General features: G+C 37.2%; 5 protein-coding genes and 4 long non-coding RNA genes across 29 annotated transcripts in view; 5 read left to right on the forward strand and 4 right to left on the reverse strand.

The window, feature by feature from the left end:
• Positions 1-64,496: 64,496 nt before the first annotated feature.
• Positions 64,497-116,595, reverse strand: LOC148977122 (uncharacterized). The gene is made up of 3 exons (XR_016145637.1): positions 116,489-116,595; positions 75,393-75,492; positions 64,497-64,551 (listed from the first exon to the last, which is right to left on the reverse strand). It is a non-coding gene; the product is annotated as an uncharacterized LOC148977122 (long non-coding RNA).
• A 2,188-nt stretch (positions 116,596-118,783) lies between these two features.
• Positions 118,784-128,481, reverse strand: zfyve21 (zinc finger, FYVE domain containing 21). Of its 2 annotated transcripts, XM_039653934.2 has the most exons (8): positions 128,223-128,481; positions 126,544-126,594; positions 125,311-125,479; positions 123,743-123,818; positions 123,236-123,327; positions 120,790-120,840; positions 120,283-120,413; positions 118,784-119,475 (listed from the first exon to the last, which is right to left on the reverse strand). In XM_039653934.2, the coding sequence occupies exons 1-8, from the start codon at positions 128,436-128,438 to the stop codon at positions 119,440-119,442; spliced, it is 822 nt and encodes a 273-aa protein (XP_039509868.2). In that variant the 5' UTR covers positions 128,439-128,481; the 3' UTR covers positions 118,784-119,439. The 2 variants fall into 2 exon arrangements, with proteins under 2 accessions (XP_039509868.2, XP_039509869.2); XM_039653935.2 differs by lacking the exon at positions 120,790-120,840 and having other exon boundaries at positions 128,223-128,373.
• Positions 128,482-129,326: 845 nt separating this feature from the next.
• fhip2a (FHF complex subunit HOOK interacting protein 2) lies at positions 129,327-145,802 on the forward strand. The gene is made up of 17 exons (XM_039653932.2): positions 129,327-129,661; positions 131,231-131,309; positions 131,389-131,558; positions 132,435-132,539; positions 132,620-132,742; positions 133,650-133,892; positions 134,089-134,285; positions 135,436-135,550; positions 135,691-135,767; positions 135,899-136,091; positions 137,284-137,456; positions 138,288-138,431; positions 138,528-138,618; positions 139,012-139,155; positions 139,423-139,563; positions 139,813-139,916; positions 142,972-145,802. The coding sequence occupies exons 1-17, from the start codon at positions 129,617-129,619 to the stop codon at positions 143,081-143,083; spliced, it is 2,256 nt and encodes a 751-aa protein (XP_039509866.2). The 5' UTR covers positions 129,327-129,616; the 3' UTR covers positions 143,084-145,802.
• Positions 145,803-149,398: 3,596 nt separating this feature from the next.
• ablim1a (actin binding LIM protein 1a) lies at positions 149,399-197,481 on the forward strand. 14 transcript variants are annotated; one of them, XM_089116801.1, is made up of 24 exons: positions 149,557-149,805; positions 172,880-173,014; positions 176,520-176,703; positions 176,826-176,938; positions 178,297-178,423; positions 178,513-178,606; positions 180,753-180,840; positions 182,278-182,336; positions 183,917-183,994; positions 184,918-185,073; positions 185,498-185,542; positions 185,979-186,005; positions 186,143-186,269; positions 186,871-186,954; positions 187,290-187,337; positions 189,404-189,550; positions 190,313-190,398; positions 190,481-190,589; positions 191,573-191,634; positions 192,489-192,549; positions 194,140-194,147; positions 195,069-195,143; positions 195,848-195,928; positions 196,034-197,481. In XM_089116801.1, the coding sequence occupies exons 1-24, from the start codon at positions 149,709-149,711 to the stop codon at positions 196,145-196,147; spliced, it is 2,205 nt and encodes a 734-aa protein (XP_088972927.1). In that variant the 5' UTR covers positions 149,557-149,708; the 3' UTR covers positions 196,148-197,481. The 14 variants fall into 14 exon arrangements, with proteins under 14 accessions (XP_088972926.1, XP_088972927.1, XP_088972916.1 ...); XM_089116790.1 differs by lacking the exons at positions 195,069-195,143; positions 195,848-195,928; positions 196,034-197,481 and adding exons at positions 154,829-155,031; positions 182,603-182,647 and having other exon boundaries at positions 194,140-194,454; XM_089116791.1 differs by lacking the exons at positions 195,069-195,143; positions 195,848-195,928; positions 196,034-197,481 and adding exons at positions 154,829-155,031; positions 182,603-182,647 and having other exon boundaries at positions 189,422-189,550; positions 194,140-194,453.
• A 558-nt stretch (positions 197,482-198,039) lies between these two features.
• On the forward strand, positions 198,040-220,433 carry LOC120464567 (uncharacterized). Of its 4 annotated transcripts, none has more exons than XR_016145485.1 (7): positions 198,040-198,135; positions 199,710-199,763; positions 201,175-201,259; positions 206,862-206,956; positions 208,454-208,579; positions 210,083-210,163; positions 218,727-220,433. It is a non-coding gene; the product is annotated as an uncharacterized LOC120464567 (long non-coding RNA). The 4 variants fall into 4 exon arrangements; XR_016145484.1 differs by having other exon boundaries at positions 208,454-208,569; XR_016145486.1 differs by having other exon boundaries at positions 208,454-208,569; positions 210,086-210,163.
• Positions 220,434-225,165: 4,732 nt separating this feature from the next.
• On the reverse strand, positions 225,166-230,532 carry dact2 (dishevelled binding antagonist of beta catenin 2). The gene is made up of 4 exons (XM_039654120.2): positions 230,278-230,532; positions 228,050-228,182; positions 227,569-227,856; positions 225,166-227,408 (listed from the first exon to the last, which is right to left on the reverse strand). The coding sequence occupies exons 1-4, from the start codon at positions 230,530-230,532 to the stop codon at positions 225,577-225,579; spliced, it is 2,508 nt and encodes an 835-aa protein (XP_039510054.2). The 3' UTR covers positions 225,166-225,576.
• Positions 230,533-239,160: 8,628 nt separating this feature from the next.
• LOC120464597 (uncharacterized) lies at positions 239,161-242,761 on the forward strand. The gene is made up of 3 exons (XR_005618719.2): positions 239,161-239,290; positions 241,730-241,906; positions 242,558-242,761. It is a non-coding gene; the product is annotated as an uncharacterized LOC120464597 (long non-coding RNA).
• An 8,338-nt stretch (positions 242,762-251,099) lies between these two features.
• On the forward strand, positions 251,100-263,150 carry LOC120464596 (uncharacterized). The gene is made up of 5 exons (XR_005618718.2): positions 251,100-251,576; positions 253,633-253,718; positions 257,369-257,479; positions 261,462-261,640; positions 262,948-263,150. It is a non-coding gene; the product is annotated as an uncharacterized LOC120464596 (long non-coding RNA).
• Positions 263,151-263,236: 86 nt separating this feature from the next.
• smoc2 (SPARC related modular calcium binding 2) overlaps positions 263,237-273,865 on the reverse strand; it is a 40,864-nt gene continuing 30,235 nt past the window's right edge. For all 4 annotated transcript variants that reach the window (XM_039654153.2, XM_039654152.2, XM_039654151.2 and 1 more), the window contains exons 9-13: positions 273,789-273,865; positions 267,072-267,171; positions 265,631-265,878; positions 263,981-264,018; positions 263,237-263,780 (exon numbers count right to left, since the gene is read on the reverse strand). The exon at positions 273,789-273,865 is cut by the window's right edge and continues 6 nt beyond it. In XM_039654153.2, the coding sequence (XP_039510087.1) occupies positions 263,757-263,780; positions 263,981-264,018; positions 265,631-265,878; positions 267,072-267,171; positions 273,789-273,865 (487 nt within the window). In that variant the 3' untranslated portion in view covers positions 263,237-263,756. The remainder of the gene's footprint in view (positions 263,781-263,980; positions 264,019-265,630; positions 265,879-267,071; positions 267,172-273,788) is intronic.

The raw sequence follows: 273,865 nt of genomic DNA on the forward strand, positions 1-273,865 counted from the left end.
AAACATTTGGTACTGTGCAAAAAATTCTTCCTGAAAGCTCTTTTTTTTTTTTGAAAGCTGAAAGCTTCAGATTTGGAACACCACTTAGATTTATGGCTTTGATTTTCACACAGTTTTAGAGTAAAACCACAGTGAAGTCTGTGCTCCAAAATATCATGATTTATGACCATTTAAGTTGGACATTTCATTATCACATCCATGCTCAAAAAGTAAATAAATAAATGGATTATAACTATGGCTTAAATATAAATTAGTACCACAAAATACCACACAAATACAAAATATGAAATAAATATATAAAATTCATACTATAATCATTTCATTGAAATAACATTTTTGACACACAAACGGTACAAAAAAAATGTAAATGTCTTTCTTTTTTCTTACAAATGGAGAAATAAGTAAATAAGTTTTGCTGGGGTAGTGGAGCTGAAATAACAGAGCATAAAAGCAGATATCAAAACCATCAAAATATGAACTTGCTGCCCTGGTGAAAGATAACTCTCCATTTTTACAGATTGTCACGACTGACAGAGACACATAGCCTGGGGTCTGACCAATCCACACTTTACACCACTAATACCACCAAAACCCCTGCCACCGGAGAGATCAAACACTAAATATATCTCCCTGCTCCTCCTGTTACATACTGGGCCATTGTCACACCTGTCCGTGGCTGCTGGTAAGCCGTGTTCCCCATCCAGCCGGTTCTCCAAGGTTATTTGTTACCCAGATCACCAGAGTGTGTCACAGTCTGCTTTGCGGGACCCTTGGGTGAGGAGGTGGTAGAGCAGAGAGGGATGCTGGGATTGAAGAGGGAATTAGAGAGATGGGGGGTGGTGGAAGAAAGAGAGAAAAAAGAAAAGGTGGAGCAAGGAAAAGGTGCAGAAGGAATTGAACTAAAGGAAGTGTAATGATATACCAGTGAGGCGCTGGTGATAAAAGCAGAGCCCCGTCGAGCAGAGACCAGGCTGTAAATCCTGAATATAGGCCAGCGCCACCTCCAAACACCATGTTTACACTGGAAGCGACCAATGGGACGTCACACTCATGATTAAGGTGAAGCTATACCTGACGCTGTTCCTACACAACGGCTGTTCTGTGAAGTCTGGACTCAAGTGTCAAAGAAAGTTGGCAAAAATGCCTGAATTCACAATGAGGGTGCATCCTGACTTTATAACAATCTGGAGGAGATTTGATTTCTTAGAATATATGTTATTAAATGAAAATGTCTGAAACCCAAAAAAAAAAACAAAAAAAAAAAAACTAGCCCTGTCCTTACCAGGTTTAACGCAGAAAAACATATAATTAATAAATAAATAAATATATACTTTTTATTAATAAATATGATATGCAAATGACATTATTGTTCCTGCAGCCTCAACAGAATAAATGAAGAGTTCAGATGCAAAAGCCTCTAAATGCCATTTGAAATTTTCTTCTTTAATGATGATTTATCAAACTTGTATATTTAAGTTCAGTAATTTCACTTAAATGGCAATGATAATTAGTTATTTAAGTGAAATTACTGAACTTAAATATAAGTTTGATAAAAATCATCATTAAAGAAGAAAATTTCAAATGGCATTTAGAGGCTTTTGCATCTGAACTCTTCAAATAATTAATCAACTAATGTTATGTGACGCATGTGCAAAGGGTGTTTTCAGGGCAAAGTGCAAACCAGTATCGCATGCATTACATTGAGAACACAATTGCAGAAACCATTGGTGTCAATAGGTCTACTTAGGCTTACAGTGATTTTGAAAAACACAAACCTTACCACTGAGAAAAATCAATCCAAGATGATGGACGTAGCTAAATAAATCCATTATTGCCAACAATTATCAATAAAACATACTGTAGTCTGTTCAATACAATTAAAATACCTGGGTTTACCCAATATTTGCATGTGATATGTTTATGCTTAATAGAGAATCAATGCCAAACTCCACTCTAGGCAGAGTTAGATAGAATGTTCCAGATAAAAACGAAATAAAAAAAAAAATGTTAAAAGAAAAATTCGTTACGCAATAAAAGATTTTTCAAAGTTGTAAATAAAAAATATTACTGGACTATGTTTTACAAGAAAATGCTATTTCAGTCTGTCTACTTCACGTTTAAGCATTTCTTTGTAACTGCACTAGCAATTCGTGAGAAAAATAAAAATTCACAGTAAACCCACACCAGATTTGTTTTCAGTGTAGGATGCAGTTGTAGAAAGGAAGCAAGGCATTTTACTACATTTCGTCTGCCCATGCAGTGCAGCAGAGCCTGAGCTGTAAATCCTGAAATAGGCCACCGCAGACTCATGAATCCCTCTGTCTCCTAACGAATGCTTTACTGACCTGTGTTTCTGTCTGGAGCACTAAGCTCAGGTCTCTTTCTCTGTCAATTTTAATTATTATTATTATTTTTTTTTTTTTCAATTTCAAATGAGCTTTATTAGCATGACTGTGTAACACAATGCTGCCGAAGCATCAACATATACAGTAACATAATAAAACAAACAGCAGCTGTACTATCATCTTCTCCAAGTAAGAAGGACATTGTTTCAGTGAGAGTCTTTTAGTTTTTTAGTTTTTTTTTTTGGATTTCTTTAATAATAGTTTTGGGGTTGTAGCTTTGGTCAATGGGGAGTATAGTTTGATGGACGAGTAGAAGAGCGAGTGTGTTTAGAGGATGATTTTTATTGGCGAGGAGGGCTTTATATTGGACTGACTCTGGAGCAGACTGGATCTCTCTCACACTAACACACACACAACGCCTTAAGAGTTTAACAGCATGCACGGACAGACAACTGCACTGTTAGGCTTTTCAATCAGTGTCTAACTCAATTTTCTGCACGTTTAAAAGTCACATTGTGTATGTGGAAACGTGTTCTGGCATTGCACTGGACTAAAATGTACTGTATAAAGCAACAGCGCTTGGCATCCACTGCAATAGAATTTAGAGAAAAACTGATCAGCAAAGATGTTTAAACTCCATTATCTGCCATAGAATACACACAAAATTGACATACGATCCAAATCTGATTCTTCAAGCATTTTAGGGCCAATCTTAGCTACAAGCCTGAACTCACACATTACAAAATGGGTTTGAAGAAAATATACAATTGGAACTCATATGTAAAGACATTTTGTTTCACAACTAAATATCTGACAAAAACAAGCAACGAGAGCAAGTTAATCATTTTAGTCTGTCTAACAACATATAAATATTTGTTCATAAAATTAAGTGAATTCACAAACCAGCATAATTGTTTTTGAGGTCAATACGGTCACAACAGATAGAAACTATTCAAGTCAATTCATTTTTGTTAAACTCTTGACAGGTTATATACTTTTAAAAATTGTCTCTTATGCTCACCAAGGTTTCATTTTACTGGATATACCGTGAAAACACTGTTATCCTAGAAATATTATTAAAATTTAAAATAATTGTTTTCCGTTTTAACATATTTTGCATCACATTGATTTCTGTGATCAAAGCTGAATTTTCATCATCATTACTCCAGCTATTCAGTGTCACAATCATTATAATATGCTGATTTGATGCTCAAGAAACATTTATTATCATTAACATTTGTTATCATCGAAACAGCTTTACAGTGATGCTGGCTGAATAAACAGGAAAATAAAAATTATGTTTACTGTGACTTTTCGATCAAAATTATGTGTCCTTGCTCAATAAAAATACATTTTCTTCACAAGAATCTTACTGACCTCCAAACTAACTTTTATTTTTTTTCTGCACCAAGTTTCACCGAGTTGTTCCTGCACTGGCCTTTTGTGGTCATATATTTTAAACATCAAGCATGTGTTATTTTTCATGTCGTTCAAGCTCATGGCCAGAATAAGCTGCAGACGGTCAGAAGTCTTGTTACACAAGACTCGACTGGCGGATGTTGGTGAGCCTGGGTCAGGTCAGTTTGAGTTTTTATTTAATGGAATTTGTTTACAGTAAAGAATACACAACAACATTATTTTGGTTTAATACACTATTTTATTTAAACTTTCGTTTGGAGTTAAGTGCGCACCCTCGTTTAGTTAGTTTATTCTTACCGTTCTTTTTGTTTGTTTGTTTGATACGTCAGAGTCCCGTGAGCTGGTGCACCATCCAAAGGGGTTCGCGTGGAAACATTGGACGTATTTATATGGTTCCGGCCGATGATCAGGCCACAACCATTCCGGTTTCTGCTCCGGGGGAACGCCAAGGACTATTTTGCTTGCTTTTCTTTTGTTTGTTTATAAAAAGTATATTTATTAAGTGAAGTCATTTGATTGTATTATTTGAGGTGTTTGTTTATGTATATTGGGTGTTTTCATATTCGTTTATTTTGAGTAATGGCCATGTCTGTGTATCCCCCTTTATGTGTTAATTGGTGCTGGCCATGGCCACCAAGGTAAAAATGTGTTAATTGTTTCTGTATGTGCGTTAGTGTTCTGTGAGAGAACAGGTTCTGCCCTTGACCTCTGTAACTGTTTGAGAGGCAAATGCAGTGACCCATCGTTATTGTATGTTTTTTTTTTTTTTTTTTTTTTTGATATGTTTTGTTTATCACCATTGGGTTAGCACTGGCTTTACTTTTGTAACCCCATCCTGTGGACATAAACCCCTAAACGTTTGCAGTAACCTGCTGCCTCCGTGTTCTTTTATCCTTTACTGGTCACATCTATCACAAAGACTAAGAACATGAGAACACACAGGCCGAAAGAAACAGAAAGAGATAGCGAGATAGAGAAACCAGTGTGTGTGTATGTGCGTATGTGAGCACTCACACATTTCTGTGCTGTTCAGGGACATTAGACTTACTTACAGAGGCCTTTTCCTCTCAAATCTACTCTATACATGACTCTACCCTCAAATCCTCATAGATGATTCACTGTCATCTTTAATTCATCTCTCTTTTTCCCCCTACTCTGTAATCTGCTTCACATATACTGTAACCTCTTTCTTTATTTCTGTCCCAATCCACAAGGATATCTCTTTCGCTCTCCATCTCTCTCTGTGAAGCATTGTCTCCGAGCGTCTGTGAAGAGTCGTCTGCCCTTTCAGAGTGATTCACACAGCGCTTTGTGACACATCAGCTTTGACGAGTGAAAGATCCCTGGCTTTCGATATATTAGCACTGAGGTTAGCTGAGTTAAACGCCATCTGACGCTAAAGCCTTTCTCTAATGAAGATATGATTCATCCCCGCCAGCACGTACAGCTTGATAAAACTAATAAGGGCAATAATAAACCCAATATTTAGGAGGTCAACTGCTAGGCCAAGGTTTAAATATAGGTATATTGTGAAAAGCATTATCATAAATGGAAGTAATTAGTCATTGATATCATGGGTCAATGCTATCATTAATTTTTGCTATTGCGAACAATAGCAAGTAGCAATTTTTAAAAAAAAATGCTGGGTTGTTTTAACCCAGTTTTGGGTCAAATATGGACAAACCCAGCCATTGGGTTAAAAATGTCATTTTAAAATGTAACCCAATGGCTGGGTTTGTCCACATTTTACCCAAAATTGGGTTAAAACAACCCAGCATTTTTTAGAGTGTAATAAAGAAGTCAGGGTAATTTATAATGGAAGATGCCGAACTTTTAACCCCAAGTGAATGAATGTGTTTACCGTGCTCTTTGGTTAGAAGTAAAGTCACAGAAGTTTTTCAACTTTCTGGTGGACGACACATTGCACATCTATAACAATATTTTTAAATGTTTAACTAGCAAAGAAACAGGTTTAACAGCCAAAATAAGTGTGAACAGTTATACATTCGCATACACTTTTTTATTTTGTTTGATTTATGTGATTATGTTTCCACCAAAATCTTAAGCAGCACAACTGTTTTCAACATTGATAATAATTGGAAATGTTTCTTAAGCAGCAAATCATCATATTAGAGTGATTTCTGAAGGATCATGTGACACTGAAGACTAGAGTACTTGCTGAACATTCAGCTTTGCATCGCACGATTAAATTAATTAAACTAAAAATGTATTTTTTTGAGCAGTTATGGTGATCATAAGAGACTTATTTCATTTTAGCAACCCCAAATTTTTCAATGGCAGTGTATCTGCATTCTTTTGGCAAGTATAAGTAAGTCTTAAATCTTTTTTAGGAGAGGCAATTTTCTGTTAAAGAGTTTGTTAACTTTAACACCTCATACTATCCATGGCTGATTAGCTGTGTTTAAATGGACTAAATGTTTCGGCTTATTAATCATTCATGGAAACCTAATTCCGCTTACATAACACTGACTTGTTAATGCTGAATAAAACATTTATTTGTGCACTCAGTACACCGACCCATGCTAATTGAATTGAGGTGACAGCAAATGTAAGGTGAATCTCAATTAGGTGTTGAATCGCATTTCATTTTTTACAGATTGCAGATTCTAAGCTAACGCAATGGAGTATGATCTTTTGAGGGATCAGGTTAAATATCAACACATTCTCATCCTTTGGCGTCATATAGGTGACGCCATGTGACATTTCGTCGAAATACTACGCACATGGCACCCTTTAGCGTCAATATAACACGCTTTGGTTAGGTCTAGGGTAGGGTTAGATCACTAAGAGGCGCCTTCTGGCCCATATACAGTGGTGTGAATAAGTTTGGACACCCATGCTAAAGTTGCCTAAAAAGAGGAATAAAAAATCATCTTTTGGATATACTGATCTTAATGCCTTAATTAGAAAAATGAGGAAAACTCCAACCTTTAAGGACACAAATTTTCTTTGTGATTGAATAATGTATCATAAATAAATAAATGTTTTTCCTTAAAATACAGGGTGCATAAGTCAGGACACCCCTATGTTAAATTCCCATAGAGTCAGGCAGATTTTTATTTTTAGAATCCAGTTAATTCATAGATCCAGGATAATATGCATCCTGATAAAGTTCCCTTGGCCTTTGGAATTAAAATATCCCCACATCATCACACACCATTCACCATGCCATATTGATGCTAAAGGGTGCATGTGCATTGGATGTAGACGAAATGGCAAAAGCTCACTATATGACCTTATGAGATATACACTAATTGTGAGATATAAATTCTAAGACTTTATAACTCTTAATTGCGATTTTATATCTCACAATTCTGAGAAAAGATGTATCAGTGAAGGCGTCATTCTTTTGAGCCTGTTCTTTCCAATTAAACGGTTGCAAACAAATCTAACGGAAGCAGTTTGTTCACTAATTATCCTGATTTGACTAACTGCCTCAACAGCCGCAGTTCTTGAGTTAACAGCTAACTGAAAGGGAAGATTTAGCTTAAAAAAAAAAAAAAAAGCCAGGATCAAAAATCATATTTCGTTTTCAATGGAAACAAAAAGCTATTCATCTTTGGAAAGATATGAGGGTGAGTAAATGATCACAGCTTTTGTTTTTTTTCGTTCTGACTCGTGCACCCATTCTCCGTTCGTGACCTTTATTCCCCTAGACAGCTAAAGTACAGAAAGCCATGACCTTAGATCCATCTCTCAATCATCTCTCTGGGGGTTTCTAGGAGAGGATGATCGTGCTTTGATTGTTATGTCGCTCCAGGCAGTCCTGCGGCGAGTGGAGATATACTGCTGGAATCTGAAGTAAATAATCCCGTTTGGGAAAAGACGAGAGAGTGTCCAGAGAGAGAAAGGAAGAGGAAGACCAATAGGAGCACAGCAGCGAGAGGAGATGGAGAAGGAGGACTATAAATGAAAGAGAGATTGCCGGGACCCCCAAAAGATCCAGTGCCGAAATCCACAACGCAGAATCAGAGCACAGATAGAAATTCATTCGAGTGAAGGAGGTATGTGGGAAAAATTTCATTCACTACACATTAGATTGACTCTATATCACAGAACTGAAGACTATAGAGGAGAGAAACCCACAGAGGTGAAGTGATCCATACAAGACAACGAAGGAAAAACAAAGAACAACGCTCCACTTTTTCTACGTTCTAACACACTTTCACCAATCCTAAAATCAAATCACACTGTACAACATGGATCTAATAAACTTGGGTGCGTCATGTCAACGCATTCTCATCCCAAAGCGCCATATACGACGCTTTTGCAAAAGCGTAAATATCCAACGCACATGGCACCCTTTAACGTCTAATGAGACGCTTCGGTTATGGTTAAGTTTAGGTATGGTGTAGGGTTATGTTAGACCACTAGGGGGCGCCTTCTGGCTCGTCATGTATGTAGACCATGATGACATCTATTGAATCGTAGGCTACGACGTAAGTTAGTATAGAAGAATAAAATGGTACCAGTGGTAAACAAATAGAGCAAGATGAATGGCAATTTGGCAGTTGTAGTTTTTAAGTGGGCTGAAAAAAGACGAGGAAGCAAAAGATGACAATATGGCTACAGAAAAGAGGCCAACACTTGTAAATGGAGCTTGAAGTAAATAGCTGAAAAATCACAGGAAGAAATTCACTTATTCAAATACACAAGGGTTATTACTAATATTCTGCAATATTGCTGTAAATAAATGTGTTGGTGAGCAAGGAAACCTTTTTTTAAAAGCATTAAAACATCCTTCCAACACGAACACTTCAAATAGTGGGTGAGACCAGCTTAAGACCACAAAAACAGCTATAATACAAATGCTAGATATACGTGATCATTAAAATCAAGTGTCTTCAAATCAAAGGACTTCTAGCACTTTAAGTGATATTATTGTAGATTCAACCATAAAGACTTCAATTGAAAGAGGTTCCAGAGACATAGAGATGAGAAATGATGAGACTTGCGGTTATTTTGATTTGGTTCATAACCACCTAGTGACCATCCAGAACACCCTAGCAACAACACAGCATCACTCCACACTCAAAAAACCTGAGAATCATGGTGGCGAGTTTTACACAAGCCAGTACCGCTCACATTTTCTTCAGAAAATGTAAAAAAAAAATTAGGGCTACATATTTTCTCTCAACATTCCTTTCCGTCCTCATCCAGCAGTCTGCCTTTCCCTTCTTAATCTGATCCTAAATAAGTGCTGACATCTATAAAATATGCATGTGCTTCTTCCACGTTTGCTGCTCAACACACGAACAGCATGTCGGCCCTCACTTCCTCTCCTCGGAGTGATCCTGTGGGCTGTCACCACGGTTACAAGCTCTGATGTCACAATGAGCTCTACCAAAACTGCATTTCACAGCAGGAGATATTAACAAAACAAGACTTGTTTACAATAACTTCGCTGATCTTTAACCTGCATTACAAAAAAGAAGTATATTTCAAGTTCATTTTATGTAGTATACTTAAGTTATGTTCAAGTATATTTTTAAGTATACTAATGTCACTAGTAGTAAACTTGTAAGTGTACTATTTTAATACCGCTTGGGACTAAAATGGCCCACTTTTAGTACATAAAATTATATGTTTAAGTGTACTATAAGTGTAACAGTAAGTGCACAACTAGTTCATAATTATGTATCACATGTGTACTGCAAGTGAATTTATGGGTATACAAGTAGTTTTCTTTTTTACTGTAATACTTATACAAGTATACTTTGAATACTTCATTATACTTTTAAGAATTTCTGGATCAAAAGATTTGAGTACAAGAACAGGACAAATATACTTGCTTTTCTCTCAGTATAAGTCAAGTACACTTAAGTGTAATTTGAAGTATATTTCTGAGAAGTACATATAGTATACTTCTGAGAAGTACAGGAAAAATAAACTGAAAGTATACCTTCTTATTTTTAGTTTAAAAGAAGTATACTAATGGCACACTTGAATAAACTTCTTTTTCGTAAGGGTTGTATTACTACAATGTCAGTAATAGGCCTATATGTAAATGTAAATATGTAAATATGATATTATATACTCCTAAGAATAGGTCACTCACACTGGTATCATCTAAAACCATCTGAAACTCACACTGATAGACATATTAATGTGGATACAAATCATGTTATGCTTATAGTCTTTATGCCGAGCGTCATGTGACCAAACCGAAAAAAACGGGTCTCATCGCATCCGCTTGTCAGAGAAAGTGTTAACGGCCATAAGAACCGACTACGATATATCTATGGATTTTTAAGGTAATCAGCTAACCTACCTTGTTATTGGCGTTTTATTCCATTTAAATATCTAAACGTTACTTTGAAGAAGAAAAAATATAAAACGTTTAAATATCTATCTGCACATGTGAGGGACATTGGTTATGCTAATCTCGCTCCTTTTAAGTTATCTTAAGTAAAACCGCAAATAAAAAAATTGTCACGAAGCTCATACAAAAGACCTGAACCGCAAGCGATGAGACCTGTTTTACAGAAGTTGTGCATAGAGCCTATTAAACAAATGTGATTATGCTTAGTGTAATTTTAAATGTTCATTCACTAAAATATTAAAATTCACCAAGAGTGATTCACAAAATATAGGCTGAGTGACTATTTGTACATGGATAAACAGGCAATATCTGCTTTTCTGATTCAATCTGACAACATTTCCCCATGTGGCATTGCACCAGTCATCACATGCAAAATGTTTGCTCTCATAAGCTCTCCTGTCCATGCTAAATCCCTGCACACACTTGAATGTCAGAGTTTGACATCACTTCCCCAGCAGAGATGACAGCTCAGCGCCGTCTTTATCATATCACTGATGCTACCACCTACTAATATTATTAGACATCTAAGAGAAAGACAGGGGAGAATGACAGATAAATTCAAGATAACAAAATTACACACTGTTCTATTTTTTTTTCTTTGTCTTTAAAAGTGTCTAATGTCATACATTTTGACTTCCAGTTAAGTCAAATCTTATGGATTTGTTCATCAATTTAATCTTTTAAGTGACCTAATTTAAAATCTGATGGCTTTCATGAGTGCATTACCAGCTTAAAGAGGCTCCCTGAATTATGACAGTTTCATTTGCAAAAATATATACTTCCAGGTTAACCACGATTTTACAAATCCACAGGATTAATAAAAATGTACTTTTGTAAAATGTTGTTACAAGATATTTAATACTGCAGATTAACTTTAAATAAACTTTTTTGCTCATCAGTTTTTTAAGACCTGACGCATAGATCCATTATACTGTTACTAATGTGTTTTCTTTCTCAAATGTTTACGTTCACTATGTTAACGTGAGTACTCACCAAGACCCATTTTGGCATTATTTTGTGTGTATTTGTCTGTTTAGGTGCAATATGCAGTGAAAAATAACTCAAATTTAGTATTGAGAGGTGACTTTATCTATGCGCACTTTGCGTGTGAGCATAAAGCCAGTGGAAATTAGTAAATTTATGCGAAATACGAGTGAGTAGAGAGGAGGGTTTGTGTGTCAACTCTCTGTCGGAGAGATGAGAGAGCGAGAAGTGCAGCTATTGTGTATATATTCTACGGAAAATTAGTATTGGAAGCGTTTTGGATATTTCAATGTCGATATCGAAAATCTATATTTTTGACAACACTATTTCAGATGTCTTTTTAAAAGACTACAACTGGAAAATGTATTATAAAAACATTTCAACCTGCCAAGTGCAACACGCCACTGCCGAAATCCAATGTCAAGCCCTGACTGTAGGACTTCACAGGATTTTTGAAAAGCGGGTACCACAGAGTCAATTTTGAATTCACGTTGAATTTGACTTCTGAATTGTCCAAACTGCACCACCGTCATCAGCAGCAACATGATCTGACTAAAATGCATCCCTTCTGGGCCTCCATCACTGAACAAAAGCTACAGAAATCCACCTCACATATTCTAGACCCGTCTCATCCCGATGAGCACAATGATATCTGCTTATGACGGCCACCCGCAGGATGAGAGCTGATGTTATTGGGACGTGAACGGGCGCCGCGTGTTAAATTGGATCTCCGCAAAGCGTCGGCGGGCCTCTGCCAGGGCGACACTCTAATGGCCGTCAGAAATGGATCTGCCTCTTAGGCGTGCGATAGCAGGCGACCATCCATAAAGACCCTGTCAGCCGAGCACAGAGCTCATTTACACCTTTGCGTATTCCCATTATCTGCAGGCCAACGAGCCGAGCGTCACACGCACTCTGATCACATCAGCCCCACCAGGACCCAGGTGTTTACCAGCATGTCACTTCACCTGAGGGCTAAGAGGCCCAGAGACGTCATGCATGCTTCTGTTCTCATCATAACGGGCAAAGAAAAACAGCGGAGCTGCCACAGACCTGAGATCAGTATCTGCAAGTCACATTTCCAAGATAAATCAGAGTGAATTTACAAGAACTTTCACTGCTTTCTAAAAGGAACATTATTCCCAAATGTCATTCCACTTTTATTTTAATTGGAATGTAAAAGTTACTCCAATGGGCAGATTTTTTTTTATATATATATATATATATATATATATATATATATATATATTTTTTTTTTATGCCAATCGATGGCTTATTTTGCTCTAGTTAAGGTCCATATTTTATTAAACTGTCTTTTTTTAAGTTATCGGGCCAATTATGAAATGTGTGTGGGTGTGTGTCAAAGAGAGAGGAAATCAATTTTTCAATTTCTTTCTATATTGTCTTTGGATTTATTCCTTATTTGACAATGCAGATGTGCTGAAATGACAAATTAATCACATTATAAATGAAAACTGAGAAATACAGACCAATAAAGATTAATAATGCTGCGAGAGAAAGAGAGAGAATATACACATTGATGAGTACAGTAAATCTATTGCAATGCAACGGTGAGTCTGTCAAGCCATATATCACTAGTGTGAATATTTGAAAATGTGCATGATGTGAAATGCCTGGCAGCGTTTTATGAATTAAAAAAGGGCACATTTGCTTTATGGAAACTATAAATGGAAAAAAAAGGGGGTTTATGTTCTGAGGGACTTCTGGCTCATGTGGTGTCTGTACCCAGTTCAATATAAATACAGATATAAAACATTTGGGCATTGCAACAGATACAGATACAAATACAGGTTAGGGGTAGGGTTAGTGTAAGCATGTAGATTATACTGGCATACACTCTAAAAAATGCTGGGTTGTTTTAACCCAACTTTGGGTCAAATATGGACTAACCCAGCCGTTGGGTTAAATTTTTACATTACATTTTTAACCCAACATTTCGGGTTTGTCCATATTTGACCCAAAATTGGGTTAAAACAACCCAGCATTTTTTAGAGTGTAGTGTAAAATCATCAAGGGTTAGTTCACCCAAAAATAAAAATTCTGTCATAATTTACTCCCCCTATAAAGTTGTTCAATAACCTGTTTACATTTCGTTGCCCGGTTGAACACAAAGGAAGATATTTTAAAAAAGTTTGTAACAAAACTCTTTAGGACACCATTGACTTCCATAGTTTCCCACAAAATATCATCCTTTTGAGTTGAGAACAGAAAAAAAAAAAACATTACAAATTTCCCAACATTTGACAGGTACTCTCATAGACAGCAATATGATTCAAACAAGAACAAAAATGGATATGGTAGGGATCTGGAAATTATAATTATACTTTCAGTGTTTATGTCCTTATCAAAAGAACATTTTTGCATGAAAACTTCTCTGAGACATCCTGGAAGAATGTTTCATTTCTAAACAATTTCAGTGTCAAACGTAAAAACTAAGCGCAGTCCCTTTTATGTCTATCATACACTAATTTACATTAGACATCCACAATTTCAAACACTACCAGCCAAATGCAACAATCACTCAAAGCAATGTAAAATAACAATAACATATCACACTAAAGCATAGGATTTTACCTTCATAAATGTGAATCAATATGTGAATTGCTGAATCAAACTAAACTCTATCCTGCAAACATGGCTGCATGAGGTCATGTGACAGTACAGTATCAGGTGACAAGCCTGTCCTCCACCAGCTCCATGGCTAAGCCACGCCCTCAAACGCACTGAGCCAATCACAGTGCGCAGCTAACCCAATACACTCGGACATTCTCTGCTTCCACTTCCATTGAAATGCATTGCAGTTAGTCAGTTTTTATTCGTTTTGTCTTGTTATTTTAAGTTTAAAATAGTCAAACGGTGTGCATGGGGTACATGCAACTCCGACACTAGGTTCCCGAGAGGCTGGGCGACGGTGTGTATTTCTTTTACCCTTTCCCAAGTCACATCTCAACCGAGATAAGTTTCTGCTCTGGATTCAGTTATGCGGTAGACCACAACACCAACTAAACATGGACAAATTAAACAAGGATGTCTACATCTGTTCTAAGTTAAGTCAACAATGTATTTGACCGTTATCTTTAAAATCTCTAACATTAGACGTACATTAGAAAACGTTAACGTTAGCTTCTAGCTGCGTTGCACATCATGTCACTTACTGTAGCTTCATTAACGTAGGCCTATATGTAAATAACCGAGATAAAAAATGTTAACAAATGCTGCATGACTCATGTAAATACTGTAACACCAAACGGTAAGGCGGTTTATCACGTTTACACTGTGACCTGTACATTTTTGCCTGGAGCTGAAGCTTTTCATCGACCTTCTCAACAATAAAATTATTAATATAACCTTCCAATGCATAGTTAAGGCTCTTTATGTGACTTCAAGATGATATAAAATCTTTCTATCTCCAAAAATCACCAATTGCCTCCAGTGAAATGTCTCCTACTGTGACAGCTGCCATAGCTCCTGTCCCTGAATGTTGACCGTTTGTCCGAGTGAGTGGAGGGGGTGTGGCTTAGCCATAGGTCAATTGTCCTGCTGGTTAATGCAATAACTACACCACTATTAGCGCAAACAACATGTTTCTGTGTTGATGGCCTTTCAAATATATGTCTTTATTCTGACTTGATATTTCATTATATTATAGTAGCTGTTTTTTTAAGGCTCTAAGGCTCAATGTGAAACAGATGTTTGCTTTTCATCATGCATATGATGATTGGCCCCAAAAAATCTTAAGATGCACACGAACATGGTGGCAGTAGTCAATAATTATATAACTCATCTTTGTGTATGAAGTTATGTGTATGAGGTTCTATGAAAATGCCAATTAGCCCCGCCTCCACTCTTTCACTTCAGCTCCGAGATCCACAAGTTGGTTCAACCCGATCTCACGACCAAGTCGTACGAATTCGACGAATGATTAAAAAGTGGCTAATTCGTAACAATTTATACGACCTCACTCGTACGAATTAATACGATTTTGCTAAATCGTACATATTTTACGAATTGGCCAATTCGTATGAATTCGTACGAATGACCTACCCCTGACCCCGCCCCTAAACCTAACCGTCACGTGGGTTTAGACAAATCGTACGAATTAGTACGAGTGAGGTCGTACGAATTAGTACGAATTAGCCACTTTTTAATCATGCGTCGAATTCGTACGAATTGGTCGTGAGATAGTGTTGGTTGGTTACAACTAAGGTAGTTTGTGACATCAGAAACACTGAGTCTTTGGTTCACTGCATTTTCAAGGTGAAAATACTCAGCAATGGTGTTGACTTGTGAATTTGTACATGGTTTGTCTTAAAGCACATTAAAAATATACACATAAACAACATCAAAAACTTGATTTTCACCACAGTGGGACTTTTTTGAATATAAGTGATATTATACAGTAGCAAGATTGAGTGCTGATGATGTTTTCATGATTTTTACATGGTCTGCTGTGATGCAAAATGTATTATTTGATTTGATTTTGTGCATTTATCAACTCCTGATTACCTTTTGAAAACGATGATATCAAAGTGGGTTAGAAAGTGTTTCTGCCAGACACATGAAGAACATTTCAAAGTAATTCTCAAGGCAAGATGACTAGTAGAGAGTAGCCATATGTTCTTGAGGAAGGTTTTTTAGCCGAGTGAGGCATTTACTGCATGCATATTATTCTAATCCTCTTCGTTCATGTCTTCTCAGATTGTTTAACAAAAAGTCCTCAGGTCATGCTTAATAATGGAGCATGTGTTAGCTTCATTAGCCTTCTGATAAACTGATACATGCTTGCTCTGTCAGCACTCAATTTATGAGGAAACACTTGACTGCTTCTTTATTTTGCTCGCGGAGATTCGGGCAGCAGCTCATTTCTGCCGAAGCCTTCTGATGAATCCACTCCACCGTAACCACCCTTGACTTTATCGCCCACATCCTCTCAGCTGTCCACTGATAAGAGTGATATGTACTTTATAGAGAGTCGAATTGTTGTCTTGCTGCAGTCTTGGTGGAAAAGTATCACTCCAAAAAAAATAAAAATAAAAAAAAATACTCATTTTTATGAGCTCCAAGTTGACAAATTGAACAAGACTCTACTTGTCGTATCTCTTTCTTTGTAGTCCTGGGCTTTGAAACTTTCTTTTCCCAGTGCCTTTCTGTTTCTACTTTATTCCTGAGGTCAGTCAGTGACTAGCGGTCACCATTGTGAGGAAACGAGCGCTCACTGCCATATTAATTAGGCACCTGAAACTCCATGCTAATGCAAGCATAACACAATTACACAAATGAGGCGATTGCACATTAGAAACCAGAAAGTCACTCTCTGCTCAATGAATGAGGGAGCCGATACAATAAAAAGGTGGAAGGGGAGATGGAACACAAGTGTGGAGGACTGTCCAGCTCTACTGTTTCATTTTAATTGGCACCAGAAAAAAAAAATGGCCTGCTACTCAAGCGATTAAGTCTCATGCAGTGAGCTTTATCGCCAGCGCTGCATACAGAAGAGTTTAAGCGAACTAGTGCATAAATCACCCAGACACAAAACCCTCAAAGGAATAGTTTGCCCAAAAAATGTCAATTCTGTCTTCATTTACTCACCTGTTGTCACTGGCATGTTAAAGACATTTCAAATTAAATTACATTAAACTGAGTTGAGTCTTGTATAACTTCTAAAAACTTTGAAAATTGCTTAAAGGAGCTAAACGCAAGTCTCTGAGTTTTTGCAGAACTACGCCCCCTCTGGCGACAAGCGAAACTGCAACCAGAGCTGTGCGCGTTCATGGAGGAACACACACACACATACGCACGTTTGCACGAGCTGTTCATAACTACGGAGCATCAGCCGTACACTGTGCGGCACACATCTTTTGTTACAGTCATAATGAGGTAATACAGTAATAAATCTGCAAGTCATTTAAAATATATGAAAGGAAAGGCATTCGAGTAAATTACACACTTGTGTGAGAGGGGGAAACGGGGGTAGTAGAAAACTTCGGTTTTTGTTTCCATCTATCTCCCTGTGCTTACTGTAGCCACTTATGATTGAATTATTATGGAAACACGTTCAGTTATCACTTTGTATAGGCTATTACCCGTTTGAGCCCTAGAGCAGACCGGAGATCTCTCCGTTTGTTGAAAGCTTCCCGATGTTGACTCTCGTCTTATTCCGACGCATGGCACTGGACAGACAGAAGTTTTATTTTCTGTCTCACGTGGAGTTTGCGTTGGGGTTTGTAATGAGCTACAAGCCGGTCTCTTTCCGCGCCATATACAGATTTAATGAAGTGCACGTCACCGAAAGCAACAGATATGAGCTGGATTTTATTAATCATCGGCTAATTTCAAAATCAGCAAAGACAGCAATAAGAGAGATCGGCAACAGAACTGGTAAGATCATTTCATTTCTTTACTTTTAATGAAGATGGTAGTGTTAAGCGTCTGCGACTTACTTTCACTAATTCACTTTGATTTGCGATAGATTGCGGCGCTTGATGAAGGGGCTCAGCTCAGCTGCTCAGGTGATGCGCATCGTCATATATGACTAAAATATCATGACATATAGCTTGGTTTCAACAACCAGATTCATTTACAGTTGTCCAGTTTCGTCTGGAATACGGCACAGACCACGTCCTCAAGTGGTTTGAGCGATCGAATTCAAATCCGTCTCGAATGCGTTTCGGAGGGCATTTACACCCTGGTCTTTTCACGATCGAATAGCTATCCGATCACAGAAGACACATGAAGTGACCAGGTGTAAACAGCCCCTTTGAATCCATCGTCTACTTTTGTGGAAAGCTGACTAGAGTTGTGTCGCTCGAGTTGTCTTCTCTGATACGGAGAACGGCGGCGAATAGCTACACGAACCTGCCAGACATAGCCAGACGAGCGTGAACGCGCATGACGTCACGCCCAGTCTCAGATTCGAGCCCGAATCCCTCTTATATATTTCACCGTACAGGATTATAGAGGCGATCGCAGTGATCAAAGAAGGGCTCATTCAGCCCATCAGGCGATTGTTTAAGCATGTATGGGTTAGAAAACGGCTATTTTTAACATGAAAAGTTGCGCAATGCACCTTTAACTTATTTTGATGAGTTCAAGTAATGTAAAAACATGTTCTCATAACTTATTGATCATACAATGTTTTACAGTGTATGCTGTTTATTTTTTATTATTTTAGTGTTTGCTTTTAAGAATCTTTGCATAGCCCTTTTTACACAATGACAAGTCAGGATCCAAAATGAACAACAACAAAAAAGTGTCTCAGGTACTATACGTTCCAAGGCTGCCTTTCCCAAAAGCATCGTATAAGCCTACATAAGTTGTTCGAGACCATTGGTGGCAATGGACTTTACGATTAACTTAGGCTTATTGTGCTTTTGGGAAACGCAGCCCAAATCTTTAAGAAATCATATAGCTTTGTGTGTGGAAAAGTTGAAAATTTAAGTAATTTCTAATGAAAATCTCATATTAAACTCATATGAACCAATTTGATTTTCCACCAATGACATCACCAATCACTAATGGCATCACCAATGACATCACCAATTATGTCACTGACACAACATTCTGTTCTGTTCTCACATGGTTCATAAAGTGTACAAAGTAATTTGCGCCGGGTGCAAGATGGTGGTCAATTTGAATTGTCATTGGAAAAGCATTATCTTCACAAATTCTCCTTTTGTCTTCCACACAAAATATGTAAAGTCATAAAGGTTTGGAAAGACAAGATCGTGAGTAAACAATAGCAGACTTGTTCTAATAGAGTAAAAAAGACCATCTATTATTGTGACATGTCGTGTCTGCTATGTTCTGTGTATTCACAGCATGCAGTCCAATAAACCCTTCTCTCTGAATCCCAACCAATCAGGAGAAAAACGATGTGGTGTCCGATTTTAAAGGCCAGGGCTGGGAAAATTGGCCGCAGTGTCTCATAGGTCGTTCAGACTTCTCCATTTAAAAGCGAGGATCACTAGAGTCATGTTAAACAAACAAATCAACTGTTTATTCTATTTGGAGTGTGGTCCAGTGAAGTGGCGATGTCCTATTGAGACGGAGTGCTGGGTAATTGCACCTCTCAATGTCCTATTTCTCTCTGAGGTTTGGAGTGAGTGATGAGATTGTCGACCACAGTGTTTTCTGGTGTCGTTATTGTATTGACCTGTGGATAGATAAACGAGCAGGGGAAAGCCTTATTTGCTTTGTGCTGGTCATGTTTATTTTTGGTTTGTGGTTCCTCCTTCCATGGCAACTGTCCACTATACTGTAGGTCCTCATCAATTGCTCAATTGCTACATCACATGAGTTGCATGAAGCAGGAGAACCCCACAAAACACTATATAATAGTGCGCTGAATAATACTTTGCAGTAAAAACCATCAGCATTTTTATTTGTCCATAGTGAACAAATTAAACAAGTCAACTGTGAGGGTTTTTAGCAAAAAATGATCTTGAGGGTTAATATGAATGTGTTATGTCATCATTTACAGTGATTTCTGTTGTGAATAATCAGGATTTGTCATGTTTTCCATTCAGAATGCTGATGTGCACCTACAAACCTTATTGCTATGGATATAATTTGTACTAAAAGAAATAGTTCAGAGATTTTTTTTTTATTCAAACTAAATGAATACTTTTATTCAGCAAGGATGCGTTAAATTGATAAATATGGAAGCTTGTTTCCGCCATGGAATAAAAAACGGGTTTGTATTTTGAGATGCTGGCTTTATAACTCGCAATTGCATCATGTTATAAAGTCAGAATTGCAAGATATACATGTGACAAAGTCAGGCTATGGAAGCTTGTTTCTGCCATGGAATAAAAAATAAAAAAGATAATTGCAATTTTCTTAGAATTTAACATACAATGCAGTTCTGACTTCATTATTTGTAAATTACTTTTTTATTCCATGATTCCAGGCGTTACATAACTTAGAAGAACCAATGGATTTGGCATCAATTCTATTTAATATTTTGGCGATTTAGTACAAATATATATGATCTCATTTATACATTTCCATAAAATTCATACTTAGTTTGTTCGTTTGTTTGATTTCGAACGATTCAAAATGTACAAATTCATAAGAAAATGCCAACTGTAGTTAAATGCGAAGTAAATTAATTATGCAAGGCAAAATTTTTGCATTTTAAAACTTAAACCTTTTTAATGAAATGAACTCTTAAACCATTTAACCTTTTACATTTTCTTTCAATTTCTTTATTTTAAAGCACTGTCCACTTCCGTCATATGGAACGATGCCCTAAGGGGGTTGAAAAAACGCAACAGTGAGTAAATAATGGGATGTGTAATACAGTTTTGTATGATATATGATTTTTTAAAAAAAAATCTATTTCTCTGTAGAGTGGCAGGCAGGACACTGTCCTCATTCTTCTGGCCTGCATCATTATAGAGACACGCTTGCTGTAGCATGACCATTATGTGTCCAAGCATCTGCTTCCTCTCCCAGAAAGGGAAATGCACACAGAGAAAGATATTTCCAAACGAGTCTAGAAGCCCACTGGGCCTGATAGCCCACTTTATCACTGGCTGTTGGCAACGTCACAACAGATTGTTTCCTGGAAAGAGAACAAGCACAGACAGAGAATACACAGGCCTCCATCTGTGAACAAGGTCATTGCCGATCTGGCAATAGTAGGATTAGACCCATCTAGTTTATTTGAATTATTCGGTGGCTGCCCTGCCATTTACACAAACACACATCCAGCATATTATGAGTTTATTGATTTTGTGTGTTTGTGTGTGGCATTGATGAAATAGGTGACATGTCGCGCTGGCATGAAGATTGTTCCAAAGAGCTTCTTCTTCATTGTATGCCTGGTTTGCTGTTCTGTGCCACCTGTACTCCTGAGAGGTTTCTACTAAATGATTTCATCTCGTTCCTGGGTCATACTGACCTCATTTGAGGCACTAAAGGTTTGGGTGTTACAATGTGGTTTTCGCAACCTGCTTCAAAATTTATTTGTAATGGCCAACTTTTTTTTAGCTTGTGTTCAATTATAGACCGTCTCAGGTCACGCAGTGTAACAAGGTTAAAAACAGGCCGGCTCACTCTGATGGATCGACCACCTTTAAAATCTTAAGAATTTGGCTGGAAACACTGCCCTTTGGATCCTCTTGGGCGACGGAATATCAGTCTGGCTTGTGTAAGTGTTCCACCTGCACATAGCCGGCCACAGTGAGAAAAGTCCCACAATTAATCATTTTATAGTATTTATTTGGGGGAAAGACGGCAAAGTAATGATTGCGTGTTTAAATCGGCATGATTCCCTGAAACGTGGTCTAATATCATCCAAGCATTTAAAAACTAATCAAGAAGCACTCAGCTCATCTCAGACCCAGTCAATTAATGTTAAGTAGCAGATGTGCTAACGGCTAATTGATTCCAGCCTTGGCTAGAAAGGCCAAAAGAGAACATAAGGCAATGAGCTCTTCGCTCACGCCATCTTTTTAGGAAACGTATAGTATCAAGTAGCTGAACTTTTAATATGCACCAAAAAAAGTCTGGTCCTTATTGCAGCCTGTTCTGGCCAAGAGACACCAATTTAAAGTGCTTTTTGGCTGAATTGAATATATATTAGTTTTCAATATATTGACTTCATTGTTTAAATAACTTTTATTAAAGGGATAATTCACCCAAATATGAAAGTTCTGTCATTATTTATTCACCCTCTTGTCGTTCCAAACCCGAACACAAATACGTGATCTTTTTTAATGAAATCTGAGTTCCCTCCACTGACACACACTCTACGCAACTACCACTTTAACAAAAGGTTCGTAAAGAGATTGTAAAATTAATCCGAATTGAGCGGTAGAGTCCAAATTTTATTAAGAGATGCAATCGCTTTGTGTAATGAACAGATTTAATTTAGGCTTTTATTCACATATAAACATTCATCAACTCACACATCAGTTGTGGTCAATGGAAGCTCAAGCATATTGAACCAATGAGGTTCATCCTCGTGTTACGCAGCACATTTAAACCAATGAGGTTTGTTCTCACATATCAAGCAAATACATTTGAGCTTGTTTATTTTAGCTGATCAACGTTTATATGTGAATAAAAGCCTAAATTAAATCTGTTCATCATATAAAGCGATCGTGGCTTTTCAGAAAATGTTGACTAAAATTAACCCGTGTTTCCCAACCCTGTTCTTGAAGGCACACTAGTCTTGCGTAGCCAGATCTTGATGGCAGATGGCAGAAGGTCTCTCCATAGCAGCTTTCATTGGCCAAGAACTGCACAGAGACTGTCTGACTGGCATGTAAAGCAACCAATCACAGTTTGTTTGGATACAAGTCCTGTTTAGGGGTGTGAAAATGTAGCGTCGACCCCTAAAATGTGTAAAACTCTTGGACGTATTTTAAAGAGTCCTGCTTCACTTACTTTTGAAAATCCAGCGTTTAGTTGAGTCTGATAAGCGCTCACTGTCACAGTTGTAAACACGACTTGCTTCTTCCATAAGCAGGTTCGGCATCACGTCATCTGTGTCAGATAAGAGAGACATCCAAAATGTGTACTATTGGTGTGCCTCCAGGAACAGAAGCACTGATGTACTGTATGTAAACACTGTATGCTACAGTAACAGAAATAGTGTGCTTTTTCAAACATAGGTTTACTAAAAAGAAATTCAGCTTTTTAAAAAAAAAAAAAATGCTGACTGTTTGTCAAATAAATTCAACACAAACCATTCAAAATATTCGATATTTCTCATTGTGTTACTTTTTTAAGATCAACTGCGTGCATTTGATGCACATTGGAATGGGCCATTCTCATCTCAAGCAGGCTTTAATTAGCAAAAGCCCAAGGCTCATTTGAATGGAGAGTGTATATTTGCTTCCCTGAGGAATTTCTCTCGTTGTGGTTGTGTTAGGCTGTGACCTGAAGCTCTCCGCTGCCCTTTAATGATCAAAACCAGTAGACTCTTCTCAGACACAGACGTTAATTATCTCCAGCCTGCCCAGCGCAAAAGACGAGCCGTTGATTTATACGACGTGATCGTGGGGAGAAAGAAAAGAAAGTGCAAGTGTCATCTCGACCAGGAGAAAACAATGGGGTCGACTACTAAAACAAGTCAGACGTCATGGCATAGGTGTCGCTATTTTGTCCATAGATTAGTGACAGTTTCATTTGTAATATTTTTTTTAACATAAAAATAAATTGACATGTACGTAATTGACTAATTGAATTTTTAATAATTCAGTCTGACTAAAAAAGTAAGGCCCTACAATTATACAAGTAGTAGTAAAGGCTCAGGAAAAATGAAAATACTGTAGTTTGAGCAGGAGGTATAGTGATTAAAGGAACAGGCCGACTTTTTGGGACTTTAGCTTATTCAGTGTATCCCCCGGAGTTAGATAAGTTCATACACACCCTTTGTATCTCCGTGCTGTAAGCAGACACACCCACCTGTAGCTTAGCTTAGCACAAAGACTGGAGATAAATGGCTCCAGCTAGCATACTGCTCCCAATAAGTGACAAAATAACGCCAACATTTTCCTATTTGTATGTTGTGATTTGTATAGTCACAGCATGAACAAATAACAAGGTCACATGAGACTAGCCTGGGAACTATATTCTCAGAAGGCAAAGCACTGCTATTTGTGCGGAGTGGTTTTTATCTAAACTTCAAGCTTTTAAAACTTTCTTTCTTTTTAACCAATCTTTCTTTCTTTCATTCTAACTCAAAACTCAATAAATTTTTGAACGTTGGAGAGGCCTAATTAGACTCCATTAGCTGCCATTCTATGTACTATTTTTAATCCATCGAGATTAAAACTAAAAACCTTCAAACTTCAAGCTTTTAAAACTTCTTCAAGCTTTCTGGCAAGCCAAATTAAAGTTTGTCTACAATCTAGTTTTACATTAATATTTCACAGTATTACTATTTTTTCTGCATTTTGATCAAATAAATACAGCCAAGGTAAACATAAGCGGCTTCTTTCAGACAAATCAAACATATCAACCTCAAAGATTTGGACAGCAGTGAGTATGAGTATATATTGTTAGCATTTTCACAAAACCAAGGTCTTCAATGTTAAAACGCTTGAGTAATGCAAACAGTTGAGGATGGGCCAACAATGCCAAGGTTGTTGGTTCAATAATTTCCAGGTAAAGTATGAAGTGATAAAATGTATATCTTGAATGCAGTGCAAGTCACTTTGCTAAAAAAAAAAAAAAAAATGTAAATTAAGGACATTGATGGAAATTATGACAAAAAAAGGTCAATCTATCATTCAGGCTAAAGTGTCTAAAATGATTTTTTATTTTATTATTTTTTTTTTTATCAGAACCAAAGCGAGGAGTCACGTACAGAGTTGCAACTTTTCATTAGTTTAACTTAAGATGACTGTCATGATAAGAAATTCAAATGAAGTCATTAAAAGTCTCCTCTGGGTTCAGATCAACAAAGGTCTCATTTGTTTCTCATCCTCTCTCAGAAAGCCTGCCGTTCTCTCTTTTTAAGCAGACTCAGTTCTGAATGCCACGCATTTGTTGGTGCTGGCATCTCATACCTATTAATCAAGGCGGTTTATCTTGTCATCCCCTTGCAAAAGTTGTTTTGTGTCTCTGAATTATCTCCTGCAACTGACAGTATCCCTGGCAGAATTCAAGACGGGGCTACGGAGGGTATTATATGCAGATACCCAGATACAGAGAGCTGTACATTTATGAGATTTCATTATAAGTAGATGCAGCAGGGGGAAAGTAGATTGTGAAATCCAGGCTGTTGAACTGGAGCTCGCTGTAACCTTGTTTATACTGTCATTTCTCTTCCAGACACATTCTAAGAACAGAACAAATCCTTGTGACAAGTCGTGTCCGGATGGCATTGCCCTGGATCTGGATATGGAGAGTGATTTTGTTCATGATGTGATTCCAGGATTCTTCTCTCAGAGGTTGGTATAAAGTTGGATAAGTGGGCATATTTCCTCTCGGCACATCTGCCTTGCTGGCTTCAGAGATATATTTCTATTTTGCTGTTTGGAGAGACTGTGATGGCAAAAATAAAGTTATTTTCAGGATTTGACCCAGTATCAAGACTCGCAAAGCACAAAAGTAAGTAAAGAAAGAAAAGAAAGCAAACAAATACTAAAGTGTTGTCACTATTGCTTATGAGTAGTTATCAGATATGGTTGTTCTGAGTATTCAAAGTTTCTTTTGAAATCGACTGTCTTCTTCCACAATATTGTGTATTGCTCGGTAGCTCGATCCGGTTTGTCATCACGAGGTAGGCATCTATGTTCTTTATCTATGCGTGTAATGCGCGAATCGGTGGGCGGGGCTAAACCGGCCGTGTTGAAGTAGGCGTTGATCTTGTGTTTTAGCCTCTTTGACGTCATAGTTCCCCACTTTGAAAAACGAGTCGTTTTCAGAGGCTGGTGTCAATAAAAGGTTTTATTGGACTAACAAGGACGTTTTCAGTTCTGAAACTTACAGGATATTTTTATAATATGATAACCTCTTAGATGTCAAAAGCTCAAGGAAATTTTGATTTCTCAGTTCATCAACCCTTTAAATATAAGAAAGCTTATGCGTATGGTTAGTTTAAAGTGCCCCATTATGCTTTTTTTTTTTCTTTTTTTTTTTCGAATATTACATTTACCATAGCTGTTTGTTAATGTGAATGCAAAGTTTTAGAGTGCATGACAAATAGCCTAAAGTTATTGTCTCCCACAAGAAACAATCGATTCTGAACTGCAGAGAGTCGTCAGTAATTCCAGTCTTACTTCTTGCACAAACCTATGTAGATTCGTAACAAAGTTGCATGGAATTGATACGGTAAAACCGACGCCATTGTTGCTGTTCGTTTCACTGTTTATCAAGCTATGAAATTCAGATATGGTAATGAGAGACCAATCACAACCGACATGGCGATCTAACCGCCATGTTGATCTGCTTCTGTCTATACTATGTATACCCCAACAACTGCTTCTGTCGAAGTAAAATGTACTGAGTTATTGTGAAATAAACTAAACTAAACTAAACTAAACTAACCAATCAGAGCAGAGAAAGCTAAGAGACTGAGGCCCTGTTTTTACACGAGAACGCTTGCTGATGAAAACGTAAAAATATTTTATCGGATGTGCCTTTCGTTTTTGGGGCTTAAAAACGCAAAAAAGTACCCTCCAGAGTGGAAATCTTAAAAACGCTCCACCGCCGCGTTCCCGTGTCAAGGGTAAAAACACAAAAGTCTGCTTGACAGTGAAGGTTGTACGCAGGCGCACGGACTTGGTGTGGTTGTGTGGCAGTGCTCCACGTTGCCACCTAGCTGCCTGGAGTGCATACTACTTTGAATTTCACACACTTTTGCGTCACCATATGCATGTGAATTTCCCACCCAAAACGCTCGTCTAAACGCATAATAAAAAGAGATAACGCAACGCCACTTTTGAGTTTTCTCTTCAGAATCGTTTCCATGTAAACATAACCTGAATCTTCAGTTTTCTGACTCTTTGAGAAATGAGGTGACATGCAATGTATATTAAGAAAATGAAGGTGTTTTTGACCAATAGTGTAGGACACCTCCAAAACAAAATTAGGAACCTTTAAAATAGAATGATAGGGGGACTTTAATTACTTTACAAGATTCTGTGAATTTGACGTGCACTTTTTCATTATTATTGCAACAAAGCAAGCCTCCACGGCATAGCCACAGTCATATGGCATTCACAGCACCTTTAATGTGATGCATTTCTGACTGAAGTTTCCAGAGTGAAACTATGCGTCTTGGTTTTAGAGCCCGATCTCATGAAAGTTCGTATCTATAGCACGAATGTTATTTCTTGTGCCATTTATACGCCAAAACAAGTTTTTGCGTGTATTTGGTACGTGTTTTTCGCGTGCCTATGATACGCACTTTTTGGCGTATAATAAGTACGAACTCCCCACCCCCCTTCACCCTAAACCTATCCAGGGGGGTTTCAGTGCGTAGCACATGCACGCAAAAACCATTTTTGGCGTATAAATGCCACGAGAAATGACAATCGTGGTATAGATAAGCACTTTCATGAGACTGTGTTGGGTTTTAACCATGGGGTTTTGATTGGATTGTGAAAAGTGGGCTGTGATATTATTGGTCCTCTCCATCAGTGGCTGTCACACTCTCTGTTGTTCCCATTGGACTGGAACTATCTGGAGGATTGCACAGCGCTGGAAAACAATAAATGAGTGTCTATCATCTTGAGATGATGAGCATCTGGTGCTAGATGTAATGAGATGATCTGGGGCCTTCATGCACATTGCATGAATTTCACACATCAGATTTAGATTTTGCACAAAAGGTTTATAAAACTGTATATCCAGCATCCATCATAAAAGTGTGTGTGCATGTGCACTCTTTTCCTCCCGAAAGAAACCATTTCTTTATTATGGGCAGCCTCATCTTCATATCATTTCCATATAAAAAAGTATATTTTTTATATGGAAAAAAAATATAAATAGTCAGAGAGAGGGTTATTTGAGGGTTATTTTTTAATTTCATTAACATTTTGCATCTTGGTTTCAATAAATTGTCTTTCAGACTGGACTTTTGAATATTGTGTGTAGTAAATCAAACTCTTTTATTTGAAAAGATCAAGGCCTGTTGCCTGTTGATATGATGACTGTGATCAAAGGTTTAAACTGAGATATCAGGAAAGATTGTTGCTCTGAGATATCTGAAGGATGAAAGCATGTTCTTGATTCCTACTTTCTGCATCTCGGCAAACCGAGGACGGGGAATTCTGATACCGAGATATTCTAATGAGTTTTGGCTGCTGATGTTTTTTACTCAGCAGATTTTGTAAACTCAACAGTTAATTGGTTTCACATTTAGTGCCATTTTAATTAGTTTTAGAAGACACAAAATTATTCAATTATATCTGCTGGTTTATAAAGACAGTTACAAATGAGTTATGTGCACTATAAATATGAGATTACTGCCCCCCTGCTGTGGTCAGAGAGGCATCTAATATTTCCCTCCACTAATCATCGGCTTCACTTCACTTAAGGGAAGAGCACTACAGTTCTACATGTACATTTTGATGAAAGCTGATGTGTATAATTTGTTCAGTGCTAAAATATTTTCTCCAATTCCAGTTTAATCTGCAGAGACAACTATAATTAAGCCATTTGTAGGTTGATTTCCCTGAAAAGTGTAACACTTTGAGGCACTATCAACATAATTTTGAGCAACACTGACTCAACCAATGATTGGTTTTGGGGGTGGGACTATTTTTGTCTCACCAATGAGCTCTCTCTGTTTATGTTCACATTTATTAGATCTTAAACATTTAATCTTTACATTTTATTTGCTGTTAATTTGATAAATGTTTAGTCAATCGTCACAGGTAAAAGACATGATTTATCAATTTTGTTTGAATTTTTCATAATTTCTATTATGCATTCACTTTGGAAGTGTGTAAATTAAAACATGTTGTATTCTTACTATAATGAAAGATAATAGGCTGGTTGTATTTGTTTACAAACCAAGCAAAAAAGTGTATTTTGCACAGGCTGTACAATGTATGTTTGATAGTTTATAAGCAAATCATTTACATGTTTCATATCCCTCGAGGGCTGAGGGAGAATGTCACCGTGTTATTCTGCATTTTTCCTCTAAGCTCTCTCTAGGCAATATTTTAAGGAATCATGTGGCATCATCCAAAAAGGTAAGAAGCATTTATTCTTCTTGTAGAATTTAATCCCACAATGCACTGCATAGAGATAAGTAAAAAAGTCAAGATGGCGTTTCAGTGTTGGGGAAAGTTACTGTTACAAGTAATGTGTTTCAATATTGTTACTTGGTTACTTTATATGGAAGGTAAAATGCTATGTTAAATGCTTGTTTGTTTTTTTAATTAAAAAGTTATATTTTTTTTTGCAATTGTAAGGGCTTTTGCACCAAAAGTGATATGAATGAGCCTCAGTCTGAAGAAAATACAAATTTGCGCCTGTAGATATTAAAGTTACTTAAAAATATGAGGTTTATCAAAGTAATTTTTGCTTATTATTAGTATGGTTGATTTGGATCATCGAAGAACATCAGCAAAGACATTTGTTGATAAAGTGACCAATTTTTGACCAATTTATACGAAGTGATTAAAAAGTGGCTAATTCGTACTAATTCATACGACCTAACTCGTACGAATTCGTACGATTTGTCTAAACCCACGTGATGGGTAGGTTTAGGGGCGGGGTCAGGGGTAGGTCATTCGTACGAATTCATACGAATTGGCCAATTCGTAAAATATGTACGATTTAGCAAAAATCTTACTAATTCGTACGAGTGAGGTCATACGAATTGTTACGAATTAGCCACCTCGTAAAATTCGTATTAAATACACAAAGCATATTTGGATTATTTAACATACGAGTTTCACTGTTTTTACTCATTGTGAGGAATATTAAATCAGTTTTTTTTTTTGCAAGTGAGATGAGCAAATGCATGCTCACATTTAGTTCAGAACCACAATAAGCATCATATTTACACACAGAGCACACAACGCAAACAAAGAAGTAACTTCCGTTACTTATTTGAAAAAAGTAATTGGTATTTTTTTCCACTCAGATATTTTGTTGTAAATTAAAAGTAATATATACTTTACTAGCAACTTGAAAAAGTAATCTGATTACGTAACATGTAATGCGTAACCCCCCAAATTTGTGTATTAAGCAAGAGCAATGCAGATTTCAAATTGAATTCTTTTTACGCCAAAAACGAGTAAGTAGTTTTTGATTTATGTTTTTAATGTAATGTTTTAAATAATTAGCAGATTCTTATTTCTTGCTATTTATAATCTCTGATTGTGTAAGTCATATCCTTCATTCACTTTCAAAGCATCATGGGATGTAGTAGTTTAAGCCCTTCAGCTTTATCATCAACATGCACTGTCTCCATGCGTCATAAATAACATGGAGGATCAAATTAAAGTTAGCAAGTGTTATTCAACAACATTCTGACCTGAGTGTGTAAGAATAGTCTGACCTCTCCTGATAAGCCTTTTTGGGGCCAATTTTACACAAAGCGTAATAATATTTCCTTGGAGATTTCATTGGTCCTTATCTCATGTCCGGGCAATAAATACGCCCTTCTGTGCTGGCAGAGTCACCGTATTGCCCTCTCCTCATTGGCTCATCAGACTACAATAGCTCGTTAGTGAAATAGCCCTTATCTTCCTCCCGGAGAGACTTCAGGATGCGTTTAGTGTATCATGTCTGACTTTGATTATAAGCAAAGGCCTCTCTCTTCACATTTAAAACTGTTAATTACAGTATAACAGTCACAAAGGCACCCGCCTCTTAGTAATCTTTTCTTTTTATAAGTCCCTTCTGCAGACAGCTTATTCCTTAATGATCACTTTTCAAAACCCAGATTGGAGTTTGTTGACTGCACAGAGAGAATAACATCAAACGGTTGATATTGAAGTGCATAATTAAACAGTGCTTTGGCCCTGGAGTGCAGGAGCGGAAGATACAGTCTTGGTTTTCCTGAAGCACTAGAGAAACGACAGAAATTTCATTCCCGTTTTCCTGATGCAGTCATGCAAACCTGATGTTATTATAGAAGCCTGAGACCAGGGGACATTCAGAGAAACATTCAGGGAACAATCAGAATCAGAGAGTTACACTTTCTGTCTCCGATTTGACGTTTATGGCTGTTTGCCATTTGGAATTGAAGTGATCAATATTGGAGTGATCATCGAGTGAGAGAAAACACACACCAAAATCAGGCATCATGCTTGTGACAATTACAGGATTTTACATGGCAAGGAAGGGGTACGACGAGGTAAATGATGTACAAATGATGTAAACACGTTCCTCAGTGCTCATAATGGCCAACAGCAGTAAGGTTTCTCTAAACTTGACTCCTGACACAAGTCCCCCTTAAGTGAAACCTGGCAGAAACTGCTAAAATAGCTAATTACAAACTAATTACTTCTGATGCTCGTATTCCCATGCATTTAGCTAGGTTAAACATGCAATCACTTACTGACTGCCGAAGATGAAACTAAGAGGAAACAGAAATAGCAGACGCTGCGGCTCACTAACTATGTCAGTCATGGGCTGGGCTCTTATGGCGAAATCTGGAAGCGCTCGTTTGGAGAGACTGTTTATGGTTGATGGGGATAATAAAAAAGTAGTGTGTGGATTTTTTTACCATTATAGGCTGGTTGTTTACACACATCTGTGTTCAAACACCTTATACAAGTGAATTTTTGCATAATAGGTCCCCTTTAAACAATTCGAATGCAATCCGTGGAGCCTAACCACCATCTGCTTCGCATTGGTTGGTTTATTTGCCACCAAGCATTTAAACGCACAAAATCGTATAATGCAGAGCTAGCCGTGGATTATCCCTTACTTGACTCACGCAGGACATCCAGTTTAATATGTTCTTATAAAACAGATTATACGCACCTATTTGATTTATATATAGACTAATACTCAATTGCACAACATTGCCTTTGGGTAACAGAACCATTTTGACATGACAATGACGGGTTAATAATGGAGTGATGACTGCATAAATCAATAAAATGTTGTTTTTTCCTGACCATGTTGGGTGATGCACATCTAAATGCCCTCAGAAAAGCATTTTTCTTTTCTTTTCTTTTCGTTTTTGTTCACTCATCATACGATTTGCATTTGTTTGGGAGTAAACTTCATTTTTAAACATTTACATCACATAATATAACCATTCACAAGAATTATTTGCATGCAATGAGAGATTGCCTAAATATGTTTGTTGCCTAGAAGCAAGATTGCATAACAGAGGACTGTTACATCTCTCCTGTAAAGCCAGATAATATTGCAGTTTGCATTTGGATTTGCATTGTATTTAGATTTTGAGGGATGCATTATTGAAATCTCCCAATTATATTTAATGACATTTAAGATTTCTAATCACCACGATACATGAAAATTCTTTGTTGTGTACCATCCATACATATTTTACTAGTATACACAGTATACATATTGTAATGTCATCAAAAACTTTGTAGTCTTCAGTTTATATTGTAGCAATACATACTGTATCATATGGTGCTCTATAACTGTACAAGACCAGAGATATGGCACAACACACTTCTGACTTTAAAGATATTTCAGTATTACTTTCATTCAGTGGCTTATTAAAGGAGAACTCCGGCGAACAATGAACCTTTGGTCTAATAAAACATCGGTACATAGTCAACCGTTCTCTGATATTTGTTTTCATGATAATCGAATGTAAAGAGTTTTATCTCTAAAAACTGTTTAGCGTATAATATGGGGGCATTGACTACGTAAAAAGAAATCGGCAGTTTATACCACTAACAAGACTCAAAATAGCCCCACACTAACGCAATAACATAATGAGGCTCCATACATGTAAAACGAAGCATTGAGAACTTTGTAAGAATAGAGACCGTTTAATAAGAAGATACTTTATGAAGACAGTTCACTTCGCGTATACAGACAGGAGCCATCTTAACAAATTAGTCTCGATAAGTCAAACCACGAACGTCGTGCTGAGTGATCTGAACTGTATGAATTTCAGGGAACTTCTGAACTGTATGAGCGGCGTTCGGGGATCGACTTATCGAGACTTTTTTTAAGATGGCTCCTGGCTGTATACGCGAAGTGAACTGTCTTCATAAAGTATCTTATTATTAAACGGTCTGTACACTTACAAAGTTCTCAATGCTTCGTTTTGCATGTAGGGACCCTCATTATGTTACTGCGTTAGTGTGGGGCTATTTTGAGCTTTGTTAGTGGTATAAACTAGCGATTTCTTTTTACTTAGTCAATGCCCCCATTACTAGCATTATACGCTAAACAGTTTTTAGAGATAAAACTCTTTACATTCGATTATCATGAAAACAAATCTCAGAGAACGGTTGACTATGTACCAATGTTTTATTACATAGACCAAAGGTTCATTGTTCGCCAGAGTTCTCCTTTAAAGGCATGAATGTTCTTTATTTCATTTTTGCTCCTTTTTTATTTCTTTTCAGCCTCTAATGGTTGCCAACTAAAGTGAGATAATGTTTTAGATTGTGGTTAAGGTTGGAGTTTGGGTCAAGGTTGAGATTAATAGAACAGTTTTTCATAACTCTTTGACACTTTGTACTAAAAATGTTGTTTCTGTCTTTGCACAAATGTACAGTAAGTAGGACAGAATGAAGAGAACAGACTGCTCACACTGTGTTTAGGTGGTGTGGTTTTAGCCAAATGTTATGGAATCAAAAATTCACTTCTATCCCAGACACCTGAAAACGCTTTTGCAGAAAAGCATGTATTTTTATTGGCATACACTGTAGATTGTGAAAGCACTAAGGTGGCTCTCTGATGCTCCGGTAAAACCCAGGGAATTCATTTATAATGACAACATGCTTGTGCAGACATCTGTAAGATAAATGACTCAGAATATAAATAAAAAAAAAGAAGGACTGCCATACTTTGTTTGCTGTGTCTGGACTACAAATATACCCTATACATTAGCTATTACCAATGTTCTGCAGACTTCTACCTTCCAAACTGTAATGCTTTTCGACATTTTTTTCTTTTTAGTATGTTATGGTAAAATTCTAGTGTTATACCCACAGACTATTTAGGCATTATAATTCATAAATACATTTTTTTTACTATTGTGTATTTTCAAGGAGAGATTTTAGTAATTTGAAAACTTTTCTTTATATTTTGAGTCTGCCTTGAACTTCTATCTGACATTTACAGATATTTCAGCATTTTAGAAAAAAAAAAAAAAAACATACAGTATTTGAAAGCCTTCAGGAAGCAATTTCACCTTTTAGGGCCCCATTGAATGGTTTAACATGAGGCATTATTTGTGTTACTTTAACTTGGGGAGAGTTTTGCAATTACTTTAACCAATCAAACTCATGTTTTTACTTGATGGATAACGGTAAAAAAGGAAGCATTCTGAGAGTACCTTTACATGACAATGATGTACTAAAAACTAAAAAAGTTTTTCCATTGCATTTTTCATGTACAGCTCACAACATTAATAAAACAATACTGGCTCACATGAATCCACGAATACTAAAACGCTGTATTAAAATAGATTTTGCATTCCACTGCACTGCTTTTCCATTGATTTTCAATGTAAACGTGATAGACAGATGATCGTTGCTCTTTCGTCTTTTGCAGCATCTTGCGTTTTTAAACACAAACCTTAGACTTACAGTACACGGACAGAAACGTGAATCATATATAGAGACCAGTAAGGGTCAAAACAGAACCTAGCAACCGCATAGAAATACCCTTGCAACGTTTGCATGGTATAAAAAGTAAAATGCAGATTTCTATCCAGATGAGGACTGTGGCTTTGCTAGAGCATGGCATACAGTTCCTATGTTATTTATGCTAATTCCAACACTATCTCAGGAACAATTGGTGGCTATTTCGCATGAATTCGTACGACCTCAATCGTACGAATTTGTACAATTCGTCTAAACCCCAGTGAAGGTATAGGTTTAGGGGCAGGTATTTCGTACAAATTCATACCAATTGGGCAACTCGTAAAATACAGTATGTACGATTTTGCAAAAATAGTACGAATTCGTATGAGCGAGTTCGTATAAATTTGTACGAATTAGCCACCTCGTAAAAATACGTACGTATTTAAGTGAGATCAGGTTGATTAATTCCAATTTTATTCAATACAACATGCCTGTAATTTTAACATTCAGCTGTGTTTTCTATGCAGTGTGCATCCATATTACAATCAGGTGGTATGAAAATCCACTTTGGAACAAGAACATGTCCATCACAGAGTATCTCTAGCACTCCGTCACAAGCCACCACTCAAAGTGAGTGGTCGCAAGGGAATCAGATACTGTCAGCTCGAATCTGGCTACACCAGGATGCCAATTACCTCTAGTGCACAAAGCTGTACAAAGACACACATCGATCACACAGTTAAGATGTCAGATGTAGCCGGAGCTTCCCCTCGGGGGCTTCTGTTAATGACTGCTTTTTCTTGAACTGTTTATTCATTGGTTAGCGTCCCGGGATGAGGACATTGTGCATGTTCTTTGGTAAGTGGCGTAGGTTAGCAACACAATCAATACGACGGCGGATTTGATCCTAAGAGCCTCTTCTGTTTCTCTCGAGAAAATCAAATTGGATTCAGAGAGTTGTCGTGGAGCCGGGATATTGAGATCTGATCAAATCTCTCGGCGTGCTGCTCTTCTCATTGATCGGATTCTCGAGCTGCTCCGACCGGATGTCATCCCATTAGGAGGAGGAAAAACACACATTCTTCGGTGGCGCAAACTGAGAAATATGAGCATGGGACCTTTAGCGTGGTAAAGGTGATGTGTGTCTTTCTGGTTGTCATTCTTTGGGCGCATTCTTTCAGTTATGCTGTTCTCATCTCCAGGAGACAAAAAATGGTCCGTGTTTAATTAAGCCCCATGCTGCGATGTCAATGATATCGCTGAGATCCAAGAGAGCGAATTGCACAAAAGTCCCCCATGGAAACAAAATGGGCCGTTGAGGTAGAAAGAATCCATGTATGCTGAGATGCAAAAGGTTTAATTAAACTTCTCAGTAATATGCCCAGGCATCCCGCTGACATTAACTGAGTGCTCATCCTACAAACAAATGCAGAGAAGATACGTATGTGGTACAAATGCCTTCATTTTTCCAACACATCTTTTCTACGGAGACTTCCCTAATGTGATAAAAGAAAACATTTGGTCCAACATGAGACTAAAATAGTTTGTTTGATGCAGGAAATAGTTTTTTTTATTTTGTTTGACACTTGCAACTAAAATATGGGACAAAGCACTATAAAATTATAACAAAAGTTTGTTATGGGTGCATTAGACCCTGCTAACAACTAAGATGATTTTGGTCGATGGGATCAGAAGTCTCTTTTGTCCACTTTCAATCACTTCTGCCCTGATTTCTTTGATGGGAAAAACCCAAATTTAGATTTGCTCTGAAAGTTAGTCTGGCAAAGAGCTCATTCAAGCCCATTTCCAATCCATCGAAATCGCGGCACCGATCAGAAACGTTGGGGCGGGCTTTACACGATGACGACAGCGCTGGGATTTTGAAGCAGATTTTGTAGCCTACATTACAAAGATGGACGCCACCATCGAGCATCACTCGTTCGAATCAGGTATCGTGTCTGTTTTAAGTGATTTGAACGTTTCATTTTGTTAAAAACCGAGCAAAGAACAAAACTCGGAGATGTTTCTCCGCCGCTCTCCGACGTCATCTCCTTCATTGCTCTGATTGGTTTTAGGTCTATCCGCAACGTCCGTTGGTGACTTCCCTCTGGAAATGACTTTTCTATGATGCTTTGCCAGTTGCAACTGAGAATGGTCTGGTTTTAACCAGGCTAACGGAGAGCAGCAGCTTTCGTTTCTGCTCTGACAGCCGCAAGACCACGGTAACACAGTCTCATCCCAAGTCGTCATATAACTGACGTCTTGGGAGGTATTTTGACCATACGTCAACATCCGCCTTTTTAGGGTACCCTTAAACGTCGGTTAGTTGACGATCCCGGGCCGTCATACAACTGACGCTTTACCTTTAACGTCAGTTAGGTGACGGGGTAGGTTTAGGGGTAGAGGTCTGGGGTAGGGTTAGGATCCGATAACGTCATCTAACCGACGTTTAAGGGTACCCTAAAAAGGCAGATGTTGACGTATGGTCAAAAGACGTCCCAAAACGTCTGCGATGAGACTGCGCTGACCACGGGCAAACCCTGTGAGTGTGTGTTAGAAACCAGGAATGGTGAGAGAACATTGTAATTCAAACTAACTTTATAAAGTTTAAACCCACTAGGGATAGTGCGCTTCCCATATTATTTACGCATTAGGTCGGTAGACAGAGAGTAGACGGTCTTTTGCAGCTGTTCGAATACATTTGACCACATGGCGGCAGTGGCTCAATGGTTCATGTAGGTTGGCTACAAACTGGTCAATCCCCAGTTCCACCTGACCAAGTGTCAAGGTGTCCGTGAGCAAGACACCTAACCCCAGCTGCTCCCAACGAGCCGGACGGCGCCTTGTATGACTGACCCCGCCATCAGTGTATGAATGGGTGAATGTGAGGCAAAATTTAAAGCACTTTGGTGGCCACTGGGTCTGTGAAAGCGCAATATAAATGCAGTCAATTTACCATGAGCGTCTACCCCACAAAAGCAATCCAGTCGGCTACCACTAGAAGTGGTCGAAAGTGGACAAGCTCAAAAAGTTTTAGACCCTGTTTACAACCACTGTAAAAAATATATGTTCCTGATTTGTAATTACATTTTTTTCTTCTTTTAAATCAACTAAAATAATCACTGTGGTTGAGATAACATAATATTTTGAGTTTCTGATGATTAAATCAATCTCCTTCATTGTATTAACTCTTAATTGTTCCATTTCAATGAACTTAACATTTTAAGGCAACCAGGTTACTTCATTTTTAAGTTAAAGGTTCTCAAAGCGATCCTGGGTGTTGACGTTCGAATATTTTCAAACAAATCGGAGCTAGACCCTCCCTCCCTCCATCTCATCTCCTCCCCCTCCCTTCCGTGCTTACTGAAATAATTGTGAACGTGCATAGTTCTAGCTAATTATATCCTTGTGTGGGTTTGGCGAACATAAGCGTCAATTTAGAAGAAAAAAAAACAATTTAACGTTACCCACCTGTCAAGCAAAAACAGAGCAACCTGAATGTCGGACTGGAAGCCCTTCTGCCGCCGGAGTTCTCGCCATCGTTCAAAAGCTTTGCTACCGATGTAAATTCGGAACTTCGCACGTTCTTTATCCGACTCCTTCTTCTTTTTAATTTGTTCCTCAGAACGACGTCTCTTTGGTCGTGTGTCTGTAATTTTTCAAACTTTCCTCTGATGCTTCGCTGCTCTCCTTCACACACACACACCCTTCATGTGCACGCGCACTAACCCCCCAGACCCACCCTCAAATACTTCTTGCCAGTGATTGGCTGGAACACTGTTTGTTAGGTTTCGTGGTCCGGGTAAGACATGATTGTTTTTGTTGCCGTTTGTGGAGCCTGTGGTGTCTACAGAGACCGCGTTTTTTTACAGTGTGTTCAGGGGACAGGCAGCTAGCCGATAGTGAGGAGACGTTTGATGTATGTGACAAAAAATGTTTTGGCCCAGCATCGCTTAGAGAACCTTTAAACCAACAATATTTTTTTTACTGTGTATTTAGTGTCATCCACTCGACCAAAAAGCATCTCATAGGGGCGACAGTGGCTCAGTGGTTCATGTGGGTTGTCTACGGACCGAAAGGTTGATGGTTCAATCCTCGGTTCCACCTGACCAAGTGTCGAGGTGTCCTTGAGCAAGACACCTAACCCCAGCTGCTCCCGACGAGCTGGATGGCGCCTTGCATGGCTGACACCGCCATCAGTGTATGAATGTGTGTGTGAATGGGTGAATGTGAGGCAAACGTAAAGCGCTTTGGTGGCCATTAGGTCTATGAAGGCGCAATATAAATGCAGTCCATTTACCATTTATACCAGGTGTAAACAGGGCCTGAGATTCCAAGTGCCTCTTTTTGTTTTCCATTGAAGAAAGGAAAAGGATGAAGGTGAGCCAAACAAGATATATTTTCCTTTTTAAGGGTAAACTGCTCACTTAATAGGGATTAAAGTAATTCCATTTATAACCATGCTAATATTTCCGACCCATTCTGCCCTGAACAGTCCTCGATCTGTGTGTTTTCTCATTCTCATCTTCCTCCCACTCACTCTAACGCTTCATCTTCCTCCCTGCCTCTTTCTTTTTCTCCATCCACGACTCATCTACTCTTTTAACTTCTTTGCGTCTGAGGTTAGTGGGGGTCTGTAATAAGGGTTGTTCTCGGGGGACGTCTGAATTCCAGCCTCTAATGAGAGAAGTGGAGTCGGGCTTCATTACGGCTAGCTGTCAGTCCTCCTCCCTAAGTCCGCCCACTCTCTCAGCCTGCAGACAGAGGGGACGCCTGCGTGCCCGTCCGAGGCTTCACCAACCGTCCCTCGGGTCGTGAACACAGATGTGAACGCTATGTTAATGTTTGTATGCTGAGCCTCTGGGCGATTGCATGGCTTTGATTTGTAGGTTAAGAAAGAGCAAAATGCCTTTCAGAGGCAAGTGGGGTGGTAAGCAGCATCATTCAGAAGTGTATCACAGCAGTTTTGTTTACACCATATGTTTAGGATCTCATGAGTGACTGAACTTCTAAATAAAATGCATCAGTTTATGGGCTGTTTTCAGAAGGAGAGTCTCTGTGGAGATGCAATATTTTAGGGCAATGTGTGATTTTAGATTAAAATTATCCTCATTAAAATCTTCCCCCAGGTTAGAAAACCAAAGGAAAGAAATTTAGTGTCAAAATTTGTAGCAATATGTCACTTTGCACAAGCGCGCATATACCTAACAACGCCTGTGGCGGGAAGTGTTTACTGCTCTCTTCAATTGAAGTTTGTCTGTGATCTTAGTCAACGCTCTGAAAACTCTGCCATTGGGCTCCTCGGTTCAGATTACGTAAGTCTTTACTGGTGGGAACCTTCTGTGTGAACAGACTATAGAAATCTATACTTCTAGACACATTGTTTGTTTGAAAGAGTCCTTCTTCAAGGTCATGTTTCAAGTAATACTGAAGGCAGAAGTAATATGTTAAATATGTCAGAAATAGACCAATATATACAGTATTTTCCAATGGTTACTAAAGTATTACATGCTCTTTTCATAGCTCATGAGACTTAGTTCACCCCGAAACGAAAAATCTCTCATCATCACACTCATGCCGTTCCGAACCTGTATGATTTTCTTTCTTACGTGGAAGACAAAAGAATATACTTTGGTTTTCTTTGAGTTTCATGGAGGGAAAAAAAACAGAAATATATTACAAAACATCTTCGTTGTTTTTCACAGAACAAAGACAGTCAGGGTGAGTAAATGATTAAAGAATCTTCATTTTTGTGTGATCTCTTTAATCGAGTCTCGGTTACTTTCAGATTTGACCCGCTCTCATCCCCAAGGCGTTATATAGGTGACACTTTTGACAATGCGTATACATCCGACGCACACGGCACCCTTTAGTGTCAATATGAGACAGAGATATATATGGTCCAGAAGGCGCCTCCTAGTGGTCTAACCCTAACACTACCCCAGACCTAAACCTACCCATAACCGAAGTGTGTTATATTGACGCTAAAGGGTGCCATGTGCGTCGGATTTATGCGCAATGTCAAAAGTGTCACTATATGACGTCATAGGATGGGAATGCGTTGTTTTAAGACAGTTTCTTTCGGGAAAAATGACGTTTCTCCAAACAATAGTCCATCAACAACAAAAGATTGGGGTCAAATTTATTGAAGTGATTGAAACAGAAAAAAAGCCACTTTAAATTCTAATAACATTTCACAATATGACTGTTTTTATTGCATTTTGATCAAATAAATGTAGCCATAGTGAACAACATACAAAAAAATCTTGCTAACCTTGAACTTTTGCGTGGTGGCGTACAGTAAGCCCTATAAAAATGAATGTGGATTTGTTTTTGGAAATTTTTGAGTTTTAACTGCAGACATTTGATGTCTTGGCAAATCTGAGATCTATTTGAGACGTTTCTTCTTAAACTCTAGCTCTGAGATTACTTAAAAAGCAGCAGACTTCAGTGGTCTAATATCTAATAGAGAAATGTACTTTATATATTTTCTTTCCTACAGTATGCGTTATAACTAAAGCATTGGAACTGAATTGAAGATGTTTAAAAAGAAAAAAAAGCTGAAGAAAACAAAAACAAAATATGACAGAACTGAAGATGTTAAATGTTCTCTTTAAAGTAGCATATTGAGGTTTAGATCTAACAGTTTAATTAGTACAAACAACCCGTTAGACGACCACAACAGAAAAACATGGACAGACTCCTGTCCACATCAAATTAAACTGTGAAAGAGACACAAAAACAAATTAAGGGAAGAACAGACGGAAAGGGAATGCAAAGTGTGCGAGAGGATGGAGGGATATGTAAATGAAGGGAATTAAAGTGAAATACTTCCAGTCGCTGGTTGGTGAGCGTTTTCGCATAACAGGAGCATTCAGATGAACACCCGTGCGACGTGATTTATAGCCTAGAGAACCAGCTAGTCAACCACAACGTCGGACCCCAGTTAGCCTCTGCCATCCTCCATTCCACCTCACAACAGCTCTGTTCCAAAACCTAGTGAGCTGCAGTCCTGTCTGCTATTAATAAGCATTATTCAGTGGATAAGACACATGCCTTTGGTGTGAGAGACCCGGGTTCGAATCCACTGTGAGACACCAATGTGTCCCTGAGCAAGACATTTAACCTCTAGTTGCTCCAGAGGCATGCAACCTCTGAAATATAGCAATTATAAGTCGCTTTGGATAAAATCGTCAGCTAAATGAGTAAATGTAACAATAGTGCCCCACACAGACTCACAATTGTGTCCAATACAGTTTGGCATTAGCATGTTGCTAAGCTAAATACACAGCGCACACAGGGTGAAAAAAGTCTGTTTTTAATTAGATCAAAAAGTATCAATACAATAGTTGTGCTGAATATGTGACCTTCTCCGTTATTTGGAGTCCTGAACCAGACACACACATGATTTTACAGCAATCAAACTATTGTATTGATGCTTCTTAATAGGCCACTTAAAGGAGCAAATCTCAAAATGAACAAATCTTTTTTCGTGTCATTTGGTTCATTCAACGAACGAAATGAACGAATTGACTCGCAAAAAGATTTGTTCATTTTGAGATTCGTTCATTCCATTATTTCTAGTCATGAACCAGAAACACATTTCAGTTTTATCCACTAAGTAAAATGATTATAATTATTATCCAATTATTAACCACTGAATACCCTAGCAACACCCTAACAACCAGCTGAATACCCTAGCAACCACCTAGCAACACCATAGCAACCACCAAGAGAACCCTAGCAACGACCTAGCAACCGCCCAGATTACCCTAGCAACCATCCAGAACACCCTAGCAACTGCCTAGCAACACCATAGCAACCACCATGAACACTCCAGCAACCACCTATCAACCACTAAAAACACCCTAGCAACCACCTGAACAATGTGAATAAGCCATATCTCAGCCCCAGAACATCGTACAGACATGATTGTTTGCTTATATGCAATCACGCACCACACCCTAGCAACCGAGCGGCGAGTTTTGCCACGGCAAGCACAACTTTACATTTTGTTCCGGAAATGTACATTCTAGTTACTTTTGATGTTGTTGCTGTTGTGCTATACCAATCTGTTGCTGTAAAATCAGTTCAATGTTGGCGGAGACTTTTCTTTTTACTGTAGTGTAATTCATGTGTTTTCAGTAATTCAAATAAAGCTGAAATAAAATTAAATGAGTAGTTCTGCCATGGCAATTAAGAGTTAAAGTACTACAATTCCTGAAAAATGAAATAAAAATAAAAGTAAATAGAAACTTAAAAAAAAAAGCACAAAAAATGACTAAACCTAAAACTAAAATGAGAAGTGCTGCATAAAACTAAGAATGTTTTTCTGGGTTCAAAGTTGAAAATGAAAATTATACAGGTCAAAATACAGGTCAAATAAATCAACACATGTTCATACATGGATATTTTATTTGTATTTTCTGACCATGGATGATATTTATTTGGCGAGAATGCATTTAAATGAATGTTTGTGTTATGTTTCTAATGATTTTGTAATTTAAAACTATGGATTTTCAGAAGTGTTTAACTAAAAATTGACCTTAACAAGTTAAGATGACCTTTTCTTCCTCAGTCATTATAATTCATTGTAGGACAGAGGTGATTCTTCCCAAAACCTTACAAAAAACTCCATCAGAAAAGCAGAAAACAGATGGAAGAAGGCCAAAAAGAACTGAGAGAGAGAGGTGTATGTCAGTTTGGATATAACAATGGTTGGCCCGGGTCACACGCAAACCGAAAGGTCTGAATATTTATGAGAGGTGTTTGGAGAAAGAGAAGAAGCGGAGAGACAGAAAGCGAGGTAGACAGCTGTCTTCTCTCCTTTCCTGAGACATTTCTGGACTTAACAGAGCAGGGGTGACAGTCTCTAGCACACTCGACGGGAGGTGACTACTGAGCGCTGTGCTGAACGCTAATCTCTGAAACAGGGCCAAACTAATGCTGACAAGGAACTATTTTAAGGTTGTTTTGATGTTTAGTGAAGCCAATCCCATAAGGTTTTGTTTTAATATCTTAATTGTTTCTCCTACACAGCAATGAGATGAAAAGCAGAGAATCACCAAGCACAATGCAATGTTTCCAGCGACTGCTTCGTGATGTTACACAATCACAGCCAATCAGAACATATCTGATGTTTAATATAGAGTTATGAGGAGCTTGATTTTGGACCAATTCAATTTCTTGGTGGGCGGAGCAACCCAGTGCTACTGACAGAATGACCAATCACAGCTGGAAAGTAAAAAAAAAAAAACTCTTTTCTGGGCGATTAATCAAAAAAGTAGTCGAAAACCGAAATTCAGAAACCAAAGTAATTTTCCCCATGTTATTTAGGTTTGTGTAGCCCTCAAACCGTATTCACTTTAACCCTTAATCCTGTAATTGTGGACAAATGTGGGCACAGAGGACTAATTTTTATTTATTATAAATGTTATATCACTGTCTTCGATAAAGTTTTGTCTATCCATTTATGGTGGGATTTTTTTTTTTTTTTTTGAATTTATTTACTTCAAAAAGTACCATATTTTCTATGTAAAATATGTTTATTTTATGTTTTATTTTTTAAAATTTTTTAACTATATTAAAATATCATTCCAATAAGTTCTTAGAGCTAAAACCAAAAGATCAAGTGACTTTTCTGTCACCTGGTGTCTTATTTTGGCTTATTTTAGAATGCTGTAAATTACAGTTTTTCCCACTTATTTCTATGGGTGCCCATTTTTGTCCCAAATACAAGATAAATGAGGTTTTTTTTTCTTCACCCACTTAACATTGTAGAATTGAGTTAAAAAAAAATGTGTGTTCAGGAGGCAAAACAAATCTTTTTTTCGTGTCATTTGGTTCATTCAACGAACGAAATGAACGAATTGACTCGGGAAAAGATTCTTTCATTTTGATAAACGAGTTTGAACAAGAGAGTCACGAACGTGCGTCACAGAGCAGAGCAAGGCGAGCATTTGAGCTTATAAAACATAAACTTTGTTATTATTTTATTAAATGAGCGATCGTTTCGCTTGATAAGACCCTTATTCATCGTCTGGAATCGTTCAAAGCCCTTTGAACAGTTTGAACTGAAAGTGTTTTTGGACCTTGAACCGTTTGGTTCCCAGTGAAGTCCATTATATGGAGAAAAACGCTGGAATGTTTTCATCAAAAACCTTCATTTCTTTTCGACTGAAGAAAGAATGACATGGACATCTCGGCTGACATGGGGGTGAGTAAATTATCAGCAAAAGTTTTTTTTTTTTTATAAAAGTGAACTACTCCTTTAATAGTTGGCATTTACAACACAAACCTTGTCAGAGAACTATGAGGGAAAATTTCCAAAGTTTCAAACAAACTTTTGGAAAATATGTAACTCGTGCAAAAATCGGACCATCCTAGTTTCCGCAGTGCTGGAATGAAGCACCGGTTGTGCTCCACAGTAAAGTTTGTCAGGTTTGTGTGTGTGTCTGTGTGCTCGCGCACAAATGTGTGAGCTGTTCCCTGCTGTTTTGAGCACCCCAGATGCAGTAACACACTTCAGAAATGAGAGCGTGGTGTTCCTTCTGGTTGGAGAAGAGGCAGCCTGGGAAAGCCAGCAGCATCTGGACAATGCAGTCTCTGGGGTCCACTGCCTAGCAACACCCCCAACCAATGCCAAAGTAACGAGCATCCCAAATACAGAGTGACCAGGAATAATGGTGCCCTGTGCAGATGGCCATAGAGACTGATATAAATAGTAAGCGGTTTTAGAAATCGACATTCTGTGAGTGTACATGTATATCTCACAGCATATGTGTGAATATAAAGATGTGCTGTGGACCATGGGAACAGTACAGCTGTCACATTCCCTTTTTGAACAAAGACCACAGAACTGTTTCATTCTCACGGGAACCCTCTCCGATCCGACAGACAGATCTTAAAACAAACGCACACCGGCGTGGAGTCATTGAAGAGCCTTTTTTTTTTGGTGCAATCCACATTAGCACGAGCATCTGCATGCACACCTGTCCTCTATACGCTGAGCGGGACATAAAAGCTAATTAAAACCGCTCACTCCATGGAGACACTTCATTTAGTGACCCCAAAAAAGGATATGGACACTTAAAGTCACACTTGATGTCATTACATCTATTTGCAGTGAATTTTAGTGGATGTATGAAGTCGCAAAGTATCCACAGGTGTAGTTCATGTCAACTATGAATGAACACGATCCACATCTGCCAACCAAAAAGTTTCAAAATATCATCATTCAGAATAGTATGTTAATAGTATGTCAAAGTTTAAAACAGTTGTGCTGCTTACGATTTTTTTGTGGGATGAACAGCTATTTTACAGACAGTAAGGTTTGTGTTTTTCCAAATCAAAAGCCCTGGTTTAATGGAGATTAAAGAAAAGATGGGAAGCTTTCAAGTGAGGGGACAGAGAGGAGGACAAGTTAAAGATATGTGAGTTATGGTAGTCCATCAGTGCTGAAAAAAGGGCATATTCCCCAAATGCAGTGCGTAGTAGGGAATCCAGTCTGTCAGGAGGAACACAAACAGGACTAAGACCCGAGACACCGCCTCACCAGACAGCCTCAACAGTTTCTATGCTAGTTTTGACAGATTGAAAAACAGACACCCCTCAAAATCCGTATGCAAGCCGAGGACAACGCTGCACTCCAGGTGACACACGCACAGGTTCTGAATGGCTCCACACGGAAGCGAAGTGATGTGTTTATGCAAGAAAAATATCCATATTTAAAACTTTATAAAGTAAAATAACTAGCTTCCAGCCAAACAAACATACAGATTCCACTTAAGTCTAAAGCACAACTTATGCGAGTAATGCAATGTACTGCTGACATTTACGCCACGCCATGAGGCACTATGCTACTTCCGACGTCACAAGTGTAAGCTGGTTATTTTACTTTATATAGTTTTAAATATGGATATTATTCTGACACAAACTCATCGCTTCACTTCAGAAGGCCTTCATTAAGCTCCCAGAGCCGTAGAGCACTTTTATCAAGGTTAGATGCATTTTATGGACTCCAAAACAGAAACGGCCATTCACTGCCATTATAAAGCTGGGAAGAGCCATGACATTTTTTAATATAACTCTGATTGTATTTGTCTGAAAGAAGCATGTCATTTACACCTAGGATGACTTGAGGGTGAGTAAATTTTTGAGTGGACGATCCCTTCAAGTCCTCTATTATCATACCGGTCCCTAAGAAACTAGATATATCTACCCTGAATAACTGTGGCACTAACATCAGTTATCATGAAGTGCTTAGAGAAACTGGCACTTACATACATTAACTCTGTGGTTCCAGACACTGCTGATCTCATACAGTGGCCATAGCTTTGCACTATAAACTTCAACGTCTGGACAAATGTAAGGATGCTCTTCCTGGATTATAGTTCTACCTTCACTACCACCCGGCCAGAAAAGCTAATTGGGAAGCTGGCAAACACTGTGGTCCCAACTCAACATTTCCTTTCACACGGAGCATTGATCCCAGAAAATTGCTAGAGTGCCCTCTGTGTGAATGCAAACACGTCCCGGAATTGATCCCAGGATCGATCCCGGGATGAGTACCTATAACATTGCTGGGATCAGTCCCGGAATGTGCCCTGTGTGAACAAAAGGCAGGACCAAAACCGTAAGTGGTGTGTCGTGGTGTGTCGTGGTGATGAAGCTGAGATTGTTCGCCAGCTTAGTGGGACGGGACACGATGCACTAGTAAAAAAAAAGTTTCTCGAGAGAGAAATCTCAGATCATCACGCAGCAAGTGAATGAACCAAAATTATACTATCCCTGGACCGGAGATGTATAGTAACAAAGTAGAACTACTTAGGTACTGTACTTAAGTACTAAAATGCTGTATCAGTACTCTACTAGAGTATTGTTTTTTCTCATACTTCTACTTTTACTTCAGTACATATTTTCGATGAATTTAATACTTTTACTTCGATATATTTTTAATGTTCTGCTAGTTAAAAATGACGAATCATTCGTTGCAAGTTGGCTTTCATGCTGCCTAAATCGCACGCCAGTTTTAGGGTTTGACACACACATTGACAACTAATGCAGGGGTTGTCCTGCAATGACATTTTAACAAATTTGTGTCCCGCCAAAGCGCCTTATTTGATTGCTAGTTCAAACTTTTGACTGCTTTCTTTAATAATTACATGACACAATACTTGTACTTTTACTTTTAGTACTTAAGTAGTGAATTTTAATATACTTGCAATACTTAAGTACAAAAAATGTTGAATACTTTAGTACTTCTACTTAAGTGTGGTGCTTAAAGAGCACTTCAACTTCTACTCAAGTCACTTTTTTGATAGAGCACTTGTACTTTTACTTAAGTCCGGGTTTCTAGTACTTTATACACAGTGTTGTGCAAGTTACTTCCAAACTGTAATACATTAGGTATTACTTGTTACTGTTATTTAAAAGTAATTCATTACCTTACAATATTACTGTCCCAGAATTGTAATGCGTTACATTACTCATGTATTACTTTTGAGTTACTTTCACCAAAATAACTAAGTAGAACTTAACTTTTGGGCTGTAACAATATGCGAATATGAAACCGAAATCGCGATTCGCCACACGACTCAGATCCACGAACCTACAGAATCGCGACCTCACCTCTTCCAACTCCAGCGTTATTCTCCTTACCGTCCATATCCAATGCTGCCTTATCTTTAAATTAGGCTATTAGTATTATTTGAAGTTAACATTATAAAATACGTAGACCTACACCACAAAACTAGTTGAGGATAAATTATTTAAAATTGGGGAAGTCCAGCATTATGGACATGACATTTGCAGTCAAAACTTGAAATAAAAATTCTCAGAAAATACATAATGTATTGAAACGTATATAGGCTACTTCCTTAAAGGACCCCAGGGATTAGACAAATATCAGTGTTTGTTTTATTAATATCAGTGTTTCAGTAATGTTTTATTTTTAGTGTTAGGGAAAAGACACACATTCATGCGTGACAAAAAAATAGGAGGCAAAATATATTTTTTGTAATTCTGTTAATTACACTGCGCAAATCGGATGAGGAAGGGTTGGCTCTCCAGTCTCCATAGAACTTAAAATATTCATTTTATTTTAGTTTTCGTGTTCGCATTTATGAGGAAAAAACAATGTTACAGACGCGACCGCTCTGAACTGGCACTAAAAGACTGCTTTAAAACTTTCACATAGTCTGTTGCCTTTAAGAAGTAAAAGCAGACAATACACTGTAATACAACTGTAATACAAGCCTCACTAAACATGTAAAGAGTAAAATATTACTGAAAATTGATTAGTAATGCCTTACACTACTGCGTTACAGCAAAAAGTAATATGTTACTGTAATGTATTACTTTTGTAATGCGTTACTCCCAACACTGTTTATACATCTCTGCCCTGGACACAATTTCAGTGTATTTTCCGTAATCGTTGTGTGAAAGGGGCTACTGATATACCACAGACGGATGTGGGCATTGTGTCTGCTGAGCTTTCAATTATTACAGGAACACCACAGGGCTGTTATCTCAGCCCCAAACTCTATTCATTGTATACCTATGACTCCCAGGACAACAATGCCATCATTAAGTACGCAGATGATATGACTATTCTGGGCCTCATTAAAAGTGGGAATGAGTCTGATGACAGGAAGCTGGTTAACAATATTCTGGGCTATGAAGAGGTCAATGACCTCATCCCCAACATAGACAAGACCAAGGAGATAATCATGGACATGAGGAGGAAATCCTCCACTCTGCAGCCTCTCATCCTCAAGGGGAATGAGATCTGAAGTTTCTAAGCCTTCGTGTCATCAAACTTGCCACAGTGAAGAAGTCCCAACAGTGGCTTTATTTCATCAGGCTTCAATGAAGGCCAGACTCAGCCAACCAGGCCTACAGAGGACTTCTAGAGAACATCTTCACAAATGGCATCATTGTCTGGTTTGGGAGCACAACCAAGGCAGAGAGGAAGGCTATCCAAACGTTTATAAAGACCGCAATGAGGATCATTAGATCTGACCTTCCATCCACGGACACTTTATATACACAACTCTGCAGGAAAAAAAGCACAAAACATCCTTAGGGAAACATACCATCCGGCTCACACTTTGCTCAGGCATAAACACTCAATATATAACCTGACACAGTAGCAGCCACTATAATTACACATTTTTTTTTAATAACAGTTTCTTTCTAGTCACAGTCAGACTGATATGAGTGTCTACCTCACTTCTGTAAGTTTACAGAGTTTTATCTCTGTTGCTAAGGTTATTATATGGTTCTAAGTATGTATCTGTCATACAATGACTTTTTATTACAGTTTTCTTATTCATATAGTTTATCGCTTCAGGACAAAGTGAATTGCACAGTGAGCAATATTCTCATATGAAAGTAACAGTGTTTTATAGTGTGTATCTCATTGCATAGTGCAGGGCAATTCCAACGCATTCTCATCCATATAGAACGCTATATGACAAAACGGCGCTATACTACGCACATGGCACCCGTTATCGTTAATATAACACGCGCTGTGATGGTTAGGTTTAGGTGTGAGGTAGGGTAGTCTCATATTACGCTAAAGGATTTATGACGCCTTCCGTTCGCGTGTTATATAAACGATAAAGGGTGCCATGTGCGTAGTATAGCGCCGTTTTGTCATATAGCGTTCTATGCGACGCTAAAGGATGAGAACGGGCTGGCAATTCAACTGGTGGCCCGCAGGCGAAATCCGGCTCGCCAATCATCTCCATCCGGCCCGACGGCACCATCCTCCCTCCTAACTGCTGAAAAATTCACACGTAAAACGTTTCTCAGGTCAGTCGGTGAGTGTATATAACTCATTTTTCAGCAGTTATTATGCATGTCCCAAGCGGCAACATTCGAATCTGAAAGTTGAAGCCTACCCGGAAGTGCGATAAACTGCAATACATCTCAAATCCGCTAGAGGCCGGTCCCAAAAGGGAGCAAATATCCATAGACGTCATGTTATAATGTCCGTTTTCACAGCATAAATTCATATGTTTACAGTTTGGTCCCATGGACTTTTATTGTAATCTTCAATATGTTCCACGTGCCTGACAACTGTGAGGGGGGTGAATTTTTTCTAACTCATTGGTTTAGATCATATTTAGATATAAAACGTATGACAAATAAGGGCGGTTAACTTTGATTGACAGCTGATAACGGGCTGCACCGAGTGAATTTGACGTCTCGTCCATGATCTGACACAACACATCATACCACCTCTGTATCCTTTCTGAAACTTTTGTATTTTGTATTTCCCAAGATTTTCCAGTATGTCGCCGCCCACACCCCCCATAAACAGCCTCAAACCCGTTCTTCAGAGAGTCTATGTGTGACGTCACAGACGCTTTGTCGATATTTTTTACAGTCTATGGTATGTCCCGTATTTCTGTCGACTAAACCAGCAATATACCAATCATGCGTCAATGAATCATTCTTTTGGTTCGATTTATTCTAAACTTTTGATCAATTTAATGAGTCCTTGCTGAATAAATATTCATTTCATTCATTAAAACAAATCTATTGTTCTGTCATTTAAACAAACTTCTCTTTTGTGTAATGTTTTGCTTGAAATGAGTGCTTGGGGTGTCATTTTTTAAAAAAAATACAAGCCACTCGGTTTAATATTTGGCCAATGTAAATGACATTCAGACATTTTTAAGTGTGCCTTGATTGTCCGAATATCTTTATATATAGTTTCCACTCTAATCAGACAGTCTTCATTAAAGTCAGAAAGGGATGACAGTAGGAAGTTAAAATGGCCCCTAATGAGCCATTACCTTAAATTTAGTGTGCAGCAAAAACTGCGCTGTTAAAAAGTAATTGGTGTGATGTAGTCCATGTGGAATTTTGCTTCTGTATGCAGACCAACAGATTATTAGTGAGTGTTCATTTAGCACTTGTTAACCTGGTGTTGATTGTTTTTCTTAAAGTTCAGAGCTGTTAGCTCAGGGTAAAACAGAGATAAAGCTGCCATTTAAAGGGATACTCCACTTTTTTTGGAAATAGGCTCATTTTACCACTACCCCAGTTGAGTTTTACCATTTTCAAATCCATTCAGCCGATTTTCTGATATTTAGAAGAATCAGTAACCAGACAGTTTCTGGTCTCATTGACTTCCATAGTAGGGAAAAAATATACTATGGAAGTCAATGAGACCATAAACTGTGTGGTTAATGATATTCTTCTAAATAACAAAAAATCAGTTGAATACATCTGAAAACGGTAAAACCCAACTGTTTAACTCTGGGGGAGTGGTAAAATGAGCCTATTTCCAAAAAAAGTGGAGTATCCCTTTAAGATTTAGTGTTTAATGATGAAAACGTTGAATGGACCATCGCTTTGTGGAAACGTTTCTTGTTGGCTGTGGATGTAAAATAGATGTAATGACAGCCCCATGCAGGTGCACTCTTCTGTCATGATTGATTATACAGTAATATTATATGCAATAGGAAAATAGATCATGCAGATCTTCCAGACCTGCTGGATGTTAGACCTTCCGACCCCATGCTCAATAGGGTACAAGTCTGGGGACATCTAGTTAGTTGTTTCTAGTCTATATCCATGATTTAGGAATGTGTCACTGTATGCAATTCAAAAAATCACTGTTCTATACTGAGTATGATACACTATGTATTATATGTGTGTGACCGAGCACATGATTTTTGTGTCTATAAGTTGAGATTTGAAGCTATTTTCTTCTGCCTCTAGCCGGCTCATTTCATGTTACGTACAAATGAGTATTTAGCCGTTTGGACGCTGTGGTTAATTCTTCATTTGACAAGTGCTGCAGTAAAGACCCAATTGCATAGCTCTGGAAACGTGATAATGTAATGGGCTGTCCCGAGGCCAGCGTGCCATACCACAAGGATTTGGGAGCATCACCATCTGTCATTGTGTCAGTAATTACAAATAAGAGAGTCGAATAGAACACTTGCATTGCTTTACGATTTCCTTGAGGTTGTTGTCATTTAATGCTGCTTTAATGGTACGCCATTATTTCAAGGTCTCATAACAAGACTGCATAGCGGCAACAGAAAGTCACGGCTAGGTCAAATGAGACTGCTATCTTTATACTGTGCATTTGTTAAATGTTGGTGGTATGTGACTGAAAATGGGTTGGAGGTTGTATTAAATGCAGTGTAAACACTTAATGTTTTGCTGCCTGAAGCATGTAATTATAAAAATCCAAGCAACACTTAGAATCTAAAATGGTTGAATTGAACTTTTCAGCCATTTGTGTTGTAATTTTTGGATATTTTGAGGCAGAACCTGAATTCTACAAGTGTAATATGTTCCTGCATCAACCAAGCAACATCCCAATCAACCAATCAGATCTGAGGGACAAGTTTGCAGTTTAAGTCAAGTTTATGTTTACAACCAGGGTTTGGTGCTTTATACGTTATAGTGTTATTATTTACCTGTAATTTCCCTCTTTTAAGGATAACTTATGGTTAGGGTTAAGTTTAGGGGTAGGGACTGGGTTAGGATTAAATCTTCAGACAGGAATGTTGTTCCATGATCAAAAAATATGTTGACCCAGGAACACGTCTAACTCGGCAAAATCAGGACATGCTATTTTCAGCCTATGCAGTTCATGGTCAAACAGGTCTCAATGATTGATTTTAAGGACATTTGTGTTAACTTTTGTGCAACAAATATTTTTAGTGCTTGGTCACCACTCACATCTTGAAGCAAAACAAAAAATAGGAGTAAAGAACCAATGTTCACGAATGAAACTGAGCTGGAATGTGATGCTATTTTCTTCTGGTAACAAACTTTTTTTGCATTATTTTACTGTATCTCTGTAAAGCTGCTTTGAAACGATCTGTAGTGTGAAAAGCGCTATAAAAATCAGCGTGACTTGATTTAACTAAAGTTGTAAATGTCACGAATTACCGAAAGTGTTGAGTTACTGAATGGAGAAACAAGCAGTAGATTCGTTGCATCTGAAAGGACATGGTTTTGGATCAGAGCTTCCACTGTCCTCTGAAACAGATCAGCCGCACAGAATTTCAGAGAACCTCATTCATCAAACTTTGTCTTTGGGTTGGGAATGAGAGTCTATGTATCACACAGAACAGAGTTCAGAGTAGGTGCTGCTGCCCTTGATATTTGTAAGGTGCAAAATCAGTCAATCTTGCACCTTTGTGTGTCTTCGCTGACATCGGTCACTGGAAAGGGAGGTGTGCATGTATATTTTGGACTAAACAGGCAGTTTGTCTCATGTTAAATGCATTCACTGTAAAATAAAAAATGTAAAAAATTGTAATTTTAACTCTAAAATATTGTAAAACTCCTACCGCAAAGAAGTAAGTTATCGTACTATACAGGGGAAAACTAAAAAAAAAAAAAAAAAAAATACTGAAAATACTACTAAAATACTGTTTAATGTACAGTTTTTATAAGTAAAAAAGGAGTAGAAGTATTACCAATTGATAATACAGTTTTTCACTGTATTTCCCAGAATTCCCTGTGTGCACATTTTTAGTAAATAATTATTTTTCTATATAATTCTATATTTTCATTTGTGCACATTTGGGTTTTATGTTACATCTTCTGTTGTTTAATGAATGTTTATTGCATTATTTTAGTGTCATGTGTGTTACCATGATGGTGTTTTGAGTTTGCATGAATGACTCTGTGCACCCATAATTGAAATTGTGGAAAAATGTAATTTTCTTTATGATTCCTAAAGCGGATTATTCTTTTACCATCTGCGTCATTATGGTGGTTGTCAGTATTACAGGTACAAAATAGAATTTAATAGCAGTCTGCATTGTTGTTTTTACTGGTTTACATTGAAAATTTCTTTTATACTGGAAAAATACAGTTTTATACTATTAAAATTAAAGTCTTTAAAAAACAATTGTAAAAAAAAAAAAAAAAAAAAAAAACAACAATTCTCCAAAACCAAACTCACATTGGAACAGTTTTCTTAATATGAACTTATTAACTTTGAAATGCTTTATATAATGTCTTAATTTGCATATGTTTGTTTATTTTTGTTCCAAACAGAATAATCATCCTGTGACTTTGGGTTATAATGCAGACAGTGTGCTAGTGATTGATAGGTAGAGGCTAATTGAATGTTAAATGAGTTTTAGCTAGAGAACTGTTTTTCATCTAAAGTGCAAACTGCAACCGAATACTTTTAGTAATAATATGTATGTACCGATCAAAGTTTTTGTAAAGAAATCTAAAACTGACAATTCTGAATTCCAGAACTGGATTATGGATCAGAGTCTTCGACAGCCACATGCCTCTAAAAGCTCAAGCAACGTGACCAGAAATCACCAAAGAAAGCTGAACACCCCCTCAGCACGAACAGCACAAAATGATCACTACGGCCCTGAATGACAATCAGGTCGCACTGTTGGCTTCCCGTGGGACAGCAGACCCCTCGTGGGACCATATTCCAGCCCTTCTGAAATCCCTGAACGGTTCTGAGGAAGGTGATTTTTCAAGGTATATGCGGACACATTTCATGTTAAAGTCTGACCATATTACAAAATCTTCCCTCAGTACCAGCACTTGTGAATTTTTTATTAAAACAATTTATTGTCTGTGCATGTGCTTAAAAATAAGCAATGAAAACAACCACTGTAGGCCTACAGCACAGCACAACATCATTAAAGCCAAAACAGTATAGGCTATTTGTGAGCTCATTTGATAAAGGCAGCGCAGCAGAATGAATAACTTTGTATGATGACTCAATGAAGCTAACATTAAATAGCTGCATCTAATTTGCATATAATTCTAGTTTTCAGTCGTAGACTGTTAATGCTCCTATTAAGGATTTTGCCTCTTGTTTCTTTTCCATAATTATGTGCTTTAGATGCAGAGGCAGATTCTAAAGGTGCTATCTCTAGATAAATATACCAGTGCACTGATCCATCTGGACCGTTATGCGCCACGTTATTTTGACTGTCATGACCATCGTGTGTTCTAGAACATTCTTATTTGGTTCTATTCACAGAGTGGATATCATCATATAGTCTCAGCCTGGTCACTGGCCGCACACATCCTGTTAAAAGACCGGGTTGTGCACAAAAATGGCAAGTGTTTAAAAAAATTTTCTGGTTCAAAGCACTGTACTGAGCACTAATAGCAGGATTTGCAGTCTTTCAGGTTAGTAGCATCAAATCTTTTATTTAAAAAAAGAGTTTATATTTATTTATATTTATTTAGATTCTTTTAAGATATGTGCCAACAGAATTGTTTTGATGTCAAATAAAAAGATGTCTCTTTTCACCCTGATATGACATGTAGCGTGGTGCTATTTTGCATTTTTGACCTCAATTGTAAACCCTTTATTTATTGATACGGTAGCTAGTGATGTAGTACTCGAGTCTGGCCTCGAGACCGATTTCTGCTTTCTCAGACTCGTACTTGTTCCTTCAAAGACTCGGTCTTGACTCGGTCTCGACCCTTCAAAGACTCGGTCTTGACTCGGACTCGACCCTTCAAAGACTCGGTCTTGACTCGGTCTCGACCCTTCAAAGACTCGGTCTTGACCCTTCAAAGACTCGGTCTTGACTCGGTCTCGACCCTTCAAAGACTCGGTCTTGACCCTTCAAAGACTCGGTCTTGACTCTGACTCGACCCTTCAAAGACTCGGTCTTGACTCGGTCTCGTCCCTTCAAAGACTCGGTCTTGACTCGGACTCGACCCTTCAAAGACTCGGTCTTGACTCGGACTCGACCCTTCAAAGACTCGGTCTTGACTCGGTCTCGACCCTTCGAAGACTCGGTCTTGACTCGGTTTCGACCCTTCAAAGACTCGGTCTTGACTCGGACTCGACCCTTCAAAGACTCGGTCTTGACTCAGACTCGACCCTTCAAAGACTCGGTCTTGACTCGGTCTTGACCCTTCAAAGACTCGGTCTTGACTCGGCCTCGACCCTTCAAAGACTAGGTCTTGACTCGGACTCGACCCTTCAAAGACTCGGTCTTGACTCGGACACGACCCTTCAAAGACTCGGTCTTGACTCGGTCTCGACCCTTCAAAGACTCGGTCTTGACTCGGACTCGACCCTTCAAAGAATCGGTCTTGACTCGGACTCGACCCTTCAAAGACTCGGTCTTGACTCGGACTCGACCCTTCAAAGACTCGGTCTTGACTCGGACACGACACTTCAAAGACTCGGTCTTGACTCGGTCTCGACCCTTCAAAGACTCGGTCTTGACTCGGACTCGACCCTTCAAAGACTCGGTCTTGACTCGGTCTCGACCCTTCAAAGACTCGGTCTTGACCCTTCAAAGACTCGGTCTTGACTCGGTCTCGACCCTTCAAAGACTCGGTCTTGACCCTTCAAAGACTCGGTCTTGACTCTGACTCGACCCTTCAAAGACTCGGTCTTGACTCGGTCTCGTCCCTTCAAAGACTCGGTCTTGACTCGGACTCGACCCTTCAAAGACTCAGTCTTGACTCGGACTCGACCCTTCAAAGACTCGGTCTTGACTCGGTCTCGACCCTTCGAAGACTTGGTCTTGACTCGGTTTCGACCCTTCAAAGACTCGGTCTTGACTCGGACTCGACCCTTCAAAGACTCGGTCTTGACTCGGTCTTGACCCTTCAAAGACTCGGTCTTGACTCGGCCTCGACCCTTCAAAGACTAGGTCTTGACTCGGACTCGACCCTTCAAAGACTCGGTCTTGACTCGGACACGACCCTTCAAAGACTCGGTCTTGACTCGGACTCGACCCTTCAAAGAATCGGTCTTGACTCGGTCTCGACCCTTCAAAGACTCGGTCTTGACTCGGACTCGACCCTTCAAAGAATCGGTCTTGACTCGGACTCGACCCTTCAAAGACTCGGTCTTGACTCGGACTCGACCCTTCAAAGACTCGGTCTTGACTCGGACTCGACCCTTCAAAGACTCGGTCTTGACTCGGACTCGACCCTTCAAAGACTCGGTCTTGACTCGGTCTCGACCCTTCAAAGACTCGGTCTTGACTCGGACTCGACTCTTCAAAGACTCGGTCTTGACTCGTACTTGTTCCTTCAAAGACTCGGTCTTGACTCGGACTCGACCCTTCAAAGACTCGGTCTTGACTCGGACTCGACCCTTCAAAGACTCGGTCTTGACTCGGACTCGACCCTTCAAAGACTCGGTCTTGACTCGGACTCGACCCTTCAAAGACTCGGTCTTGACTCGGTCTCGACCCTTCAAAGACTCGGTCTTGACTCGGACTCGACTCTTCAAAGACTCGGTCTTGACTCGTACTTGTTCCTTCAAAGACTCGGTCTTGACTCGTACTTGTTCCTTCAAAGACTCGGTCTTGACTCGGTCTCGACCCTTCAAAGACTCTGTCTTGACTCGGACTCGACCCTTCAAAGACTCGGTCTCGACTCGAACTCGACCCTTCAAAGACTCTGTCTTGACTCGGACTCGACCCTTTAAAGACTGTCTTGACTCGGACTCGACCCTTCAAAGACTCTGTCTTGACTCGGACTCGACCCTTCAAAGAATCGGTCTTGACTCGGACTCGACACTTCAAAGACTCGGTCTTGACTCGGTCTCGACCCTTCAAAGACTCGGTCTTGACTCGGACTCGACTCTTCAAAGACTCGGTCTTGACTCTGACTCGACCCTTCAAAGACTGGGTCTTGACTCGGTCTCGACCCTTCAAAGACTCGGTCTTGACTCGGACTCGACTCTTCAAAGACTCGGTCTTGACTCTGACTCGACCCTTCAAAGACTCGGTCTTGACTCGGTCTCGACCCTTCAAAGACTTGGTCTTGACTCGGTCTCGACCCTTCAAAGACTTGGTCTTGACTTGGTCTCAACCCTTCAAAGACTCGGTCTTGACTCGGACTCGACCCTTCAAAGACTCGGTCTTGACTCGGACTCGACCCTTCAAAGACTAGGTCTTGACCTGGTCTCGACCCTTCAAAGACTCGGTCTTGACTTGGTCTTGACCCTTCAAAGACTCGGTCTTGACTTGGTCTTGACCCTTCAAAGACTCGGTCTTGACTCGGACTCGACCCAACTAAATTATTGGAGTTCCCAAACCCCAAGGTCATGGGTTTGAATCAGGAATGCATGAACTGATCAAATGTATCAGTTGAATGGATAAAACCTTAAATGGATAAAAAAAATGCCTCACTGTAAACTTTGCAAGGTGTACATGCAGCAGATCTGTGTTTGTTTGTGGTGGGGTCTGACACATTTGTTGAGGAATGAGGGTAGTATATTCCATAATTTGTTCCTTATATGGCTAGATAGATCCTGAAAATCATTGTGGGTATAGAAACAGACATTATTCATACTGTATAAAGGAAAACAAGAGAATGCTGATTTCGCACACACTCACTCTGATAAATTTACATTGAATGTTTTGGGTCCCATTAGGCACCTGTGCTCCTGAATAACAGAAACAGATCCTTCCCATGATCCTCTGAACTGCAATGGATATTGATGACCCTCTGCCTGCCTTCCGCCTGGAGCTCTGGCATCCAGAGGAACACCACGATGATCTATGCAAGCCATAGATTATCAGTCAACACACAGATATGATTTATTATGGCACATTTGTGTGTGGTTTGTGAGCCTGTAGCTCTCCAGAAATAACGAAAACTATGGGAAAATCTCTACTCTTTCACACCGAAATACAAAATAAAGGCTACTTTGCTTGTGCAATGGCTCCCCTGGGAATCGAACCCATGACCTTGTTGTTGCGATGTGTCATTATGAGCAGTGCATTTCAATGCAGCACGATTTAATGTATATTTAACATTGATATATTTTGCATGTTAATTAAAAAAAAAAAAAAACTAAAAAATAGTACTCCCAGTCCCCCCCCCCCCCCCCCCAACGGTCACCGTGATTTTGCCAAGTAACACATGTTCCTGGATCAACATATTTTGTTAATCCTGGATCAACAAATCAGAGGATAATGATAGGTGAATAACATGATGTTTAAGTATTTCTGGTTCTAAGCCTAAACTTGACATAAACTCTAAACTTATCCCTCAAATCTGATTAGTTGATTGAAAAGTTGTTCCAGGATCAACAAAGATGTTGATCCAGGAACATGTGGTACTTGATGAAATGACGTTCACCTCCCCTAGACCCTGCATTCCAACCATTAGTTTGCAGAAAATGTCCATTTGAGGTCTGATTGATTTTGAGAATACAGAGTTAGCGCAACCATATTTCAATGAAGATCAATAATGAACCTACTTCAACTGACTACTCAACTAAACAGATTTCAGTCCATTGCGCAAGTAAATAAAAAAGGCCTGCATACTCCAAAGTATTTGGTCAGACACAATCATTCAGCGCTCAGATCTGGATAGAGTTAAATCTTGAAGCAATATTGGACGACTCAGACCATTTACAAGTTTTGTTTTTACTGTATGCTTATTCAATTTCACACCACCTACCTACAGTCTGAAAATGAGTGTCATAATAATGTATTACGACAGTCGATATATTCACACATCAAGTAGCTATTTATGCCTCAGTCAGCCAGCTATTTCACACATTATATTACCTAAATATCATTTTACTTTACTCAAGCCAGCCGCTGTGTCGGAGCAGTAAAAGTAGACTGACCTATTAACAGCTAATGGCCTGCACAAAAGCCGTTTTCTGCACGATGAACACCTATAAAGTCAAGAGTACGACTTAATTGAGGGCTTTCTTTGATGAATGTCCAAGCCACAGTCCACAGTTGGAACTGTTTGCTGGGACTTTATTGTTTTTGGTCGAGTTGGTAATTAAGTCCTTGGAGAAGCAGTAAATAAGTTTCCGGGACAGAAATGCTGAGGTCAGGATGAGGAAGTTACAGTCGTGCCTCTCGGCAAGAATGATGTGTGCCATTTTGCTTCCTCGGAGTGATATTACAGTAGCAACATTCCCACGACTGCTGGCAATAAGACTTTTGGCATCAAATGAAGAGGAAGGCAAACTTAATTCTACATATTTTGTTCTTGTTAATTTTGTGTGCTAATTTTGGCTATACCCTGTTTCCATAGGCAAGACAAGGACTATAATCCCAGGAGAAAGCTATCCGATAGCATTCCCATCCATGCATCTTAATGGCCCATTCTGGCTGATGACCCTAGACCATAACCCTGTTGTGCTCTTCAACACAAAGTTGAAGTTACACTCTTAAATATAAAGGTTATTTATGGGTACATGGCGCCCTGAAGAAGCTTAAAGGGATATTTCACTCAATCCACACATAATGCACACATCATTTACTCTCCCTCATGTTGTTCCAAACCCGTAACCATACCAAACTATACCTTTAAACATCCATGAGATATTTTCATTGCACAATAAGTTCTTTATAGTGAAAAGGGGTTCTTTAGATTATTCAAATGTTTTTGACAGGTTCTTTTCAGAACTGTTCAGGTTGTTTAGGGAACCAAAATTGTGGCATCATACCTTTATTTTTAAGAGTATTTGCACATCAGACTAAGTGGTTAAGTCTGAACACAAACCGCACAAGAAGATATTTAGTTGTTTTCTCTTTGTCATTATGTTACCCAGAGCTCTTGTGGGATTTGCCAGTGCCTTGTTGTCAAAATTCATATCCAAAAGCTGAGAGTTGCATAACCGTGGGATTTTTTTTGAGCTCCCATATTGGCCCAAAAACATCTTTAGCATGACAGATGGTGACAGAATATTAATGAAGTGAAACAAACATTCATTTCGAATAGTCTGGTGACTGATTAGATATGTGTTTAAATTACACGACAGTATCTCAGGTCGGTGTGCCGGATAGTGATAGCGCTGTGTATCAGCCATGCTGCATCAATAATTATTCCATTAGTTCTTTGTTTGTCGGGGGCCAAAAAAAAACGTTCAAACATAAATGATCCGGAACTGTTTTTTACACTTCGTCCCCCGGTTGACACTGAACTAATAAGACCAATAAGATCATTATACTTCTCCTTTATCTCTAGATAACACATGGCACATTTGCATGCCAGCTGTATTTTAGTGTGTACTTAAAAAAATGCATTTTTATTGGCATTTTGCATTTAATTGACAGGAGAGAGGAAACAATACAAGAAATGATCAGAGTATCATTTTAACCATCTTTTGAAATATTGATTTGACAGAATAGAATATTTTAGAGTGACACATTTCGCAAAAACATCCTTCCAAAATCACAATGCACCTTTACCCTTCATATAAAGTATTGGTGTCTGAAACAAAGCTGTTTAAATTTGTCATTTTTTTTTGAGTATTAGAGAAATTGTTCAATCATCTTTGCTGCAATACTTCATTAATTTCTATACTGTCACAATCTGTGCAGGTCAAAGACAGCTTTCGCAATTCTGTGATGACTTTGATTGTAATATAGATGAATGAATTCTTCAGTTCTCAGACGGGCAGTCTGCACTGTGAGGGATAAAAACCAAATAAAAGTCAGATAAGAATCTTTAATATGTGAACGTATCTCATCCACACGTAGAAATTGTTTATTTGGCTGCTTGTTTATTTCTTTTCCATATTCATTGCTTCTTGGTTTTATTCATCTGCATTCTTATTGACAGCTCCGAACCTTAGAATAAACTCACTTCAGTTCAATGGCAACCTCCTCCTTTTTATTTACGGCCAGTCATTAAAAAGCCTACGCTGTGTCTTTATGATGACAGGGTTTTTTTTTCCCTTATATTTTAGAGCAATAGGAAAGTCATTAAAATTATGAAATCAAACCCACATCCACAGCCCAATATGCCAGACAAAGTGCAATGTTATGAATGCATGAACTTCAATTGTGAACAGGCAGTTATGCGTTACTAATACGTTACAGTTAGAGAGTAACAAATTAGAGTGTTACCCAAATTAGTACTAAAGTGAAACAGTGTAACTAAAACTTCAGTAATAGTACGTTACCATACATAAAATAGCATGTTGCGACCTTATTTATGTTCTCTCAGCCCTAAATTCCAGATTTGAAATCAAACAATCCCTAGATTCACTTTCGTAATAGTTATGACCTGACGCCGCCAAATGCATAGGCGCTGTAGTCTATTTCAGTTGCCTCAAATTAGCAACGCCATCAAAGTGCATGAACACACCTCGTGTTCAGACCAGCACAATCATGGGCGCACAAATGCATTTGCTATTTAAACGACGTGGTGCAGGACGTGAAAAATGATAACTGCGTCAGGCTGAAACTAGCAAAACACACTTGCCTCATGACAGGCACTGCTTTACGCTGGTTGTATGATACGCTATATGTGCCTGGGCCAGCTTTGCTGAACGGCTTAACTCCATTGGCCTATGATGAAGTGTGTCTGCACTACAATGCCGAATGGCTTAACTCTAGTGGCCTATGACTATGTGTGCCTGAGCCAAAGGCTCAAACATAAAAATGCATTAGAATGCACATTATGTGTGGCTTTAACAAATCATAACACGTTGACAACGGATAAATAATGGAGCATGACTCTCATGATGATTGCTGTATAAAGACACTGTGTAAAGGTACCCTGATATTCACAAAGAGGCACACATGCAAAGTCAGAATTTTGAGGAGAAAGGATGCAATTACCAATTTGCGGAACGGAAAAGTGTGAAAAAGTACGGAAAAGTACGAAAAGTGTAAAATTACTATTGGCAGGGCAAAATTGAGCAAAATTATATTAATTTTTGGAAAGAATAACGAGTAATGAGCAATACGTTAATTTAAAAAAAAAAAAATTTGACTAACAAGTCCAACACTGACAGCGAATGTACTGTATGTCTAGTTCAAAAACATTCCTGGTATTTCAGACATGTCAGCTAAAAAATCCAAATTTAAATATGCTCTGAGCATAGCTCGGCTAAATATTGAACCTGTGCAAGTACCAGGTTCCCAGTGTCATAACTCATAAATGTTCAATGTCACTCTAGCAATACACTTCATGGTACGCCGCTTAGGAACCTGCTCTGCAGCTGTCAGTCAGTGAGCTCGAGAAGTGTTTTCATCTCAATCAGAAGGATTTGTGATCAAATGTTTTTAGCTCTAAATAATAGATGAGATGGATCACAATTATCTACACACACACAAACATATACTGTACATTCACCGAGAAGAAGAGCTCGCATGCTTGTAACATTTGTGTCAAAGCTGACTAACGGAGACATTCATGAAGACACCAGATCTATGAGGTACACCTTTGCTTGTTGCCTTCAGAACTGCTTTAATTCTTGATGGCATGGATCCAACAAGGTGCTGGAAACATTTCTCAGAGATTTTGGTGCATATGGACATGATAGCATCAAACAGTAGCAGCAGGTTTGACGGCTACACATTCATGATGCGAATCTCCCTTTCCAGCACATCCCAATGGTGCTCTATACGCCTTATTCACGGCAGCGCCATCTTTGATTTTTAATGAGAATGAAAGCGAGGCTGTGAGGGATAGTCATGCATCTCTTCAATGGGCTGTACTGTTATTTAATGTGTTTTCGGATTGTTCTGCTCATGAAACACTGAAAAAATATCTTTCCAAGAAATTTCAGTTGACAAAAAACTCCCGACAATGTAAGCTGTGGAAAATTGTAAGTATCTAGCAGTTTTATTCAGCTTTTTACAGCGGATGCCATTGGAAACACGGTAAGTCTATCCCTCACAACCTCACTTTCATACCTGTCATGGCGCTGCTCTGAATAAGGTGTATTGGATTGAGATCTGGTGACTGTGGAGGCCATTTGAGAATAGTTATTGTCTTATTTGAGAAACCAGTTTGAGAAGAGGGGTCCACTGTGGTCATAAATGGATGAACATAGTCAGCAACAATTCTCTTCTCTGGTAGGCTGTATACAATGCTCAATTGGTACTAAGAGGCCCAAAAGTGTAGCAAGAATTTTTTTTTTTTTTTTTTAAGTTTGTGTATTGATGCTTTAGGAATACTGCATATATTTAAATATATATATATATAAAAAAACTGAAACGATTAAACGATTTGCTCCTAATGGTTAACAATGAAACGGGTAATATTATTGGCATCACAAAAGAACATTGACTCCCATGTTGTAATCACTGTCATCAAATATCATTCTAACTTTACCCACTTGCGGTTTCATGATGAGACTTAAAAATAGAAACACAAATAAATCATTACGGGGTAAATTTGCAAACAGTGAGACAGTCATGCAGGCAGTGAAATAGACACTAATATCAACCACAGCATGATGAAACACCCAAAATAATGAGGGTCTCAGGACTGTGCATACCTCCTCTGCAGCGGATGTCGACATGTCCAACTGTTCACGCCTGGCACACAGAGTCTGCAAAGGGCAAGATGTCATTAAGAGGCTGAATTCCATCCTCTGACATTTAGCAGTAAGGTTAAAACCAGCACAACAGCAGAACCTGACAATACATGCAGGACTGGGGTGATGCTTCTACAGGACGGGGATATTCTGCAACTTCTGAGGGGTGAATGCATCACTTTCACGTATTTATATGTCACTCAAAATGTACTACTCAAAAGTATATTTACATTAACTCAACAAGTTGCATGAGTTTGGGCAGGAGTATTTGTTTGACAATTTAAATGAATTTATTAATATTTATGCAATATTTATGGTTTATTTTTGCCATAGAAAAATATATATCATTTTCTATATTATTTTCTTCAAAAAAATATTAATGCAGTATTTTAGTTTAATATAGAGTCTAGGCCTTCAGAAAAAAAATATTTTTGAAGAAAATTAGCACCATCTGGTTACAGTATAGAGAAAAAGCGTAGAATCATGGTGTAACCACTTGATGGCATGTACAGCTCTCTATTGAGAGGCATGTGAATTCACCAGCTGTTTATGGACACATTTTTGTTGTTGTTGTTGGTGGATTTGTATATATAGTTGAAACAATCTCAAAAACTATTTCTTATTAAAAAAATGACAAAAAACAAATATTCACAATTTTTTTTTTATTTTTTTTTTTACAATTTCCCATTCATTTCCTATGGGGTCATTTTTGACCAAAGACCACAAGTGTGACTATTTTTTTTAAGACCACTTAGCATGCTCAGATCATGACCTCAATTTTTTTGTGTGTTCACATACATAATGCCATAAAAGTTACCAAGTTTCGTAACATCGCGAGGAAGCTGTGATTTTTAAAAATTCAAAACATACTTTTTGTAATCAAAATGTATTGGTGTGTATGTGTATAAAAGTGTGTTTGTATGTGTGTGTGTGTTGGTGGGTGTGTCTGATTTGCACTCTAGATGTTGTAGAGTGTCACCCCTTTCTTGTGGTGTACTTTTTTTTTTTTAGAATTGTGGCCGATTTGTAGATTGTACATACAAAAATTCAGAGAATTGACCGAAGAGCAACTGAGGGTTAAACTAAAAAAAATAAAAACATTTTTTACAAAAAAAAAACAAAACAAAAAAAGTGAGATGGTGTTGGGATCTTTTTTTAACGTAAATCCTCTTTTATTGGGGGGCTTAGTCCTCTCTAGTCCTGGCTGCTCATTAGCTGGCTAAACCACTGGAGCTAATCAAATAATTGCTCTGCGGAGATAGCCGTCTCTGTGACAGATACACTCCTCAACTGGGGACCAGAGGAGAACAGGGTGGTGAAAATGACAAGAACCAGTTGACAGTTTGTCCTATCGTGTCAGGCATTAGCAGAGATAGAATGACCGTAGCTGCCAGTGCATGCGGGACAGGGCCTGAAATCTTCTGTCTAAAAAACATGACTTGATTAAGAAGTAGACTGGGACCAAAGACTGCTGGAATAAACCAGACTATTGCATGCTCTGATATCTTGTTCATGGTTTCCCAATCAGGGTGTGCAAACCCCTAGAGGTTTGTGATGAAACTGCAGGAGGTTAGTGAGTGCAAAGAATTGTGAGAATGCCAAGTCAAATGGAATGAAAAATGGAACTTACATTTTCAAGTAAATTTCAAATGTATTTATATAGTGCAATATACATTGTTTTCTGCAACAGCTTTACAGAAAATCATGATGTTAATGTTTATAATATCTTTGCCTCATATAGCAATTTAGAGTTGGACGATTGCATAATTTACATTTTAAGAAAATGTGAGTAAGAATGCAAATAAAGTTGAACATATTTATAAATCCAAATTTATATAAAGAACTGGAAAGTATATTTACATTTAACGCCAAAATAAAATAAAAAAAACAGACAGTTGTTATAGGCTATATAATATATCGCTTTACGTGAGTGTACTGTATTTTATTTACATTTTACATATATAGATGTGCGCTAAATCAGCTGAGATTTGCTATAGCATATTGCTTTACGTTAGTATATTGTTTGTACTCGGGTAAAGCAGGATGTGTATAATTCAAGTTTTAACATATCGCATGGCTATACTATTGCTTAATGTGAGTGTACTGTATGTATCCAAGTAAGGTTGGGTACACTTATCTAGGTATGGAAGTTTGCATTTTTAAATATACAGTATATCACATCCCACCCTATTTTTTCTTGTTTGAGAAGTCATTTATACGGTGGCCGAGAGATGAAGACGAATGCAAATTCAAAAAAACATGTGCAACTATAAAAACGCATTCAAATACAAAAATACATCCGCAAATTAAGAAAAACATCTTCATCAGTTCTACAACACACCTGTGCTCCAAGTACTCACAACACAACCAAATACAGAAACGGGCTGCAAACGTTCACAACACCACCAAATACAGAAACGCGCTGCAAATAACACGGTCCACAACAGAAATGTTTCCGGGGAACCAAATAAGTGACGGACCGACTGGGACTTGCTTATTGCTCGTGAGCTTCCCTATGCCCTACTCCCTTCAAAGGGCAGACGGCAAAGCTCTTCAAGTGGGAATTTGGCGTGAGCATGACACCTAGTGTGTCATTTATGTAGCCGTTTGGCACTTGATGAAGGGAGCAACAACAGACAACGTAACAACGCAGCACTTTGTCCATCAGCTGTATAGCTGTTCTGACGACAGAAATATAATGATTAACATAACGGTTGCAAATAAATTATTCATTTTTTATTTTTACTTTATAAAAATCTGTTAAAATATCCGTTTTAGATATCTGTATGTCAGTGCCGTACATTACCTAACATTTTTAGGAAACTCTTATAAAAATTTAAACATAAAATGAAACTATTTGTATAGTGTAACTGACGTATAGATTAATATCTTGCCTTCATGTTCTTCTAGATCTTTTTTTATTTATTTAGTTTAGTTTTCAGATCATTGTTCTTTTCTCATTTGTATTGTGATGACATTGAACATTGTTAACACATGTTGTATCCACAAGTTTCCTACGCCCCATGAGGCCTTGCGTCAAAAGTGGCCGCGACTTCCGGTTGGAAGTAAACAAAGCGCGATTTGACATGCTTGACACTCGTTCATTCAACAGTTGACGGTCATTCAAGTTATAGCGATCCAAACTAGCTAACGATGTGGGAACACAACCTCAACGAAATTCAAAAGGGTGAAATAACAGTACCTTTACCCTCCGCAGTAGTTGATTGGGAGTATTATAATAACATTATTAATAATCAATACTCATCAAGGCATGGTGACAGACAGTTGTGCGAGCTGACAAACAATTAAAATAAAAAATACACACTTAGTCATTGTGCTTTGGAGTTTATTCAAAATTATAAATGAATGTGCTACTTGAATACATTAACTGTCACATTTGGTATTCTGTCACCTCAGGCTTTGATCCTGAGTTTAGGTGTAACATCAGTAGCGAACAGCCAAACACATGCTGATAGAGTTTATAGAATATTAAGATTTTAAACAAATGTACACAGGAAGATTCGTTTTCTTTTGGGAGGTTGATGGAAACTTCAGTCGTTGGCAGGATCACTCTGATTTCGTTTTCAGCTTATGTTCAAAACAATCACGTTTAAGCCACTGAATTACTTGTAGTTTAGTCCAGTTATACATACAACCGCGAACAGCACATGTTGTCCCTGAGCTCCGTAATGACATCTCTCATAAAGATTGGCGTCTTTAAATAGTAACATAATTCTCCGAAAAACAGCTAGCCTCTTCGCTAACTAACACACAAAATACCATTGGAATGCTACTTCCGCCGCGTCACCGGAAGTTTCACCCACTTTATTTTTTTACAGGAGCGCCCCTCGGAAACTTGTGGATTATAATAACATTATTAATAATCAATACTCATCAAGGCATGGTGACAGACAGTTGTGTGAGCTGACAAACAATTAAAATAAAAAATACACACTTAGTCATTGTGCTTTGGAGTTTATTCAAAATTATAATGTGCTACTTGAATACATTAACTGGCACATTTGGTATTCTGTCAACACAGGCTTTGATCCTGAGTTTAGGTGCAACATGTAGTGAACAGCCAAACACATGCTGATAAAAGTTTATAGAATATTAAGAATTTAAACAAATGTACACAGGAAGATTCGTCGTCTTTTGGGAGGTGATGGAAACTACAGTCGTTGGCAGGAACACTCTGATTTCGTTTTCAGCTTATGTTAAAAACAATCACGTTTAAGCCACTGAACTAGTTTAGTCCGGTTATACATACAACAGCGAACAGCACATGTTGTCCATGAGCTCCGCAACGACATCTCTCATAAAGATTTGCGTCTTTAAATAGTAAAATAATTCTCCGAAAAACAGCTAGCCTCTTCGCTAACTAACACACAAAATACCATTGGAATGCTACTTCCGCCGCGTCACCGGACGTTTCACCCACTTTATTTTTTACAGGAGCGCCCCTCGGAAACTTGTGGATATTGTACAGTAAGTATTGTATTGTAAGTAGAATTTTGAGTAAGCAAGGACTCCAAGGAGTATAAACGAACTAAAAAAATAATAATATTATAATATTATTTATATACAATATTACTTTAATAGTATAGTATATTTGTATAGTTTATTTATAAAAAAAATATATGCTTTGACTTCTTGTCAATAAAGTTTTTTTTGCTCTAAGTTCTAGTCGGGTTCTAGTCGGGTCCGTCACTTATTTGGTTCCCCGGAAACATTTCTGTTGTGGACCGTGTTATTTGCAGCGCGTTTCTGTATTTGGTGGTGTTGTGAACGCTTGCAGCGCGTTTCTGTATTTGGTTGTGTTGTGAGTACTTGGAGCACAGGTGTGTTGTGGAACTGATGAAGATGTTTTTCTTAATTTGCGGATATATTTTTGTATTTGAATGCGTTTTTATCGTTGCAGACGTTTTTTTGAATTTGCAATCGTCTTCATCAGGTTGCAGCGCGGTGAGCTCTCTCGGCCACCGTACATTTAACTCGGATACACACATAGGGAAGACTATCACAACTTCTATTTGATGCCGACTATCACAAATGCTACCTTTAATATAGACTTTACCTTTCATTTAGATACAATAGCCAGGTCATGACTTTTCCCCCGGCAAAAGTTCCAGTGTTTTTATGACCAGTCCATCCCTCAAAGCAGGAAACAAAGAGAAAAAGAGTGACATTGTAAGGTGATCTGATGTGTCCACATGTGTCAGACACCGAGACATGTGATAAGATGAGACACAGTGACAGGAGATGCCGGTCTAAAGGAGGGGGCAGCTGTGGGGTGACTTGAATCAGACTGGCAGACAATCTCGGCTGCTGTCGTAGTTTTCAGCAGTGCTAAAAAGCATGCAGATATTAACTGTCATTCATCGAGTCTTGTGCTGTTTCAGCGCTATGCCACAACGTGAGGGGACCTGACACCCTGTGGTGGTTAATTACCTGAGAGAGAGTGAGATCCCCTTTCACTTTTCTACCTCCAGGCCAAATATCTTTTCAAACACGTGGGCACCCTAGTGGGGCTGAATCATGAGGTGTCAGGAAAGCCTTTCTTGCACTCTTTCTCTTTCTGACACCCCCCGTCTCAAATGACTATGAATTTAAATAGTAGTTACAGATGACACATCCTAATACAAATCCGTGGAAGAAAAGCTCTCTGTGTGGTGATTCCTTCTGTTGCTTGCCCTCAGCGATGACACTGACTGGCAGAGTAATGCATGGACATGCACAAACCTTAAGGGTGCTTACTAGTGCTCGAAGTGGCCTGGGACTAACCGCCATGCAGCACTGTTCGATTGTACAGCCACCTCTCGTAAACATAGTACACAAGTGAGGAGTAGTATATAGCAGTCTATCTCCTGCTCAATTAGACAGTCCATCCAGTTTTGACTATCAACATTAAGCCAGACATATTGTAGCTTAATCTGGCCATGATGGATGGAACGATGAATGGATGGATGGAATGATGGATGGATGGAACGATGGATAGATGGATGTTTGAATGGATGGATAGAACGATGGATGAAACGATTGATGGATGGAACGATTGATGGATGGATGGATGGATGGATGGATGGAACGATGTATGGATGGATGGGTGGATGGAACGATGGATGGATGGATGGGTGGATGGATGGATGAAAGGAACGATGGATGGATGAATGGATGGATAGAACGATGGATGGATGGATGGAATGATGGAACGATGTATGGATGGATGGATGGATGGATGGAACGATGGAAGGATGGAAGGATGGAATGATGGATGGATGGATGGATGGATGGGTGGATGGATGGAAGGAACGATGGATGGATGAATGGATGGATGGAACGATGGATGGATGGATGGATGGATGGATGGATGGATGGATGGATGGATGGATGGATGGAACGATGGAAGGATGGAACGATGTATGGATGGATGGATGGATAGAACGATGGATGGATGGAACGATGTATGGATGGATGGATGGGTGGATGGATGGAAGGAACGATGGATTAATGAATGGGTGGGTGGATGGATGGATGGATGGAACGATGTATGGATGGATGGGTGGATGGATGGATGGATGGAAGGAACGATGGATGGATGGATGGATGGAAGGATGGGTGGATGGAAGGAACGATGGATGGATGGATGGATGGAACGATTGATGGATGGATGGATGGAAGGAACGATGGATGGATGGATGGATGGATGGATGGAACGATTGATGGATGGATGGATGGAAGGAACGATTGATGGATGGATGGATGGATGGATGGAAGGAACGATGGATGGATGGATGGATGGAACGATTGATGGATGGATGGATGGAAGGATGGGTGGATGGATGGATGGAACCATGGATGGAACGATTGATGGATGGATGGATGGAAGGATGGGTGGATGGATGGATGGAACCATGGATGGAACGATTGATGGATGGATGGATGGATAGATGGAAGGATGGGTGGATGGATGGAACGATTGATGGATGGATGGATGGATGGAAGGATGGAACGATGGATGGATGGAACGATGTATGGATGGATGTGTGGATGGATGGATGGATGGAAGGAACGATGGATAATTGGATGGAAGGAACGATGAATGGATCAGAAGTAGATTACTTCTGAAAAGTCCAAAAGCTTATTGAAGCACATATACGGTGTACTGTTCAGTGTTCTAATTGATATTTGGGTCTATGTTTGAGACTACACAGTGCACAAATCACGTATACATGAATTAAGAGGACTTCTATAGTGCAATGATACACCTGTCTTTGTGTACTGTACATCATCTTGGCAATCTTTCACAGTGATCTACAGACAGTAGAATGCTACCGTTTCACTCATTTAAGTTTGACATAATATAAAAGAAAAGATGGAATTATATACACTCCATTCAATGCTTTCTCAGAGCATCTTTGCTACTATAAATTATGAAACTGAGATGCAATAACTAGAACTTAAATTACACCTGCACTGTTTGCATTAGAGGGACTTCACATGGAATTATAGCACATGATTAGCACAAGACCATTCCCTTTCATGAGACAACACAATCGGTCCTTGAGTTCTCCAATTCTAAAGCTCTCAATCCCACAAGCTCTCTACAGACAATTATCACGAGCCATTTAATCATTTCTAATTACCTCTCTCAATGTATAATCGAGAAATCCAAATAAGCGCCAACTGCTTTCTCACACACACACATTTCTGGGTTTCACAAATTACATCCTGTCCAGGTATGTGATCCGGACCACTTTTAAAACCACATTGTATCAATGCCTTTGGATTTTCTGTAAACCCATTACACTGAGGTACCATCACTCTAGCGTAGAAATGTCTGCTTAGCCCACCTTTCTTCCCATTCAAAAATGTAATATTGGTATTTCGGCGTAATTAATTTTCAGTGTCATCCGCAGAGATCCTAGTGCAATAAAAATGACATTCGAACACCTCTGATGCAATTTGCATTTGGCATAATTCTATTGGAGTATTGCTCAGTATAATGCTGTCACGCTATGAGCACGTTCCTGCTACCAGGGCTAATAAAACTCAGACAGAACTTCTGAATTTTGAATGATGTACAGTGAATGGCAGACCACTCTCGTATAATTCTTTATTTCGCATGCCAAGGACACAGAGAGAGAGAGAGAGAGAGAGAGAGAGAGAGAGAGAGAGAGAGAGAGAGAGAGAGAGAGAGAGAGAGAGAGAGAGAGAGAGAGAGAGAGAGAGAGAGAGAGAGAGAGAGAGAGACAGAGAGAGAGAGAGAGAGAGAGCAAAATAACAGAAGAATGGAGAGACGGAGGTTGCTTGTTAAAGAGGGGAATGTGGTGACAAACAGGAGGAAGGGAAGGGGTTTTCTCCTTCTGCTCATAAGAAGCTGTGTGCATTTTCCTCAAAGCTTGGTTATTGAATTGTGTGTCATTATATTAACTCATCCTCATGTTGTTTCAAACACGCATCCTGTTATTTTTCCAGTGGAATCTTTACACAGCCACCACAGCTTTCAAGCACACCAAAAAAAACACAATAAAAGCAGTTCGTATGACTTGTGCACTATGTTCAATCAAAATCTTCTGAAGTTACAGTATATAGCTATTTATTTAGGGTGGAAGTAAACCGAGTGGGTTCAGGTCGGTTTGGTCAGCACCACGCGGTTCAGGTTGGTTGGGTCACATTTGCTGGCCTTTTCCTATTTTTAATTCATAGATCAGGTCATTGAGGTCTTCAAGCTTTTTTTTTTTTTAGAGCATTTCCATCATGCATTACCACAGAGGCAGGACCAAACAATTGTGGCTAAATTGCAATTACGGATATTTGACGTCAATGATGATGATTCATCCTCGGACTTGTAATCACTTATTTGAGGATTTAATGAGGGTTAAAATGAGTCATGCCTATTGCACTGTTAGACCTTACCAGGTTTTTTACAGTAAAATACTGGCAACACTGTTGCCAGTAATTTACTGTAAAAATGCACTAAAACTCAAGTTAACTAAAAAGATACAACTTATTAGTTTTAGTGCATTTTTACAACACTGTTGCCAGTAATTTACTGTAAAAATGCACTAAAACTTAAGTTAACTAAAAAATACAACTTATTAGTTTTAGTGCATTTTTACAGTAAATTACAGCGGTAGTATCGCAGAATATCCAACTTCTTTAATGAACATGGAGAGAATACACAGGCGCATGCACAGAGAATTATCACACCAACTACTCACATGAAAGATAAGAACCGGCAATGAACTGAACAAAACAGGAAGCATAAATACACGGGGAAACTTAATGATAGACAGCTGAACATAATCAGTAACCAAGGAGACTAGAGCCCCTTTCACACAGCGCGTTGATCCCGGGAAATTGCCAGAATGCCAGAATGCAAACACGACCCGGGATTGATACCGGCATCGATGCTGGGTTGGGGACTTAGTAACATTGCTGGAATCAGTCCCGGAATGTGCGCTGTGTGAAATAAATAATTAGCAGAAAAAAAACTCACTATGTAAGACTCGTTACCTGCCATTGGAAGCTTCTTTTAGCAGCCTACATTCTTGCTGGAACCTGCAGCATATCTGGCAACCTCGAGTCAAGTGTGAATGGCGGGGATACACCCTATTTTGAAAGTAATTGCAGTACCAGTTTTGGCCACAATCTTGCATACAGCTCCTTTAAGCTTTGATTTGGTTGAAATTGAGGCAATTAAAATAAAATTAAAACAAAAACATTAAAATCTATTGAAAAGCATGCATTTATTTACAGAAAGAGCTTTTTGCAGTAATGTAAGCATAAATCCAGAGGGATAGGATCTTAAACACCTGCCTTTCAATCTGTGCTAATATATTGTATATAACGTGACTGAAGCTATGACTGACATAAAAAACATTGATGTTTCCCTTGTGAGAATATAGATAAAACATAGCAAAATTATAAGCTTTAACTGATCTACAATGAGAAAAAAATATGATTTATGAAGTTTATAATATGTCTCACAAAGAAAAAAGATCAGTTCATTTTGTCTCTGGCAATTTGATTCAGAGAAAGAAAGATCCTTTCAGGAAGAAGTAGAAAGTAAATTGCAACAGTTTGTTCCTAATTTGTTGAGTTTGGGCCGTTTTTTGTTAAACGCACTTAGGGGATTGCAGTAATAAGACAAATAAAGCCAGTGTGCATGGAGAAATGAGGCCCTTCTACACAACGGCATCACTCTGCCCTGTAAGCACTTAAATTGTAAATTGTCAACAGAAGAGTCTGGAAAAAATCGAAGACAGTGTAGAAAAGTTCTGACCAGACATCTGAAGAAACTTTGTTCTGGAAGTGGCCTAATAGGCTTCAATTCAACAGGCTAATTGACTGAAAGTTTCACTCTTTTTTATATATATAAATCATCAAAACATGTTTTAACTCATCAAGACACATAAACTATATGGCATCTGCAAGAACAACTAAATGACATTTGCTTTGACCAAGCGTAATAAATTCAAACCCTTACGAATATTCGTATTTACAGTTGTTCGGCAATTTTTTTTTTTTTTTTTTTTTGTGGGCGAAATCTAGTTATTTAAATAGGAATCCACTCGACTGGGCATTTCAATGTATTGAGGATAAAAGATTTCACGCAGATTAACAAGTTTTCCTTGATTCGCTGGTTTGACCAACAGAAAGCTGTATGGTTTGAAAGCGTCTTCTGTGTGGGATGTGCATCATGCATCACTACATTATTGACAATATACAATAGATGTTTTTTTGCCCACCAAATTTTGCTAATGTGACAGCACTTTTATTTTAATGCCTGAAAGGGTTTTAAACCTTCTTTTCAGAGCTCGCCTCCATAAAGCATGTAAATGAATACTCACAACACTTCTTTTCTCTACACACCAAGTCACAGTGGAACATCTCTGAGTTTTTCATCCTGGTCTCGACTGTTGCCATGAAAACAGACCACTCGCCGTGTTTCTGTAAAAAAAAATGACACGGATCGTTGTTTTGTTTGTTGTGTGAAAAAGCAAAAACGCTAGAATAAATGTGTAAAAAAAAAATGACACAGATGTGTTTTGGTCTTTAGAAGGATGAAAAACTCCTGCTGTTGAGTTTTGCACTACAAGGACGTCGAAATTTAAATTACATTTAAAAAATACGAAACAAGGTCCCAAAACCAAATCTTCCTTTTGGAGCAGTTCTGTTTGTTCCAAACTCCTGTGCTGCCTTGCTAAACAGCATTTTCAGGCATCATAGCCAAGCTCCCAAGGTTGTCTCAATAGTTCTCGTTTTGGCCAAAATCTAAGGTTGCGCTTCATATAACCTTTGCAGATCGAAATCTCAGAATGCAACAAGCTCTTTGAAAAAAAAAGTTAAAAGTTATAAAAGTTTAAAAAAAAAGTGAAATACATCATTAAAATATGCAACATGCTATAACAGCAAACCAAAGAGTTTATTCAGTTAGTGCACTGTCATTTTACATTTATACGTGAAAATGAGTTTTTACGTGCATAGGATACGCATGGGTTGGTTAGGGTATTTTTTATTTATTTATTTATTTTATTATTATTAATAACAATAACTGGTACAAACAAGAAGAACGTCAATATACAATCAAGCATTTGTACAGACAAAACCATACCAAAAACAAAAGCAAGAAAAAAACAAAAACAAAACAAATACAAAAAAAAAACAACAACAACAACAACAAAAAGAAACATACATACATACATACATAGTAAATGAAAGAGGAAAAATAATGATGATGTTAAGAGGAATTGGGGAATAGGTCAAAATATTGAGAAGGTTTAGTAGTGGTGTGGGGTGCGTGCGTGTGTATTATAGACCTTATGTACCCCCGCGCCTTTTCAGCGGTCTGCATTTTCACGGTGATCTTGCCTATTTATGAATGAACGTCTCGTTTTAAAAACTTCCTGGCCTACTGACATTAAGACATCTGCTTTAAACATTATAATCCGTTAACTTCACATTAAGTAAATCCACTTCAAAAGCTAATTGGACAGCGATGCCATAGAAATATACATTGCGACCGCAAAACCGGAAGTTCAAAGACAATTTTAAAGATCGCGGCACCCTCGTTTCTCTGATGCATAAGACGAATCCGACGAGCGTTCTGTGTAGGCTGCCATCTTGTGGCGACGCCATTACTGAGCTGTTACACAGGCATATAGACATATGCACCGGTATGTAAACAAACCTCGGTGATAACGCGAACTCACCCTCGATGACAGCTACAGCCAGGCAGAATGACTTGTTGGTTTGATCTGTGACTGCAGTGGCCTCCAGTCACAGATGAAGGTACAAACGATCTTACAGAATAACGTTATTTATGAAAATAGCTTGGCAAGCTAGCTAGGCTAACGTTTGCTAACGAGGAAACTATAAAAAGATCTGTCCATTTGGCAACAATAAATAAATAAATGAATGAAATCAAATAAACAAATTCATGTTTTTCATTTGTGTCCATTATTTATCTCATTTTCACATTGCAACAGGCAAGGGTAAGGTAACGTTACAGCTAGAAAGTATACATAATATCGACCAATTAGTGTTTTTAAACCATGGAAAGAGGTCAATATAACAGCAGGAAAACAATTATGTCACATAACGTTACATTTAGCTCAGGAAAGCCATTTAATGACCATAGCATGTTAATTGAATAGAAAAAATAGCAAGAGAGGAGATTTTGCTGATCACTTTATCACATATTTATTATATTTTTTTTTACTTATGTCATTAAATAATTGTTATTATACCCGAATGTCCACGTCTTGTACTCGCCCAGGAAATCTGTAAACCGTACGGCACCAGACAGGGGCACTCGACCCGGGGTATTCACAATGTTTTCTCTTCAAAATCGAAATTTTACTGCCACCATTAAAACAATTTATAACGGAAACTGTTTACCCACTCGACATTATACAAGGGATAACGTTGTAACGTTAGTGACAGTCGTAAATCGCGGGCTGTTTATTCCAGTGGACGCAAGTTGAAACTAAAACAATAGAAGGCAATGGCGCAACGCTACCCAGCAACAGCTCAGTAATGGCGCCCCGCTTACTTCCGGTAGTTTCGCCGGATTCGTCTATACGTTTGGGTAAAATTAGTGGCGTGGGGTGCGTGTGTATTACACGCAAATGAACTCCATATCAAATTCACGCGAAAACTGCGTATCATACGTTACTGTGTTATCATTACTCATAACAGCTACGTACACTAACAACCTTCACGCAAAGCACAAGCATGATTTTAATAGTTTTCGCATTAGCGTGTTGATAAACGAATGATGCAATACACTTAACACACATTTATTCCAATAACACTTCGCTCTTTGTCTGTAGTTTTGGATGGATTATTCAATTAAGAGTTTCGCAATGCATCATGAGAATGTCTTAACATGTCTGTAAAGATACACTGGAGAAATTTGCCTGCGACATTCTGCTAACTATTACGTTGCGTCTTGCACGTTTCGCAAAACTTTCCTATGTCATAGTATGTGCAGTGAGTAGCGCTGAAATCATGTTCAGTTTTATGCTACATGAATCTGGCAATGTTTTGTTTTTACAATGTGTGCTGTACGTATCGTGGCAGTTCAGAAATGAATTACTAATGATGAGTGGGTAGGCTACAACCTACTACTAAACCCCAACCTTTTGCAAGTAGTGTTTTTGAAAGAACTTAAAATGATGCCTATACATAGGCAACTATAGGTTTTGCATTTATGTTCTACATTTTGTGAACAAGAAAAAAACATTTTAAGCAGACCATCACTTATGCAGTGCCCAGGAAATGTACCATTTATCTAGACCCAAGACTGAAATTATTATGAGTGTTTATAATATGACCATATGCCTTGAAAGATACGAACTCACCCAAACACTGATACAAACATCAAACAGACTAAATCATGGGCTACAAATCACTAGTCATGTTCAAATAGAAGTTCAGTCTCAGAAATGTAAACCAGCAAACCTGGCTGTACGATTATGATATGAGAGCGTTATGAATTACCGCGATGTAGTCACAGACAGACACAGACTCTTTTCAGCCAGAGATTCGTCTTATTTTTGAATGATAGAACATTTTGCTTTTGCTTTGGACACCAGAGAATGAGCTCCTTATGAACATTTTATTAAAAATAAATACAACATCAATAAAGCACTGAACCTTGAGTCTGTAAAAAATGCTTTGAGTCCAGAGCTGGAATTCTCGGTAAATTATTTCTGGCTCTCCTCAAAAGCTCTCTAATCTGCTGAGTTCTCCTGTGAGATCAGGGACTTTATCAGACCGACCTGCACCCATGACTAAAACAAATGACATCCAGGTCATTTTTCTTTTGTTTTTGTCTTTGTGGTGTAATTCCCAGACTTCACTTAGGCTAATGTAAACTATTAAGCCAGTGTGTCGATGGTGTGAGCTGTGTTAGTCTGCTCTCTGGTGGTCATTAGAGGAAGTTCAGATCATTTCACCGGGGTGAAGGAGCTCTTCTGGAGGATTTGAGTAGAAAATGTCAAAACTAAAGGCTAATCATTTTTTCAGGGGCGTTTCCTCTGAGGAGAGGGCGTTTCGTCTGTCTCCTAAAATAAAAAATAAAATAAAATAAAAAAACTGAATGAAAAAAATAAATCTACACAAATATTTCAAAATGTGACATTAAAAAGTGTAAAAGTCACTCGTTTTTATAAAGTAACACTGTCCAACAGTGACACAGTGATAAACAGTGATAAATTCCTCCCCTTGGTTCGTGCGAGTTTTCGAATCAGCCTGAATGAAGACAATGATGGCATTAATGAGAAGACTTAAGTTAAAAGTAAGTTCACAACTCAGCCGCTACGCTTTGTCACATCAAAACATGATGACTGCCCCGCTTGAAATGTTATATTCCAAGGATCGTTCTCCTGGTCACGTTCCAAGACGGTCACGATGTGGAGTACTATTAAGGGTTGGGGGACACTGTTTGGCAGGACTTTCAGGGAACATTTAGGACATTCTGGGAATGTTAAGGGTTCATAGCTAGGACTTTCCCTCTAGTTCTCTATTCCCATAATGTTTGCAGGATTTTTAGGGGACCAAGAATGTTTTATTTCTACGTTCCTAATGTACGTATGGTCCTATTTAGGCCCTTCCATCACATTTACAGAATGTTTTCAAAACCTAGATGACTTAACTAGTTTCTTTTGTTCTTTTTTAAGTTGCCAGCCACTGCCAGCATTTTTGATCAACACTTTTGGCAGTTTTGATTTAAATGTTAGTTTATTGGTGATCGCGTTATTTTACATATGCAACTGATTAGCCTACATATGACATGGGCTGTGTCCGAAATCTCCACTCACACGACTACTCCCTACCCCCTATGTAGGGGGTAGGGAGTAGAGCACTATATAGTGAGCTCACCAGCATAATAGAAACACCACTTTTGGACACTACTCGATCGTCTCTCGGCACCGTTGATTACGTCATTGCTGTCGCTCGTCCATCTTTTTTACGATCAGCGCAATGCATGATGGTATGTAGGGCTTGGGTTAGTGACCGTCGGTTGTACACTACTTTTCAAAATGCATTCTGGGATACATTGAGTGGACTATATAGGGTATAATAATCATCACTATACATTCGGACAGCACTACAAAATGGCGAGCTCACTATATAGTCCATTATTGAGTAGTGGGAGATTACGGACACCGCCATGGCTTGTTTCTGCTTCTTCTTCACCTGTGTTTTGATCAGGAGATTCAGTACTCTTTCAGAAGATGTCTAATAGCGCCCCCTAGTGTAAATAAAACAGAGAAAACACAGAAATTCTGTGTCCTGTGTCTGTGACCAGTACAACCCTGATGAGTGCTGAAAATAAGTTGACTATTAAAAAGAAACGCTGAACATTAGTTGACATATAACATATAGCCTAATGTATAAGTGTTACTGCCTTTAGTTATTATTTTGGATAAATGCATTGTATAGCCTACGTTATTAAATGTATTTGGTTTTAATAAATTTGACATTGCATAGTTAATGTAAAAATAGAAAAAATAGAATTGTACTTTGGCCTCCTCATTTTAAAACACCATATTTGAATAGACTGACTACTGAGCTGATAATCTGCAATCATTTATAAAAATATAACGATTTCACACCTTGGGCACAGCAGTGCGCATCAACTCCACATTTTGCAATTGGTATGAAAGCGATCCATCCCAATTCAATCATCCCGAGAGAAGTGCTTCTCAGCGTTCATCAGACCAATACTGCCAGCAAACCCATCCTGACAGCACCAGCACCACACAGCTGATTCCACATCAGTCGCAGGCCTGAGGAGCTCAACAGCTTTTAGACACTTGAGAGATTGGCACTGGTTGTCACACACAGACAGTGTGAAATGACAAAGGTGAGGAGAGGAGAAGAAATCGATGAAGGGGGAGAAAAAAGCCACCCCTGCGTTTACACCAGCCCAATTAGAGCAGCTGCAATGAGCTGCTGACATTTGAAGGGAGAGTTATACGTCTCCATGGCCAAGTTCACCGCAGCTCAGAAGTAATTACGGAAGCAGCGGAGAAGGAGAGCGGGAAGGGGATTTGGAAGCTCTCGTTCTCTAGAGCCACCTATTCTTCCCTGCATTTTAGAAAAAAAAACAATAAGGATCATTTGTCATTTGTTGATTGCTGTCACATACAGCACTGAGATATAATGAATGGGGCCAATGAGATGTCTGCATTTTCCCAATCGATTGTAAGGTCAGGTCTGCTCATCACCATTTAATTAGCTCGGTTTTAGATCATTTATCCTCACAGGAATCATGGGATAGTCCAGACCTACTTCATACAGAGTAGAAAGAGATAACCTGTAGTAAAGAGCAGTCACAAATTAGATGCCATTCATATTTTCCTTTCTTTCTTTTTTCTACTAAAATTTAGCGAAACTGTTGGTTCTACTGATTATTCTCCTCTGAAAAAGCCCCATTATGAGTTTAACAGAACAATGTTTCTGAAACTGTTCAATCTATTAATCCATCTGCAATCTCAATCCCTTCAAGATTCAAATATGAACTTTCTTTCCAGGGACCAGCGAAGGTAAACGCATGTGGTTTGCCACTCCCTTAGAATTTAGTTTTTTTGCACCGCTTAAATCTACACTATGGCAAAAGATGCACAATATACACCAATGTGTGAGCTTGCAGTGTGAATTTAATGTGATTTCTTTCTTTTTTGGTGAATCAAAGCAATACAGCACAACTGGTGTGGCCCAGATCACAAACAACTGAATTTGACAACTTTTGAGCTAGCTAGTCAAAAATACTAAGGATTTAGGACTGAGATAGTTCCTTAATTGCTAATCACTACATTATTGTGTGTCTGAGACATAATCATCTTTTTTTCTCTGATATAGTTATAAAATGCATCACTAATTACTCAAGTGTTACCTAAGCCCCTTTCACACAGCGAGTAAATCCCGGGAAATTGCCAGAACGCCTTCTGTGTGAACGCAAACACGACCTGGGATTGATTCTTCTGGGATTGATCCCGGGTTGGGGACCTAGTAACATTGCTGGAATCAGTCCCGGAACGCGCGCTGTGTGAACAAATGCCATCGCGTTGCTCTAGAAGAAAGTTTGCGTTCGTCATCAACAAAGAAAGGACGAACAAATACCTGCAAACTGGAGCGAAGCAGAGACCAGGAGCTCCTCACTATCCGTACTGAAGCTGAGATCGTTCACCAGTGCGTGTACGGTATGCACGTTTACATGTTTTCGACGCGTCTGTTATACGTCTCATCCTGACGTCATGCTGAAAAATCCAGCTAAAACCAGCCAAGGCTGGTTGGCTGGTTTTGGCTGGTCTCCCAGCCTGGTTATAGTTGGTTTATCAGGCTGGTTTTAGAGGGGTTTTGAACACTTTTTCAGCTGGTCAGGCTGGTCTTAGCTGGTCAAGTTGATTTTAGCTGGTCAGGCTGGTCTTAGCTGGTCAGGCTGGGAGACCAGCTTGACCAGCTAAGCCAGGCTGGGTGACCAACTAAAACCAGCTACTTCCAGCTTAAACCAGCTAAGACCAGCCAACCAGCCTAGGCTGGTTTTAGCTGGATTTTTCAGCAGGGGTGTCTTCCCGGGATTTTTACGGGTTGTATGTGAACGCACTCACAGTACCCGGCAAATCACTGGTAGTATGAATGAACCGAAATCAAACAATTCTGGGACAAATGCTGGGTCACATTATCCGTGCATTTTCTGGAATCTCTGTGTGAAAGGGGCTCAAGTCACTCCACAGGAACTACTAGTAATCTGGACCATTATATTAAAGTGAAAAATATGTTTTACCAATTTTGACTAATTATCCTTACATTACGTGAAAAATGAATTCAGTACGAAACATTGTCCGTGGTATGAATCGGTTCTGCAGAGATCCAACAACTTTCAACCACCAAAATGATTTCACTGTCTAACCAGAACATTTAAACTAAGTTTTGTGTTGCTGTCTAAGAGATTCCAGCCAAAACCAAGTATCAAGATACATCGCACATATTGTGGCCTTATAACTATGTATTGTAAAGTGATCTGTTTATTTATTGATTGAATATCATGTATTCATATATATGTTATATATAACAGCACATATACAGTATATATATATATATATATATACAGTATATATGCTCTGAGGCCTCCTGGGTCCATGATCTGACCCTCAGTCAATACTTAAATGAAATATAACGGAGTCTCCTGAGAGAGCAACCTTTAGGCTGTAAAATCTTCCTCTGGGAATCCACTTCATAGCAGAATAAATCCTTTTTTTGATTTTCACTATTTCTGACGCAGCACGGGCTGTCTCGAGAACAGTTTAATTGGTAGGGCAAGCCTCCACCCCCCCCCCATCCCCCCCCTCTCTCTCTTTCTCTCTCTCTCTCTCTCTCTCTCTCTCTCTCTCTCTCTCTCTCTCTCTCTCTCTTTCTCTCTCTCTCTCCTCCAAAGCTGTCAGGATCGTCTCTGCATTGGCACAGCAAGAATAGCTCTGAATGAGAGGCAGGGTGTCTATTCTGGGCATCTGAGTGTCTTTATCTGTTTCAAGGCTGAAGGAATGCAGAGGTCATGTGTCTGTATAAGACAAAAGAGAAAAAGTTACAAAGAACAGTAGCAAGCAAAAGGGGGAGATGGGAAAGGAAAGGATATATAAGAGAAGACATGTAGGTGACTTTTAGCACTGGATTTTACAGCCAGAGCTTTGAGCCATGTCGAAAAGATGATTCATGCTGGCCAATCATAATTCTGCCTGTGTGTGTGTGTGTGTGTGTCGTTAAAGTTTTCCAGACTTGACTCATAAGATATTTTGGGGAGCAGCGGTATCTGGTGTCTCATTGGGTTATCGATTTGATACGGTATGTGACGGGTATATCTGATATTTTATGCCCTGAAGGAATCGTCCATCTGAGGTGTGTGTCAGTGATGACTGTAAGGCTGCAGTACATTTATTAAACTTTACATGTGTGTAAAAGCTGAGCTGGGGTGATAAATACTAGGCTAGGAAGCCGTCACTGTAAGTTCACATCCATCCAGAACTCTTGAGATGATGTTTGTCACATATACATCAATACTTAGTTGAAAGTTGGTGGACATTTTGGTCATTGCATATAACGTCTTTGCTGTATTCCTTTTAATTTATTTTAGCTGCTTTTGAACACAATGTGTTGCTCCAGATTTAAATATGCCAAAGTATGACATCTGAGAGCTATAGCAGAAGTGCTGTTACATTAACAGAAACAGAATATTAATTTTTTAATGAACAACCCTTTTATCTGCCAGGGTTTTGTTATTTACTGTTTGTAAACCATTTAGCTTCAATTCAAATACATCTGGCAATATGAGACATCTATATTTGCAAAATGTATTTCAATATGACTGGCGTGATGTGGTGGCAGTCTGTCCATTAGTCTTATCGTTCTCTTTCTCTCGCGCTTTCTATAGCTTTGACCTTTCTTTTCTCTCTTTTCTTCCTCTTTTTCACAGACAGCTGCACCACACACCATCCCAATGGGACAATTCTTTCTCTCCGTCTCTCTTTTCAGAAACGTGTCTGCATTGGTGACATTCGATCCCTGTACGATTCTGACACTGAGTGTGTTGTCTGAGTGGATTCATATGGTAAGTTTGTGTTCAGATCAGATTGTAAATGATGAGGAGGAGATGTGTGTATCAAGGTCATAATTCATCCACAAAACCAAAATAAAGGAAGCACAATTGGATTCTGCTTAAAAATGAAGGCCTATTTGTTAAGGTATAAGAATATGTTATAGACCATTATGCTTTTACAGTATTGATATTTCAGTTTCAGTCTGCACATGTAATATACCTGCTGAAAACTGCAGAAAAATGTTGTCTACATGCACTGTCTACAAACTAATCTATTTAAAATACTGGAATGAACTACTAAAATAACTGTCATGACTTGATGCAAATTACACACAAACAACACTTTCTATTAAAGGAGTACTTCACTTTAAAAAAAAAAAAAACCTTTTGCTGATAATTTGCTCACCCCCATGTCATCCAAGATATCAATGTCTTTCTTTCGTCAGTCGAAAAGAAATTAAGGTCTAATGACTTGAAGGGTCCTAGATAAGACCCTTATTCATCGTCTGGTGTCGTTTAAAGCCCTTTGAAGCTGCACTGAAACTGTTTGGTTCCCAAGAAAGTCCATTATATGGAGAAAATCCTGATCAAAAACCTTAATTTCTTTTCGACTGAAGAAAGAAAGAAATGGACATCTTGGATGACATGGGGGTGAGTAAATTATCAGCAAACATTTTTTTTTTTAAAAGTGAACTACTCCTTTAAATCCAGAAACTAGATAAATTTATTTAAACCATAAACATTATGAGGGGGGAAATGGTATTGTATATGTATGTTTGGTTTGATTAGTTTCACCGTGTTCTGTTCCACTTTGGCCTGCCCGAGTTCCTATAAATTTCCTTGCTTGTTATTTAGTCTCTTTCTTCCTTGTGTGCTTCATTACAGCCACCGTGACAGGTCATTGCGGCCGTCAACAAAAGCAGCTCCTCTCCACGTGTTTTTCCACTGTCTCCTACAAATCCATTAGACCAAAAGATCTGAAAAAAGCCAAACATTTACCGCTTATAGCGTGCCGTACAAAACGAGCCAAACCGCGCTGAGCCGAACCGATCTGGGGTGCGTTTCCCGTTACAACGACGTAGTTCACTGTTTCACTACCATAGTACGATGTATCGTTGGAAAAATCAACTAGCTAGTCATGACTGTTTCCCGAAACCCTCTGTCGCAAAGTATCTTTCAACTACGTTGGTTTCGCACGTGGTGGAGGATTAACTACTTTTAATGAAACTGTTTGAGATTCAATTAACGCTAGATTTGTTTTATATAAATTACAGACATGTCATCTGAGGACTATTTCTAATTGTTCTCAGTTGTTTTGCTTTATTACCAGACTCAATATTTGGCTCGTTCTTCCATAGTAGAGCACGTTCGCACATGCGCACTCTTCAAACACGTTACTTCAAATCTTTTGAAAAACGAAAAGACGTAAATTACATTTGTATGTATTCTAAATAAAAGGCACAGATTGTACAGAATGTCAACTTGCTTATTTTGCTCAAGATAAGGATTTATTACCTCCAAATGTCATGCAATATAGAAACGATGCCTCTAACCACAGGTCGAGAGCTGTCGTTCAAACCACACAACTTTGCGATGCTGTTTCCGAATGTTCGTTGGAATGATGGTTTCAGGAAACACCGACTCGTTGAACTATACTGATGACGACGGAACTTGCGACCATAGTTGGCTAACGATGCTTTCGGTAAACGCACCCCTGAGCCGTACCGAACCGTATCGTACCAGCAGTGAAAAAGCGCCAATAGACTCTCCCCTCAAATAAATCAGGACAGACATGGTTGAAAGTGGACAAAAGAGACGGATTAAAACACCAGGTGTAAACAGGAAAGCGTCTCCTCCATCTACTTGTGATCCAATCGACCAAAACGCATCTTAATACCAGGTGTATACAAGGCCTTAGAGCTCCCTTCCTTTTCCGAATGTTTCAATTTTGTTTCGCGCGTCTTATCTTGTAAAATGTACCGTGTGAGAAAATGTTGGTTGTTTTGGCTGAGGGGATGATGGTCTTATCTGTTCAAAATCCATGTAATCTCATTGGCAGGTTTTTTATTATTGACACTTTAGTTCATTGGGGACCTTATACTTCTCTGCTGCTTTTAAAATACAGTTGACAGAGGGCAAGAAAGAGAGAGATTGAGATGAAGCTAGACTTTCTATTGGTCTACCTGCTTCACTGGCTTTGTTGGTTTGGGAGCAACAAAAGTGTGCGTGTGTGTGTGTGTGTGTGTGTGTCTTTGCGAGCCAGTGAAGAACTGATTGAGTTTACTTTTCTCTTTCAACTGTCTGTTCATCCTCAACACCCACACACCTCTGAAATCTAATTTCACTCACACTTTATTTATTCAGCAAACAACGGCATACAGAGCGCTTCACATGCATGGCATGACAAATAAGAACAATAAAAGGCAGAGATAGGTAAAATAAATATGTATTCAATTAGAGTCCAACAAATTGATATTGCAAATAACAAATTAAATATGTTTAATTAGTTCACCTAATGAATAAGAAGGATTAAATAAACCCAAGAACGAAGACAAGTTATTAACCCTTTAACAGCCAAATTATATATATATATATATATATATATATATATATATATATTTAATCTTATTATTATTATTTCTAAGTAAGATTAAATTGAGTAGTAGCTGATTGCTGTCACAGCAGCACTGCAATAATAATTTTTGCAACCAATAAGACCTCTGCGTTTTCCCAAAGGTTTGTCCAGGAACAACTTTGTTAATAACCTCTTAATGACTTGAGTTTTAGATAATTGATCCACCCAGGATTGTGGAATTATTTTTTAACTAATAGTTCAACACAGTATGATGTGAGAGAATATAACAGGAAAAAAAAACGAGATCTTTATTATATACTGTATTAGTTGTATCTCCTAAGTTTAAATGAGATCAATTGTAGACTTTTACTTGCCTGTCTTGTCATCAGATATTTCTCCTGAAAAAAATAACACTAATAATCTCGTCTCTCTAGAGTTTAGAAGGCATCTCAATAATATCTCAAACAGGAGACCATAGTCTGAAAGTTTCATTTTGAAATCAAACATTTCTCATCAAATTCTTCCAAGTTGCCATCCGCATTCATATACACAAGCGTTAAGAAGTTTGCAGTCGATATGACATTTTTAGACAAGTCTCGTATTCGGCTGGATTTATTTGATCGAATTACAGATAGTGGAAACAATAATACAGTCAAATATCATTTAAAATGTAATTTATTTATGTGATGGAAAAGCTGAATTTCCAGCAGCCATTAATCCACATAAATCATTGGAAATCGTTCAAATTTGCTGATTTGAAATAGGAATCTTTAATTCCATTACAAATAACTTTTTTAGAGTGTAGGAATCCTGAATATTTCAGATGTTTTGTTACTAGCGTTGTCTATAGCTGAAGTGAACTGAGATTTTGGCATGGTTAGCGGTGGATAAGGCTGCTAATTGAAATGCATGTTTGTGTATGAATGCGCTGTGCGGCAGCTGCCGGGGTCGGTGTAATTGGGTGGGTGGGAAGCTGTCGGGTCAGAGCTCTGAAGGTCAAAATCATAGAGAGAGGTTGAAAGCAGTGACCTTGTTTAATGAGAACAGCGAGGTAGGCCACACGGATCAGCGCTCAGGGATTCTCATAAGAAAAGCATTTGTCTGTGTTACTACCTGGTTGTCTATTTTAGCCCTTCAGCCATCCATGACAGACCAAACATCACCATATGCAACTTATTATGTTGAAGCAATCAACACGTACCGTATGGTTGTGCTTGCATTGTGCTTTTTGGAAGAGAGGGTTCATAGAGACAGGAACTAAACAGAGCGTTACTGACAGACTGGGAAAAGAGGTGCAGCAACAATGTAAAAAAAATAATGGGTTTTTTAACATTCAAGCATGAATGCGTATTCTAGTAGAGCCCAAAAACAAAATCAAGTCTTTGCACTTTTTAATACTTTTGTTTGAGGTTCACTTGAAAGATTTTGTACTAAACCAGTTGGATTTTCGTGACCATTTTTAATGAATGAATCCCTGTGCCATGAGGAAAACAGCTTATGAATCAAATCAAAAAGTCTAAATGAAGGAAGTTTTCTCTGATGGGTAGGTTGGGTAGTGTTATTTATAGGCCGTGTGTCCACCAAATCGGTTTTCCACGCGCCTGTCGCCTGGCGTATGTATTCAATTGTTTTCAATGGGAGCGCCGCTTTTTTTAAACGCAATGAGCGTAACGAGGCGCTGAGCGTTTTTTCTGGTCGCCGAGAGTTGAAAAATGTTCAACTTTGGAGAAAACGCAGCGCTCATCACTGTCACTTTTTACCCAGCCATCCAATCACAGTGGAGGAGGGGCGGGACTAAACCACAATAACCAACTGTCACAACATTCTTTCTCAACGACATCAACCAACAGAGCTAACCGAACAAAATGGATGAAAAATAAATTTTTAGTACAGAATGAAACAAATGTTATCTGCGGAATCAGTTACAAGTAAACTGTGCTGCGGATATTCTGTATCATAGCAACAAAACGTCTCAACGGAAAAAAAACGCTGCGCTGCCAAAGCGCTCTCAAGCGCCCAAAGTACAGTGTCTTCAGCGGAGCGTCAAGCATTTTCAGCTGGCTAAAAACTAGGGCTGGGTAAAAATATCGATTCATCAATGCATTGCAATTTTTTACTTCTCAATTCAATATCGATTCATCAAATCCTATGAATCGATTCAGCCATCCAGGCCAGTGGCGGCGCTGTGGGCTACACTCTAGTGAGAGCGTTCAGCGTTGTACAAGTCGCGCTTTAGCCCTTAGCAAAACAGCGCGATGACGGAGAGCAGCTGCACTCCGTTCAAGCCTGATTCAAGCCTGCACCGCCAACATTAAAAGCCGACGTTTGGGCTCATTTTGGATTCCACTGTAAGCCGGGAACTATGGAAGCTTGTTTCCGCCACAGAATGGAAAATAAAAAAGGTAATTGCGACTTTTTATCTCACAATTCTGACTTTTTTTCCCCTCACAATTGGGAGTTTACCTCTCGCAATTCTGACTTTATTTCTCAGAATTGCAAGATATAAAGTCAGAATTGCGAGATATAAAGTCACAATTGCGTGATATAAAGTCGCAATTGGGTGTTATAAAGTCAGAAATGCGAGATATAAAGTCACAATTGCGTGATATAAAGTCGCAATTGGGTGTTATAAAGTCAGAATTGCGAGATATAAAGTCACAATTGCGTGATATAAAGTCGCAATTGGGTGTTATAAAGTCAGAAATGCATGATATAAAGTCAGAAATGTGTGATATAAAGTCAGAATTGCGTGATGTAAAGTCAGAAATGCATGATATAAAGTCAGAATTGCGTGATATAAAGTCAGAAATGCATGATATAAAGTCAGAAATGCATGATATAAAGTCTATGAGATATAAACTTCTGAGAGGGAAAAAGGTTAGTATTTTTTCCCCCTTAGAATTGGCCTGTGTAATCAGCTATTAAGTGTTATTGTTTACAAAATTATAATTAGAATATAATATTGCACTTTTTTGAGTATGCACATTTTGTGCTTCTGTTTACATTTCTTTTATAACTTGAATGTATAGGAAGAAAGAAATATACTTTCTACTACTTAGTTACTTGCACTTTAGAGGTGTTGTTAAAGCACTGTACAGTGCTCGTCACAGTTCTGTTTGAATTCAACACATACAATATTGTAAATTTGTATTCTGCTGAATAAACCATGACAGGAAACAAACATGCTGGGGTCAATTTGTTCTTTAACATTGGTAAAACTGCGCACCTTACTTAAAAATATACTCAGGCACTTAATTACTTGTGTATTTACTTATTATTGAATCGATATCGAAGCTAATAAGTCAATATTGAATCGAATCGAAATCGAATCGAATCGAATCGAAGCCTCAAGAATTGAAATCGAATCGAATTGTGAAATACCTAACAATACCCAGCCCTACTAAAAACGCCTTGGTGGACACACGGCTGATACAGTTTGTACAATATAAAACACATTACGGCTATGGAGAGTCCCTACAAAGATAACGAATAAGTGTGTGTATGTGTATATTCCTGTGGCTTTAAGAAAAATCCTGAGCATATATACTTAAAAAGTTCTTAAAAATACAAATTATTTATTGGCATCTCTAGTTCCATGAAGAACCTTTAACATCCATAGAATTTTTCAATGCCACAAAAGCTTCTTTATAGTGTAAAAACTTATTTAAATTATCAAAAAGTTCTTCACACTAAGAAACCCAAAATTGTTCTTTCACTGCTGCGAAAACCCCCTTTATTTTAAAGAGTGTATATATGTGCCAATTCTTAGTACTAACAAAAATGTACCAAAAAGTACTCTGATATAATTGTAATAATGTAACTTTCCTTATATAATGAAAACCAAACTTTTATTTCAACAGATCAAGCAAAAATCAATTCCTCATGAAATGGCTCCTTTAAAAACTGTAAACCTGTCTAGTCTGTCATTAGATAAGATAGCACTTCTACATCCACACTCATATCCACAGTAAGACAGAAATGCAGTATCAAACAGCTCATTAAAGCTAACACGAGGAGCAAAACAACACCTGACTTTTCACAGACCATAATTAAAGCACAGACAGAATGAGAAAAATGCAAAACACAGATGAATAAAAACAAACATATTCTCTAGACAACCCATAGAGCATGTTTTTCAGAAACCTTTCTAGACAACCTATAGAGCATGCTTTTCAGAAACCTTTCATTCAAGCATCAACACACTACATTAGTCATGTCTGTCTTTGCTGCCTGTCCTTTTTATCCCTCCAAATGTGCCTCAGCACGAGTACCAGAGAGAATAGAGCATCTATCTGCAAACGCATTATCCCAGCTTACAGCACACACACCAGCCGAAGCAGAACCAACAGCTCCATCTGATCCCAGCATGCATCTGTAGGCCCGCTGGCACGACCGACACTCTGAAAGAGAAGTCTGGGAGAGGAGAAAGCTGTGAAACCGCAGGAAACATACCACTGCTGCCATATTTGCCACAGCATTGCATGATGGGAAGTACCAAGCGCAATAACTTAAAATATTTTTTTGATAATAATAATATTAATTCATTACATTCATATTGTGCTTTCCTCTGCACTGCGCTTTATATAGAAGGGGGAATTTCCTCAACCACCACCAATGTGCATCCACCAGGATGATGCGACGGCAGCCATATTGCGTCAGAACGCCCACCATACACCAGCTTACTGGTGGAGAGGAGACAGAGTGATGTAGCCAATGAGTATATATATATATGGGGATGATTAGGAGGCCATGATGGACAGAGGCCACTGGGCTCACTCTACTCTTTAGAAAGTCATCCTGGGATTTTTAATGACCACAGAGAGTCAGGACCTTGGTTTAATGTCTCATCCGAAGGACGGTGCTCTTTGACGGTATAGTATCCCCCTCACTCTAAAGGGGCGTTAGGACTCACACAGATCACAGGGTGAGCGCCCCCTGCTGGCCTCACTAACACCTCTTCCAGCAGCAACCTGGTTTTCCCAGGAAGTCTCCCATCCTAACCAGGCTCAACCCTTGAGTGGGCAACCAGTCTTGGTTATATGGGGGATATGGCTGCTGGCTTATGCCTTATTGTTCCCTTTTCTGTCCGTCACAAGGAATAGAATAGATTCAGTTCTGATGTTGCTGGTGAACAAAATGTGACTTTTGACTAATGACATCCCAACATGACATCATGACTTTTGAGTAAACATATACGCCACTTTCGAGTCAGGTGGCGTGTTATCTCTACGCATTTTGAGCTATTGGCGTGTATCCGCGTGTATGCGTATATGTCTACGCCATTAACGTCCGCGTCATTCCTGGGTGGGCCTAGGCCCCCTCATTTACATGTCCGGTCCCCTCAGATTTCTGATTGCTTAAAAAAAAAAAAAAAAAAAAAAGCTGTTTTATTAGGATTGATAGATTGACCAATCAAAATGTTGCGCGGTAAAATGCAGCTTGTTTTCAAACTTGATTTGTTTATATAACGTGTTGCGCGTAACGTACGCTGTCATCTTCATCTTTGCGTGAGAGTTAATATGCCGTGACAATGGCAGGCGCTCAAACTCAAAGTACAATATTACACTTTTTTTAAAAAGCACGGAAAGATCAACTTGATACAGTATATATAAATAATGTTGCCCCCTCATTTAAAGACGGGACCCCCCAAAAATAAAATTCTGGCTACGCCCCTGGTACACGCAGTCAAATCTCCAGTCATGAATGCCATTAACCCCAGTGACGGTTAAGTTTAGGGATGGGGTTGAGGTAAGTCATATCTTTTTTTTACCTAGAATAGTAAGGGAACAGTCATAAATGCCATTAACCCCAGTGACGGTTAGGTTTAGGGACGGGGTTGAGGTAAGTCATATATTTATATAACGTTAAGTCAACGGCGTTCATAAACACGCTGAAAGGCGATTATGCGTCTTGATGGCACGCCAAAAATGGAAATACGAATTGGCGTGTCATACACACGCTACTTCATGAGATCAGTCTGAACATCCAGTAATTTTTGAGGCTATTCTTAAGCTATTCTATACAAAAACTGTCAGTTTAGAAAGAACCAGACCAAGGAATGTCAGTAGTGCACTGACAACATTTTTGACAAGCTGAGTTGTACATGTCATGTAACTGATCATACTCAATGGAAAAGATTATAAACACTACTTTTCAAAAATTTGGGGTCTGTGAGATTTGTTAATTTTTTTTTGAGTGTCTCTTACACCTTGTCCTAACCAGATGCGATGGGGCACCATAACATGGTAATCAGAGTTTTTTGGTCCAACCAGTCGCAAGGGCAATATATTTTTATTGAAAATCGGGAAGTCATGGTGGGCTACTTTTAAAATGGATTTATAGCGCCATGTTTTTTAAGTTTTCTAAAGCTTCAGTTTAGTCTTTCTGTTATTCGTTTATCATAATATTGAAAAAAGGACCCACAGACGGTGTGATCCATAGTGGAATTTTTCTCTCCACAGTCTCAGAGACGACATGCTTACACCTGTCCGACATCACTCATTGGAGACAACAATGCTGGGCTGATAATTTGACTATTAGAGATGTTAACATCCAGCAGAGACAGTCCTGGATAATATCCGTTGGGTGTGTGTGTAGAGCATTGCTAAACAATAGCTCTTCAGGGTAGCTGTTTTATAAAAGAACCAGACAACTGTAGTCTTATTGACAGCACTGCACTGTTGAGATATCAGAGCGACTGCACAAAAAGAGGACCAGACGCATTTCCCAGCAATCTCTCTCATCTCTCGCCACCACAGGGAGGGTTTCAATTCATCCACGGCTGCCTCTCTGTTTCTGCCGTCCCTCTGGAGGGAAATGTCTGAACAGCTTCATCTCTGTCTGTCAGTAAGCCTGAAAGCATGACATTTATGTGATGAAAGAAGATCGTATCATGTAGGCACACTTTAGCATAATTCACAGAGGTTTAGCCACTCAACTGCACTTCTCAAGTACTTGTCGTCACAACAACACACTCTTTTTTTCCAGAAATGTTTAGCTATTTTAAGTGAACTTCTGATGGGTCGATCATCAGATCATCAGAAACGTTTATATGACACTGGAGTAATGAGTAATCTCAGAGACCACTCACCGTTTCTTCTCCGTACAATTGATTTTCCAGATCCCCCAAACAGTTGTAAGGGAGCTTCATCTTTGCACCATCTTGTCTAATCCTTGCACTTCCTGTAGAATTTCATTCTGTCTTTGATGTTTTTTCTTGAGGAAAAGTGGCTTCTTTACTGCCAGGTTTTTGTCCAAAGTCTTGGCCTCACTGTGTGTGAAGTAGTGACCAGTCCAACTCGATCCGCTCCGATTGGGATTCAGGGTATCTGACGTGGGACGCCTCTTGAGGCCAGGGGAGTGAGGTTTACATGCACAGCTCTTACTTGCCTAGCATTACACTCAACCCCCTAAACCTCACTCCCAGCTAGGTCAACTGCACCAAATGTAACCAGCCCTATTCGACTTGCTCCGAGCTGGATTCTAACCTGGGGCTCCGGCGCGGGATGCCAAGACTTTGGACAAAGGCATGGTGTCAAGAAGGGCAGCAAAGAAGCCACTTCTCTCCAAGAAAGACATCAAGGACAGACTGAAATTCTATAGGAAGTTCAAGGATTGGACACCAGAAGACTGGTGCAAAGTTATTTTCTCGGATGAAGTGACTGTTTGGGACATATGGAAGAAAAGGTGAGCTATATTTCCATATAAAAGTTTCTTTCAAAATTAACGAAATGTTGTTCATGATCCACCTACTAGAAGTTCATATAAAATAGCTAAATAGTTTTAGACAAAAGAGTGAAAACGTCGAACAGAGGAGCTTCTGCTACCAAATAGAGTATGCGACAGAGCTCGTAATGAAACGACAATCAAGATTGGCTTGGCTTTTCGGAGATGAGAGAACCGAGTGATTTTGAAATATAAATGCGATGCGATTGCCATATTTGAACACAGTCTCATCCCAAGACGTCATATAACTGACGTCTTGGGACGTCTTTTGACCATACGTCAATATTTGCCTTTTTAGGGCCCCCTTAGAGTGATCGGTAGATGACGATCCCGGGCCGTCATACAACTGACGCTTTACCTTTAACGTCGGTTAGGTGACGGGGTAGGTTTAGGGTTAGGTTTAGGTCTGGGGTAGAGTTAGGATCCGATAACGTCATCTACCGACGTTTAAGGCGGCCCTAAAAAGGCAGATATTGACGTATGGTCAAAAGACGTCCCAAGACGTCAGTTATATGACGTCTTGGGATGAGACGGTGCTGCATATTTCGCTCTCTAACAGAGTAAGAGCATTATCTATTGTGAAGGGTCATTATGGTTGTTGTAGTGCTGTGCTGGACTTTATTCTGAAGGAAGCACTGTCTATTATTGAGTAAAGCTATCCGTCTTCAGCTAGTCAGCTTGAGATCCTTTCCACCTAAAATGGTTAAATCGGTTACGCCTAGTAGTGAATGTTTTATGAGCTGTAGGATATCTATTTTTATCCGCAGTCACGGAAAGCCGAAGCACAACCAAAACAATGTAGTTTTATTTCACAACTCTAAATCTTATTCTAATAAACCAGCTACTTCTAACAAACCGTCAACAAACAACCGATAAAACTTTTCTTATTAGTTCAATTATGTTTTCCCACAGCAAAAAGGGATCAAAAACATTTGCCCTCGACACTCAGCCAATCTCGTCACTTTGTTATGGCCAGACAATTAAAGTGACCATAGACAAAATATATGTTGAGCTTAAGTAATGGCTTGAGCTGGAGAGATCGCCGGGGTTTGGAGTCCGGGATGTTTTTATGAGCCAAGACTGAAAGCCAGAGAGCAGAAGAGTGAACGAACAGATAAGATAAAGTTTTTATTGGGTGCGTTATTGATCTGTGGACTGTGGAAAATCCGCTTCCAAACACAGTAAGCGTCTCATTACAAACAGAAACTCATTAGGTTTGTGAGGGACTGAGCGCGGCTTTTGTTTCAGGGCAGGCGACAATTAGCTCTCTCCCTTTGAAAACTTACTAATGAACAGCAAGTCCTAAGAGCACACAAGGTCTCTCTCAGACACAATCACTTTAAATCAAACCCAGACCTCATCTCCTCTCTCCCAGGCCAATTTGCTAAGCATATATTAGTATTTACTGTTCAATTCCACTGAATTAAACAGCTAGAGCAAGACTTTGCTCAACAAGAAGGGGTTAGCCAGGCCCACATTTCCACCACAATTTAATTAATCACAGGAAGAGGGATTGTGTTTCTCGGAGCCTCTTAAAGTCTCCAAGAAAACAGAATATTAATCAGCCTCGGCCCATCGCGTGCTGCTTTCATCCCTGTTCAGAATAGTCAAGGAAACGCTTTAATCCCCGACTGGCAGCGATACGAATCGGAGCTTTAATGCGTTATAGCGTAGTCCCTACGGTCACAGAGACAGATGGCTGGGCCGTCTTTATTTATCTTCGCTAAAGATTACGACATGTTGTAATTTTTACAATGCAATTAGATGCTAATGAACCAGGATGAAAAGGTGCTCTGTGAAAACTTTGTCGGGATTAATTATCCATCTGCGTCTGTACAATAACGCTTCAAAATACGCCTCCTCTCTTTAAAAATATGTCATTAGGAGCGCGGTTCTTTGAAATACAAATAAGGCATTTAACCGTCATCATGATATAAAAACGCAATGAGAGATCACAGCGGGTTTTTTCTCTCTTGGGAGCGTCAGTGTGCAATAACATGAGCTGTCTGAACAGGAAAACTGATTCTACAATAATAAAGTGAAAATATGCAATCAAGAAATAATGATGTCATCCTTTACACCAGCAGGTTAAAAACTCACGAAAACAGGAACTGTATTTTTTTTTATAATATAAAACAGCTATATAATCTAGAAATATATTTAGCATTATAAAAACACTAAAAGTCTGGTATGTTCCCATTTAGATAAGAAATAAAGTGTGTATTCCTTAGTCAATGCAGTCAATAAACATACCTTTCAGTGTGCTCTGAATTTAAGAGCTTAGTAATTCACTTCACATCGTCCTTGTATCATTATTGGATAAAGTAATAATGTTTAAATGAGCCATCAGTCCTTTTGTAAAAAATGGTTATAATTTCCTTATTAAATAAAATTGGGTCAGGTTGTTGGTAGCCCTAAATTATCTATTTTCATTATCTGTCTTTTAGAAGCTCTTCTTTGAAGATAATGTTCCATTTTTATTCAAACATTGTGAAGCTGATAATGGCTAATTTGTTCTTATTTCCGAAAGTGATTTCCACAATTGATTCTGCTCAATCATTAAAGCTTTTTACTGAAAGCTGCTTAATTACTTTAAATCATTCTTTAGGAATCATTAACATGCAGAAAAATGTCCTGAAATATATTTAAGTATATTGCAGAATTCACTAAAGCGCAGGGTTTTCCATTTTCAAAAGATCCATGCTCTAAATTTCAGTTTTCAGGTTGGAATAGAAAGTTACAATAGAAATTAAAGTATTATCATTTAAAATAAAACCATAAACAGCTCATGTGCTACAGACTGTTCCATGTTGAAAAAAAAAAAAAACCCAACTAATTTATTAAAAATAATTCACTGTTCTCATTTACATAACTTTCAAGTAACACTTGGACTGTACTTCAAAAATGATCTGTAAACTAAACTCCTAAACTCCTCAGGTATAGTGCACAAACTCATGGTGAGATTACAGGACATGGTAGTAATGGAGATCTCCACGACCGATCAAATCCTCTCCAAATGAAAGACTCCGAGCTAAACTTATTGGTTGGACCTTATTTTGATTTGGGAGGACCGAGAGAGCACAGAGATATCCATCAATATGAGGAGCCAGTGCAAACAGTGATATCAGAGACTGTACGAGAGAATACCACAAGCACAGCGAACATCCTCTGAGAGAAAAAGAAAATCAAAAATGGATTCTCCGTAATATCTCAATTGCGAGATTGTGATGATGTTTATGATCAACATCATAAAATGTTACAGTCCAAAAAATGCTGGGTTGTCTTAACCCAATTTTGGGTCAAATGGACAAAATATGGACAAACAAAATTGGGTTAAAACAACCCAGCATTTTTAGAGTGTATATTTGCAACAGGTCTGACTTCAGTATGAACTGATCAAATTCATCCACCAAAAAAAAAAAAAAAAAGAACTATCTTTGCAACTGAAATCGAATACTTCCTTATATAGTATGAGAAAAACAGTACACTAAAAGAGTATGTTCGTGAAAACCAGTTGGCGAATTAGGTAGGATTACTTCCGGCGAGATTCTGAAGTGTGCATTCGATGGACACTTTACCATCCCATGAGGCCTTGGGAGAGGATTTATGAATGGCAGTCACGCAACTGACGCTTGTAGGTCACGTGACAGTAACAAAATGGAGCATGTAGTATGTCTGTATTCATAGACAGTAAAAGAAATGGACACAGAGACATTGATTTCAACAGAGAAGACTGAAGCCTGATTATTGCACTTCCTGTCCGATGTCTGAGCGACTGCGCAGGCTCAAACTGAGCTTCTCAGCCTCTCTTCTAGTAGCTGTGCTAAGACAAATCTGAATCAGTTAATTGCTCAAAAACGTTGTTGAAATATTGTTGCTTTTATGGACTCTATTTATGAGCTTCTACCTTGAATGTCCCCCTGATTGCCTCATAGACCATAAAAGATTGCCTGTGAGCTTCTCCTCCTGTCTATACGGTAATGTCTCTATTGTGCGACAGAAAGTCCCATGGTTATGACGCAATCTTTAGCCTATTTTTACAAAAACGGCATCTACTGGGCCATAACGTATGATACAAAGTAATGGAGTATTTTTTACACTGTCGTGTTTCTTTAGAAATAAATAATGGACAAATTAAGTCTTTGGACGCCTCAGATGTAAAGTTATTCGCTGTCAAAATGACGCCAAAATGAATGGGAGTCAATGGGATGCTAACAGCAGGTGAAGTTCTGCTACAATGGCGGCTCCTGCGAGGCTTCAACTTCCGGCTGATGGATTACCCCCTTGTCTGAATTTCATTCATGCTACACACATTCATATTATATATAGAACATACTTTTTATTGGTTGTGAAGTTAATAATAATAATTAATAATAATTCATTACATTTATATAGCGCTTTTTTTTTCTGGAAACTCAAAGCGCTTCACATAGAGGGGGGGGGGGATCTCCTCAAAATGTATTTACAAAAGTTCAAATGTAAATTCAAATTCAACCTACTCAGAAACTATGAACACACAGTGTATGTGTTTATTTCCTTTTATAGAAATATACCCAGCTTGAAAAAAAAAAATCACACATTTAAATATTTCAGCTAAAGAATTAAGTTAAAAAAAATATCCAAATTATAAATCCAATCCAAAATAGTCTATTTTGTATGTGCGCTGTGTTCTTATTCCTATATAATCCAACATTGTCTTCTGTCTGTTAAAAGAACCTGTGTAGTAAAGCCTGAGGCGCATCCAGACAACACTCGTCTTATCCTCTGTCAGTCTTTCTTTTTTTCTTTTAGAACAAAGCCATGGCATCCTCATGCATTTGATTTTGTTTTTTGCTTATTTATTTATTTTCACATGTATGTGGTTGGCTTTCCATTCGTCACTTTGAATGGCTCGTTTCATTTCGCTTCTGCATTTGAAAGTCTAAAGGATCTTTGAGGAAGACAGAATGTTGAACAGAGACACACAGCCGATCAAACTCTTCAAGAGACGTCACACAAAACAGCCCGAATCAAAGATGAACACTGTTGTGTGATGTCAGTAATGAGTAAAAAAAGTAATGAGAAAAAAAAAAAAAACAATGTTTGGTTTACGGAAGGGGGGTACCTCTGTTTGGCTGGTGCCACAGCGTTGGAAGAACCAACCAGTTTCATGCTTATGTATTTCATGAAGCTAAATGTACAATTCTGCTTCAAATATCTAGTTTGTAGTACAGTAATACAGTTAACTAAAACAAAATCTCGAAATATCTTTCAAACAACCTGAAAACATTGGCAATTCAAAGAGCCTGGCAAGTTCTCCCAAAGAGTTGTGCTTATCAACTGGTACCTTGTAAATATGACATGAATATTGTTACCTGCAAGACTGATCATAGCTGTGCATCCCGAGTTTAGAGGTGCATTAAATTATTACTGAGAAATTCTCTTAAAAGTGGATCAGAGAGCAACACGACATACTTGTAGCCAATCAGCAGTAGGGGGCGTGTCTACTCATGATGGGGGAGGAGAGAGAGTGAGCAAGAGGGAGATTTGAAGAACCACTGTAGAAAGAGGGATGGCTGAGAGACATTACAAAAAAGAAAAGGTCAGAGCAATATCACTGGAAAAAGAAGGATTATGATCAGGCAAGAATATTAGAAAATCTTTCCAGCGCTTAAGTGGAAAGACCAAATATGGACATCGAGAGTGCATCGTAACATTGGTTTTGCTCGAAGCACTATTTTGCTTCGCTTCAGCTATGATAAAGAGACATCCACTCTTGCATTGCGTGTTCGTGCATTTTGGGGGTGGAGCAATGAAGGAAGGGGTGTGTTTTTTGTTTGTTTTGTTTTTTAGATTTCAAATATCAACAGTTAATGCACATTTAAAGACGTATTGCTAGTCAAATTGCCTGATGCGGAAACCAACAACAGATGTTAGGCAAACATTTTTAAATTATTAATTTTCTTTTTTTAAATCAAACCTTGTTAAATAAAATAGAACCAGAAAAGCTTTGCTGATAGTGTCAGGAGTAATCATTACGTACATTTGTTCCTGTGCTAGCTCAAAGCTTAATGGTGAGCTGCACAGCAAAAAAACCTAGTGTCCGAAGAGCCCTTGAGACATGCAGTTTATGTACAATAACCAGTTTGCATAAACGCCGCAGGTTCACAGGTTTTGCAGTACATTTTGTGTGATGAAAGGCCTCTTTATTTCAGCTCTAGGGTGAAAGAATCAAGTTAAAGGTGAGTCATTGCATTTGAACAAGGCTGGTGAACCCACATTATACAAACTTTCACTGGATATACACTGCCAACTTGATGGCTTGTGTGGTATTCTGTTCCCACTTGAAATCTCTCATTAGCCATTAGTACTTGTGGGCTTTCAATGCAAGACTAGGTTTTGGAGAGCCCAAATCCCTGTGCTGTCATGGTAACCTTCTTCTGTGCCAGGTGAGTAATGAATATTTACATTTTGATGGATGGTTATCCATCATCTTATCCCTCTGAAACACATTTAGTCTCTCGGTGCTTTGAAAAACTTAAAGGGATAGTTCACCCAAAAAAATTTAAATTCTGGCATTAATTTTCTCACTCTCATGTCGTTCCAAACCCGTAAGACTTCCGTTTATCATCGGAACAAAAATGAAGATATTTTTGGTGAGATCTGAGAGATTTCTGTCCCTCCATTGACAGCTACACAACTAACACAGTCTCATCCCAAGACGTCATACAACTGACGCTTCTGACCATACGTCAACATCCGCCGTTTTAGGGTACCCTTTAAAGTCAGTTATGCCTTGTTCACACTACATGATTTTAAAACGTCGGGCTGAACTGTGCGGTTCACACTACATGACTTGCTCTCAGTGGAATCTGGAGTGTTCAAGTTGTTAACTGTTCACACCACACAACACAACGTGATTGATCCACAACAGGAGGTAACTCTCTACACGAGTTGACAACGCACTACATAGAGATACAACCACGATCGGATGATAAGAGCAAATCATTTGCGAGCTGTTTCAGTACTATGTTACGGTCTAAATCCTGAAAATAATCAAATAAATAACAAGTTGACAACAACTCTGTCACCCAACGATTCTATCTTGTCAACAAACCACGTTTTGTCACGAAAAAAACACGCAATAAATAAATAAATATTGCGCCAATACCCAGCGAAGAAGAGAACACAACACGTGAATATGGACGTCAGACAGAAACTAGTGCTGCACACTGTTTGCTCGACGATCTGCTCTGAGGGAAAAAATGCAAAAAAAGAGAGAAAAACGGAGATTTACCTGGTGTCCTCAACCCATGCGTTGCTATGATTGGCTGTACTCATGACATCACTGAGTTTGAGTCGCGCGACTGCTCTGGATATCTAGCAGGCTAGATATTTTTCTGGGCTCGGTGACGCGTCTGCGAGGCGTCTGCGAGCGTTTTCGCTGCGTTGTTGGCTCTTTCATACTAACAGATTGGCAAGCGTTCATCGTCCGCTAATCTCCCGCGATTTGCACGCGATAACACCCTGACCTGTCGGCGACTCAACGATTTGCAAATCGGGCATAAATCGGGCTTAAAATCATGTAGTGTGAACTTGGCTTTAGATGACGATCCTGGGACGTCATCCAACTGACGCTTTACCTTTAACGTCAGTTAGGTGACGGGGTAGGTTGAGGTCTGGGGTAGGGTTAGGATTAGATAACGTCATCTAACTGAAGGGTACCCTAAAACAGCGGATGTTGACGTATTGTATGACGTCTTGGGATGAGACTGCGCTGACACAACTGCCACTTTGACGTTTCTAAAAAAGCATCTTCTGAACTTCTGCCCTCACTCGTCCCGCTCGCCACAGTAAACATGATGAATGGCGACTGTAGAACGCAAAAGCCGAATCCCGGACATTTTGGGCGATCTCGAAACACATTTTTCGGGCAGACTCATCACAGAGACTCACTAGTAGCCTAGGCTTATTGTTTAACTACTGCGCTCTGTTACCGGTAGGCGTGGCCTCCTAGGGCAGTGAAGCAAGTGCATTCTGGGAGTTGTTGTCTTTTATCAACATAAGCCAAAAATACATTTTCTGGCTTTTCTCAGTCTAGAAAGCTCCAAATTCAAAACTACTTTCACATTTCTTCTTACATAAATGACCCATTTTAAATACACATTCATTATTCCAGAGGTGAAGTGACCCTTTAAACACATCAGACAACTAGTGGAGGTTACTTTGAATGATCTCCGTGTTCTCCCTGAGACCAGCAAAAGTGTCTCCAGGCGAGAGTCACTGTAGATTGCATCAAGATCACAGAGACGGTGTCGAGAAATGCTGTGGGACCGAGTGGCAAAGAGTCTTATTATTTCTTCTCACCTCTAATTTACTCCTATACATTCAGAGTCTTGTCTCTTTAAGTACCTGTGTAATGGAGAACAGTTATGTTGATGCATGTTGAAGAAAGACACAGACTCACTCAGGAAAGGCGTAAAATTAGTGCAATTTCTCAGAGGGGCAGGGGACAGAGCCGCGTAAATTGCTCAGTTTCCAATGGACGGAAACCAATTTCCAACATTGCATGCAACACGAGGCCTACAGAGACCCTACTGGGACATTTTTCAGAACCAAGCGCTGGCAGATTACATCTTGAGAGCTCTCAGTTCGCATGGAGACAAAACAAGATGTGAAGATTGACTATCACTATGACCGAGTTCTGGTTTGTGTCAATGGCAGATTACAATCATTACGGTAATGCTTTAAGTCCAAGGTAATCTGCTTTGGAACGACAACAACAACAACAAAAATGGCTGAGCACTGCAGTTACTTCCATTTTTGGTCTCTTATTTAACTGTTAAGTGACACCTGCTGAAATATTTCACGAGGAACGAAAAGACTACTGTACTAACATGTGAAAATGTAAGCTCATTTTGATGTTTCAGAAAAATTTGACTTATTTGAATGCATTAATTCATGACTTCCCGCATTTAAGGCACCGATATACACGGCAAAGGGGTAAAAAAAAAAAGCGTTCTTCGTTAGATGTATACAAATGAAGTTCAAAATACATGATTTTGAACTACACACCAGCAATTTCATACTGCATTTTTGAGACTGTCATTAGTTCAAGAAAAATATATGGTGTTGACTTATGGATTTGCACATGGTTCGTCTTAAAGTACATTTAAGACATTTAACAACATTAAGATTTCCACCAGAGGGGGACTTTAAAAATGGTTGTGTAAGCAAAAAAATAAATAACAATAATAATAACAATAATTCCTAAATATGATCCTAAAAAATAGAGTCAGAATTTTGAAAACATCAATGCAGAAACAGGCTTTTTGCTCATATAGAATTAAAAAAGAACGTTTAGTGCCATTCGCAAAGTACTTTCACTTCCACAGTTATCTGTAATGAGCGGACATAATATGTATCAGCATCTCTATATTTTTGTCAACTCGCCGAATACTGTAGGTTTTCATTTATGTTAAACACCTTTTCAATCTAATGTTTGTAACCACAGCAATGATTTTAAGGAGTTACAGAACATGGATATTCACAACATGCCGTATTTACGTAAAGTATGTCAGAGCTTGTTCATTGTGGCCTGGAGCCGACGAGGCATCTGATTTGATCAGGGAAAACCAAAGACCCCAGTTAGAACTGCTGTAATGGTGGTCAAAATGAAGAAAAGTTGCAGTGATATTGCCTGTAATTCAGTGCAAGCACAACATCTATTAGGATATATTGAGCCCTCGGGATACAGAGATAGCAGGGGATGGAGCGGTCAGAAAGTACCATGTTCTCCCTCGCGAGGATTGTGTGCGAGAACGTTCAGGAATCACTCAGAGAGATTAAAAGGAGTTCGGAGAGGAAAAAAGAAAGAGAGAGAGAGAGAGAGAGTCTCTGTGAATCTACTGAACCTCTGTTGACTTTATAAATGCGATTGGATCTACAGTGCAATTGGATTACAGGGCTCTTATTTCATTACACATTCTCTGCTTTATTGTATTATTTCAGAAAGAGTTGGAAACATGTCTAATAGCTTTTTAAACAGGTTCCTGTCAGTGGCGTTTTAAGCTGCTGTTATTTACCAAGAACGTCTCTGCTAGGCAATCGATCAGACGCCTTCATTTCAGCGTTCTGCTGTCACTCTGAGATGAGGCTGTGAAATAGATTGAGGACAGGAGGGTGGAAAACTGAACGAAAGCCACACACCAACACACCAGCTTGGCTGGCCACAAGATAGTATTTGGTTTATTTTCTGTCAAAGGCACGTTCTTTTGCCTTCGAGTATAACACTGGTGACAGATCCACTAAAAGCTTTAGAATTAATTGAAATTCAAAGAGCTGTGAAAAACACACTGGCCTTGTGCTGCATTTGTCCACACTCTGGCAGGTAAAATCTCACTCAACAAATCTGCAAAGAACCTCATACGGTGTATAATTCAGTATCGATCGCTGCTCCCATTGAACATTTCAGACTGAATACTTGCAAACCGCATACTACTGTTTTCTTTCTTTTTTTTTTTTTTTGGTATCTTATGAAACCATGAAAATGTTTCACCCCCAGATTTAAGAAAATTTTCACATTATTTTTATTTTTACATTTATTTGGTACAATAAGGTCTCATTTGTTAACATTATTTAATGTATTAATGAACTAACCATGAGCAAAACATTTGTTACTGTATTTGTTCATCTAAAAATTCAGCTGTATAGTTATAGTTTACAGTGCATTAACTAATGTTAACAAACACAACTTTCGATTTTAATGACGTATAATTAAATGTTGAATGTAATAATTCAAACATTCCCTAGACTCAAGCCTAAAATTCTACTCAAACATTTTAAATAATAATCAAATAATGAAGATAAAAGTCCAGACTTAAACTGACCATCTTGAAAATTAGAAAAATGTATTATAAATCAAATACTTTGAACATTTTTAACTGACAGATGTTCTGAGTAGTAGTTACTAAAGTGGTCTGGTTGTGAACTTTGGTGTTGCTAGGCTCGTAATGTGTTCTAAGTGGTTACTAGGCAGTTGCTAAGGGGTTCTAAGTGGTTACTAGGCAGTTGCTAAGGTGTTTTGAGTGATTCCTAGGCCAAATTTGATGAACATAGCTTAAAGGCGCAGGAAAAGTTGCAGTCAAAAGTTTTGAAAATAGAATTATGCAAATTATGAAATCAGAATATTATAAGACATGACAAAACTGAGTGTGTGCTGGAATACTAAAAATGCCCTGTTTCTATGGTTACTGTCTCCTCTAAATGATATCCAGCCGTGTTACCCTGCATAATGCTAGATCATGTTTAATAACTCCTATGCAAGTCATAGACATAAAGTATACACAAAATAAATCCCCAAGAGCAGCATTTCTCACCAAACCTGTCAAGATCATCAAACTGAAAATTACAAAATATGGAGCTGATTTTTAGGATCATTGAGATCATAATTTTTGACAATTTAGAATATTTTCATCCCAATTCTTATAACGCAATGCAAAATAATCATTTTTTTATTAATGTAATGTTGGAAAAATAATAATTCTGAAGTATGTTGACAATAAGAACATATGTTGACAAAAAAACAGACGCAATACACTAACGAACTATTGGAGGAAGGTTAATAGTCATTAAAACTTTCACAGTGCAAAAAAAAAATCCTAATGCTCCTCAAAATAGGCTGCATTTACACACACACACACACACACACACACACACACACACACACACACACACACACACACATATATTCTCATTAATGCAATTATCTAAGCAACCAATTACATGGCAGTGTGACGCACAACCATTTCTAGGGTTTATAAAGAATGGAAAAACTTCCAGTGTGCGGCAGTCCTGTGGGCAAAAATGCCTTGTTGATGCTAGAGGTCAGAGGAGAATGGGCCGACTGATTCAAGCTGATAGAAGAGCAACTTTGACTGAAATATCCACTCGTTACAACCGAGGTATGCAGCAAAGCATTTGTAAAGCCACAACACACACAACCTTGAGGCGGATGGGCTACAACAGCAGAAGACCCCACCGGGTACCACTCATCTCCACAACAAATAGGAAAAAGAGGCTACAATTTACAAGACTGGAAAAATGTTGCCTGGTCTGATGAGTCTCGATTTCTGTTGAGACATTCAGATGGTAAAGTCAGAATTTGGCGTAAACAGAATGAGAACATGGATCCATCATGCCTTGTTACCACTGTGCAGGCTGGTGGTGGTGGTGTAATGGTGTAGGGGATGTTTTCTTGGCACACTTTAGGCCCCTTGCTGCCAATTGGGCATCGTTTAAATGCCACGGCCTACCTGAGCATTGTTTCTGACCATGTCCATCCCTTTATGGCCACCATGTACCCATCCTCTGATGGCTACATCCGGCAGGATAATGCACCACGTCACAAAGCTCAAATTATTTCAAATTGGTTTCTTGAACATGACAATGAGTTCACTGTACTAAAATGGCCCCCATAGTCACCAGATCTCAACCCAATAGAGCATCTTTGGGATGTGGTGGAACGGGAGCTTCGTGCCCTTCATGCCCAAACTCCATCAACTGCAAGATGCTATCCTATCAATATAGGCCAACATTTCTAAAGAACGCTTTCACAACCTTGTTGAATCAATGCCACATGAAGGCGAAAGGGGGTCAAACACAGTATTAGTATGGTGTTCCTAATAGTCCTTTAAATGTGATAAATAAATTAATTCTCATATTTCCTTTCATGTTGGGTTGAAATGTGACGTTTAGTGAAATTCATCCATATAAACCTATACAGAATAATCGCTCTGATTTAGCATTACTTTAAAAGGCGATAAACACTGTAGGGCCATATCGGTTTACCACCGTATGAATCAATCCAGCATCCTGCAGTATAAATGCAGACCATGGACACGAAGAGGATGTGATTTGTGGTTTGGTAAAGCTGCAGAATTCATAATGAACAAATAGACAGGAGAAGATGAAAAACAACAGGAGGGACCCATTAAAGAGGGAACAATCACTGCTATTAGGATCATTACAATCAGCAAGCGCATGTAATACACGATAAACAACTTTTATCAGCAACTTTACTGCAGAGATAATGCTTGTTAGTTAAAAAGACAGGTGTTGGACTTCACATCCAGTAGATAATGAAACAACAGGGCTCATTATTTCAAGTTAAAAACTTGGAAAGACTCTACTGCTAGAAAAGGGTATTGTAAAAATACTATATTACTATTATTATTATAAATAACTTCGCTCTGTATATCTGATTATCCACCTGTAAGACAAACCTCATTTATATGAAAACTCTTACAGTATATTAAAGCTGAATTATGTTATATAAAATACTTTCGCCTATGCAAGCTTAATATGCAGATACAACATTTTACAGTCTTTGTCTCCAAAAATCCGTTTTCACAGAAATGTCACAGAAATCCAACTTTTGTTGTATAAACTGTATGTAACAAAGTCCACTGAAGGCGAGTTAAAAGTGAGAACCCAGGTGCGGTTCATTGATGTGATACCAAAGGACTGGGACTCTAAAGAGCATGTTACATTGACAAACCTAGACAAGAAAACAAAATCGCATAACGAGGAACACCTGAGCAATGAGCCAATGAGGAAGCAGAGCAGAGCATCACATGACAAGACCAATGAGAACATAACTGAAGAAACACATGACCAAACCAACCAATCAGAACAAGACACAAACACGGGAAGCATAAGACGATAGGCTCGTTCGACTTGAACCGGCGCTGCACAGACCAATCGGTTTATGCAAAGCACCACAAGATCGATTCAAAACCGTACCAGCCGTCTACTCTCTAATTGCTCTCGCGCTACTTTGATTCGTCAATCGGTCTGTTCGGCATCGGTTCAAGTCGAACAAGCCTATAATCACATGCAACCCGTTTTCAAAGCACATGGCACCCTTTAGCGTCAATATGAGACGCAGATATATATGGGGCAGAAGGCGCCTCCTAGTGGTCTAACCCTAACCAGACCTAAACCTACCATAACCGACCGAAGCGTGTTATATTGACGCTAAAGTGTGCCATGTGCGTTGGATGTCTACACTTTGGCAAAAGAATGGGATGAGAATGCGTTGTCACATGAGGGCAAGGAAGTCACATTAAGGAACCAGCAACACAATTTCAAAATAAAAGACACTATAGTCTAGTAGGTGGCCGTAAGTTGGTTTTCCAACCAGCATTACTACAAACAGAAGACGAAAAAGACCAGATCATAAAACAAAACCAAAAACAGATATGACACTGTATTGGTTTACTTCTGTAAACTACAACTTTCAAATGACAGCAAAAAAAAAGGTTGACAGAGTTTGAGAAAAGTGACAGGGGTCTTTAACTTTTCAAGTGTTTCCAGCATAACAGAGAGCCAAGCATCACCTGGTGACACAATCACATAGTCCCATCCCACACCCAGAAAACTTAACCAAAGTAATTCTGCAGATTGTCTAACCTGATACTTTTCAATTCCAGCAGGCTTATTGAACGACCAAAACAAATTGAGTCACACCACAGCTTGCAAATTCAACCACTCACCCCTGAATCTCAAGCCATGCATTTATCTCCAGCATTGTGCTATTCTGCTAAACCAGTATGAGAGTCCCTGCGAAAATAAAGCACAATAAAGCAATTTAGACTCAAATAGAAAAGAAACATGGTATCCGTGTATGATCGATATGTTTCTAATACAAATCATGGCTGTCAAGAGCAAAAACACCATGAATGGACCATATAATTTGGTCCTATCTGACACATTTTTTATGCTTATTTTATATTGTCTTTTTATCCACTTTGTGGCCACTATGACTGTACGGTTTCAAAGAAATGAGGGTGACATATCACATAATATAATAAAATTTCATAATTTGGGTGAGCTAATCTAGCTGATCTGCAAAAGTGTTTTATCGTAGTCTTTGAAAGCCTGTTTCTGACCTTGAACACTCTCAAAGCCTTGCAGTTCTCTATATCAGCCCTTCATCTCTTGATTGAGTGATGTCCCCAACTACAGAGCCAGAAGATGGAGGAAAAGACCTTAGAGAAAGAAAACCCTTTGATTTAGGAAATACCCCCATCAACTGCCAAAGTCAAGTCTGACCGTACATTTAATGGTACAGTTTTCCACTGATTTAAATTCAAACGTTTTTCACAGTAGGCTGATGTGAACCACTGAAACACAAATCATAGCCCTTGTAGGAGATAAATAGGTTGGGTGAGAATCCTGTGATCTTACTAGTGTTTATGTGATTGCCAATGTGATGCAATTAAGTTCCTATCACAGCAATTCCCTAATCCTCTTCTAGCTCTATTGTTTTTCAGTGTTAGAAATCTCTGGTGTTTTAATGGCATACTTCATACCACTATTATTTGTAATAAAGAACCTGTCACATGGATTCTTTCCAAATTTTTGAGGTTTCTGCTATGTATGTTTTAAAGAATTTTGGCAAATGGTTGCAAGTAAAGTGTTGATGCTCATTGGTTCATTATTAATTATAATCAAGTCGATTGCTGGATTAACATTGCTAATTAGTGGGTACGTTTGTAATCAGACAAAAACGTAATGGTAATATATATATATATATTTTTTTTTTCAAAAAATGCTCAATACAAGTTTCGTGTTTACTTGCCCGTTGTACAAAGCAAAACAACTTGAGAAAATTCTGCCGATACTGTGTATCAGAGAGTAATGGACCATTTACTCTTAACATTCATTTCTAAATAATGATTCCTTGTCGGGATGGGTGATATGACCAAAATCTTAAATCACGATATGCGTCATTTTATTTCACGGTTTCAACATTAACATTTTATGAATCTCATCACCAAATTCAATATCACAAAAAAAAACTTTAAGTAAACAGTCAGTGATATAATAGGAACAAAGAAATTGATTATACAATTATAAAAATACAATAGAACAAAGACGCTAATTAAATAGACCTACCTGAAAAAATTCAAGCACTAGATAGGCCTATAAATACAATACAACATAAATGGGCTATATGCACGCATAAGTTCCGCATTTGACGCAAGGATGCTCGTCCATTTCCGGTTGTGTAGATTTAAGCGGAGGAAAACCGAGGAAAACGTGATTATGGCAGAGTCTTCAATATTTACTGTCCTCCCGTCTTTGAAACGAAACGTACATACGTTTAGATGTAATTTTCTATATAGTTATGTTTATTTCATATAATTTTAAAAAGAAGCATAAACACAACGAGGGGTGTCTGTTTTATCTGTTTTTGTGATTAACGTTTCATTAGTATAACCATGGAGTATAAATTTCAATATAAATTCTCGCTATTGCATTGGACTCTATGATCCGCGGAAGTTATCGAGCATCCTTACACCTTCACCGGAAATAACGCCGTGCATAGAGCCCATAGTCTTCACTGTGTAAATTAGGTATACATGTAAAGTTACAAAAGCGATTCAGTCAAGAGCAATGAGGTTACTGGATTAACATTAATGGCACAGACGGCAGCACATATATTAAGCTACTGTCACTTTAAGACCGAATGCACTAATCTAATATAGTGATACGTATGTGCTTTCTTTCTGTTAAAGTTCATTCAATTACACATAAAAAAAACTGTTTTTACGAGGATACTCACAAAGATGGGCATTTAGACCGTTCAACCATAAAATGCCAAAAATAACTCACAATCTGAGCCGAGGCTTTATGTGCGAGTGCGCTCTGAAACAGTCTCTCAGACAGCGTGCGCATATGCTGTAATGAGCGCTGATTATTGCGCTTGAATGGTAAAAAAAACCTGCTAGTTTTTAAACCCCAAGGCTTATAAATTCATTCAAAAGATAAGCTTTCGTGGCGGCGCAGTACGGCAACGTCACATGAGCATAACTGCCATAGAAATTTCTACAGGTTAATCTATCGCCCACGCTCAGTTCACATCTCATCTTTATCTTGTTTCCACACTTAGTTCACATCTTACATCTCCCCTTATCTTGTTTCTATTATTACCGAAATCAAGGAACTCTCATGTGACTGAGTGGGCGGGCCTTTCACCCTGAAAATGGCTGCTTGTAAACACACTGCCTAATTAAGTCTTCATGGGTTCTACTTTATTGCACAGATTGAATACTGCGTGTGGTAATTACAACAAGAGTCTCGTTATGAATGTGTTTCATGCCTTAATTTAATTACATTTATTAATCAGTGCTAGTGTGCAAAAGTGCTGGAGAGAGAGAGACGAAGAAGAAAATATAGAGTGAGGACGAGAATATGAGTTGATGGGGGTGTTTATTTGTTCTAGCTTAGGTAGAGAGATATTGCATTGTGCTTTGCTGCCCATAATTGGATCTGATAATGATAAATTATGGAACATTTCCAGGAGATAAAACATCACCCAGGCGCTTATTTGAAGCTGGGGCAATATACATCAAAATGAGAGGTGTGGAACAGCCCCCCTCATTGAGCGGAGGTGCGGGCCTCGGTGGCCTTTCACCATCAATTTCATTTATTTCTCTCAAGTAGAGAAGGAATTATGTCTATAAACAATACAGCAGTGGCTGCACAAAGCCAGATTAGAGATGAAAAGTGGACTGGCTATGTTTAAAGTAATAAGGGGGAAGGGTTTTTAGTGGGGAGATCTGTCAGCTTACAGACACTGTCAGCCTGTACGCCCCCCAAATTAGTTTTGAGACACTTAAGTCACGTTTAAAAATGTACAAATGTAATTTCATGAGAAAATATCCAATGGCATATATTTGAAATACTGTGCACTATCACACCTTGGGAAAAAAATAAAGCTCAGAAAACAAGGTGGGATTTCAAACAAGAAGTTGAACTTGCTCATTGAAGAAACACGACTTTGCATAGATGGACTGTTGTAATGGAAAGCAGGATTGTGACACTAGGTGCGACTTTAAAGGTAGAGTAGGCAATTTCGGAGAGGCTAGCAATAGCAAGCTAGCTTTGAAAGCATGAGATCGCCTCCAGAGAGTCTCCAAAGCCTGCAAAGCGGCACGAGACGACAGACGGTATTACCTCATGTCTCACAGCACATTATACGGAGACCCTAAAGCGTTTTTAGCCAGTTGAAAACGCTAGACGCTCTGCTGAAGATGCCGTGCTTTGGGCGCTTGAGAGCGTTTTGGCAGCACAGCGTTTTTTTCCGTTGAGACGTTTCGTTGCTATGATACAGAATATCCGCAGCAGTTGAATGTTGTGACTGTTGGTCGGTGTGGTATTAGTCCCGCCCCTCCTCCACTGTGATTGGACGACTGGGTAAAAAGTGACAGTGATTAGCGCTGCGTTTTATCCAAAGTTGAACATTTTTCAACTCCCAGCGACCAGTAGAAACGCTGGGTGCTCGGCACTTCAGCGTGAAAAAAACGCTCAGCGCCTCGGTACGCTCATGGCGTTTAAAAAACGCGCGCTCCTATTGAAAAAAATTGAAAGGCGCGTGGAAAAACGCTTTGGTGGAAACACGGCCATGTTGGTGGAAAAAAATATGAGATGGAAGGAGGAAAAATAATAAATCAATGCTTTTTCGTTCTCCTGAGAAACTTTGCGTTTACTCGTTAAACCTTTGTCTTCCCTCACAAAAACGTTAGCGTTCGTTCACAAGGGTTTTGTTTTCTTTGCGAGCGAATGCAGTTTCCCGGGGTTCACAAAACATAGGCAAATAATTTTTCATCCCATCTCATATTTTTTTCTACATTAGGGGCTCTGTAACATTACAAGAATAATGAACATAAAACAACTTGAGCTCTTACTTGTACCACCTGACTGCTGCAGTTGTATTTCGCCGTTGATAATACATTGATAATTACGACATGGCAACCGAACGCAGCATTAGCTTATTGTTTGCGCGAAGGTATGAAAATATATGTTGTCTGGCAAGTAGGACAGCATATAATTGGGCCGAATGCAATGATTGGACGAACATTGTTTGGTCCTGAGACTTCCAGAGAAGATATATGTACATGGTTTAACATTTAGACCACTTGTACCATTGATTGCTATCATGATGTGAAAAGAGAGTTTGACAAAAGTGTTTACTAAAAAAATGACCGACCAGTTCAAGTGTGTTTTTTGTGTGTGTTTGTTGAACTCCTTGCCCTGCTGGTTAACATTAAGCTGATGGGAGTAAAAGCCATTTCCACAGAAGTGCCAAGGTTATAAGAGATCACAGTGAGGATTTAAACAGGTGCTATAAAACATGAGTGTTTTCTAATAAGATCCCTTGAGGAACAAACAGCCATAGAAAAAGGTAGAATACAGGCATCCATGCCAGAGAGAGAGAGAATTAAAAGCTAATGAGAAGGAAGAAAATAAAAAGTAGAAGATGGATGAAGTTCTGCAAAAGAAAGATTTGCTTTTGTCGAAAGAAAACAAAAGATAATCTGGTCAGTGAAATATAAAGATGTCTGAGATGACGAAAAAGATCAACATTTTTTATAGGTTTAGTTTAAAATGCACAAAAATAATATTTGTATTCATGTTGGTATCATCTTTTAAAACATTTCCAACAAACAATAGATTTACTAACACGTTTATCAAATATCTCTTTAAATTACAAAAAGTAACGTTTGTGTATATCAATATATCTATCTAACTTTCTATCTATCTATCTATCTATCTATCTATCTATCTATCTATCTATCTATCTATCTATCTATCTATCTATCTATCTATCTATCTATCTATCTATCTATCTATCTATCTAACTTTCTATCTATCTATCTATCTATCTATCTATCTATCTATCTATCTATCTATCTATCTATATATATATATATGAATGAGAGAGAGGGGGGGGCAACACACTTCTCTCTGTGAAGAATCAGGTACAGTAAAGATATACATTTTTAAAAGTAACTGTATGTTAAAAATGCATATTTTATGAATCTATGATTGTACAAACTATATTTGTGATTTCATATGAGGCTTGCCTTGTTATATTCCTGAAGAGGGCAGCAGAGATACACACTGCATTCTGCTGGATTTCATGGAACTTGACTCTCCTCTACTGTTCATTTGAAAAACATTTTTACCATTTCAGCTGGACTTTTAAAACATACATATACATACATATGATTTTTTTTTTTTTAATCATTATTTAAAGATATTCTGCAGGTCCATGCATGAATGTGTTTGACTAATATAGTAAAGCCAAATTAATTTTCTTATTTCAGTACATAGATGCAGGTATGTTTATTTCCTAATATTTCTCTCAAGACACCACAGTGCCCTTCAGAAACATTTGATTTTGAAGTTGATTGTGATTAAATGATTAAATGACTTAGAAGATGACTTATGATTAAAGATGCTATATTATTGGCTATGTTCGAAAACTAGCTCACTGAATGCTGCATATTATACTGTACAAGCATTCTGCAATAACTAAAAATAGTATGTCACATGACCTCATAAAGTTGCATGTGAGTTGAACCAGTTGTTAAATAAATATGCCACTTAATTTTGTGTAAAAAATAATAATAATTTCTGAAATTCTTACAGTCTGATAAGTCAAAAAGAGAATGGCAGTAATCTTTCATTACGCAGGAAATGGAAGGTCAAATTGAGTGCATTGCATTGTGGGATACCGTATTCCACTGCTTTGTTGTATACTGCATACTGTTGTATGCTTATCATTTAAATACTTGTTATATTTTATGTATTATGATATTTGTGCCAAGTTGGCTTAAAAATCGCACACACCCAAACTTGAGAAAATGTCATTTAAATGTGGAAACAAAGCATCTGTTTCTGCAAAACAGATCATGCTGAATGTATCATTTGCAATGAAAATAAAATTCAAATCAATTCAAAGAATGCAAACTAGAAAGAAAAGTCAGAAAAAGGCAACTAGTCAGATTTGTAGCTTTCACTGAAATATGCAAAATAAACAAAATTCAAACCAGGCTTTTGCACAAATTCAACTACCAATATCAATTTTACTTTTCATTTCAATGATTATGCTGATTGTACACACACACACACACACACACACAGCTATATTTAAAAAGAATGCAGAGTTTTGGCCCCAGTTTGTAGTTTTTGCTCAAGTCTCCTGTAGATAATAACATGCTATTATACACCCCCAACATCACATTACTGTGGCAACCTGCTGACAACCGACCCATAAACAGCTATTTACTGCTGTTTTCATGTTGACAAACTCAATAAGATCACTCGAGGGATGCAGAAAGTGGTTCGTATCCATTAACAGCTCAAATTAGCATCAACACAAACCTAAAACATTAGCCTCGCTGAGCAGCACCTGGCAATAACCAACAACAACAACAACTTTTAGTTCGAAAATCTGCAAATGAACAGAAATGAATTCACGATGTGGAAATTTGGTTTAGAACCTGTGGAAAATATATGACTGGTGGTGATTATAAAAAGGTTAATAGGCCTTGTCCCAAATATTGCACTGCATGTCTGTCCACAAGACCACATAGTGTCCCATTTATCATTTTAGGACAACCAAATTAATTTATTCAGCGAATCCTCTTTCACATACAATATCTGTGTTAGAAGAGCTTAGTGTAATGGCTTGATACTGCTTTTCTTACTTGTTTTGTTTCTCGTGGCAGATTAAAGCTGAATGAAGGTCTTGTTCCGCTGTGTACTGAACACAAGAGGGCAGCAGCTCATCTTTAGAACAAAGCTCATGGCTGTGCAGAAATGGATAGCTTACTGTATGCTGACACCAATTTTGAATAGTGTGTGAAGCAGAGTGCATTTTGCAACAGTACGAATGCGAATTCAGTGACTGGTGTCCAGTTTATCGTGGAAGGTGATTTATTTACATTTTGAGCAGATTTATTTGCAAAATACCACAGCAAGTCGACTCATCACTCGAGGCAGGGGACTTTGATATTACTGCGCCGAGTCGAAGTGCTCCCAAGCACTTGCTGTGTTATTCCGCCATACATTATAGCTATCCACTTTACACGCTTATAAAAGTGCAATGTTTTATTTTGTGTCACCATTCTTGCTCGAGTTACACTGCTCGTGTAAATAGGGAAAACATGGATGTGTTTGGTCGCTTCTCTGCTTGGCCCATATTGAATGAACTGGGCTAGTTAACCCTTGTGCATCCTTATGGACATTTTTGTCCTTTTCAGTTTTGTTTTTTTGATCACTTTGCCTGTGTTAAAGCTAACTGCAAAAAACTTGGCACAGGTGTGTATTTTTATTGGAATTTTACTATTTCACCGTCATTTTCTTAAAAAAAAATATGTTTTGCATTAGGTACAAAAAATGAAGAGTTCAGATGCAAAAGCCTCTAAGTGCCATTTGAAATTTTCTTCTAGAATGATCATTTTTATCAAGCTTGCATATTTAAGTTCAGTGATTTCACTTAAATGGCAATGATAATTACCTATTAATTGTTATTTAAGTGAAATTACTGAACTTAAATATACAAGTTTGATAAAAATCATCATTAAAGAAGAAAATTTCAAATGGCATTTAGAGGCTTTTGCATCTGAACTCTTCAAATACTCCCTCTCAGCGCCTTTTGGACAAAAATGTCCCCATTGAAACCCATTAAAACTGCCATTTTTAATCCCCGGTTCAGTTAACTATAAAATTATGCAATCTTTGTTAAGAGGCTTTCATTCTTATGGCAAGGCTTCACAATTTTATATTTTGCTATTTTTTTATCAGATGTTGCCATTTTTTTTTTAAGTTTGGCCAATAAAACAAATATCGCTTTATTCCTGTTTTCTGGTTCGGCATACTACAGAGCCAACTGGATAAATTATGCAACAATATTTGTGTGGGTGTGTTGGTATGGATGTCAGAGTGTGGTTAGTATGTGTGTAATAAAAAAAAATGTGTGTGTGTGTGTGTGTGCGCATGTGTGTGTTTGTAATACTGAGAGAGAAAAACTGCAAATTCCAATCCAATCACTGTGAGCTCCAGTGGGGTTTTGCTGGCACCCAATGGGGAAAATATGTTACTACGCCCAAACAAACTGTTACCGAAAGCTCATTTTTTGAGATATCATCCTCAAATTTGGAACACAACCTATTTAGATTTATGGCTTTGATTTTTTTTGCAGTTTTGAGTTCAACCTGATTTAAAAATATATATATTTTATATAAAATATTTTTTTATAAATAATTTTCATAAACTTATACCTATACAACTTTTTTTTTGGATTTACTTAATATTATTTTTTTACTTCAGCAATAATCTGCAAAGGGTCTTCTTTAAAATGATACCAAACTTAAGTCTGTGCTCCAAAGCGTCACGTTTTTATGAGTTTTTTTGACATGGACATTTTTGTCCTCTTTTTACCTATGTGTAACTTTTTTAAATTGATACACAAGGGTTAAGTGCTATCAAAGTGTCTGGCGTGCCAGAGCGATTGAGTGCACGCACTGAGACGAGAGAGGTATATGCATCAACTCGTCTTAAGGGAATAACATAGTTTAATATGAAAAACGGTGGAGTATCCCTTTAAGCCCTGTGAGAAGGAATGAAACCTGCAACCTGTCAGCAAAAAGGAATATTCTGCATCAGAATTAAAGGGATAGTTCACCCAAAAATGAAAATTCTGTCATTAAATTACTTACTCTCGCTTGATGCGCGAGAACAAACCTCATTGGTTCTTGCTGAAGCTCAAACGTGATGCGTAACAGGAGAATAAACCTCATTGGTTCTTCTTGCATGTCAAGAAATCTCGCAGATTTCACCAAAAAAGATCTTTATTAATGTTATGAAGATGAACTAAAGTATTATGGATTTGGAACGACATGAGGGTGAGAAATTAATGACAGAATTTCCATTTTTGGGTGAACTATCCCTTTAAGTAAAAAAAAGGTTCTGTAAAGTAAATTAGCACAGACGTTAATTGGTCAGTTGTGGACTGAAGATGTTTATTTGGTGTACATTGAAAATCGAAAATTGGCAAACAAAACCTGATGACCTCGAACAAAGTTTAAAATGAGTCCAGGCAATCTGGCTGATCTTCAGTTTTCTAAAAAAAAGAGAAATCTTGCTCTGCAGACGCAAACACGTTACAACAAACTAAGACCTCAAACGTCATTCTGTAGTGTAGGAAAACAATTCCAAAAGTGTTTCAAATATGTTAAGAAAGAAAAAAAGACTACATATTGTAAATACTCGGGCAGTAAAAAGTAGATACACAGCATTTTGTGTTAAAATAAGAATATCTGACAAAATATACTTTGTTTACAAAACTTCGATACGCGAGACTACACTTAAAGCATCTGTTAAATGATGTGTTTATATATTATCATACATGTCCATATTGCACGAGAATCGTCGGAAAACTTGGTCCTCCACTTGGCACAGACGGAGAAGTTGTAAGTAAATCTGGTCTGTCTCAACGGGGAGTTGAAGTCAAATATTAAATAGAAATCATACAAGCATCTTAGAGTACATGTAAAAATTAATAACATATAATACTTGGTTTGATCTCCCTCTCTTTCTTTCTCTCTCTCTCCTTTTTGTTCCGTCCAACCCTCTCCGTGCTTTTCCCATCGTCATTTTACTGGTCCTTTGACTCATACAACAGTTTGGCAGCCTAGACAAGCAAGGAACAGCAAACATAATATTACTATAATATAGAGGAGTCGTGAAGTTCAGAAAACACAGTATCATAGTAACAACTATGGCTGGATGAAATTGTGGTGCTTAACATGGTGGCTTTATAATTGGAAATCCAGCTATGATCACATTTTACGGAGTTAAAACATATAATTAAATATATAATATAAAACATAAGTATGACAATGAGATTTTGTTCCCATTCTAATAGAATAAACCTAAAGCTTGCCTTATGGAGTACTTAATGATTTTGCAAGTAATATAAAATTAAACAAAATTGTGATTCCCATTATCATTTCAAAAGCACCTCTTATTTAGGCTTTGTTTTAAAAAAAAAGTTTGATTCACTTTCTTAAATCAGTTCTGTCCCTTTCAAATAATTGATTAAAAACTATTTCCATCACCACTGGACTCTATGTGTGGCAATAAAAAAATAAATATTAAAATAATATTTATAAATAATGTGTAATATACAATATATGCGTGTATAGTATGTATATACAGTATACACACAGACATGCATGTGTGCGCACACACACACACTCACACATACATATACAGACATATATTATGTAAAGTCAAATGTTTAGATTAGAGTTATAAATATAATTTATTAAATACTGTAAAAAAAAAAAATACATATATGTATATATATATATAGTTTTTTTTCTTCTTGCATCAAACATTTTTAATCCAATTGGAAAAAACTATTTATAAATAAATAAAATAAATGATTATTATTATTTTTTTTAAATTTACAGTGTATACTTTCACTCACACCTACTTTGTGCATAGCTACAAGCCAGGCAGATGCGGCGCGCTTGTCATCAGCAGTGTCCATGTAGAGATCCTGGAGGTTCTGAGATCCTGGTGGCTTGTACTGAAGCACCATGCCATTGGCACGGAGAGAACCCCCTAAAACAGGTCAAAGGTCAGTGGTGGTATTCGACACAATCCTTTGTCAAGGCAACTTTCAGAGTTTGCCATGACAAATGTTCCTCATGTAGTTAATCGTTGTAATTTGTACATGCACAAATTAGATTTGCGACTCGCATAATACGACAGCCAAATGGTGCTGAAGTCTGAGGGACTATCACAGCGTCACAATAAACATGCAGTTGCAGCCTTTCATGAGACTGCCTTGCTTTGACATCGAGGTCAAAGGAAATGAGTGCATGCAAGGTTACTTATATCATATGACGGTAACAACAAGGAAAACACACTAAATGGCACAAATTTTAGACAAGGGGAAAATAAAATGGACAGCAAGGAGAGATAGAGGGACGCTGACCTTCAGATATTTGATTGTCCAGCAAGCTCGTGTACGAGCATATATCTTTCTCTTAATGCAGAGAACAAGGAAGTTAAAGAAAAGAAGAGAACGTTAAAAGGAAAGAAATATAAATATAAACCAACAGAAAAGATTTAGGTATGCATCACACAGCAAGTAGATGTACATAAATTGGCCCCAACAAGTATTTGGACATGCAAGTCATGCTTTAAATGTTTAACGAACTAAAGCGCATGGTCCCTTTTTCACTACATCGTTACGTACACAAAAACAATCTTTTACATTGTAATCCATTCATTTTTAATATTTGGTTAGTTCGTTGTGGATCGGCCTATAGGCACACATTACTAAGGCGTTCTTTAAATAACAAAAGAAATATTGCGCCACCATAGTTTATTGAGGATAACTATTAAGTTTACCTTGACTTATTGTTTAGCAATGAAACTAATTTTTAAGTTGCTATTTAAATAAACTAATACTTATTCATCAAGGATGCATTAAATTGATCAAAAGATAACAAAGACATTTTAAATGTTATAAAAGATTTTCTATATGAATTACATCCTTTTGAATGTTCTATTCATCAAATCTTGGGAAAAAAAAAGTAGCACGCTTTCCAAAAGATATTAATGGTGCAGTAAGCGATTTCTGAGAAATGCTGTTGAAATTTTAAATAAACGCCTAATCGAACAATTTTGTGAATATTTAAAAGATGTCTGTTCTGTGTGTGTGTACTGAAAATGTTGTGTTTATAAGCTGTGTAAATAAAAAAAAACTAATTTCATTGGACCGATCCACGGAACAGCACAACACACCTGTAGCCAATCATCAGTAGGGGGCGTGTCCGCTCATGATGGGGGAGGAGAGAGAGAGAGCAAGCAGGACATTTGTAGAAAGACTGTAGAAAGGAGAGATGGCTTATATATTATCAAGAGGAAAGGTCAGAGGAATATAACGGGAGAAAGACGGGTTACGATCAGGCAATAGTTAGGACCCGTGTTAATACTGGAGAAACTTTCCAGCACTGGAAAGACATTAGAGAGCAAGAAGCCCTGAAAAAGGAGAGACATTACGGAGAGAACAAGAAGTTGGTGTTGTTTTTGCTCTATACGCGAGTGACATTGGTTTGCTGTTTCACAGAACCAAAATACGCTTGTTTTATACAACAGTTAGTTCTGGTTCTTGAATCTGATTGGCTGAGAGCCTTTTCAAGTGAGAATGTAGTTATTTAGACCTCAAATATGCAACTTGTATATAAATCTAGCTCTTATTTGACCATTTGTTTAAAAAATTTCGGAGATGTGAGCTCCAGATATATACATTTATATTAGCACGGCTGCACTGTAAAAAATATTTTCAAGATTTTTTATCACAACATATTTTCTTTTGTCAAATCAACTTTATAATAATTTATTTAGTTGATATAACTTATTATTTTGAGTTTCTGATGGTTAAATTAATCTACTTCATTGTATTAACTCACTTTTTCCAGTTCAATCAACTTAATATTTTAAGGCAACCCTGGTTACTTACTTTTTTTTAAGTTAAACCAACAATATTTTAATATTTTTTTTACAGTGTAGTAATCACATTTTTTCTTCTGTCAAATCAACTTAAATAATTTATTTAGTTCAGATAACATATCATTTTGAGTTTCTGATGGTTAAATTAATCTCCTTCATTGTATTAACTCACTTTTTCCAGTTCAATGAACTTAAAATTAAGGCAACCAGGTTACTTACTTTAAGTTAAACCATCAATATTTTTAGTGTTTAATTCAGCCGTAGGCAATCACAGCCATGATATAGAGCTCATGTATATCGTGTGATATTGCTCATGTATGCTGTTGTGATTCATCCACACTTGTGCGAGCTGTCTGACGTGCCAGCTGTTAATGGTTGCCTATGTTGCATAGAGTGTTTGTTTGGGTGTCGATTTCAAATATTAGTGTTTCTCAGAAATTGCTTACTACACCTTTAAGCAGCACAACTGTTCTCAACATTGACAATAATCAGAAATGTTTCTTGAGAAGCAAATCAACATATTAGAATGATTTCTGAAGGATCATGTGACACTGAAGAGTGTCACAAAATAAAATACATTATAAATATACAAGTTATTTTAAATTGTAATAATATTTCACAACATTACAATATTTGACTGCATTTTTCACATAAATGCACCTTGGTGAGCAAGGGGATTTTTTTTTAAAAAAACATTAAAAATAAATTATACCGAACCCAAACCTTCCATGTGGATATAATGTAATGTAACGCAACTTTTTAGAGAGGGTTTTAGCATCCTCAAATGCTGTACTCAATGTTAGCAAATGTGCCAAGATCACAAAACGTTGCTCTTCTTCACAGTCATTGCATTTACCTAGTATCTACTCACAAAAATCAATAATGTTTATATTGCTCTGACGGTTTTCTCCTCAAAGCCTCACCTCCCGGAGTCGAGCCCTCAGTCAACACCTGCATACTGGAAATGCGAGACAGCTCCACCTCAAAATGACTGTCACCGTCTAGGAAGAGATATCTAAAAGAGCAATGAAAGACACACTTTAAAGGGATAGTTCACCCAAAAAATTAAAATTCTGTCTTCACCTTCAAGTTGTTACAAACGTGTCTACATTTCTTTGTGCAGCAGAACACAAAGGAAGATATTTGAAAGAATGTTTGTAACCAACTATCTCTCGCCCCCCATTGACTACAATAGTATTTTTTTCCCCCAAATATGCTATTTAATGGGGGGCGAGATCTGCTTGGTTACAAACATTCTTTCAAATATCTTCCTTTGTGTAAAGAAGAACAAAAAAAGGTTTGTAACAACTTATTATGACAGTAAATTATGAGTTAATTATGAGTAAATTATGACAGAATTTCCATTTTTGCATGAACTATCCCTTTAAGATATGCTAAAGAAGTCAATTTATGAGTGCCTACACGCATACCTGTGATTATTGGACAAGCGGCAGACCATGGTCTCCGATTTCTCCGAGGAACCCACTCTGACCCCGAAGGTTCCTCCTACAATGCAAGAAAAAGGCTGTAAGGTTGTCAGTGTAAATACTTATTGGTGTATTTGACAACATTTTCCATATAAATTTAAGATCTCAGTATTTACAGTACCAAAAGTCCAAGTAGCCATTTTCTTTAGTCACACTGCAACAATAAACACCTTCAAACATGAGTGTTTTCAGATTCAAAACAGACTGTTAGACTTGCATTAGGAGACGGCTCGAAAGTCAGTTACATCCAGATTCAAAAATTGGTGCTGTACAGTAGCATTCAAAAAGTTTGGGGTCTGTAAAGATTTTGAACAAACATAGGAGAAGTCCCTAGGCTGCATTTATACAAAAATACACTCAAAACAGTAATATTGTAAAAGAATATTACAATTTTAAAAAGTCATTTCAAATTTTGAAAATTGCAAAGCTGAATTTTCAGCATCAAGGCAGGGTAGGCTAAAACTATTTTCCCAAACTTGTTTAAACTGTCTTTATATACCAATGCATATCTAAAATGTAAGTACTCTGAAAAGGAGAGTATAAAAATCGAGTGTCTGTAGCCCAGAAGAGAGGGGGTGGGAGTTTCTCTGTTGGATACGTTCAAAATCTCAAATTTACGTATCCTGCCTTTATACGTCACATGATCCTTCAGAAATCATTCTAGTAAGTGGTTTTGATGCTCAATAAACATTTCTTATTATTATCTTTCATATTAATATTACTTAATATTTTTTGTGGGATTCCATCCCTGCTGAATAAAAGTATCTATTCCTTTTAAAAGAAAATTTGTAATGATCCCAAACTTTTGAACGAGTGCTATTGAAGAAACATTTTAGAAAAGCACCGATATTAAAATTCTAGCTGATACTGGTAAGCGGATTATTTTCAGGTTGAATAAATCAACCGTTTCAACCGTGGAACTAGCTGTTTTATAAATTAAACAAAGCAGCAGCTTTGCAGAAAACAGTGATGTCATCATTCACATTCAGCTAAGTTGAGTTCTCATCTAACAGTGTCAGTGTGGTCAAAACAGTAATATTGCTGAATATTAATATTTAACAATGTCGCCTAATTATTTTTAAACATAAACTTTAAGTCCGTTTTAAATGAAAGCAAAGGTGATTCAAATGTTAAAATAGGCCATCTGAGCATGCAAATTTACAAATTGAATATAGGTTCGGCCTATGCACTGATCCCTAGTTGTGTGATCGCAGAACTGTGTATTTTACCTGATTCCATCAGTACAGTCTTTGCCAAACACACACACTCAAGCAAACGCAGAGTAGCTAAATTCTATTTCCAGCAGCAGTTAAGTTGAGTCAGGTAAAGGATTACTCATTAAGTCAGTGCTGAAGTAAGCTACAGTAGTTATGTAACATACATGCGCTCTCCATGGTCTATAATAGCAACATCGTAAACTTTGAACAGCGAGTCTATGAATGCAAAAGTAGGAATAATCGTGTCAGTGGTCTGAAGCTAAAAGCATTCGAGTGTGTGTTTGTTCAACCCACCGGCAGTGAGCACTTTAAGCTGTTTGTCGTAAAACTCCACCTCTTTCTGTGAAATGAGGCTGCACTCCGCACACTGCCTCACCGGATCCACAAAACACATCCTGGGCAGAGACACTTTCTGACTGCAGCATTTATCGCAGAAACACCGACCGCAGCGCCGGCAGTGATGCTGACATACAAAGAGCATACACGCATTGCTTTAATAAATAAACACAACAACAACAAAATAGTACAGCAAATTATATATATATATATATATATATATATAAATATATATATATATATATATATACACACACTATAGTGTAGCTATTTGAAATATACACTGCCATTCAAAAGTTTGAGATCAGTAAGATTTTTTTTAAATGTTTAAAATAAGTTTCTTATGCTCACCAAGGCTGTATTTATTTGAAAATAACAAACAAATATATATATATATATATATATATATTATTTTATTTATTTATTTTTTTAATCAAACCTCTGATTAAATAATCAGGTCTCTTATGATCACCAAGGCTGCATTTATTCGATTAAAAATTTTAAAAATAATAATATAATATAAAATAATATTTCCAAAATATTATAGGTTTTTTTTATATTTTTAATCAAATAAATGCAGCCTTGGTGATCATAAGAGACCTGATTATTCAATAAAAATAATTGTTGACAAAAAAAATGGCTGTGTACATGCACACATGCTATGGTAAGTGTTATAACCAAAACCATGGTGTGAGTAATTTTATATCAACAGTATATTATAATATAGTTATTTGTTTAATTTCAGGGGAAGGAGTTTTTTTTTTTTTTTTTTTTTTTTTTTTTTAAAGGATGTGAAATAAAAGATTTTATATATATATATATATATATATATATATATATATATATATATATATAACATATTTTTTAATTTACATAAAAGTGTTCTGTTAGGGCTTAAAATTCTATACTATCACATAACCACAAAGACAGAGATATAAACACACTAAAAGAACAGTCGATAACAGGAAAGCAAAAAGAAAAGAAAGGGGGGAAACAGGAAGGGAAACTAGCAATTACATACTATTGCAAAACTAAACACAAAGACACTTAAGGACAAATCAAACTGAAAGGAAGACACTCATAAAGGCTGTCTCTATAAGGAACAATACAGCAACTACCATTGTCCTCTCTATGAATCTTCATAACTCTGTACGAAATTACTCGTAACACAAGATGAGTCCACATGCTTACCTTCCTGGTGATGAAGTCAAACTTAGCATCACACTGCATACATCTGGGGCACTAAGAGAGGACACAAATGAAACATGAATTTCTAAAGGCTCTTTATTAAACCACAGACATAGAGAAGAACAGGCACCTGTATGACTCTATGTGCTGCAAGAGTCCATGGCATTTCATTAGGAAAGTGTAGCAGAAACACCCTAGAGATTAAGCTGAATTTAGTTCTCATATCTTGGCGTAGCAGCAATACAATCAAGGCCAAAACCTTTAAGGCAAAATACACAGGGATTTAAGGTAATGTTATCTGACAGCGGCCACAGTAAACCAGAAGCAGCCTGTTTGAATCTAATAAAACAGTTCAGTTCTGACCACAGTTTCATGTCTTGCACTTAAAGGGATAGTTCACCCAAAATGACATTTCTGTCATGAATTATTCGCCCTCATGTCGTTCCAAACCCGTAAGACTTTCATTCACCTTTGGAACACAAATAAAGATCTTATTGATGAAATCGGAGAGATTTCTGTCCCTCCACTGCCAGCTACGCAATTCGATGCTTCAAAAAGATAATAAAGAGATCGTAAATCTAATCCAAATGAATGGAGCAGTTTAGTCCAAATTTTCTGAAGAGACTTGTCGCTTTATATGATGAACAAACAGATTGAAATGAGGCTTTTATGAAGCTCAACCGAACCTGCTTGACGCTCATTGGTTCTTGCTGAAGCTCAAACATGCTGCGTAACACGAGAATGAACCTCATTGGTTCTTGAACATCAAGTGAACATGCTTGAGCTTTCGTTTACCACAACTGATGTGTGAGCTGATGAATGTGTATATGTAAATAAAAGCTTAAATTCAATCTGTTCATCATATAAAGCGATCTTTTCTCTTAAAAAATCTGGACAAAACTACTCAATTCATGTGGATTTGTTTTACGGGTCTTACGGGTTTGGGACATGAGGGTGAGTAATTAATGACAGAACTGTAATTTTTGGGTGAACTATCCCTTTAATACATAATCCTACAAATAAAGCCCTAAATATCATGAGCTCAGCTATATCATTTAAACATGCTTATATAATATGTACGGTTTCGACAATATCCTACTCCTCCCAAAATCAAATAATTTTAAGTCTATTAGTTCACTGTATTGTAAACCACCATTCCTGTCAGCGGGCAAAGTATGCAGGGAATTTCTTGGACAGTTATGTCTTCCTTTACATTTAATGCGAGAATAACACGAAGTGTGCCGTCCAGATATAAGATTATGCAGTTTATGTATACCTCAGCATAATATAATGAATGGGCGTGGCTAATCATATGACAGTCTCTTGCTTTTCCGTCACACACGAATCATTAAAGAAAGTTTGTTCATGGCACATACCCCAAAAATCAATCAATAACACATACGAGTTGTTTTCCAGTGTTTTTGTCCACATTCATGGATGTTCGTCGCTCGCATACACACTCTAAAGCAGAGAGATGCATTGATTTCCATGCATCTGAGATTATGTCTGTTTTGATCAAAGACTACTCATCTTTTTTCTTTGTAACACCATCTGGGAAATTTGCTAAATACTTCCAACTGGCTCTTGTTGCCTTGAGGAGCAAACAACGCCCAAAGACAGAGACAGACCGACCAACCACCACAGGTTCAGCATCATCTTCATCTGTGAACAAGATTCATTACCTCTTTATCCGGAACCCACTGCGGCTCATCCAGGGAAAATGGACTGTTGAAAGCGCCGTTTTCCGGTACCATGCGGAGTCCGCTCGGGCTCCGGACCAGCTTTTTGCCGTCAGGCACCGCGGACATGTTTGTGTTTATGAGTGCGCAGCTGCTGTTGAGAAGAACACCACAGACATCAGCGGCAGCACAAGACTCACACAGGCACACCTTCAGCATAAGAGTCCTTCCTTAAACCATTATATTAGTGTATTGTGAAGTATTTGGACACCTAGGGCACCATTAAAATATGAATTCCAAAGTTTTACAGCCAATTGAAAATTAAGCAATTACAAATTGCAAATATTTAATTTTAAACGAGCCTTTAAAAATATTTAAAAATAATAATGATCTCGGCAACTTTGATTTACAGATTTTAAAATAAGAGTCCTTTTGGATTTTATTATTATTATTATTTTACTGCTACTACTGTTACAAATGTTAGTCATTGCACTACCTTAAATGTTCAAATTTTCCCAAATCCTCACAGTGTAAGTATTGTCTAACCATAGAGTAGACTGTACAAAATTGTGGGCACTGACTGAACCCCTACTGCACTTTTCACTAGGGCACAATTAAAATTCATGCATTTCCAAGAATTCCTGTCAATTGCAAAACTAAAATAAACCAATACTTAATGCAAATGTTTTGTTTGAAGCAAGCCTTTAATTATTATTATTAATAATAATAATAATCTAGTCTATGATTTACAGAAAGTGCAAAAGTATGAGTCTTTGATTTTACAATAAGAGTCCTTTTGATTTTATTTTATCCTCTTGACGATGATTATTATTATTATCATTATTATTATTATTATTATTATAACAACAAAATACACAATTTTGAAATGTATGTGATATTTTAGAGAACTGTGCAATGCCTTGATCGGCTTTCATATCGGTCCTGTCAGTTTTTATTTGTTTTTAGCTTTTTTGAAATATCACAAAGCTTTGAAAACACCAAATAAAATACAGTGTCAGTAAAAGATTTAATTGAATATCGGCTGATCATTTTTCTTTTTTCTTAATTTCAGTTTTGCCGGTGTCTGATGTGCGTTAGCAGATCTCAGAGTGATCTCAGATTCTGCGTTTCTTCGAGCCTATGCTTCGAGCGCAATGAAAGTGCCACCGTGGCCTTAAAAAGACAAACCTACATATTCTCTAATTGCAGCTGTGCTTGATTTTCTTCACCTACGTTACAGTGTGTGTTGACATGTAAACACACACTATCGCGTTATCGGTATATATGTAGTCCAGTGTGTTTTAGTGTAAGTGTTCAATCTGGATCACCGTAGCAGGAGTAGCAAAGGAGGGAAGAGAGAGGAGATCTCCAGAAAATTCCTCCAGTCCAAAAACAACATGTTCTCCAAATTTACCTCCATCCTGCAGCATGCCGTCGAGGCGGTGAGAGCTTCTAAAACTTATCTGACCACATTTAAATGACTGCTTTACTAGGGAAATGAGAAATGGCAAAGTGAGAGTCGGTCAGTGTTGATGTGCTGAAGGCCTGCTAGCTAACAGCTTATGTAGTGCTAAATAACACATGACAGACAAAACTTCTGAAACGATTTTAACAATCTCACCATGCGTGTTTCGGGGTCTGTATCCGCTCGATTGTGGTTTGTTGCGTTTTTAATGTTGTTCTGGCCATTTTAAGCCTTTGTTTGCTGTGTATTTTAGCAGCTGTGCTAAATCTTGCGCAATTCGTGGATTGTTCGGTTAAAGGTCTTCGTGTACGCGAGCCTCTTGGGATTTTAATCAATGCAAAGTAGTAGTTATCACATTTTAGGAGAGATATTGCCTGTATAATGTGACATGTACAGTAGATGTACCCGTGATAGCCAGTTAGCATGCTAGCGGCTCATTTGCAGGATGTAAACAAAACGGCTGTTACTAGGACACGCGTACGAATCAAACTAATTTACGATTCTTTCTTAACATTTTTATATGGTAGTATCTAAATGTGTGTGTAATAAAATAATATTAAGACAGTCGTACATTAGTTTTGATTCGTACGCGTGTCATAGTGACAGCCGTTTTGTTTTAAGTTACAATGTACATACATAAAAAGCATTTAAACACTTATTTAATTCACATTCACAATTTCTTTTTGAATTTCATTCAATACATTAAAATATAAAATTAAAATAATGACAAAATGTCAATGAATTAGCACTTATTTTAAAATAGGATAGCTCAAACCCTGTTTACATGCAATTTGTTTTTGTTTTTTACAAAAGTTTTAAACAATAGATATATAATCACAATTCTTTTTGGTCAATATGGAAATCTCAACTATTTAACACAATTTTTGGTTGGCAATATGATCAACGTCTCATTTTAGTGAAATGTCACAATCGTCAATACTTCAGCAAAAATGTATACTGGGTTATCTAATGTAAGAAAAAGGTCCTCAAAATAATTACTCAAGACAAGTAAATAGTCAGCAAAGCAATGCAAGAACAAGTGTTTAACAGTGTTTTAAGTTTTTCAGGAAGGTGTACTGAAGGTATCTGAATATCTAATGGTGATATTCAGATAAGGAATAGCTTACAACAACAAAAACAATGAATAATCAAATGTAAAATAACACTGCGTAGTCTTATTGTACAGTGTACACATTAAATATAGAGTAATCCTTATTAAAGCTCCTTAAGTTATTCGGTCAAGATCAGTGAGTGATTTTCCTTTGTCATTTGTTGTTTGACTATCATTATTTGACCACAACAGGTTTATTAGGCTGCTGTCACTTTAAGAGCTAATGAACATATCCATTATACAGTTGCACATGCATTTTCTTTCTTTGTTTGCCGAGGACAGATGATTTTTGTTTTTAACTTAAGTGTCCAAATACTTTTGGATTGTAATGGTCTAATATGTTATATACATTCGTTATGTTGCTGTAAAGTGCATAATCATATAGAAAGAAGAAGTAGGCATTTTATTTTTATCATAGTTTGTTTTATTTTTCAGCTTGCGCCCTCACTGCCATTGCAAGAGGACTTTGTCTATCATTGGAAGGCTATCACACATTATTACATAGAAACCTCAGGTAAGAGATCACCTGCAGTGATAGTCAATGTACTTTATTACCAGATAACCACACATCATCTTCTGTTCATGTTTTGTAGATGACAAAGCCCCAGTGACAGACACCAACATTCCCTCCCATCTGGAGCAGATGCTGGATATCCTGACCCAGGAGGAGAGGGAGAGAGAGTCGGGAGAGACGGGACCCTGTATGGAGTATCTTCTCCACCACAAGATCCTGGAGACGCTCTACACACTAGGCAAAGCAGATGTCAGTGCTTTAGTTAAAAGTAGTGCTTTTCACTGGTTTCGGTCATTAGCATAATCAAAGTTTTAAAATTATGACTAAATATTAGGAATGTTTTTATGTTTAGAATAAGGCTCAGTGACAGATTTGTAATGCTCAGACACTCATCAGTTCGTTTCAGGAGAGTTTCTCATTAGCATAATTATGCCAGAACTGCTTATAGTGCCTAAAATTGCAGCCAGATCACTAAATTTGGGAAGAAAGCAAAGAGTAAAAATTATGTGTGGCCAGTTGAGACCTGCTCATTTACTGAGTCATGTTTAGTAAGAGAGACTGTATATCTAATGATTAATGTTTTGACACGCACTATAGTACCGCTAAGTTTGGGTTGATTCACTATTTTTTTTTCTTTTGAAAGCAAGCAAGTTATTATTCCTTTTATTCAACAAGGATGCATTCAATTATTCAAAAGATTATGTTTCAAAAGATTTTTCGCAAAAGTATTAAGCAGCGCAACTGTTTTCAACATTGATAATAAGAAATGTTTCTTGAGCAGCAAATCATCATATTAGAATGATTTCTGAAGGATCATGTGACACTTAAGACTGAAGTAATGATGCTGAAAATTCAGCTTTGCATCACAGTCATACATTACAGGAATAAAACATTCGATTTAATTTAAATAGTATTACTATTTCACAATCGTACTGTTTTTTGACCAAATAAATGCAGTCTTCTTAATGAGTGTAAGAAACTGCCTTCAAACATTAAAAAAGAACCCAAACTTTTGAACGGTAGTTTAAGTTAAGTTAGTTACTATTTTAATACCTGTGATTATTTGATCTTGATCAAAGTACAAGTAAAGCAACTGTCTTTTTGTGTGTGTGCGCTCTTCCTTAGTGCCCTCCTGGAATGAAACAGCAGGTTTTGAGTTTCTACACCAAACTGTTGGGGCGAATTCGGCAACCACTCCTCCCTCACATCAACGTGCACAGACCTGTACAGGTGATAAGAATTACTGTCTTCACACTTTAAACACAGAAAAATCCCTTCATCCAAACCGACCATCCATGATGTATCCTCAGAAAATGGTCCGCCTTTGCGGGGAGGTTCTAGCTGCTCCTACAGAGAACGAAGAGATCCAGTTTCTGTGTACCGTCTGTGCCAAACTCAAGCAGGACCCATACCTCGTCAACTTTTTCCTGGAAGTGAGTGTTGTTGGATGTGTGTAGGATTCTCTGTCTGTGTAAGCAGCATATATTAAAGGGTTAGTTCACCCAAAAATGAAAATTCTGTCAGTATTTACTCACCCTCATGTTGTTCCAACCCCGTAAGACCTTCGTTCATCTTCGGAACACAAATTAAGATATTTAAGATATTAAGATCGCTCCTGCATACAGTCCATAGGCTTCTTGAGGGACTGGCTCTTGCTGTCCTCGAAAAGTCATTAAAGACATCGTTAAAATAGTCCAAGTGACTACAGGGGCTCAATCTTAAGTTTATCAAACGACGAGAACACTTTTGTGCGCAAAAAAACAACAAAAATAACGACTTTATTTCAACTATTCACTTCCTTCTCCATGAGCCTGTAAGTCAGTTAACGTAGTGTGATTGCGTAGAGCTACGTCACACGTAGGCTCACTATTGGCCGACGCTGGTCATGTGTGTGTGATGCGTGTGACGTACAATAACAGAAGCTTACGCTATTAAACTAGTAACCTGACTCGCGCAGAGGGAGAAATAAACGAATAGTTGAAATAAAGTCGTTATTTTTGTTGTTTTTTTGCGCACAAAAGTGTTCTCGTCGTTTGATAAAGTTAAGATTGAGCCCCTGTTGTCACTTGGACTATTTTAACGATGTCTTTAATGACTTTTCGGGGACAGCAAGAGCCAGTCCCTCAAGAAGCCTATGGACTGTATGCAGGAGCGATCTTAATATCTTAAATATCTTAATTTGTGTTCCGAAGATGAACGAAGGTCTTACGGGGTTGGAACAACATGAGGGTGAGTAAATACTGACAGAATTTTCATTTTTGGGTGAATTAACCCTTTAAGACGCTCTTCCGACACACGTGGCTATATCTAACATTTGAACTTCTCCATGTGTTTCTGCAGAATAAGAATAAAAAGTTGGGTGCTGCCAAAGGTGTTGGAGCTGATTTGGTGAAAGATCCATCTTCTCCAGATACAGGACAGAATAAAAACTCAAATCCCAGTCTGGTCACATCCGCACAGGAAGACGGAGCAGGTCAAGCCACAAGCCCAGGGGAATCAAGTCCGTCCTCAGTCCACACTACACTGCCAAACAACGACAACTACAACCTAGTCAGCTCCCTGCTTAACCTCACTAAGAGTCCAGTAAGTGCTTCTCCCTGTCTCTAAACTCGCCATCCTGGGGTGCGTTTCCCGAAAGCATCGTTAGCCAACTATGGTCGCAAATTCAATGGAAATAGCGCCAACTTGCGACCATAGTTGGCTAACGATGCTTTTGGGAAACGCACCCCTGATGAATTTGATTGTATGCGTGTTAACGGATCTTTTCTCTTTTTCTCAGGATGGGCGTATTGTGGTGAAGGCATGTGAAGGTCTCATGCTGATAGTCAGTTTGCCTGAACCAGCTGCAGCCCAATGCCTCACAGAGAACACTGAACTCAGTCAACTCCTCACGGACCGGCTGGCACAGTTCTACCGGGCCCTTCCCCAGTCCATGGACCCTCTAGATATTGAAACCGTGGAGTCAGTAAACTGGGGGTACATATTATATTGCCAACACTTGCAAAACATTCGCTGGTAACAAAGTTTAAAGGAGTAGTTCACTTTTGAAAAAAACTTTTGCTGATAATTTACACACCCCCATGTCATCCAAGATGTCCATGTCTTTCTTTCTTCAGTCGAAAAGAAATTAAGGTTTGTGATGAAAACATTCCAGGATTTTTCTCCATATAATGCACTTCAGTGGGAACCAAACGGTTCAAGGTCCAAATGACACTTTCAGTACAAACTGCAAACTGTTCAAAGGGCTTTAAACGATTCCAGATGATAAATAAGGGTCTTAGCATCATTTAAAAAATAAATAACAAAGTCTAAGTTTTATAAGCTCAAATGCTCGACTCGAATGCTCTGTTCTGTGATGCACGTTTGTGACTCTCCAGTTCGAACTCGTTCATCAAAATGAACAAGTCTTTTTCCAAGTCAATTTGTTCGTTTCGTTCGTTGAATGAACCAAATGACTCGGAAAAAGATTCGTTCATTTTGATGAACGAGTTCGAACTGGAGAGTCACAAACGTGCATCACAGAACAGAGCAAGTCGAGCATTTGAGCTCATAAAACTTAAATTTTGTTATTTATTTATTAAATGAGCGATCGTTTCGCTGGATAAGACCCTTACTCATCGTCTGGAATCGTTTAAAGCCCTCTGAACAGTTTGCACTGAAAGTGTCTTTTGGACCTTGAACCGTTTGGTTCCCACTGAAGTGCATTATATGGAGAAAAATCCTGGAACCTTAATTTCTTTTTGACTGAAGAAAGAATGACATGGACATCTTGGATGACATGGGGGTGAGTAAATTATCAGCAAAAGTTTTTTAAGTGAACTACTCCTTTAAGTATTAAATCATATCTAATCAAAATGTTTTCACTGGTTTCTAAACTCCAGTATTTTTTGTATCTACACTACTACTACTATTACAATTGGAATCCATGTGCAATATAATAGTATACATAATATTTGATCTAAATACAAAATATTGTTTATTTTCTATATTTGTATACATTAAATAAAAACGCAATATTTATGATACATTTTTATTACTAGCAAAATCATCACAAATATATTGTGAACATTGCCCAGAGATACGTGAAACGGTTTTGAATGTTTATTGAGGGTGTGTGTATTTGTAGGCTGGATGTGTATAATCTAAAGGAGGATGCTGCTGCTTTTGTGGGCAAACGTGCCCTTATTTCCTTCCTGTCATGGCTGGACTATTGTGATCAGCTCATCAAAGAGGCTCAGAAGGTAAAAACAATTTAATCAAAAAACACAAGATGGGTACATACTGAATCATGCTTAAAATCTGTCTAGAAAAGACATAATTAAACATTTTTATCCATATCAATTCACATATTGAAGTGTGTTTTGCTCCGCTGTAACGTTAGACGGCTGCTGCAGTTCTGGCCCGGACCGTGAGAGAGCGCTTCTTTGTTACAGTAATGGAGCCTCAGCTCATGCAAACGTACGTATGTAAGCAAAAAGTCTCACAGACTTTGAAATTACACACCTCCACCCCAAAGCTACGAATTGAACAGGAAATATGAGTTTTCTTTCTCACGCTTTCTCGTTCTTTTCATTTTTGTCTCATTCCAGCTCAGAGGTTGGAATTCTGACTTCCACGGCCCTGTTAAACAGGATCATCAGACAGGTGACGTCAGAAGCCCTACTTCAGGAGACCATTTACTTCCTGTTGGGAGAGGGAACGGGGCCAGAGACACTAGCTGGCATTACCCAGCATCCCCTGAGACACAGACTCATAGAACATTGTGACCACTTGTCAGATGAGGTAACCCTGGCTACCATGACTGCATTAATCCATGCATTTTATCCATCTTTGACCAGATGATCTAAAGGTTTTGTGAGCCCCTAAAGGCTAGGTCAAACATTAACATACAACATAATGAATATACAATATACTGGCTTTTATTTATTTTAGGGATGCGCAATTTATCGTCCACCATGTCGGTATCGGCCGGTAAATGTTAATTTATCATTTTTCCGTTATCGGCCTAATAAGAAAATTATTAAGTCGATAAACAATGGATTATTTACTCTTCAGATGTGCACTGTTAACATGATGGTTTGAACTGCTTGAAATATGATTGGAATCACTTCAAAAAAGGAAAATACAGTTAATACGCTGACTATATAAAATGATAATGAGAACATTATAATTGTGTGCTTGGGACATGGATTTTAGAAGTGTGACTTGTGTTTTTGTAATTAGCTCTCAAAAATTATCTAAAAATTTGGATTTAAATTTATCGGCTAATATATCGGCTTTCAAGTAGAAAGAATTATCGGTTATCTGCCAACATTTTCATATCAGTGCATCCTTTATTTACTGAATGGTTCGTATGCCTCTTCAATTCTAAATCAAGTTCCTACCAATTTGGATGTCCAGAACTGCAAAAATCATGGAAAGTTGTGAAATCTTAAAGAAAAAACTGGAAATATGAATTTCTACAGTGAAGTCTTGGACATGTTCGTTCAAAAAGTATGAGAAATATATTTTAGAGGTTTAGAGCTGATGGAAAAAGTTGTGAACCCCTGATTTAGCAAAGCTTCTGTGGTTCCATATGAAGAGTTCAGATGCAAAAGCCTCTAAATGCCATTTGAAATTTTCTTCTTTAATGATGATTTTTATCAAACTTGTATATTTAAGTTCAGTAATGTCACTTAAATGGCAATGATAATTACCTATTAATTGTTATTTAAGTGAAATTACTGAACTTAAATATACAAATTTGATAAAAATCATCATTAAAGATGAAAATTTCAAATGGCATTTAGAGGCTTTTGCATCTGAACTCTTCATATGTTAATTGTACTGCGATCTACATTTAGAATAAAAGACGAGTGTCGGCACTATAAATTAAAACAAGAAGTGGTACTCCGTCAAGGGATGTTAATGCATTCTAGATTTACTGCAGCAATTCTTAAGGTTTATATTCATGAAGTTCTGTGTCTGCTTCTAGATAAGCATCATGACTCTACGGCTCTTTGAGCATCTGCTGCAGAAACCATGTCAGCACATTTTGCAGAACCTGGTGCTGCGCTGCTTGGAAGAGCGCAACTACATGGAGAACAAACAGCCGGAGGAACGAGAGGAGCGCGAGCACATGGAGAACGGCCAACCACATGACGCCGTGTAAGAGCTGCTGTCTCCACTGCTTCCAGATCATTCTGATCGATACGCATGCATGCTTCTAGAACATGCAACATCAAAAATGCACTGCAATTTGTGAATGAATAAAACTTAAATGCAAGTCAACCAAAGTAATATTTTTGAGATGTGTTTGGATAGGTGGCTGTGTAATGATACTAATTGTGTATGTTAAAAAAAAAAAACGTTATAATTTAGAGTGACTTCCCCTGAAAAAGTGAAACACTGGGTCAGTATCTGTGGCAATAAAAAAAAAGTTTGTTTTAGCTTGAAGTGCAACATTTTCACAACCAATGCATTTCATTTTGGACAGCACTGCCTGTTTGGGAAACCTGTTTGACAACAGACAAATAACACACACCAACTTTAAATAAATGCCTCATACAACATTTCATTCCTTTGTTAAACAAATGGACACTCATTAATACAATTAAACTGATTCAGATACTGTGCTGAATCACAAAGTGCAGAGGAATGTTGCTTATTGAACTTATAAAACACTGATAACAGCAAGACAATGTACAATAAATAGATGCATTTATTCGTAAGAAGGATCTGAATAAACAATTCTTAAACCAAATATTATTGGTCGTAAGCCGTTCATGAGGCATTTTAAGTAATGGGTCTGAGTAATCAAAAATGTGGCCGACTTAAATCCATAATCATTCATTCTAATTATCCATATTTGTTCCTTTAAAAATCTCGCTGCAGTGATGCTTTATACTACCGTTCCTTGTTTTCTGTTCTTGGGTCATCTCTTTTAAATGTAGTATACATGTAATAGTCAAATTACATTGATTTGAATTGTTTCCCCAGAGATCTGGAAGAAGACCCGCTGTTCTCAGATCTTTCACCTGATAACAGAATCTCTAGCCCTGATTGGTTAAGCTGCTCTCCGCCACCAAGCACAGAACATGCAAAGCCTGATGGGAAGACGGAGGTTCACAAAATAGTTAACAGGTAGCGCAGGATACCCTCTGTTGTGATTTGCCATATTCATAATTTTGTGATAAATATTAACTTCCCATATACTAATTGTGCGTTCTCCCCCTGTAGCTTCCTGTGTTTGGTCCCTGATGAGGCCAAATCGTCCAATCAGGTTGAGGGCACAGGCTATGACACCTACTTGAGAGATGCACACAGACAGGTAAGGAAGAAATAAAATAAATGGTGAATATTCAATTTATTCCATAGTTTTATTGAGTTTGTTTTATTCATTTATGGGTTTATTTGACCGTTTTAAGACGTTGTATTTGATTATTTCCTCTTATGTTCGATGTATTTGTTTGATATTTGACTAATGTTTTGACCGTGTGAAGAACTTTGCCTGAAAGGTGCTATATGAATAATTTTTAGTTTTAAATAAATAAAAGAAAAAAAGTGCATTACATTTATTATAAGATTTATAATAATAAATTATAGAATAAAATGTGTAACACCGAGTCTCTACGGCCCTATAAAAATGAGCATGCAGTGCAAAATACTAACATTGACACAACCGTTGGAGTGATTATCATCATATTTGGTTGCATGATGACAGTTTCGGGACTATTGTGGAGTTTGTCAGAAGTGGGACTGGCGCAGCAGTCCAAAACCCTTTGAGAAGTGTAATCTGGACAGTCCTTTTTTCGAAGGACACTTCCTCAAAGTGTTGTTTGACAGAATGGGGCGAATCCTCGATCAGGTATGTGAACTGATGTGTGATGGCTCTCATCGTGACAAAAACACCACAAAAGTTGAACATACGACTTGTGGACTATAACCCAAATCTAGATACATTCATATTGCTTCAGAAGACTTCAAATATAGTGCTTCTATTACACTTAAATGGTGTTTGTCATTTTTAGATTGCTCATTCACTCTCTTTACATGGATAATACATTTGTAAAATGATGCATTTTTATTAAAACGATCTTTGGATGTCTATCTTTGTTCCCCTGTCTCCATCCAGCCGTATGATGTAAACCTGCAGGTGACGTCTGTGTTGTCTAAGCTGTCTCTGCTGCCTCACGCTCATCTTCATGAGTTCCTGCTGGACCCGTACATTAACCTGGCGCCGGGCTGCAGGTCTCTCTTCTCGGTCATCGTCAGGGTACATATACTGTTCTACACACTGAGTCCCTATTTTAAACAATCAGTGGCAAATTAGCAATCAAAATGATCCCAGCTCTGCAGTCTCCAAGTCTGTTAGACTGTATGTGTAATTTAGTGTAGCGCTATATGAATGCCATTTTTGTTGGATAGTTTGAATGACTGGATAAGTGTTCAATTATTATTATTTTTAATATGTAGACTCCTTAAAGACTGTTTAACCCACTGTTTGTGTTGATGGTTTGATCAGGTGGTTGGCGATCTGATGTTGCGAACTCACCGCATCCCTGAGTTCACCCCTAAACTCCTCCTGGTGAGGAAGAGACTGCTGGGACTAGAGCCAGAGGGCATGAGGTAAGGCTTGGATGTATTTATCTATGTCTAATTGCGCAAAAATCATGAGCAAAGATGAGATTTTCCAACATAAATACATTAAATGCATAAAGTGATTTTTTAAATTTTTTTTAGTTAAACCATTGAAGTAGACCATTTATAAACCGATTGTGTCATTTTTAATGTACCATTTATGTCCATAAATGCATAAAGTGATTTTTTTTAAAAATTAAACCATTGAAGTAGACCGTTTATAAACTGATTGTATCATTTTTAATTTAAAAAAAAAATCACTTTATGCATTTTATGCATTTATGGACATAAATGGTACATTAAAAATGATACAATCGGTTTATAAATGGTCTACTTCAATGGTTTAATTTAAAAAAAAAATCACTTTATGCATTTATGGACATACAGTGCCCTCCACAATTATTGGCACCCCTGTTTAAGATGTGGTTGAGGACTTTTAAAAATTCTCCCTTTTTTTTAAACAACATTTTTTTAAACAACCTTTTATTTAAGTACATTACTTTGGTGGTAAAAAAAAATGTAAAAATTTAGAAAAATAAAAACTTCAAATCCTGTGTCCCACAATTATTGGCACCCCTAACAATTCCGCTGAAAAATGTAATTGATTTTAAAAAAAAATATATATTTTCTGTAGTTGCTAATGTTGGTCAGGATATCTAGGAACTTTTAATTAGTAATTCATGACTTCCTATTTCCCTGGGGTATAAATATGACATGACACAGAGGCCTAATTCTCTTACCCATTTGTCAACATGGCAAAGACAAGAGAACACACCATTCAAGTAAGGCAGATGTGTGATGACCTTTATAAGTCAGGCAATGGCTACAAGAAAATAGCCACTCACCTTATATTGCCCATATCTAAAGTTAGAGGAATCATTAAGAAGTTTAAAACAACAGGAACAGTGACAAACAAGGCTGAAAGAGGTCCCAAGTTTATCTTGCCACAACGCACTGTGAGGAGGATGCTAAGAAAAGTAAAAAAAAGTCCTAAGCTCACTGTCACAGAATTGCATCAAATAGTGGCATCTTGGGGTCACAAAATCTCCAAAACAACCATCAGACGCTCTCTACATGCCAACAAGATGTTTGGGAGGCATGCTAGGAAAAAGCCTTTTCTCACTAACACTGACAAACGTAAACGTCTGGAGTTTGCCAAGCGGCACTGGGACTTCATCTGGGATCGTGTGCTTTGGTCGGATGAGACTAAGATTGAGCTTTTTGGCAACAAACACTCTAAGTGGATCTGGTGTAAAACAAAAGATGTGTATGCCGAAAAGTACCTCATGCCCACCGTGAAGTATGGTGGAGGATCTGTGATGCTGTGGGCCTGTTTCTCTTCCAAAGGCCCTGGGAACCTTGTTAGGGTGCATGGCATTATGAACGCTTTGAACTACCAGGACATTTTAAATAAAAACCTGATGGCCTCTGCCAGAAAGCTGAAGATGGGTCGTCATTGGGTCTTTCAGCAGGATAATGATCCAAAACGTGTGGCAAAATCTACACAAAAATGGTTCAGTCACAAACTCAAGGTCCTCCCATGGCCATCTCAGTCCCCAGACCTCAATCCAATCGAAAACCTGTGGGGTGAGCTAAAGAGGAGAGTGCACAAGAGAGGGCCCAGGATACTGGATGATCTAGAAAGATTTTGCAAAGAAGAATGGTCAAAGATCCCTCTCTCTGTGTTCTTCAATCTTGTGAAATGTTATAGGAGGAGATTAAGTGCTGTCTTGTTGGCAAAAGGGGGTTGTACAAAGTATTAACATCAGGGGTGCCAATAATTGTGGGACACATGATTTGAAGTTTTTATTTTTTTAAATTTTTATTTTTTTTTTTACCACCAAAGTAATGTACTTAAATAAAAGGTTGGATTTTTCTCTTTTTTTGCATTTGGATTCTATGTTGTTTAAAAAAAAGGGAGAATTTTTAAAAGTACTCGACCACATCTTAAACAGGGGTGCCAATAATTGTGGAGGGCACTGTAAATGGTACATTAAAAATGATACAATCAGTTTATAAATGGTCTACTTCAATGGTTTAATAATGTACCATTTATGTCCATAAATGCATAAAGTGATTTTTAAAAAAAAACTAAACCATTGAAGTAGACCATTTATAAACTGATTGTATCATTTTTAATGTACCATTTATGTCCATAAATGCATAAAATGCACAAAGTGATTTTTTTTTAAATTAAACCATTGAAGTAGACCATTTATAAACCGATTATATCATTTTTAATTAAAAAAAAATCACTTTATGCATTTTATGCATTTATGGACATAAATGGTACATTAAAAATGATAGAATCAGTTTATAAATGGTCTACTTCAATGGTTTAATAATGTACCATTTATGTCCATAAATGCATAAAGTGATTTTTAAAAAAAAATTAAACCATTGAAGTAGACCATTTATAAACCGATTGTATCATTTTTAATGTACCATTTATATCCAGCATATATAAATATTTATATATACAGTATATATAGTGTATACAATTCTGTGCAAAATCGTAGGCACATTAGCATTTTAACCTGAAAAAAAAAATGGTTTTAAGCCAGTTATTTATATCTTTTGCGGTAGTGTGTTAGTAGGAAATATCAGTTTACATTTCCAAACATTCCTTTTGCCAATAATTATAATATACAAATCATACTGTAGCACTGGGTTAAAAATATTGATTTCTCATTTTGACGAACTGATATCACTTCTTAAATCCCAAGAATCTATATTTTTGGTCCTTTTTTTCTGTTTTTTTTTTTGATTCATGAACACTAAAACATAATTTTTAGCCTGTCTCCAGTATCAGTTCAAAGAGATTTCCCCCCCCCCCTTTAGAAAATTTCCTTGTACTTTACCTGATGTATATATACTGAATCAAATCGAGATCTGAAATGAATTGAAACGCAAGTTTGTGAATCGAAATCGAATTTTGAAATTTGTGCCAATGCCTAGCCCTATCTTGCACCCTGATCAGAGACTTGTTTCTTTACTGTATTTCTGTTTTTATGTGATAAAGAGGTTCATCTTTGTCTTACAGCGTTGATCATGTGACTTTGCTCGAGGGGGTTATTGTTCTGGAGGAATTCTGCAAAGAGCTCGCGGCTATCGCTTTTGTGAAGTTCCATGCGTCCGCCTCCACTTCCCCCTAATCTTGGTTGTGCGGCGGACACAAACAGATGAATAAACAGACGAAAGGGGGTGGATGACACAGGAACGACAAACCCAACTGTACTCATCCCTCGGCGCAGACTGCTCCCTACGGCAGGACTCGCATTCAAGGATGCTTCATTCGTGTTATCTCTGGGATGTTTCCATAACTATGACCGAGCGTTCTGTTTTAAAGGCACCGAAGAGCAGAGTTTCAAAAAGAGATTGTGACTCTCGTGGAACAGCCCATGTGGAAGGAGGGAGAGGATTTTGAAGCATTCATATGGAAAGAAAAGAAACTGTAACTTCCGAAAGAATGGTAATGCCAAAAAATTATGTTCAAAAGTAGAAAAAAAAGGAATTGACTTAAATTTGATTCAAATTAATGAAATATTTAATTAATGATTATTGTTTGTCATTTGCAGTATCAAAGATACTGTCATCTGTTCTCTGTTCTTCAAAGGAAAAATAGTGTGAATACAAATGTCAAGTTAATTTGTAATGAAACATTGCAATAACTCAGGATTCAAAGTCTAGGTGTTTTTAAATAATTGGAGAACTAGACAACGAGCAACGTTTTTAAACCAATCCTCTCTTTTTCTTTTTCTTTCCGGCCGGTGCACTTTTCTTTTAAAGCGAACCGGAAGCAATGCGAACTGGATTGATTTGAGACTGGGCACATTTTGCACTCAAACCAGTTTTAACTGGTGCATTTCCAGAGAGCTGTTCATCATTTACGTTCCCGACAGTGTTCCCAAACCGTTTAAGTTGTTTATCTTGACATGTTATGTGTGTGTGCCTTGGTGCCAGCTAGACAGTAGCTGTGTCTTTCACCCTGTACCATCATGTATTTATTATTGATTTAAAAATAGTTTTAAATGAGTAGTTCACCTAAAAACTCAAAAGATTGTTTTTGTTTCGATCACGTCGTTTTCCGTGCAGGATATACGCAAAAAGTACCATAAAAGCGGTTCATGTAACTTGTGCAGTCGTCTGAAGCCATTGCGATAGATTTGTGTGAACTATAAGAGGGAAACGTTTAAGTCTTAAAGGGACAGTTCACCCAAAAATAAAAATTCTGTCATTTACTCAACGTCAAGTTGTTCTAAACCTGTATGAATTTCTTTGTTCTGTTGAACATACAATATGATTATTTTTTGAAAAATGTTGATAACCAGACATATGATGGACCCCATTGACTTCCATAGTATTATTTTGTTTATTTTTTCACAGTATGGAAGTCAATGGGGACCAGTATTGGTTACTGATATTCTTCAACATATCACCTTTTGTGTTCAACAGAGCAAAGAAACTCATTGAAGGTGAGAATGAATGACAGAATCTTTATTTTTGGGTTTAAGTCAAAAAAAAATTCAGTGAATGGAAATTTTAAATTGCGATATGTTCTGGCATAAAGATATTGTACGATTTTGAAAAGCTTGGAACATATGGATCACTTTTATAATACTGGAAAAGTGAGAAATGTAATGTTTCAGAACAAATGATAAGGTGAACAATTCATTTTAAAACTGCTTTAGAGTTTATCTGCTTCCTCATAAGGGATCTTTAAAATGATACTTTTGCAATATGTGACATTGTGTAATTTTACCAGCAATAGTGTTATTCATCTGGCTGCTCTCTCTTCTTTGTAAAGGACGTGCTGAGCTTAATGCACACGGTGTACATTTGGCAAAGAAGGGGCACAGCTTGAAATAGGGTTATTTTTGGAGAGCTGGCTGCCTTGGCTTTGCGACTTTATTTAACTATCTTTACAGGGTTCGGATTTATGTATCTCGATCGTTACCTTGCATTTTTCCATCCATAATACAAGTGTATATTTAAAGCTGCATCACGTCAAGGTTTGCATTTGTTTTCAAGAATTGCACATTAGTGTCTATTTATCCAATTTCCATGTGCAGAAAAGCTAAATGTCTGTCTTTTTAATTGTATTTTCTTTAAAAACCAAAGGATGTATCATCATATGGGGGCAGCATGTCTGTTTCGGAGAAAGATTTTTTTTATTATTATTATTATTCTTGATCATGCACATTTTATACCAAGTTCTGAACTGTGTATATACAAATGTACAGTTATAACAGTAGTGAAGTCTGGTGTGAAATGCATGCAAGGTCACAGCAGAGCAAAGCATATCACCCCCGCTAACTGCCCCTCCATTCAGGTTTTTTCTTTTTTTTCTCTCTGCTTTTGCTTATTTATGGTGATATTTGTAATGCCTTATTTGAAATGCAGTAATCGGTTATAGCATATAACCTCTGCAGGCTTGGTTTTGAGTTAAACGCCTTAGAAAAATTGGGTCTTTGTTTTAATTAGGTCTATTTTAAAAAGAAAACTTGTAAAGCAATGTATTCCATCGGTTAAAAAAGATTCTCGGCTTTCTCCTGTAAACTTTTCTCTATCTCTCTCTCTCTCTAAATATGTAATTCATCTGCTTAGACCCTATCACTGTTCTGCTTGACGGATTTATTCCCATTTCTTGTACAGATGTAGCTCACATGTCAGATGTGTCAGGACAAATCTCTTGAATTTGAGTGTCACTGCCATGGTGTCACAATGTGACACTTTTTAGAAGAAGTTACCATTTTTGGGATGCAATGTCATGTGATCTCAGTTGCTTGATTCTCCTGAGCCATGGATCTCTGTCCTGTGGCTTACTTTAATTCATTCACTCCGTCCCAATTAAAACATTTTGCTTTCTTCAAATTTGTTTTGAATTAGTTTTGCTGTGCAGTTTATTCTGACTAAATAGAATCTTTTTGGATTGTTGCATATTGCTAATATTTCATTTCAGGAGATTCAGATGAGATGTGTGTCTGTGTGTGTGTGTGTGTGTTCCAGTAGAAATCTAGGCTGCCTCTGAAATCCCATACTCTCTTGAGTAGGCACGTATTTTAAATAGTAATTACTTAATGTACATTCTATAGTATGATAGTGTGTTGTATGAATTATCATGTGACCTCACCTGCCAGCATAAGTTGTCACTTCACTGCCATTCACAAATCCTGTCCTGTGGCCACATGAGATGGTAAATTGTCCATCTTCACTGAAGAATGCACATTTCACAATCAAAAAGTAAGTCATCCAGGTACTTTGATTAATACTGTGAATAGAGATATTTTTGTCACATGCTGTTTTTGGTAGGGGAGTGTGATTTCAAATGCAGCCCTAATGTTTCTGAACTCTTGTTTAACTATGACAGTGGATGAAGTTTGTGATGACTGAAGAAACGAAGTGGAGCTGGTGTATTTAACTATTACAAGTTGGAAAAACTCGGTCAGTTCAAAGTATGAATTTCACTTCTCAATGGCTGGCCAGTTTATTTTCTCTTTTAGAAATCTATCAGGCTGCTGCAGAAGACCCATGGGCCAAGTTTGGACCTTTATTCCTGCAAAATTTTCACTCTCAATACTATAGATTGTGTCTGTGGCCAGTGAAAATGTTTCCACCAGAAAACCCCAAACTGCCAAGAGATGACAACCTTACACAAATTTAAACTGGTCTCCTTTTATTTTGTGGGGATTGGGGAAGCGCTGTAAAGAAACAGAAAATATATTCCTTTAAATAATATTTAAATATAATATGTATTATTTGAGTCGTTAAGTAGGCTACGTTATATTGTATGTCTACAGTATTAATTTATGTCTGTCATAATTTCTCATAACTTTTATTTTGACGGGTTGTAACTTAGTGAAGGTCAAAAATGTAAAAAAAAAAAAAAAAAAAAAGTGTTTCAAAGTGTAGGCCCAGAGCCGTTAAATATGACAGAGGGGTTTTCAGAAATAAAATTATGAAAATGCTCATTAGACGTTCTCTCATAGCAGCTTTGGAAAGTTCATATATTCAAATCCTCAAAAATTAGTGTGTGAGACGCTGAAAACACATGAAAGTCACACGTACTTGAGTATGTAGTAGACAGCGGCGCAGCTCACCACCACAACAGTACGGTTATATTATATATTTACACTTTATGTATTTTTGTGCTTGAATATTCACAGACCATGGCGCGATTGGATTTATTGTAGAGTTCTACTTTCCATCCATTATTTTGCGTGTTTTACGTGACATCTGCGTAATGTGAATAATTCCATTTTCTGGATTCCCTCTGCATCACGTAAGTTAAGTCGGGACATAGCCTAACTTTATCTGCAGGAGGGGTGGTGTCCTATGTATCCCGTCTTTTGGAGCCACTTTGCGTCCACATTTTTGGAACTAAATTTGGGTGAACTAAGCACTTATTATCAGGCTCGTTGTTAATATGCAGTGTTTCCATCTTCTCATCCATAATATACAGCACAATAATTGCTGCAACTTAATAAGGAAATGAAAGTCTGGCATAATTTAATGACTATGTGTCAGAAAAGTTTTTTTTTTCTTTATGACGATGTAAAGAACAATAAATTTCATGGATTCAAATGTAGAGAGAGAAATAACAAAACTTTCTTTAGTTAACCAACAGATGGCGCCAGATTCAGATAGAGTAGGGCAGACAGGGGCTAGTCACACTTTTTCACTAAAGTGTTTATTTCTAACAGGACGTTTATTTAAAAGACACTTGCTGTAGAAGCAGAAGGTGTAGGCTTGGCTACAAAATGCATATAGTGTGAATTAGTGTTAGTTTTTTTTTTTTTTTTGTGGTCATTATCTGAGAAAGTTGTCTAGATGAGGATTAGCATGTCTGTGTAACTCTGTATTTTCTCTGTTTTCTGTTGCATTGTGCAACCAACCCCAAAGTCATGGGTTCAATTTCTACACGGACACTTGGGTTATGAAAACACTTAACCATTAAATACACATAATAACATATTAATGGTGCAGTGTTTAATGGATCTGAGGTTTGCAGAATGTCCATGTGGTTTCGTTTCCCACATATCAGCATTTTGTCGTTTTAATGCTGTTGCTCTCTTAGGTAAATCAATATATCAGTGTGTTATTGAGTGATGGCCATGTTCCCAAGTGAAGTGTGTGAAGGAGTGAAATAGCTTACCACCATCCCACATCCGAGCAATCACTTCCTTAGCATCGCCTCCTATGGGAAACCATAATCAAACTTATATTACAGACAAAGAGCCTGACTGCAAAAACTCTAGTATTATTGATATATCAGTATATTTTTTAGTAAAAAAATCTAAATGCTAACACTATAGTATCGGGAACGCAGTCATTATTAACTACAACTTTAGCCTCAATAAACTCCTAATTTATTCCTTATTTATAGTAGTTAGTTAGGTTGTTAAGTTTAGGTATTGGGTAGGATTAAGGGATTTGGAATATGGTCATGCAGAATAAGGCATTAATATGTGCTTTATAAATAAACAGCAAATATTACTACTACTTTTATTAAAGGTGACAAAATATGTACGTTTACAGATGCCCACTTTTACAAATGTTTAAATCAACCAAAGCTTTTTTGTAATCTTAGCTTATTTTTGAAAGAAATCTCTTATGCTCACCAAGGCTGCATTTATTTGATCAAAAATACAGTAAAAACTATTCAATAATATTAAAATATTATTCCAATCTAAAATAACTTTTCTATTTTAAAATGTAATTAATTCCTGTGAAATCAAATCTGAATGTCAGCATCATTACTCCATCAGTATACCATTCTAATATGCTCAAGAAATATTTCTTATTATTATCAATATTGAAACCATCTGTGCTGCTTAATTTTTTGGTGGAAACTGTAATTATTTTTATTTTCAGGATTTTTTTGATGAATAGAAAGTCAGATTTTATTTGAAATAGAAATCTTTTGTAACAAAGTGTAAGTGGTTAATGTCACTTTTCATCAATTTAATGCATCCTTTCTTAATAAAAGAAGAGAGTAAAAAATGTACAGACCCATGTTAATAGTATTATACGGTCAACTTTCCACCTTAGATTACAGCATCAGTCATGGAAGAAGAAGAAAATCATTTGATTGCTATATTGCAGGCAATGGAAGCTGTTTTTCATCCCATCTGACAAAATAAGTGGTTCTGTAGAAAATAAAAATGGTATATTAAACAGTAGTATTTTATAATAATGTTATGACTTCATATCTGCTAATAATGAACGAGAAACCCCATAATAATGATTTCTCAAAAATACTATGACTTAATGTCCCATTAAAACAGAATCACAATTTTGAATCATCCGTGACAAAAACTGACGTCCATATATCAGACACAGTGATTGACAAACCTAGCTGAATAATTCAGGCTAACTTGGGGAGAGTGTTTTTTAACAACATACTGGATGTGTGTGTGTGTTCTTGCATCTGTCCGACAGCATCCCGTAAATGCCCCGCCCTGCCTCTGCACCAGGACATCAGACTTCTACCTGTTAGACTGCGGCATCACCGGCCTATCCTTGGCAACCGGTACCGCGGTAACCTGAGTCTCCTCCTCCTCTTCCTCCCGGTCCGGACACCAGAACGCATGCAGTGAGGACACACCGCCTCAGCACTTTCGTGAGTGTGTGTGTGTGTGTGTGCGAGGGGGAACGAGTCTGTTGTGTGCGCATGTGGCCCTGTGCGAATGTGAATAATTGATAAGGACGCAGCTTCAGAATGTCCTGTGAGTGTGTGAGGTTGAAAGGGTGAGAGTGTGTATATGCTTGTCAGTAGAGATGGGGGATAAGAGTGCTGTGCACCAGCAAAAACAGCCTCCTTACGATGGACTGTGCAACTACGCCCAAAAAATTACCTCCTGCTTCGGACTTGATGGTAAGCACCGTCCCAGTGTCTTCTTCTATGTGATATATGTGTTCATCTCTATAGGAGGCTCGGGGGCTTTGTGTTTACGCTTGGTTCGTTTGTGTTCATTGTTTTGCTTTGTGAGGGAGTTGTCTCTGATGTGTGCGCTGGAGCTGGATCAGTTTCCGCGAGGTGAACTGGGGCGCTTTGCTCTGCAGCAGAGAGATTTATTCCCACTGTACCTTGTGTTAGTTTGTGCTAAGCTAATTTGCTGTATGGTCCACTTCACAAGAAGACACTGCAAACTCGTCTGTCCCGAGTGTGTAGACAACAAAAAACAAATCTGAATGATAAAACTATAACGTTGATGGTACTGTATCTAAAACATATATGAAGAGGACATGATGTCCTGCCCATTCATTCACTGTGGTCTTTTTATATCACTGGAGATGCTTTAAAGGAGTAGTTCACTTTTAAAAAAAACTTTTGCTGATAATTTACTCACCCCCTTGTCATCCAAGATGTCCATGTCTTTCTTTCTTCAGTCGAAAAGAAATTAAGGTTTTTGATGAAAACATTCCAGGATTTTCTCCATATAATGGACTTCAATGGGAACCAAACGGTTCAAGGTCCAAATGAGAGTTTCAGTGCAGCTTTAAACGATTCCAGACGATGAATAAGGGTCTTGACTCGAAATAAGATTTGTTCATTTTGATGAACGAGTTCGAACAGGAGAGTCACGAACACGCATCACAGAACAGAGCAAAGCGAGCATTTGTGCTTATAAAACGTACACTTTTTTACTTATTTTTTTAATGACCGATCGTTTCGCTAGATAAGACCCTTATTCATCTTCTGGTGTCGTTTAAAGCCTTTTGAAGCTGCACTGAAATGGTCATTTGGACCTTGAACCGTTTGGTTCCCATTGAAGTCCATTATATGGAGAAAATCCTGGAATGTTTTCATCAAAAACCTTAATTTCTTTTCTACTGAAGAAAGATTGACATGGACATCTTGGATGACATGGGGGTGAGTAAATTATCAGCAAAAGGTTTTTTAAAAGTGAACTACTCCTTTCAGGGGGTCGCCTAAAAATGAAAATTGTTCATTTACTCACCCTCAAGTTGTTCCAAACCTGTTTGAATTTCTTCTTCTGCTGGACACAAAATAATATATTTTAAAGAAAATGATTAGCCAAAGAGTTGATGGACCCAATTGACTTCCACAGTGTGGAAAATAATGGGGACCATCAACTGTATGGTTTATGACCAAAATTTTTTTTTTTTTTGTGTTCAGCAGAAATAAAAGGTTTGGAGCAACTTGAGGGTGAGTAAATGATGACGACAATTTAGATTTTTTTTTTGGTGAACTATCCCATTAACTGATATCAGTGGATGAATGATTTCAGCGCTAAAAAAATAATCCTGTAAAAAAAAAAAAAAAACAGTAAACTACTGGCAGCATCATACCGTAACTATACACTGTGTGTTACTGTTTTTGTGTTAGAGCATATAGCTGTTAAATTAGAGTTTTATACTGTAGCTGACAATACAGTATTTAGCTTTTCATTTCAAAAACAGTAACACACCGTATTTTACAGTATGATGCTTTGCAACCACAGCTTCCAGTAGTTTACCGTTTTTTTTACAGGATTATTTTTTGCAGTGTGGGAAAGGGCCTTGAGAGAGATCGGAAGAGAGCTTCATTTAACGGAGACAGCAGAGCTCTATTATTCATGAAGCCCTATCACGCAGAAGTAGAGTTAGATCATGAGAAGTTCATCCCTCTTTCGCTCACTCTCTCTCTCTCTCTTTCACGCCATCTCTCTGCACCCCTCCCTTAAAAAACTCATTTTCAGTTGACATGTAATTGATGTTCAACATTTGACAGTTTAAAGATTACATGCATAATTCTAATCTGCCTCAGTCTGTTATAAATTCAATCAGCGTCTGTAATACAGCGACAACAACCATGGAATAGACATATTGGAAAATAGAAATATTAAATAAAGAAAACTTCAAATAGATTAATTATTTTTTTGTTGTTGTTGTTATTAAATAAATTGTGTGTGTACACTGTAAAAAAAAATCTGTTAAATTTACGGGAAAAAACTGGCAGCTGTGGTTACCAGAGTTTTCCTGTTAAAAACCGGTAACAACATTTTAGGTTTTACAGACTTTTAACCGTTTTTTATTTTTTTTTATTTTGCAGCAATATAAACAAATATTTCATAATCTGACAAAATGTTTATTTACTGACCTTTTGAAGTATTAATATCTGTTTTGTTCAATTATAATACACTGACAGCCAACAATCACAGCAGTAATGAGAGTCAAATGATCAATTTGACCAAATTTCCACAAAAAAAAGTTAAGCTGCACAGTTTTATTCACACAAACAATAAACACCATCATGGTAACATGTTGAAATTTAAAAAAAAAATGCAATAAGCATTAATTTAACAACATTAAATGTAACATAAAACCCTAATGTGCATAACAGATTAGAAAAAAAAAAGAAAATTATGAGAAAACAGTTAAAATACATTAAATGTGAAGTGTCACGCAGGGAATTGTGGGAAATTCAATTTACATTTTTTTCCGAAGTAAATTATACAATGACTTCTTCTTTTTAATTTCCAAAAACTGTGAATTTATCAGTATTTCACTGTAAAATTACATTAAATGTATCATTATATATTAGTTATTTACCGTATATATAAGGAAACAATTTTTTTTACATTTACTGTTAAAATTACAGTGTATATTTATTATTAATTTATATAATCACTGTCCAGATTTTTTGCATTATCTTATAACCTTCACTGTAAAGGATAAGTGATGTAGCAGTTTGTCCAAAATAAGTTATCTTAGAAATGAAAGGTAATTACCTTTCTGTACAACCTTTCTTAAAATATTGCAGCATATACACCTTTATAGGTTTTGGAACAGAGCCTGTGTGTGTTTAATAAGTAAAAACTGCTGAGCCACGGTCTCTCTCATGCATCTCAGCACATGTCCCTTAAATCACATTCTTTACTCTGTAATTTCATAAAGCCCCAGTAGGTTAGTGCTTTTCTCCACTATTTGTCATTGTCATCATTTGGTAAATTATCTCGGTCAGTCCGTGACAGCGACTAAAGCACTCTTTGACATTACAAGTTACGTAATCAGATTACCTTTCCAAAGTAATGCATTACTTCAATATCTGAAAGGTTTGTTTGAGCTGTGCCCTCTACTGTACAGGCGTGAATTAGCATTGTCTCATTCAAAAGGGCTTTTATATTTGCCAAAATATTACTTTTTTGTTTGTTTTGTTATTAAAAAAAACAAGCAGGGCCAGCCCAGGTGAGAAAAAGTCATGCAAAAGTAATGTAATGGATTACTTTTGTGCTCTGGATGCATTGTGTATTATTTAATATGTATTTTAATGTATTTACTTTATAATTTTTTATAATTATATTTTAATATGATTATATTACCATTAGGCCTTTAATTTCATAATATAATTAATTTGATTTACTCTTCTTTTAAATTTTTATTATTATTATTATTATTATTATTTACGTAATTTGTTTAATTATTCGATTCCCCCCCCCCCCCCCCCCCCCCCCCCCCCCCGTTGGCTGGATGCCAACTCTACATTGTAAAAAAATATTGTTGGCTCAACTAAAAAAAAATAAAAATAAGTAACCTGGTTGTCTTAAAATTTGAAGTTCATTGAAATGGAAAAATTAATACAGTTAATACAATGAAGGAGATTAATTTAATCACTAGAAACTCAACATATTATGTTATCTGAACTATATAAATTATCTAATTTGATTTGACAAAAGAAAAATTGTTGTGATTACAAATCATGAAAATATTTTTTACTTACCACTCAGAAAATTGGCAGAAAGACCAAAAATAAAACCAAAAGTAAAAAACCCATTTGAAGTTTGGAATGGGAAATTTATCTGTAGTTACCATATTAGATGAAGGTAAAAAAAATAAAAATAAATAAAATGAAAATCCCATATATTCTTATCTGGACATTTTAAATACATTCTCTAGAAAATTATTACAATAAATAACTGCCGTTTCTTGTTTCCTCTTATTTTATTTATTGATTTATTTATTGATTTTACCAGAGGGAACAAATAGAGAGGTTTGGGTGGGATTTATGAGCTTGTAATGGTTATTACACCTCTAACTTCATCTCCATACGACATTAATTAAACCACAACAGTTTGATTAATGTTTTTTATGAGTTGTGCTGAGCAGCTGCTATTATATTAATAATAGTATATCACAAAATGAATTGCTCAAGATTACAGACTCCGCGAGCATATATGAAGAATTAACATTTTGATTATTCCTGCCATAATCATATTTTTTTTTTTTTTTTATCGTTGTAACATCAGATTGAATCTTTCTGACGGTGCCTTTTCTTTGGCTGAATTAGAAAATCCCATGATTAAAGATTTAAAGGAGGTCGTGGGATTATAACTAATCTGTGTCTGTTTTCAGCTAATCTCGTGCATTACATTTCGATTGTATTAATAGATAATGGATGCGGTTTCTAAAAAAAGAATCAAACTGTCAAAAAAAAAAAGGCTTGCTAATTGTCTAAATGCTGACCAATCTTGATTGGGATCCAGATCAGGGTATTTTTAGTTGTCTGCCGGGGGTGGGGGGGTTGGAGTCAGGGTTGATCCGCTTAGGAGAAGGAAAAGGAGCTATTCGAGTCGAGGCACTGCGTACGGTCCACTCTGGATTGGGGTTCACCTGTGGTCTTCACCTGAGACAGAAGTAGGAGCATTAAATCCGGCAAGCACAAAATTGTGACGAGTATGCATTTAATTGAAGATTTGTTCATCTGAAGATCGGAGTGTTTTGGTTGGAGTTCTCTGGTCAGAGGGCTTTTTGGGAGCTCACCGGTCATCATTTGTATCTGGATATTGAGTCAGTTGTGGAGAAGACTAATTCCTAAAGCATTTTTGGCCAAGTTGGTGTGTTTTTAAGGACTTATTGCGCACCACAGCCATGCCTTCCCTTCCCACTTTGAACAGCCTGGGGAAACTGTGCGGCTCGGGACGCAGTCAGCAGGTGGATCGCACCCGGATCAAACGCGCAAACTCCGTCAAACGCATGTCTATCATAGAGGATGGACGTGTGGCAGAAGTGCTGTACCTCATTCCCAAACAGTCCATGATGCAACAGCTGCCGTTCATCAACCCTGACGACTACTACCTGAGCGAGAGCCTGACGCCCGGTACGAACAGTGGCTTGCGCTTTATGTTGTGCTTTAAACCCAGCATCGCATCGCACACCTCTTGTTCATTGCATAACACTGTAAGAGGCCGTATTTTAACATTTAGACCCATGGTCAACTGAGCGATGGTTATTGTAAAGTTCAGTTGTTATTTTTTTTTTAGGAAACTTGTGTTTTAAAAAGTAATTTAATTACTGTAATTTAGTGACTTTCCCCTTGAATAAGTAAAGTACTCTTAATTTTTATGTTATTTAATTAGTTACTACTAGTACTGATAAATACTGTATAGACTATAGAACAATTGATTGCACTTTATATTACAGTATGTGTACAGTGTACTTGGGTAATATAAGGCAACTACATTGGTTAAAGGGATACTCTTTTTTTTTTTTTTTTTTTTTTTTTTGGAAAAAGGTTCATTTTACATCTCCCCCAGAGTTAAACAGTTGGGTTTTACTGTTTTTGAATCCATTCAGCCGATTTTCTGATATTTAGAAGAATATCATTAGTTAGACAGTTTCTGGTCCCATTGACTTCCATAGTATATATTTTTCCTTCTATGGAAGTCAATGGGACCAGAAACTGTCTGGTTACTGATATTCTTCTAAATATCAGAAAATCGGCTGAATGGATTCGAAAACGGTAAAACTCAACTGTTTGAGTTGTAAAATGAGTCCATTTCCAAAAAAAAAGAAGTGAAGTATCCCTTTAAGGTTAGGTTTAGGTTAGTACCCGGTTATTGTTATCACTAATAAGCATCCTACATAGTAAGTACTTGCGGAAAAGTGCTGTAGAATAAAGTGCTACAAATAAACGTATATAAAACAATAGTGGAGTTAACATCCGAATTTAACATTAAAATGTATGTTTTTAATATAACACCCATTTAAACACTGGTCAGTTCAAGAATAATGCAATTTTATATTATTTATTTGAAAGAATTAAAAGAGCAGTTTCGTGTCTATCCTTGTATTGTTCAACTGTAATTTGTAATATATAACTCAATACTATTAAAAAGGGATTAAGCAGTAATCTTATTACACTTTTTGAGATGTAATTACTTTTTTAGTGTAATTTACCCAACACTGGTCCTAGTAATGCTGTGTCTTTGTTGCCAACATGATCTGATTAGTATTCATATAATTTCAAAAAGAAAATATTTTTTATAAATATTCCAACAGCTTCAAAAACATGAATCCTTTTACATATCAGTTGCTTTTAATGGGATTGAAACAATTAATTATGCTAATCAAGATGTAGTGCTTATCTAAGTGCAAGGAAACATTTTGACGCATCAAACTTTCGTGTGTGTGTGTGTGTGTGTGTGGAGAAAATGAGCATTATGCAATTTATTAATCAGTACACTAATGTCAAAAAATGATGGTTACTGCTTTTCGAAAATGAGTTTTATGTAACCAAACTTCTACAAGGATGCTTGAATCTTGCAAAAAGGCTTTACTCGTATTAGACCAGCATGTCAGATTTCCTCCATCAGGAATCTTCAGATATCTTGGGATTTGCTTGTAAACATGTTTGGGTAAAGATACACACAGATTACAACAATTTTGTGGGAAAGGAACTTCATTTGGCTTGAAAGAAGAAGCTTTTATGTGCATTGCCGTTCAAAAGTTGGGGGGCAGTAAGATTTTGTGGTCTTGTTTTTTAATAAAAACGTTTTAACGTTACAATAAGGTCTCATTTAACTATAAATGAACTAAATGAGCTAATAAACATTTCTTACAGTACTTCGTTCATTGTTAGTTCATGTTAGTTCACAGTGAAATTACTAATAGTAACAAATACATTCAAAATTTTGAAATTAGCATTAACTAATATTAATAAATGCTGTCTAAGTATTGTTTATTCTTAGTTCAGATTAACTAAAGTTGTTAACTGATGAAACCTTACACTCTCGGAAAAAAAAGGTACAAGAGCTGTCACTGGGGCTGTACCTTTTCGAAAGGTAACCTTTTTCCATTTTAGGTGCTAAAATGTACATTTTAGGTGTTAATATGTACATTTTAGGTGCTAATAAGTACATTTTTAGGTGCTAATATGTACTTTTTAATTGCTAATAAGTACATTTTTAGGTGCTAATATGTACTTTTTAATTGCTAATATGTACATTTTAGGTGGTAATATGTACATTTTACGTATTAATATGTACATTTCAGGAGCTTATATGTCCATTTTAGGTCCTAATGTACATTTCAGGTGCTAGTATGTACATTTTAAGTGTTAATATGTACATTTTAGGTGTTAATATGTACATTTTAGGTGCTAATATGTACATTTTAAGGGTTAATGTGCACATTTCAGGAGCTAATATGTCCATTTTAGGTGCTAATATGTACCACTAAGGTAGCAATATGCAGCCTTTGGGTACAAAAGTGTACCTTTTGAAAAGGTACAGCTTCAGTGACAGCTTTTGTACCTTTTTTTTCTGAGAGTGTATTGTAGTTACCAAAAATAAAAATATTCAGCAAGGATTAACTAAATTTCTCAAAAGTGGCAGTAAATACATTTATAATGTTTGTATTGAGTTTTTCTATTAATCAAAGAATCCTAATAAAAATGTATATTTTCCGCAAAAATATTAAGCAGCACAGCTGTTTTCAACAAGAAATGTTTCTTGAGCAAATCAGCATATTAGAATGATTTCTGAAGGATCATGTGACACTGAAAACTGGAGTAATGATGCTGAAAATTCAGCTTTGATCGTAGGAATAAATGACATTTTTAAATGGTAATAATATTTCACATAACTTTTTATTGTATTTTTGATGCAGTCTTAGTGAGCATAAGAGACCTCATTAAAACTTAAAAAAAATCTTATATCTACCCCAAAACTAGATGTTACAATTGTGTTTATGTCGTTGTAGACAATAGTAAAAATGACACAAGCAGGTGCACAGCTAAATGTACATCTATTTTAATGTTTTAGGACACTGTATCAATTTAAAACTAAAGCAACCCTCGAGATGTCTGTGTTCTGTTTAACTGCATATTTGTTGATTTATTTTTTTTTTAAGTTGCATTTCCCACATCCTGGCATTCCATGATGAACCATATAGATCCGCTTGGAAGAGTTTACTTCCGGACATTACTGTGGAGAACTAAGAGCTTTTACAGGGTCATCTGAGAAGGGCAGACAGTAATTGCGAAGCAGTGTTCTTGAAAGATAATGGCATGACAAATCAATGAAAATGCTCTTATGTATATAACAAAGTTGTAATTATTTAACAGTGCAGTGATATTGCACAGTGATTCAAACAAATTGCACAGAGTTTGATGCATGTGAAACAATTTAGATGCAGGACCTCAGAATAGCCCCCTGGCTACTAGTTTTAGTCATCTGTTATGAAAAAAAAATGTTTAAAAAAAAACAGCAGAGATTATTAACACAACTATACAACTTTCATTACATTAATACATTTGGCAGATGCTTTTACCCCCAAACTTGACGACGTGTTCTCTGGGAGTCAAGCCCATGTCGTTGCAAATGCAAAACTTAACCAGTTGAGTGAAACATTAGCGCCAGTCGCATACATTTAGTTCTCCAGAGTATTTAGGTTTTAGAAATGTGTCCGCACTAATCCAGTCAATGATTAGGTAAGGTACGTTTTTGCGTACGGAAAAGTGTTCATTGATGCTTTTTGGCACGTGTTGTGAGGTCACGATGAGGGTGATGATCCTCAGTTTAACTCTGATCCAGGCTCAACCTTAGATGCCTCAACAACAGATCGCCCATTCAGGATGTGTTGTGAGGTCACGCCACCACCCCAGGGTGATGATCCTCAGGTTAACTCTGATACTATGTTTCCACAAAAATATTAACCAGCTTCTTTTCATTTAAACAAACTTAAATTTAACTGAAACTGGGCTTTCTATTTCCCAGAATGCTTTGCCATGACACTCGAAAGGGAGAGTAAATGCTTCAATAAAAAGTTTGTGGGTTATGTGTGTGTTTTTTTGTGCAAGATTAATGTTAAAGCAACACCATGGAACTTTTCCTCTTTGGTTGTCGCCCTACTGGTTGGAAACGGAATTGTCCATTACCGCTGTCGTAAATAATTTACCGTCGCACGCACGCTCGTGGTTTATCCAGCACCGGCTTTAGAATGAAAGATGTCCACAGACAAGGTAGAGTATGTTACATGATTTCATGAAAGGATGATGTATTGCGACATCAGAAACGAAGAAAAACGAAATAATGACTATTGTAACGCTTGACGTAAAGCAGTCGAATTTCAGAGCAATATTGCTGCATGTAAATGCTAACTTGTTTAATTGGTAACGCAATGCATGGGAAAGCATTTCCTCTCCCTTTCATGTGTCATGGCAAAGCATGCTGGGAAATAGAAATCCCAGCCAAGTTTCAGTTAAATTTAAGTTTGTTTAAATTCAGAGAAAAAAGTTCATAAATTTAAATACTTAAAGGTATAGCGGAGGATCTTTCCGAATTTTAGAGAAGACCCGCCCTCTCCAATTTTTAAAAAAAATGCACATGGACAAACACAACACTCTTGCTCCCGACAGGGAACGTCTATTACGCCTTACACAATTATGTTGCAAATTATAAACTAACTCAAAAACGTTCATAAAAAAGACAACATGTCAAATGCCCTTCCGTGTTTTATTTACTTATTATACTGATCGATTGAGTGACCGAGGACTCAAGACATGATATGTTGCAACCCTGTATCAGACGAAATACGTTCTGAGGAAACTATTTTGCAAATCGCCTTATAATCGCAAATAGCCTTACGTAAACATATCACCAGAATGATTGACACTTAGGTGGACCAATAGTATAGACTACCCACCCGGAAAAAGAAAATCCTCCGCTATACCTTTAAGATGTGATCGGAAGAAAAAGTTCAAAATACTCATAAAAGTTAATTTGATTGGACTAGTTTGTTTAATTTAAGTTCACCCTACTAAAACCAATTAATTATTTTGGTTAGGGTTTGATTAGGGTTTACAGTTTCACTTAACTAGATGTTGACAAGCAGAAATGTGCATTCTCCTGTGTTTTTGAGCTTGTGAAATATTTTTTACATGCTAATATTTTACTGGGAGAAATTGTGATCAGAAAGTACACACATTTCAGCTCATTTCTTCTTTTTTGTATAGACGGTTGTGAATCAAATTGCTATGTTTGAGTAGTTTTTGCTGTTCTGTTATTGTGGTGTCAGCTGTTTCTGATAAACCCATTCAAAACTGCATTTATGAATGAACAAAATGAAGTCATTTAAGATCTGCCTAAAACAATCAGTCACTGGTAAAACTTCACAATCCTGAAATATTTGGAATTTATATGTTGCTTGCAATTTGTTTGTTTTTGTGAGAATTTACAGCTATTTTTGAACAGAGTGAACTCGTGGAGTGTTTTTGTCCACAGAATAGTATAGAAGACGTTCTGCTCATCGAGGGCTTGAAGCCAGAAGGGCGTAAGTGGCTTTTAACAAACTTTACAGGAATGACAAAACCAAATTTTGACCACGCTTCAATATTAACCTTAAACCGCAAACATTGCAACCACAGGCATACTTACATGAATGAGTATTTAAGTAAAAAAATTAGTGCTGTCAAACGATTAAAATATTTAATCGCGATTAATCGCATTAATGTCATAGTTAACTCGCGATTAATCGCACATTTTTATCTATTCTAAATGTATTTTGATTTCTTTTTGTTACATTATTTTCTCATTTTAATGCTCTTATCAACATGGAAAAGTGGATTGGCTTGTTTAGTGCAAAAGTTTTTTTTATTATTATTATTGAAAATAACATTGGAATAGTGCTCAATTTCACACTAACATATAAATAATCTCTCACACAATGTAACACTGTCTATCAATAAAAGGGTGAAAGAAATACTGACGAGGTCCTGATATTGACGAGTGGGTGGAGAATTCGCATCATCTGTGTGTGTGTGTGTGTGTTTGTGTGTGTGTGTGTTTGCTTGGCCACCATCAAGTGGTGTTTCAGATTGGACGTGTTGCGATGATGATAGCTCAGTCCACAACGACAAAACACACAGATCACTTGGTCTTGTCAATGGGACAATTTGGCAACTTTTTAAAAGTAAACTTTCCATTCAGAATCTTTGGGCCTCCATTTCGGCGTCTCGCGCTCGTCATCCACTCAAAACGTAACGTTACTATTTGGCCGGCTCGCAAGCTAAAACGAGTGTGTGCGGCACAAAACGTCCTCGCGCTGCGCTCTGAAACCCATTCATTTCAATGGCTTGCGCCGCGCGAGGACGTTTTGTTGCTTCATCGACCAAAGCGCAAGCGGATCTAGACCGTAAACAAAACAACAGGCACGCCGCAAAGACACGTTTCGGCTTGTGAGCCGGCTTTGAGTGGATGACGAGCGCGAGACACCAAAATGGATCAGGACGCATGCCGCGTCCTGTTGCAAAAGCATGTGAAAAAACTACAAAGTTTGCTAGGACAAAAAGACTGTTGATCGCGCGATAAAAAAAATAACGCCGTTAAAATGGGTTTGCGTTAACGCCGTTAATAACGCGTTAAACTGACAGCCCTAAAAAAAATGTAGGGTGATATCAGGTAAAATGGGCCATCAGGTAAAATGGGCCATTTAAGGTTTGGGGGTCCCAGCTCCTCTGGAATTTAGAGCCAATGACTGCAAAGGATTTCAAACTGTTGTCATAACTGTGCTTGACAAGTAACAGGTGATTTGATTGGTTTATGGTTGCTATGGTGGGCGGGGGAATAATTCAAATTGAGACTACACCAGAAAGCTGCATGGTAAGTAGCCTGGCATACCAAATTGCACTGAACTATTATAAGGATGATACATCAATAAAAAAACAAACATGCTCATAAAAAAACTATGCATACTGTCTGTCTCGATGGCATTAATCAGAAATAATGTTGTTAGTTTGGTATATAAACATATTTTTTGTAAAAGTGATGTTTTTCTTGACGGCCCAATTTACCTTAACCCACTAAGGTAAAATGGGCAACATGGTTTCAGCTAAAATGGGCCATCACCTTTGACACACACACACACACACACACACACACACACACAAATAGACACAGACTCAGACACACATACACACAGATACAGACTCGGACACACAGACTGACACACAGACTCAGACAGACACAGAGACTCAGACACAGACTCAGACACATGGACTTAGACACACAGACTCAGACACACAGACTTAGACACACAGCCTCAGACACAGAGACTCAGACACACAGACTCAGACACAGAGACTCAGACACACAGACTCAGACACAGAGACTCAGACACACAGACTCAGACATACAGACTCAGACAGACACAGAGACACAGACTCAGACACAGACAGACACACAGACTCAGACACACACAGACTCAGACACACACACACACAGACTCAGACACACAGACTTAGACACACAGCCTCAGACACAGAGACTCAGACACACAGACACAGAGACTCAGACACACAGACTTAGACAGAGACTCAGACACAAACTCAGACACACAGACTCAGACATACAGACTCAGACAGACACAGAGACACAGACTCAGACACACACAGACACACAGACTCAGACACAGACAGACACACAGACTCAGACACACACAGACTCAGACACACAGACTCAGACACTCAGACTCAGACACTCAGACTCAGACGCACAGACTTAGACACACAGGGACTCAGACACACAGACACAGACTCAGACACACACAGACACACAGACTCAGACACAGACAGACACACAGACTCAGACACACACAGACTCAGACACACTGACTCAGACACAGGAACACAGACTCAGACACACAGACTCAGACACTCAGACTCAGACACACTGACTCAGACAGACACACAGACTCAGAGACACAGACTCAGACACTCAGACACACAGACTTAGACACACAGGGACTCAGACACACAGACTCAGACACACAGACTCAGACACTCAGACTCAGACACTCAGACTCAGACACACAGACTTAGACACACAGGGACTCAGACACACAGACACAGACTCAGACACACAGACTCAGACACACAGATTCAGACATACAGATTCAGACACACAGAGACTCGGACACAGATTTAGAAACACAGACTCAGACACAGACTCAGACACAAAGACACACAGACTCAGACACACAGACACAGACTCAGACAGACACACAGACAGACACAGACACGCATGCACACACTGACAGACACACAGACAGACACAGACACGCATGCACACACTGACAGACACACAGACAGACAGACAGACAGACACACACACACATTTTTGTTTTTAAATGGCACATATGAACTATGTTTGTTTAATTTGGCTGTATAAGAAATTGTTTTTAAATATAATTAATGATAAATTGCTATTTCCCTTTGCAATTTGACTGGCCCATTTTACCTGAACAGCTGGCCCATTTTACCTGAAACGGCTCATGCAAAAAAACTCGGCACTTCTGATGTTTCAAGAACTGTAGGGCCTAAATAATTTTATTTTATTACAAAATTTCAACACAAATGTATCAAAAACAGTCATAATTAATCATAAAAACACATGGATACTGCAAATATGGTATTGTATTATTGTCCCAAACGATTTACCAAAAAGTGGCCCAATTTAGCTGATATCACCCTATGGCATATTAACACAATGAACATGTTCTAAAACATTTTCAAAAAAACTAAAAGTCAAATACGTCAGATACGCCTTTTTGTTGCTTTATTCAATACAGTTTGATCTCAGGTATTTTTGGCACCATTGGATAGAGCTTTATTTTGATATAAAGAACTCATATTCGCCCAAAATGCCATTTACGCCCCTCTGGCTCCAAGCCCTCGTCATGTAGTTCTTTGAGAGTGGGTGTCACCAGAGACTAGAGACATGCCACTTCCTCAATCCTTAATACAAATGTATAGGGAAAATCCGTAACACTAAAGATGGCGGTAGTATGCACATGTCCCACCCCTCTCTCTGGGACAACAGCCAATCGTCTGCTTTTAACAGTCAAGCTGGGAAATATTTAAGCCCATCGTCTGGTTCCACCGACGCATGTGCACAGTTGAGGTTTGCAACAGCGGAAAATACGTTACTCTTTGAAAAGGCGGCAGATTTTGTGTAAAGATCAGGCATCCCAAGTCTCCATAAGTTCCGTGAGTCTCCCGCAGATTGATAGCGGCTCCCGCAAATTAGTTCAAATCTCCCAGAATCTAGAGCAAGCAAGCAGAGAGCGAGAGAACCCTTGTGCATGCGTAGTAAAAGTATAACCTGTGGGGGAAAAAAAGCGTTTTAAACCTTATTTTAGGGCAAAGTCATCAAACTTTTTCAGCGATCTCTGTCATTTTTTACTGCTGTTTCTATACATGCAGTTTTTATGTCCCGGTGACCAGTGAAAGTGCAGTTCTGACTCTCTGCCCATTCATTTAGATAGGAGCCTGGCCTTGTTAGTCCGAAATAGCTGCCCGGAGGCGTTGCCATGATGGCGGCCGAGTGGCTTGACTCGCCTAAAAGGACTTTGGTGTCACTCGGAGTCAGACAACTATTGTGTCTAGTAATAGGATTGTCAGAGCTTAATCACAGGGATATTTATAGTGGATTAAACAAGATCAAGATCAAGATCCTGTCCGCTGCCATGATCCCAGACAAACCTGTGTGATCTAAGTATATGTCAGGTGAAGGTGGCACGTCACGGCTGACCTTTCTCAGCAAAGATCCTGACTTGGTTTAGTTATTTTATGAGTAGCAGGATGGGCTGAGCACACGAGTTTTGAAGTATGCCTAGTTCTGTCATGATCTCTAGCTGGCACAAACTGATGATATTTACAATGTTAACTTCTTGGCACAAGCTGATAGTTCACATCAGATCTGCAGCCAATGAGCTTGCTGCTCAATATTTAAATGGCTGGTTTCCATTCACCATTTCAAAATTCATCTAAAACCCTCCATCTTCCCCAGCTCCACCTGTATAGATCTGCTATAGGGTAACTGATAAATGTTATTTGTGCAACATGTCTTACATACTTATGGAAGCTTGTTTCTGCTTCCATTCTGACTTTATATCACGCAATTCTGACTTTATAACACCCAATTGCACCTTTATATCACACAATTCTGACTTATATCACACAATTCTGACTTTACAACACACAATTTTGACTTTATATCACCCAATTCTGACTTTATATCACGCAGATCTGACTTCATATCACACAATTCTGACTTTACAACATGCAATTGCGACTTTATATCAATCAATTCTGACTTTATATCACGCAATTTTGACTTTATAACCTGCAATTGCAACTTTAAATCAATCAATTGTCTTTATATCTCGCAATTCTGACTTTACAACATGCTAACAGCGATTTTTTTATCTCCCAGCTCTGACTTTATATCTCGCAATTCTGATTTTATATAATGCAAATCTGACTTTATATCATTCAATTCTGACTTTATATCTCGCAATTCTGATTTTATATCACCCAATTCTGACTTTATAACCTGCAATTGCGACTTTATATCAATCAATTCAGACTATATCATGCAATTCTGACTTTAATTTTGACTTTATAATTTGCAATTCTGACTTTATATCAATCAATTCTGATTTTATATAATGCAATTCTGCCTTTATATCATGCAATTCTTACTTTATATCTCACAATTCTGACTTTATATCTCGCAATTCTGATTTTATATAATGCAATTCTGACTTTATATCATGCAATTCTGACTTTATAACCTGCAATTGCGACTTTATATCAATCAATTCAGACTACATCATGAAATTCTGACTTTAATTCAGACTTTATAACTTGCAATTGTGACTTTATATCAATCAATTCTGACTTTATATCACACAATTCTGACTTTATATCTCGCAATTCTGATTTTATATAATGCAATTCTGACTTTATATCATGCAATTCTTACTTTATATCTCACAATTCTGACTTTATATCATGCAATTCTGACTTTATATCATGCAATTCTGACTTTATATCTCGCAATTCTGATTTTATATAATGAAATTCTGACTTTATATCATGCAATTCTTACTTTATATCTCACAATTCTGACTTTATATCACCCAATTCTGACTTTATATAATGATATTCTGACTTTATAACCTGCAATTGCGGCTTTATATCAATCAATTCAGACTACATCATGAAATTCTGACTTTAATTCTGACTTTATAACTTGCAATTGTGACTTTATATCAATCAATTCTGACTTTATATCACGCAATTCTGATTTTATATAATGCAATTCTGACTTTATATCTCACAATTCTTACTTTATATCACCCAATTCTGACTTTATATCTCGCAATTCTGATTTTATATAATGCATTTCTTACTTTATATCTCACAATTCTGACTTTATATCACGCAATTCTGACTTTATATAATGATATTCTGACTTTATAACCTGCAATTGCGGCTTTATATCAATCAATTCTGACTATATCACGCAATTCTGACTTTAATTCTGACTTTATAACCTGCTTTTTTGACTTTATATCACGCAATTCTGACTTTGTTCAACCAATAGCTGGCAGTGTGTGTTTGGGAAAAATCATTTAATTCCATTTACTGATGTTAATGGCAAAGAAATTACACACTTTAGTAATATTTTTATTCGATGTTACTATTTATTTGAACATTTATTTATTTTTATTTTTTATATTTTAATACATATGAACCTCATCACCCGTACAACATTGTTTTACCCGTTTGATATGAACCTTCTGAACGCTTGTTCTTGCTTAATCAAGCCAAATTGGCAGCTACAAAAAATAAATTCTGCTTGGCAGAGCCAGACTGCAGAGGAAGATGGGCGAGTCCTCGGATTAATGAGACAGAAAAGGGGGATGGGACGAGGGGTGGGGGCAGAAGGAGAAGAGAACAGAGGGGTACAGGGGAGCAGGCACACGCCGGGCTGCCTCTGTTGTTTTAGGAGACATTTAAGCTTTCTCCTACTCTCCTCCTGTTCATCTGTGTTAGTTAACTGGATTTTTGCTTAGCTTTTTGAATGCGGCGTTGAATCTCTCTGGATACGACCCCACCAGGGCAGGTTATTGAATCACATCCACTTATCACTGATGGTCATGGTCAAGAAGAAAGGTAATTATGTGTGTGTGTGTGTGTGTGTGTTAGTGAGAGTTACTGACCATCTTTATATCTTAGTGTAGTCACGTTGCACACTTTTAAGAGTAAATAGTCCATTATAATCTCAGAAACCAGTCGCTTTTATGCCGTTCGAGAGGTTTATAATAAGTGTGAATTTGTCCATTACATTCTGTTCTTTCACCGCTATCAGTCCTATTATCTGCAGAGATGCTGGTTGGATCTCACTTCTTTATTTGACATGGTGTTTTGTGGTTCATTTGTTAAACATAGGTTGATAATCTTAGTTTATGTCCAGGTTGTTTGAATTTAGCCATTGTGTTTGAGCTATTTGAATCACAGGAACTGTTAAATAATAGAAAGCGTCCTTTGTGCTGCAGTCGTACCTCTCGGGTCCACAGGTTAGTGGATCAGAGCTGTCGGTGATTTCATTGTGGGATTGAGTTAGCGGCATGTCTCCTGTCATTGCCGTTGTTTCGGCTGCAGTTTTAAATGGGATGCAGAACCGTGAGGTACACACGCGAAGCCCGCAGCCGTCGCCATAGCAACGCTGACAGGAAGGTAGAGTCCATTGTTGTGTCTCGCCTGCAGTGGCCTCTTTCGGTTTAGAGACGTCTCATCCCTGCTGCAGTTCATCTGCAGAGACGCACACTTTCTGGTCATTTATAAATCAAGAATGGGACATGAGTCCAGGGCTTTTTCCAATACTACAGTGGAAAGACTGCAAGTGTAAAATTCATCTTTGTTAGCACAAACATTGATGCAATTGAGCCCCATTAAGTATTTTAAGATTATAGATGTATATCCTTATAGACTTTCAGTATTGTTTTACAGTAATTTGAGAGTATGCAATATTATGATACTATTGGGTTACTTTATTCCGATGGTCCTCTTTTGACATTCTACTAACTATAAGTAGAATCTCTCATTAGAGTATTAGTGGACTGTCATTAGACTGTTAGTTTAGGGTTGAAGGTTAGTAGAATAATTCTGTCATGTAGTTGCGAAGTTACTTATAGGCAGTAGAATGTCTGTTGGGGATCAACACAATAAAGTGTTAGTGTTAAGCAGATAGTTTACTAATACTCTAATGACTGCTAGTGGACATGTTGTTGCAAAGTAACTTATAGTTAGTAGACCACAGAAATAAAGTGTTGAGATGTTCCATGAAAACATGCCGGCAAAGTAAATAGAATAGAATAGAATAGAATAGAATAGAATAGAATAGAATAGAATAGAATAGAATAGAATAGAATAGAATAGAATAAATCTTTATTGTCCACCGGGGTGGAAATTTTTCTTCGGCTCACCGCAACATACAGTACAAAACAGATAAAAACATACAAATAATGTCTCAGGCATAATAAAGAAACATTTCTAGATTAATAAAATAAAATAAAAAAGTAAAAAAACAACAACTTGTTAAGAATATATATATACTTGTATATTAAAATAGCAGCTCATTTGTTACTGTTGTTTTGTTTTGTTAAGGATACTTTTGAAATGCTCTTACAAAAAGTCGAAATCAGCATATTAGAATGATTTCTGAAGGATCATGTGACTGGAGTAATGATGCGGAAAATTCACCTTTGACATCACAGGTGTAAATTACATTTTAAAATGTATTCAAATAGAAAACGGTTATTTTAACGTTTTTTTTTTTTTTTTTACTGTATTTTTGATCAAATAAATGCAGCCTCGGTGAGTAGAAGACTTTTCAAAAACATGATACTCTCTGTGTTGTTGTTATTATTAGTGCAGTTTGGAATTTAAGTTCTTTAAAAGAACTTTAATTACCATAATGTCCAAAAAAACATGTTATATTTAATGTATTTCTTGTCCAAAGGTGGTTATAGAGAAGCCAATCATATAATGCAATTGAGAAATTATTGATGAATCCATGCAAATTTTCTAAGTATTGGTAAAAATACTTCAATCTATTTTACCATATATCTTTGTTTGCTCATTAGAGTGTTGTGCCGTTAGCTTAGCAGTATGGCAATGCAAAACTCGTATTGAAATGCATACAGCAATCATGCTTCCCGGTCAAGGCAGCTGTCTATAGACAGTAGAGAGCGAGTCCATCAAGCTGAAGTAATATGAGTAATGCTGGGCTCTCAGAGCTGGAGGTTAACTGTTCTGACCGGCCCACTTAATCTTGTTTTGCCACTTCAGAGCTTAATCAGCAAATGCCTGGAGGAAGTGTTTTATAAAGCTCCACAAAGAGTTTGAAATACGGTAGCTATCATCTACTCTCCCACTTTCTTACGACTCTCATTCTCTTTTTCTGTGCATGTAACATCCCTCAGTACAGTTTTTCTTCATTTGTTGCATTAGTTGAGTGATTAATATGGCTTGTAGACTGTGAGAACTGTTATATAATGTATTTTTTACAGGCTTCCATAAGGACCTGGTCAATATCTGGAGACTATATTGTAGAGATTTACATGGTAGAGACCTAGTAATGCCCTATACTACACTGCAAAAGTATTTTTGTCTAGTTTTCCATTACAAATATCTAAACATTCTTCAATTTGGCATGAAATGGAAGTTGTGTTAGTATTTCTTCCCTATTGTGATGAAACAGCTTCTTGAATAAGAAAAATGATGGCCGGGGTTTGATTTTGTTGGATTGATTGGATGGTTGTGGTTTCATATCATACAGTTTTGGAACAACTTTTGGTTTTGGTAAATAAATGATGGCAAAATGTTCATCTTTGAGTGAAATATCCCTATATGAGGTTGTTTTCTGAAAAAAAAATAAAAATATCAAAAGAAGTGAGTTTATGCTTAAAACAAGAAAATACAAATATATCTGTCAGTGGATTAAGAAAAATAATTTCTCTTTGAATTACGTTTTTGTTTTTTTGTTTTCTAGTTTGAAGCAAGAACTCACTTAATTTTGATACATTTTTTCACAAACAAGACCTCATATAGGGATAGTTCACTTAAAGTCAAAGATGAAAATTGTGTCATGATTCACTCACCCTCAAGTTGCTCCAAAACTGTTATGAATGTCTTTCTTCTGCCTAACACAAAACAAAATATTTGGAAGAATGATGGCAACCAGACAGTTGATTGTAGCCATTGACTTCCATTGTATTTGTTTCCCCAATATTGAAGTCAATGGGGCTCATCAACTGTTTGGTTACCCATATTCTTCAAGATATATTTTGTGTTCAGCCAAAGAAAGAAAGTCTTACAGCTTTGGAACAACTTGAGGGTGAGTAAATCATGACACAAATTTCATCTTTGGGTGAACTATCCATATATTAAGTCATGTTTCTCTGTCAAATCTTGTTGTAATCATATAAAAGCGAGGAAACATTTAAGACAGCTTCATTTCACTTTACTTCTTCCAATTTTTAATGTTTTTAAATGTACTTTCACTGATATGCTGAATATATTTATAATGGGTAATGACGCTTCACCTCTGGCAGTGGGAGATATGGCTCTGATCCCTCTTCCCAGTGCTTTGTTTAGCCTGGGACGTGAGGGTGATGAGGGTTTGGAAAGGGGGCAGGGGATGCATAAATATGTATGAAAAAAGTCTGCGTCTGCGAAATGAACATCCCTTGAGACTCGTACAATCCAACATGCACGCACACACACACACACACAGCCCTTCCCTGTGATGCTGATTCAATAGCGCAGGGACTGTCTGTGTCTGATCTTCAACACTTCGAGACAGAATGAGCTGCTCCTTCTGGATTAGTGTAGACACCGTGGAGAGAGGGAATGATGGGTTGGAATTTTAAGAGATGCTTCCTTGATTCTTGATTTTGAGAAGGTTTTTTGCGTGCACTGCTTTAGTGTATATGATATGACATTCTTCATTTGCAGCTGCAGTACTGCTGGCAAAACAAAAGTCTTGTTCAGTATGAAATGAAAATTCACATCTGTTTTCGAAATGCATGTTATTGATCTTTTTTGTGAACAATTCATCCATCCGTCATGGTTTTTACCTGGTAATTTTTCATCAGTATGTCATTTGACATGACAAAATAATTCTTTCTGATGACGTTTACTGATGACGTTTACTGTAAACCCTGTTTATTCAGATATTCAGATCTGTCACAATACAAAAGAAAAAACTGCTTTTGTTTCATCGTGACTTTAAAGGAACAGATCATCCAAATTCTGAGTAAATTAAATCATTATTTCCAGGGACTTTTCGCCTGTTTTATGAATACTGTATTCAGACATACTACTTGGCTCACATTCTGTTTTGTGGATATAAATGTGTATGTACTGTATATATATATATATATATATATATTGTATATCAATCCATATATACAGTAAAATCTGGAATCTGAGGGTGCAAAAAAAAAAAAAAAAAGAGTAAATTGAGAAAATCGCCATTAAAGTTGTCCAAATGAAGTCCTCAATGTTGCTGCATCCACTCAGAAAAATAACTTTGATATATTTTACGGATGGAAATGTACAAAATATCTTCATGGAACATGATCTTTACCTAATATCCTAATGATTTTTGGCATAAAATAAAAATTGATAATTTTGACCCATACGATGTATTGTTGGCTATTGCCATGAATATACCTGTGCGCCTTATAACTAGTTTTGTGGTCCAGGGTCGGATGGATGGATGGATGGATGGATGGCAGTTTAAGTTCATTTAAAATGTCATGAGGGTGAGTAAATAATGAAAGCTACCGCTGTCACATTTTACAAACACTCACAATTGTAGAGGATGTTTTGGATAAAGTGAAGCTCAAAACGAATGTAAAATTAATGGAAAACAAATGCAGATCAATAATAGTAAAAGCTTGAAAGGAATGAGAAATGCTCGTCCGTGCCGTATTGCTCAGTGCAGAATTGATAATCAGGTTAGAGGACATCTGAGGTGAGGTGGTGATGTTTTTATAAGGGATATTTTAAGGTACATGATGTGCTGTACGAATACTAAAGGAACTAGAGACGTGCATCTATACAGTCTGACTTTCACATTTTGGCACTGATTGCAATTTGATTTACTGAATATCCTATTTTATGTGCCATTTCATGATGACATTAAAGTGCAGTGATCGTTGTTTTTTGATGTACATTACCGTTCAAAAGTTTGGGGTCAGTAAGATTTATTCATGTTTTTGAAAGAAGCCTACTTTTGCTCACCAAGGTTGCATTCGTTTCATCAAAAATATAGTATATATACTATAGTAGTGAAATATTATTACAATTTAAAATTACTTTTCTATTTGAATATATATACTTAAATTCTTCGTCATTATTCCAGTCTTCAGTGTCACATGATCTTTCAGAAATCATTCTAATAATGATGATTTGCTGGCCAAAAAACATTTCTGATCATTATCAATGTTGAAAACAGTAATGCTGCCTCATATTTTTGTGGAAACTGTGATACTTTTTTTCAGGATATTTTGATGAATAGAAATCTCAGTATTATTTTAAAATAGAATATTTTTGTCTTTACGGTCACCTTTGATCAATTTAATGCATTCTTGATGAATGGAATATTTACCAAACCCATAATTGTGAAAGGTAGTGTACTTAATCTTGATTTTGTAATGAAAAATGGACTGTGTTACTGAACAGAATAGTAGAATTAAATGCATTTTGCATGCAGTAGCTCTATATGCATCTTATATTCTACTTATACTTGGACTGACACCCTGTAGGTACTGTTACAGACATTGAAGTTGTTTTTTTTTTTTCTATGCAGTGGCCCATACACAGGAATCTCACCACCAGAAGGAGAAGCCTCTGATACGCTGTGCTAAATGTGGAGAAGTGTGCAAGGGAGAGGTGTTACGAGTGCAGGCCAAACACTTCCACATCAAGTGCTTCACGTGCAAAGGTGAGTCAGAGAATCAGTGTCACTTATGCATCTGTTACATACAAGACATTCAGTTCATGCATACATATGATACATATAGTATACGCTATATGGGCGAAATGGGCTTAACTGTCATGAAAATAATGTCACAATGCAGAAAATCTCAATGATACAAAATGTTTTTGTTTTTTTTGTGAGATTGACGTGTTTGACAGGTTTCGAGCTTTTGGTTCCATATTCATAGTCAAATCCTCTCTGTCTGAGATGCTGCCGCTCTGGTTTGCTGAATGTTTCCTATAAATCACCTCTTGTTTGAGTCTTCTATGACTCACCTCTCCAGTCTGAATTCAGGATCACCGAGTAATTGTTAAGGGTGTTATAGATGAGTTCCAGCTTGACCTATTTAGCAAGTTCTTTTTCAGAATCTAAGTCTTATGTGTAGTCTAAATAGCATTAACTCTATAGGGACTGGTGAGGTCAGCAACAATAGTTGGTCTCTATTGAAATGGCAGTAATTAACATGAAATTTACAGCGATTTCTATAGTGTCATGGCCCATGGGGTATGTCATGCTCTTAATTCATAGATGTTAACCTTAAAAAATAATTATGTAAAATATATATAATAAATACTTTTTATGAACTTGGTTTGCTATAGTCTGTTATAGACTATGGGTTTTTTAATAAGCCTTTTTTTCAGAGATTTGTTGCATTCAAAGTTTCTTTTGAGACCATTAGGTGAAGCCCAGTGTCCCTCCCAGACTGCCTTTTTTAATTCTCTCACTGCTGAACTTATACCGACATATCCAGATTGACCATGCCACTTCAGTGCCATTGTTTAAAACGCCCACCAAATCTATCAGCTTTTAGTAAAACACTCAAGATTATGTGGACTGTTTTGTCAGTAGCACTTGATGCAGGCCTGGATATAATAGAGTCGTACTGTACGAAGTAAATCCTGTCATGACTGAGCTCAGCTGATCCAATTAACCCAGAGACTTTCTCTCTGTCCTGCTTTACCACTTCAGTTAGAGATATCAGCATTATGATGCTGTGCGAAGTGACTGTGACATGTAGTATGTAGCACATGACAATTTTGGGGATTCATTCATGGAAGTAGCCTTGTCCCTATATACACTTCAGTCAAAGATTTGGACATACTTAGTCTTTATAATTACTATTCACAGTTCAGAAAAATAGTCATCAAATCTATGAAATTACACAAATGGAAGTATGGGAATTATTAAAGGAGTAGTTCACTTTAAAAAATCCAAGATGTCCATGTCATTACTTGAGTTATTTTTGCATTTTTTTTTTCTGTGTGTGTATTGTTTTCAGTTGAGCACAGATTAGAAACAGCTCAAATATGGTTTTAATATTTAATATCTGAGTTCATGTCATTCTCTCTGACTTCACTGACTTCTTAATACATCACAGACAGAGACTATGAGAAATACTCTTTTAGACTAGTGGTTTTACAGATTATGAATTTTAAATATGAAAGGGGATAATGAATATGAGAGATCAAACTCTTTTCGGATGACTTTGTCTTTGGATCGAACCTCACAGATATTTGAACTGAATTTCCACACGGCCTGTAGCGATCAGGGCAGATAATCAGTTTAAGAGCTAATCATCTACTTTGTGTTCACCAACCTGAGGGATTATGTCATTCTTACTGTAAATCTGTGTAATAATAATCAGTTTATCTAATCTAATCAGTCCAGAGCAGCATACAGACAACTAGATCATTCTACTCTTCATTTATTTATCAGGCAACATTAAGAACGTGCTTTTTGAAAAATAAAATGTACATTTTATGGCATTTTTAACTGATGAAATGGAAATAAATAAAATCACAGAAAGTTAAGTTAATGCATTAAAAGTTTTCAAATTGCATATCTATTTTGGGATTTTATATTTAGCTAATTTCTACATAATTGTTCTTATAGGTCTACTTAAAGACATGTAATTTTAATGCTAAAAATAGACTTTGAATGAGAGTTAATGAATTCTTTTGTGTCTGGGTCGTCCAGAGATGAAAGTCAGATTGTCAGAAATGTGTCAAAGGATGCAGTTGCCAAGTCCATTATATATTCATTTATTCACCAGATCAAATGTTTCAGCGCTGATTTCCACATTTTCAAAGGAGACGCGGCCATATTGTTTATTCCCCATAGATTGATATTGGTTGTGTTGTTGAGCTCCAGGTTAGTTTAAGGATATTGGGATGATTTTTCTTTTTTTTTAAAGGGATAGTTCACTTTGAAATTAATTTTTGATATGTTTTAGCTTACCTCCAAGATGTAGGTGTCTTTGCTTCCGCAGTATTTTTAATTTTGATATTTTTAGGTCAAACCGTTCATGTCTATCAGTCATATAATGGAGGTCTATGGTCACCACCTCAAAGAGCTTGCACAGAGAAGTCCAAATTAAACATGATTCAATGACTTGTAAATGTAAGTACACATTGATGGCCTAAGACACGAAACAGCACTGTGGAGCTTTACTGTGCACTACACACACATTATACACATCTATTATACTTCCACTTGTTTATTCTCTCAGTAAATCACACATCCTGCATTAGTCACGGCCTCGGTTCACCCATGCGGGAACCCAGAATGGGGTGCGGAAAGCCCTGAAAGATGGTTTGGACAATAAGACTCCAAAACAGAAAGTGTCTGAAGGAGCTCTTAAGAGCTTAAAATGAAACACAATGAGCTCTAAATGTGTTTCAGAGAGCCTGTTGGTTTAGATTAGACATTTCAAGGTTTCTGACTATTGTGTTTTCTCAAGATCATGGTTTGGGCATTGTCCTCCACTAAGGTTTATTTTTATACTTCTATTAGTGCGCCAATTATGCTGCATTATCATGTTACAAGAAGAGAAATATATCACAAAGAGGCCATTATAACTCATGAAAAAAGCAAGGTTCAACCTAAAAAAGTCACTCACCAACTATTGTTCCAGTATATATATACATATATTGTAAAAAAAATATTGTTGATATTGTTGGTTTAACTTAAAAAAATAAGTCACCTGGTTGTCTTAAAATTTTAAGTTCATTGAAATAGAAAAATTGAGTGAATACAATGAAGGAGATTAATTTAATCACTAGAAACTCAAAATATCTGAACTACATAAATTATCTAAGTTGATTTGACAAAAAGAAAAAATGTTGTGATTACAAATCATGAAAATGTTTTTTACAGTATATATGTCTATATCTTGTGATGACATGAATATTCCGCATCATTACTCCAGTGTCACATGATCCTTCAGAAATCATTCTAATTGCTGATTTGCTGCTCAAGAAAAATGTGTTATTATTTTTAGTGTTGAAAACACTTGTTTTTTCAGTATTCTTTAATAAATAGAAAGTTTGATTGAACAGCTTTTATTTTAAATTGAATAGACACACACACACACACACTGCCATTCCATCTCAGTCCTGTACATCATATATTATACACCATAATAATTTGACTTCATCATCTAAACAAGGTTGTGTGTGTTTTTCTGTAGTATGTGGCTGCGATCTGGCTCAGGGAGGATTCTTCATGAAGAATGGAGAGTATATGTGCACTCTGGACTACCAGCGCATCCACGGCACCCGCTGTAACATCTGTGGAGAGTTTGTGGAGGGGGAGGTGGTGACCGCGCTCGGAAAGACCTACCACCCAGCATGCTTTGTGTGCACAATCTGCAAGTAAGAGCCGAGGAAAAACCCACTCACACACTAGACATTATACAGTCACTGACATTGTGGTTTATGGTAAGCCCAACACTGGCAGGAGTTTTAACAGGGGTCGCATATGTCATGGCCTACAGGAGACCATTTCCTGCAGGAGACAGAGTGACATTCAATGGCAAGGACTGTCTGTGTCAGTACTGTGCAGAGCCCATGTCTCCAGGACACACCAAAGATGTCGCCGGACCCAGCAGTGAGTGCAGGACCTGAAGCTACAGCATCCATACGAGATAATGTCACAAAACCAATCATGAACATGCCAGGGACATTTTTCAACCCAAAATCTAATGTTACAAAAAAAAAAAAATCATGACACCTAAACACATTTGAAGTTAAATTATTTACACAGCAGCTGTACAGTGTGCCAATAGCGATAGATGTTATTTAAAGTAAGTGTAACTAGATTAAGTGAAAACAGCAGCATTTTCTTTGCGATAGATGTTATTTACACTAAGTTTAATTAGCAATAGACAATAGAAATGAAAATACTGTAGAGATAGATTATATTTACACTATGTAAAAATAGCAGTAGGCCTTTTTTCTTTGCAATAAGTATAAATAGTGGGAGATTTGCACCTCATTGTTGTTGTAAATTAAACAGTATGTATTAATATAATAGCATTGTGTAAATTATTATGTTTTTTTTTTAATTATTAAATGGATGGCGCCTTCCCTACACCTTACCCCTAACCGATAAACACTTTATTGTTAAATGTATTAGACACTTTTTTATTTATTTTTATCCAATCAGACGTCACTAGGCGGAGATAGTGGAAATAACCTAGTGACAGGAGGATTTATATATTATTGGTAGTATTTGTTACGTTAACTTTAATTTTTGCATTTTTTAAAAAATTATTTATTCCAACATTCTGCTACAATTAAGTAAAAATCTGTAAATCACCATAGAGAATAATGGGGAAATCTAAATTCTAATTATGTAACTTACATAAACTTTATAATGCAGCTTATTTAAATCACAACTTCCTTGATGGTCAAATATTTAAACTTAAGAAAGAAATAAAAATACCATCAGTGTAAATAAACTTTAGGAAGAGTGCAAACTTCCACATGGAGACGTTGCATCCACACGCCAGTAGCTTAGAACTTTAATGGGAACGAAAGTGAAATTCACTGGCATGAATTTACACGTGAAACAGTAAATTATTCAGACTCTCCATCTATCCTTGTTCCCTAATTCTGAGTGTTGGCCAGGATCCACCTACTATAATAAATAATTAACTATTATTTTCTCTTAAGTCTATACTGTAAGCTTGGCTACTAAAGCCAAATGTCATATTTTATTTATAAAGTAAAATGTGAAGAAGAAAACAATAGCAGACATATAAATGTGTGTTAAGAAAATGCTGATTCACAACAATGGTGATCAAGACAGTGAGCATCAAGTTAGTATAAAAATATTTTGGCACAAAAACAATATATAATATATATATATATATATATATATATATATATATATATATATATATATACAGTGTTTTTTTTTTGTTTTTTTTTGGTAAATCAGTTTTTCTTGCGTCTGTGTTTCAGGTTGTGCAGGCTGTGGCAGAGATATTAAGAATGGTCAGGCTCTGTTGGCTCTCGAGAATCAGTGGCATTTGGGCTGTTTTAAATGTAAGGCCTGTGCAAAAGTATTGACTGGAGAATACATCAGCAAGTAAGACACATTCGTACACAAAATCCATCCAATCCATCCAAAATGTTGGAGCGACTGCATGCATCGGTTGGTTCTCTATATGTGCACAGAGACGGCGCCCCCTACTGTGAGCAAGATTACCAGGTTCAGTTTGGAGTTCAATGTGAGGCATGTCAGCAGTTCATCACAGGGAAAGTCCTGGAGGTACGCACACACACACGTTGGGTTTCCATGTTTGTGTTCCATGTTCCACACCTACCCCTAAACCTACCCGTCGCAGAAAACTTTCTGCATTTTTATATTTTCAAAAAACATCATTATGTATGATGCATACTGTAAGTTGTTTTCCTCTAGGGGACCAAATAATTTCCCCACAAGATCAAATATTTCCAAATACTATACTTACTATCCTTGAAGTATCCATGTCCTCACAACATAGGGACACCCGAATGACACACACACACACACACACACACACACACTCAGTTTTGAAGTTCTGGACTAGTAACAAACTGACCCTTTGAAATAATTTGAGCAATGTTGTTATCGTTAACAAAAAATGTTGTAATAAATCTGAAACAAAACTTAAAAGAAAATTAGAAATTTTACCTTGAAGTGATAAAGTTAAAGTATTAAAATTACTAAAACTATCTGGGGTAAAAATAATAAAAAAAAATATATGTAAAATCAATAAAAACTACTCACATAACAAAATTACTAAAATTCAAATGAAAACTGAAATTATAAAAGCTGATTCAAAATATTAAATACAGTATACTATAATAGTATATAAATAATACTTAAATAACACTGGCTTTGAGGTGATTTATAACAAAATTTACATATATTCCCATTTAAAACTAACAGTCTTTCTATTCCAAGAAAATACACCAAAAATATTAATGCCACATATTCTTTGTAGTGACATATATAATTTTTCTTTAATAACATGTCCTCTAGAATGAGAATGTCCAGTTGATTATAATCTCCAACCACCGATTTAATGCTTCAACAGTAAAATCTTAAGCAAACAACGTCCTCAGAATATGTCCAACTTCCTGTTTGAACAGGAAAGATGTCAACACAGGAAAGAAAGAATATTGCGTTCATCAAACAGGCAAACCAACACAGTACTAGAATGGCTTTGTTTGTTGTATTCAGTTGTTTCATACAGTCATCACCCTGATCAGCACAAACCTTATGAGTGCTTACACTTTATTTTGATGTTCGCCTTTTAGACTTTTATAGTTGACTAGAAGTAACGTGGCACCTTACATGTCAAATAACTCTCAATAGAGAATGGTTTGATTATTATTAGGCTGTTATGGGTTAGATTAGTGTTAATGAGTTACTTATAGTCAGTGGAATGTCTATTGGGGAGCATCAGAATAAAGAGTTAGCAGATATTCAGTCTACGGATACTCTACTATACTCTAATGAGATTGTGTGTTCACACTTGGAAGATTTGCTGGTGCAGTTGCTCTTTTAGTACGATTCATTTGTGAATGCTGAACCTTGGTGCGTGCCATACAAATGGGTGCTGTTTTGACTCATTTACACGCTTTAGAAGCTCTTCATGAGTTCTCAGCTGGTCAAAATACCATCAAATGTCAGTTACGCACATACAACATGCGCATTTAGCCTTGTGTGCTTTTAGGGCCAATTTGAACGCTAAGCGGACCAGGAATGTTTTTATTGGGTTTTTTTTTTTTTTGGTCCGAACCAAGTGAACCGAACTGCAAGTGTGAACACACCCTTATATTCAACAGAATGTCTAAAAGTCTCCAACAAATGATTGTGACACAGACCTGCAGCACAAAACCATGTTAAACACGTCCGATCACAGATAACCGTCTGCGTCTACAGTTTCACAACAGGCTCAGGGCAGACGATTGCAACAGGAAGTTTCATCCGGATAATTGAAGCTGATTGGCTGTTAGAGAGACACTTGCCTTTTCTTTTCACACTTTAAAGCTTTTCCTGTTTGTTATAGTGGGATGCTCTGGAGTATAACACACTCTATATGAAGGACTTTGAGTAGTTTGAGATCACAAAATACTACACAGGGCCTGTAAGTCACTCTTAAGACTGATTCTTGTGTATGGATATAGTTCAAAGGTTTTGAGATGATTTCTGCGCTACAAGGAGAGAACACAGAACCTTTCTGTATTATATTTGATAAGCTCATTGGTTCTGGTCATTTGAATAAAATATGTGTCGTCTCACATGATACACATGCAAAGCATCAGGTGCTCTGTAACAGTCTGTTTGAGTTATCTGACTTCATGGTTGTCAGTACAGGTCAACTTTGAGCGAATCGATATAGTGATGTGTGTGTGTTTCTCCACAGGCAGGGGACAAGCACTACCACCCCAGCTGTGCTCGCTGTAGCAGGTGTAACCAGATGTTTACAGAAGGAGAGGAGATGTACCTGCAAGGTGAGTCTGAGCCTAAAGACAGCACATATAATACTGCAACTTGACATTAAATTAAGTTAAAATGTCATGTGGTTGGCCATTATAACTGTGTCATGAATATTTTTCAGTGGTACAAATTTAATTTGTCATTAAAAAGTTATATTGGCTTCATGACAGCCAATGTCAAAACCAACCACCTGACAGTTTAAAGTAATGTTAAAAATAAAGCTAGGTGGTTTCTTAAGTTTGATCATTAATCTGCTATGTCATGTTTATGAAAGGTTGTGTTGTCTTAGTAATGTCAAGGTGTCATGACAAAGATGTTATGCTAAGTTGTCATAAACAAGACATCTCAAACATTGTCATATTTGCATTAAAAATGTCATAATTGAGCGAATGACACTTAATGACAGTTGTCATAAACTTGCACAAAACTTCCTTCATATTCATAACGTGTCATGATTATGAAGGTGTCATGTTAATAAAGTAAAGTGCTACCGAAGCAACATTACTTAGATATTAAGTATGTTTTTTATTGCTTCAAAATTGAGTGAGTTCATACCTAAAACAAAAAAAATATCTGCCTGTGGGGTAAAAGAAAATACAGCTTAATTATTTTTCTCAGATATTTTTTCAGCAAAACACATTTAATTGTAATTTATTAATTTGAGATATTTTTGACTAAGCTGCTCAATTCATATAGATTAGTTTACAATCTCTTTATGAACTTTTTGAAGCATCAATGTGATGCCTCTTGGAACTAAATAGTTATTTTTAATTTGATGATATCTGTATTTTTTTTATTTATGTTGTTTTGTCTTATATAGTATCTAGAGAATGGTGGCAGATAATGATAATGGCAGATAATGGCTTCATTTAATTGGTCAAAAATACAATAAAAACAGAAATATTATTAAATATTATTACAATTCAAAATGAAAGTTTTCTGTTTGAATATATTTTAAAATATAATTTATTCATGTGATGCAAATCTGAATTTTCAACATCATTACTTCTGTCTTCAGTGTCTTCAGAAATCATTCTAAAATGCAAATTTGCTGCTCAAGAAATATGTATTATTATTATTATTAATATCAATGTTGAAAACAGTTGTGCAGCTTAATATTTGTGTTTATTTTTATTCTTTAAAAATATATGCATTTATTTGAAATAAAAATATTTTGTGACATTTTAAGTGTCTTTGTCACATTTGATGCATTTAATAATAAATATATATATACTGTATATATCCACCATGCTAGAAATTGAGATTATCATTGTTCATTAAAAAAATGAGCAGTTTGCCAATAGTAAAGGTCACCTCAAAATCATAACCATATTAATTTTAATTCTTCTTTATATGCGTTATCAAAACTGTATCCATATCACATGACTTGACTTTAAATGTGGCCTTTTAGTCTTTGTATTATTTTGCCTTGTGTTTCATTGTTTATGCAGGATCAACAGTTTGGCACCCAGGCTGTAAACATTCAACTAGAGGCGAGGAGAGACAGCGGGTACGGCCCTTTTTCCATCTCACGTTTGTATCCGGTATTTACATGTTTGTCCTGTATAGTTGTTGTCTGTGTGTTCTTCTCTGCAGACTCTTTTCTGAAAGTAAGCAGAGCATATCTCATTGCTAGCTTTGAGGTTGAACTTTCTCCTTCTGGCTGTTTTCTAGTAGACTTGTCGCTCAAACAATCGCTCCGGGAACACCGCTATAGGCTAGGTGATTCAGAATCTTGTATGATGTCCAACCAAACCCCTGTGTCTTCCTCCACAGCTATTGCCTGCATCTCTAGCTCTACTCAGCAAAACAGAAAGGCAGGTACTGTACTCTCTGTCAGCTGCGGCATGGCATCGCATGACCATGTGCTGCCCCCTGGAGGTGGAGGGTGGCAGTGCTCCTCCTGCAGCGCTCAAGCCCGCCCGCTCTGTTTTAGACATAAACCATCATTAACATCTGGTTTATTCCATCTCATAGACGCTGATGCCAAAGAACAGATAGTCTGTTTAGTCGATTAGTAAGTTAAAAGTTGGATATTAGTGTAACCCTGACTCGCATTCCTTCGGTCCTCCGATCAAGTCTAGCAGCTGTAATCACGCATGCTGCATTTCAGTATGTTGAGTAATATCAGAAGCCCTTACATTTCCCGCCATTGGAACATGAAATCGCTATTGACATTCATTGTGTGGAAGGCAAATGAATGAGTTCATTTGTTTTAGGTTTGTTTTAAAGGTTCTCTCATCATTTAGTTCTGGCCTTCATGATATGGGTCAAAACACACTGGACTTGTTGACTAAAAGTATTTCACTTTTAACAATATTGCTGTGCTTTTGTCATTTTTATTTTTATTTATTTTTAAAAAATTGCTATTTAGGTTTATTAGATATTTATTTCAGTTTTAGTTTTAGTTTGTTTCGATTTATTTCCAGTTAATAAACTGCTATATTAATAATTGTATAAAATTTTATTTTATTTCAATTAACACACACACACACATATATATTATTATTATTTATATATATATATATATATATATTATTTATTACTGTATTATTATTTATTATTATATTTTATAATTATTTATTATTAATTAATTATTATTGATATATATATATATATATATATATATAATTTAGTTTTAGTTAAGGGTTTCCTTAGAGCATTTGAAAAATTTGGATAAATGCATTTATAATATATTTATGTTGCACTCATTTCATATTTGTAGTGGATGCCTTGTTGGTTGTGTCTCACAATAAGTGAGTCATAGCATTGATCAGCTGACTGAGTTTCTGCACCCTGATTGGCCTTATATGTTTTACTGTACACTATAAAAATGTATATAATATAATGTAAGTAAGTCAAGGAATACATTATTCCAAGATTATGTACAATAAAGAAAATTTAGGTAAATCTTCTGCTAAAGGAAAAGTTTATTGAGTAATCATGGATCATACTACCGCTAATCATTATGAACTGATGGTTAGCTGTTTAGATGCAAATTAATATTTAATTTTTTTAAATTTTCTGTGCTGTTGTTCTTATTTAAAGCTTATGTTGAATATATTTTTTGTTTTTTTGTTTGCTCCACAGCCGATGCGCTCGTCGACCGAGAGTATATGTTCCAGACCTGGTTCAAGCATACCTAGCTCACCGGGTCACACCATATATGTAAGTGCATTAGTTCATCTCTGTGTGAGTTGATATATGTGCATATATCATCATAAACATACCATGGCTTATTTTTTATATAAAGCTATTTATGTTGACCCCAATTTTTCTAATATATATCAAAAGTAATTATTTTACATCAAAAGCTCAAAAATTACAAAATAACGTATTACAAAAGAGTTTAATTTCAAATAAATGTTCTTTCAAAATGATATATATATATATATATATATATATATATATGTACACTATAACATATATATAGGGGGGGGGGGATGCACAACAATATGAAGCAGCACAAAACTGATAATAATTAGAAATATTTTTTGAGCAGCAAATCAGCAATTCTGAAGGATCATGTGACACTGAAGACTGGATTAATGATGCTGAAAATTCAGCTTTGCATCACAGGAATAAATTACATATAAATCATATTAAAATATATATTGTAATATTGTTTCTCTGTATTTTTGAACAAATAAATACAGCCGGGCTGAGCATACGAGACTTCTTTCAAAATCATTTAAAAGAAATTATCGACCTCGTACTTTTAATGCTGATTACTCAACAAATATCAATAATTATTGTGCATTTTATTGGACTTTACAATGTTATAAATTGGCTTATTTGAGTTGTCATATAGTTTTATGGATGTTTAGATAGATAGAAGTCCTGATAGATAGCTTTCTTTTCTGTCATTGTGAATTCTGACAGCAGTGTTTAAATATAAATAATAGTTAACTTATTAAAACAATAACCGCGATAAAATTACTATAACATACAACCTCTTGGCTTATTGCTTCTTTCTTTATTATTTAAATTCTCATAATTTCGCTGTTGGTAGATCTTAATATTTTCACTGCTGTCATGTAGAAATTTATATATGTGTGTGACTCCCTGTGTGTGCTTGTGTTTTCCTCTAGGCAAAAGTAGACAATGAGATCCTTGATTACAGGGATTTAGCAGCCATTCCCAAAGTCAAAGCCATTTATGACATTGAGCGTCCAGATTTAATCCACTATGAGCCACTTTACACCACCACACTGGAGGAGTCAGAGGAGGGAGAGAGTGTGGGAGAGGTAAAAATAAGACAAAAAGAAGCTCTGTTCCAAACCATAGAGACATTTCTGTCTAGACAGCATCATAGGTGACATGCTCCTGATGAGAAGATATATATATATATGTGTGTGTGTGTATATGTTGTATAGCCCAAAAACAAAATCACTATGTAAAAGAAAATAACAGGTCCCCTTTAAATTTCATTCAGCAGATGAAATTATCATAGGATATTATAGGATGTTGCCTTAGAAGGTACATATGTAGGTGGTAAATAGTGATGCAGCTCACTAGGGTTTGAAACAGAGCTCTCAGAGTTCAGTGTCCAACACAGACTAATACATTTTTTCTACTTGTGTAAAAGGGATATTTATTCACTCACAGTAGTCCTTTATTTGACATTCACCTGGACTTTATTATCCCAACACAACACCTCTCTGTTGACAGCTGCAGAGCTCCAGGAGAGAGTGTTCACCCATGCCAGACGACCGAGTAAGTTATTCACATGACCTGTTCCACTCATTCGCATGTTATTGATGTCCCATTTCTGATTTTAATGATTCGGATCGGTTCTCAAGAGTCACTAAGCCATGGATGGATGGATGGATGGATGGATAAAATAATAATAATAGATAGATAGATAGATAGATAGATAGATAGATAGATAGATAGATAGATAGATAGATAGATAGATAGATAGATAGATAGATAGATAGATAGATAGATAGATAGATAGATAGATAGATAGATAGATAGACAGATTATTTCTTTTCACTTTGGGAAAGAATTCATTTAATTCTCTGACAATGTCCTTTTTTTTTTGTAAGAATTGCCCCCATAGCTTTAATAGTCTCCCAGTTAAAATGTGAATTTCTTCATAGAAGTTTCATTGTCTGCATTTTTTTTTTTTTTTTTTTCGTTGTTTCAGACCAGGTCACCCACGCCGATTGCTGAAGTAAGTCCGATTTTGAGTTTTATTTTGCATGCAGGCAAAAATAAAATTATTACATAATAAATTGTGGAGAATATTTATATTTTCAATTATAAGAACATATAAATTATATTATATATGTTTTGTTTTGTTTTTTTCAGGGTTATTATGACATGAGAGAACGTATCCTTCACAGGTCGACGAGTCAGGGCTCCATCGGCTCTCCCATCTACAGCCGCCACAGTTACACACCCATGTCCCGCTCACCACAGCACTTCCACAGACCCGGTGAGCTATGAACCCTGTCTGTCTGCTGTCTACATAAGACTCAATTTAATATTGCATCAAATCAAAATGTCTTTTATGGATTATTTACAGCTTTCCCTCAGTGTCCAAATTTAGTTTTAGAATAGAGAAAACCTTTGCAAATCCCCTCTAAACACTAGGACTTGTGGAAATCGAGATGCACCACTATTCAAACAGGTTTAAAAATTAATAAATAAATTAAATTAACACTTTTCATCCTGCAAGGACAAAGCAATCTTAATTATTCCAAACTTTTGACCATTAGTGTATATGTATATAAATGTTGTTATTTATCACTAGACATTGCTACATGTGCTATAATATATAAGTGCATATATTATGCATGTAAATGATCAAATCATCTTTCTTGTATCTAGTTTTTAACTTCATTGTTTATTTTTAAATACTAAATTTGACTTAGTTTATTAAAAATTTGGAGTCAAATTGAGGCTTTAGACATATACATACATACATAATTATTGATTATTGATAAATGGCTGAAGAATGCTGTTTTTAGCTATTTCGCCCAGCCCTAATTTGAGCTGTTCTCCCTATTGACCTCTGACCCTGTTTCTGATTGGAGGCACTGAGCCGTCCAGTGGTCGGAGTTCCCCAGGGTCCAGCACCCCTCCTCTCCCTCTGACCCCTAAACATTTTCACCTGCCAGGTACTGTTGGGATTCTTCCAGCGGCCCCCTGTGTGTCAATCCCAGCATGCCCCTGTGTTTAAGCACACTTTCACAATTCATTACATGTTCTATATCTGGTTATCTCTGTCTTTAAACTCACACTACTCACATTTTTGTTCAGAAAATGCAAAGATCTTACATCATATGTTAATTTGGTGATGGAAAATCCAAAGTTTACGTGATGCAGTTGTCAGTTTCTCCGACTTTATGGATCGTTGGTGCATTTTGTATGTGTTATTGCTTTTGTTTGTTCTTTTTAAAACTCTGATATCAAGAATTACAATTTTAAACATTTCATTTTTCCTTTCTTTCAGATCAAGGAGTAAACATCTACAGAAAACCCCCTATCTACAAACAGCATGGTATAGTCATTCTGAACATTTGAGGTCAACACTTTAACTTTTACATTGATGAATGATAGGAAATTAGATTTGGATACATGCATATTGATTTATAATACTAAAGCAGTGTTTCCCAACCAATTTGTGATATATTGACTCACACAGCCACATCTTAAAGGGATAGTTTACCCAAAAATGAAAATGCTGTCATTAATTATTCACCCTCATGTCGTTCCAAACCCGTAAGACCTTCATTCATCTTCGGAAAAGACAAATTAGGATATCGTGATGAAATCTGGATGACATCGTTAAAAAAAAAGTCCATGTAACAACTATGGTTCAACAATGGTTCATGGTTTAGCTTGATAAGACCCTTATTCATCGTCTGGAATAGTTTAAATCATTTAATGGAGTTTCAGAATATTTCACACCATGACTGTGTGGTTTGTATGTCACTTTTCCATAATTCTGTGTTTTGTTTGTCTGTTTTTGTTTGGAAACTGTGAGTCCCTCCACCTCATTAATATCTGCTTGTGTGCCATTTAACACCACCTCAATGTTAACATGTAAGTATTGTTTGAAGTCTTCTCAACTGAGCTCATTTCACTATAAATATCAATCAACCAACCGATCAATCAATCATCATTAAAGCGTCTTCTGATGAGTGCCTGAATAGCTTTCATACATATCCATCAATAACAAAACTTGCACAAAAAAAATGCACGATTTTTAAGTTAGATCTGCAAAAGTTAGTATCTGCTCATTTATTTAGTGAACATGTAAAGTCATGTAAGTAAAATCTGTTTTTTTTTTTTTTTTTTTTACATAATTATTACATTGATATCTTGTTGCTGATATCACCAAGCATTGAAAAAAGTAAATAGGCCAAATCTCAAGTTTATTGGTATTTAAATGGGTCATATCACACACTATTGTTTTTTTCTCTCTCTGAGCTCCACTTATAATACTAGTACTGTATATAATATTGGTACCAAAACATAAGTTGACACAATTTATTTTAATTTTTTGCTGTTGTCCTTGTATGCAAATGCCATTTTCGCATGTGAATTGAGATCAAATGCTTTTGCACGTGCAGGTTTTCTGTGGAGTTCAATGTAGTTTGTTTTTCTCCATCCCAAGACAATCTGCACTGAAAAGTGTCTAAATTATATTTAGATCAGCATAAAATGGTCAGGGATCTTGTTAAAAATAAACTTCAACTTCTTGTTTCTAATGTTACGATCATTTGGAGTCACATGCAGAGCGGCAGGTGCTATGGATGGATGGATGGATGGATGGATGGATGGATGGATGGATGGATGGATGGATGGATGGATGGATGGATGGATGGATGGATGGATGGATGGATGGATGGATGGATGGATGGATGGATGGATGGATGGATGGATGGATGGATAGATAGATAGATAGATAGATAGATAGATAGATAGATAGATAGATAGATAGATAGATAGATAGATAGATAGATAGATAGATAGATAGATAGATAGATAGATAGATAGATAGATAGATAGATAGATAGATAGATAGATAGATCTGCCCCCACATTCACATCCACGCTATATGCAACACAGAAGAGTGGACACGCCCCTCACTACTGATTGGCTACAAATGTCTCTTGGTGCTTGGTCCGATCCCCATTCAACAGCGTTTCTCAAACTTTGTTTCAGTTTTCTTTTTCTCATCAGGGAGGGCGTTTTTACTTCTGATTATCACTGTATCGGATTGTTTGTGATATGACCCCTTTAAAGTATAGTCATTCGCAGATATGGCCATTCGGGTCATATCCCCCGCTGCCTTCATGCAATGTGTTCTGAAGCCAGTGATTGTTTTGTCCGATTCCTGCATGGCTTATTTTGGCTGAGTGAATTATGATATAGATGTGCATGTTTAGCATGCAAGCAAACAACCAGTAGTCTCTATAGTAGCATTGTGAATGTGAATGAGGAGAGGCCTTCAACTCTTATGCCACATATGGCTTGCAGCAGGTGGTTTTTCTGCTATCTGTTGGTTAGATGTTGGTGTAGCCACACTGATGGTCCAGCTCCCCCGGTTTATTGATCTAGATTCAGCTGCTTTTGCAGCCCAGAGCAAGTCTGCTGATGACATCATCAAATCGGCCAAATTCCCCTCAGCGTACGCCCCTGGTCCAGACTACCCAGCAATGATAGAGACAGACTGCTGGTCCTTGCCGATCTCCCATGCTGCCCTAGGTACTGTGGGAACTACAACCTTGCCCTCAAGATTTAAAGCAGATTTATTAACATATAGATAGATGTAGATGTAGATGCTAGTAAGTAGTAAGTTGCTTCTTCCTGATTAATAGACCATTTTGCAAGATGTAAACAACACTTGTCAGTTTTGCAAATGGTTCCTTTATTTCAAATGTAAAGAAAACATCTTAAAGATGTTTGTTTAACTTTTTGATTCAGTTCTATATGTTGTGTTGGTTGTATTTTATCCCAACATTTATGTATATTGTTAAAAAACTGAAACAGGAAGTGCTTCTGGACCAGTGTTGGTTACATCTCGCAAAATGGTCTATAGTTTAATATTCAATATCAAATTGAAATCTTATATAGAGTACTTTTTCTAAAGTTTGTTTATCATTGTGTTTCAAATTATTGTATTATCGCATTAAAACAGCTTTTGGTGCTGGATTGGCATTAAAAAAAATAGTGTAACGTTAAATAAACGTTAAAACCGAATACTGAGATTGACTTCAAACGTCTGTGTTGTCTTTCTGTCCATGTGTTACTGTGTAATCGTCTGTCTTGATGTAACACAAGTGATCATTTCATGTCTGTTCTATCAGGAAGTATAAATACCTAATGTAAAATGTGTTTCCTTTATATAAAAAACAGATTAAAGACTGCAGAATTTTACATTAGCTCTCCCCTCCATCCTTGATTTTAGGTGTTTGTGTGTGGGACTGCGTCCTACTAAGGTGTTTTTATTGTCGTTGTGCTGCTCAGGAACAGACGGGTGGAGAAGGTCAAGAGAGGAGGATGAGGAGGAGCTTCAGAAACGCAGACAGATTCAGGAGGAACATCTCAACAAGGTCAGGAACTGAAAGAAATGCAACACAGAGAGCAGCTCTAGAACGTGTTCCTGTTTAAATGGCTTCATGTTTCTGATCCCAGATCCAATCTGGTTTGGGGAAAATGATCCTTAAAGAGGAGAAGGAGAAAGAGAAGATCCGAGAGAGTCACGAACGGAGTCAATCGGCACAACGCTACGAGCATGGAAGCAGTAATGCTCCTCAGTACAATAGATTGCAAACTAGACATTCATGTTCTGACTTTTATTGAGGTAGTAAATCGAATGCAGGATTTGAATTTAAGGAATCAGGATTAATGGAATGAAATGCATACTACATATATTTCAAAATACATTTTAAAAGGAATAATATACAGTCTCAGTAAAAAAAGGTACAAAAGCTGTCACTGGGGCTGTACCTTTACAAAAGGTAAACTTTTGTCCATTTTAGGTAATATGTACATTTCAGGTGCTAATATATACATTTTAAGTGTTGATATGTCCATTTCAGATGCTAATATGTACATTTTAGGTGCTAATGTTTACATTTTAAGTGTACATTTTAGGTGCTAATATGTACATTTTAAGTGTTGATATGTACATTTTAAGTGTTGATATGTACATTTCAGGTGCTAATATGTACATTTCAGGTGCTAATATGTACATTTTAAGTGTTATGTACATTTTAGGTGCTAATATGTACAGTTGAGGTGTTAATGTGAACATTTTAGGTTCTAATATGTACATTTTAAGTGTTGATATGTACATTTCAGGTGCTAATATGTACATTTTAGGTGCTAATATGTACATTTTAGGTGCTAATATGTACATTTTAAGTGTTGATATGTACATTTCAGGTGCTAATATGTACATTTCAGGTGCTAATATGTACATTTTAAGTGTTGATATGTACATTTTAGGTGCTAATATGTACAGTTGATGTGTTAATGTGAACATTTTAGGTTCTAATATGTACATTTTAAGTGTTGATATGTACATTTTAGGCGCTAATATGTACCAATAAGGTACCAATATGCACCCTTTAGGTACAAAAGTGTACCCTTTGAAAAGGTACAGTCCCAGTGACAGCTTTTGTACCTTTTTTTTCAGAGAGTGTATATATACATTATTTACAGTATATATTATTGGACCTAATTTTTTCATGGTGAATGTATACTATGTTATTACAATTGCAGATCAAAGTTCACCGTCTAAATCAGGCTCACTGCCTGGATACGGGCGGAATGGACTGCATCGGGTAAGATCCTTTCTTTTGAGGAATCTGTGGGACATTACTTAAAGGGGTACTTCAGGATTTAGCATTAAGCTCAGTTTGCATTAGTAGAAAACGTGTAGTATTTTCGAATTACCATGCTTTCCACCCTCATATCCCCCTGAGACGAGAGATTTATGTATTTTTTGTCTGGAAAAAATACTTTGATGATGCAAATTTCACAAAAATACTACAGTAGTAGGGTCTGTCCCGCATGATCTCAACCCGCCCATAGAGGGTGGATCTCACTCACAGAATGAACACACAGTGTCATCCATCTTTTTTTGGAAGCTAAGCTAGCAGGCTCTTGTTCTGTTGAGAAAGCTGAGTAGTAGGGGTTACCATCCTCTTCTCCTAGGGCAGCGAAGTAAGTGCATTCTGGGAGTTGTTGTCTTTCATCCACATGAGCCAAAAATACATTTTCTGGCTTTTCTCAGTGTAGAAAGCTCCAAATTCAAAAATAATTTCACTTTTCTTCTACATAAATGACCCATTTTAAATACACATTCATCTTTCCAGAGGTGAAGTATCCCTTTAATAATCACAATATAATATCATGTAATGTAATATATTGATTAAAGAGATACTACACTGTAAATTTATTAACTGTTAAAATGTATTTAAAGATGAAAAAAATATTATTGGGAGTACTTTTTACAAGAAAATACTATTTCAGTTTGTGTGCTTTCATTGTGTTACAGTCTGAGATATTTATTAGCTGTTTCTGAGTTAAATATGAGTTAAATATATATACTATATATATATATATATATATATATATTACAGTGTATTCAACCCATTTTTGTCTGTTTCTAATGTCTTTTTTGTTTTTCCTCCAGCCTCAGTCGACTGATTTTACACAGTACAACAGTTATGGGGACGTGTGCAGTGGGATGAGAGGTTTGTTTATCTGTCTCTTTATTTAATTTATCTTAAATTACATATCTGACATTGGATCATGAAACCAGTCACACAAGTAGCACGGGTATATTTGTGGAAATAGCCAACAATACTTTCGTTGTATGGGTCAAAATTATAATTTTTTCTTTTATGCCAAAAATCATTAGGATATTAAGTAAAGATCATGTTCCATGAGGATATTTTGTTAATTTCCTACTGTAAATATAGAAAACATTTATTTTTTGTGAGTGAATGCAGTAAATTCACTCAAAACTTTAAATGCAATGTTTAGATTTTTTCGACCCTCAGATTCCAGATATTCAAATAGTCGTATCTCGGCCAAATATTCCATACATCAATGGAAAGCTTATATATTCAGCTTTCAGATGATTTTTTTTTTTAACCCTCTGGGCTTCTTCGGTCAAAAATGACCGAAAACTGTTACGTTTTGAAATGTTTAATTTTTTTGCTTGATCGGATCGGGCTGAAACTTGGTGACTTTTGTTGTATTACCTATATGAACACACAAAAAAATCAAGGAGATGATTCTGATTTGTTAAAGGGTCGTAAAAAAAAAGTCACACTTAGCTTCCTCCCGGTCAAACATGACCGACATAGGAAATGAATGGGAAATACGAAAAAATAGGAAAACTCAGAGAAACTTTTGGTGGTACAAGCTACAGATCAGCAACTGTGCAGAAATAAAAAAGTGTACAGCAATGAAGGGGTGACACTCTAGAACATCAAGAGTGCAAATAAGACCCCCCCCCCCCCCCACACACACACACACACACACACACACACACACACACACGCACACAAACACACACACATACACAGATGAACTGGCAAGACTGCACCAGCAAATTTGTAGAATATGAAAAATAAAATCAATAAATGAGAAAAAAATCTTGCTCAAATGTGCACTCACACACACACGCACACAGACATGAGAAATCATGTCTAAACCAACAAAAAGAATCAAAAAGCCTTTCTATGTATTTGAATAGGAAGCTATAGGCAGCCTACAGGCTGTACAGGACATTGCACACATGTAACTATTTTTTAAAGCCACTAGGTGGCGCTCTTCTACTTGAATTATTTTTTTTTTATTAGCTGACACTCTATTTTGATGTGAAATGTTGTATTTATTGAAAAAAAAATATATAAAATAAAAATATGTATATTAATTCTAATGGAAAAAATAGCTCATAAAAATTATATAATTAATGCAAAGTATAATAAAAAATTCTAAAAATTCTAAATAATAATCAGAAAATATTATAGAACAAAAATATATTTGAATGGTTATCCTGGGAAGAAGTAAAGTTAAATTTTAAGGCTTCGTCCGTTTTTGACCGGGAGGAAGCTAAGTGTAACCCATTTACGAAGAAGCCCAGAGGGTTAAAAAATGACCCATGTGACTGGTTTTGTGGTCCAGGGTCACATATAGGAACATGTAATGAGAGCAAATAATAGTCAAATATGTATTGGTCAAAGTATTGGAAGTAGTAAAAATGCATATTAATAATAAAGTTTTTCTCATATTAAAAACAAACCTTTTTACCTTTTTTATTTTCTTCTTAACAGAGTTTCAGGTACGTAGCTATAATTACCTCTTGGAATCACTCTTTTTTTCTCATTTATCCTTCTTGCTTTCTTATATTGCTAACTGATACAGGTATGTAAAATAGGGTACAACGGGGCCAAAGGCACACCTTAAGAAAAATGTGCTTTTCACTACTCTCATAGTGTATGATTGCAGAAAAAGATGTGTTTGTATTGAATATTTATGGAGCAACAGATTTTGTATGAAATAAATCATAAAAGTGGTTTATTTTGTTTACAAATCTTATAAAATATGAGGTGGCAAGGTGGGCCTATTACCCCAGCCCCCACATAATGCACACATGATATTATTTATACAAATATTTTAGCTAAAATAATGTTTTTAATAATGTCTAAGTCAATAATTGTTCAAAACAATCACTTTAGCAAAGTTTGTACTATTTTCTGTTTATTTTGATAAATTAAAGAATTCAGTTTTGTTAATAATATGGAAATATATTTAAAAATTATAGAAATTAAATTATTTCATAAAGTAAACATTCTGAAAGCATTGAAGGAGATCATATAATAATTAAATGTGGATTTACAGTAGTTACAATACATTATATTTCATTATATATGACTAATATTGTGTTTTTTAAAATATGTTGATTATCTCTAAGGTGGACAGCCAACCTAATATATGATACAGATTGCATCAAGGATCAGCCAAAAATCGACTAGCATCTTGTTTTGGAAAGTGCTGCGGCACGTTTTTGTGCAATCTAGTGGTTTAGAAGAATATAAAATCAAAACTTAGCCCTGTTGTACCCTATTCTTTAAAAATAATATCTTCTACATGCTCATACTCATTCAAACAACATTATGTGAACTAAAATTGAAAGAAACAGCTGTCATGGCTGTCATTAAAGTAGCTTCATGTTCTCACTCTGTCTATGATTTGTTTCTAGGCTATGCATGACGGCCACCGCACATCCACTAGAATGGACAGAGGAGTGTCTATGCCTAACATGCTGGAACCAAAAGCAAGTGTAACACATTAAACTAGCAAAACATTATCTGGTATTGAATATGAGTTCAATTATTACTGTAGGCATTGAACTTGGATATAGGAAGTACTTGGATGTAATGGTACTCTACAGCCCGTTCACACCAAGGACGATAGCTATAACGATAAAGATGTAGACCTTATGTAGTCCCGCCCCTTTTCATCTTTGGCCTCATTGTGTTCTGTCTTCCGGTTTATATTTCATGAAGGTAAGATCTTATGGATTTATGAATGTGTTTTTTTCATTTCCTATGACAATAAAGGATACAACAGATGGATCCTTCGCAGCCTTGCCTACCCCAGAATTCATTGCGCGCCAGTGACGACAGGGTTTGTTTTGAGAGAGAGAAATTGCCAAATTACACTTTTAAACGTAGGTATGCAGCCTCTGAATTGGGACACAGGCGATTTCATTGGAATCATTTTCAGAACGACTTTTTTCTAGCTGATGTACGATAAAAACATAACAGCCAATCAGAATTCATTGAGCATTTAAAGCGGCAGAAGGCAAAACTGCAGAGTGTGATTACAATAAACAGAACGATATTGTGGACGCTAATGGAGTTATCTTTATAGTTATCATTCTTGGTGTGCTTTCCTGATTTATTTGACCCTAGACTACATTTCAAACAATTAAAACGAGTTTGTGCATTTTTGTACTTACTGAGATGTCCTTTAAAGGTATATCCATATGAAATGCTGAAGATAACCAGCCGCGGTCGCGCCAAACTGCCCAGAGATGTGGACAGAACCCGACTAGAGGTAATTGCTCACAGAATATGTATCGCAAAACACCGCATTATGATATAATCAAGTTGCTCTAGGGGATTTTTATGCTTTTTTATTCATTTTCACCTGCATTTCTAGCGCCACCTGTCTCCAGAGATGTTCTTTGAAATCTTTGGGATGGAAATGAAGGAATTCGACAGGTTACCTCTGTGGAAACGCAATGAACTGAAGAAGAAAGCCAAACTCTTCTAACCAGGATGCACAACATCTACACACACTCACATGATGTATCATACAGCTGTTTGCTGATCTTCTGTTGTTTCTTGCTAAAACTATAGCCAGAAGACAGTTCCATTCTGCAATATTATCAGATGATGTCAGTTTGTAATAAACGGAGGGTCCAAGCATTTCAGATATATCTCCAAAATTCGCAACACTTTGTTCTCTTTGTCTCTGTTGTTTTAGTTTTCCCTCTTTCAGAAATGAGTCTTTGTCTTTTTGTTCTTTGTTCCTCTTGCATATCTTGGAAAATCATGTTCATGCAGGTCTGACCATTTGCAGTCATAATCCATTTAATTCAGTGTTCCAGTAAAGACTCCTCTGTTTGCGTCACCTTTTTTTTCAGGGAGGGATTGTAGATGCTACACTGTGTGGGTGTCTGTGTCTTTGTACCTGTTATGCATTTAAAGAAATGTAATCCATAGCACATATCCATGTATTCACCCTTTACTACTGTACCAGCCTCTAAAGCATCTGTAAAATTAAAGGTGAAGCGTGTAATTTCTGGGTCAATAGCGGGACCAAACGTAATTGGGGGGAAATGGACAGCTATCAGGGAATGTTCTGGCAAGGTTCTCTCAAAGTTATGAACAAACATCCTTCTGAGATATGTTCTTTCAAAGTTATCTGGTCTTTAATGATGCTATTAAATCATTAGCACAAAAAAATATTTATACATATTCCTTTAATGTTTTCTCTAATGCTCACATTTAAACAAAAAAAAACTGAGAGCATTCAAAAATAACGTTTTCATAACTAAATCGGAACGTTAGCAAAACTTTCTTGGAACATATTTTGTGCTTCTCAATATCTTTTTCATTTGATGCCACTAGTGGTGCAGAAGTGACACATTTCACCTATAAGCTTTCTGAAGCTAATTTAACTGTTGAATCAATGCTGATGTCCCTATATATTGTACATTTAAATAATAGAATTCTATTAAATAATAGAATAGAATTTAAGGTAAAAATGAACTGGATTTGACTTTTCTTTTTAAGAGCTGATACTCACTGCCAATTTATCGTATTTCAATTGTATTTTTTACAGTAAATGAAAATGTTTCAATGAGCAACTCTCAGTAAAACCAAAGGCAACAAGAGAACGGGCTGTAAAATAGTTGTAGCTGTTTTTATTTTATTTCATCCTCTTTATTCAAATCTGACGTCTTCATATTAATGCAATCCACAGTAGCTCGTGCGTTGAATTATTAGCTGGACCAAATCAGAATTCAGCTGAAAACATTCTCATTAAACACCATGATCAACAGCGACAAGTTTGAATAAAAGATGAGGAAATACTTATGTCTACTTCCGTCTCGTCTCTCTCATATTAGGAGTAGCCTAGTTGTCAATGTTTATGAACCAGATTACTTTTTTATAATTTTTAAAATTCAACTAGATACGGGATGACACCTTTTCGCCATTTATAGTTTTAATAATATTTTTTATAAATTTCCACATCTTTACTTTTTTTTTTCATGTGTCATTTCCATGATTTAAGCATATTAAAATTACCTTACATGTCCAGCTTTTCCATGAACAAGTTTGGGAAGAGTGCCGAACTGCAGCTTTTATTATCAGCATTAAACAATACTTTTATTTTGTGCAACATACAGTAGTACAGTGGTTTAAGGGCCATTTACAGTGGTTTAAGGACCTACAGACATATAATGGCCATTACACAATAAACGAATTATGAAAACAACCAATATACATAAACAAACACCTCAAATAATAATCAAATGACTTCACTTTATAAATATACTTATAATAAAAAAACAAATGAAAACCAAGCAAAATAGTCCTTGGAGTTCCCCCGGAGAAGAAACCGGAATGGTTGTGGCCCGATCATCAGAACCATATAAATAAGACCAATGTTTTCACTCGTACCCCTTTTGATGGTGCACCAGCTCACAGGACTCAGACGTATCAAACAAACAAACAAAAAGAACCGTCAGAACGGTAAGAATAAACTTAAACTAAACGTTAAAGAGTGTGGGCACTTAACTCCAAACTAAAGTTTTAATAAAGTTTATTAAACGAAAATAATGTTGTTGTGTATTCTTTACTGTAAACAAATTCCATTAAATAAAAACTCAAACTGACCTTACCCAGGCTCACCAACATCCACCACAGTCACGTAAGTTAAGTTAGACAGGTCTTAACAGCTTTTAGTTACAGAGTTCAGGAACCGTTAACTATGAACTAAATTAATTCTTATTACTGGTAGAGTTGCCTGGTACCGGACATTTTCTCACCGGTTCCCAACTGCCAACGTGCAAACATCTGATGTAGGCTAATGCACACACATCTGTGCATTTAGCCTAAGTTACACAAGCGTTACATTATCTCATCCCATCACCAACAGTTTAATACTCGCACATCCAAACGTAGACCGAAAACAGCCTCGTCTTCTTTCTGATTGCTTGAACGTTACGAAACAGTCGCTGTCATAAATCAGCAGCTCATGAACCTTGCCATTGCCGCCAATTGTCCACTTTGTATTAAAATATTTTTTCTTTTTCTCATCCTCATCTTTTTGTTGGTTGTTTGTTTCAGCTGGCCTCAATTGACCCCAGTAAAGTGCCGCCACATTTTAGCTAAAGTCCAACGCAATGGCGGACTTTGTTGAGATTAACAGTGTTACCTGCCAATAGCAAAATTCACCCGCATTTGGTGGTCTGGTGTTAATTTCAGGCCCTGAGTAGTGTATAATGTTTATGATTTTGATACTGAATTTCTCCTCTAGAGGGCCACAGTGTCGCATTGTGTGTTTGCTGGTGTCACTACACATATAAAGCTCTGTCCGTCTGTCTTATAAAAGTGTGCAAAATCCACAAAGAATGATTGTTCCTCTGTCTTAAATCAGTGGATCTGCCTATGACCCATCCTTTGACCTTGATATAAAATACAAATTCAATAATGAATGAATGGGGATGGTAAATCACAACTCATAAAACTGCCACAAAGGTCAGCAGAGACTGTAAACGTATAAATCACCATTAGCTGAAGTGACCTTAAAACAGAATTATGTATTTTAAAACGGACGCATTTCACTTTCAAAAACCCCATCACAACGGGATCTTGTGATGATGTTTCAGCAAACAGTCCAACCCATTACATATATTTATCTTGGATTATATTTTGCAATATTACCCGCGAATGACGGTTCGTGCTAATAGATGTTTAGCAAGCAAAGCATTATGATGGGAGAAACTTGGCATGCAGCTTCACAGCTTTCCAGACCATAAACACGCGTGTTTTTAGTCATGGTGGGGAATTTCCATCGACTTCAGTTGTTTTAACAATAAGCTAGGGATTAAACCCTCACAGAAATCGCAAAAATTAGCATGTATTTTAAGCAAATTTCAGGTTACTTAGTATTAGGCCTATGTAACAGACGTAGGCAAAACCTGACGCAGAGACGCTCTCTCATGTCAATGCTCACGTAATGACATAAGAGTGTGTGTGTGTGTGTGTGTGTGTGTGTGGTGCCAGACAGCGATCAATTCTGTGCCTCCTGTGTGTCTTTGTAGGTTGGGCAATAAACAGACTGTCTTTAATTAAACTCGGGCTGACCAACAGGGAATGTAAGTAATAACCCTTAGCAAATATAGCCTATTTTTTGTTAGCCTCTCTCTCTCTCTCTCTCTCTCTCTCTCTCTCTCTCTCTCTCTCTCTCTCTCTCTCTCTCTCTCTCTCTCTCGCTCTCTCTCTCTCTCTCTCTCACACACCTAAACATACTCCATTCAAGATGACAGATGAAATAATGATAAATACAATTATTTTAATAGGCTACATTACATATTTTGCTCTCTGTAAATGTTAAATAGCTTAGCAACTCTTAAAATCAACTGTGATGTGATGAGTCTCAAGCACTATTTTGCTGCCAATGTAGACTGTTCCACTTCCGTGTGTGTGCGTTAGTCTGTCTGTCTGTCTGACAGACAAGGTATGTATGTGTTGTGTGTTATCTGTCAAATGTTGACCTGGATTAGCAGGACAGAGCAAACAGATCATAAAAAGTCATAAAGATGGTGTTTATTGTCCAGAGCAAACCAGATTCACAGACACCTCTCATGTGCACTCATTCTGTTGTGTTTCTGAATCTGAATATCTGCTTATATGTGTTGCTTATTTATAGCCTATATTATTTATATGGATATGCAGATGCACTACTGTAGAATTCCTCTATATTTATTAATACACATCTCTCTCGTGTTTTTCCAACTCTTTTGTATGCAGTGAATTGTGAACCTGCATTGACCTTAGTTCAGGTGTGATCTGGAGATGGTTCGATAAACATGAGCTTCAATCAGACATTGGCTTTGCTCAGAATACTAATTCTAAAGTATATAGTACGATATAAAGTAGCCTACGACAGAGCACACTGTATCCCACAATGCAATGTGCTTGAAATCTCCATTGAGAGCGCATGTCATGATTGACATATTCCTCATTATTTGATCAGTAACTGACGGGTGTTAAAATATTATGCTAAATTGGATTCAATGCAAAATAACGTCAAAGCATATATGTTTAAAACGTTAGACACTTTTTGAACTGGTTTTGTGTCATATACCACAACATCATTAGACTGTCATCACTGCATTGTTAGTTTCGGAAGAAGAACTGACTGAGAAATCATCAACAGGTTTACGTAACATCTCAAATCCACACGATTCATAAGAGACAAAAAAAGGGCCATGCCAATGAAACGTCAGTGCGTCATGTGAACTATTCACAGTCAGCGAGGCAGAAAGAGTTTCCTCTCGTTCGAGTCAGAACTCATGGAGCATAACCCATGTTCCCTAACTCCTCTATTCTCTATAATATTCATAACTCAAGTCTGTGAATGCTGACTGTATGTCCGGATGAGAATCCTATCGTCTCACTGAATGGGTCTTAACCTCAACACAGATGATCTGTTGTGTGTTTTTAACATATTCTCCTTTGACTGATGACTTTATGTCCTGTTTCTACTTGTTGACTTGTTTCCAGGTCTGAGATAAGAGTCCAGAAATGATTTCTGCCTGAAACCCATGATAGAAATGATCCAGTGTCACGCACAGGCCTGCGTTTAAAGGTAAAGCATATGTCATCTTGTTTTTATACAGTACAGATTGTTTTAAAGGAGCTTCAGTAATAAACAAGACCAAATGATCAATGATGCAAGCAGAATTGACAACATTGTCATTATATTCAGTTTAATTTAGTAAAGTGTTGATTCAGTTCATTTCAAAGCTCATCAATTATGAAATGAGTTCAATTCATGACAACAGTGTACACTTTGAGTCAGTTCAATGTTGATTCAGTTCAGTTCAATAACAGTGTCGATGTTGCTAAATTAAACTTTGAATTTAATAAACCTATAGCCTGAATTTGGAGCAGGACTGGGATTTCTTCTGTTTGGTACCACTAGTGGTGCAGGAATGTCCCACTTTACTTTTAAGTGCGTGTGTAACGACGGTTTGTGAGTCACTGGAAGCGCTTGCAGAGCTGATTATCTCCAGAATGCCCGTCGCAGGTTGTGGTTTGTCAGTTGGCTTGTTTTCTCTCTGAGGGGGTGAAGAGCTGTCATGTTTGTCCTTTGCACCTCAGTGTGGGGTCATCTGATAACACTGCTTTGGTATGTGGCTGTGTGTTTAAGGAGCAGATGATGATAATGTGGCACTGCAGGAGAGATCCTTCTGACTGTGATCTAAAAGTCTAGTCATTTCTGTGAATTGTAACTCGATGAGAAGATTGCAGATTTGGACTTGAAATCAAGGAACAAAAAAAAATTTAAATCAGGAAAAAGTTATTTATTGTCCAGTCTTGCCCAGTCCCAGTTTCCAGTTCTGTTTCCACATTTTTTTTTCCAGTCCCTTTAATATTTTGTAATCATAAAGGACATCCTAAATTGATCAAAAGTGCCAGTAAAGACATCATCACAGGAGTGAACCTTTTAAAACCTTTTTATTTTAATATATATATATATATATATATATATATAAACTATATAGTTTTAAAATTATATTTTAATATATATATATATATATTAAAATATAATTTTAAAACTATATATATATATATATATATATATATATATATATATATATATTCAATATTTTTTAAATCAAAAGTGTTTTTACTTTTTTTTTATCAAATGTGCAGCCTTGGAGAGCATGAAAGATGTCTTTTACACTTAAAAACAATCTTACCGACCCCTTTTGAATGGTACCTTGTATAACTATTTTGTTAGTACTACATATAACTTTGTTAGTACTTGTTATTTATATAAGTTTGTTAGTACATGTTATTTTGTTAGTACTTCATATAACATTTTATTTCCTGTAATGTGGCATTAAAATAGACTTTCTTACTCTTTTTTTTTCTTTTTCAAACCACACTGCCAATAACATTTAACAATTACTGTGAAAAAAGGCAATAAATTGTCTAATATAAAAAAATAATACAATAATATAGTTGTACAGATAATGAAGAGAGGTACTGTGTTCACTGGATGATTGCAGGTTTTTCTGTGCAGAATATTGAAAGATGGAAACAACACATTATAAAATATTAGACTGCACTTTCTTCTTTCTTCTTTTAAGTGCTATCGATTATTCTGAATGTGGAAGATGCAAACAGCTGCTTACACAAATGAAATTTCTTGTATTGATTTTATCTGATGTCCATGATTGGACTTTTATTGCTGTTTTAAATTACGGCATCTTTAATTAGTGAGACTGGACCAAGGGTCACCTGTAAAACAAGAGGGTTATACGTTATGACACGAGAGATCATTTCCCTAGTAACCCAAACATGGTTAAGCCTCTATTCATGACTAAGACATCTGACAATAATATATCCTTCAGCCAGATGGGGTCACTTCTCTGGGTCCATATCTCTCAAGCCTAATTGAGCTCAACAATCCTTGCCCCTTAGCATTTAGGGATTGATATTTCCCTGCTAAAAAAGGCCACCGTATACTAGCATGAGGCCAGCACTAATAAGTTCACTTTATTTGAGTTTTGCTTTATAACACACTCACCGGCCACTTTATTAGGTACACCTTCCTTGGACCCACTTTTGCCTGCAGAACTGCCTTAATTCTTCTTGGCATGGATTCAACAAGGTGCTGGAAACATTTCTCAGAGATTTTGGTCCATATTGACATGATAGCATCGCATAGGCCACATTTTAAAAGGCAATGTGAACAGCCAAACCAAAAATCGTATCTGAGCAAATCAGAATTGAGCATTAAGACTTGAGGTGGGAATGGCACCATTTACCATCTTTTTTGGTATTTAGCAGGACAAGTTACAACTATTGCAGATTACTATGGTAGCTGCACACAAACTCATCTGTGCATTAAGACAGATAGTTTTCACATAATCAGATTGAAGAGGTCTCTTAAAAACTGAAGAATCAATCAACTGAGAGAAATACATGTCCACTAGTCACTGATCCCTTGCTGTTTCCACTTAGAATGGTATTCATCTCTGCAATCATCTCTGTTTATCTTTCCTGGATGAAAACGTTAGCAGGCAGTTAGCGGCCAGTTTAAAGCTAGGTGAGAGGTGTATTCTGTAAAGAGCTGTGGTTGATTTAATGAGTGTTTTTGCTTGTGTCTACACCACTGCTGCCATTTAAAACCGATCTCATTAACGGATTGTTACCTATGTATGGTAGCTAATGCTCCTGACACGTTGAGCTACAGGATATCTCACCTCAAGATGAGCATTTATTCTAAATCAGGCCAGATTAAAGCAAGCATGTACAGGATTGTGCATCGTCGGATATAAATAAACTGTACTATAGTGACCAAATCCACTAAAACTATTAGGTTACTAGCTTGGTGCACTGATTACTTTGCAAACATTTTCAGTGTAGAAAAAAGTCAAATCAAACCTTAAAATACAAAAAAAAAAAAAAAAAAAAAAAAACTTGTTTTTCTGTTTAAGCAAGATTTAAGCAACACTGCATTTCTGATTGTATTGTGTCTTACTTCACTCTCATGCAATGTTTACTCATTTTTAACTTTTTTATTTTTAAAAAATGCTTACTTTTTTAATGCTATTTTTTAAACTAATTTTATGCTATTGCAGTAAGAGAATACACTGTAAAAAATTCAAAGTTGGAAAGGGTTAGGGGTCAGGGTAGATTTTATATTATACAAGGAAGGACACATTTGTTACATGGTGTTTCTTTTGTAATTATTTGTGAATATTAACTAGCCGTTTCTGAGTGAAAAGTGTTTCAAAGTAAATCTTACACTATTTTTTCTATTTCATTGTACACTCATGTTTAAATAAATTAAAATGAATTCAATAAAGTTCCATTTAAATGAGCTAAAATTACATTTATTTTAAAGTCCTTACTGTATATCTTATGCAATGTTTATTTTCAAGTAAATGCATTTTGTTTCAAGGATTTTTAGATAGTTATATATTATATATAATATGTAGGCCTAATGATTTAAAAAAGTTGGTAAAAACTGGTACATTCTGTTTTATCGATAACCCTAAATTGGGTTAAAACAACCCAGCATTTTTTACAGTGTACAACTCTAAACAATGCTGGGTTGTTTTAACCCAAAATTGGGTAAAATATGGACAAACCCAAATGTTGGGTTAAAAATGTAATTTAAAAATTTAACCCAACTTCAACTTTCAACTGTACATTTTTTAATTACATTTTTAAGCCAACATTTGGGTTTGTCCATATTTGACCCAAATTTGTGTTGAAATTACCCAGCATTTTTTAGAGTCTAATGAGGAAATATAGAGCAAAATGTGTCCTCAATGTTAATGTCACAAAATTGCTTATTCCTCGATCTAGATTCTGGTCTGCTCACACCTAATTCTCAGCCTTCTTTATACTTTTAGGCTAGACTGTATTAGCCTTTAGCACTCTGTAAATGTGCTCCATTGTGGGTTACCGTGGAGAATGTGCCTTATGGTGCAGGAAGTGAGGGGATTTGTCCTCTGGCTGTTTGGACAGGGGTTCCCACTGAGGGGACAAGCTGTGATTCCAAACACCTTTTGAATAAAAGCTTCAGTGCACTCACAAAGGCGAGAGTTGAAGCGTAGTGCCATGCTTAGATTCACTGTAACATGTAAATGCAGTGCCTACAATCTGAGGAAAACTAAGTTCTTTGTTCAGTAGAAATTTATGAATGCCAAATGTCTCAGTGAATGACTTTGTAACCTAATGTGAACTACTGCGCTTCATATGCATGCGAGAACAAAGCTGTTCATGAATACGGATGTCACAATGAACAAAATACTGTCTCCCTTCTTACCTTTGAATATTACAGAAAGGAATAGTGAGATTTTAGCATCACGGTTTCCCTTATACACCAACATCCAGCAGATGGAATAGCAATAACAGTGAGGTTAATCAGCTGTCAGTCTCTTTCTGGCCTGTTTTTACTATAGCTCTAATGACTTTTACAGTAAGAACTGTGGAACCTTAAAGCAATTGCATGCAACGCTCTCACCATTGTGTCTGTACCTGCTTATATATTTGATGTAAGAATATGCCAGATGTATGAAATTGAAATGTGAAAGAGACATTCATACATGGACCTAAGAGTTTGGGGAAATATTATATAATAATATTTTTTATTTGAACAAAAAATTAAATCAAGACTTTTTTGCTATGCCTTTTAAGTGGAGTGTTTTATTTTTAGCTTAAATATGAAAATCACTTATAATAATATGGATGTTGATGATCTAAACTTTAACTATAACTTTCTAAAATCAATTAAATTACGCAAAATTCTACATAAGAAATAAATAAAAAATTAAGTTTCTTTTAATTTGTTTATATTTTTATTTGTTTAGTATACGTTGTATTTATTACTATTAATAATATTATTATTACAATTGTGCACTTTGATTTATGTTTAAGTAGATTTTTTTAATCATGTCTCATCATTTATTTTTTGTTTTTCAAATGCTTTGAGATTGTATTATTTTCCCTGTGACCAGACCCTTTTCTATAGCTTAAAATATGAAAATCATCAATATTTCGAATGTTTAAAAGGTTATGATCTCAACTGTGAAAGTAGCAAATGTCAAATTATTTAAAATATGCAAAATTATGCAAAAAAGTGTATTTATAGTGAACATAAAAAATACTAGCTTTGAAATTAGCCATAGCAAGACAAGAAGTTGAGCTTTTTCAATTAATATTAAAAATGTGCTCAAGTTCATCACAAAGATTTGAGATGTGACTTAACATTGTTCATGGTATTTAGGGGAAAACAGCAAAAATGTGTTCTGCAAAAATTAAACAAATAAAAAAAGCTAGTTAGAGTGTGAAAAGTGAAAAAGAGTAGACTTTAAGTCCACAGTGCCAAAAGTAAAGTACCTATTGTTGCAATGCTGTGTCTGATTACCATCATAAAACAGGATTTCTGCATTATATATTTGCATCTACACACCTGTCTGCTCATTCTGCACGTCTTTACACTCCACTTCAGTCAAGCAAGACTTTTTCTGTTGTCTGCACACAACCTCCACCTCACAGATGAAACAACACCGTCTACAAGTAGAGAGAGGTTTTAAGTTGTACATAGTTGTAGACATCAATTTTCATTGACTGATACATCAAACGTTTGCCTCATCAATCAAGTCATTTTTGTTATCCATCCATCAGTGCTTGAGTGCTTGTATCCACGTGTGTGTGTGTGACAGGCTGTGACCCTACAATGGAAACCCATGTTGAGAAAGACTGCAGGAAGTTGATGAATGAGTGACCCTGTGACCCGAACTCCCACTACACCCTGCAGGTACTAGTCTGAGGTCATCACACGACTTTACAGCCAAACCCCACCCTATGAGGTTAGTGGTCTTTACCCTCGACAGAGGCAGGTGTACGTCTGAAATGCACTTGATGTGAAACTCTCTATGGACTTCAGTCAGAGTAGAAACCATGTTTCATTTCAATTACATTAGGCTGTGGGTCTCTCATTGAGTACGGATGAAGTTTAAAACACTTTTTTTCAATCAGTTTTAACAATATTAAATCTTCAGAAGCTATGCATATCTTAAACGAAGTTGTAGGCCAATATTATGTTCCATACCCAATTGACAATTTTGTTTTCTCTTTTTGTAAGAATTAGGACAAGAAAAAACTATGCTAAGAAAAAGAAAACTTGGTGACACTTTACAATAAGGTTCATTAGTTAACTACATTAGTTAACATGTACAATATGTGAACAATTGCCCTACAAAGCAAAAAGGCAGTAACTGCAGTTTTGGTAAAGCATTAATTATTACAATTTTTATGACATTCAAGGCATCCTTTGTTATATGACAAAACATCTTATCTTAAATGCATGTCGTTTTAGAGAAAAATGGTAGTCGTTTGTACAGTAACTGCAAAAAGCCCTAGCAAAAGTCATTTTTCTCAGTTCTGCACTCTGCGTAGTTACTGCCTTTTTGCTTTGTAGGGCAGAATACTTCAGCATTTATTAATCTTCTTAGTTAATATTAATTGCAACATTTACTAATACGTTATTAAAATCAACGGTTGTATTAGTTAACATTAGTTAATGGACTGTGAACTAACATGAACGCACAATGAACAGCTGTATTTGTATTAACTAACATTAACAAAGATTAATAAACACTGTAACTAATGCATTGCTCATTGTTAGTTAATGCATTTACTAATGTTAACTCATGAACCTTATTGTAAAGTGTTACCGAAAACTTCCACTTACAAACATAAATGTTTTTACTTATTGATCTTGTTTTAAGGATATTTTTCCAGCACAGTCTCATCCCAAGTCGTCATATAACTGACGTTTTGGGACGTCTTTTGATATATCCGCCTTTTTAGGGCCCCCTTAAACGTCGGTAGATGAGGTAATCGGATCCTAAATCTACCCCAGACCTAAACCTAACCCTAACCCTAACTGACGTTAAAGGTAAAGCGTCAGTTGTATGACGGCCCGGGATCCCCATCTACCGACGTTTAAGGGGCCCTAAAAAGGCGGATATTGACGTATGGTCAAAAAACGTCAGTTATATGACGACTTGGGATGAGACTGTGTTGATTTTTCCTGGTAAACGAAATAAAAACACTAAAAAAAGACTTTTGATAAAGTAAATTTGACCTAGAAGCTTACTCAAATTAAATCTGCATTAAATAGGCATATCCTGACTAAAGTCTATTAAAGGATCAAATAAGTATATTGTACATACGTGCGTGCTGTGCTGTCGGATAGACTGACGTGATTCTGAAACACAGACGTATGACCTGATGTGCCCTTCGCCCTCAGGATGTACCACAGTTTTGACCCCTGACCGGTTTCTATTACTCTCGGAGATAGTTTCCTCAGATGAGTCACCTGCTGTCTGGACCGTCGTCTGACTGACCACTAAACACTAATGGAGGGTGAGTACAGGTGAGAACAGGACATGCAATAAAGCTGTGGAGGAAATGACTACTCTTACCAGCGTTTTACATGATAACGCTAGTGTTCAGAAAATACCTGGGCTGCCTTTCTGTTGTTGATGTGCTACTCTAGTAGCTATATTTTCCACATTCATTCATTTACAAATACCATACGAAGAGTTCAGATGCAAAAGCCTCAAGTGCCATTTGAAATTTTCTCCTAGAATGATGATTTTTATCAAGCTTGTATATTTAAGTTCAGTAATTTCACTTAAATGACAATTAATAGGTAATCTTCATTGCAATTTAAGTGAAATTACTGAACCTAAATATTAGGGTTGGGTATCGAGATTCGAGTATCGATTGGAACCGGACTTTTCGTTTTTCCCGTAATCGTTCAAAAGTTCAAATTTCGATTCCTAGTTTCGATATTCACAGTCCGCCGAGCTGAAGAAGAAACCGCTGAACAACACCAACGAAGAAGCGTCTACCGGAAGTGTTGTCATAACCGCGCGAGTCGAACATGAGTAGCTTACGTCAGCGCAGCGGTCCAAAGTGTGGCTTCACTTATCTAAAAATAACGAAATCTCGGCAAAATGCTAAATTTGTGACAAAAGGAATATTTGTGACAGAAGGAGTATTTCCTTCAGAAAGGATTATTTCCTTTAGAAAGACCGTTGGTTAGCATGGTTAGCTAAACTTTTTTGACCCTGCCTCTTAAAAGAATCGGAATCGAGAATCGTTAGGAACCGGAATCGAAACAAGGAATATGAATCGGAATCAGAATCGTTCAAATTCAAACGATACCCAACCCTATACACCTTATTCAGAGCAGCGCCATGACAGGTATGAAAGTGAGGCTGTGAGGGATAGACTTACCGTGTTTCCAATGGCATCCGCTGTAAAAAGCTGAATAAAACTGCTAGATACTTACAATTTTCCACAGCTTACATTGTCGGGAGTTTTTTGTCAACTGAAATTTCTTGGAAAGATATTTTTTCAGTGTTTCATGAGCAGAACAATCCGAAAACACATTAAATAACAGTACAGCCCATTGAAGAGATGCATGACTATCCCTCACAGCCTCGCTTTCATTCTCATTAAAAATCAAAGATGGCGCTGCCGTGAATAAGGCGTATTAAATATACAGGCTTGATTCAAATGATCATTCTAGAAAAAAATTTCAAATGGCACTTAGAGGCTTTTGCATCTGAACTCTTCATACATTCAATTATTTTTGGTTTGACTACAAACGTTATTTTGGATCTGTTCTTTCTCTTGTTTGATCTAATTTAATTTGGGTTTTGTTAACTAATTATGTTTTGGTTTTCTGAATGAATATCCCCACATGAAGATGTCTTCAATGTTGGGTGAATTTCTGGGTTTGAATTTGCTGCATGATGCTGAGCTCATGTTGATTTGTAGATGAATAGCATTATATATTTCAAAATGCCTGATTTATTGTCAATGCTATTGATTATGCCCATTGATATTCATTTTCCGATGACTCCAGCAGACTGAGTTTGGAGGAAGCCGCTGGCCTGATGCCAGGTCATGCTGTGGAGACGCTCTGACGCCATCCTGCTGAGATCCGGTAGGATTACTGTTTACATTGAGCTCCATGGGAAATGGCTTTCATTGAGGGTGTGTGTGCTACAATGCTAAGTCATACACACACACTGTAATCCAAGAGCCATTAACCGCTGCATGTGATGATGGATAGACTCTGTCTAATGAAGCATAATTGACTCCAGATGTGTGACTCAGCCGGTGTGTTTACTAACTGCTCACTCGCACAATCAGCAATACACAAAGAACAATGGCAATAAAGCTTCTGATGCATTCTTGCTAGATTGAAGACATTGTTGCATAATCATTTTGATAACACCTGAGTTTAACATTAATCAAGTGCAGGATATTCAAATCAACCTAATTATGCAGAATGGAAATATTAGTTACAATACAGGGGCCACAGAAACACTTTGGTCTTATTTAATTAAAAGTTTTCGAATAACAAAATATCAAAATAAGTGGAATTTTTTATTTTAATATTAAAATATTAGGTTTAAAGTTATATAAAGAATAATTTAATAATTTGAATCAATGTTTTTTTTTTTTTTAATCAAATTAGTGACAATCGGGCATTTTTAAGTGTGACTTCAAAATCCACAAACAGCAACAAAACACACTTTCTCTCATCCGTGGAAAACAAAAGAAGATATTATGAAAAGTGTCTGTTTTTTGTCCCTGAAATAAAAATGATCCTAGAAAAACAACAATCTTTACCACTTAAGTGGAAGAACCGTTGAAACCTTGGGGGATAGAATATACGTTTGTACAGTATTCAGTACGTCTAAGTCTCCATAATACATTTAAACTCAACATGTGTGTGTTGCTGTGAATTATACCTTTAAGTTAATTTCTAAAATCATAAATGCACAAGCCTTCTAATCAAACTGCATGGTGTAAGTTATACCATTGCTAATATGTATATAAACGTAAATGCCAACCCGATCTCACGACCAAGTCGTATGAATTCGACGAATGATTAAAAAGTGGCTAATTCGTAACAATTCATACGACCTCACTCATACGAATTTCTACGATTTTTGCTAAATCGTACATATTTTACGAATTGGCCAATTCGTATGAATTCGTACGAATGACCTACCCCTGACCCCGCCCCTAAACCTAACCATCACGTGGGTTTAGACAAATCGTACGAATTAGTACGAGTGAGGTCGTAAGAATTAGTACGAATTAGACACTTTTTAATCATGCATCAAATTCGTACGAATTGGTCGTGAGATAGTGTTGTAAATGCATATGGAAATACCTAGTGAAGGTCTTGTTCATGAATGTCTTATCTGAGGGCCGAAATCTTGTACGTTTTATGGTCTGCTAATTTCAATGCGTGTCCTTATGTGTTAAGAGAACCTATTCCACAGCTGTTCTGCACCTGTTCATCTTCCTCAATAAACCTGTATTATAACCTTTGAGGATTCATTTCACTGCATCATAGATGGAGCAATAAAAACGTTTAACAACCCTTAAAGACATATGATATGGTAAGACAACGTGCATGCTTAGAAAGCTATGAAAGCAAACGATCGGAAAAGGGAAGTCCTGAAATGTTCCCTTGGGAGCATCAGTTCCAGTATTGACTAAGAGGAGCAGGCTTCAGTACGCTTAAAAAAGGAAACTGTTTGTTGCAGTATTCAAGTACTTGGGTAAAATCCAGTAAAAGTACAAGTATTTATTTGTAATATTACTTGAGTACAAGTAAAATTACTAAAGTCTTCAAGCTTTATTTATTTTTTTCATTTTTATTACCAAAACTTATCATACATTACTTATTATTATATTTATTATTCACGTTCACAGCATATTTACACAGTTCACAAATAACAGAGAGTCATGATTTTCATTTGTAATAGTCAATACTAAAATTCAGCATTAGTAACTTACTTTTTACGTCATTCAAGCTCTATCCTGAGTTCATTTTGACCACATCATTTAATGCAATCAGATCAGTCAGATTTGTGATTTCTGAACCAATTCAACAGGTTCTTTGGAAAGAATTGTCTCATTCACGAATCGCACATTGCTTCATTTTGGCTGTAGTTTGCCATATCATTTTTGTTAGATAAATACCTTAATTTATCTAACAAAATGAGTCTTACAACTAATTTGTATAATTTGGCGTTTAATTCAGTATGAGAGCTGTTATTTTTAAGTTTCTATGAACTTCTTGTGTTTTAATGTTCTTGCTTTTTTTGTTATTGTTTTATTTTTGCTTTCCCATATATTTCAAATATTAGTTGAGCGTATTGGACTTGATCGGTACAATCCTGTCCTATGCTCAACTAATATATTTTTCCCTCATATTTAAAATTTTAAATATACATGTAAAATATTGTCCTCATATTTTGATGGTTTAAAGCTGCTGTAGGTAACTTTTGTTACATTTTTGTTAAAACCATCATTATGTCCTGACAGTAGACTATTGCTGCGTCCCAATTCACATGCTATCCATCCTAAATAGTATTTGAAAATAGAATTACTACGTCCCAAATCGTAGTATGTTGAAATGAGTGTTACTTATACTTTTAGGACATAGTATAAGTATGCGATATACATACACCAGTGTCTACACTGCCGGAAGACGAGGGAGACGCAAGGAAAGATATCATTACATTAAGGCCATCTAATGTCAGGGAATGAATTTTTATGTTCACTCGGATCATCGTCAGCGAAAATCGTTTGGGTGTGAACACAAAAAACATGTTGAAAAACACTGGCGAATAACGCGTGCTGATATTCGTCCCGGTGTGTACGGGTTTCTAAAGTTTTCTCAAAACTCCGCACTGCCGCTTTATTCAAACTTGTAAGGTCATTAAAAACAACAACAAAAAAAAATCTCAACCTTTACGCAATACCTCAAAATGTTGCAAGTGTGAAAGATTGCTAACTTATATGAGTGATCGAACTTAAAATTTCTGCCTGTAAGACAGTAAAACATGCACCTAGAAACCAAAGACTGCCTAGCAACAACTTCTCAACAAGTTAACAACAACCCAGAGCACCTCAGAATTGTGGCTGCGGGTTTTGCACAGGCAAGCTACACCCGCATATAACTCGGATAAAACAAAAGTCTGATAATTATCATAATACCACAAAATTGTCTTCAAATCACAACAGAGTATTGCGAGAAAATCCTGTCTGAGCTGGATTAATGTGTAGCAGCAGATGTGATGCGTAATTCTAACGAGGTTTTGTTTTGAGGGGATGATGGGAGATTTGCCGGCATGTTTTGAATCTCCCACCCATGCAGCTCTTCAAGTCCTTCACGTGTTTTACGGACAACAGAGAACAAAGACGTCTTATCTGCTGCCAAGAGAGTGTGGATCGTCTTTATTTAACTCTCTCTGTCTCTCTTTTTCTCGCCGTTCTCATTTTGCAACTGCTGCAGCGTGTCGTTTTTTTAACATCCATCAATCAGCTGTCGCATGCCTCATGTCAACCAACACTGTGCTAATGGCAATGTCTTATGGGATTTTATGGCCAGAGCAAAGTATCCACAAAATGTTATCTCCTCAGGAATTTATGGGACATAATGAAAAAGTCAAATACAAACTTATCAATCTGTCTTCAAACACTCACTTCAGTGCAAAATGACATTAGCAAAGAAAAAGATGAACCGATAGGCTAGTGGAGGATGAAAACACATGCAATAAACTCATTAACTGAAGTCATGTAGTCTCTGAGCTGCCTGTCATACCTGCAGTTTTTCAATTTGTGTCTTCAAAGGAATTTGTTTTAGGCAAAATGAAATCATTATTTACTCACCCTCCAAATCAGTATGCTCATGCTGCCATGGTCACTACAATAACTAATTGTTGTTATATGGAAAAAGAGCTGTGTTTAATATTTATTTTCAAAATATTATTATTATGTATTCGTTATTTAGGGGCAGAAAAAACCTTCAACACCCATAATGCACCACAGGTCAGCTAATAATAAGGTTACCAGAGTCAAATACTGCCTTGTTTTTGTAGGAAATGCTACTTGGCAAACTTTTAGTCATTATAGTGTCCACTTATTTTTCCCGGGTGCAATGCTTTGGTCTGGGTGTATTTCTTTTGCCACTTGCAAACAGAAATTTTGCAGATGGGTGACCATAGTGACATTAGACTTCTGCAGTGTTTTCTGTTTAGATCAGGATTTTATCATCATCAAAACATAATATTTTGACATTAAATATAGACAGCCATAGTGAATACAGTGGCCAAGAGTGATGGTCGGAGAGGGATATTTGTTTTTAATGATCATTCAAGTTTAAAACCATCTAAATATGAGGAAAATATTTTATGTTTTTTAAAATATGAGGGAAGAACAAAACATTAAACTTGGTTATGGTATTTATGTTAAAAATTATTGGGGGGGGGGGGGGCAAACTACAGCTACAGGTTCTATTTTACTATGCAAAAAAAGGGCATAAAACAAAAGGCTTACAGGATCAGTTATTAATTTTGCATATGTTCGTAATTTCTTTGTATGATAGCTTGTCCAAAAAAATCCCACAAACTTTGTTTCATTGTGTTATCACAACTAAAACGATTGACTCCAAACACAACTTGATACAAAATAATTACAAAAAAAAAAAAAAAAACTCTATATAATAATATCTGAATAAAGAGTGAAAATGTGAAAAGACAACACTTTGGGTCACCGCTGCATATGAAGGGGGTAGTATGTTTTTTGCAAGCTTAAATAATGTATTAATTCAAAATTAGCTAAAAACGTATTGAAATATAATATGGTAAAATAAAAGACTATGCATTTCTGTATATAATCAGTCATAGAAATTCAATTTAAATTATTTTTGAATTAATTCAAAATTGGGCAAAGAAATTTTTGTGCAAGATTGATCACATTTCTCAAAAATAATGATAGATTCCTGAATTTATTTATTTCCCTGTCACACCACTTATTTTACTGTATAGCCTACCTTAGAAGTGAAATGTCATTTTAAATTACATATTGAAAAGGAAGTGACATCATTAACAAGTTCACATTAGCATAATATATTTTGTTTGTCACGCCCAATTGTCATCTCCAATTAACAGGGGAAAACATTTAAAAATATTCAATTAGGGGAAAGTCATGTCACAGCGTGATTGTTAACAGGATGAGCAGCAGCCATTTTCTGAAAAGTTGTGCCTTTGCTCTTTCAAAGTGCTTCTGTTTTGGGGAGTTGAGGTAATGACAGAAGTGGGATCCTAAACAGTGAGCAAGAGCCCAAAATCAGGGCATGTACCAACACGCTCCAGTTTTGGTAGGAAGATGCACTCATGCTGCACTCCTCCAGCGAGACACCGAAAACCAATTCTAGAGAGAGACCTGTGACCCAGAGGAGATGATGTTTTCCTCTATAACAAGCACTAAACACAGAACCCTACGTATACAATTTAATTGGATATTCCCTAAAGTTTGAGCAATGAGCTTGTAGGTCAGAATGTTTTGGTCCACTTATTCTTTGAAGGTGATAAATAGAATGTGCTATTTTCCCCCTTCGAGTAAACAGAGTAATGATGCTCAGTGGGGAGGACTCAGATTCAGCTCAAGCTGAGATGGCAGCTCTGAGAGCTTTTGGGGATGGCATAAGTTCTTTTTTATCATTGGTAGGGATGAAGTTTTGTTTCACAAACTTCATTTGCTGTTACCCATAACCATTTTTGTATCCTCTAAACTCGGAATTTGGCGTAAACAGAATGAGAACATGGATCCATCATGCCTTGTTACCACTGTGCAGGCTGGTGGTGCTGGTGTAATGGTGTGGGGGATGTTTTCTTGGCACACTTTAGGCCCCTTAGTGCCAATTGGGCATCGTTTAAATGCCACAGCCTACCTGAGCATTGTTTCTGACCATGTCCATCCCTTTATGGGCATCATGTCCCCATCCTCTGATGGCTACTTCCAGCAGGATAATGTCACAAAGCTCAAATCATTTCAAATTGGTTTCTTGATAAGTTCACTGTACTAAAATGGCCCCCACAGTCACCAGATCTCAATAGAGCATCTTTGGGATGTGGTGGAACGGGAGCTTCGTGCCCTGGATGTGCATCCCCAACCCGATCTCACGACCAAGTCGTACGAATTCGACGAATGATTAAAAAGTGGCTAATTCGTAACAATTCATACGACCTCACTCGTACGAATTAATACGATTTTGCTAAATCGTACATATTTTACGAATTGGCCAATTCGTACGAATGACCTACCCCTTACCCCGCCCCTAAACCTAACCATCACGTGGGTTTAGACAAATCGTACGAATTAGTACGAGTGAGGTCGTACGAATTAGTACGAATTAGCCACTTTTTAATCATGCGTCGAATTCGTACGAATCGGTCGTGAGATAGTGTTGGCATCCCACAAATCTCCATCAACAGCAAGATGCTATCCTATCAATATGGACCAACATTTCTAAAGAATGCTTTCAGTACCTTGTTGAATCAATGCCACGTATTCCACGTATTCTCTAAGGCAGTTCTGAAGGCGAAAGGGGGTCAAACACAGTATTATAACGGTGTTCCTATTCCTAATAATCCTTTAGGTGAGAGTAGCCTATTACACATGTTTATTTTCTCTCTTATGCTCACCAAGGCTGAATTTTTTTTATCAAAAACACAGAGAAATAGCAAGTTTCAACTTTAATATATTTTAAAATGTAATTTATTTCTATGATAATAAAGCTTTGATAATTAAGATTTGCTCTCTCCATTTATTAAACCGAGACAAGCCATTAGATATTACTGAGTGATAATATTCCATTGAAAGAGACAAAAGTAAGGATTTCTTGGGATTTGTATAGATATTTCTGTACCATCCATGAATATTGCATTATCTAGGACCTTAATACAATACTTGTATTATTATTTTTAAAAAAAATGAGATAAAAAGAATGACTGACTGTGCATTATTCCATGAAGTCATGTTTGCAATCATTCCAAATTCACATTATTTTGTGAAAGTCAGAATTACAAATACAAAATGTCAATTGTATCTTAATTCCAACTATTTATTTTCACCAGAGAAGCTTTGTTCATAGGTGACAAGCCCCAAAGTCCATTAGGACTCGAGTTGTCTTTCATGCGGTCATCATAACAGCACTACCACTGGTTTTATGACTTGTGCCCGGGCAAACGCTCTCACACGTGCAGGAGGAGATACAGGAAGGGAGGAGAGAGGTGTCTGACTGAGGCACTTCTCCTCAAGAGAGATGAAAAGACACCTCCTGCTGAGTCTGAGCTTATTGTCTGCTGAAGTGTTGTGGATGTAACCGGGAGTGTTGAAGCTTCAATAAAAACAGTGTCTCTCTTTGTCAGGCATGACCTTAAAGATGCTTTTAAAAGCAAAAAATCTCTGTAGTTATCACTCCTTTACCCGAACTGTTGCTGCTTCAGTGGCACGTTCATTATTGTTGGGAAGTTTCAGAGGAAATCCTGACTGAAGCTTGAGAGGAAATCCTAATTGTTTCTCTTCAGTTCCCCATATTACCTCAGAGACCGTTCGAATTCATCAACCGGTGTGGAGCAGAATGATTTTGTTAAACCAGAGCTCTCTGGGGCATATCCTTTATTTCCTCCGAGTATTCGGTTATCTTGAGACCTTACGTGGTTAGGATGACAGGAAAGACCATCTGTTCTTCTGCAGGGTCTTTGATGTGGTCAACACCAGCACATAAACCTCATTTTAACACTAGGAGACCAGCCTTATCTGTTTCCCACAACAGCTGTGGAAAAGGCAAGAATCACTATTATTATTGCACATACTCAAGGATAAGGATTAAAACATGTCTAACTCTATGTATCAGACTTGGGTGTGTAGCTCATCCCATAGGAACAGGTATAGGAACAGCCAACTTAGCATCATGGCATGGCAATCACATTCTCTTCAGAAAATCTAAATATGTAGTTATTTCAACCCCAATGATATAAAAATTGGAGTTTTGTGTTTCTAATCCATTACTTTTGAGTTAATTTACAGTTTTCAGGTTTATTTGATGAATAGATTTAAAAGAACATCATTATGCATGTCTTTAATGTTGCTTTTGATCATTTTAATGCATCTTTGGGGAACGTAATAGGTGCATGCATTTTGAAAAGTAAACCACACGTTTTTTTTTTACTAAAGAAAATAGGCCGTAGATAATGATGACTCAGGTTGCACTCATGGGCATTTCAACATTTCTGGCCTATCAAATGGTCTCTAGAAAGATCTATCTGCCATTTTTTAAAATATGCAGAATTAAATGCTCAGATGGTATATTCACGTTTAATACATGTGAAAATTAAAATCCGATTTGACTAGATGTAACATAACATTTAAGACATTTTGAAGTTGTATGTGTTTATATGGAAAAATGCAAGCACGCCAGTCTTGTATCCTGTAGTATTTAAGCTTAACTTGACAATGGTGAGAGTATAAAATGTATAATCTTATATGTTAAATACATGGATTCCTGACTAGACAGTTCCCAGGGAGTGAGCTGGGATTATGGGTGATCCTGGGAAGTAATCTGACCACTACTACTGAACATTGGCATGAGAATAGAGCTGGTTAGTTAATCCATTTCCTGTTATTCTTAAAAGGCTTAAAGGAAGTGGTGGAGAAACATCTGGAGGTTGTTTGGAGCTCCTTCCAGGGCAGTAAGAGGGTTAGGAGCCTGGGACGGACACCACCTGTCTGGAGCTGTTGACAACGGAGGATGTGCTCTGACATAATACTCAGCTTCCTCACTACAGGCAAGGAAAGAGGAACACAACATGCATGCATCCATCCATCCACATAAACATTGCATCTTTCAACATTGCACCATTAAACAATACCCTGTTAGTGAGAGCCACTGTGCATGTGTTTGTGTTGGTGACAACCGTTGACATTCGTGTTGTTATAATGATTACCAAAAAAAAAAAAATGTTGCCTCATCCCAGAGTTTTACAGTAAGGCACAATCTATGTATATGGCCACATTGAACACAGAAATGTTCACTGTTTCAAAAGTGCAGACATGATAAATGATCATAAATGTTAAATGTGTTTTGAGACTATAGAGAGTTACACTTTTGAAAATAAAGGTGCTTTAACATCCACGGAATCATCCCATTGCGGACAACAGGACAATTTTCTCTGAAAACACATTTTTTCCTCTCCATTTTGGCCTTCCGTCCTCACGTAGATGGCATTTTTGTCAACATAGACGGAGCTTTTTGAAAACAGCAAAATTGGGGTATTCAAAAACGATGACATGTTTAGTCATGTGATACATATTCTACCTATAGATATCTATGCTTGTACTGCCGTTGTTGTACCTACTATTTACTTTCATTGTGTTGCTAAAGATAAATGTTCCTTTTTTTAGAATCTGCATTTTGCATTCCTGAGAAGATGACCGAAAATGTTCTTGCAATTGCTATCCTACAGCAAAATTGCAATTTAGACCATACGGTTTTGAATGCAACCTGGTTAGCGGTGGGATGTTTTGCTAATCATGCCAGAAGAATATCGTGAGAAGTTTATTGTTGTTCTCTCGGTATCATCTTGTGAGATTTGATTATGTTTTATGAATGTTAAAGCATTTTCAGTTTCAGTGTGGATGAGCAACATTTGGAAAACACTTTGGAAAGCATTTTGAAACAAAAACACTGTTTTTAAATATTTCCGGATAGATGTAGCCTTATGAGAGTGTAGAAAAAGACTATTTAAACTCAACTCAAAAATTCAACTCTATCTCACGACCAATTCGGACGAATTTGTATGAGTGATTAAAAGGTAGCTAATTCATAAGAATTCGTATGACCTCTCGTGTACGATTTTGTACTATTTGTCTAACCACGTGATGGGTAGGTTTAGGAGCGGGGTCAGGGGTAGGTCATTCATACGAATTGAGCAACTCGTAAAATATGTGCGATTTAGCAAAAATTCGAAAAAAAACGATTTTCGATTTAGCCACCTCGTAAAATTCGTTCAAATTGCCATGAGATCAGGTTGGAAGTTCATCTGCTAGAAAAGTAGCCACATCTCAAAAGGGGATTTAGACAACGTTCCAGCTCAAAAAAAATAAACTTCACATTTCTTCTTTTGAACCCACTGGAATGCTGGTCCCTGTTAACTTCCATTGTACATAAATATAGCCTTGATTTTCGCTTTAAAAGATGCAATTTATATGGGAACTGATCAAATGCTGTCAATAGAGTTTAAATTGTACTTGTAACATTCCTATAAGAGCCTGAGAGAACAACAAGCAGTGTATTTAATCGCATTTACCATCATTGCTCTTTATAAGCAAACACAGCACGACTTAATTTTTTAGTAAAAATTTTCTCACAGTGTCCTTTCTTGTGTCTTGTCTCTCCCTAACCTCAGCCCCCATCCTCTGGCATCACACAATCGATCCCACACACAAACACACACTCGGGGGGAGGGGCGGTCGTACCCTTTGTCCTTCTGGTTACTGTACATATGAATGGACGCAGGCCAGGACAGGAACCCCTGAACTCATGAATGTGAATAGAGTCAGGACACCAGCCTGATGAGCAGGTCTGGCTATTAGAAGTGTGTATGTGCGTCTGTGTAGTAAGGAAATGAGCACTCTGTGGTCAGCTTTCTACAGTGATTACATTACATTACTTTGCGGCCATAAACACTGCCAATCAAAATGTATGTTTCATGATCATGTTTTTTTTGTGTACGATTTTTGATCACTAAATAACCAACGGATTCTCATCCCAAGGCGTCATATACGAGGCTTTTGCCAAAGCGTAGACAGCCAACGCACATGGCACCCTTTAGCGTCAATATAACACGCTTCGGTTATGGGTAGGTTTAGGTCTGGGGTAGGGTTAGGGTTAGACCACTAGGAGGCGCCTTCTGTCCCATATATATCTGCGTCTCATATTGACGCTAAAGGGTGCCATGTGCGTTGGATGTCTACGGCAAAACCGCTTTTTGGCAAAAGCGTCGTATATGACGCCTTGGGATGAGAACGGGCTGAAATAGTCAGTTAGTCAGTTAAACGTCACACATAGGCTCACTATTGGCCGACGCTGGTCGTGTGTGACGTACAACAACAGATCATACGCTGTGAAACTGGAGGCCCAGAGATAAAGAAATTCATAGTTGAAATAAAGTCGTTATTTATGTTTGTTTTGCGCACAAAAAGTGTTCTCGTTGCTTTATAAATTTAAGATTGAGCCACTTGGACTATTTTAACGATGTCTTTAATAACTTTTCGAGGCCGGCAAGTTTCAATCCCTCAAGAAGCCTATGGACTAGTATGGACGAGTGATCCAGCCCTCAGATTTCATCAAGATATCTTAATTCATGTTCCAAAGATAAACGAAGGTCTTACGGGGTTGGAACAACATGGGGGTGAGTAAATACTGACAGAATTTTCATTTTTGGGTGAACTATCCCTTTAAAATATTGAATCCATGGCTAAATTAGACTTAAAACACAAAGGCTTTGGCAGGTTTAGCATGTGTATGCGTGTTAGTTTTCAGAGAGGTCACCTAAAGCGTTCTCATTGTCAACACATTCAATACAAACCTTATTTCAGACCCCTCTTCTTGGAAATGCATCTACGTATGAAAAGGTTTTCAGAACTGTATGAAAATGTCTTCTTGTTAAGCTTTGCTGCAGAACAACAATGACCAAGTTTCATGCTCTGTGCATGCACCAAATTACAGAGAGACTTGTAGCATTGCTAGAGGGGGACATCTGTTGAACAGGGGGACAGCTCAGTGAATTGTGACACAGATGACAGTGGGCAGCCGTGTGTTTGGACTGAGGATTACCTCATCACTAAAAGAAAGCAGAGACCCTTGCATCCCCCTATCCTCTCTGCTTTTCTCCCTCCCTCCATCCTGGCTTTAATTATCACCCGTCTGTTGGATGGCCACTGTTCCTTTGTGGTTTCTCTCTATCTCTCATCCCCCATTAAAAACCCTGTTTCACTTGTCTGTCACATTAACATTGCATTAGAGATGTGACATTGACAAAGAGCAGTTAGAAGCACCCTTAGTATCAGCAAATAGTGATGCCAAATACAGTGGTTCCGATCTAGGAAACAGATGTTGTTTTGGATTATATTTGGCAGTTGTTTTAAGCATTGTGCATCTCTATCCAACTATTGTATGGTATCAGTTTGAGTATCAAAATCACCTCTAAGGAATCATTCTTCATGTTGAAACCACCGAGTCATCCATGTGGATAAATCTTTCAAAGGCTGTCCAGGTCAGAGGAGGCTGGAGTCCCAGTGGGTGTTGACTGTGCATGGAGGACTTGAGCCATAATGAGATCCCTAATAACAGCAGTAACCCTTCAGAGTAATATGCCTCCTGTGGATAACCAAAATACACAACTACTCCAGCCGTCTGTCTGTTTCTTCATCTTTTGTCCTGCTTGTCTAACTTCCCTTAGATTTGTTTTTCATGCCATACACCTATCTTTATTCTGGCTTCTCTTTCTCTCTCTCTACCAAGCATCTTCCTGATGTGTATTGATCCTTTCTGTTTCTCATTCCCTTCTCTCCCATCCTCTGAGTTAATTTTACACTATAGAAGAGTGGGGAGTATACTCATTAACATTAGAGTTGTCATATGTTGGGGTTTTATTGATTTTTATCCAAGTTTACTACATTAAACCTCCTTTTGATGATTGTTTTATTTTATATCAGAAGCGAGCTGAATTTGAGGTTCGTTTCTCTCCAGTTTTGAATTCAAAATGCTCACAAGGATGCAGAGCGAAATTGCGGTAATACACAAAAATCTAGGTGTGTCAATCAGGTTTTGCTTAGACAGTTTAACTTTTATCCGATAAAAGAGCAATGTTTAAGGTGTTGACATGACCTTTACATTAATTCTCAAGTAATTAAACATAATTGGTGTAAGGTCATGCATGGAAACATATTCTGAAACAACAAGATTTATCCATGCTTTTGTGTTCAATAGGACTGCTTCATAAGATCTTATGCGATTAAAATGGGCATGTTAAAGGTGAACAGTGCAATGAAAATAAGTTTCCCAGATAGAAAACTTAAATAATTTTTAAAAATAACTATTAGGCTTAATTGTACAACACGAAAACACAGAAGTAAGCGGTGAATTCGAGTCAAAAATATTTGGACAAGCTAAATACTTCTTGGACCTCTGATTATAACATCTCTGAATCATTTGACAGTTTTACTTGTGTAAAATGTTTTAACAAATCATGCAGTGATTTAATACAAGGGGTAAATGCAGCCATTTCAATGAAATTCATTTAGTCAAATAAAAGCTAAGGAAGGTCAAGGCTTGAGGCCAAGCTGCGAAAGAAAGGTTTGGGAGTGTGTGGTCATGACCTCTGTGTTGAACCTGTTGACTAGGCATCAGGGAGTGTGAGATGATCCAGCTAGACAGCTGGTGAAGGTGAATGCAAACTCAGGGTCAGGCTTGCTGGCCTTGACCCAGCGCCAAAGAAAAACAGAGCGACCTCTGCTCTCTATAATCTCGTGATTTGCTTGATGTTCTCAGACACAGATGCAACTCTGTCTGACACAATCACGATTATTACACATGATTTGGGGGTTTTATGATGCTATGCACTTAGAAGAAATTACTTTTTTTTGCAAGAACTATCATATTTCAATATTTTGTGCATAAGTGTTGCATTTCAAGGGAAGTCAATAGTTGAACTTGTTTAAAGTTGATCTGTTAACAAACTTTTTTTCTGCAGTGCTTGCTTAACAGGCACTGTAAATGATATATTCTTATATAAATATCTCCCCTTGCCAGAGCCAGAAACAGTCTTAAAATCCATGGTCAATTGTGTTGAAGGGGTGTATGTGTGTGTGCATTGTCATGGTGATAAGACCAAGCAGTGTACTAAATTGTAAGTAAAAGTTGATGACATTCTCGAGTCTGTTAAGAGAGTTAAGCTCCTTTCAACCCAGACTAGCAAAGATAAAACGCATCCAGGGGCCCGAGGACCATCTGGTCTTCACCTGTGTTGAGCCTATTCAGAAACCAAAAACCCCATTCCAACCTCTGTGACACTACAGGAATTTTAATAGAGATTCTAAGAATGAGATTTTGAGATTTTGTCAACTCTTTGATGTCTGACATCTATTCTTCTCTTGGTTTTAATGCTCATCTTTCATTGATTGTTGCTTTAACAATTTTTTTCTCCCCCTTAACAGGCTTGCAGCCTCAAAGCTCTCACCTTTTTCAGATAAAGCCATAGCAATCAGAGATTAACTGAAAGCAACAGAACTCCTGGCTGATGTATATGGATCTGATCTTGTGTAACCCCTACACCTGGGTCCCACTCGACCCGAACCCGGGTCTCCGGCGTGAGAGTCGGGCGCTCTAACAAGGAGGCTAAAGACTGCAGCCTCTAGCATCTGTCACTAGAGCGCCTATTGAGATCAGAGGAGTGATGTTTACTTGCACAGCAACTAATAGCTGGCCTCCGTTACACTCACCCCCCTAAACCTCACTCTCATCCGGGTCACGGCACCAATGTAACCCCTCCACCCGGGTCCCACTCGACCCGCTCCGAGTGGGCCTCGAACTCGGGTCTCCGGCATGAGAGTCGGGCGCTCTAACAAGGAGGCTAAAGACTGCAGCCTCTAGCGTCTGTCACTAGAGCGCCTATTGACATCAGAGGAGTGATGTTTACTTGCACAGCAACTAATAGCTGGCCTCCGTTACACTCACCCCCCTAAACCTCACTCTCATCCGGGTCACGGCACCAATGTAACCGGGTCCCACTCGACCCGCTCCGAGTGGGCCTCGAACTCGGTTCTCCGGCATGAGAGTCGGGCGCTCTAACAAGGAGGCTAAAGACTACACAGCAACTACTAACTGGCCTCCGTTTCATTTGCATGGACAAAAAGCTTGGACAGATACAAGCACACTCTGAGGTGGGACAATGGACTATTGAATGTTTATTTGGGATGACCACTTAATACTGATAGTTATCTTCCTATGTTTTACTTGCACTGTAATTTTAAGATAGACAATATTGATAAGAAAGTAAAGGGAAACTGAAATTAACGTGGAAAAGGCAACAGATTTTTATTGAATTACATAAAGTACAGTTTTGTACCAAAAGCAGTTTTCACATTTGATTACAAGATATTCAAAGACCTTATTTACAGTGTTTATTTCCTATACATATCAACAGAGGACGTTAGCGTTGTCGACGAGCCCAATTTTTTGAGGAGTAAAGAAATATGACTGAATCGCGATAGTTGTGATAGTGTTTTGGGTTTAAGTTAGCTGGAGCTCAGTGATCAGTTGTGGAAATTACAACATGTGACATTATTGGATTTGAAGCCTCCAGGTTTTTTGGATTACAGGTGCAAATGAACCATGACCAGATTGGTAAAAAGGGCTCCAAGTGAGTCCCAAGGTGAAGCTAAAGGTTTACTTGACAAAATCCACCTGAAACCTTAGTGAAGCTACACCAAAGTCATAACCTTAAGGGACGCTGGCTGAAAGCGGCGGATCTTCTTCTTCAGTGCTCTGGAAGCTTTGATGCGGCAGGCCGCTGGTTCTGCACGATGCTGTTGCTGAAGAGAAAACCCCTCTGCCGTGGTCCCCATCGCTGCCTGAGCCCACACTAAACCCCCTTCATCTTCCTCTTCTTCCTCCAACAGGTCCTCCTCATCCAGCGAGAGACTGCTGTCCGAGTCGGAGGCTGTCTGAGAGCCCTGGCTGGACTCGCTGTCCCCAAAACGGTTTGTGGTGTAGTTGCTCATCTCTCCATCACTGCTTGCTGCGATAGTAGAGTGAAAGAGCGACGCACACTCGGCAGAATACTCGGAGAACTCTGACTCGCAACGAGGAGGATAGCGGCTGGAGATTGGCGCAGCGGGATATCTAGATTCTAAGTAACTGAAGTAAGAGGAGGTGGAGAGCGAGTGAGGAAGGGCCCGTGGAGGACAGCCCCAATGACCTGAGCGAGGTCTGGCACTAACACTCCTTACCATGGACACCTTTCGAGAGTTCAAGACTTCCTTGGATCTCTGGGTGTGGAGAGTTGGGGGCAACGGGATCTCAGAAGCGGAAGGCCATTTCCGAGAACTCTGTCTCTTTTTGGCTTGATCCAGAGGAAGGTGCACAGGTTCAGGGGCTTTACGGGACTTGGAGGTTTGACTCTGTTGAAGGTGAGGGTTGTTTTGGGTGTGGTGTGAGTTGAAATGTCCATTACAACTGCATTCGGAGCAACAATTCATCTGGGACTCTTCCAGATTTGTCACTTTCCCTTTGCAAGTGCCGGACTGCTTTAAGTCAGCTCGGGGTTTGGCGCAGAACTCTCGAGACAGGTGTTTTTGCTGCTGTTTCTTTGAAGATTTTTCTGAGCTCTTCTTTCTCAGTTTTACAGATTTAGTTTTCTTGTCTGCCTGACGCACTTTCACCCTCTGGGACCCTGCAGGAAGAAACTGTGCATGGACAAACTCTGATGGAGGTGTACCACCCTTATCATCAAAAGAAGCTCTACCGTCCTCTCTTCTGAAGGTAAAACTTGCTCTCCTCTCTACGAGCTTTGGGACCATAGATGACTCCTTGGGAAAATGTCCACTCCCCTTTTCTGAATTGTTAGACTCTGCACCAGTCTTGCCTGTAGCATTCCTTATGGGCAAGTCATTATTTTGGAGGTCCATGGAAGGTGCTGAGTGTGTGCCATGGCATGACGTCTGGACCACAATTGCTTCGAAATTGGGCTCCAAACCAGGTGTGTTCCTCTGTTGCTGATTGCTGTTTAGTGCTGAAGAAGTTTTTCCAGTCTCCGGTGCATTTTCTAAGGGCATTGTTATTTGTTGAAGGGATCCCCGAAGTTGAGGAACGTTGAGCTGTCCAGAGGTCATTTCCTGGGATCTGGGTCTTTGCTTCTGTGTACTGCTAACCGTATCATTTCTTCTTATGCCGTTTAACAGATTTATCTTACTGGAGCTTCGCTGTAGTATCTTGTTAATGTATCCGGCAGACCTGGAGTTTGTGAAACCTTCGATTGGGTTTTGGGTTTCCTCTTCAAGACTCACTTCAGGCATTCCAGCAAGTGCTAATGCACTTCCCTGATCACCGGTGCAACTGAAGATGGGGCTTTGTAAGGCCACAGCATGCAGTGGACTGGGGTAACAGTACACTTCTGTCCCATTGCTAGACACCAGGTTACTCTGGTATTTGGGGTCTACTGAGGGGTTTTGGAGGCGAACACAGGGTTTAGAGCTCTTCACATCCGTGGATTTGAAGGAGCCAAAACCAGGTGCGATCATTCGGTCGAGATCCCCTGAAAGAAGAACCCAAGAAAAATTGCATCAAGATACTTTACATTTCAGAAGTTAAGCTGGTTATGACTATGTGACTACAATAAGAAACAACGTATCCTGATTGTGCATGCCATAGTACTTTGCACAAACTTTACCCTAAGAACACATTTTCACGCTCACCTGTGGAAACAGGTCTTTGCCTTGCTGCTCGAGCGGTTGCTGTTCGTATACAACTGCTACCGAGCTTCACTCCTGAACGTGGTGCATCAGACTGGCCAGTGCTCTCGTCAGCAGAACAACGCCGAGACACACCAGTCTGTCTAGAACCATTACGGCCATGTGGCACATATGAGTTGGAGAGAAGTGGAAGCAGACTGGTTTGAGATGAAGAGGAGAGACTCTCGCTGTAAACAGAGGTGCAAGAGTTGGACAGAGAGCCTGAACCACCATCACTGAGCTCGTAGAACCCTGGAAGTAGAAATTAGCACTATTAGATGCAATGCAGAGTACCAAAAAATGCTTGATGTTGTCATTTAGGTCTAAAATGAAATGTTGGAAGCTGGTGCAAATTTTAAATCTTTAAATGGCAAGCTTGGAAGAGAAATTACACCTCTTCAAATGAAAAAGGAAGTCTGTGATGTGAATAGGTGTGTTTAGTCACCTGAACTGGGTCTGCTGTCACTCTCTAGATGTTCAGTTGATGCTTTACACACGTCCAGTTTCAGCTCATTGATCTGATGGTCTAGCTGCTGGAGATGAGTCTTCAATCCCACATCCTGTCTGCGTAGACGAGTCTGCAGGTACAACACACATTCGCATATATCAGTCTCAACATGTTAGCATGCAACATGCATCCTGACTGCAACTGCAAATACAGTACATACAAGATATCTGATAGATCAAGTAATTTAAGCACATTTATGAACCACATGAGCAGAGTTGTGTATAATTTCAACAAATACTAAGCTGAAAGTTTGAGAACAGTGAAGTGGAATAAACTTAGTCGTGCAAAAAACAAAACTATTGTTCTTTGTTAAGCTACTATTCACACTCATTCCAAACTAACCACAGAAGAACATTGAAAACTAGATGCTTCCAGACATTTAATGGCTGATATGACTCCTGCTGTTATACGATGTAGACAAGAGGAGAAAAAAAAAACAGGAGGAAGCAAATAAAAAAGGAGAGCGGTTGACTATTAACTAGGCAAGGATAAAGGGTAGCCTGGGGGAAGTGCTGTAAGATTACTAAACTCTCTCCTGCAGAGGAGCACAAACTATTGTGTAAACCAAATGTGTATAGGTCCAAGAGGAAATGACATGCCAAATAATGAACATCTATAATGGTTGACTGTAAACTATCTTTGCTAAGTAAAGTGTCACACCTTTGCCAAACTCTGACAACGCATACTTTAATATATTGTCTTTGTACTTGCCAGTTGGGGAAAGAGAACAATGAAGAACACTAATCTGAGGGTATAACCGTAAACTATAGTTGTGTGGATAATGCAACCGGTTGAAAATCCTTAGTGATAATACCCTAAATGTTATTACTAAGGGTTTTCTTAACTTAAGAGGGTTTGTTGCATCTGGGAACTGACATTTGGATAATTATGAAGTCAGATCCGCCAGATGTTTTCTCAGGGTTCCTAGAGATTTGACTAATGAATCTTTTCTTTTTAGAGTGTTCACAGTGAGCAATTCATAGGCAGATGGAATAATTCAGAGCATAGCATAACTAGAACGATTTAATTCACTATAAATATTTCCATGACTTTAAAAAATATATACATTTCTGAAAAATTGTTTAGTTTTCTGTTAATTTTAGGGAGTGGATTTACAAACAGAATATCATAATCTGCACAAATACTTATACATTGGCGGAGCACTTATTGCAGATGATATCAACTGTGCAATTTTCCTGTGCTTATATATCATAATTTAAATGGTGTAAGAGCACTAATGCCAGTCTCTTATATGTCTATAGACCAGAGTCACGAGTATTAGAAGGGTTCAACAAAAGTCCAAAACATTCAGACATGCATCGGCTGTGGGGTCAAATCTGTGTCGCCGACCGAGCCACGGTTCCTCTGTAGCCATTCTCATTAAATTGGGTTAATCATCAGAAACGGACTGGCCCCCCTCAGAGCCCTTGATTTATGACCCCTCACTATGACCCCCAGCTGAGCTTGTGATTCAGCACTGGATTCAGTCATCAAGCCTACTGCCAATCCATGCACAAAATACACAAATTAATCCCCCCTACAGTAAGAGCACACAGGAATGAAGGCTTTATGCAAAGATTGTCATTTGCTGCTAGAAAATACACAAAATAATGTATAAGACTAATCACAGACAACTGGTAGATCTATCTACATATTCATCCAAAATGATCACATCAGAAATATTCACATCTTTGTTACAAAAATGTATGTCAGAAGGGTTTCTTGGCTGTTGTAAACAGTCATATGACTAGAATGGACTAGACAACAATAGCCGTTTAATCCAGTTTGCTTCTCTAAGATGTTACTTTTATAGAGCTTTGATAAGGATAAGCCAAATAAAAGCTGTTAAAGTATAATACAGATAATATATGATGTATATTATATATAAATTGTCGATTATTGATTGTTTTTTATATTAAAAGGTTTAAAACTAAACATGTTTCGCCAGCTGGAAATCCCCAAGTCCAATTTTAGAGTTTTTTTTATATCATTATTACATGAAAAGTAAAAAAATAAATATGTTTACGTGCATATAGCCTACATTTTTGTTGCCCACAATTGCCTTATTTTTTTTTTTTTTACTCCGTAGTTACCCACTGTGATCAAAATGAACCACATACTTTCATCAGAATTATTGTCACCTTGTGTTTAATAAGATGTCTTACCAGCTGTTGTTTTAGCAGAGTAAGTGTTGCCTCCAGTCTCAGCTCTTCTGTGCTCACGTTCTCATGTTTTGATGTATCGGACTCTTCTCTGTTCAGGGTCAGAGCCCAGTGCACCATGGCACTCTGTTTGTCCCGGAGGAGATGCAGTTCCTGCAGTCCGGCCAGCGCTGCGTGCAGCCTCTCTCCTGTCCTTCCCCGGTCCATTCCTGCAGCTGCGGTCAGCACACCTGATCCAGGTGTTTTTCTCCCCAACATTATCAGACGTGGGGTTTAGACATATCCAGAGAGGCGAGGGAAATAATGAGATCCGCTATGTGACTGAGCTTGTCCGAATGTGAAACAACTATTGCGTTTGGACGAAGCGCATGTGACTGTGTGTACAGTACCTGCACGGGGGGCTGTACAAAGCAACCCCGCCCACTATCGCGCTGACCGTGGAAACCCCGCCCCTTGCTGGCTGATTGGCGGACATTGACTTAGTCTGGTCAGTAAATTTGCCAATGCTTCTTTGGTAAATGTCTCGGATATTATTCTTAATGAGGTTACGTGATCAAATTCTCGAAGCAGTTAATCGAGAAAAAGAAAGTTAAAATAAAGATAGTTCCCCAAAAATAAAAATTCTGTCATCAGTTGCTCACCCTCAAGTTGTTCCAAATCTGTATGCATTTCTCTCTTCTGCTGAACACATACACACATTCACACGAGACCAAACATCAAACAGTTGATAGCCATTGACTTCCCTGGTATTATACTATGGAAGTCAATGGGGCCTACCGACATTTTTTTCAAAATAGCTTCTTTTGTGTTCAACAGAAGAAAGAATTTTCATTTTTGGGTGAACTTTTTTTTAAGACCTATGCTCTGTGTCTTAGAACACAAATATGAATAGCCTACACAAGGACTGATTTTTTTTTTTTTATCAAACACCTATTTAAAGCATATAAATGGTTATATTTTTAATCCGCATTAAACAGTATACATTTTCTTATGTGTTTTGTATTACTTTTATCCATGTACTTCATATACACAATAAAAAATCCATCTTGGTTTGCACAATTAGCCACTAGCGCCCTCTTGCGTACAATGACTGACTTACAGAAAACCTCAAAATGATCAACATTGGCATTGGACATTATTTAGGCATAGTACGGTGCATCAGTTTGCATAATTCCTTTTCAAAAGCTCAAGGTAAAAATAAAAAAAAGATATTTAATTTTTTATTTACATGCTATGCATCAAGCAGAGTTATGTTTAGAGTATCTGCAATCCATGTGCCTTTTTTGTGATGTAGGTCTACACAGGAAACGTGTGTTGATGAGAACAGGGCAAGATTGCATCAGGGTTCGAGCCCTCATCGCTGGCAGTGGCGCTGTGAGGTAAAGTCAGACTGTACCACACTGTCTTTCCCCTACAGCTTGCATAAGTTTACCTCTGTCAGCCACAAGATGTTGGAGAGGAAGTGAGATACAGAGAGATACAAAAATAAATACAACAAACAGACCTTTGAGTAAGCCATGCGAAATCTGATCAAGATTAGCCTAAATACAAAGTTTTATCAATGTTATAAAATATGAGATGGTTTGATTAGGGTTTTGAGGCAATCATCTAAACAAACGACGCACAGATCCTTTCGCGGGTCAAAATTTACCCCAAAATCGGAACACATGATGACCTAGAGATGCCATTTTGTGAGATTCGTCCATACAGTGACATTGCCGAAGTCAAACAGAAACAGAATCTAACGTGAGACAGACAATGACTATTATACCTGCTATTGTGTTTTAGGCTACATAAACTTCCCATAGGGAGACACTGTCCTGTGTTAAAAAGAAGAGATGTGATGTTACCAGCTGGTGGCGCTATAACACAGGCATTAAGTGCTGTATTTGACCCCTGTGTGAATCTCACTAAAACTATTGATATTGTTTCCATTTTCTTGTTTTATAAGTAACATTTCCTTTTTTTTTATTAATTCATTTTATAATAATTCGTATGTTTTTCAATGGTGATTTTCATTAGATATTATTTTAAAACTGCTTTACAGTACTATTATACAATGATTTTGTACATTTAAATCAATATATATTGCATTACAGTAATAAGAATGAGAATTTCTTTTCATTTTGGAGTAAAATATGATGAGGACGTGTTATTGACAGGTTTCATGAAATTTACTCTCTTACACAGTGTCATGTTAAAGGTACGGTAGGCAATTTCAGCGAAGCTAGCAATAGCAAGTTAGCTTTGAAAGCATAAGATCACACCCTCCCTTAGAGCGTGTACAAAGCCATGCCTCCTTCAAAACACATATAAAGCGTTACGAGATGAGAACCGGCATTAAACTAACTCATGTCTCAAAGCACATACATTACAGTAGCCTAATAATGAATGTGAACAGCTTACAGAGCTCAGGTTGTACTGTATCACCTGACTGCTCCATATTCATTTCGACGTTGATAGTTTTGAACAAACAAACTCTGTTATTATGGTCACGACATGAACTCAGCATAAGCTTGCTGTTTTGGTTCAGGAGGAACTGTAGAAGGCGACTGCTGTTTGTTGATGGCTCTCGGTAACTGCGTACAACTCTGTATAGCCTCGAACGAGATGATGACGTATGGTGTCTGAGAGAAGTGTGAAATGCATATTGACAGACAGCTAAGACATCGTATCATTGCATTCGAACGCCATGCAATGATTGAACGAACATTTTTTGGTCCTTCCTCAGAAGATATATGTACATTGTACATGTTTTTAAAATTTAGACCACTTCTAATATTGATTGTTATCAGGATGTGAAGAGAATTTAAAGGGATAGTTCACTTTGAAATTAATTTTTGGCATGTTTTAGCTTACCTCAAGGGCATCCAAGATGTAGGTGTCTTTGTTTCCGCAGTATTTTCAATTTTGATGTTTTTAGGTCAAACCGTTCTTGTCTGTCAGTCATATAATGGAGGTCTATGGTCACCACCTCAAAGAGCATGCACATAATTCGACCAAAATCAAAACAAAATAATTGTTGCAAATATGAAATTGCTGCCCAAGACTTTGAATTAAGTTTTCAATAAGGATGTTTACTAAAATACTTCTCTCGTACATGGCGTGTGATGTTGGCTGAGGGAAATGCTGCAGTGCTGTGAGGGCTTTGATCAGCGTGACTCGGAGGTTTCGGACTGTAAACCAGCGCGTAAGAGGAAAGTGATGCTTATCTTGTCTTGCCTTGAATCTTGAATGATACAGGTCCAGTGGACATAATAATGCTAACATTGTCCTCTCAGGATGTCCCTGTGCCCTTATCCCCTTCAAAGCACTTCCATATAGTGATGTCATGGTTTTGATCCCGCAGTGTCATCCTCCTCCTCTATGCGTACCAGTGAGGGTGTAAAAATAAATAAATAGCTACATTCTGATGTAGTCATGTAAACAAACACACGACCCAGTAAGCTGCTTTGCTAATGCAAAAAAAAAAGGATGTTCTTTCTCAGTATTTTTTGTCTCGTTTTCCAGTATTATTATGTGGGCATTCTTAAATTAAGATATTAGTTGAGATTTTGAGGAAAAAAAGATCAAGAAAAAAATACCTACAAATGGAGTAAGAAAAATAATCTAGGTTTCCTTTTTGAATACAATTTGAGTTTTGTCTGGTTTTAGGCAAAAATTTACATAATTTTGATACATTTTTCAAAGTAATTTTGCTTTTCAAGTAAACGAGAGTGCTTAGATATTTGTAGTTGAAAGCAAGACAAAAATACTGATTAAGAACTTTTTTGCTTTGTGTTTAAGCCTTTTATCAGAAGTGTATGGCAAGCCGTTTTAGCTTAAAATATTCGCAGTGTAGTTGTAATTGCAATTTTACTAGTAAGAATAAAATTAGATAGGTCTCTAATTCAGTTGTTACTAGTAAGAATGCTATTGCAGAGCTCTTGAAAATGAATGGAAGTCAATGAAGACATACAGAGAGAAAAGAAGTCAGAATTGTGAGATAAAAAGTCATAAAACGTCTTTTATTTTTTCTTCTGTGGCAGAAACACGCTTCCATACTAATGGGAATTGTTACTAATAATTGAATTAGAGAGCTCTCTAATCATAATTGTTTTGTTCTAATTTAATTCTTACAAGTAAAAATGCAATTACAAGTAACGCTGGGAACATTTTAAGCTAAAATGGCTTGCCATAGGAGAGAAAACAAATGACACCGAAAGATTTTGCTCATGGCGTGTTTCACAGCAATGTTCTTTTAAGTTGCAGATCTTGATAACAGTTCTGTTTTCATCTCTTCTCCTTAATGCAATGCTTTTATCTTCAATATGTTACTAAATTTTTCCATGTCTTTTTTTCCCATTGTTTTCTCTCTCATCATGAATGCAACCGTCCAAATGAGACACAAAGGCCTCCAAACACAACCATAGCGACAGACAGAGATGCCGCTCAGAGCGGAAAAAGAAAGTTGCGTCCGGTGATAAGGTGTACCTGGATTTGTGAGGCAATAAAGGACAGGTCACAAACAACAGGAACTGCAGCAGGGGGAGTGAAAGGTAAACAGGAGTCAGGAGTCAGGAGACAGTGAGTGATGAACACAAGAAAACAAACATGTTGGCAAGCCTTACGGTCTTCAAGCCACCAGCATCTGATTTCATGCACAAGGTATTTTCCTGTATGTGTGTGTGTGTGCTTCGTTTGGAGTGTATAATGGAGTGCAGTGCGGATTGTTCTTCTGAAAATAGACATTTACTGTAACCCAAAAGCAAAAAATGATTTTTTCTTCATAATTAAGATATTTTGAAGAATGTCTTTAACCAAATGGTTCATGGGCCCCATTGACTTCCATGGTATTTTCCCCCCATACTAGTCAATTGGGCCCATTACTGTATACACTCAAATAAATTATATGTTGGCAGTGTTGTAGTACTCGAGACTCGGACTCGTCTCGGACTCGGTCTCGAGACCATATTTTAATGGTCTTGGTCTTGTCATGGACTCGTGTCCATTTGGACTCGGAATTGACTCGTACTCGAACATTTTTTTTTAGGACTCGGAATTATTCCCGAGTCCACTCGAGTTCAATTAAAAATATTTTTCATGATTATTAATGTATGTTAATAAAATATTTCTTTAAATTGATTGACACGCCCAGTGATTGGTGATTTTCTAGTGCGCAACTGCGCATGACAAATTGTAATAAAATTACTTTTAACACCACCTACTATGTGGTCTTTTTACCCTAAACTGATCATATTTTTTAAACTCTAAGTAAATTCAGTAAAAAAAAAAAAAAGTATTTCTCTAAATAAATAAAAGTAAATTAGGTAATCAACCCTCACTGGTCTCGGTCTCGACTCGGACTCGACCGTCTCTGGTCTCGGACTCGACTCTCTATGGACTCGGTGTCAACTCGGACTCGAGTGAGGTGGTCTCTCTCGACTACAACACTGTATGTTGGCTTTAATTAACTTTTTATGTTAACAGGTTTCATATAACTGTGTTACGTTAAACAAACATAATTTGTTCATGTAACTTCAACATCATGGAATAAGTTATTTTAAGTGAGCCAATTAAGCTCTGAGCAGAATGTTAAATGAACACTAAAGCAAAGGTAAAGTTGATTAAGAGCCCAACTTAGTTACCAATGGTATTTTTAATTCTTAATGCTAATTATTTGAAAGAAAGAAAGAAAGAAAGAAAGAAAGAAAGAAAGAAAGAAAGAAAGAAAGAAATATGTATACAGTTATTGGTATGTGTGTGGGAGTTGTCGTGAGTATGTGCACGTGTGTGTGTGTGTATGGTCTCCTGTCATGAGGGGTTTCCCATGCTGGTTGTCTGATTGAGTCTCTAAGCTTTATTCACTAACAAAACCACAGATATGGGATTTCAGACATCAAAGAAGATTTTCTCTTTACCTAAAAACATTCTCGTATCCCTTCAGCACCTCTGAGAGACTCACACAAACACTTTCCCACAGAAAATCACTTCTTTACACACTACAGTTTACTTATTTATTAAATGCATTAAGTCACACTTGAAATTGTGTGAAAATATAAAACCATCTATCAAATTTTTTTCAAAAATAAATGAATCAAAACGTACTATAAATACTTTTCATTTTCATTTTCCGTTGTTTTGAATTTACTCTCAAAGAATCCTAAAAAAAAAAAGCATCACGGTTTCCACAAAAATACCCAGCAGCACATGTTTTTCCAACATTGAAAATGATAAGAAATCAGAATTTAGAATGACCGTGTGACACTGAAGACTAATGATGCTGAAAATTCATCTTTGCATCACAAGAATAAATTACTTTTTAAAATAGATTCAAATAGAAACCCCTTTTTTAAAATTCTAATAATACTGTTTACACTTAGTTTTGATCTAATAAATGCAACCTTGTTGAGCATACGAGGCTTCTCATCAACCGCAAACCTTTGAATGGTAGAGTATATCCACTAAAAATTATACACAATGGTTTGATAGTCAACATGAAAATGCTTTCCTGATTTTATTGTGCACATTATTCCAATGTTTGCCAATAGAGTGGTGCAGGGATGACGTCAAAACCTGGAAGACTGACGAGAACCTCCAAGTATTGTCAAGTTATGTTTACCACAGTCCGTATTTTACTCATAAATTGAAAAACCTCATTATAAAAACCTGTTGGAAAATCCCAGCGGGAACCACTTCATAGCATCAGACTTCAGGGACTCCAGCACTCTATTGCAAAAAATTTAACCTCCTTAATCTGACATTTGAGAGGGTTTGAGAAGTCGTTCAGAGGTGGAGCCACATTTGTCTTTTTATTAAGTCATTTTGATTTCATGTTGCCTTTAAGTGTCCAATTTAATATTAAAAAGGGCAAATCCTTAAATGCCGACCTTTTCCACCGTAATAATTTCCACAGAGATGAGAAGTATTTATTTACTCTTATGTTATGTTACTCTCATGTGGAGGCGATTTGTCTGGTTTTATTAGTGCTGTAAGTGTCATGCAGTGAAAAGGAAGGCATCCCATAAAGTAAACCTGTCCATCCGTTCCTGTGGTTAGGCCCGGCATTACCCACAATCCTCTTTGTTGTAAACCACATCTGAGCATGAACAAAGCCAAGCTTCTCTGATATGTCAATGAGATGTCTACACAAGCCAAGGACATCAATGCAATGTGCAATGCAGATTGTTAATGTATAAACCATGTGTTTCTGTGCGTGGAGGAGCATGTCCGAACATGTTCCTCAGCTGGTAATATGTTATTTCCCCTTTGTTTATCTTTTAAGAGGGTATGTGGGGCTTTTATTCTATTACAATATATTCTGTACACCGTATCAGCATTGTTGGAGTAGATGAAAAGTCTGTCATCATTTAATCGCCCTCATGTTGTTCCAAACCCACATGACTTTCTTTCTTTCTTTAATGAAAGACAAAAGGAGATTTAGACAGAATGTCTGCTCTTTTCCATATGAAAGTGACCAAGGAAAGCAAGCTACAAAAAAAAAAAAAAAAAACATCATAAAAGTCTCATAAATATAGTGCATTTGACATGTTCCAAGTCCTCAAAATCAAGCTATAGCATCAACACTTCCATCAAAATCCATCAGCATCTCATTTGGTCACATGACATGAGAACCAATGATGTGTTGTATCGTTGATGGTAACACTTTATTTTTTAAGGTGGTGTAGTTACACGTTACAACAATAGTAACAGTAAATTATGTATAATTAAAAGTAAGTAACCCTAACCGTAACTTTATAGTACATGTAGTTAATATGTAAGAACCTGGTTTCTCCCAAGGTTTTTCTTTCATAATCTGTCACCTGATGGAGTTTTGGTACCTTGTCACTGTCGCCTTTGACTTTTGCTAAGTTGGGGACAAAAAAAAAACTTTTGCTGATAATTGACTCACCCCCATGTCATCCAAGATGTCCATGTCATTCTTTCTTCAGTTGAAAATAAATTAAGTTTTTTCGATGAAAACATTCCAGGATTTTTCTCCATATAATGCACTTCAATGGGAACCAAATGGGTCAAGGTCCAAAAGAAAGTTTCAGTGCAAACTGCAAACTGTTCAAAGGGCTTTAAACGATTCCAGACGATGAATAAGGGTCTTATCAAGCGAAATGAATGCTCATTTAAAAAAAAAAAACAAAGTTAAAGTTTTAGAAGCTTAAATGCTCACCTTGCTCTGTTCTGTGATGCACGTTTGTGACTCTCCAGTTAGAACTCGTTAATCAAAATGAAGGAATCTTTTTTCGAGTCATTTGGTTCATTCAACAAATTAAATGAACAAATTGACTCGGAAAAAGATTCGTTCATTTTGATGAACGAGTTCGAACAGGAGAGTCAGAGCAAGGTGAACATTTAAGCTTATAAAACTTTTTATTTTTTTAATGAGCGATCGTTTGCTTGATAAGACCCTTATTCATGTTTTGGAATCGTTTAAAGCCCTTTGAACAGTTTGCACTGAAACTTTTGGACTTTTGGTCTTTTGGACCTTGAACCGTTTGGTTACCAATAAAGTGCGTTTTAACGGAGAAAAATCCTGGAATGTTTTCATCAAAAACCTTAATTTCTTTTCGACTGAAGAAAGAAAGACATGGACATCTTGGATGACATGGGGGTGAGTAAATTATCAGCAAAAGTTTTTTTTAACGTGAAGTACTCCTTTAATATTAAACAATATTATTGATTATTGATCTGCCTGCATTGGCTCCATTTATTTGATCAAAAATAAGGCTGGTAAGGCTGATTTTTTTTTTTTTTTTTGCATTTTTACTCCAGTCTTCAGTGTCACATGACACTTCGAATATGTTGATTTGCTGCTCAAGAAACAAACAGTTCCACAGACGCTGTGACGCTCATCCTTTTATTTATTTATTTACTTATTATTTATAGGTTTACTCATCTGTTCTCACACTCGTTCATTTCATGGGACTGTCGTATAACTCAAGAGGATAGATGTCTGCATGCAGCGGACAGAAGGGTTCTACCTGAAAGACTTCATTTTGCTCGGAGAGATCATGTTTTAAGGGTGAGTATAAAAATGTCAAGGTCCATTCAAGAGTAAGTTATCCAGACCAACCTCCAGTGGCTTGTATTCAGACACAGGTTCTCTGCTAAAAGAGAAGCACTCTTTCTCCAGGAGCGGAGAGAGCTAGAGTGCTTTAAGAACGTGTAAAGTGTTGGGCCAAGTTGAATTCCACACGTTGCCATCGTAAAACAGTCAGCAAATTAATGTTAATCTGTTTTTTAATGATGGAGTATCCCACAAGTGACCACACTGCTCAGGAAAGTTTGACTTGCAGCCATCTCCAATAACAGAGACAGGAGAGGTGGACGGATGGACTGATTTACAGCAACTCTAATGTAAAGTAAACCATCGAATAAAGGAGCCTATAATGTGTGCATGCACACATGCTGTAAATCCATTCATTTTACATAAAATAGGGGATTGCAAGAATATAGAGGAAAACGCAAGATTTGCAGGAGACGTAGGTATAGTAATGCTTTGTTTCGATAATCCACTTTAGACATTCTAAGTAACTTTGCGACTACACTCTTAGAAGAAAAGGTTCTATATAGAACCTTAAAAGGTTCTATCAGCGCTACATATTTGGAACCCCTAAAAGGTTCTATACACTCTTAAAAAACGGGTTCCTCTGGGTTCTATATAGAGTTCTATATAGAATCGATTTTCGATTTCGGAAATACTCCTTCGGTCACAAATACTTGTCACAAATTTTGCATTTTGCCGAGATTTCGTTAATTTTTAGAAAAGTGAAGCCTTTGGACCGCCGACGTAAGCTACTCATGTTCGACTCGCGCGGTTATGCCAACACTTCCGGTAGACGCTTCTTCGTTGGTGTTGTAAGTTCCGCAGTTTCTTCTTACGCTCGGCGGACTGTGAATATCGAAACTAGGAATTGAAATTTTAACTTTTGAACGATTCCGGGATAAACTAAAAGTTAGTCCCGGTTCCAATCGATACTCGATTCTCGATACCCAACCCTACTAATGACAGTCTACTAATACAATACTGAGAGTTAGTTGACATGTAGTTACTTATAGATAGAATGTCTAAAGTGGACTATCGAAATAAAGTGCAACAACCAGGATGTATTTTAGGACGTACTGTCGGTGTTACATGTACCCTCTGGACTCTGCCCTGCATGTTCTCACCGTACGGTTTGTGTGTGTGTGTGTGTACTGCTCCCTCACAGTCTTCTGTTGTCTGGCCTTGAAGTATGGTAGGCTACTTATACTGACCTTTTGCTCCTCAGAGGATTTACCTATGTTTCTTGTTGCCTGCAGATATAAAGAGAAGTGATTTAGGACTGTTTCTTACCTGTGTTAACTCATCTGATTGTTTCCATACTTGCCTGTTTCTCCAGTGCTTCTGATCTAATAAAACTCCCACACCTGGGTTCAACTATATTCGTGTCTCAGAAATAACATAATAGCCGGTGTGTAGGGATTTATGTTGCCTATCTTCTTCTAGACTAAAAAAAAAAGATTATTTCTGTCTTGTTTTCTAGTACATATATCTAAACATTCTTAAATAAATATACATTTTGCTTGAGTTTATATCTGAAATCATTTTTATTCTCAAATATATGTCTTGAATTAATGTGTAGATATGTGTATACTGGATATAACACAAAAATGCCAACCAAGAAGATCATTCTTTTGCAGTGCATGCAGTTTACTTGGACAATCCCATAATGCATTGCTACCAACAAAGTGTTGAGATGCGTCCGAAATCGCTCTCTTATAGGTACTTATTTTTTAAAAAAGTACTGGATATGACACAAAAATACCAACCAAGAAGACCGCTAAAAAATACTACATTCGCCATGTTGTCATTATCATGTGACCTACCAGCGTTGCGTTGCTTCATGCTCTCCCGTGGCCTCATGGGATTGTAAAGTGTCCATCGCTTGCCGGCTTCAGAATCTCGCCAGAAGTCGGTCATCCGCATGCTTTTACTATACTGTACTGTTTTTCTGTTTTTTTTTTAAATACTGTTTTTCGCCTACTAAATAGTAGGGAAGTATGCGAGTTTGGATGCAGCCTTGGTGTCTATTATGTGTGTGGTTGTCTCTCTCTCAGGTGTAGTCATAATACTTGAGTCATAATAAGTCATAATAATACATGCTTTTATGACTTTTGACTGCTGCAGGTCACCTTTATCGAAAGAAAAAAAAACAACTTAGACAAATTATCTCTCACTGTGTTTCATGGAAGAAAGAAAGACATACAGGTTTAAAATGACCTTAGGGTGAAAAAAAGGCAAGTTTTGTTGATTATAAAGATAATGCAGTTTGAATGTGACCTTAAGCAAATTTCATGTTTCATGGATGGGTTTAGGAAATAGGTAGGACTTCAAGGCTCTCTTATTTTTGAAGTTGTCTTCTAGTGCTTCAGGCTTCTCACAGGTTGGTGTGTGTGTGTCATTTCTTTCTTTCTGAAGCCCGTGAGTTTTGCCAGCCTGAGGCTTGAGCACCTGCACGCAGTGACCTCAGGGTGAGAGGTTTGATTGACAGCAGCCCCGGCGGGAGTGTCATCCATCAGAAGGACAAAACACGCACTGATATAGCCGTCATTCCACAGCCGTCTCCTTCATTCACAGTAAAGTCAAAAAGTAAAGGTAATTGTGACTTCATTCCTCAGACTTGAATTTTTCTTTTGATTGTGCCACCAGTATTAGTATATATTAATATTTCAAATTAGCTTTTATTTTTATATTTTCAGTTGTAGTAATTTTGTTATGCCTTTTTGTCATATTTATTAGTTTTTGTTTTAATGTTTTAATATATTTTCAAAATAAAATGTCAAATTGTCCCCACAAAGATGGCATATCCGAAATCCTTGTCCTTGTGGTGGACATTTTTTGGTCCCTGCAAGGAAAACAGCTTATAAATCATACAACGAGATGTTTTTTGAAATTGTAAAAATGCAGAAAGTTTTCATTGATCGGTAGGTTTAGGGGTAGTGTTAGGGTAAAGGGATAGAATATACAGTTTGTAGATTATAAAAAATCATTATGTCTATGCAAAGTCCCCAAAAACATGAAAACACAACATAGGGATCAATAGGATCAAAAAACCTGTGATTTGATGCCAGATATTATTTTCTTATTTCTAAAGTGGCTGCTAAACACTTACTAATCAACCAATAAAAATAATCAAATTATAGATAGTACAGTTGACCAAGCCTTTTTGCGGTTATGTAACAGCTATTTGCAGAAATTATTTCCAAATTGCATTCAAACAAGTTTTTATTGTTCATTCATTTTTAGGTATTTGGCAGGTGGAGAGAATTTGATATAGTGCTTAAATCATCTGAACCTGTGGCTGGACATGATGAGGTGCTGATTGCCCACAGCCAGACGCCAAACAGCTCGAGCAGTCAGAGGGACTTTCATGAAGAGCAGGACAACATTTCAAGTGAGGGAAAATGGTCGAGTGGTAAGGAGGAGCAAAAGAGAGAGAGGGCAGCAGTAGGACAGGCAAGTACCTGACCATAATGCATCTCTTTTCAACTGCTTCACTTGTGACGCAGAGCACTAAGGGCTCCGTTGCCCAGTACAGTGCCGTCCACTGTGTGCAGAGCCAACCACAGAACCCTGTCACCTCAACAGGCAGTGGAAACCCCACTTTAACCTCCAAATGGCCTCTGCTAGTCAGCGTCCGCTAGCTAATGCTGTTAGCCAGCAATTTGGTTGATTAATTGAGAGCTGGTGTTATTTGTAGAATAAGATTAAGTTCTTATAACGGTCTACAATTAACGCTGACAGTCAGAGAGCAAACTGCAGGCACGCACGCAACATTTGTCACCGGGCACGTCGACCCCATCTGACTTTAAGCTGTTGACACAAAAGTAAGTGCACGCAGGCATGCCTGTTAAATAGTGTGTTAGCAGCGTCTACTGCGTCATTTTGACTGAGTGTTGCTGTCAAATTCATTTAAAATGAAATAAGCTCAATGTGCTAACTGCATATGCTAACCTCACCCCTTGGGAGTGACTTGAGGTTAAGTGCTTTGGTCTAACTACTGGTGTGTTTTTCCCGAAAGCATCGTTAGCCAACTATGATCGAATGAAGTTCTGTCGTTACTAACTTAGTTCAACGATTTGACGTCTCCACAAACCATATAGGTCCAACTAACATTCGCAAACTTGTGTGGTTGGAACAGCTCTCGAGCTGTGGTAAGAATCCGAGTTTTATGGTAGAAGACATGTGGACTTAAATAGATTATGACCATTAAGTGCATTCGATATATTGCATTCAATTTAAAATATATAATCTATTATTTTAGCATGTCAATAATCAGACGTTTTTGAAGTGTGTAAAATGCACAAAGGAACTCCGTGATGAATCAAACATCAAATAAAGCAAAATGACATGGAATAAAAAAGTTAAGTACTGTAGTCATATAGGGGTTGGACGGTGCAGGTGTTCAAACATACACTCACACCCCAAAACTGTCTCATCTACTTTTTAAAAGTGCTTCAAAATTCACTTTTTTGCTATTGGTGTGTGTTATTTGTTATAGAACAAAACTTAGTTTTGAACAAAGTGTAGAGAAGCTATGTTTAACACAGGCTTATTTTACACATAAATAGAAAAACCCACAATAAAACCCTATAGGATAATCCCGAAGGAACCAGCGGTGAATTAGTCTTCTGGGTTCATAAACTTTGTTGCTTTATTTATTTCTGTACAAAATAGTTACACTATTGCACTGGTCAATATATATTTAAATAATAATTTCTATACTCAAAGATATAGAAAAAGGGGTTCTATATATGTAGCATAACTCCAAAGGACATTTTATGCTAAAAAAGGTTCAATAATGACAAGAAAGAACACTTTTGGCACAAAGGTTCTTTAAAGGCTATTATTCATTCATATATTACATTATTCAACAACATTTTGTAGTTGTTATTAAATTATTTTTATTAAATTATTGTTTATTAAACTGTTGTAGTTACGTAATATCACATTTTAATCATGCAGATTTTTGGAGGATAAAAACTGAAATGTCACTCTTCGTGTGATTGATAAATTACATTTTTTAACCACCATATCTTGAATTTTGTGATCATTCACATGCATTGCATTTTAGGGGTTCCAAATACGTAGTGCTTTAGAACCTTTTAAGGTTCTATCCACAAGTTTCCGAGGGGCGCTCCAGTAAAAAATAAAGTGGGTGAAACTTCCGGTGAGGCGGCGGAAGTAGCATTCCAATGGTATTTTGTGTGTTAGTTAGCGAAGATGCTAGCTGTTTTTCGGAGAATTATTTTACTATTTAAAGACGCAAATCTTTATGAGAGATGTCGTTATGGAGCTCAGGGACAATATGTGCTGTTCGCGGTAGTATGTATAACCGGACTAAACTAGTTCAGTGGCTTAAACGTGATTGTTTTGAACATAAGCTGAAAACGAGTGATCATGCCAGAGCCCGTCTCTAATCCTGCCAACGACCGTAACGTTAGTTTCCATCACCTCCCAAAAGACGACGAATCTTCCTGTGTACATTTTTTTTTAATTCTTTATATTTTATAAACTCTATCAGCATGTGATTGGCTGTTCGCTACTGATGTTACACCTAAACTCAGGATCAAAGCCTGTGTTGACAGAATACCAAATGTGCCAGTAATGTATTCAAGCAGCACATTCATTTATAATTTTGAATAAACTCCAAAGCACAATGACTAAGTGTGTATTTTTTTATTTGAATTGTTTGTCAGCTCGCACATCTGTCTGTCACGATGCCTTGATGAGTATTGATAATTAATAATGTTATTATAATACTCCCAACCAACTACTGCAGAGGGTAAAGGTAGTGTTATTTCACCCTTTTTAATTTCGTTGAGGTTGTGTTCCCACATCGTTAGCTAGTTTGGATCGCTAACTTGAATGACTGTCAACTGTTGAATGAACGAGTGTTAAGCATGTCAAGTTGCGCTTTGTTTACTTCCAACCGGAAGTCGCGCCCACTTTTGACGCAAGGCCTCATGGGGCGTAGGAAACTTGTGGATATAGAACCTTTTCTTCTGAGAGTGTATAAATTAAATTGTCATATGACTCTTTGTTTTACAAAAAAAACAACAACAACAGGTCATTCAACCTGGAACTTTCTCCTGGGTGGTAGAAAAAAACACTGACATTTCCAAATTGGAAGGCAATTACACCAACTAGTGTCTGTAAACACTGTTAGCTGATATTAGCCCCATGTAAAACTCTTACCATCTGAATAGAGCTTTACGGCACACTTATTTCAGGGACAATCCTCTGGAGCATCCTGGAATTAATTGTCTTTCTAGTCACAGTGTACTTACCAGCCCTCGTGTTTACAATAGTGTATTAGTGCCCACTTAATTAATGACTTTGTTTCCAGAAGTATTTTTTCCATTAATTGTTCATGTCACATGACTGATGCTTCTAGTGTCAGTCGTTAAAACACCCCTTGAGATCAAGAGAGTAAGGTTTTGTAAAGTAAGGATTATGCCATTCATGTTACTTCATGGGACTGAGCATTCTCTACAGAGCTCTTTTGGTGTGATTTGCTTGCCACAACTCTCTGATTCGTGGAAGTTTCTATGCATCATGGCTAATGTAGTTTCCGCTCATACTGCCATAGTAACCATGGCGTCAGACGTGGACAAAAAAGCCTAACAGGATGCTCACGCTGTTGTTGTTTTGTTCAAACATTATGGACCATGGCACTTAGACTTTGAGACAAAAAGAGGACTAAAACGAAGATCAACATCTTTCGAGATGCCGAGAGCTCCACGTCCGCGACTAACTTTGACTTGAAAGAGATGCGAGGGTTGCATGTACTTTATTAGGCAGGTGAGCAAATGTACATACAACTAATCAATGTTATTTAGTTCAACATGTTAGAATATGATCTGTATGTTATTCTAATGTTGATCTAGCTAACTGCTAGTCTCATATTATAGCCAACAAACAACTTAACTAACAACATTCAACACACTCAAATGCCATTTAGTGTGATAGTGAAACAGCGCTGCGTTACCTCAAGTTTAATTCATCTAATACACTGACCTGTGTGAGTAGTAATTCAGCACTTGAAATGTCCTTATGCTGCGTTCACGTGCTATGGAAAATAGGATATTTTCCACTTGTGAACTAGTATTTACCAGTGTGTTGCGTTCAAGTGCTTTTGTTGCGGTAATGTGGTAAAAAGACGGAGATCCAGACCTGTTATTTAGCTAAAACTATTTTAGATAGCTTAAGTCATCTGCAACAGCAAGAAAATGATTTATCAAAACTCAAAAGGTAAATAATATGCTGTATATTTTCTAGATCATGAATAGTATATATTTTTTACCATTCACGACTCTCGCGGTGCTCTCCGCCATTTTGAAATGGTCAAAGGTTATCTCATCTCGGCAACTCGTCCATCAAAATATTCTACGAGTTGCCCAGTGGAAAATACCACATGAGGGGGTGTTCATGTGCATTTTCCACGTCGGCTTTTAGTATTCACCATAATTACCATAGCACATGAACGCAGCATTTTTCCTTTATGTCCGCGTTGCGTGTGTAGCTGGTATACGTCTCTCATTAGCAATCGCGCCCTGCTTCATACTACAGTCATGTTAAAAACATCAATGTATTCACTCATCCATAAAAGATCCAAGAGCTTGACGACAAGATCCATAATTCCGCTTAATGCTCTGCGTCATCAACATGCGCATTTGTTATTGTAAGAGGTTGACCACTTGTAGCGAAAAATCCTACATATTGTACCTTTAAACACAATTCTTTTAAAAATAAGTTAAAATAGCTCATAACATGCCTGTCTTTAAAGATTTATTTCTCTATGGAGAAAATAAATGTTACTTCCGGAACCCGACTTTTGCACTTTGCAAATACTGCCAATTTTACTTGTTTTAAACCTGTTTCACATGTACTTTAGGTTCCCATTGGCTGCATGTTATAGTTCAGGGCAGGCTTACGCTGCTGTCAGTGGCCTTCAGTCCTTCCATGAAGACGTTGTGGAAATACAGCATCTGCTTAGAACATAATTGTAGTTTCTTCAGAGCTATATTTTAAGCAGACAAGCAAATAAAACCCGTCCAAATATGATCAACGACGCATCTCCAAAGGGCCATCTCCAGAGCGACATGAACACAAAGAGTCAGGCATTGAAGTTCTGACATTCTCTCTTCTCCTTCTCCATGCTCAGGCAGGTTTCCTTTTCCAGAAGGAATTCTTGTGAGGTCTGTCCCTCATTGAAGGCTTATACCCACCTCCGCTGATTCGGCACTATCAGATGTTTTGTGATAAGGGCGGATTCTGTGAGCTGGGTATCTCCTCAGCCATTTGAGCTGTGTAAACTTACCTCTGTGGGTCGTTACGCAAGACTTCACATACAGTGCCCTGTCTCATGTCTGGGCACAGGTGCCAAGCGCTAAACAAGGCTTTTGCGAACTGGCACTACAGATGCCAAGGCTGACTAATGACTGAATTAATTAATACAAGTGGACTTAACAAGTCCATTGTTTTAAAAAAAAAAAAATCTCTTAGAAAGTAAGAATGGGCATTGTTCTCCCATCAGCCCTCAGGAATGTGTTAGCGATATCCCTTCATAATCAGACAGACCCACTCACGCTCTGTTAGTGATGTCATGACAGGCTTTTCGGGATGATTATGTGATTGTGGGCTTCGTTACACATTTTTGGGGAATTTTCCTGACGTTTATTTAGAAGCTCATAAACTTAAGCCAGCTGGATCTCCTCATTAAGTCATTTGTATGCAATGATTGTGTCCCTTAGCGTCAAGTCTCACATTGTTAATGTCAGTTGGGTGACTGTTTGTTTTGGCTACTGTAGGGTTGCTAGGTGGCTCATTTTGTGTGGCCTTTCTTTATCTGATTTGAACAAAAACATATCTAAAACTTTTTTTCTTTTTTTTTTAAGTGTGAAGATCCACCACCCCTAAACCTAATTGACAGTGGGGATGAAGCAGATAAAAAAATATAATAGACTAATAAGATTGTATGAATTCGCCAAAATGTAAAACTGTTACAAATTGCCATGAGAGTGTGTTGTTAGGTCCAAAGATACTTGTAAAGATTGATTCACCTTTATGATCACGGCATTCGAGCAGTTTTCTTCTTCTTCCTCTTTTTGTAATGGCAATGATAAAAACGAAATGCAGTTAAGGCCCGTACACACCGGGACGAATATCAGCGCGCGTTGTGTCAGCGTTTTTCAATGCAGTTTTGTGTTCACACACCCAAGCGATTTTCGCTGACGATGAGCCGAGTGAACATGCAAATTTATTCCCTGACACTAGATGGCGCCAACTTGCTCTACAATACCACTCCATATCAGTTTTATTTCATCAAGATGTTTGTCATATAGTTCTTTATGTTCTAGCACCAACGAGTCCAGCAGCTATACATTCATCTTGCCTTGCGTCTTCCTCGTCTTATTTCTTCCTGGCTGTGTAGATGGCGACTCCACTTGGCGTATATCTTCTTCGCTGTTGCATACGTGTGCTCGGCAAGACCATTTTGTGTTTGAGCGCCCCCAAGTTGTGTTTTACTGTAACTTACTGTAACTGTAACTTAACTTTACTATAACACCAATCTCATTGGTCGGATAGTTTTTGTACTAAAAACTAAAAAAACAAACCGGAGGCGTTTTTTTAAAAATCACATTGTCGCCCTTTGTTTAATCACGAGGCGTTAAACGTCGGCGAATAACGTGTGCAAAATTCATCCCGTTGTGAACAGGCCTTTAGTGTGTATGTAAATGTGTTTCAAAATGTACATTTTTGTAAACGATACTGTTATCATAATCGTGTAAACTACAAAAATGCGAATGTTTGAAAATGGTGAAGTCTTGCGTATTACGTGTTCAGTCTATAACTGCATAGTTTTTCTTTACAAAGTGACATCGCCATCTACAGGCCTGGCAGCAGAATACAGCGTTTTTAGAACTATTTTAACAACACTGTCGTCTGTTCATAAAAAACGTGTCCGTATTTAGAACATCGTTGTTGTGTAAATGTTCCCGAAGTACAAGGTTTTGAAAATGATGCCATTATTATCTGCTACAGTATGTGAAAACTACAAAAACACAAATTTGTGAAAATGGTGACGTCATGCGCATACATGTTACGTATTCAGTCTATTGACATTTAGGTTTTCTGTACAAAGGGACATCGCCAACAACTGGCCTAGCAGCAGAATACAGTGTTAAAAAATAATTTAAAAAATCGCAGATTCACATCAACAGGGATTGGTTTGACAACATTGTCATCTGTAGGCTACGTGAAAAACGCAAAGGAAAAACTTTTTAGAAGCTACATAATTGACGTGTAAATTTACCCTAGTTAGAAGATTTTTCTGTGAGGGTATACTAAATCGGTTGATTTTTTTCAATTGTGCAGCCCTGACACCTATAATCAACTGTAAGCCTAAATTTGCTGATTGATTTAAGACTAGTTCAATCACCAGACGTCACATTTAAGTCTTCAATGACAACTGTTTTTGTTCCATGCTTCTGTCAATCCTGATTACAGTATTGCACAGCAACAGCAATATTTTATGTCAGTCATATTTCCTCAGCTGTAATCAGCAAGAACTTGTGTAAATACATTTGTTTTTATTTCTATAGTTTATAATTTATTCATCGTGTTCTTAATGAATCCTGTTCTTTCTTGCTGAGTTAGTGGTCGTAAGTCTCATGCAAAAACATAATCAAAATTCAAATTAAGAGTGAAAACTAATAACCAAAGACAAATATTAAGCGTGTTTGGGGAGCAGAAGGCAGGGGAGGGAGGTTGTCACACACAAATAAATCATATGGGGAAGCCAATAAACCGCTGCAGAACGAGTATGAATGCTGTCTTGTGCCACGAAATATTAGGCAGTGTAAGTAATCCGTACAGACGACGGACGCCTGGAATGCGAAGCGGCATCGATAGCCAACTCGTGTCAAGCCGTCAGCTCCGCTGGCCCGAGAGAACGGTGTGTGTGATTGATGAGCGGGAAGCGCGAGGAGACCTGCGCAGAATTAATGTCGCGTGCACTTAAAGTGCGCATGCGCTTATTCGCAGCGATTCTCCTATATTTTGAAATATGTTAAAGTTTTCATTTTATTTTTTCCTTTTTTTAGATTTGCTTTTATATTTTACTTGTTTTACATGTTACTGAAATAAAAGTGTTGCGAGCTTAGGCTGTCACATTTAAAATGGGATGTCCTTCAAAAAACTTAGCTGGAAGTTGTAGCTTGTTTTGAAGTGTTAACAATGAATTGTGGTCCCAAACATGTTAGGTGAGTTGTAAATGTAATTTCTAATCGTGAAAGTTTACTAATGTGATTATGCTTATCCACGGTAATGGAAAATGTGCAGAGAATGCATTATGTTAACTTTATTTCACGAAGGCCCTATGTAGTTGTTGCCTGTTTTGCTTTGGTGACAACTGAAGGTTCAAAATCAAAGAGGCGTCGCAACATGTTGACCTGCTAATTAGAACATATGTATCTGTCTTCAAAATGTTACTTTTCCTCATTGCAATAACCAACAGACTTGACTTTTGCTATGCGTCGTACTGCAGTGCAGGGTTAATGGCTAAAGTTGTTCAAATACAGCAATCTGTGTATAAATATTGCAAAGCAAGTTTAGGTGAAGGGCTAAACGAAACAAAAAAACTCCTCACAAGGGAGAGTTTGTGGACGGACATCGTGTATGTTTGCTGTGCAAATGTTAGCTTTAATAATTAAGAGCAACGCTTTTCCACAAGCACATGCCATTTTCATAGTCAGTCACCTGTATTTTGACAAATTTCACAATGCAAACTTTTACTAATCATGTGACATGTATTCTGTTTGTACAGTGCTTCTCTATGGTAGGTTGTGAGAAAACTAGCTTGGTATTTTAAGTGTAAAGAACATTATTTTTGTGATAATAAAGTGTTATTTCAGTCTTTTCTTAGTTTTACCTTGAAGGAAATCATAGTCTGAGGTACATTTCACGTGAACTCCGGTGGTTCAGATATTCAAGCAAATGAACATTCTGCAGATCATCTCCTTTTGTGTTCTTTGGGTTTGGAAAGCTTGAGGGTGAAAAAATTATGACACTGTTTTCATTTTTTTTTGCGTAAACCTTTCCTTAATTTTTCCATCTCAAAGCTATGTTTCATCCCATATTGGAAAAAGGAATTTCAAAGAGCATACCTCATCTCTCTCTCTCCCTCTCCCTCCATCAGTGAAAGACTCTCCTGAGAGTGTGTGACCCAGGCTCCTCATACATCTGATGAGAGACCTAATAGGTGAGCAAACACACCGATTACCGAGCCTGCTCTGCTGAGGTTACCTGTTTGTGAGGGTTTTTCTGCTCTTTTGCACAAACATTACATATATATATATTTAGGGTGTGTTCACATTTGGCGTGTTTAGTTAGATTAAAACGAACCCTGGTGCGATTGCTCTGTAAGTGCGGTTCATTTGAATAAGCATGAACGCTGTCATCTGAACCCTGGTTGCAGTCTGCGCACCATACAAGCGTACAGAGACCACTGAAAAGATGAGTCTCAGTCCACTTCCAAACAAACTCTGGTGCGGTTCGAATGATATTTGAACGCAACTTGGACCAAAGACATGTAAACAAACCAAAAACCGGAAGATGAGACTCTAAAAAGACAGAATGCTCAATTATACCTGTTTTTTGTTGTCATATCGCGATGTTGCCCATTACAGTTTGGTACTGACTTTTTTTTGTGTGTGTGTGACAGATATAGCTGTTCTTTGGAGAACTAAAAATGGTTTGCATTGCCCCCCTTTTGCATCTTGTTTTTAATACTTTTTTTTTTAGCCTTTTGTGCCTATAAACACATTTATGAGATAACAACTTCCATAGGATTTCTTTTTAGCCTCCAAGCAAATTCCTGGGGTTCCTGAAGTGTTGCTGATTGTATCTGTGACTGAGATGAAACAATGGTCTTTAGAAAATGAAAACCACAGCACATCCCACACACTTCATCGGCTTTTATGTAAGAGTTGATCAAGTGGAGATGGCACTCTTTTTTCTAGGTTTGATATGCCAATTCGCTGAAATATCTGTTTCTGCTTTTGCTGATTACTGATAACAAGGGTTTTGAATGTAAATGTCAGCCTTAAACAAACAAGTCCCTGTCAAATCCAGAGCTGCTCACTAGTAAACACTTTATTGTGGACCGTTAAGGATGGTTGAAACCTGCAGAGATATTCTGATCATCTGTAAAGCAGGTCTGAACAAGAACAAAGCAGAAAAGAAAGCAAGAGAGGAGGTTTTGCCTCCAAAACTAAAAACTAAATATGGAAATCTGCAGTGTTCCATTAAAGATATTGTTAAATTTGTAGATGTTACCTATGTAGGGAGCTCACTAGATTTTGGAACAGAACCACACCATATTGTTTAATAGACTGCAACTGCATTAGTCTCACCCAAGTATTTTTTCCCCATATGGATTTTTTTTTGATAAACACTTTGTCAAAGAAATCAGCTTCGAGGTGAATCACATTAAAAAATTGTATTTGGAGCAAAACTTTTCTTTATTAAGTGGGGAAAAAACGTCATTCCGCATCATTCATGAGTAATACACTGAAAAAAATAATATGCTTTATCTAATCAATAAAATTGTGGCAACATATTACAAGCAATATTATTAATTAAATTGTACAAATTAGAATTAATTAGAAAGTTAATTTGATTAACTATTACTCAATTCTAATTTGTTCAATTTAAAAAAATAATATTGCTTGTAATCTGTTGCCACAATTTTATTGATTAGATAAAGCATATTCATTTTTAGTGTAGTTTTTCAGCTGTTAACCCTTAAATGCATTCTTTAATGATGAGTGTCATTCACTATCTGTGTATATCCGGGTCACTAAAGACCCGAATATGTAATAATAATTTGCGAAATTCATACATTTAAAAGTTAAAGTTTAAATATTGCAGACTTACGGCTTCACCAGAAGCATTTACCATGGATTATCACTGCGGTTTCATTTTTATTGGTAAACATTCAGAATAAATAAATTTTTTATTTTTAAACTTTAAAGCGTTAAATTATTAAAAAGGGTAAAAGTTGGAATTGAGTTTGTATATATGTTAGTTTAATAAATAATTTGAAATTCCAGATAAAGATATAAAAGCTGAAAAGTCTGCTTAAGCTGAATTTTGCTGATGTAAATCCACCAAAAATCACTCCGGAAACTTTCGCTCTTTTGACCCAGACTGAAATCTCCAGAGTCTGGGATTAAAATAAGAAGACAACCTGTGAAAAAGACTGTTGAAGCAAACACAAGTTTGTCATGTATATTCAAACTTCTCTTTTTTTCCAGTGACATATCCAGCAGAGTGAGGAGGATGCCAAGAGCAAAATCCACCCGGACATCAGAATTTCCCAGGGAGATAAAGAGCTTTTTGTGTGAGTAATATTTTAAGTATGAGGGGAAAGACGGGACTTTGACAGAGAAAGAGAGATAGAGAAATACAGAGAGAGAGACAGAGCTAACCAGAACACTGAAACACTGTGAACCACAGTCTTTAGCAAGTGAAAATAGACATAATGCAAAGAGACGCTTTTGCAAATTTGCCCAAACCAAGTACTATTTTGCTTATTTGAAACACACAAGGAGATGCTAGACTGAATGTTTAAGAATGTTTTTTTTTACACATTTTGTTAAAGATAACAGAAAAGAGCAGCTGTACATTTCTTTTCATTTATTTTTTTTCTTTTGTGAATCTGTATAATTAACTTTGTAGTGAGTGTGATATCAAAACTGGTTCTCATGTATAAAATTGATAGATTGTTATGAAGGAAACTTAAATATACTGATTTAAACGTAAGAATTAAAAAGCTACAGCATTGAAGTCTATTGTATGAACTTATAAGACTACGTTTTATGGAATTTAAAGAGGACCTATTATGCTTTTTTACAATTTCAGAGATCAGTAGAGACTTTGTAAAAGGGCATAATAGGTCTATTTGTTTAATTATTATTTTTTATGCCCAAAATCTACTTTCAGTCTATGTAAAAGTGCATCTTGGACATTTTGCAAAAAATCTCCCTTTGTGTTTTACAAAATAAGCAAGTCATATGGGTTTATAGCATCATTAGAGTTAGTTTTTTGATAATAGAACTTACATTTTTGGGTGAATTATTACTTTAATTCTTAATGTTAATTCCCTGCACCAAGTAGTCTGAGTCTCTCTCTCTCTCTTACTTTGCCATGGTTTATTTTAGGTCCTCCTCAGATACGGAATGAACAATATTTGCTTTCATTTGGAAATTTTTGTGGGGATTAAAACCTTTAGGACACATTTTTTTTCAGGAGGGGTGAAAGGGGCTCCCTTAATCTGGTTCACACAGTCTACCTTTGGTGTAGCGCTAGTACATTTGGGCCAGGTCTGATTGAAGAGGGCAGCGGGTCAATGTATGGATGGAGGGCAAAAAGGAGGAGAGCACAGAGGAATGGCTAGAGGGGAGGTGTAAAGGGGTGCGTATGAGGCGTCCCAGGCCGAAGCTTTGAGGATTAACGGGGTGACTTCTCTTCTGGAATGTTCAGCCGACAGCCAAGACCCTCCCACTCTGCCAGACAGGTGCACGACAGAACCAAAAAATGATACGAGTGAAAGAAAGGGGAAAATAATGTTACGCACTGATGAGTGCTTCACTAAACGCTTATCTTTCAATATCTCTCAACCATTTCAAATCAAACAGAGCTGTTTTGACTGAGCTGATCAGAGCTTTCGAATACAGAGCAAAACATTAATTTTGATTAATGATGAAAACAGAGAGATTAAATCTCTCAAAGCAGCTTTATTTGATCTGTTTTCAAATATACAATGCTTGAATGAAAATGAGTTCAGAGTAATTTCACAACTAGGTGGAACCATTTGAGAAGGTCCCTACTGTAAGTGTAGTGTTCTGTTATTATCTAACAAATCATCTGGCTGTCATCATTTGGAAAAATACAGTGCCAGAAACTGGAAAGTTATGTTTATTCAACTTTTATGACTCTTAATAGCATGCAAGAAGATTTGAAACACAGTACCATGACTATCCTACTTAATGTGCGTTCTAGCATTACACTGTGCGCTAACAAACATTAGTACTCAAGGGGGCGATGCGTTTCAAATGTTTAGTTAGGTAGCTTACTATAAATATTGATAGTACTAACCCACAAATAAGACAGTTTATGGTACACTGTAAAAAAATATTGCTGGTTTAACTTAAAAAAATTAACCTGGTTGCCTTCAAATTTTAAGTTCTTTGAAATGGAAAAAATAGTGAATACAATGAAGGAGATTAATTTAATCACCAGAAACTCAAAATATTATGTTATCTGAACATAAATTATCTAAGTTGATTTGACAAAAGAAAAAATGTTGTGATTACAAATCATGAAAATATTTTTTTACTGTAATGTTAATGTTAATTACTGTTAATAGAGACCATATATATAAAGAAATACAAAAATCAGTTATACTTTAATTAGTTGCCAAGGTCACAATTTTCATTTCAATTAAGTTAAAGTTTGAACTAAAACGGAAAAATACTAAACTAAAATTTAAATATGCAATAAAAACTAAATAAACATGTTTAAAAAATTATAAACTAATAAAAACAACAAGCGCACAACAAAATTACAAAAACGTAAAAATCTAAAAATAGTATAAAATATAAAATAAAATGATAAAATAACTAAAAATGTATAAAAAAATAATTTAAAATGTTAATACTATAATATTATATGAATTATACTATAATAATTATACACACACACACACACACACACACAAACTTTTAATTCATATCTCAATTTTTCATTATCACAGTACGGGATTTGCCAGAGCCTGGTGGTGTCAACCAATCAGCATTGTCATGACGTCATTTTTATGCAGCTTCAGGGCGATTAATCACAAGTTATTTACTCTCAGCTCAGGTGACTGACTTAAAATGTTCCCATGAGCAAAGGTGGTAGATTTCAATTTCAAATTCGGAGGTTCCTGCACCAGCCGAGTAACTGCCGAGTAGAGATGAATGGCAATGCTAACGGCTTGCTTTCTTTAGGTATTCCATACCAGCTGACAATGATCCCAATAACAACATAATAGTCAGCATCTGTCCTACTCTATAAATCATCTTGAGTGAACTCTATACGATCCGTAATGTCTTAATACAATCTAAAGAACACAGTTATTATGGTAACAAGAACAGAGAGGAAAGGACATTTCTCCACACGTAATTTAAGGTTGGGAATGCCGTGGCTTGCCTGCGCTTGTGCTAAATTTCAAGCATTGCATTTCAAACAAATAGGAGATAAATTAAGTCACAGTGAGTTGTGACCTTGCAGGCAGATGTTTTAGTATTTATACTAATGAAAGTGATTTATATCTCAAGATACTTTTCCATTATTCCATTTCAAGCTCATAAAACAGCTATGGTCCTCAATCCTCTTCCAGAATTGCTTTCTTTTTAATCTCAAGGTCCTCATTGGGAAAGATAACAGATTGTTTGAGGGAGCTTCTTGATAAGAAGCCTGTGAAATGGGATTCTTTGTTTTTGGATTCACCTCTTCTTGTGTGAATAGTCCCGTTATCCTGCTGTTTGAGGGAAAAGGAGGGGCTAGTGTGGATTCAAACTCATTTCTATTGGCTCATCAGATTATATTGATGGTTTAATTACTCAAATCAGAGATTTGATATCAGATTAAAGATGGCCTTAGGTTCTCCAGCACAAATAACCTCAGGTTGAAGTGGGTGCAGATCCATCTCGAAATCCATCAACACTTTCTTTGTTCCAAAGGTTCTTATCAGTCGCAGTGTGACATATCTTGATCGGACCAAATAGTTTTCCCTCTGACTCCCAAGGGCCGTCTTTACCTTATCAACTTTAATGTCCACATGCACCGCTGGAGGAGTTGGAGGCCTCGGGTTATGGGCAGTTTATCTTGGTTGACACTCCCTTGTTTTTATTTAAATCAGTTAAACTCTTCTTTAAAAGCATCACAGTTTTATTTGAAAAAAGACCTCCTATGTTTATAAGAGCTCTGTTTTTCTTACATCAAAAGGAGATGTTCACGAAGCTCTGCTGGGTGATACAGAACGGGAATTGCTCTCAGCGTGAAGAACTCCCGAATCTCTTCCCACACACCTCTTCACACAGCTGCAGTAAACTACAGGTAGGAGTGTTTTACCGCCATGCGCTCTGGATCAGTCGATGTGCCTCGAGACCACCAAGAAAGACTTTGTTCTTTGTCTGGGAACACAACACACAAACTCTCCCTCTTTTAATTAGAGCATCAACAGAGATGCTGCTACTAGAGTTACTGTTGTCTATAAACACTGCTCCTTCAGTCAGTGTGAATAAATGAGTCATCAAAGTCTTCAGGATTCATCTTTCAAAGGTGTTTCATTATACAGACAATCCCATTTTTGTTTCAGTTTTCATATTATATTATTTTCATATTGATCGAGGGAGTCCTAATCTATATCTAGAGAGCAAAATATCATCGAGACTGGAATATTTTGACTTGAGCCAGCAAACAACTAACCAGCTTTCCTGTAGCTCAAACAGAGCATGGCGTTAGCAATACCAGGGTCATGGGTTGATATTTTATATATTATTATTTTTATTTTTATATACACTCACCTAAAGGATTATTACGAACACCTGCTCAATTTCTCATTAATGCAATTATCTAATCACATGGCAGTTGCTTCAATGCATTTCGGGGTGTGGTCCTGGTCAAGACAATCTCCTGAACTCCAAACTGAATGTCAGAATGGGAAAGAAAGGTGATTTAAGCCATTTTGAGCGTGGCATGGTTGTTGGTGCCAGACAGGCCGGTCTGAGTATTTCACGATCTGCTCAGTTACTGAGATTTTCACACACAACCATTTCTAGGGTTTACAAAGAATGGTGTGAAAAGGGAAAAACATCCAGTGTGCGGCAGTCCTGTGGGCGAAAAAGCCTTGTTGATGCTAGAGGTCAGAGGAGAATGGGCCGACTGATTCAAGCTGATAGAAGAGCAACTTTGACTGAAATAAACTCTCGTTACAACCGAGGTATGCAGCAAAGCATTTGTGAAGCCACAACACGCACAACCTTGAGGCGGATGGGATACAACAGCAGAAGACCCCACCGGGTACCACTCATCTCCACTACAAATAGGAAAAAGAGGCTACAATTTGCAAGAGCTCACCAAAATTGGACAGTTGAAGACTGGAAAAATGTGGTCTGTTTAGTCTCGATTTCTGTTGAGACATTCAGATGGTAGAGTCAGAATTTGGCGTAAACAGAATGAGAACATGGATCCATCATGCCTTGTTACCACTGTGCAGGCTGGTGGTGGTGGTGTAATGGTGTGGGGGATGTTTTCTTGGCACACTTTAGGCTCCTTAGTGCCAATTGGGCATCGTTTAAATGCCACGGCCTACCTGAGCATTGTTTCTGACCATGTTCATCCCTTTATGGCCACCATAAACCCTTCCTCTGATGGCTACTTCCAGCAGGATAATGCACCATGTCACAAAGCTATGAGTTCACTGTACTAAAACAGGACGGCAGTGGCTCAGTGGTTCAAGTAGGTTGTCTACAAACCAGAAGGTTGGTGGTTCAATCCCCGGTTCCACCTGACCAAGTGTCGAGGTGTCCATGAGCAAAATACCTAACCCCAGCTGCTCCCGACGATCGGGATGGAGCCTTGCATGGCTGACACCACTATTGGTGTATGAATGAGTGAGTGAATGGGTGAATGTGAGGCAAAATGGCCCATTTGGTGGCAAATGGGTCTTTGAAAGTGCTATATAAATGCAGTCCATTTATTTCAAGTTTTCGTGATGATACTTCCTATTCTTTTGTTTTCCGCCTACTGACATCATTGTCATTATAGCCTATATATATATACATATACATATAAAACTTCATATATTGTTTATAATGAATTGATTGAGGAATACTAAGAAGGTTGATGGCTAGCTTTATGAAATGAATGAGGAGGAGGATAGTGGATGACGTCCCTGGTCACTAAAGACCCGAGGTATGCGTTTAAGTTATAGGAGAGTCCAGGGGACCACAATATCATAGATTTCATAGATTTGGACATGGTCTGTTTGATTTGGGCATTTTCTTTGCCCTATTCTCTCTGTTTCACAATGCCCTTGCCTTTGAGTAAACCGCTGCGCTGCCCTCTCTCAACCCCCCTTCTCTTTTTCTTCCATTCCTTCATTCTCATGCTCCTCTGATCTTCCTCTTCTTCTGGTGTTAAATAAGGTGAGCTGAAGAATTATTAGATCTGCAAAATGCAGCAAAGCCACAAATCATATGGCATTAGCGTGAGAACAGACAGCAGCTGCCCCAGTAATCTGCCCCCTTTTCTCTCTCAAAGGGCTACTGTGGGCCCCGTCCTCAAAAACCTCTACGTGTCGTGTGTATGATGTTGTGAGAATTTTGGACTTATGTATATGTAAATGACTGTTAAATTTTATAAAAGACTAAGGCTAAAGACTAAATCACAAAGATCTCATTCAGGAAAATGTGTAATACAGCAGATTCTGTGACAACCTTTGAAAGCGGCCATGAGTGAACAAAACACTCATCCTTCATCTCCACATCAGCCACTCCTATCAAAGTCTTAGCGTGGCTTGAAGTTGGTGAGGGTGAAAAAAAAGAGTTAAATGAAAAAGAAGAATGTGGAAAGTGTGGGAATGAGGAACAGCAGGGCAGACACAAAGGCCCGCCGTGTGTCGGGAGAACTGACCCGATCCAAGACACACAAAAGAACTACTGCAGAGAGAGCTGGACAAGAGCTGGGCATCAGTCCTGAGCCACTGACACACAACCAGAGAGGGGGAGGGAGGGAGAGAGAGGTGGGGTAAAAGATGGGTGAGGCTACACAGGCTCAATTTTAAAGACCACTTTATGCCATAAAGTTTATATGAAGAGTTCACATGCAAAAGCCTCTAAATGCCATTTGAAATTTTCTTCTTTAATGAGGATTTTTATCAAACTTGTATATTTAAGTTCAGTAATTTCACTTAAATAACAATTAATAGGTAATTACCATTGCCATTTAAGTGAAATTACTGAACTTAAATATACAAGTTTGATAAAAAATCATCATTAAAGAAGAAAATTTCAAATGGCATTTAGAGGCTTTTGCATCTGAACTCTTCATATATAAGGAGAAATGTCTTCAATGATGGCATAATACTTTTTGAATGGAATTATTTCATTTTTTTTCTTGTGATAAAGTATGTTTGCAAGCTATTTAATTCATACAATTTTATTAAAATTCTAAATTAATTTAATTAACTAATACTAAATCCCTGAAGTGGGATGAGAATCCCTAAATGGTTACATATATGAAGCCCCTGAAAACCCCTTTATGGTTCCAGAAACTTTTCTTCTTGAGTGTAGGGGTGATTCTGCAACTTACAAAAAGAGAATTTGAGATTTGAGTTCATGTATTATCATTAAAAAGTTTTTTTTCTTTATTTAATTAAAAAAAATATATATCTTACTATTCCCAAGGTGGCATTTAGCATCATTAGCAATAATTTAGCATCATTACTCCAGTCTTCAGTCTCACATGGTCCTTTAGAAATCATTTTGATTTGATGTTCAAGAAATATTTATAATTATTATCATTTTTCAATATCAATGTTGAAAACAGTTTCTGCTTAAGTTCTTTTATTCTCTGATAAATAGAAATGCCTTTTAAGACACATAACATTGAGTGATCCAATGACCAAACATGAATAAAGATTTAATTATTGGCCTGTTCCTCATGCAAAGCTATCGTAGGACTTCAGAAGTCTTGGGATATAATGGACATGGACTACTTTTATGGTGCTTTTGTTCTTTTTTTCTTTAGACATTATTTTTAATAAATCCCCATCTACTTTCCATGAACAAACAGGTTGGATATTCTATATAATTTAGTGTTTCACAGAAAAAAATAAAATCATACTGTATAAGGTTACAAAAAAAAAAAATTCATTTTGGTTGAACAATTTCTTCACTTTTATGTGATTATTTTGTGGCATTATATTTAAAGTATTTTTCCTATATGTTTTATTTTCTACTAATTAAAGATCATCAATATTAATAGTATTCTATATTATATTGATAAACCACTATTTATTTACTTTTCCTTCTAGAACGTGGAATTGTTCAGATGTGGTTTGCAACTCACCACAGAATGACCCAGGAACTTTAAGACAGACAGAGAGGAGTGGGTGACACACCTGACAGCAACCTGATCTGTGTTGGAGAGAGTCATGCCAATGCCTCTGAGGGATGCTGGTTATGTTGACTGAGGCGCTACAGCATTTGTCCGGTATGTCACAACAAATGGCCGGCCTGTTTTTAAGTCACAGGTGTGCTTGGAGGGGTCACCTGACCTCAAACCTGTTAAAACACACACACACACACATAGAGAGAGATAGAGAGACTACCTTCATCTCAGATACTAACACACTGAACTGCTGCATCAGACAGAAACAGGATGGATGGATGATAGATGGATAGATAGTTGGTGCGGTAACCCAATGCACTGTGCTGTGCTGGTAACCCAATGCACAGGACAATGGTGACACCAGAATCAAAATATTGATAATTCTCAAGCTGAAAATAGTATTATTTTAGATGACTATTCTTGAATCACTGACTGTATATATATATATATATATACTGTATATATATATATATATATATATATATTATTATTTTTTTTTAAATAATGTAATGTCTATTTTTTACTGGTAACATAAGACATTTGGCATTATCAAGAACCACAAATATTCGCCAATTGCATTTTTATTCATTATATTCAAAATCATATATAGCAGTTTAATGTAGTACTGACATTGACTCTGTAAACTCTCACACAGTAATTTTTATTTTGGGTGAACTAAACACAATTTGTCACTATCCACGATACATATTGTCGCATTTTTGTATTGCGATATATTGTGACACGATATATTGTTACACCCGTAATAGACAGACAGACAGACAGACAGATGGATGGATGGATGGATGGATGGATGGATGGATGGATGGATGGATGGATGGATGGATGGATGGATAGATAGATAGATAGATAGATAGATAGATAGATAGATAGATAGATAGATAGATAGATAGATAGATAGATAGATAGATAGATAGATTCTAACATGAAATTAATTTATTCCAGCTGTAAAACTGTTTACACTTTTTAGTTTGTTGTTGGAAGATTAACTGAGTATTGACTGCACTGCTGGATGGGAATGTAGAGTCAAGCACAGGTGCTGGATTAATAAGAAACACATTGTCGTCTCAATCTCACACACACACATAAAAAGCTCAGATCTTACTACTGTAAAAGTAAAACACATGAGATATGCAAAAATACACCATTTAAAGTTAGTGTTGTAGTATTGTCTTATGAATTACTGAAGAATTAATCAATTTATTTGTTTGGTTTATTATGTGTATTAATGTGGGATATTAAAATCCCTGTCTTTATGTTCAGTCTCTTACTCCATCTCTTTTCCAGCAGTGGGAAACACGGGAGGATTTGAGTACTAGTGCTTTTTAAAATCCTGAATTTGGCATCTTTGAAGTGTCAATAACTGATTTACTTCTTTATGTTCCCCGCAGTGTTAAAACCAGAGAGTGCGCCTTCTAATCTCACAGACCCAGCACCAGATCTGCTTATCATAAATTACACCCGGAGGAAAAGGAATGAGGTCAGTTTGAGGTCACTGATGGAAAGATGGAGCTCTAGTTCAAGACAATGGTGGACAAAAACAGAATGATGGTGCATTTACATGTGCATCTCAATTTAGCCATATTGAAGATATCAACTTAGAATGAAAGTTGTTTTTTGGATTTAATGATTGTGGAGAAATGTACACTTACACACTCTTACATTAACAAGAATACAAAGTATTATAAAAGACTTCTTTATTTCTAATCATCATGAAGCACTTTCAACAAAATTATCTGTTTCCCATTCCATGTGTGGCACAGGACTATGATCTGCAGGCAATAGCTGGGTAAAAAAAAAAACTTCTTTAAAAAAATGTTAAGACTTCTAAAAAAAAAAATCTGTTAAGATGCATTACAAAAAAATCCAGAAATTAGTCAAAGAAAAGACAAAGAAAATACATAACAAAAAAAGATGGCCTTGACAAATGCAACATGTAATACTTGTACAACTTAGAAAAGTATACTCATTTTAGATTCACAAAGGACACATACATTGTATGTGTTAAATTATTATTATTCTTTTTGTTGTTTTTGTAAGGACATACAAATGCTAACTAAATCATTCACATATTCAGCAGTCTGTTTAAATACCTTATTTTTTCTACAAAGTGAATTTACATTGTTTTAAAGTACAAAGTGCAAAGACTATGGTTTCCGTTGTCGTTTTGGTGGGGGCGGGAACAATCGCGGCGGCCACTTTAGCCTTGTTTCTTTGACAGGTTCTGCAAATATAGGCAAATGAGAAAATTAGGAAAATGCCATTTTAAAGCAATGGCTTGCTGTTGTCATCATTTATAAATGCAATTTCCCATTTGTATTTTAGTAATTGGTTTCAATCTACTGCTTGGGGGGAAAAAAAGAGAGATGGGAGAGAGCCCTGGAATGCATGTTGTGAATGTTAACAGCACCTACATTAACTCACCAGTTTACTAGATGTTGTGCCTTCACCTGTTTTTGCCCCTGAGGAGAAAGCAATGAGAACGTTTTACAAGCCTGTTCCCCATTACATAACAGCAATACGGGTTGTTTCTGAGAAAGTTATTAAACAAACGTAAACACTCATTGTCAATTAAAACGACCACACAGTCTTTGAACAATCTCGTACAGCTCACTGTCAGAGCGCACTGTCAGTATCTCCAATCAGAAAACAGTTATAAACAGAGTTTATTCTGTGAATCTACTCATTTATAAAACAGGTTCCAACTAAAAAAAAAAAAAGAAAAATTCATACTAATAGAAATAAGGTCAGAATTCTGGTCAGAATAATAATTTTTTTACTTATGTATAAATTGGATCTTGCACAAATTCTGAAATGTTGTTAAAGCAACAAGGAGAGGATGACGTTTTATACACAACTGGAGTCAACTCTCAAAAACAGTATTGGTCAATAGACGCCCGCATCAGGGAAGGTTAAATTTACGTATATTTGGAGTAAATATATATATTTTAAGAAATTAATACTTTTATTCAGTAGGGATGCTTTAAATTGATCAAACGTTACAGTAAAGACATTTATAATGTTACAAAATATTGATATTTCAACTCTAATTTATTTGAACTTTTTATTCATCAAAGAATCGTGGAAAAAAAAATATAGGACTGTTTTCGCGGGAAATAACATGCATCACTCGCCTGTACACGTCTCGTCATATCCATGAATAGAGAAAAGTTGCTCCGGCTACTTTGACGCGTTTATGATGTTGGAGTGGCATTGGTTAGTTGTCACAATAAGTGAGAAAGGTTGACACAAAATAGCTAAATCTCAAACCTCTGTGAAATCACCTGTTTTAAAAAACGCTTAACAGAGGAGTCTGCTGGCAAAAGGAGAATACGACAGAGCTCGTAATAAAACCAGAATCAACATTGGCTTTTTGGAGATGGTGAGAACTGAGGGGTTTGAAATGTTGTCAAAGCAACGAGGAGATGAGGACGTTTTATACACAACAAGTGCGTAAGGTAATTTATTGAACAGATAAAATGACATATGAAGAGTTCAGATGCAAAAGCCTCTAAATGCCATTTGAAATTTTCTTCTTTAATGATGATTTTTATCAAACTTGTACAAGTTTGATAAAAATCATCATTAAAGAAGAAAATTTCAAATGGCATTTAGAGGCTTTTGCATCTGAACTCTTCATATGTAGCTCTCTAGAAGACTTCATTTTAAAGCATTATCTATTGTGAAGGGTCATTTTCATGCGCAGAGCCCAAGCAAAACCAAAACAGTGTTCTTCTGCAAAATGTTGCTAGAGGGCCAAAATTTACAATGTACCTCTAAAATATATTCAAATAGAAAACAGTTTATAGTTGTAATGCTATTTCACAATATTAGTGCTTTTACTGTATTTTGATCAAATAAATGCAACCTTGGTGAGCAAAAGACTTGCAAAACCTTTCAACTAAACACAAACTTTTAAACAGTAGTATATGGAGCATTTAAATTGCATTAAAAAATGCATACAACTTTAGTGCAAATCATTTGAAATCAAAGTATTCACAGCATTCTCTGATGCAGTGCAAACTCTAGACGCCTGTACATCTGGGTCATCCATGAGGAAATAGTGAGACTCACCCTCTTCCTTAGTGACACCCAGACAGCCCATCAGTTCCTGTAGAGACAGGGCCTTATCGTTGCTGATGTCGCAGTACTCCACAAACTTCTTCACACACTTCTTGGGTTTGGATTTCTTACGCAGCAAACGCTTGAATGGTTTGATTTCTTTCTTTCCGATATCACCGCTGGAATTCTTATCAAGCTGACTGAAATACCAGTGAACAACTCGCTCTTCTAGAGTATGACTGGGGTCTGGCTCCAACATTCTGAAGGAAGAATAAAACCAAAATGTTTTAAGCAAACACAGGACATGTTTCCATGATCATAGTGTGCTGGTTACATGTCTGTGAAACTGGCAGTGTATTAAAATATCTTTCAATAGTGAAGTACTCTATTTACTCCAAGTACTCAACCCAGCTCACAAAAATATGTTGTAACAATATTTTGCTAATGTTCTCATTAGGTAAACATTATTTCTGAATGTTCAAAACGTCAATTTTTAAAAAATGTTTTTCTTGGTTATGCGAATGTTAAGGGAACATTCCATTTTAACATTTTGCACACATTATCGAAACGTTAATGTTGAATGTATAAAAAATAAAATCGTTTCAGGAAAAAAAATGTTCCGTGAATAATGGATAATTATTTTTTTTTATTAATATTTTGAGATTTTCACATGAGAAAGAAAGATAGATTAGTTAGAAAGAAAGATAGATTAATTAGAAAGAAAGAAAGATTAGTTAGAAAGAAAAAAGATAGATTAGTTAGAAAGAAAGAAAGAAAGAAAGAAAGAAAGAAAGAAAGAAAGAAAGAAAGAAAGAAAGAAAGAAAGAAAGAAAAAGATAAAGAAAGAAAGAAAGATTAGTAAAGAAAGATTGATTAGTTAGAAAGAAAGAAAGATTGATTAGTTAGAAAGAAGGAAAGATAGATTAGTTAGAAAGAAAGAAAGATATATTAGTAGAAAGAAAGATAGATTGGTTAGAAATAAATTTAGATTAGTTAGAAAGAAAGATAGATTAGTTAGAAAGAAAGATAGATTAGTTAGAAACAAAGAAAGATAGATAAGTTAGAAACAAAGAAAGATAGATAAGTTAGAAAGAAAGATAGATTAGTTAGAAACAAAGAAAGATAGATTAGTTAGAAAGAAAGATAGATAGATTAGTTAGAAAGATAGATAGATAGATTAGTTAGTTAGAAAGATAGATAGATTAGTTAGAAATAAATTTAGATTAGTTAGAAAAAAGAAAGATAGATAAGTTAGAAATAAAGAAAGAGATTAGATATAGATAGATAGATAGATTGTCAGAACATGCTGAGGAATTTCCCTGTTAACTGGGAATAATTCCAGTCAGTCAGCTAATGAACTAATAAGATATTTGTACACCACACAGTAGGAAGGGTCAGTTAATTTTATAAACTGGCCCATTACATCTTAATTTGTCAATGGTCTCTCATTTACCTGCCGGCAGAGGCCGGGTCAGTTACTGCATGAACCATGTCAGTGGACAACGCGTCCAACACGCTCGTCAGGAATTCGGTCTTCTTCTCTCCAGGACATCCTGAAAAAGAGGGACCCAAGAGTTATGATAAGAGACGAGATATTCAAAATAACCACATTGCTAACTACATGGCACAAGCTGATTGGTTCCAGTTGCATCTATAGCCAATGAGCTTGCTGCTCAACATTTAGTTGATCGATGTTTGCTGCAGCTTGCAGCGTGCTTTCAGAGTTTCTCCGAAAGCCTCCACCTTCCCCAGCTCCACCTGTATAGATCTGCTATGGGTAATTTCATACATGCTATTTGTGCAGCAGCATGTCTTACTTTCTCACAGCAGCAGGTCTGTGTATGTGTATGTATTGGCAGTAGCAAGTCTCTGTGCTTGTTCTGCAGCAGCGTAGCAGATCTATTCCGCCAAGACTAAACCCATTACCATGCTAGACTGTTGAGACAGTTATCATGATAGAACTACAACTATGAATGGTGGTGATGGCGAAGTGGACAAGACACATGCCTTTGGTGTGAGAGACCCGGGTTCGAATCCACTGTGAGACACCAATGTGTCCCTGAGCAAGACACTTAACCCCTAGTTGCTCCAGAGGCGTGTGACCTCTGACATATATAGCAATTGTAAGTCGCTTTGGATAAAAGCGTCAGCTAAATGAGTAAATGTAAATGTAAATGAATGGGCAAAACTGTCCTAAATGTTCTTTCCTCATTGGATTTGAGTGAAATTAAGCTGTTGTTTTATAGAATCGCATGGGAAAAAGCTTAAAAGAGACCAAAGCTTCCTTTCGTGTAACATTTTACCTTTAGGTTATCAGATTAAACAGCGATGAAACCTCATAAACAGCTGTTGTGACTGAATTACTACCTCATGTAACTCTGCTGCTCTGCTCCTAATTTATTGAACTATTTGTTTGTTTGTGCTTGAATGCTCTGTGAGCATTCACATTTGTCTTACTCTTATTTATCAAGGATGCATTAAATTGGTTAAAAGTGACAGTAAAGACATTTATAATGCTACAAAATATTTCTATTTCAAATAAATTCTGTTATTTATGCTGCGTTCATGTGCTATGGTAATTATGGTAAATACCAAAATCCGACGTGGAAAATGCACATGAACACCCCCTCATGTGGTATTTTCCACTGGGCAACTCGTAGAATATTTTGATGGACGATTTGCAGAGATGAGATAATCTTTGATCTTTTCAAAATGGCGGAGAGCACCGCGAGAGTCGTGAATGGTAAAAATATATACTATTCATGATCTAGAAAATATACAGCATATTATTTACCTTTTGAGTTTTGATAAATCATTTTCTTGCTGTTGCAGATGACTTAAGCAATCTAAAATAGTTTTAGCTAAATAACAGGTCTGGATCTCCATCTTTTTACCACATCACGACAACAAAAGCACTTGAACACAACACACTGGTAAATACCAGTTCACAAGTGGAAAATATCCTATTTTCCATAGCACGTGAACGCAGCATTAAACTTCCACAAAAATATTAAGCAGCACAACTGTTTTAACATGATTCTTGAGCACCAAATCAACTAAATTGATAAGATATCAATGATATATGATCTGCTAGCATATTATGCTCCTCTTACTAGTGGCTGTTTTAGGTACTGACGCCATAGGTGGCCCAATAAACATTGGGAAGATGTAAAGCTGACAGACGTTTCACTGTTTTTACACCAACTGCACTTAAAGATTGTGGAGAGTAGGAGATAAACTATGTTACGGCTTGAGAGATTCTTCGCCGCCCTATCGTAAAAATCCCACCTCCCTTATCCTGTCTTTGGAAGATGACAGCTGCCAATCAAACTGATGATTTAGGTTTATGGTCACGGGTAAAAGTCTGCTGTGTGTGGGAACTGTGGTCTGTGGATGTCCAGATCATAATTCACCACAAAAAGAAGAAATTATATGCATACTGAAAATTAAGCCTATTTAATTGGATTATGGCATTATTTTATTAAGTAAATCTGGTGTACAATAATCTTTATTATTATTTCAGCAAATTTGTGTCCATCTAATATCAGTTGGTTGTGTTAAATTGAACACACTAAACCTTCTTTCTCATATCCATTTGTCCGTTTATAATGAAAGGAAAAGTGTGTGTGTGTGCGCGTGTGTGCATTTGTCTTCACATGCTGCAGCTGTTTATGGTCAGGCCCCGGGGCAACAGATTCTCTGGTGTAAGAGGTCCTTGTGAACAGGTGTGTGTGTTCAGGTAAACAGTCCTCACACAAGAGAAAGGAAGAGAAAAGTGTACAGGTTTACAAGATGCTGAGAGTTTGTGAGTGAGTGTCATGCTGAAGATCTGCGTGACTTTCTGCTTCTCACAAAATATCCGTCCCATCTGTTCATACGAGGGACTGCATTCTTCTCGCTTTTTCAATAAAAACTATCTAGTCTAGACGCCCGAAAACAAACATTTCTGACTGTTTGAGAATGTATTAATAGAGGAAATGCAGCCTAAAATGTGTCAAGCTGCACAATTTGGTAAAAAAATCTAGCAATTATTTTGAGAAATATATTGAAATGATACCTGTATTTGCTTGGCTGTCCAATAGTTTGTTGCAGGGGTTACATATATTTTTAGGTCAAAACCCTCACGAGTTTGAATTTTATCGGTTCCTTCGACCTGAAGTTATATGAAAGCCGAAAATGAAAAACATCTACTCACTAGTCCACTTTTACAGCCTCGTTGTGTGTTTATAATCGTGCTCTTGCAAAGTATACTAAGTCTAGCTCAAACTTTAAGTATAGACTGAAAGATTTGTCAGAAGCTTGGTGATGGTGTCGATGACAGTCATGTGACCGTGATGGAGTTCGTTTATAGCCTAACTTTAGCTTTTGTATTTCTGGCAATTGTAGAGCTTATTTTCTGCAATAATCCAAAATCCAAAAAAAAATCCAAAAAAAAAAAAATCCTATTGGGCTTTTGTTTAGGGAATTAGGGCTATGCTAACTTCAGGTTTGGCCGGAAAAAAGACTTAATCACTGCAGCGCTCTATTAAACCAGACCTGACCTCCCTTTACTATAAAGAATGCAAAATATAATTAATGAAATGCAGTGTGTGATGAACGTCTGCCAGCTAGTTATTTTACTCTATAAAGTTTTAAAGATGGATATTTAACACATCGCTTCACTTCAGAAGGCCTTTATTAACCCCCCAGAGCCGAGCACTTTTATCACAGAGTAGAGCACTTTTATCATGGGTGGATGTACTTTTATGATGGATGGATGCCCTTTTATCATGGATGGATGCACTTTTATCATGGATGCATGCACTTTTATCATGGATGGATGCACTTTTATCATGGGTGGATGTACTTTTATGATGGATGGATGCTCTTTTATCATGGATGGATGCACTTTTATCATGGATGCATGCACTTTTATCATGGGTGGATGCACTTTTATCATGGGTGGATGTAATTTTATGATGGATGGATGCCCTTTTATCATGGATGGATGCACGTTTATCATGGATGGATGCACTTTTATCATGGATGCATGCACTTTTATCATGGATGGATGCACTTTTATCATGGGTGGATGTACTTTTATGATGGATGGATGCACTTTTATCATGGATGCATGCACTTTTATCATGGATGGATGCACTTTTATCATGGATGGATGCACTTTTATCATGGGTGGATGTACTTTTATGATGGATGGATGCACTTTTATCATGGATGGATGCACTTTTATCATGGGTGGATGCACTTTTATGATGGATGGATGCACTTTTATCATGGATGGATGCACTTTTATCATGGATGGATGCACTTTTATCATGGGTGGATGTACTTTTATGATGGATGGATGCACTTTTATCATGGATGGATGTACTTTTATCATGGGTGGATGTACTTTTATGATGGATGGATGCACTTTTATCATGGATGGATGCACTTTTATCATGGGTGGATGTACTTTTATCATGGATGGATGCACTTTTCATCATGTGTGGATGCACTTTTGTCATGGGTGGATGTACTTTTATCATGGATGGATGCTCTTTTCATCATGGGTGGATGCTCTTTTATCATGGGTGGATGCTCTTTTATCAAGGATGGACAAAACTGAAATAGCCATTCACTGCCATTATAAAGCTTGGAAGAGCCAGGACATTTTTAATTTAACTCTGATTGTATTTGTCTGAAAGAAGAATGTCATATACTCCTAGGATGACTTGAGGGAGAGTAAATCATGGGCGTATTTTCATTTTTGGGTGAACTATCACTAAGACACCTCTAATTATAAGAAATCAAAAAACTTTCAGACATTCATTTTGATCTATGAAGGTCTATCACCTGATTGAAATGCAGAGTGAGAATTCGCTGAGCAAACCCATCCAGATCCTGCATTTTACAACATTTCAGCGTTACCCAGAATCCCACAGCTTTCGGATTACATAAAAACTCTCGAGTTGCAACGGAGTCATGAGAATTGCGATATTGGCAGTGGATTGTGGACGTTTAGCTGCCAGCAGCCGCCGGCCCCCATCAGCCCCCCTTCTACACCACAATTAACCAGCCGTGACCAGAGAGGTGCTCACACAGCCGCACCTGTGCACACGCTGCTGGCAGCCTGAACGTCCACACACATACACCTGAGGAACAGAGGATTGTTTGTTAACATATTGGGATATTACAATGTTTACCAAAGCACCCAATGACAAAGCAGACCAGCAATTCATCTGCATCTCAGACATACTAAGCTGGTTCATATCAGCTTAGTATGGAGTACAGATTCATATTGCCATCATATAAGTGGGACACAATATGTAAGGTACGAGAGGTACCGAGAGAAAGCGGAGTAACCCCTTCAGTCGTTACTTATTCACGACTTATTCAACGCCTCGAGTACCTTATTGCTTTTATAAAATGGTTGCCACACAATAAAAATATTAAAGTAAATAAATATGTATTATTGCAACTTTCATGAAGTAAAATCATTAAAAGCCTTCCTTCCGCTCGAAAAAAAAAATAGTCCCTGACCGTGAACAGCAACAACGTTTCAATGTGTAATATGCATGAAAGCTCAAATTAAAACAACATAGGAACGACAGTGTTGCGCAGTGATAAACAGAACCGTTGGGTGAAGCGGTCATGGTCGTCTTTTATCATGAATAAAGCACAGCTATTGACCAATCAGAATGAAGGATTGGAACTAAGCGTTTTATAATATTCAATACAATATTAAATTAAATTAAAAATAAAAATTCATTTTAACTACTGTTCAAAAATTTGGAGTCAGTAAGATTGTTAATGTTTTGTCTCTGATGCTCACCAAGGCTAAATTTATTTGAGTAAAACCGTAATATTGTGAAATATTACTATACTTATATTTATATTTTAATATGTTTAATAGAATATTTTAAATGTTTAATAAATAATTTATTCCTGTGATGCAAAGCTGAATTTTCAGCATCATTACATCATTGTTCAGTGTCACATGATCCTTCAGAAATCCTTCGAATTTTCTGCTCGTTAAACATTATTATTATTAATGTTAAAAAAAACAGTTGTGCTTCTTTTTTGTGTAAACTTTAGTGCATTTCTACTAGGATTATTTGATTAACAGAAAGTTCAAAAGAACAGCATTTATTTGAAACAAAATGTTCTGTAACATAAATGTCTTTTCTGCCACTTTTGTGTAATTGCTGAATAAAAGCATGAATTTAAAAAAAAGAAAAGTAAAAGATTACTTACAGACACCAAACCCATGACTGGTGTTGTATACACTCTTAGAAGAAATGGTTCTATTTAGAACCAGAAATGGTTCCATCCCCCGCTTTATATATGGAACTGCAAAATGGTTCTAAGTGGGACACAATATGTACCATTTTAAAAAAACTTAAAAGGTTCTATTGGCCAAGTATGGAACCCCAGGGTTCTATATAGAACCCAGAGGAACCCTTTTTTTAAGAGTGTTTAGGGGTTCCAAATACGTAGCGCTGATAGAACCTTTTAAGGTTCTATATAGAACTCTTTCTTCTAAGAGTGTATTGTCAACACAGTCCCCATACAGAAATCTAGTCTAGTCAAATCAACAAATTAATTCATGCTGGAAATGAGAGTCACTCCCTCGTTTCCTTTTTGTTGTTTTTTTATCTTTGCCCTCCACTCCTCTTCCCTCTGTTCTTCATCACAGCCACTCCCCCACACTCATCCCTCCTTGTCATCCTCCTAGGCTCGTGCTATCTATTGTAATCTATCTTTTCTACCTCCCCTTTCGTCAGTGAGATGATCTGTTATCATCTTGTCGTCTGTGCGGACCGCAGGGTCGTGGGAAAACGGGATGGTTTAAGACTCTAAGATGTCACACACATACCTGTGCACACTTGAGCTCACATGCAAACACAAACACACAGACATCCTTGTGTTTTATGTTTACATGCATTTTTCCCAAATGAATAAGTATGAAAAGGTATCAAACACAAACAGCTGGTCGTGCACCTATTAAACAATACCAATTAAACAATATTTCCTTGAGGTTCTTTTATAATATTTGAAAAGTTGTTTGGTAAAAGAAAAAAAGCTTTGTTTTTGGTTTTTGCATGCTTTGTTTCTATAAGTTGTCCTCTTGCTAGTTTTGCGTTGTTTGCGTATGTCGCTCTGCTCAGAAGCACACAGGTCAGCTCACCCTGCAGATGTCTGCTCCTGTAATGGTCCTTTGGTTTGTTTGGATGGGCTCTGGCATTTCCATCACATTTTGGTTGT

This window comes from Pimephales promelas, chromosome 11 (assembly GCF_988280905.1).
Source record: "Pimephales promelas chromosome 11, fPimPro1.hap1.1, whole genome shotgun sequence".
NCBI classification, from domain to species: domain Eukaryota; kingdom Metazoa; phylum Chordata; class Actinopteri; order Cypriniformes; family Leuciscidae; genus Pimephales; species Pimephales promelas.

Excerpts from the sequence above, each read along its gene's own strand:
- ablim1a (XM_089116801.1), top strand. The coding sequence starts at position 149,709 with ATGGGGGATAAGAGTGCTGTGCACCAGCAAAAACAGCCTCCTTACGAT. Across the intron at positions 186,955-187,289 it reads TAAACATTTTCACCTGCCAG|ATCAAGGAGTAAACATCTAC; the intron begins GTACTGTTGGGA and ends CCTTTCTTTCAG. Across the intron at positions 190,399-190,480 it reads AGGAGGAACATCTCAACAAG|ATCCAATCTGGTTTGGGGAA; the intron begins GTCAGGAACTGA and ends TTCTGATCCCAG.
- dact2 (XM_039654120.2), bottom strand. The coding sequence starts at position 230,532 with ATGTTGGGGAGAAAAACACCTGGATCAGGTGTGCTGACCGCAGCTGCA. Across the intron at positions 228,183-230,277 it reads CTCTGCTAAAACAACAGCTG|ACTCGTCTACGCAGACAGGA; the intron begins GTAAGACATCTT and ends TTGTACCTGCAG. Across the intron at positions 227,409-227,568 it reads GCAAAGACCTGTTTCCACAG|GGGATCTCGACCGAATGATC; the intron begins GTGAGCGTGAAA and ends TTCTTCTTTCAG.
- fhip2a (XM_039653932.2), top strand. The coding sequence starts at position 129,617 with ATGTTCTCCAAATTTACCTCCATCCTGCAGCATGCCGTCGAGGCG. Across the intron at positions 137,457-138,287 it reads GGCCAACCACATGACGCCGT|AGATCTGGAAGAAGACCCGC; the intron begins GTAAGAGCTGCT and ends TTGTTTCCCCAG. Across the intron at positions 138,619-139,011 it reads TGAGAGATGCACACAGACAG|TTTCGGGACTATTGTGGAGT; the intron begins GTAAGGAAGAAA and ends GCATGATGACAG.
- zfyve21 (XM_039653934.2), bottom strand. The coding sequence starts at position 128,438 with ATGCTGAAGGTGTGCCTGTGTGAGTCTTGTGCTGCCGCTGATGTCTGT. Across the intron at positions 126,595-128,222 it reads AGTGGGTTCCGGATAAAGAG|TGCCCCAGATGTATGCAGTG; the intron begins GTAATGAATCTT and ends GTCCTCTCTTAG. Across the intron at positions 125,480-126,543 it reads TTGACTTCATCACCAGGAAG|CATCACTGCCGGCGCTGCGG; the intron begins GTAAGCATGTGG and ends TTTGTATGTCAG.